The sequence below is a fragment of the Epargyreus clarus genome, unplaced genomic scaffold (genome assembly GCF_041222505.1).
Source record: "Epargyreus clarus isolate Ecla_fem2 unplaced genomic scaffold, WU_Ecla_fem_2.2 ptg000018l, whole genome shotgun sequence".
In the NCBI taxonomy this organism is placed as follows: Eukaryota; Metazoa; Arthropoda; class Insecta; order Lepidoptera; family Hesperiidae; genus Epargyreus; species Epargyreus clarus.
Window position 1 is genome coordinate 8,325,366 of NW_027332226.1, and position 228,388 is coordinate 8,553,753.

General features: G+C 35.4%; 15 protein-coding genes and 1 long non-coding RNA gene across 58 annotated transcripts; 6 read left to right on the plus strand and 10 right to left on the minus strand.

Annotated features, from left to right (window-relative positions):
- The first annotated feature begins 1,130 nt into the window (after positions 1-1,130).
- Positions 1,131-7,383, plus strand: senju (UDP-galactose transporter senju). Its single transcript, XM_073082799.1, has 4 exons — positions 1,131-1,570; positions 1,807-1,930; positions 3,679-3,862; positions 3,994-7,383. Exons 1-4 carry the CDS (start codon positions 1,489-1,491, stop codon positions 4,651-4,653), a joined length of 1,050 nt encoding a protein of 349 aa, XP_072938900.1. The 5' UTR covers positions 1,131-1,488; the 3' UTR covers positions 4,654-7,383.
- Positions 7,384-7,726: 343 nt separating this feature from the next.
- On the minus strand, positions 7,727-11,240 carry alc (5'-AMP-activated protein kinase subunit beta-1). Its single transcript, XM_073082801.1, has 5 exons — positions 10,693-11,240; positions 10,024-10,170; positions 9,152-9,283; positions 8,499-8,597; positions 7,727-8,167 (listed from the first exon to the last, which is right to left on the minus strand). The coding sequence occupies exons 1-5, from the start codon at positions 11,011-11,013 to the stop codon at positions 8,021-8,023; spliced, it is 846 nt and encodes a 281-aa protein (XP_072938902.1). The 5' UTR covers positions 11,014-11,240; the 3' UTR covers positions 7,727-8,020.
- A 535-nt stretch (positions 11,241-11,775) lies between these two features.
- LOC140749556 (proton-coupled amino acid transporter-like protein pathetic) lies at positions 11,776-23,477 on the plus strand. Its single transcript, XM_073082648.1, has 6 exons — positions 11,776-12,215; positions 13,059-13,236; positions 14,541-14,898; positions 16,420-16,595; positions 16,934-17,106; positions 22,876-23,477. Exons 1-6 carry the CDS (start codon positions 11,948-11,950, stop codon positions 23,112-23,114), a joined length of 1,392 nt encoding a protein of 463 aa, XP_072938749.1. The 5' UTR covers positions 11,776-11,947; the 3' UTR covers positions 23,115-23,477.
- A 1,295-nt stretch (positions 23,478-24,772) lies between these two features.
- On the plus strand, positions 24,773-26,274 carry LOC140749637 (ELAV-like protein 2). The gene has a single exon (XM_083059010.1). The coding sequence runs from the start codon at positions 24,811-24,813 to the stop codon at positions 25,714-25,716; it is 906 nt and encodes a 301-aa protein (XP_082915136.1). The 5' UTR covers positions 24,773-24,810; the 3' UTR covers positions 25,717-26,274.
- Positions 26,275-28,342: 2,068 nt separating this feature from the next.
- Positions 28,343-33,538, plus strand: Patsas (palmitoyltransferase Patsas). The gene is made up of 9 exons (XM_073082743.1): positions 28,343-28,581; positions 29,122-29,318; positions 29,513-29,687; positions 29,983-30,082; positions 30,373-30,638; positions 30,724-30,966; positions 31,329-31,564; positions 32,124-32,379; positions 32,769-33,538. Exons 2-9 carry the CDS (start codon positions 29,185-29,187, stop codon positions 32,958-32,960), a joined length of 1,602 nt encoding a protein of 533 aa, XP_072938844.1. The 5' UTR covers positions 28,343-28,581; positions 29,122-29,184; the 3' UTR covers positions 32,961-33,538.
- Positions 33,539-36,470: 2,932 nt separating this feature from the next.
- DESAT4 (fatty acid desaturase) lies at positions 36,471-52,210 on the minus strand. 6 transcript variants are annotated; one of them, XM_073082744.1, is made up of 5 exons: positions 51,905-52,210; positions 49,921-50,149; positions 49,161-49,291; positions 37,407-37,612; positions 36,471-37,067 (listed from the first exon to the last, which is right to left on the minus strand). In XM_073082744.1, the coding sequence occupies exons 2-5, from the start codon at positions 50,135-50,137 to the stop codon at positions 36,563-36,565; spliced, it is 1,059 nt and encodes a 352-aa protein (XP_072938845.1). In that variant the 5' UTR covers positions 50,138-50,149; positions 51,905-52,210; the 3' UTR covers positions 36,471-36,562. The 6 variants fall into 6 exon arrangements, with proteins under 6 accessions (XP_072938845.1, XP_072938847.1, XP_072938848.1 ...); XM_073082746.1 differs by lacking the exon at positions 51,905-52,210 and adding an exon at positions 51,149-51,254; XM_073082747.1 differs by lacking the exon at positions 51,905-52,210 and adding an exon at positions 51,071-51,182.
- A 4,078-nt stretch (positions 52,211-56,288) lies between these two features.
- Positions 56,289-69,910, minus strand: LOC140749472 (uncharacterized). Its single transcript, XM_073082516.1, has 8 exons — positions 69,710-69,910; positions 69,207-69,406; positions 66,927-69,123; positions 65,956-66,603; positions 64,915-65,011; positions 61,575-61,709; positions 59,062-59,182; positions 56,289-57,140 (listed from the first exon to the last, which is right to left on the minus strand). Exons 1-8 carry the CDS (start codon positions 69,787-69,789, stop codon positions 56,971-56,973), a joined length of 3,648 nt encoding a protein of 1,215 aa, XP_072938617.1. The 5' UTR covers positions 69,790-69,910; the 3' UTR covers positions 56,289-56,970.
- A 625-nt stretch (positions 69,911-70,535) lies between these two features.
- On the plus strand, positions 70,536-75,207 carry ATPsyndelta (ATP synthase, delta subunit). Its single transcript, XM_073083007.1, has 6 exons — positions 70,536-70,694; positions 71,245-71,362; positions 71,664-71,754; positions 72,199-72,305; positions 74,493-74,597; positions 75,069-75,207. Exons 2-6 carry the CDS (start codon positions 71,246-71,248, stop codon positions 75,132-75,134), a joined length of 486 nt encoding a protein of 161 aa, XP_072939108.1. The 5' UTR covers positions 70,536-70,694; position 71,245; the 3' UTR covers positions 75,135-75,207.
- LOC140749758 (uncharacterized) lies at positions 73,081-74,125 on the minus strand. The gene is made up of 2 exons (XR_012103121.1): positions 73,895-74,125; positions 73,081-73,489 (listed from the first exon to the last, which is right to left on the minus strand). It is a non-coding gene; the product is annotated as an uncharacterized LOC140749758 (long non-coding RNA).
- Positions 75,208-75,559: 352 nt separating the features above from the next.
- Dscam1 (Down syndrome cell adhesion molecule 1) lies at positions 75,560-155,199 on the minus strand. 33 transcript variants are annotated; one of them, XM_073083002.1, is made up of 42 exons: positions 155,057-155,199; positions 147,966-148,141; positions 135,232-135,416; positions 133,596-133,734; positions 130,281-130,451; positions 126,103-126,252; positions 124,603-124,726; positions 119,155-119,303; positions 118,659-118,842; positions 118,110-118,213; positions 116,924-117,180; positions 116,231-116,388; positions 115,280-115,434; positions 101,949-102,035; positions 100,546-100,746; positions 98,585-98,704; positions 98,115-98,288; positions 97,719-97,807; positions 97,186-97,393; positions 96,648-96,804; positions 96,173-96,424; positions 95,606-95,716; positions 94,850-95,091; positions 94,095-94,250; positions 93,284-93,432; positions 92,644-92,776; positions 92,041-92,150; positions 91,115-91,274; positions 90,641-90,792; positions 90,247-90,329; positions 89,782-89,958; positions 89,259-89,323; positions 89,076-89,177; positions 88,438-88,635; positions 86,906-87,082; positions 84,631-84,726; positions 82,761-82,933; positions 82,215-82,328; positions 81,283-81,421; positions 80,641-80,790; positions 78,765-78,825; positions 75,560-77,412 (listed from the first exon to the last, which is right to left on the minus strand). In XM_073083002.1, the coding sequence occupies exons 2-42, from the start codon at positions 148,012-148,014 to the stop codon at positions 77,331-77,333; spliced, it is 5,943 nt and encodes a 1,980-aa protein (XP_072939103.1). In that variant the 5' UTR covers positions 148,015-148,141; positions 155,057-155,199; the 3' UTR covers positions 75,560-77,330. The 33 variants fall into 33 exon arrangements, with proteins under 33 accessions (XP_072939103.1, XP_072939074.1, XP_072939092.1 ...); XM_073082973.1 differs by lacking the exons at positions 101,949-102,035; positions 124,603-124,726; positions 130,281-130,451 and adding exons at positions 120,630-120,762; positions 127,294-127,473 and having other exon boundaries at positions 100,546-100,830; XM_073082991.1 differs by lacking the exons at positions 88,438-88,635; positions 101,949-102,035; positions 124,603-124,726; positions 130,281-130,451 and adding exons at positions 88,653-88,826; positions 120,630-120,762; positions 127,294-127,473 and having other exon boundaries at positions 100,546-100,830.
- A 300-nt stretch (positions 155,200-155,499) lies between these two features.
- Glyp (glycogen phosphorylase) lies at positions 155,500-166,773 on the minus strand. Its single transcript, XM_073083003.1, has 9 exons — positions 166,616-166,773; positions 166,136-166,534; positions 164,416-164,647; positions 161,504-161,688; positions 160,396-160,507; positions 159,194-160,311; positions 158,379-158,665; positions 157,813-158,014; positions 155,500-157,226 (listed from the first exon to the last, which is right to left on the minus strand). Exons 2-9 carry the CDS (start codon positions 166,373-166,375, stop codon positions 157,077-157,079), a joined length of 2,526 nt encoding a protein of 841 aa, XP_072939104.1. The 5' UTR covers positions 166,376-166,534; positions 166,616-166,773; the 3' UTR covers positions 155,500-157,076.
- Positions 166,774-169,103: 2,330 nt separating this feature from the next.
- On the minus strand, positions 169,104-183,062 carry LOC140749494 (galectin-8). 4 transcript variants are annotated; one of them, XM_073082563.1, is made up of 7 exons: positions 182,636-183,062; positions 176,434-176,543; positions 173,927-174,073; positions 173,083-173,302; positions 172,643-172,764; positions 171,942-172,146; positions 169,104-170,848 (listed from the first exon to the last, which is right to left on the minus strand). In XM_073082563.1, the coding sequence occupies exons 1-7, from the start codon at positions 182,735-182,737 to the stop codon at positions 170,666-170,668; spliced, it is 1,089 nt and encodes a 362-aa protein (XP_072938664.1). In that variant the 5' UTR covers positions 182,738-183,062; the 3' UTR covers positions 169,104-170,665. The 4 variants fall into 4 exon arrangements, with proteins under 4 accessions (XP_072938664.1, XP_072938663.1, XP_072938665.1 ...); XM_073082562.1 differs by lacking the exon at positions 182,636-183,062 and adding an exon at positions 179,665-179,955; XM_073082564.1 differs by lacking the exon at positions 182,636-183,062 and adding an exon at positions 177,456-177,644.
- A 1,128-nt stretch (positions 183,063-184,190) lies between these two features.
- On the minus strand, positions 184,191-192,489 carry LOC140749688 (uncharacterized). Of its 2 annotated transcripts, none has more exons than XM_073082808.1 (13): positions 192,277-192,489; positions 190,023-190,151; positions 189,566-189,694; positions 188,960-189,160; positions 188,402-188,499; positions 188,183-188,253; positions 187,976-188,023; positions 187,495-187,816; positions 186,772-186,851; positions 186,585-186,681; positions 186,436-186,495; positions 185,671-185,830; positions 184,191-184,770 (listed from the first exon to the last, which is right to left on the minus strand). In XM_073082808.1, exons 1-13 carry the CDS (start codon positions 192,332-192,334, stop codon positions 184,493-184,495), a joined length of 1,731 nt encoding a protein of 576 aa, XP_072938909.1. In that variant the 5' UTR covers positions 192,335-192,489; the 3' UTR covers positions 184,191-184,492. The 2 variants fall into 2 exon arrangements, with proteins under 2 accessions (XP_072938909.1, XP_072938910.1); XM_073082809.1 differs by having other exon boundaries at positions 192,267-192,488.
- Positions 192,490-194,005: 1,516 nt separating this feature from the next.
- LOC140749529 (trypsin, alkaline A-like) lies at positions 194,006-195,760 on the minus strand. Its single transcript, XM_073082611.1, has 3 exons — positions 195,499-195,760; positions 194,989-195,244; positions 194,006-194,746 (listed from the first exon to the last, which is right to left on the minus strand). The coding sequence occupies exons 1-3, from the start codon at positions 195,600-195,602 to the stop codon at positions 194,423-194,425; spliced, it is 684 nt and encodes a 227-aa protein (XP_072938712.1). The 5' UTR covers positions 195,603-195,760; the 3' UTR covers positions 194,006-194,422.
- Positions 195,761-209,290: 13,530 nt separating this feature from the next.
- LOC140749528 (trypsin, alkaline A-like) lies at positions 209,291-215,009 on the minus strand. 2 transcript variants are annotated; one of them, XM_073082609.1, is made up of 4 exons: positions 214,061-215,009; positions 211,762-211,930; positions 210,800-211,055; positions 209,291-209,976 (listed from the first exon to the last, which is right to left on the minus strand). In XM_073082609.1, the coding sequence occupies exons 1-4, from the start codon at positions 214,101-214,103 to the stop codon at positions 209,635-209,637; spliced, it is 810 nt and encodes a 269-aa protein (XP_072938710.1). In that variant the 5' UTR covers positions 214,104-215,009; the 3' UTR covers positions 209,291-209,634. The 2 variants fall into 2 exon arrangements, with proteins under 2 accessions (XP_072938710.1, XP_072938711.1); XM_073082610.1 differs by lacking the exon at positions 214,061-215,009 and adding an exon at positions 213,195-213,360.
- A 2,349-nt stretch (positions 215,010-217,358) lies between these two features.
- LOC140749842 (uncharacterized) lies at positions 217,359-218,268 on the plus strand. The gene has a single exon (XM_073083054.1). It carries the CDS (start codon positions 217,457-217,459, stop codon positions 217,970-217,972), a length of 516 nt encoding a protein of 171 aa, XP_072939155.1. The 5' UTR covers positions 217,359-217,456; the 3' UTR covers positions 217,973-218,268.
- Positions 218,269-228,388: the final 10,120 nt, after the last annotated feature.

Genomic DNA, 228,388 nt, shown 5'->3' on the forward strand with positions numbered 1-228,388 from the left:
CTTTTCATTTCCACTGGATTCCTCACTTAAGCACATGCAGCTACGATTTGAATTATTATGGTGTTTTGATTTATCGGTCCTTTTCTTTTTATTGCAGTTTTTACAAAATTTGCTCGCAGCTTTAACACGTTTCCTTTCAGACCTGATAGAACTATCAGTGTCCATACTGGATTCGTTCTGTATTACAAAATTAGCTCCGACCTGGGGGATTTCAGGTCCCCCAGGATCGAAGGTACCATCCTCCGCCATAAAATAATTTAAAAGACTTACCCAAGTGAGATATTTACAAAACTATATATAATAAGATAAACTAATAAAAATATATTTAAAATACACTACTTAACTGATCTTTAAACTACTAAAAAATAAATTAAATGAAAAATCTCAAAAAAAGGCGCCCGCCAAGTTAAACGTTTCCCGCGCTTTTTCTAGATTGAAGTTATTTTTTATAGGACATCCCTAAGGGCCTGTTCACATTAGGTTGCCGCGACAGTTTTGCCGTTCACCACTGAGAGATCTTGCTATGCACATTATAAGGATAATGTATCTGTTGTTCTGGATTAAATGTGAAGAAAATTCACTCTTATCATTAGTGTGAACAGACGATAATAAGACAGCTTTACAAAAATAAAAATAAAATTTGTGATCTACATCATTACGGAATCTCAATGATACTCTGTAACGGGCAGATTCTCAAAAGAGTAAAATATCCCCGGAACTGATTTATGATTGTTATTTTTATCGAATATTATAGGTTTTTCAAGGTTTACTGTTCAAAGTACCTACAGCACTGAACAACAAGACTTCTCAAATTAGAGATGTGTTAATGCCAAAGAGTATAGTAACCCGTTACTGCCAACTAGGAAACAAAACAATACTCGAAGTAACGAGATATTACCAATAATATGAAATTTTTGTACACTCAAAATAACTCGTGATGTGTTTTTCCCCAGATTTTTAGAGTGTTGTACGTAATATTTTTTATTTACCTATATATTACCTTGAATATAACAGCAACCCTTAAATTTAAACTCGAATTAGAGAGAATGCAACTCGAGTTAAGCGCAGTTCGAGTTATCTCTACTCGAATTGACTATCACCATGTAATGTCAGATCAATTGCTTGTTCATAGAACTGTCAAGTGTCAACTGATAGTAGATTGGGTAGTGTTTTTATCGAAATTATCGAATTCCATTTCGATTGGATAAGCAAGGTCTACTCTATTCCTAACTGACAACAAGTGTATTTTGTGACTAGTGATATAATTTATAAACAAATAGAAACATTATAGCCAATATTTTATAAAGTACTTATTGTACTATCGTCAATATTGTAATTTGTACACATAGATTGTACACATCGGCAATACAGTTCAAATGTGTTTATAATTTCATTTATTATGTGATCTACAATATTACTGATTATTGAAATCGCCCACATAACGCCTATTTGTAGTTTTGAGGAAATAAAAAATATAAAGAAGAAATTATGAACGAAATGCATAAATTATTCCCTTCGAAAGAAGCATTTATAACATTCAGTCTCTATATAATATTATTTGTGTTCCAAGGTACGTACTTATCCATTTATATGGTTTTCGTGAAAATAATCGCTTGATTAGATTAAAACATTCAAAATTTCAATTTTATCTAAGCATGACTTATTTTAGTGATAATGCCCATACTTCATTTGTAATTGTGTAATTATTTAATTATAATTTTCAAATTACCATAAATTAGCGTTTCAATTAACATTATTGTCAACATAATAAAAATAATATGATGAATGCTTATTATTTAATTTCAGGTGTTTTTATAACAGCTTCCAAAACTGAAAATGGGGGCTATGACTACAATACAACTCTTGTTGTATTCTTATCAGAGCTACTGAAACTTATTATATCTGCTACTTTATATACATATAAGCAAGAGTGAGTTTTCTATATTTTGTTACATGCTTTGCTAAAATTTTCCTGCTTGTAGATAATTAATAGCATCATCCTGTATTGCACATGTATTTACACAGGATAAATGTTAAATATTCCCTGTTAGCTTTTTAATATATTAAATTGAAAGACAAATGAGAATGCAATCCACACAATGTTCAATGACCACTGCCACCCATCAACATGTGTAACCAACTCGATATAGAACAGCTGTTGTAAATGAAGTAAATCATGAATGCATTACAACTCCTGAGGACTTACATGGCCGCCTCCTAAATGTACATTTTTGAAGGTAGTCCTCAGGGGTAGCTTCTTTGTCCAACCTCAGAGAAAAATATCTAATCATATCTGGTTCACAAATGTCCATGGGCAGCAAAAGCCACATACCATCAGGTGGACTGCATGCTCATCTGCTACTCCTACATTATAAAGAAAAAACATATATAGATGCCAGTTCACAACTGGTGCCCACATTATGCTACAAATAAGTGTGGTATTGCCCTGTTGAACATGACTAATTCTACAACCTTCATATTACATTATTTTATTGTTTAAGTTTTCACCTTCATGCATGATTTGTCAATTATAGCCTCCGTACCATTACATGTAACTATTGAAAAATTGTGGTCTACCCAAAAGTAATTTAAAAAATACTTGAGAGGCTTCTGTAAAAATTAAAAAGAATTCAGAATATTACATAGAGATAAATATATGTATGAGTAACATACATATGTATACACATATAAATAGTTAAGGGTATTTGACTGAATTTTGATTTTTCTTTATATCATCCCTTGTGATATAGATATAATAAACACACCATATGAATATTTCCAGGAAATATGCCTTAACACCAAGCATCTTTGAGGCGATAAATAAGCAATATTATGCATATTTTAGTACAAATTAAGTGTATATATGTTTTGTTAGTGTCAAATAGCCTATGGACCTTATGTTTTATAATATAGTTGTTATTGTATGCTTTTTTCTGCTTCTATAATATAAAAAAAAAACATAACAACCTCTTATAACTTAAAACTCTTTTCTTGTTTTTTTTTTTATGGAATACTGTTAAAATATAAGACTGGACTAAAATAAATCAGCTTTGAAATCTTCTAAACTGAAATTGTTACCATGCTAATAATTAGAAAGGTCAGTTGCTAATCTTTCTGCTTTTAATTATGCAATACCTACTGACATTAGGTATTTTTTGTAGAAATGTTTTATGAATTCTAATATAGGTATTCTATAAAAAAGTATTTTTTAGTTTAGTTTATATATTAGGAACTAGTAATTATATTATATTAACTGTCAATTATATTAGGAACTAGTAATTTACATATAATGAATCTGTTTAAAATTTATATCAACGTAATTCGTTGACCTCATTATATATCTTTTGTGTGCATCCTGCAACCCATATCATCATACGCGTAGCCATAGTTTTGTAAGGGGGTCCAGTGGAGTTGCGTCAATTCACGCCGGTGCGGAAGTATCATTTACAATTATGTATTTATATTCGTATTACGGTCGGCGAAAAAAAACTGATTGCAAATTTATCAACGAAAAATATTATTTTCACCTATATTGTGCTAGTAAAACATCCTCCTGTTTAGAGAATTTGCTTTTCTCTTTCATGCACTTACATTTGTGTGTTACTATTGTATATGCTAATTTTTGTCCACCACTTATTATATTCTTTGTATTAACCATGACATATATGTTTATTTCAGGAACAAGCCAAATATCTTCAAAGCTATGTGCATCAACTACAACTTGCTACTGTTGTACTTCATTCCGTCATTATTGTATTGTTTTTACAACAACTTGGCGTTTATTAACTTGTCTCATTTCGATCCTACTTCTTATTACATTTTGCTACAATTTAGAGTAGTCCTGACAGCTATATTATTTCAGGTAAAGATTAAAATTAACACTTTTTTTTTTCAATGCCTTTTATTATTTTCAAATACTATAAAATACTAAAATTTATAATTTTATTCCAGACTAAATGCCATATTATGTTAATAATTATTTTTTTCTTACAGTGCCTGTTTAAGAAGAAATTATCATTCATTCAATGGATATCTCTTGCAATACTGACAGTGGGATGTATGATAAAGAACTTTGATGCTGCCGCAATCCAATCAGTATCAACAACGGATGGAAATTCATTTGGTGGTGCATTTCTCAGCAAACAAATATTCAATATTTATTTTCTCTCAATCCATTTCCAAAACTTTTGTTCCTGTCTAGCAGGAACATACAATGAGTATTTATTAAAAACTAAAGGATCTCATGTGGATATATTTTTACAAAATGTTTACATGTACCTCGATTCAGTGATATGTAACTTTTTTATTTTAATGTACAAAGGTGAATTAGGTACAATATTTAGTGATTTTCAATCACTGAATGATGTATTCGTAATTCTTATTACGGTTAATAGTGCAATAGTAGGTATAGTTACAAGTTTCTTCTTGAAAAATCTCAATTCGATTCTAAAAACCTATGCCAGTGCTTTAGAACTGATCATCACTGCTGTAGTATGTTATATATTGTTTAATATTCTCATAACATGGTGTACTATCATCTCAATATGCCTTGTAATTATTGCCGTAGCGATGTATTTTAAAAATCCTGTTAATAATACGAGTCCCATCATGTCTAGAGACATGAGAGAAAAGAAATCGTTATTAGATGTGTGAATAACAAACATTTATGATATAAATAGTTTTAAGAGAGTGATTGCAGCCAAAGCTGTATTAATTAATACTTGTAATATTATCACGTTTAGAATATCATTCAAATACCTGTTTAGATTTTTGTGTTGCATTAAATTTATTATGTAGTATTATTATGGTTACCAGTGCATAAGGCAATATTTGTCTTATGTTAATTTTATTTTAATCTACTATGGTCTATCTTTGTCACAAAATTTACAAACGATAGATAATTAAAGAGATAAAACGGTATGTCGTTTGTTGCTAGTCTAGGGCCGCGTTTCCCAACCTGTGGTCCGCGGACCCTTGGGGGCCCGCGGTGTCATCTCCGGACCATACATAAATTGCTCATTAAATGCAAAACAGTCGGTAAACGAAAAATCAGCAAACCAGTTTTATTAGAAAAACGTGATGTAAGCACACGGTATTTCAAAAAATTAAAAAAGATGCATCCAATGATGTATAACACTATTATTAATTTAAAAACAAAATACATAAATCGGTCTTTCAAATTATGTTTTGGCGGGGATGTTTTTTTGCTCTTCATTTTATTAAGGGGGTCCGTGAAATATGTGCTTGATTTCCTAAGGGTCCGTGGACTGAAAAAGGTTGGGAAACGCTGGTCTAGGGAAATATTTCCCATTGGCTAAGTAAGAATGTTATATGAACACAGACAAATTCAAAATACCATGACATTATTCGAATGGATGAAGGCTCAAATTTTATTTTATTGACATAGCTAAAAACACCATAATCCAATTGTTTTCGTGTGTTTAAGTTATTCAGTATTAATTTAAGTTTTGTATTAATACCCACTGAATACCCCCAAATTACACTCTGCGTTTTTTCTATAATGTATGTAGTTATTATTTTGCATAAGTATGTGAGTAATTATTTATAAGTTCCTATTGTTGATGTTACAAATTGTTAACTTATAATATAGGTGTATTATATATAAAAGCTGGACTTCATACCAAATAAATTTTGATAATTTTAATATTTAATTTTAATAACTTACGCTCTTTTTGAATCAAAATGAAACGCTAACTTTCTGAATTTCCAAGATGTCCCTACTCGTCGAGTTATTTTGCAATCATCAGTATTCAGTATCAGTTTGCAAGCATCAGTAGTCGTAAAATCGATCTTTATATCATTATTACAAGTAGTCAAAAATAATGAAAATTGCTTTCATTTCATCCTTTCACATCCAAGTTAATCCAAATGCCAACATTATTCGGAGAGCCAGGTAGCAGTTGTTTGCAATTCTTATCATTATAGAGCGATAAAACTCAGTTATCAGAGGAGGTTTCGCAGCTTAAAGACCTCCCACAATTAGGTGCGCTAATCGTAGGTAGCTACCTACTTTATTCTGTGATAAAGAATAAACTATTAAAATTATATTCAATTTTTTTACTATTCGCTTAACCGTAACCCATTATGATCATTATCCACTTTTGATATTCAACCTTTATACGAATAATCTCAATTCAAAAATGCAGTCTAAATAAGGTTTTTATTACATGTGCCAATCTGTCCACTTAAAGGCAACATTGATTTATAATAATTATTTTAAATTACACTGCGTTAAAAATACTGATTTTGGATACTATACTACTAGCAGATAGAATTACAAAATAATATTATGAGAAAAAGTATTAGTCAAGTCTACAATTTAACTTGATCTTTGTTTTGAAGAGAGCAAGGGCGGGCTAAGCTCGTCGGAGGCCCACCCCGGGAAGGACGGCGGTATGTGTGGTCGCATACCGTTGTGCACACCAGACGGTGTGGCGAGCGACACGCTCACCTGGGCGGAGCCCGATGGGGCAACGCACTAAGAGGACTCTGGTTGCGTTCCTCTGGAGATCCCGGAGTCCTCTACGCAGCGCCGAGGACGGCCACCGGGGGGGTTTTAGTGCGGTAAGAATCCCACATAATCCCGTGCCGCTCCCACGGCACAGGGTACCTTTTGAAGGATTCCCCCTAGTAAACAAAAAAATAGGTCGCCGGAGGCCCGGGCGGATAGTTGAATGATGCTTGAATTGATTTTGATCTTCTAATTTTACAAGCTTTTATGAATGTCTGCAACAAAACTTGTAGTGTAGACATTTGGAGGCCCCCAGGACCACAGGCCCGGAGCGCCCTGCCCCCCAAAACTTAGTCCGCCGGTGGAAGAGAGCTAAATAATGTACTTTCTTTACTCTATTAAAATGTGACAACCATATAACCACTTTTGTAGTTAATTGTTAAGGTTAAATTTTGTATAATTATACACACTTAATATAATTATTTTACTTTGCTAATAGTAGGAAGAGTGTAGGAGAGAAACTCAAAAAATGTAGTAGTTTTACTGATCTGTCTTATAATGTAACTAGGATATTCATGCCATGATCTTGATATGTATATTAGCTTTAAATCAATCCTATTACTATTGTAAATGATATATTTTTGTTACAATAATGCATTTTTAGTTTAATTATCATTCTAAAATTACAATTTTTTAACTTGACAAAATCTGTTTGATAAGAAATGTAAAATGTATTAACATTTTAAATTATTAGGTTTAATCCTTCTACCCACTGTTTTGGAGTCTCAGATTAACTGTAATTACTGGGACGACAAAAAGTCACAAGCATGTATAAAGCAATAATTATGAAAATATAACTTATTTGCACATAAACATGTGTGTAATGAAAATAAAATATCGTAAAAATATTGTATTTCTCTAACCCATCCCATAGATATACAATAGTTATAACAGATAATGTAGGTTTGAGGAGAATTAAAAACATTAAATAAAAATATCACTTCATATATTATTTTCAACGTTTAGAGCAAGCATGGGAAACTTTCTTTTAAACTTACAGGTCAAATTTAAGAATGTTAATGAAGTTGCGAATTACAGTGAGTAAAAAGTATGCAGTCGCGGATATCAAAAGGACAAATCTAAAAGGCATAGGGTTCAAGCTGACCTCTGAAAATAGTGCCCCAAGCTGAATCCGCGGCGGAGGCCGGCGGTTGTCCACATATGATTCAGGATTTGCTTAATTAAAATATAACATATGCGATCATATTTATTTTACACAAAAATTAACAACAACTCAAAATAGACTATCTAATACAATTTATGCTATGCGATTTATAAATTAGTAGCACAAAGAAATACTTAACACACACAAAGCCAACAAAAAGTGTCATTATTATTTGTCACTCACACTGGACTTGTAACTACTGAAGGCACTTACTAAACCATCTCCAATAGATATTAGTTCTTTGGAGATTAGTCACAACTTTATATTATTTAGATATATGCTTTGGTGTGTATGCAGCACTACATATACTGAAGATCTGAGACTTAGATTGGTTTGTACAGGAGTGTTGTGACATACTTCTTTCTGTACCTATGTGTTGCTGAGAGTACCATAACTCCATCTTTAATAGATAAGGCATACAGGTGATTCAACATAACATGATTTGGCTCTGGTAACAATGTTGGCTCACACTGAAACAAAAATCATTATTTTTATTATCATTCACACCTCAAATAATATATTTTTAATAAACGACAAAGATGACATACATGCATCACATTATTTTTCATTATGCATAGAAAAACACAAAATGAACTTCCTCCTGAGGTATTCTCTGAGCATTGACATGAACCTCTTCAAGAAGTGTGCAAAAAGAACCTTCTTCAAAGGGAGCTTTGCATTGTCGACTCCTCTGGTGTTGCAAATATTCATAAGCTATGGTAACTGCTTTCCACCAGGTAGCCTATATGCCTTATCATTAGGTATAAATATTAAAATAATAAATACATATAAAATGCTTACTGATAGAGGTGTGTCCTTATTCAAAATTACTTGAAGCAAATGAGGAGGTAAAATTGGGGGACCTGAGACCTTTTCCCATGGCTTGGATTGAGGTATTTCCTGAAAATTGTCAAGTATTAATTATATTGAAATAAAAAAAAACAATAAGGAACTAGCATTAGTTTAATGTTGTGAGAAATATAATTACACAATTATTACAAAACCCGACTATTAAAATAATTAATGACAAAGGAAAAACCAAGTACTATAATAGTGAAGTTAATATATCTAAATATATATAACTCAAAGGTGACCGACTGACATAGTGATCTATCAACACAGCCCAAACCACTGGACGGATCGGGCTGAAATTTGGCATGCAGGTAGATTTTATGATGTAGGCATCCGCTAAGAAAGGATTTTGATCAATTCTACCCCCAAGGCGATAAAATAGGGGATGAAAATATTACTTCGTAACGCGAGCGAAGCTGTGAGCAAAAGCTCGTTGTGAAATAATTATAATAATAGATTGCTGCAGCCGGGCAAGAATGTACTTTCAGCCGTTTTTTTCTCTAATTGTTGTTTATATATAATTTTAACTATTTTTGTTCATTTGTTAAAATTGTATTAAACTATACTATGTAAAGATGATTAATCTGAGAGTATACCTTTACCTGTGAATATTCAGTTTGTGCGCTGCTATGAATACCTTCACTATCTTTGGCAAGTGCTTGAAATACCTCGAAATCTGACATTTTTACAGTCACTAAATTATTTTTCGAACCCATTCCATTATCTATTAGTTTCTGTAAGAGAAGTACATAATTGGTTAATGCAGTAGCAACAAAACTTATTACAATACTTCACATATTGATAACAGGAGGAATTTGCAAATTAAGTAACATAACTTTTTTCTATTACCTTGAACTATTATAGACAGAACAAATTACTTCTCTTTTGCAAATACCATATCATATCATAATAAATTCTACATAAAAAAACCAATGACCAACCAAATTAATAAAATTATGTTCCAACCAATACAAGTTTAAGTTATAATAATGTATAGTTATAGAATCCTTAATGAGTTAGCACATAATAGTGATTAGTCTATTGTAAATATGTTTGTCACGTTTTGCAGTTTTCAGTTGTGTAAACAAGTATATTTGCTTTTCCAAGTGACCAAGATTTACAAGCATATTTGCTTATCCGAGTGTTTTTTTTTTTTATAATGTAAGAGTAGCAGACAAGCATGCAGTCCACCTGATGGTAAGTGGCTACTGCCGCCCATGGACATCTGTAATCAACCCCACATAGGATTAGATATGCCTACCAGAGGTCAGCCACAGATGCGCCGCTACCCCTGAGGACTAAGCTGGAACACCTCGAAAAAGTCTGTCTTCCTTACCACACCCATCAAACCGGAACACAGCAGCGCCTAACACTGCTGTTATTAGGTAGTAATAGGTGTGGCGGTGGTACTAACACCTTCTGACCAAGGTTTCCAAGCATATTTGCTTATCCACATGACCAAGGTAACACATACCACTGATGGATCATGCCTCCATTCACCATCCACAAAATATTTGTACTGATGTTCTCCCTCTGGCAAATCAATTATTGTTACAAAGTCTCCATGAGACTTCACCATAGGTATTGTTTTCCAGTCTGTAAATGTCCCACTTATGTACACCTGAAAAATACAAGCATTTACTGTCAATATAGTAAAATTTACACTTAAATTGGATTATTAAGTGCTGAAAAATGGTTTATAGAAATATATTTCAATTCAAATCTTAGTAACAATCACAAGCCAATTCATAGCTGCATCATGCATAAGGAAATGTAAGGGTAAAATTAAGGCAAATAAATAATCTACACAGAAGTATACAGATTGCAACAGATTGCCTCTCAAACAAGGGTCCTAGGATCATATCCTAGGCACATATGATCATATCTCTGATGTTTCAATAGTAATTTGCTTGAATGGAGAAGGAAAACATTGTGAACAAAGTAACATGCCTGAGACTTCTTTAAAAAAACCTCGAAAGCATATGAAGTCAACCAATTCGCACTTATCTAGCACTGTAGACTATGCTCAAACCCCTCTCACTCAGAAAGAAGACTTGTTCCCAGCTTCCCAGCAGTGGGACAGATTTGGAATGACTATGAAATAAACGACATCGCAGAACACAAACAAGGAACGAAGCAGAACCTGTTTCCCTCCTCCTTCCCATTTAAATACTGTAGGTAATACTTTCAAGTCTTCTGCAGTTTTATTACTATCTGTCAAAGTATTCGATCTCTCCCGCGGCTCTGTATACTCCACGTCGGATTCGGGCACTGCCTTAGTGTAATAAGGCGCCCCATCTTCGATATTACTGTCGTCTTCACGGCCACCACGATCATCGTCTATCTTTTTGTCAAAAGTAAAAGCTTCACCCTCCTTAACAGGCGAACATGGAGCGGCATCATGCGTTTTATGAGGTGTATCTTTATGCCATTCTTTTGGATGGTTGCTGCCTGCATTCCCCATGCTATTGAATTTATTGACCCTGACACCTTACTGCGCCAATGAAAAACCTTGTACCCACAAAAAAATTACACGTAAACAACTTAATACCTATTCTCATAATACTTTTTTCGCTAAAACCCAATATGGCATTCGAATTAGATATTTAACATTTACAATGAATATTTTTTTTACTTTATTTGTTGGTCTGAAAATATTAGTTGACATTGATGGTTGTCAGATGACTGACACGGGACGGAAAAGCAAAACACGTAGTGATGGCGCGAACAATCGTAAAATCGGATTTTGCTGTTTTTTTGCTGCTGATCCACTGTTTTTGAAAATGTTTGTATTCTTTTTTAAGAAATAACGTCTCTAAAATTATTTTACATCTAAGTTGCTTTGCATAAGCTTGTTATTTTAATTACCAAAAACGTATTAAATATCTTCTATCTATTTCCATATGATTGTTTCCAAAAACCGTCACACGCACAGAAAAGTTTGTCGGACTATGAAGTGTTTTATAGTGTGCTGCCGCCCGTTTTCCCGATATTTTTTCTTTATTCTTAACCGTCTAAGGAAACTAGTATAGTAACCTATATAGGAGTTTAGGGCTACCATTTACCTTACATAAACATAACTGTCTAAGATTGAATAAATTATGTTAATAATTTAACCTTAATAAAAAAAAAAACAAAAAAAAAATTACAATAAAGAAATTTGGCCAAAAAGGAAGAATCCAAGGCGATAAAACTAATCATAAAAAAAAGATACATTGATTGACAATTTGACATAAACAGCATTTTTTGCTTCTTCGCAATTCAAAGTAATTGCGACGAGCGAAAGTATTTAATCGCACAAAAAATATAATTTCTCTTTTAATAAATTTACGCTATGCAACTCTTACTACCTTAAAAAGTGTTAATATTTTTTCCTTGCTATTAAAGCTTAAAAAACAATGAATGATGAAAAGCAACCACTTCTTACTGGGCCAAATACTCCCTTTGATAATGCCGAAGTCCAAACAGTAGAATTAGTGAGTAGTCCTGTAACAATACCAATTAAAGATGAGAAAACGACGAAGGGGGAATATAACCCGGCTTCAGAGAGATGTTTGGAACACCCTACGTCGAATTTCGACACACTAATTCACCTTCTAAAAGGAAATATTGGAACAGGAATTTTAGCAATGCCCGATGCTTTTAAAAATGCTGGCTTAATATTTGGTACGTATAATTTATTAATTAAATTTTATTTTTGTGTACACCAATATTATGACTTTATTTTGTTAGTATCATATATTTTTTTTCTTTATAAAAACAGTTCTTTGTTACACTTAAAAAATAAGTATAAAAAAATACAAATTTTCAAACGATTATTGCTTATTTTTTAACACGCTTTTATTAGCTTGGGTTGTACATTTGTATGTATATATGTACGTAACAGTAAGGGAGTCTTTGAGCCCGATTTCTATCCACTTTGAAAGTTCAGTTTAATTCAAAATTTTGAAGAATTATCAAGAACCGATGACAATACACGATTTTAATAATTTTGTACCATTGTCCTTATTAATATCCTCAGGATTAACGATTTTCGAGGCGAGAGAAAGCGCCTTATGGAGCGTTCAGGAAAAGTTACTAGATTGATTTTTAGCTTTGGAAAATAATTATGTTATTTCCCTATAACTCAAATGTACTGAAACATATCTATAATGCCATCTTGTAGAATGATTTTTAGGATTCCGTACTCAAAGGATAAAACGAAACCCTCCGCTGTCTGTTTGTGAGTCACAGGGCTTTATCTCTTAAACCGTAATAGATGGACACTTGATTTTTTTACAGACAATGCATAATGATGGTCGCTATAACAACAAATACTAAAAATTAATTAAATAAATATAGTTCAAAAAACTAAAAAACACGCTTTTATGATAAAATCATAAAGTTTTAGTTGATTTTATCATAAAAGCGTTTTTTAGTTTTTTGAACTATATTTATTATACAGTAACATTATAAAAAAATGATGAAAACAATTTTTCCCAATGTTAAATTATTTTATTTTTTACCTAGGTGTATTTGGAACCTTGTTCATGGGGGCAATATGCACACATTGCATGCACATATTGGTGCAATGTTCCCACGAGCTCTGCATACGGAATCAACGGCCAGCAATGAGTTTCGCCGAAGTTGTTGAAGATGCCTTTGCTATGGGCCCCGTTTCATTGAGACCATACTCGAAAAAAATGAAGTAAGTCACTTACAATTAGAATTTTTGTATGCTAAGTAATAGTAAATAATTAAAAAAAAATCCTGTTCATTTAACAAATATTTTGTGTTTAAAATCTATGTTCAATCTGTGTGCAATAACTTGAGAACGTGGAATACCCCTAATTCCCTTTATACTTTAGTCAATGTACAAGATCATATTTTTAGTAATTATCTCTTAGACTCCAGTACACATCTGATTATAGATTTTTCTTTAAATTTTTCAACTTCAATTAAAATTCCATTATGACATCATCACTCTCAGCTGAGGTCTTAAGTCATCGCCCACAGGTAATTCATAGTAATGTAGTAACAATTCAAATTTTATTTTTCAATGATCAATTACTGATAGAAAATGTTCAATTAATAAGGATTAACTTTTAATATTCATTTTCACTAAATAAAATATAATAATAATAATTTAATAATCATTTATTTCAGAATTAGATTCCATATTATAAAAATTAAAATCAATTAGAATTACACATGTCAACAAATAAAATGAAATAAAATTAAATTAAATATAAATAAATAAAATATAGTCTTGTTGTTTTTAATATTCATTTACATTCTTTCAATAACTATAGTCAGAATTATTATTAAAAATCGGAAAACAGGAATTTAAGAAATAATGCTTGATTTTCATTTCAATAAAATGACAGCATGGCAGGCAGCATGTATATTTTCATTATACATTTATTATGTATAAATGAAACATATGTTTAAATTTTCCATTGCTGTAATAATTATTTTACTGTGATTTAATAAACATTATCATTAGGACAATATAAGTTGTAAACAATTTTACAACTATTGCAAATCATGAATTGCAATGCATATGATAAATGTAATTAATGTGGTTATGATAACATGAAAATGTGTTTCAATGCACATGAGAGAAGAAAACATGGTTTTCAGAAATTATTATAAGTTTACATCTTATCTACAATTTAGTTATTTCAAGTTCTGTTGTAAGGATACTTTAAAAAAAATAGATGACTTTATCAAAAAATTTAAAAATATCAACCTAGTTCAAAAAAGATTTATATTTTTACAGCCACAAAATTTAACTTTCTTTAAACAACTCATTTGGAAATATTCCAATGATGAAAACATTTAATGACACAAATATTAGCTCCAGTTTTTATCGTTAGTAGACAAATTAGTCATATAATTAACAGAATTAGTAAATAACCATATTATATAAATATTATCAGTAATATTTTTGCCCTTGTTAATCAGGATATCTAGCATATTGTATTTATGTATGAGTTGTTATTGTTTCAGGAATATAACCAATATATTTTTAGTAATAACACAATTGGGATTTTGCTGTGTGTACTTTCTGTTTGTTGCCACTAACCTGCAGGACACAATGCGTTTATTTGGTATATATATAAGCGTACACACCTATCTGGCTTTACTCTTTCCATTTATACTGGCTCTTGCAATGGTGAAGAATTTGAAGTACCTAACTCCGGTCTCTTTGATTGCTTCAATAATGACCGCTTGGGGTCTTGTTGTAACATTCTATTATATATTACAAAACTTGCCTCATACTAGTAAAGTGAAGGCCTTTGCAAGTTGGCACCAACTACCCCTGTATTTTGGAACGGCTATATATGCATTTGAAGGCATTGGAGTGGTAAGTTTATAAACTTTATGTGATTAAGTATCTAATGATAGAAATACAGATTTTTATTGATCTGTTCAGGGTTTATTTCTTATACTCTTCTACTGAAGATTATATTTAGTATTAGACCCATACCAGGTGTGAATAAGTTAAAAAGTGAAAAACGCATACTTTTCATTGCAGCTATTTGTACTCTTTGGTGAGAGAGTGAAACAAACTTAATGCTTATTATGATTAAAAAGTATATAAACATATTTCTATGAGGCGACTTATCAACATATTCACGCCTGGTCTCCATATTTTACAAGGCTCTACAGTAATTATTAATATTATTTAGATAAAAGGAATAGTTTATTTATATTACAACATGACCTTAATAAAAAAATCTTGATACTCAACTGTGGTTCATGGGAATTACATCTTCTTAAATTTGTTGTAGCTCTCGCATGCAAGTCTTTAAAAAAAATTCGTTGGTAGTTAAATGCTAAGTGAGTGCGGTGAGGGTGGCTGATCTCTTGGTGTGCGCGCAATGTGGATGAATCAAATTAAATCAGGAACCTTTTTTTGCCAGGCCTCTATCAGACTATTTAGTCGCTCCTGGCTTAAATAATCTTTTCAACAATTTATAATGTAATCTTCCCTTTACAATAACACCTCACAAGTTATAAGCAGTCTTATATCCGTGGGCTTGTGCCGCTCGGGGTAAAAAATAATGTATATTCTATAGGAACAAAAATACAGTCTCGAAAAAAGAACTTCCTATACAAAGAACTGCATTCATATGATTTTACGATAATCTATAAATAACACATTTTCCCCATGGATAGGGCCCTGGTACGCCTTTGTAAAATGTTGTCTTTTTGAAAGGCTTAATATGCTGACTTCACCTTACTTGTGTGTTAGACGACGAACACACAAGTAAGGAGTCTATAGTGTATTATCGATCCGCCGTCGCGACGCCATGGTCGTCCACAGCGCAGGCATTGGCGTAATTATCAAACACTTATGAGGTTCTAGCATTTCCAATGACGTCATTACCTACGTCAATGCCAAGTTCCAAAGTTTTTTATTTTTGTATGTTCATAACGTACTGTATACTATTCAGATTTTTTTCCTTTTTGACTTACGAAACCCTGCAAACAATCGCTTTTAGGTTTTTTTCTTATAATACAGGCGTAACAGACGAGCATGTAGTCCACCTGGTGTTAAGTGGCTACTGCCGTCCATGGACATCTATAGGCAAGCCCAGATAGGATTATATTCCTATCTGAGGTCGGCCACTGATGCGCCGCTACCCCTGAGAACTAAGCTGCAACGCCTCGGAAAATTATGTCGCCCTTACCACACCCTTCAAACCAGAACATAGCAGCGCTTAACACTGCTGTCATAAAGTAGAAATAGGTGTGGCGGTGGTGCCGCCGGAGTCGAACCATAAAGGGTTCTACCACCTTCAAATGAATTCACCTAGTATTGAGATATCAGTAGATAATGTTTATATGATATTCAATAAATTAATGTAAGCATTTCTTTCAGGTATTACCATTAGAGAATAATATGAAGACTCCAGAAGACTTCGGTGGATGGACCGGTGTATTGAATACTGGTATGGTGATAGTGGCTGTGCTATATACTGCGATCGGGTTCTTTGGCTATTTGCAGTACGGAGAACATGTTTTGGGCAGTATTACTCTAAATTTGCCAAAAGATCTGTACGTTTACATTTTCAATTAGAACATTTTTTTTTATAATATAAGAGTAGCAGACGATGGACATCTGTAATCAACCCCAGATAGGATTAGATATTCCTACCTGAGGTCGGCCACAGATGCGCCGCTACCCCTGAGGACTAAGCTGGAACACCTCGGAAAAGTCTGTCTCCCTTACCACACCCTTCAAACCGGAACACAGCAGCGCTTAACACTGCTGTTATTAGGTAGAAATAGGTGTGGCGGTGGTGCCGCCGGAGTCGAACCACAAAGGGTTCTACCACCTTCAAGATATAAGATTCATTTGAGTTCAAATTTGTTAATTAATGTGCTATTTTCAGATTAGCGCAGAGTGTACGGGCAGTAATGGCTATGGCAATTTTCCTATCATATGGGCTTCAGTTTTACGTTCCAATGAACATTGTGTGGCCGTATGTGAAGTCTAAATTGACGTCGGAAAAGGCCCTCGAGCACGGAGAAGCGATTACACGTTTCGTTCTTATTGCAATAACATGTAAGTTTTAATATAACCCATTTATTATATACATATAACGTCTTTCAGGATAATTGTTTCCATCTTTACGATAGACATAAATGAGAAACACTATCATTTATGTCGTAATAAAACCGTAATTGACTTAGACACATTTTGAAGAAAGTATATCGTAATAATGATTCATTCGTTTGGATAGTTGCATTGCAAACTGTGCTTGCTGTATGAAAAAAAAATAAACTTCAAAAACTCCTGTAAATAGTGAGTTAACTCATTTCAGTTCATACTTAATAAATAAGTAAATAAATGGCGCTATTTTGTAACATGTAAGATAAGATACACATAATTGTTACATCGTGTAACTTTTCAACTTTTAATAAGTAGGTAACTATAATATTTAATTACTAATGAGTAATGACCTGTGGATGTAATCGTGCCTGATATCAACATAACAATGTTGAAAGCAGACAAACTGAATTGTATAATTTATACAGAGTCTTCTCATAGATGGAATGATATTTAGGTCATATGTTATGTTGCTAAATGCAGATTAATATACTTTCGTTTAGAGAACCTTTTTCAAGAACTCTCAGGCGTGAAGGTTTCCTTGCATCTTTTTTATTCACCATTAAAGCAAGTCATTTACCATAACATTCTAGAATTGACCCTTATAAGTGACACTATCCGATATTGGGATAATACAGGGTGTGATTTTTTCTAAAATGAACTCGTTGGATTCCCGGCTAGGGCAATAGATTTTTAAAGTATCTTATTATATAGATTTACTATTTTATTAAAATCTGTCTCTTAACTCTATTTATATTTTGTGCTATTATAGTTTCGGATTTGGCCCTGTTGGCCCATTTGAAAAATTCACCCTATATACATAGAACGAAACTTTACCTAGAACATCGATGGTTTAATGGTTTTCCCCTTTTCTGAATTATAAACTTCATGAGCACGCGTGATAATTTGTCTTATCGGGGTCATAACGTAATATATTAAGTACGTGATCCAATTTCTGAGCACATATTAAATTCTATATCTGCCGCGCTGCCTCCATATTAAATATCGGTTTTAGTCTGGAATTTAACTAGAAAATCTTAGGGTAAAAACGCATATTTATATTTGTGATAAAATTTATGACTTTATTTCTTCTGTATTATGTAAACTGTATTACCTACAGATTATTTACAAAAAAGTATAAATTCTGAAACGTATCCAGATTCCAGACTCCCTTTACTTAAATATATATTTTATACTATAGGACTTTTTTTTTGTTTACGAGGGGGAAACTTTCAAAAGGTACCCGGTGTCGTGGGAGCGACGTAGGGTTATTTGGGATTCTTACCGCACTAAAACCCCCGCGGTGGCCGTCCTCGGCGCTGCGTCGAAGGCTCCGGGATCTCCAAAGGAACGCTACCGGAGCCCTCTTAACGCGTTGCCCCGTCGGGCTCCGCCCAGGTGGCCTTGGCGCTCGCCACACCGTCTGGTGCGTACGACGGTATGCGACCACACATACCGCCGTCCTTCCCGGGGTCGCTTACCGGGCGGTTCGAGCTCCTACTCTTGCCACCCGCTACCCCGGAAGCCCCCTTTTAGTTGCCTCTTACGACAGGCAGGGGATACCGTAGCCCTATTCTGGTCCCGAAACTACAGGGACAATGCTATAGGACTAGCAGATGAGCATGCTGTAAACCTGATGGTAAGTGACTACTGCCGCCCATGGACATCTGTAATGAATCCCAGTTAAAATTAGATTCCTACATGAGGTCGCCTATAGGTGCGCTACCCTTGAACAGTAAGCTGGAATGGATCGGGAAAGTATGTCTCCCTTACCACACCCTTCAAATCAGAACACAGCAGCGCTTAACACTTTTATTTTTTGGCCGCAATAGGTGTAGCGGCGGTGCCGCCGGACTTGGATAGTGTGTTCTACCACCTTTAAATATCATATTTATAAGTAAAGTATAAGTATTTAAATGATACAGTTAATCCAGCCACAATACGCGAGTTAGTGATAAAGTAGTGTCAAACAGTCATCTGCGTTCAATAGGTCGATAACTGGATCTGACGTTGACCGAATATTTTAGTGCAAGTATTGTTTATACCAAATCGTAAAATGGTTTGTGTCCCTATTCCTACATGGTTGGACTAGCTGACCCGGCAAACTTCGTACCGCCTCTAAATCTATTTATCAAATATATTTCACATAAAATATATCCTATGTTACTCGTAGATAATGTAGCTTTCGAATGGTGAAAGAATTTTTAAAATCGGTCCAGTAGTTTTTGAGCCTATTCATTACAACGAAACAAACAAACAAAGTTTTATTTTTCGAGGGTGTAGATCCAGGAAAGTTCGACCAGTGATATATCACGCCACATCTATTTCTAGCGTGAAGCAGACCTTGCATTTCTGTGGCAAAGACCACTTACCAGTTGTAGTGCATGCTTATCTGCTCCTTTAAACTCATAGATTAGTAAAGATTACTCACTCCTAACAAGAAAATGTACCCAGTTTTGAGAATTGAAATAGTTGCGTAAAAAAGTTTTGCCACGTCTCCGTGCTAAAATGTCCTTAAAATATTTGAAATTATTATTTATTTATTATGTAAATTACGCAGTATTAGTTATTTATTCGTAAATTTTCTCTAATAATGTTTTTATTTGTCAAGAATTCAAAAAAAGAACTTACTAATAAGCCGTTTGTGGCTTCATTGAATTTCAAGGCGGCGAAGTATCTTTACTAATCTATGTTTAAACTTATAAAAAATGTAAAGGTTACATTTCATTACAAAAGTCTCTCCAACTTATTCGGCGAAGATAGCGATGAAGCCATCTTTAGACAATTTTAAGGAGGATTGTTTGAATTTACTCAGAACTCAGGATTTTCCACAGGTTGTGGAAATCACTCATCATTTAACACCAGTTGGACTGCATTCCCACCCATGCTATTAGCACACACGATTTTTTAAATATTTGTCCACCAATTGTTATTTAAATATAATTATATTGGTTATCGAACTCGGTGGGAAAATTTATTAGGAGAATATTTGTATTGTCTGCTTTATCACTAGACAAATTTATAGGTACCTATTATCTTATCCATGCTTATTTACTACTACTTTCATGTTGACCGTTCGTCTGACTGGAATTATTTGGCAAAATAATCAATTTAACAGCTCGGAAAGAAGGTATTTACTTCAGTATGTTAGTCATGTATCGCTTCGAACGTATGGAGCGGCCGTTTTTTATTTAATTTTGGATTAGCGATGAATACTGAGAAGGGTATGTTTAATGCCAAGAAAACCGTAGAGTGCGCTCCCTTCCCGTATTCAACTGTATGATATAGACCACTTATTCATAATACGATACGATTTACTATTTATCGAAGTGAATATTGTTTGTTTGTTCTTTGTTTCTCTTTTTATTTCTATCTGCATTTATCCCGCTTACTGGTTTGGCAATAATCCCAATATTACTAAAACAGTAAGTAACATCTGTATAGGCTCTATAGGGTCAACTATTTGTCATATTATATTTATTTTTCCCACAAAACTGTCCTTTTAACTAGCACTCAAAGGTATTGCAATTTATTACTAAAATAGATAATTGTCAATTTCTTCCGAATTATAGATATTCAGGGGATGTAACTCTATACACCCATTACAGTTATTTATTATTTAAGTAATTTATAATGCCATTTTTTATGATAAATTCAAGGATTTTGTTATCCGAGTGTCCACCGAGTGGGCGTAAATCTAGTGGAATTATTTCTATAACATTTTATCATTGTGTTTTTGACACAATGACATCATGATTTTGATACGCATAGAATCTGCAATGAATGAATGTTTGATAACATTATCTAACTCAGATACAGGCCCATCTGTTTCTCATCTAGGCCTTCGGTGTGAACATTTCCACGCATTATTCAAATAGATATGTGCAAATACATACAATATAACAAATGCTTGTATCTTTTGTATTAATTCACTACTCGTACTAGTTTATCCAGTATTTGACCATATTGTTCGTAGATACTTATAATATAACGAAATCATAATATAATAGACCTACTGAACAAGGTGAGATAATTTTATGAGAATGTGGTTGAACTTGAAGCTAAGTTTGTTTTGATGGTTAAAAGGGCTCAACACCAAAAAATCTAAGGTGTATCTGCAAACTTAATTTACATTTTCCCAGACATACCTGAAAGCGGGAATCCAAAGGGAATTCTTAGGGCATATGTCCCCCGGCCGCTTGAGGGATGCTAAAATCAAAAGGGTTGCATATATATTCCGGGGACATTTGACCTTGCCCCAAATTAAACAAAAACAGTGGAGGACACTTGATCTCGTCGAAAACTGTCCAGACAGGGGGTTCCCTTGAAGCCCGTATTCCCTACTCGAACTTTTTATCTTATTAGAGTATTTTTTTGTTCTCCTAACATAAACGAAATTATTGTGCCGTTTGACTCGTCGATAATTTGGAAATCTGGTAGTTTAATGTTCAAATAAAAATATTATAATCTTAAATAACTATGACTGAACAAACCTACATTTCTTTGGTTCGTAATTCATAACATGTGGATAGTAAAATCATAACGAATCCGTATTTCATAATACTGTCAACCTTAGGCATTCCGGATGATATAAACGCTCGATAATGTCGATGTCCTCATTAATTAGGAAAATTTCCGTATTGCCAGCCGCTCGCAACCGGCTCGATAAGTGCCATATGCGGAAAGATCCCACTCGCATATCAATGTACACTTACTTTATCGATGAAAGCAATTAACCGAATTCTTGTATTTTTTATTGGTTTACTTGTCTTGATTTATTTAATGATTTACGTTTATCAGTTATTGTTTGTTTACATCACTATTAGCGCCCCAAGTTGTTTTTATCTATTGACAAATTATGTTTACTCAAAAATATGGGTTTGCCATTACGCGTAACATTGAGCTATTAATTTCAAGTTAAAATCAGTAACTTTACGTGAATACAATATTCTTCATTAATGTAGAGGCAAATAATCATCCTGCGTAATTCCTAAAATAACTGATTCTAATAGATTAATTTGGCATCAAAACAGCAATCTGGGTCAATGCTACAACGAATGTACTTAGTGTGTCAGTAGGTCCGTTAACGGTTACAGTAACGTCTTTGTCTGCTGTTATCGAACTACTAGATAAAAAACTTAACGAATTAATTGTAAATATTATGTTAAAATATGTATATCCACGTTATAGTCCGCGTCAAACTGCTCGTCCGGTTTGAAGTTGTTGCGGGCAAGTGTAGTCATACAATTTGCTATGGCGATGCGATTCATTTCTATATTCAGAGCGGACTAGCAGTTTTACGCGGACTATACCAATTGAATTATTAATATTTAAATAAGTATTTCTGTACATTCAGCTTAATCATCCACGTTCTAGTTAGAGCTTATATTAAATTATGAAAGTTTAAGTCGTACGTGATTGATCATTTCAGACATATTGTATAAAAATTGGCTTATCACGAGAAATCGTTACATTTACTAACAATAATTTCGTAACGATATTAGTTACATAATAAGTATTTATTATAAGTGATAAATGATAATTTTATTCAAGTGTGTGTGAGTGTATGTGCAGCGCATATAATTAAACGTGTACGACTTTATTTAATAGATTCTTTAAAATATATAGACAGTTTCTTTGTTGTAAATGACCATCTATTGCACTGTGACTGTCCATCTCCAAACCTATTGTACATACAATGAAACTTTGTTCTTTCTTATTTAGTTTCAGCTGCAGCTCTGATACCAAACTTGAGTAGCATTATTTCTCTCGTCGGAGCGTTCAGCAGTTCGGCACTCGCGCTTATTTTCCCGCCATTCATTGAGATCATGACGTTTTGGCCGGATCGACTTGGCAAACACGATTGGAAGTTATGGAAGGATATCGTCATAATACTATTTGGTCTAACCGGTTTCGTATTTGGTACCTACGCCAGTGTAAAAAATATATTAACGCTTACTTAAACCATGACTTGATAATGAAGATTTTTCTGACGACATAACGACAATAATTTATTATAGCCAATATTGCAGCTTAGTATTTTAGGTTGCACTAAAAATTTAAACCAAACAGAGTAATATAAAATATATTTATAATACTTAGATTAAGAATATCCATAGTATTACGTTATTTTGTGATCTGAATAATTAATAAGATCTTCGAAATATATTGATTGTTATTGCCTGTCTATAACGATGTATTTGTTGTAATAAAAAATAAATATTTGGTCTGTATTACATAGTGTCGTAGCCTAGTCTATATTATAAGCCTTCAAATGATAAACTTCGAAGGTTTGAATAAGTGTTTTATTGTACATTTGTCTTGCTTGCATAGAGCTGTGCATTCCATTTTAATCTAACATTATGTTGGTACCTGTATTATGTTATTAATGTTAATATATTTTTTTGTTATTTTTGACAGTTTATTCTTTTGACTTTTGTGGTGTATTTATTTTTGGGTAATATTTTTCATTTTATTATTATTGAATTTTTATATTGAAAAATTTTTGAACTAAGTTTGTCAAATCACACAATTAAGATTGTAATAATGTAATTTAATGAATGAAAATATGGCAATTTTATGCACAATTATGCTCTGTTCTTATGACAAATTTTATTTTATTATATACATACCTTTTTGCAATATATTTGCAATGTTTTCTGTTTTGTTACTTTTATGTGTATACTAATTTTAAACGGAATACAAACATGTCCTGAAGCATTGGATTGAATTGAAATTATCGATTAACTCAATTATTATGATTTACAATTTGAATTTTATGTATGTTTGTACATATATTGACTTGTATGAATACAATAATTTTACGGTATTCCATACCACCGCAGAATAAATCTAATCGTAATGGCTTTAGATATTTGGCATTAAGTAGAGTTAAGAACTCGAATATTTTTTGTTATATTTACAATTTAAACTTTTAGTTTTTAGCTTGTCAGTGTTTCACAATGCATTTACATTTTACAATTCCAAATTTGCAAATTATAGAGAAAGTGATCTTATTATATTGTTAACTTATAACATTGTTTGTGCATTAAATATAATAAAAATATTGAGCAAGTGATTTGCAGAGTTTCTTTAACCCTACATCCTATGTTATTCTTATTCATATGACGAGTATATTGTCATCATACATACACTTTATATTGTACATAATATATTAATACATACTATGTAAGATATTTTTATTTCTTACAATTTGTTTCGGTAAATATGCACACAATATCGATGAACAAAGCAGGTTATGCCAAAGATACAAATTGTTGTAATAAATATCATTACAACGAGCTCCGTAGAATTTGTAAGTTGCATCAAGTACATGTAATAAGTATGATGTAAATATTAAAGAATGTAAAATAATGGCTATAATCAATATCGGGTAAAGTCACACAGCCGAATAATCTGATCTTCACAATTATACCGGAACAAAATTAATTTGCTTGTATCCATTTTATCCGAGTTAATATTTAAAAAAATCTGATAATTATTAACTTAGTAATAAAACATAGTTCTAGGTAGATTAAAACCGATTAAATCTTGGTTATAACACATTATACATACTCTGTATCATATTCAAGTTTCCGAACGAAGGAAGTGAGGAGGCAACACTCTATAGAAATGTCATTATTAGACAACAATTAAAAAATGTCGGAATCGTGTCAAGACGGTAATTGTCATGGAAATAATGAATTTGGGCCTGACGAATCACCAACGAAGCTTATTGTTAATTACATTCCCGAAGTCATGACGCAGGATATGATGTTTTCACTATTTTCGACCATGGGTAAATTAGAAAGTTGTAAATTGATAGCGAACAGAGGGTATGGGTTCGTCGAGTACTCTTGTCCCGAGGATGCAGTGAAGGCACGGAAGGCGTTCAATGGCCTTTTAATGCAGAACAAGACGCTGAAAGTGTCGCACGCGCTCCTCAACCCGGAGTTGAAGCCGCCCACGAAGCCGGAAGCCGACTGGAACCTCTACGTATGTAACCTGCCTAATGAACTGACGTTGCAGGATTTACATGGACTTTTCGCACAATTTGGTAAAATAGTTAATTCTCGTATAGCTGCAGGTATAGCTTTCGTATTATATGAGCATCAATATGAAGCCGAGAGGGCGATCCAAAATATTAATGGTGCTACGCCGCCTGGGTTTTTACATCCTTTAACTGTTAAGTATGCTAATAAAAGTAACCCTCACAAACATAAAAACAATAATAACAATTTTGCTAAGAACCCGTTGGTAAAACCTTTTCATTGGATAAATCATATGAGTGCTATTAATGACCATAATTCTCCAAGCACATGGTCTATTTATATTTATAATATTGCTCCCGAAGTGGAGGAGCTGACTCTGTGGCAGCTGTTCGGTCCTTATGGTGCTATTGTATCGGTTAAGATAATTAAAGACCATCAAACTAATAAAAGTAAAGGATTTGGTTTTGTTACGATGAGAAATTACGATCAGGCAGCTATGGCAATACAAGCACTGAATGGGCATGTGATTCATGGCCAGCCCCTGTCTGTTAGCTTCAAGACGCAAAAGAGATAATGTCACAAGAGATGCCCTACTATACTACTATATCAGTACAGTAACACATAGACAAAATGAAAACATTATCATGGATTGGCATCTATTGAAACGTGAAATAGCTCCAAGTCTTATTCCTGCACACATCATAACTTCACAGACTCGTCGACTATTGTTAAAAATATTATATTACTTTGAGCTATCAACATTGTTAAGTTTGTTTCTTATTATGAATAATAATTTATTCAGTTTGCTCGTTAAATGTTTCAAGTTTACTAGAAGTTTAAGATTTGTATCGAAGGTGATTGTTGTTTGGAAGTTCGAACATCAGTTGTGAGCTATGTGCTTTGATTATTTTTATCTATTATTTAAGTATAATAAACCATTATAAGAATGTGCTTTTACAAGATCTAACTAATATAAGCCACATTGAGATGTTTAATCAGCTATTAGTTTTAGTTGTACACTTTTTATAACATGATGTCTATTTAGGTAGAAAAACGAAATCTAGATTATATCATATTTATACATTTAGTATAAAATTTGCTGAATTAAAGTTCATTTTCACAATTTTCAAAATGTGTTTATTTTACTTATTATATACACTGTTCATATTTTATTCACTGTATCGCTAACTTATATGAGGAACTTAGTATATTGCCTTATTAATATTACTTTTATAATGCTGGCAAATTAAATAATAAAAATGTACTCGTGCTATGTAATTTTAACATTGTTATTGAAATTTTGTATTGATATACAACTAATAAATAATTATTATATTATAGAATATTAAATTGGTCATAAAAGTCTCTTTACTCAAAAAATGTTTATTACCTATTCATTATAATGTACCAACCTTGATAAATTAATTATTATCTATATTAAGTAACGTTCTGTGATAACAGTAGCCTTTATTATTACATATAACAATAAGACATTAACGTAAATATTTGGTTTGGAATATAAGTTACGGTAATTTTAATTGTGTTTATGGTTAAAGTAAGAAGTCAGTTTACAAGGTAAATGGTGACATATTCAATTTAACCACCTATATATTATTTTCTCTATATTTCCTTAGTAACCATTATGAAGATTAGAATTCAAGAAAAGCAGCAGCTATCTGATGATATACAAAAATATACTCTGTGTTTTATTATACAACGATGTAAATGGAATATCGAAGTTGCAAGAAATAAAATGTACCAAATTATAAAAAAAAATGATGTTGGTAGTCTTATGGGCGGTTAGAAAAATTCGATGCCTCTAACTATCCGGCTAGTGCAATATTCTAATGATAGACTGGACCTACAGCCTACAGACTGGAGCTGAACTGCACCTGCACCAGTTACACAGTTACTTAGAACCCTCCTAGATTTGCTGTTTTTACTATTAAGTATCTATTAAGTAATAAACCTTAAATAATTTTAGAAAATAATATATCCATTCCAGATCGTCGTCGAAATGGAACTGGCAATTATTTTGCGGCAAATATTAAAATAAGTACAAAATTATCTAGATATATTGGATGAGCTACGTGTAAGTAAAATAAATGCGCATATTAGCGCTTATTTTTGAATACTTTTATCGTTTTCGTTTATATAGTCCATGATGTCACACCCCAGATAAACATTTGTGGAGTTATCGCCAAAAAAATAGTAAGAGGTCGTTTTATACATCGTACTTAATGATTTTTGGTAAATATATAAACAGTTTTCATTTATAACGAAATTGTTCTTGAACTTTTTTTATAGATTTCTACCAAATAGCATGTGGATTTAATAATTTTATAATAGAATAGTTAATGACATATAAATAATACAAAGAGTGGTCTTAAATAATAATAATGGTAAGTATAAACGATATAAAATAAAGTATGTAACTATTCACATGTGTTATTGCGTGCATATCTCATCACACTTCAAGCACAGCATACGCATGATGACATAACCTTGCTCATCAAATTAATGTATCATGAAGTCATACATTTAAAACTTAGAGATAAGTAGTAAAAGTACAAAAGGCAAGGTATTTTACAAATTCAAAGCTATTTTCAGTAGAATGTTTACTTATTGAACAGTTTAAATGTGAGTAAACGGAAGTATCATGTCAGTGACTGTAAGGCCGGAAGCACACTTAACAATTACCACCCGTGTTAACATTTGAAATAGTCGGACGCAGTTAATTAAAACTGTATAGTTGCGATATTTGTTGATTACTAATAAGTAATAAACCTAACCTGCCTTGCATTCAGATTGAATTTTAACCTACAGCCTACTTATTTGCATCTCGTATCTAAACAAACATCATCACGTGTCCACCAATGGTAAAATGAATGAATACCGAGTTAAAACTCAATATAAAAAATGCTAAAATAGATTTTAAAATATCACTGATCTGTGTACGTCACCCATGTCTAAGGAAAAAAAATGCTTATTTTAAGAGTTATATCTATGTTAACCTAAAATCTATTAGTTTCATTTACTTCCACGATGAGCGAAATGTATGATAATAATATCATTTAAAATTAACATGAATGCACAACTATAATAACAACAATACTTGTAACTCCTACAAATGCACGTAAATTGTCACATTATTATTTACAGCAATATGAGTAAATAGTTAAATGTACTAAAGTAAATTTGTACGTCAAAAGTCTTCAGGCGCATGCTCTTTAGGCTACTTGGTCCAGTAGGGTCGATATAAATGATTATGTCACCGAAGCATTAACTTGCCTGTTCTTCGGAGTGAATTTCTATTGAGTTTACAGATTTAAAGGCTTGAAAGGGTTTAAAGTAATATATTTGTTTTGGTAAAGTGACGGTGGCGGAGAGTGAAAGTTCTGCAGTGGCGGGAGGCGTCGGCCTCGCCGTGTGTAGCAAGGTAAATTTGAGGGAAATATTTAAACTATACAAAACTAATTATACTAAGGATAACAATACACTTTGATGATAGCCACAGTTAAACCTTTGAAAAGGTTCCTTTGAAAAGTGTACCTTTGTATTGTTAAATTGTACGTATAATAATTATAGGTACTCAACGCGTCAAACATTTGATTAAATATAATTGGCCATTTACACAAACAAGGTTAATGCGACACTGGCTACTTGATATATGAAGTCGGTTAAAAAGGTCAGAAACGCTTGTAATCGGCAGTTATAGAATATATAATCGTAGCTACTTATGCCATATCTCCTAAGGGCGCACTTTTCGATTTTTCAAAGAAACTTGTAGGCCTTATCCATAATCCGCACTTGGCCAGCGTGGTGGACGATGGCTTCAAACTCATCTCTTTTAAGTTAGACTTGGGCTCAGCTCAGAACAGAACAGGGATGGACGACTATAACGATGATAATATATCTATACAATATTAACCTAGGAATAAATAAGTAGGAACAATTAGTATGTATATCAACATTTTAGGTATACCCGAGTCCGGGGGCGGCGCGCGGCGTATGGGCGCTGCCGCAGCCGCCCCCATGCACCATGGCGGCCGAGGAGGCTCTGCCTCCATGCTCGCCCATGTCACCCGACGCTCCTGCGGCCCAGCCCCGCATCACAACTAATATGAGCCATCACTCTGACTTCTACCAGCTCATCTTTGAAGCTGTTCGATCTGGGTAAAAACCAATCGTTTGAAACTCTTCATTTTCATTCTTCGTGTTACTTATAGAATAGCAAACGAGCAAGCTACACCATGATTAGTCACTAACAGCTCAAAGTTCATGAAGTTACCCTATTAGTTATGGAATATCTGTCAGAATACTTACCTACAATACTTGTGAGAACTTGGACTATTGTTAATGTTTTCCAGTGAAGTATCAGAGATCGAGCGCCTGGTTGAGAAACTCGGGGTAGAGATCCTAAGCGCTCGAGACCAACATGGATACACTCCCGCGCACTGGGCGGCGTTGGACGGCTGCGTGGCCGTCATGCGCTACCTGATAGAAAGAGGGGCACCGATTGATCTTTCTTGCTTGGGCACGCAGGTACTTAATAAAACATGTTTAATGCGATTATTATTTTTGACATAATATCCTAACTATTCACCGAATTAATCGAAGCTAGCCTAGTAGATGCAACTACTATCGGATAATGATAATTCAGTAACGGTCGCTTTTGAAGCGCTATACGCCATAATTACGTCATTAGACGATCTAAATAAAGAGGAATTAAAGTATTGAAATGTTTTTGCGTTATTTTAATACAAAATTATAGCATAACCAAATGGTATATTTTTTGCAAAGCCATGATATATCAAGGACTTACCTACATCTGTTTAAGGGTCCACGGCCAATCCATTGGGCTTGCAGAAAGGGGCATGCGTCAGTGGTGCAGGTTCTCTTGCAATCGGGCGTAGCTGTTAACGCTGCTGACTTTAAAGGTATACTCGTACAATACCCACATATTTTCACACACATTTAAGTTACCCACAAGAATAGTTTGACTCCCTGTGATTTCAAATAAACTTTTTCATAAAAACTTAACGATCGTACATAGATTAGTCTAATCCATGCGATCAAATATACATTTTTATTATTTTTTTGATTGTAACTTGACACTTTTTATAAATAGTATTCCTACCCTACGTACGTAAGTCGATCAACGAATGTTTGTTCGATTTTCCAATATTATGTCGTCTCTATATTCTTTAGAAAATAACTTTTTGTTCAGGTTTAACACCATTAATGACGGCGTGTATGTATGGAAAAACTGCAACAGCTGCGTATCTTCTGGGCATGGGGGCAGCTACGAGATTATCTGACATCAATGGGGACACGGCTTTACATTGGGCAGCGTACAAGGGACATGCCGATTTAGTTCGTCTACTCATTTATTCTGGCGTCCCGCTCCATTGCACGGATAACTTTGGGTCGACGCCCTTGCACTTGGCATGCCTTTCTGGTAATCTTACATGTGTAAGACTACTTTGTGAGAAGGTAATTTTAACGATAGACAATGTTGTTGTTGATATGTCGTCTATAAATCATTTAATAATTACACATATGTATTATCTATTTTCAGGTGAAAGCAGAGTTGGAACCTCGCGATAAAAATGGGAAAACACCGCTCATGTTGGCACAGAGTCACCGCCATGCAGAGGTTGTCAAACTTCTGCAAAAGGAGATGAAGCGTAAATCACATTGGATGCCTCCACTTTCAGAACTTTGGGCTATGTTGTTTGGTGGCGCTGGTCAATCGAAAGGACCTCTCTTGTTCTTCTTGGGATCAGTTCTTTTATGGGGGTATCCGATGTACATTATACGGGTAAATAAATATCGTTTTATAAATAAAAATTCGTTAACATCTCCAGATATCTTACCGTAGATTGCGATTTAAATGCTATAACTCAATTTATCGAGATAAGTTCCAGCTGAAATGCTATACAGTTATTTCAAAATAATGCTCTGTATTTAGTGATACGTATAAAAACCTGTGACAGACGAACATACAGCGGAGGCTACTTTGTTAACGGAACCCTAAAAATCCCAATGTGGTCGCGAATCCTTTTTAACATTAATAAAAAATACTTACCATTAATCAGATGGGTGTAGGTCGCTTCTAACTTAGATTTTTCTACTATTCCTATTTACGTATGCTTTATATCTTTTATCGTATTCAATTTACAGTGCATTCCATTGACATGGAATACTTTACGTCTTTCCCACTACTTTTTCTTGTACTGGAACGGCATAATGTGGCTTAGCTGGGTGATTGCGAACCGACGCGATCCGGGATACATCCCTCAAAACTCCGAAACCTACTACAGAGCTATCCGGCAGATACCCTATTACGATAAATGGAAGAAGAGAAATGTTATACTCTCTAGATTATGCCATACATGCCGATGCTTGAGGCCTTTGCGGTAAGATATAAAATTAACATAATTACATTTGAAGGTTGACTCTTATTGGTAGTTGGTTTAATTGCATTTTTATGATATTAAGTGGAAATCTGTAATTTGATCCTAATAGGAGTGTTGATCATAAATACAACGTCATCCCTGTGTTCTAAATGGTAATGCTTTAAGTAGAAAAGTAAATAAGTCCAGTTCTTAAGGTAGATAATAAGGACATTTAAGCACATTTAAAACGGAATGAACCATAGTGTAACAGATGGAGGCAGAGGGTGCAAGGGGTTGCACTTGCAGCTTCCTGGCCGGAAAGTAGACAGGCGAAGGTAAACCTTTATAACTACACATATCCGTATGTGCAGTTAAAAGAAAGGTCGCCAGGACCAAATAATCCGTATCCGCCAAAGAAAAATGTCTATAGCACTTTTTTCTTCACTCAGGGTCTTATTCAACTTTCCGCTCCGGGCCTCATTTAACATTTCAAACCTTATTTTTTATGCGCTGCAATAGCAAGTTAACAACATTACATCCATTTACGAGTATAATATACTAATGTTGACTTTTCAAACAGGGCCAAACACTGTCGGATTTGCAAGCGATGCGTGGCATACTTTGACCATCACTGCCCCTTCATATACAATTGCATCGGCGTGCGAAATCGAATGTGGTTCTTCTTATTCGTAATGAGCGTGGCCATCAACTGCACCTTGTCGATCTATTTCGCGTGTTACTGCCTCGTGCTAGAAGGGTTTGGCCTCTTGTACGTGCTGGGACTCCTAGAAGCCATAACGTTCTGTGCGCTTGGCTGGATCCTCACATGTACTTCGGTAAGGCATTCTTTAATATATCAATATTAATTATTTTATTAAACAAATTATTTGGCTTGCCTTACAGGTACCTTAGCTAGTCGTCATTGACATTAAAAAGTTTGTAAAGGTTTTAGCTGTGTTATTTTCGTTCAATTATTTTTGTCAGATTGTAATTTAACTAGTAATTAACACGTATAATTGCATTATTAAAAGAAAAACTATATTAGCGGAAAGGGGGCACGCAAGGCAGCGGACAGAAAATAATTTAAATTGAATGCGACCTGCTTTTTGCGAACCGCAGTAGTTAGAAATACTAATAAGAAATACGTTTAAATTTCTCACTATTATTATCTTATTACAAGGATTTAGTAATTAATTAGGTACTAATCAGTTTTTATTTTTTACAGATTTTACATGCTTGCATGAACTTGACTACTAACGAAATGTTCAACTATAAAAGATACCCTTATCTAAGGGACAAGAGAGGCCGGTACCAAAACCCTTTCTCGCGAGGGCCTATCATGAACTTGATCGAATTCTTCGTGTGTTTACCCGATAAATGTGATGACCAAGATCTATTTTACGAAGAAAATATATGATATGTAATACGTGCTAACATTTTAGAAGCTTAAGCTTACAAACACATTAAGAAAATAATAAAATATATATTTTCCAATCTATTTTAAGATACTTAAAGTTCAACTTGGCATAAAAACAAACAATGATGCTTAATTAATATCTCAGAGTACAATGCACCTATTTAATAATGAATTATATTATTATGAGTGTTAATGATATGATTTATACAAAAAGAGAGATTAACACTTAATTAAATGCATCAAATATTAAACATAGTTACAGAAATATAATAAATACCTAAGTGGTACGTATTAAACAAGAATTCTACCGAAATAAGATATGTAATATATAAGAAATAATAATTTTATTCACACAGCAAACTAGTGCTGATAAAAATAATTATGCGATTTAATTGTGTGATATAGGGATGTTATGGATATGAAATTTCGGATCTGGATACGAATGTATGAAAAATAGTATATTATGGTTACGTGTTCGGATATATTTTTATTTCGGATATTCGATCGTTTCGGTTACGGTAACAGAACTCCATACCATACCTGGTATTTAGGTAGAGCATTTGTCATTCTTCCACAGATTTTTTTTTTTTTTTTTTTATAATATAAGAATAGCAGACGAGCATGCAGTCCACCTGATGTGGCTACTGCCGCCCATGGACATCTGTAATCAACCCCAGATAGGATTAGATATTCCTACCTGAGGTCGGCCACAGATGCGCCGCTACCCCGGAGGACTAAGCTGGAATGCCTCGGAAAAGTCTGTCTCCCTTACCACACCCTTCAAACCGGAACACAGCAGCGCCTAACACTGCTGTTATTAGGTAGAAATAGGTGTGGCGGTGGTGCCGCCGGAGTTGAACCACAAAGGGTTCTACCACCTTTACATAAATACATTTAAAGGACGCAAGCATACATTCCTTAATTAGTAGTTATGAGCTCCTATGGACAATTTTATTTTCTTTGTTATTACCCGAGCACTAACTGGTAAATGCAGAGAAGCGTCAGTGCTCATGGTGTTTTTTTTTTAATTATAAGATAATATATCTTTCCCTTATTCTGCTACTTACGTAAATAAAATAAAATGCAGAATAAATCATGAAAGCATTCTTGTTAACTTCTTGCACTCGCTTGCTGATATTAAACATTGCATAATATAACATTCGTTACGCTGATTATTGCACGGATTGCAAAATATTATAAAGATTTACGTTTTATATTACATACGTTCGAGTATTTCAAATACCTAGGTACTAGGAAAATTTACATACTCAATTATTTTTATCTCATAAGGAAATTATGTTTTAAATTCACGTAGGTACCTAAAATATATTAATAAAAGGCAATTGGTACATTTTAACGTTTATTAATTTATTGGAACAGTAACACGAATTTATGTCCAGCATAAAATTAATATAGATACATCTACATTTACTACTCTGTAGAAAATTGGTGCAAGGAAATACACTAAATTTTGAATCGCTTAGCAGCTTTTATGTTTTGTGCATTTAAGTTAATTAAATATAAATATTTTAAATGTAATCATTTGTTTAATTTTTAACAACCTGTTACTAAATAGTTAACCCATCTAAATATCACATTTCATTTTACACATCAGTCTAATATTCATATGTATTGTATTCATAGACAAGTAACCAAATGGACCTCTAATGCACGTTCAAGACATTACATCAGTGAAATAGATCTTATGTCAAGTTACACCTGCAGTATTATTTTTTTCATTGTCCTTACAAAAACACTACTTCCTAGAAGTCGATTTCGTTTTTTGCCTATGATTTTAATAGACACTCTTTATTCTTCCAGTGCTGTGACTGTCATTGTTCTTTGAACATTCATATAACAGATACCCCAAACGTATAAATATAACGTTGATATTTATAATTCCTTTTAGGCAGAGTGCCGTTACAATACATACGAGATATTTTTATTCTTACAAACCACATATCCTATTCAGCATTACTTAAATAATTTTAAATAAAACATAAATTACTTTAAGTTACTGGGCTGGTCTTCACTATTTTATTATTATTGACCAAAATAAAAAAAACTCCATACAAACTAAACATGCTAGAAATGCGACAGACTAGTTAAACATACATGTACTAAATATGTGGTGTATAATACTGATGTGTTCCTTAACATTATCACAAACACAGATGTTTATATTCCATCGTCTTTCTAGCGGTCAGCGATAACACATACGAACTATACCGAAATACCCAAAGACAAACTACAGTAATGCAAAAAACATAGAATCAGTTCTGTTAGAAGCGCACAATAATTTTAATATTCCTAAATTTAACAATTCGTTTTCCTTTATAAGGTTTATTTTTAGAGACAATATGTTAAGACCAAACACCAACAATAATAAAGATGACGTAACTAACATTTGAACCCGAAATAAGATGACATTGAGAATGCGACGCAATAAAATGCTAGAATAAAAATATAATAACACAAGAGTGTTAATTGTGCATAAATTACTTATATAATAGTTTCTTCAAAGAAAAAAAAAAGAACTACAAAACTTATTAGGAATAGATTTGGTTACGCAACATTGCAACGACGGCGATTAATTTGCCCGGGCAAAGAGGGAACCCTCGAGACCCGAATAATCCCTACCCACCCCCATATTGCAAACGCAGACGCGGCATATGAGAGACCGGTGGGTATGAAGTCCCGTCTTGCTGCTGACGGCGATTTTCTGGGAATATTCTTGCAGTCATTATGATTCTGGTTTTAAAGCGTCATCTTTATATTTGTGTAGTCTTTGGTTAAAACATTTACGTCAACCTTTTATATTTCAAAGTCCTTCTAAGATTAGACAAATAGACTTAACAGTTCTGTTTTTAACCTGATAGAATCTCACATTCTTTGCCTTATTACCTATATTCTGAAATCTAATTTTCAACAGTGCAGTTAAAAGCTTCGTCTTAGTGGACACTAGCCTAATAAATTACTCCGTTAATAAATTACTCAATTTTAATTCTGACGAAAAAGATCTTCGCATTTTAAACAAACTTTTCGACTTTAGCATTATTGGCATACGATAAAGTGGTCCTGTTTCCTTTTTACTTTTTAATTTACTCTATTGCAATCCCCTCTTTTAACAGCTTTATGAAGATAATGATTTCCAAATTCGATATTAGGTTTCTATTATCGAATCGTGAGAGAACTTCGGTACACTACACTATCAGTTTAGATCTGGCGTGCTTTTGAATTCGAGTAAATTCCGTGGACAAGAATTTATTTTGTAGTAATTGGTTAATTAATTCCCTGAAGCTCGATTTTTTTAATAGTTCAGACAGGGATTGGTCTCAGATCTTTATATATTAATTAATGGAGCAATAAAGTTACATTTTTTGTTGTAATCATTGATTCTCAAGATCAAGGCCACCACAAATCAACAACGTAAGGTGCAGGTTTAACGTTATCTGAAAGAGATCGCTCTCAGCGATAAGACTGTATTGGTTATGCCATAATTTTATTCGGTGTCTAACAAAGTTTATTATTAATACGATAGTGTAATCGTTAATATTTCATTTCTACGTCCCTAGTCCGCTTACCCCTATGCTTCGCTAAAACTAATCATCCTTGGGATTGATTCTAATAGCAGCGTTGACTTCTTCCTTAGCGTGATCCTTGTCACCCCAGCCCCAAAGGTGGTGCGAGCCGTCCCCTGTGCGCTCCACCCTTCGCTTAATAATCTCATCGGACACCGTCTTCATGTCGTACGCCCAACCGATCTTCGCGAAGAAGTTGATGAAGTTCGTGGTGAAGTTCAGTCTGTTGTTGCCCAGCTCGGCCGTCTTGTAGTCCCATGGGAACGTGTGGTGGTAGTTGTGGAATCCCTCGCCGAGAGCGAAAACTGACACGGAAATGTTTTCGGAAGGCTGGATGCTCTTGTCGTAGGGTTTATCGCCCCACTTGTGGGCGGCGGAGTTCACCAACCACGTGACGTTGAGAATGAATGCGTAGCGGAACATGGCGGCCACGAAGTAGGCATTGAGCCAGCTCTCACCCCAAAAGTAAACAGGTATCACGGTTGGCAAGACGAAGCATGTAAGCGGCATCAACAGCATGTAATACCTGAAAAGAAATCAATATATTAATTTACAAGTTACGTAACTTTTACACTACACTTATGCTTATTATTGTATTTGCTATTGCTGCAAAAATAAAAACACGTGCTAAGCAATTATGCAATGACATGGTTATGATACTAACAACTTTGTACAATAAATTTTAAATCGAGTAAATCGATTAAGTATTTATAAAAACAATATCTAAATTTAGCCGTTATACAAGTTGAAACAAACAATGAATTCCACAAAACATTATGTTGTTATTGATATGAATGAATGTAGTTATAAATAATTTCATGGTGCGCATTTATGATAATACAATAAATACAATATGTTTTCTTACTTCTTTTGGAACCTCAGAATGGGATCGGCGTATAAGTCGCTGAGGTCTAATCCTTTGCCCTTCTGCTTGAGCTCTGGGTGTTTCCTGACGAGCAGCCAGCCGATGTGGGAGAAGAAGAAGCCTCGTGTGGCGTTGTGCGGGTCGGCGTCCGTCTCCGAATACTTGTGGTGCATACGATGATCACGCGCCCAATCTATGGCTGAATCCTGTTACAAAAACATAAAGTACACATCAGCATCTGCCATCAACATATTACCTTACTGCAGGGCCGTAGCAAAACTTTGTTTTTTGGGGGTTTGAAGCAGGATCCGAAAAACCGGTTGCGTAAGAATTCTGGAGAATTTTGGACCCTATGGGCTATGGTTTTGCATATGCTTTATCAATTACTGCTCTCTGTTTAGGTTACAATCCACGAAATTGGCCAAGTACAAATTGCTACTTTACAGCATTTGGAACCAACATATTAAACTCTTAAAATTGAAAGGTTTAGGGAGCCGGCTTTTCAAAAGGGGCCTTACGATAGCCGAAGGCACAAAAACGAATATATTACCCATTATTTAATGCTAAAATAATAATAACAATCCTAATGAAATGAGAACAACGGACTTTAATATTATCCTTTTCAAGTATCTGCTCCAAGGCGACTTCAAATAAGTGTTCACGTACGTGCCAATTTTATTTATTGTTAGTAATTAATTTTCCTTATATACTAGCAAAAACTTATATAAAATGAAATAAGAATTTCATCCACTTGCTACACGTATGAAAAATATTTGCAGAAAAGTTTAATTCTCTTATCATGTTAAGTACTATTTTTATAATTTGTGTAAGAGAATTTCATTTAATATAATCTGGTTAATATCGTGTATTTAAATTAATTATTTTTAGCGATGCTTCATAATAATTAAAATTAATTTCCTTGTTAATACTACATACCTAATCGTCACTATAATATCTTAACTAATCTACTAATATGTTTTGTTAGCATGTATAAACGTTAATACGAGTATATCTAGGGCAATTCTAGTAAGTCCATTTTGAACCACTTAAACGTGTCCAATGATATCGATAACAAGAATCAATGACGAGACTATCATCGAGCTGGTTTGATAGTGAATATGTAAGGTCAAGATCAAGTTCTTCGCCCGAATGTCCATAAAACATGTGTTGTATCTTTTTTGTTGCGATTATGATTAGTGATTGATAATAATCGGATTGTTATCATCAATATAATGTACGCGTATCAATATAAACTAGCAATAAAAGAAAATATCGGTTCATATCTTTACATACCAAAAATCTAAGCCTAATTCGAAATGCGAACGCACTAACATCGAGAATCAATAAGAACGTTAGATATTATGAATTATTTGAATAGTCGAAAATATTTCTTTGTAGACTCAGTAAATTAGCGTGTTTGTCAAAATGATTTTAAATCATCATCAAATCAGCTAATTCCACTTTTTGTCAAAATGTTTTTTTTTTATTTATTTTGATTTTGTTCAACGCCATTTACTATCAAAATAAATAAAAAAAAAACATTTTGACAAAAAGTGGAGTTGGCTGATTTTCGAATTAAGGTATCGATTTGTAGATTTGACTTCCTAACTTTACTCGTGTCGTGCACAAATACATAGTTTTGTTATACATATGTATATTGACTTACTAAGATTTGTTCCTGTATAACATCCTTTAAAACTAAACACAATTTTAAATGGGCAGTCAAGGCCTTTCACAGTATGATGACTGGCATATATGCGCTAACACACAATAAGTAATAATGCTTTTCCTTAAACAATGGTACCTGTCTGCATGACTGTACTTGGGGTCAAAAATACAATTGATAATAATACACAATATTTTTCATATTTTTGAGGCAAACAAAGCATTTCAACATATCAGTAGGAGTCAAACTATTACTGTCCTACAGCAGGGCACGTATGCCCTCTTAGAATGAAAGGTGTTAAAGCTAGAGCCGTGTTGCTAGTTTTGTTCGGATTAATAGACTTCACACTAGAGTTGCCCAACTATCGATAGTCTCGCTATCGATAGTTGACCTTGAGAACAAGTAACAATATCGATAGTGCTATCGATACTATCGATATAACCGATATTATCGATACTATCAATGTCACAAATTAACTAATACTATTGATGGGAAGCAATAGTATCGATAAGATAGATAGTATTACTTGATAATACTTTCGATAGTATCGATAGTATCAATTTTTTTAATGTAATACTATCGATAGTATCGTCGTATTAAATCGAAAATAGTATCAATACTATCGATAGCATGGTAAAGTATTGATAGTATTACATTATCGATACTTTAAAATCCACCGATAGTATCGTTCCTCAATTAAAGCTTTTGTATCAAGTAGTGCTAATGCTAAATCATTCTCACTCAGTGTGCTTTACATTGTCATAGTTACTATAAATACTAATAGCTGATTGGTGGTGATGATGGGTAAGTTATCTATTTTTTTTTAATTTGTTTGATTTAGTTTCCTTTATGTATTAAAGGCTGATTTTTCAATGCTTTGCTGTATTTTAATTAACGGCGACACAAACATATTGTTTTAACATAATTTTATACGGAATGACTGAGGATTAAAATATCAGCACTAAGACTGTAATTTGAAAGTTTTTCAATATGCGTAAATTGAAGGCTTGACTTTTGACTACTTTAATTATTGTTCTAGCTAAGAAGAGATCTCTTGTCATATTCGATACTGAGTGTGAAACACAGTCTCAATTACCTTATGATATGGAACAGCATAGTCAACGCTGGAATTATGATCAAAAATATCACTTTGTAGACGAAGATACGAAGGATTCTAAAAATGATGCACCTAACAAACGAAATGTGGAGAATGTTAGCACCCAAACGCCGGAATATAATCAAGTTATAGATAATAATATAATCAAATCTAATGAGTGTTTTGGTGTGTTTGTAGCACAAGAGTTGTTAAACGTACCATTAATCAAAAGGAGACAGATTATGTGTGAAATTATACGCTTGTTCGAACATCGAAGTCAATAAACAAAATAAAAAAGAAAGTAATAAAAATACCAGTGAAATGAATAAACCTGTGATTTATTATGAACACAAACATAATATTATTAATCTGTGAAATTATAATTAATATCAAAACGAATCAAAACAAAACTAAAATAATCAAAACTAGTGCAGCTGCCGTGGCATTGATTCAACGCATTAAAAAATGTAATTAAAATAGAAAACAATCAACGAATGAAAAATAAATATAAAATCAACATATATTAATTATCTTGTTCATGGCAATTTAGAAAACATCAACAAAGAAAAAAGAATTGGTCCCGACCCAAATATGTTGTTTGAAGTTATTTGTTATTGATGTAGCGTGATTTAAATTTGTATTTTAATTAAATTATAGAAAATAGAACATTAAAATTATTCATAAAGCGATGCTTTTTGATTTATAAATAATAGCTCATTCAGATGTTCACTGCTCAGACGACTGCGACGATCGGTCATAATTAGACCAGCTTTGGAAAATATTCTTTCCGCTGGTGTTGACGTTGCAGGTATAGTAAGATATTTTAAGGCTATTTCTTTTAAACTATTCTCACTGTGATTCCAGTATTCTATAGGCAACTCTGTTTTTGGAATGATGGGTTTTTCGACGTACTGCCTAATATCCACAATCGCATCAGCAGTTGAACTTGATCTATGTGATGGAGCATTTAAAAAGTAAAGCAACTTATCAAGTTTTGACTTTTTTGCTGGTGTGTTGTTCACTTCATCAATTGAATTATTTATTGATGAATTTTCTGGACAAGCGAAGGCAGAAGATTTTCTTGCTAAATAAGTGGAGTACTCTCTTTGGACACAAGCTATAGCCCTTTCACAATCATATTCCGTCTTAAACCCCAATTTTTTAAAATGAGGATTCAACATTGTTGCTATCATACAAGGAGTTCTAATCTCGTACGGTTTTAATCGCCTATTAACAGACTCTTTCATAAGTTGTATGAAATTGTTCGAAAAATCAGACAGGTTTTCTTTTTCAAGTTTGGCAATTTCTAACGATAAACCTTTTATTAGCGGAATGATAAGGGACATGGTACAATACGTTTCTCCAGATATGGCAGTCGTACAAGCCTCAAGAGGATCAAGAATTTTTTCTATTTGTTCCAACAATGTATATTCTTCAGCACTCCAATTTGGAGGAGCTCTCGGATTTTGATTTATTACTAGTGTTACTTCTTCTCTCACATTCCTCAATCTTTCCAGCATGTAAAACAAACTGTTCCACCTAGTTTCTACTTCTTGCAACAACTTCAATTCCGGTTTATTTAGGCTTTTTTGAGCGGCTTTTAGTTGGTCTGATGCCATGTTGCTGTGTGCTATGTTTAAAATACCTTACAATATGTTTGCATTTATCTACTAATTCTTTAAACGCAGGCTGATTGCACGTATCTTTATATACTAGGTTCAACGTATGAGCGAAGCAGGGTAAATGACGCAATTTGACAATTTCAGCGACTTTTAACATGACAGCTGCATTATCTGTTACAATCACCGTTATTTTTTCTTTTACATTTCATTGATCTAAAACAGCAGCAATGACCTGAAAGAATTTGCAAATTATTTAATCATTTCCTGTAACCTTTCCAAACATGAAAAGACGAAGGTCCGTAAAACAGCGACACAAACGAAACATAATAATTCAGCATTAATTAGAAAAGAAATCACACTACGTAATTTCCAAAGAAATTATTTAATAACTTGTTGAATTTCGACCACTGGCCTATCTGACCAATTCTAGAGATTCTAGGATATAGATAATATTACTCACCGATGATAAGTTATCAGCATCGTGGTGACCATCAACTGCTACTGCTGCTAATAAAGCTGAACGAAACTGATTGCCTAGTATAAAATGACAAGTTATGGCGCATATACCCTGATTGCTTGAAGAAGTCCACATGTCGGTAGTGATGGCAACATTTTGAACTTTAGTCAAAAGTTCCATAAGCTCAGCTTTCATTCTATTGTACATTCGGGGCAATAGTTTATTACTAAGCATATTTCTCGATGGCATTTCATAACGAGAATCTAATGCCCTTACGAATTCTTTTAATCCTTTGCGCTCTGATAGACGAAGCGGTTCCATGTCTATTGCTACCATTTTAACAAATAAATTGTCAAGCATTTTTTTTCTTGTCGAATTGTCACTGTACCGATCTGATCTATTTTTGTCTTGAATACTGTGGCTGCAATCAACTGTCATTTCATTACTATCGCGTGGTGAACTTGATGGAGGTATTAACTGTTCAGGATGTTTTCGTCTCATGTGATCCCTCAAATTCGATGTATTGTTGCTGTATTTATACTCTCGATTACAAATATTACATATTACTCGCCTATCACCTTCCTTTCGAAAATGTATCCACATCGCAGATTTTCTTTTCTCCATTTTAACTTCACCAACGTATTAAACACAACTTCTATGAATTACATACAATGACACTCACAAACACAACTTTTAAAAAGTACCTACAATGTTAACTTGCTCGCAATTCAAAAATAAAATAAAACTATAACGGAAAATTTAAATTTGACAGAATTAAGTGTTGCCCTGTGTAAATTTTGACTAACTTCGGATACTCTTTATAATTAACACGTTTTCTACACGAATATATTTATGTGACATATCCTTGTAATGCTATGTAATGCTTGCTTGTAATAATGTAATGCTATGTAATTGATTATTGGAAGACAATACTATCGCAGTTATTTAAACTATCGATAGTGTGAATTATTGATACTATCAATACTATCGATAGTATTACTCCTAAACGTATATCGGTCTTCGATAGTATCGATATGATCGATAGTATTGATACTATTGAAGCGAATACTATCGATACTATCGATAATATTTTTGAATAACAATACTATTGCCCTACATCATACTATCAATAGTATCGATAGTATCGAAATTATCGATACTATCGATAGGCTATCGATACTATTTGTATGACGTCAGCTATCGATAGTATATCGATATTTTAGCAATAGTCGACTATCGATAGGCAACTCTACTTCACACATCTACTTTTTTGAAGACTCAGATGTGTAGGTTTCTTTACGATATTTTCGTTGACCGTTAATTCAAGTGATTATTAAAATTAATAACTAATATGCACATAACTTCGAAAAATCAGCGCTGCGAGCCTAGGATTTGCAGTTCGGATCACTAGATTGAGGTCGAATTTTCGGTCGTAAGGTCATTTTTAACACGCTTTTATTAGCTTGAGGTGTATGTATGTAACTTAGAAAGAATCTTAGAAAATATTTTCTAGTTTTTAGTTCAATTAGCAATAAAAGCGTGTTTTTGTAGTTTTTTAAACTATTATTTATTTTTCATATTCTCGTATTCCTCTAAGAAGGCTCGGCTCTTTCATACGATACCCATAACAGGAGGGTGCAAAAAATAATAATTAGTCCGCAATATTAGTGCGCCCGTCATATTGGATTAAGAATGAGAGAAGGATCAAATAATTAATTTTCATCCAAGCTAAACGTATGCAAAATTTCAGCTCAATCGGTTAACTGTTTTAAAGTTTTGTTGCAAAATTTGACCCTCACATACATACAATCTAACAAGGCTAGTTAAATAAAAGCTTGTAATTAATTATACGTCTATTTCGCAAAAAAAGATGTTTTAGGACATTCCTCAAGTGTTCATATAGCTCCATTCAGACCATGACTCATCGCCAAAACAGTGAAACGGTGAATTTTAAATAGACACTTTATGCCTAAAGTAGAAACTTTACATCTTTTTATAGTTGTATAGCCAGATAGTTTTACTCACATCTGTACATTTTTCCACTAGAAAGAACTGAATATCGCAGAAAATTTGTACTTTGAATATTACCGTTTACATCATAATTTTTAGTATTTTATTTTTATTTTATTTTTTATTTTATTTTATTTTATTCGGAAAACATACAGTGCTTTAAAACTAAGTTACTTACAATATAATTACATACTACACCATTTAATAGTTTTCGCATATTACAGCTAAAGTGCTTGTTTGCTTCAAAGTTTAATAAAGTTAAAAAGAAAGAGAAGGAATACAGTCATAGTTAAGTTACAAAAGTAAGTAGAAAAACTAGACAAATAATACCAAAATTGACCTATTATTTACTTATTATTAATTACTGAGAACTGCTATAAATAAATACTTATTATAAAATAAATATGAGCGTTTACGCATACTAGGGTGTCACTCCAAGCCAGTTTCTTGTCATATTCGCTCTAAATGAATGTGGAGGTAAGTTAAAAAGGTCGAATTCAGGGAAGTCATCCAATTTATTGACGTGGTAGGCTGTTCTTATGAAAAATGAATTTCGTCTATAGTTAGTAAAGCTCTGAGAAACATGTAGACGCGCAAAAGGTTGTCTTACTGATCTAGTTGGAACTTTAAGATTAATATTCGATAAAAGATAAGGAGAATCTATTTTGTTTTGTGCAATTTTCAATATTAACGCGATATCGTCTATTCTACGTCTTTCATAGAGAGGTAGCATATGGTGTCTCTTGCATCTGGATTCATAGGTGTCATCATAATGATTAGTTTTATACTGAAGATATTTCATGAATTTACGCTGGATATTTTCTATTCTATTTACATGGACGTCATAATGTGGATTCCATATTTGAGAGCAGTACTCGAGTATACTACGCACGTATGAGCAATATAAAATTTTTATCGGCTTAATACTATTAAATTTATAACACTGTCTGATAATGAATCCCATGGTCCGACTTGCCTTCTTAGCTATCATATCAATATGCCTTTCATAAGTCAATTTGGAATCATGAATGACGCCTAAATCACATATTTCATCCACTGTCTTGAGTTCTTTTTGCCTAAGTATATATTTGTACTTAATTATTTTAGTTTTACGAGTAAATGTAATAGCGTAGCATTTAGCAATATTCAGTTCCAATTTATTTTGATAGCAATATTCTTCAAACCTTATTAGATCTTGTTGTAATAAATGGCAGTCAGTTATGGTAGAAATTTGTTTAAAGATTTTCATATCGTCAGCATAAAGAAGAAATTTAGAGTGTTTAAAACACATGGCCAAGTCGTTAATGAAAATATTAAAAAGCAATGGACCTAGCAGTGAGCCCTGAGGAATACCGGAAGGCACCAGATACCACGTAGAAGTATAACCACTTAACACAACCGCCTGGGACCTATTCTCAATATATGACTTAAACCACCTGTACAAGTTCCCGTGTATACCAGCATGACAAAGTTTCTTTAAAAGGACGGTGTGATCGATACGATCAAAACATTTACTATAGTCTGTAAATAGAGAGTCCACTTGACCACCAGAGTCCATCCCTGAAGTAGTGTATTCTATAAATGATAGAAGGTTTGAGGTAGTAGATCTTCTTTTTAGAAATCCATGTTGTTCAGGAATAAAGGAGGTTGAAAGACAATTATAAACCTGTGTGTAAATTATGCGTTCAAATATCTTTGCAAAAATACATAGTTTGGAGATGGGCCTGTAATTTTTAACATCTGTTTTATTACCGCATTTATGTACAGGGGTAATAAAAGCAGACTTCCAAATTTTGGGAACGATACCTTCTTTGACCGAGCGTGAAAATAATATTGCCAGGGGCTTTGTTAAGCTATCTGAACACTTACTAATAAATACAGGTGATACTTCATCAGGCCCTGCTCCTTTTTTTAAATCCAACGATTTAAGTAATGTATTGACCGTTTCAGGGATGATTTCTATATCACCAATAACATTAGACAGGTTGGTGGCGATATTGGTACTGGACTGAGTTTTTGGGGTGCTAGAAGAAGTAAGAAACATAGACTGAAAATAATGTGCAAATAATTCACAGATGTCTTCGTTTGAGTCAGTAGATTTTCCTTCATATGACATAGATGATGGGAGTTTGTTAGTACTATTAGACTTGACATACGACCAGAATAATTTTGGGTTTTCTGATATTGAATCTTCACATTGCTTTATATAGTTTGAGTAACAATTAGCTTCTATTATTTTTGCTCTACGACGAAGCAAAGAAAAAGATTCGTAATCTCCGATATTGCCATATTTATGATATTTTTTAAGAAATTTAAACTTTTCTTTAAGTACTTTCTTCAGAGAAGCATTAAACCATGGTGGAAAATTTGAAGGTTTTATTAATTTATGTGGTATGTATTTATTTTTCACATTAAGTAAAATTTCGTAAAAGTTATCAATAGCCTCCTCTAATGATATATTTAGTAAATTATCCTCCCAATTTACTTCGTTCAAAAATAACTCGATTTTTGCGTAGTCCCCTGATTCAAAGAAATATTTTAAAATTGGTTTAGATTTTATCGGCTCGAAATTTGTCAAGTTCATGGTTATTTCTAATGATTTATGATGAACATCTTCTGGTACTAATGGGCAATCACTAGCAACTATTTGAAGAACACTATTGCATAGAACTAGATCAAGAATCCTGCCATTAATATTACGACAAAAGTTATATTGAGTTAGGTCACATTCAGATAGCGTATCAAAGAAATAAGTTTGTGTTTCACCTGCCACATTTGAGTATTGTGGTACTATATTACAATTTAGTGCCCAATTAATGTTACTTAAATTAAAATCACCCATTATTACAAATAAATCATTTGGGCACGAGTTCACTATACACGATAAGTTATCAGTAAAATTACACACTTGTGAGTTATAAGAGTAGCCAAGATTCTCGTTACAAAGGTATACTGTACAAAGATGTAATTTAGTTGAGGTCTTGTATTTGTTTTTGATAGTTACAGTTACCCAAATGTCTTCAGCCGACGAGGACCATTCCGGACGGACTACTGAATTAATCTGGCGGCGTATGGCTAAGAGTACACCTCCGCCATATTTCTCTTTTGTGGCTACATAATTTCTATCCCTTCGCCAGACCATATACCTATCGTCGAACAATTCGCTGTCATCAATACCATCAAGCAACCAGGTTTCTGTTAATGATACAATATCAAATGCGGCGAGCTGTAAGTTTCTTTTAAACATATGTGTTTTAGTGCGTAGCCCTCGAGTATTTTGATAATATATGTTTAATCGATTAGAAGCCATTATTAAGAGTCAAAATTATGTAGCTTAAGCGAATCCAGTTGCAACTTGATTTCTTTATACTAAACATCCAGAAGATATAATTCGGCACTAATCTTACATAAATGCAATTTAAGATACATATGGCGTAAACAAGTTTTAAATAGAAATGTTTAAATTTTAATCTGCAAACATTAGAAATTAAAAATACGGTCGCGCAAAAATAATACTGATGCGATGTAAGGTTCATGTCTAGCAAAATAATGCAAAATTCCAAGCGTACGCAAGCTATAATGAGCGCTATGATATTGCTTGCGCGAACGCATTTAGTGATTAGTTGTTTATACCAATGCGTACTTACGTGCGAAAATTGAATGACTGTCCCTTTGACCATTGCTACTCCCGGGCAGAGATAAGGAATACAAAAGACTTCGGCTTTGGATGTGATGCTCAAACTTTCGAGTATTATGTTGCGGAATTGCGATACAATTTTATTAAAATATGTTATGTTATTTTTAATAAATCTTTCTCGTTCTTTATAAAAAATACAGGTGATGTATCAGATTTTCGGGCCATTATTTTACAGTGTTTTACCCAAATGTACCGGAAGTTTTTCTCCTTCGCCAAAGATCTAGCTTTACTAAGCAAAGTTTTATTGCGTTGCGTCAGATGATCATTGACGTAGAAATTTCCCGTTGCACTGAAGCCTAAATTCTGCAAACTAAGCTGCTTGTTTCTTCGCGACGTTGCAACTAACTCCTCCTTAGTGTAACGGTTGCTAAAAGCAATAACAATCGGTTTCTCGGTATTTGGTACACGTGTTGGAATGCGGGCAATATAATTGATATCTTCCTTCTTTATAGGGAAATCGCAGATTTGGCCAATTTTTTGGGCGATCGTATAGAGATTTTCATTGTTCTTGAAAGGAATCCCTCTTACTTCTACGTTATTTGCTCTGGCCCACTGGTCTCTATCTTGCAATTCTTGATGGAGTCTGGAGATCTCAGTTTGGAGAGCAGGAATCTCTTGTACTAAGTTTTCCACTTTGTTCACTCGAGAGTCGAGGGCTTGTACGGTCACTGTAAAATTACTGATAAGTTCATGAGCCATTTCCTGTGATTCCTTCAGGCTGCTAACTTCTTCTTTGATTGATCTAACATCTTCAACCAACGATGCCAACGGAGCCAACTGTAGTGTGAGTTTATTAAGTTGCTCTTGTATTTTCTCCCACTGATTTGGCACAGGTGAGGTTGCTGACGGAGATGCAGATATGGTGGACTTGCATTTGGGGCATCGCCAAGAATTCTTTCTTTCTCCTAATTTGCGATAGCCTCCTTCTGTTATCCCTGCGCACGTGTAATCGTAGCACTTTTTGCACGCGCTACACATGGGGCCTTCTGTGTGTTGCAAACCGCAGCTGGCACACGTAATCATATTGGCAAGAAGTGATAAGAAGTTTGAGAACCTTAGGATTAGTAAAGCAAACAAGCGAGTGTTCTCTAACGAAGCTGGACGCTGACTGACGATTTTATTATATTTATGTTATGTTTCAGAAAAATCTGAATAATAAAATTGCAAGTGAGTAAGTCTAAATTATTATGTTCATATAAAACTTACCTGAAATGCCAGAGTGTTGAAAAAAACTAAAATCAGCCTCAGCGGCCATTTGGCTTTGTAAGATTTATGTGCCCAAAGCCTGTGAGCACCGGCTGTGATCCCCAATCCAGACATCACATAGAGGATATAAGCTACGGACAAAAGAAACATATAATTATTTTATTTTAATAATCAACTTGCCAGGCACAATACACAGAGAGGATGTTTTACTCAATTTTTTGCCAAAAATATTGTAAATGATTTCTGACTTCTTTGTCATAGAGTCCCATAGAAATATAGAAAATGAGTACCTATATGGGATAAATCGAGTTGAGGGAAAAAAGTCTAAGGGATTCTTAAGTGTTATGATTTCTGTAGTAATGTATTTCAAAACATTGTAAAATAAAATGTTTATCACACAATATCTTTAATATCAGAATTAATGGTCATCTAAAGATTAGACTAATAGAAATAACAAATATTATTTAAACTGATAATTTCAATTGCAATTTGATAATTTCTCATAATCCTCTTTTTATCATCTAAACTATGATAAGTAGATTATATGAAATGAACAAAAACTTATTATAAAAATAGAATCTATGAGTAATAACAACAGTGACCGGTGAGTATAAAAACAAGATAAAAATTATCATATCATAATAAAAAAATATAAACTTCTTACCAAATATATCAGCCGAGTAATAACAACAGTGACCGGTGAGTATAAAAACAAGATAAAAATTATCATATCATAATAAAAAAAATATAAACTTCTTACCAAATATATCAGTCTGCCATTTTGCCGAAAATAGAAAGAGATAGCCTCCATACAGCGCAGCAATATGGAGATAGGTGAAAGCGATAATGTTTCTCCAAACAAATTTTCTTGCATATGGCTTTGCTTGCTGTATGGGTGCAGTAGGAAGCGCTAGGTCAGGCGTACTGGCATCACTCTCAAAGAGCACACCATTCGCATCGGAAGAATTTGGAGCCATTTTATTTTAAATCTGAAATAAAGTAACATTATACTTTTATCTATATAGCAGACATTAAAAACAGAAAAGTTTATTGTTGAATGTGGATATCAACATCAATAGAATTAAAAACAATCATGATTGTGAAAAAAAGTATCATATTGAGAATACCTAGAAAAAAAAGGTTAATCAGTTTAAGCTTTATTTCAACACACTGATTAACCTTTTTTTTTCTATACAGAGGTCACTTTGAAATAAAAGAATAATCGCCATCATTCTAAGGTAATTAATGGACTGATATGGAATTGTAATATAAGCAATAATAAATCAACACAAAAAAATAATAATTGAACACCTTCGATCAACAAATTAGCATTCTCTACTTGTATCACTCTCATTTTAGTTCTAAATGTACTGTACTGTACTTATATTGTATGTCTGTTGCAAAAACTGTAAAAGTTGCGCACGCCTATAATTGGCATGCACACGTGTCTAATACCAATAGTGTAATACTTATAAAAATAATTGTGTGTGTAAAAAAAAATAATAAGTTTTTGCAATCGAATTTGTAACGCTTTTAAAAATAATGCTTGCAATTATCACAAGCCTATTGTTTGAAATTACTAAGTTTAATTGAAATGTCGCGTTGCTGGGTATAAAACTTGACAAATAAGCATATTCTCGTGAATCTTATTGGTGTGAAAATTTTCGGATACAACAGTAACGCGATGGAAAAACTAACATTTTTGCCTTAAGTCTTTTGGGATAATATTAAAAATATTTGAACAATAACTACAACGATCATATTTAGAGTTAAGGTCAGGGAGCATTGACAAGGCCGATTCTTCAAATATTAATTTTACAACGAACACAACACTACACTTTCGTTTCAATGAATTTTTCCAATATCTAACAGGTCCAATCCAACGTGAAAATATTATATCAGTTATCCACCTCTTCAATAATAATGCATATTAAGTATAGCAACGGTTCTTAATATTTTTACAGTACAATGTTAAGTTAATTAACTACCGCAGTATAATTTTCGCAAAACCACGAAAAGCAATTTTATTAAGTATATGACAATTGAATGAAATCATCTACTTCATTTGACACTTGACTTGATTGACAGATAGATGCAATGCAAATGCAAAATGTGCAAAAATATTAAGTTTTATTAACGAATATTATAAACATTAACAGCTATAAGGAGAATATTTTATTTCCATAGGTATTTTACATTTACTGAATTAATAAAATCTAGTTATTAAAACGAACTAATTTAGTAATATATGGCTTAAGGTAAATACCGCATTATGAGAAAGGCGCATTTGCTGCATTCATATACTTATTTGCGTAATTTCTTTTAGATAACTATTTTAAACTCTTTTTTTGATATAAATCTTTTAGGTAGTGATGAAATAAATCTTTTAGGTAGGTAATGTAAGAATTTTTAATTGTTTACCCTTTAAAATTATCTCCATAATAAATACAATGTTCCACTATTATTTTCTGCAGTCACTGCAGTTAAGCTATTAATTCGCTTTAAAGTAATTTTATTTTTGCTTGCAATTATTACTTAAATCTAAAGTTGTATTAAATTTATTAAGTAATGTCCCTTTTGTTTTGTATATTCTTCAAAAGAAAATGTACCTACAAGTAACCGGCAAACTACATTCACGTTATCCAAGCTTAGTCAGCGGCTATGTATCTTTTAAGATATATTTTAATCAATAAAACTATAATTTAAATTTAATAAACATTTTGGAAAATAATAGAAACACTTACCTATATTTTATTTAATCGGTAAGAGAACTATTTTTCCTTGCAACCGTTGTCAAGGAAAGTGATCAATGAATCTTTACAGACACTACACCACTTTATATAACTGCGTTTAATTTGATTGCATTAAACGACACAATATTATCAAGCAAACACATAAAATATTACACGACGTGTTATTCACGTGATAAACAGTTGACTGCAATCTAAAACTGTAATAGAGGTGACGATGTTATGTGCCGTCTACTAGCGGCTGTTCGCTGGTCGAGCGAGAGTCGAGTGGAAGGTGAAGCATGCATTCGGCGCGGGACTCGAGGATTGGATGACAAGGTGGCGCGATGCCTATGGCCACGTGACGCGCTCGCCCATTACGAATACGAAGCCACGAACTGTGCTTGTGATCGGTACATTTTGCATCAACTGAAAATTGACCTACGAGCCTAGAGCATTTGTTCCAAATTTGTTGACATTAAGGTTTGAACTTGTGTTCAGATTTTCGGATGCCGTGAAATACACGCAACATGTGATAGGTCATTGCAATATCCATAACATGATCTCTTATTTTCGTAGGAAATTTACATACTACTAATTAGTATCTACTAATTAATGTATTGCCTAATTAAGATACATTTGATGCAAGTGATATTCTTTTTTTATATTCATGTAGGTTACCTACCCTAACAATTGAACAGGCTTAACATTTAACGGCTTTTATATTAAATGTTGAAAATATAAATTAATTTTAATCTTAGGTTTTCTGCATCCTAAGGTAAACCAATATATTATAATTACATAATTCGAAGAGCCTGAAAATTAAATAGGGCGACTTAAAGGGGCATTTTTATTTTGTGCGCTTCTTTGAGTAATCATGGTAAGAAATATTTCATATGTAGTATCTATGTATACCTACAGTTCTTTCAATAGTTAATTTTGCATTTATTTTAATTTTGAAATATTTTATTATCGATGTACGAGTGCTTAATATGTGCTTGTTTTAAATTGACCAAAACTCTACAGGATGTTTGGGTATACCATATACTACCAATATAAACTTAATAGTGATAACAGTTATCACTTAGAATAAGCCTCTTGAAATTCTTATATTTAGTGCTGGTGAACTTAGCTGAGCCAGCAGAGCCAGAGCCGGATTAACTTTAAGGCAGAGTAGGCAACTGCCTAGGGGCCCAGGATCGACAGGGGCCCATTGCGGTCCGTAAAAAAAGTTTTATGGATCGAAAATGATAATCAACAATACTATTCTTTGTTTTTTTCAACGCATGTTACACTTTATAAATACAGAACCATCTAGTAACTAATATTAGAACTAATATAATCCTTCGGAACGCAACTTGGGGGAATCCCCGATTCGTTGGGTGCGTTCTGTAAGCTTCCGTAGCCCGATAATAATTCCGAAGCTTCAATTGAATTTACACTTCTATGGAAATTGCATTGGTTGAATGTTTTACAAAGGGTGATGTAAGTCATAATTTTTTTAGAAAATTGTATTGCCTACAGGCCCATACAAGGTTAATCCGACTCTGAGCAGAGCACAAAAATTGAGAGTTCTTTATAAACACGAGTTCTGTAGATCCTCACATTTTTACAATAGTTGTAGCGATTGTACGTAAATGGAGCGAATTGAATTACAAATACCAAGTAGCGTGTAATAGGTAGTGTACACGTGGACACAATATAGGTATATAACATTGATATAAACTATAAATATTATAAGTATAGAGCGCTAGAAAAGCCAAACTTAAGTAGTATTATCTATTTTGGAATCTAATGTTAAATATAGATGTATCGATTTATTAGTGTTCTAAACAAACCACAGTTTTGCTACCCTTGGTAGATACTAATGTTAATAGTTAGTAGATGTTACTACAAATGTATCAATACGTAGAACTTCTAATACGAAGTAACGCGTTTATGTACAGGTAGGGAATTGCTTGCGAATTAATTATAATTATATAAAAAATACTATAGTAAATAATCAGTGTAGGGAAATAGTTTCAGAATGATAACTATTTTAAAATATGAAATGTCTGGATTCTGGCTCTGGATCTGGCTGGCCGTGGCCGTTAGATCAATTTTGAAAATAAAAAAAATGTGAGCCGTCACGGGACGCCTGGCAGATGTGAAACATCGACATTATTTTGTAAAAGTAATATGCAGAAAAGAACAGATTGTGATAGGAACTAAATATGTCATAATGATAAAATATTACGATTGCGCATGGCGACGCGTCGCCACACCGTACACACTACTGCATATAGACTGTATATATATACCATCGTATAGCGTAGCCACGGCATGCGTCGCCACGCCAGAAATCGGTTTTACATGCGGCTATAGATGTTTCACATCAAAAAATGAAAAATAAAAACCAGACTGTTTAAAAATATAACTTATTCTATGTTACCTACTCCCTCGATTTAGATTCGTCTTCGTTCAAAGTCACTTGATAAGTCCGTCCTTGATAAGGGCGTGCCCAAGAATGAGACATAGGTACATATTACATTTACCTACATACATATCCCTGAAAAATATTGCTCTCCGAGGTCGGGTAAAAACAAAACATGTGTTTGTACTTATTGGTTAGTTAACCCCACGTTACCTGTAGGTATAATCACAGTATAAGGATATATAATGGTATAGCCCAGGGGTTCCCAATCTTTTGTAACCCGCGGCGCAGTTACAAGTTAAATATTTTTTCACGGCGCCCTGTCCTTGCTAACTATTAGAAGAAGACAGTCGAAAGAAATAGGTACCTAGAATAATAATAGTAACGTTAGGTTGATCTAAACGTAAATTAAAGCACCACAGTATGAATTTGTATATATTTTTATAAAAGACTTTAAACGGAAAACAACGAGAAAGACTTGAGAAAAAACAAAAATTAAATACGATATTTATTCAGTCAAATCAACGAGAAACAAAACGACAATATTTGTGGGGTCCAATAATTAGAGGATCGACTCACGGCGCCCCTCTTTACTTTCTACGGCGCACCAGGGCGCCGCGGCGCACACTTTGGGAACCCCTGGTATAGCCTATTTAATTTTCTATATTTTCAAAATCAGTTTAGCTAGATACAGATCTGTGGTTTAACTCGTTCCAAAATTAACTCGTACCTATTCCTATCATAGATTAGTAATTCCTATACTTTATTTTTCACAAATGTTTGCACCAAACATATTTTTTATCAAGACAGCTCATTTTAATCTTCAAAAACATTTTCTTGAAAGTTACCAAAATAATGACGAGGATTAAGAAATGTCTATGTACACTAAGAGCTAAATATTCATCATAGTTAATACATTTGGGTTAAGTAGACGTTAAAATTAAGCTTGGAATTATATTAAGTTACTTAGCGATTTATCATTAGTGCTGCATTACTAATATGGGATTAGAGTGTAGGTACGTGTGACGTAGGAGAAAATATCACTAACTCACGGTTCCTACAATATAACAAATTATTATGCGATGGATCTCAGAATCGATAAAATCATCCGAATGACTATTAAGTTACATCGGGCGACTTTACAGGATATATTTTCACCACGTGATTGGAGATAACAAGCTATTAAGATTAAATTAAATAAACTGCACGCAACAGACATCGTACTTTGATCGAATGATTCATATCCGCGAATGAGATACAAGCCACGTAGGTCTATTGTAAAAACCGTTAGAACTCTCAAAGTTCACTCCTAAGTACCCAATCTACCTAATAAAGTACTTATCGCAAAACAAGTTATAAGCGCGTCATTGCCGGCTTATGCAATTTTTGTAACTATTAGATGTGTGGGTACAATAATATTATTATTATAAATCAGTGACACTATCGTCATAGCAAAACAAAAAATATCATGCTAGGATCGCGTAACTATACCTAATTTCACATTTAATAGTATGTACCTACCCTACATAGGTACATGTTGTATACGTATTCGACAGATTTTTGCCATGTTATCTTCCGGCACCCATATCATACATACGACAATTTGTTTATATCTGGGACGTTTTACCCCCGGGCGCACATATATTGCGGCAGTGTCAACTTAAGGGCGGTGGGCAGGAAATTCGGGTCTCGAGGATACCCTCTTTGCTCGGGCAGATTCTCAGGTGGTCGAATGCCCCCTGGATTTATAATATTTATTCATAATAATATAAAGTTATTTAAAACATTATAATATAATGGACAAGTATCAAAAATAGACCAACCCCACTGTTCAGTGGGTGGTTCGGTACTTGTCGCGTCGTTACCGAGCGGACGGTCGGCCCCCTGATGGTCGGGGGTCACCAACCCTTACCAGAATCGTGGTTGAGATGGCCTCAAACGGTCGTTTGGCAATTAAAAAAGGTTATATTTATTAAAATAACTTCAAATAATTTATAAAATGTATTTGATAATTACAACGTAAGTTAATTAAAAACTCCATGTAACAATAAAATAACCGTGTTAGTTAAAGCAATAGTCAATAGCATTTTCGCTATAAACGTCTATGTGATATATTTATTAAATGAATAAAATCTTCTTCGCACTGCTTCGTCTCCGTACACCCCCGTTATAATTTTTGGGGCAAAAACTTGTAAAAACTATATCATTCTGTTCTCTATAGTTTATGAGTGACATCCGTCTAAATCAATTCGTTCATAGCAAGATTAGATCAATTAAATCGATAAACACGCATTTTAATAATTGGCCAAGTGCGAGGCGAATACTCGCACAATAAGTGTTCTGTGCCACTAAATTTTCATTTATTGTTAATTTTTATGGTTCCGTACCCAAAGGGTAAAACGGAACTCTATTTATACTAAGACTTCGCTGCATGTCTGTCTGTCACAGGGCTCTATATCCGGAACCGTAGACGGTCTGATGTAGATAGTCTGACGGAATGATAAATAATAAATCGTTTTTACTCTTTGGGTACAGAACCCCAAAAACTATAGGTAGTTTATATTTCCCAATCGTGAATATATTTTAGGAAACGACAGGTATTCCCAAATTAGAAATAGACATAATTATATATTTATTTTTAAAGGAAGTTGCAGGCTTGGTCCTTGTTTCAATCGTAATCTCTTGCAATGAGAGCTTGAGGCCACTGCGCGGTTGCCGGGGGCAGCAGGCTGGCGGGGCAGAGCAGTAACTCCTGCACGGAGCTGATCGTGTAGCTGCCGAGGCAATTCAACACCCATTCGTAGTTTACGGGCACGATACCCAACTCCATCGCGAGGTCTGCAACAAGGAGATGTTTAAACAAGTGTATTGTTGTTTTTCATTTGTATTATAATATGTATATGCCTATTTGTTAATCCCGAAAAATCTTCGCCGATCCTCTGTCTGATGATCATTAATTTGGGAAACAAATAAAAGTTCCGTTCCCGTTTCCCCGGAAATTTCAGGATTGTGTAAATATTTTAAGTCAATACACGTAAATACATCGACAATGTTTTAAGTTTTCTGTTTTTCTACGGAAAGTGACTTCTACAAGATCTTCACTAGAAGGCAGATATCGTTCTCGCGAATAACATAAGTAGGCACAAGGCACTTTCTCTCTAGCGCGGATAAATCTAGGAAACTTGTAGTTACTATAAAATAAGGGTCAAAACATTATGCTTCCCGTAATTTTATCCATTATCATGTTGACGACCGTTTGAAATGCAATTTGGCACGAACATGGATGACCCTGTTTATATTTGAACTGTTTTGTTGACGTAAACCCTTTAAACGATAATAGAACGGAAATAGTATAAATGTGTAATAAAGTCTCATTTTATTTATATAAAGAAATTTTAAAAGGTGTAATAACATTTCGTGGTTCGGAGACCACACATATCTATCGAATAACAACCATGTTGAGCGCTGTTGTGATCGTTTGAGGTGATAAGGGGGAAATACTTATACTATGAATAGGCATTCCAACTAGCTTTTAAGGGTAGAAACTCTACTACGGCAAATTAATTAAAATTTGTATCATATTTAGGATCGATTATAAATGTCCATGGGTGGCGGTTAGCTACCACTTAACAATAGATAGGAAAATGTATACCTATAATTTCTATGTGAAGTTGATTCAAGAGTATTCAAGACTCATTTTTATTACCATCGAGTCTTTTAAGTCTACGAAACGTAGAGAGATAGAATAGTTTTTCAGCTCAAAAATATGTAGAGTTCGTGGTGGATCAACTAGTTATGCACGAGGCTAAGCTCGTACACGGTTTCTTGTAAAAGACAAAAAATACCGCGGTGGTAATGATAGGTAGCTAGCTAGTCCTTAAATTGTTACGTTGAATATCTACTCCGCTAATAAATATATGTCGCTACCAAGTAGCATAATTAGCTATTAAAGTCTACCTAAGTCTTAGTCTAGTCTAGCCGCTTTAGTAAACGGTGTAATTACTAGCTCCCTGAATGATTTAATAAAACTAAGACAAATAATCGCTAACCTTTAACAACTTGTATAACCTAGTCATGTACTCTTTGGCTCTTTGCGTTGAAACCCACAAATAATACATTATTATCTGTTTTTTATTCTAAACTAGTTTTTGCCCGCGGTTTCACCCGCGTTTAAAATAAAATAATATGACATACTAACAGACATAAAACTGAAAATTCGTACCTTCATTGGAATGACAGTGGCACCATCTGACGAAAATTAGTCGTACCAACTCTGAAACCTTCGTGGGCTCATGGACAACAACTTTGCTAAAGATCATCACTTGATCAAATGCATAGTTTACGATTCAATCCTTACTAATATCGATAAGAATAATCGACGTTTTGGTGCAAAAGATTGATTCTCCGATTAATCGATCTTAGATCGCCATCCCTAGCTCCCGTGGGATTTCCGGGATAAAAACTATCCTATGTCCTTTCTCAGGTCTCAGACTATCTTTGTACAAAATTTCATTAAAATAGGTTCAGTAGTTTAGGCGTAAGGATTTCGCCATCAAATTATTTAAAGAATACGGTCGGTTGGATAAATCAGAAGTCCCTCTAGGGAGAGGGACTTCTGATTTATCCAGCCGACTTTTTGGTAGAAGGTAGGGACCTTCCACAAACAAAAATCCTGGATCCCACTGGGAAGTGGTATCCATTTAGGATGTCTATATAATCATTGTCTAATATAATATGTAACATATACAACATATCTTACATATAAATCTATCCTCTTGCGTGTGTTCGGGCTCGGCCAGTAGCAGCGCTGGGGTGCTGCCCGTCACTCTAACCGCCTTCGCTTCCTCCACCACCCGGCCGCCGGCTGCTTCTAGCATTTCCTACGAAAACATCTCCTCTTTAGTTGTTTCCTCACGAAACTGAAATTTAAGTTTCTTATTGACACACCAAAGGAGCATGTAATTCTCCTGATAGTAAGTTGGTAAGATGGCAAGGTTACTGCCGCCGATGGGCATTTTCGATTTCATAAATAAAGTACAGCCGGTCTCACACCTACGTCAAACAAATTAAAGGCATTGAGTACAGGAAAACATCGTCGAAAAACTGAGCATAGAGCTTTCCCTAACTTCTGATGTGTGAAGATTAAACTATGATCTAGAGATTAAACCAGTCAGTGAGCATTACAATATGGGTAATAATATAACAAATTAATAAATATTAAAATACGATGAATACAATACTTTGGTATCACTGTGTTATTCCGATGATGTGCACGGAAGTTGGGCATATTATCTCAGCTGAAACGATAAAGTGCTCGTCGATATCGAAACCAAATTGCAATTATAGGTTGGTATTTAAATGCCCTATGTTCAGCATTTTATAGGGACGAAGGTCGGTAACAAAATTTACGTCCTTCAAAATTTAAAGTGGCTGTTTTCGCATAAAAATGATAATGCTCTAGTTTTTGATGATGAAATGTACATAGTGTCCCATAATCGATAAGATACGTATAAATATTATTTGTCTATGTGCAACAAACCCAAATTAGCATGATTATCATATAACAAATGATCGTAAAGCACAAGAGGCAAAACCACGTTTTTAACATTTGCATAGTGTAAATAGTCTGCACAAATATATATAAAAAAGCGTGTTGACTGTGATTTTAAAATAATTTTTGTGATGATACGTAAAATCAAATTCGCATTTTGTTGGTCTGTCTATCTTATAACTTGAAAAGTGTATCTGATAACTTGAATATTCTTATACTACACATATTTAAGGTTTTGTGTGAAATTGAGAAACTGCGCACGTGCAATTTATATTATATTTATCTATTCATTCATTCATTAATCCACAGAAGTCCAGTTTAGGGAAGCTTACTCATATTGCCATAATTATACAGTAATGCGCTTGGCTGTTTGTAACCGCAGTAAATGACTCTGCACAAAAACAATGACCAATCCAACTACATGTGTAACTAAATTAAAACTAATGACCGTCAAAATAATTATTAGTTGTAATACATTTGGATAAATAATGTGGAACATTGTATTTCTTCTACGCGACCTTTACTTTGAGTAAATATCATTTAGTTAGTAATATTGAACGATTATGTCATTATTTCAATATAATATTTTAACTCTGTCATAACAAAGGTAGGGAGAATTTACACCAATAAGATAATTCGTCCTTACACAATACTGTATTACTTGGTGCATACATGTAACGATACATTACTCACGTACCTATCCAATTTATGTAAATTACTATACGTCTGCAGTAGATACTCATATATGCATCAAATTATTGGTCATCTCTCAGTTTATGATATGATGCATGGTGTACAGAATATGAAAATTACAGACAGTTTTACATATGTATGTATACAGAAAGTATGTTGAATATACAATATTGGAACACTATCATTCCACTTTTTTGCAATGCATGCAACAATAGTATACAGCATGCATAGCGTACTATACCATGCCATGCGTCGCCTTTTTTTTTTTTTTTTTTTGTTTACAAGGGGGAAACCTTCAAAAGGTACCCGGTGCCGTGGGAGCGACACAGGGTTATGTGGGATTTTTACCGCACTAAAACCCCCCCGGTGGCCTTCCTCTACGTTGCCAAGAGGACTCCGGGATCTCCTACGGAACGCAACCGGAGTCCTCTGAACGCGTCGCCCCTTCGGGCTCCACCCAGGTAAGCTCCAGGACTCGCCACACCGTCTGGTGTTTACGACGGTATGCGACCACACACACCGCCGTCCTTCCCGGAGTTGCTTACCGGGCGGCTCGACCTCCCAATCTTGCCACCCGCAACCCCGGAAGCCCCCTTTTAGTCGCCTCTTACGACAGGCAGGGGATACCGTAGTCCTATTCTAGTCCCGGGACTACAAGGACATGCCATGCGTCACCTAGTGGCGTATTGGCAGTTCGGTTACTTTCGTACTTATTATTCTGTGGTTCGGTGTTGAATAGGTTTTATATATCATTGTGTTGAATACGAAAGGTAGAGAAGACCGTAATTTTGATTTCTCTGTATGCGTAAAATAAGTAGGTAATTGTATTGTCTCTTAAATAAAAAAATGTGTAATTTTTTTAGCGTTACATGTTATTGGAGTTGGTCCATTTAGAATAATGAAATCGTCTTTACGATTTCCCTGAAATAAATGATTATTATTAAAGTTATTTTATATCACTTCTATATCACTCACACTTGTCAGAAAAAAATTTTTCGTCCTCGTATTGTAATGTACTATTAACTTACTTTAAGTGTGTCGACGTCAAGAACACTGAAGGGTGGCATGCAGAAGAAGGTGATTCCTTGAAACAGCTTCTGTTTAGCCACGCGGGACCGCCTCGGGCCCGGCTCTCCCGTGCTGTCCAGTGCTTCGAACAGCTCCTGTGTACAAAAGAGTTAACCATATTTTAAGTGTCGGTGGGCGTAAGATCATTTCGGCATAAAACACTTTCTAATAAATTCACAAAGTGTATGAATAAAAATAATCATAATAAGTATTAATCATATTAGTTGTCACTTGTTACTTTTTCTTCATATTATTCTACCACAAGGGTTAGAACCCAAGGAAACAATCTCTTTTTAATTCGTGGGTTTGCGACACGTCCGTCTCTCACCACTACCGAATTAAGACTGGCTCGTATCGTCCAGTGAGTGCAATCTCACATTTATTACACAAACGGCGGGTAGTAATTATATTTTATTACTCGACTAATGCAGAGCAAAAAGGAGGGTTATGATTTTGAACTGTATTGTATATCACAGCCACTTTCTTTCAATGGTTTACACTTATATTTAGGGCAAGATAGCATACACGAAGGCTACCCACTGAAAGACTAAAAAAATATTTATTTATTTCATACTTTTTACTTTTTACAGCACTATTTTAATGTTGTAGGCTTTAGATCATAGTATTAAGTATCTTCATAGGATCATACATGTAGGTATGCGTGACCGGGAATCGAACCCTTTGCGTTTTAAACCAACATGGTATCAATTTCGCCACGTGGGCCGGCAGCGTCCTGCGGTTAACTGTTATCTAATCAGATAGTAAATATGCTTGATAACACGTATAGATTTACTTCGCGTGTTCTATTTACCAAAATTATGAGAAATGTATTGCAACTGCTACTTACAGCGCCTAATGGACCAACAAATGAAATAATAATTCCTACTGTTTGTCCACCTTACACTTGGACCACTTATCTATTTCCCCCTCCTATTTACTGCTATTTGGATAATTAAGGATCCTATATCATTTTAGTTAGACAAGTACTTCATTTTCCTTCCACCTTATAAAGACCTTATATGTTGATAATTCCTAATAATCACACTTTTGTAAGGCAGCCTTAATTCTTTCAACGATGTTATGCCGGTTTATTGTACATGGCTTTCCTAACCAAAATATCTTTGGGCTATGCTATGGTATATGTGGGAGCAGGTACATATGAGTCACTCATATGTACCAATAGGTACATACCTAGCTATTGGTACATATGAGTCACTCATACAACCCGTTTTTTTTTTGTTTTCGAGGGGGAAACCTTCGAAAGGTACCCGGTGCCGTGGGAGCGACACAGAGTTATGTGGGATTCTTACCGCACTAAAACCCCCCCCCCCGGTGGCCGTCCTCGGCGCTGCGTAAAGGACTCCGGGATCTCCACAGGAACGCAACCGGAGTCCTCTTAGCGCGTTGCCCCGTCGGGCTCCGTCCAGGTGAGCATGCCGCTCGCCACACCGTCTGTTGTACACGACGGTATGCGACCACACATACCGCCGTCCTTCCCGGGGTCGCTGGCCCGGCGGTTTGAGCTTCCACTCTTGCCGCCCGCAACCCCGGAAGCCCCTTTTAGTCGCCTCTTACGAGAGGCAGGGGATACCGTAGCCCTATTCTGGTCCCGGAATTACAGGGACAACTCATACAACCCCTAGTTGCATCTTCAGCTTACGACATATTCTGATGTCTGCTTCAGGCCATAAAAACAAGAACAACCTCACTGTCGTGAATATGAAGCTATTTTGGTGTACTCATTTTCTTGAAAAATCTAGACTTCATATGAATCATGTAATGTAAGGTGCAGTTCCTTACACTGCTTATAAGATAACTTACAAAATGTTTATTCTGTTGACAAAATCCCAAGCCTAGATAAAATGATAGATTAAATTGTTTCAGATAAAATGACAAAGATTAGACTGTAAACAAAGCGGTGCCGGTGAATAACGGTACGACTTCAAGGTGACTTCAAATTGAGCATTGTGTCTGAATAGGAAAAGATTACGCCATTAAAATAAGTGTCCAATGTTCAACGTTCAATGTTTGAACAGTTAGCGCGCAACGTGCTGACCCTGGGGCCAGCCTGATAAGAATTATGCATGCATCGATTTTATATGCGCAAGTCCTAATCAATTCTGAGGATAATACATTGTATGTACTACAATACATATAACATACACATGTCGATATATATATGTATATCTACTTATATGGTGTGATACAGCATCAACATGTTTTCAATATTCCGATTAGATCTTTTAGTCTTTTTGTTTCTGTCGTTAACTTCTTATTGTCCCACTGCTGGGCACAGGTCTACTCTCAGAGTGAATGGTTTAGTTAAGTCCATAGTAAACCGCGCTGATCAAGTGCGAGTTAGCAGACTTGTATATCTTGTGTTAAGTTATTTATATTTGTATTATGTATATTCACTTTTAAATTGTTTATTCGTATTTTTTATAATATAGAAATAGCAGACAAGCATGCAATACACCTGATGGAAAGTCGCTGCTGCTCGCCCATGGATATCTGTAATCAACCCCAAATAGGATAACATATTCCTTAACAGCGCAGCGCTTCATACTGTTATGAAGTAGAAATGGTGTGGCGGTGGTGCCGCCGGCGCGGAACCACAAAGAGTTCTATCAATTTCGTAAATAAATAAAGTCGTATACAAAATTATTGTAAAAAATTTAGTAACAAAGTAGTTTATGTATTTTAAATTTACACTTCAATTCCGTCAATTGCAAATAAAACGGTTGTTTTATTTGCAATTGACTTAAATCAAGTCCGCCAGTTTATATCATAATTACATACTGGTATAATAGATATTATTTCAGTTTGGTTTATATAGGAAGAAATATTGCGGCACGGCGCAAGCGCGTTACGGTCCAGTTGTATTACATGGTGATTGGAGACATTTGGGGTTTCAAATAGTAATATCAAACACAAACTAATCAGTAAATATCCTGTAACATAGCCGTCAAACTAAAACCCAGCAGCTCTATAATGCAGATATAAACCGGAAATACTATGGCGCTGCTATAACTCATTCAAAACGCAAACAAATAAAATTAGTCAATTTTCTCCAGTTCCCTGACAACTTCCCTTCAAATATTATTAGCATGATATTTTTAAGAAACTATCATCATGATATATTGCCATGTCGGAAATGCAGGCGTTTATATATATATAGAGCGTAGGCGTATACATTTCTGATAGGTCATTCAAATTTAAAACTATTCGGTATGGGCCATAAGGTGATGATTATTATGATAACAAATGTATGTAAGTGATTACTTAAAATGTATTTCCTACCTCATCAACAACCTTCTTCATATGTAAACATTTTTTGACCCACTCATAAGAAACTATCCATTTAGATGCCGCCAACGCACACATATACTTTACAGATCTGTGAACAATAAGAGGTAATTATTTAAGTTTCAATTTTCTTCTACTTAATAACTAGTTATAGTATATTAATTAATAACCATAGTCTTATTCATAATAAGGTGTCCAAAATGTAAACAAAGGTGTTGACCTATCAAGAAAATACGTTAGAAATGATAGTTTCTTATTTTTGTCGATATTAAAGTAATACAACAATAATAAAAAAATAATCTAAATAAATTAAGATTAATTCACATTTTCTAATATTTATATCACCTCAATTTCGTTCCATACAGTAATAATAATAAAAAAAAAGTTTATGGTAGAAAATTAAAATGTGATAATGGTAACAATCGGAATCCAAGACATTTCTTGTGCTGTCATTTTTAAGTTTCGTAACTGATATTATTCATTTTCGTGATTGTGATCGAACTCGAATGTTTTCTCGTTCACATAACGCGTTAGTTATTATTATTATTATTTTGTATATTTGTTTGTTAATGTTTTTGTTTCTTGTTAATTTTGACAGTGACATTTCTTTGTTTACATTTTGGACACCTAATTATGAATCAGACTATAGGTAGAAAAATTACAAAGACATAATTATAATAATAAAATATTCATTAGGTAACAAAAGGAATTTTATATGATCACTGGAAAGGCTAAAAATCTTACATGCAAAGGGGCCAGTTTGTGTGTTACGCTGTTTGTCCACCGACACCGAGCCGATACCGAACAAACTATCGCCGTCACGACTTATTTTAAAATCGGCCCCAAATAATCTTGTTCTCGGTATTGACTCGGTGACGGTGCAGTGGACAAAGACCCTTAGACTTCTAGCCTATCCAATGATATTAGATTACTGCAAAGTAGTTCACACTCATATCTCTCAGCAAAGTACTCCTATATAAAATTTGTTATTAGAATCTATATATAATATTATATCTATATATAATATTAAAATACCTTTGAGATTTCCTCTCTTCATCCACACCAACAACCAAATGTGTTAGCTCTTTTGTATACTTGTCTACATAATCCCAATTTCTTAGAGTACATAGAAGCTTTAAATTTTTTATCTCAAATGGTGTTAAACAGGTTCCAGCTACACAATATTTGATTGTCCTCATTTTAAGATTCCTAATTGTTAAAGGACTTTTAGCTGAATTAGGTGAGTCTTCGAAAGCGTTGCACATAAATTCTCTTTCTTGAGTAGTTCTTGCTACTAAAAAGGAGTTGGGGCATAATGTTTGGTCGGCATCAGCTTCACAATTTTCAGTATTTTCTTTATCAAAATTAAGTGACTTCCTTGCAACAGGCGTCGATTTATGTTTTATTTGATCAACAAATTTGCTTATTGTAAGGGGTGTATCTAATGTAGGTCTCGGTTTTTCAGCTTCAATAATTGTTACATGTTTGCTATTTCGTGTCGTATCATCTGTGATATCCGATATATCGATCACACTCATTTTTGGTGTGTTCACTGTCTTGTTTTGAGCATTTTCTTCTTCACTCACTCTCGTCTTTTTTAGTTGAAGTGATTTAAGTTTAAAACTGTTTTGTCTCCTTAGTGTGCTATCAATACTCTGTTTTGCCTTTAGAAAAGATTCAGTTCTGCAAAACAAAATTCTTATTTTAACACGATAATTTATATGTATCAAAATCAATTTATAAATTTTAATTTTATACACTTCTTACTCTTAATTAAAATTTATTTACTTTTACTATAAACGCGAAAATTGTAAGGACGGATTAATATTTTTTAATATTTTGCGCAAAAATGGCAGAACAGATTTGGTTAAAATTTGGCATAAAATAAAAAGCATTTGGCAAAAAGCGGGCAGAGTAGCAGACAAAAAGTAGTAAGAAATACAACTGAAATGTTGACTATTTACTGACAAAATGGTTAATAATTATATCATCAAGAGATAACTTACTTTTGAGGAGTCTCCTCAACAACGCTTTCGTCAGAACCGTCATTATTTTGTACTGGGGTGCTAAGTTCTTGCTCCATTAATTCTACATCATTTTCTGTTACTTGAGTTTTTCGAGCTGTTTGTGTTGTCTGTCGGCCAAGTGTCTGAGACTGATCCTTTAAGTTTACGATATCACCCGTCTCATTTTCTTTCTCCAATATAGAAAAAACATTTTCACTTACACCAAGAGCTGCATTGGAAGGATTAGGTGTGGCTGTGGATTTGAGAGGTGACGCTAGATGTTTTGTTGTTTTCTCCAACTGAGAATTATTTTTTTCAGCAGACTTATTTTGTAGGTCTTCCATATCTGCATCAATGTTAGCAAATACTTGTCCCATTATTGCATCATAATTGGTTAGTTCACTGTCTTCATCTATATTTTTGGATTGATCCTTTTTCTGTGTAGTACCAATATCTTCACTGTCATTATTTATTACTGCGTTTATTTTCATCTTTTTACTGACACTTAAATCATCTGAATCTGTGTCTCTACCTCTTTTACCAGTTTGTTTCTTACTTTTAGCACTTTTAACTGTAGACATTAAAATTTCTGAAGGTGCTTGATTTGTTGACTTCAACAACTGAACATTACCTTCTTTAATTGATTCATTTTCGAGGAAATCGAAATCATCTTCACCTAATGCGTCATTTTCTGCATCTGGTTTATATTCATCAATTTTGCCACCACTTTTTGAAATAGTACATGTTTTTTGTGTGTTTGTTTTTTCCATTTCTTTTGACAATTCTTTTTCAATACTTGCAGTTATTTCATATTGTACAGTTGCAGTGTCTGCTGATTCAGTATTCTTATTTGTTGAGGGTGTTTTCACTGTTAATATTTTTTTATTACCACATTCTTCAACAATTTGTTGTGATGTATTACATTTATTGTTTTGTATATTTATTATTACATTATTTCCTGGATCTATTTCCTTAATAGGGGAACAACAAACATTTTTCTTATTTTCTAATGTACATTTGTCCTGTGTTGTTTGTACTTCCCTATCAGTATTAATTTTTAATTGCACATCTTTTTCTTTCTTTTTAATGCAGATGTTAGTTAATGTATTTCCTATTTTAATTGTGATTTCAATATCATCTGTACTCTTTGTAACATTATCAGTATGAACGGTTATGCATTCCAGATTATTATTATTACAGCTTTTATTTCTGTCTAAATTTTCTTCACTGGAAGGTGTCAATAAAGCACCTTTCATAATAAAGGGAACTGGTGTTACTTCATTTTTTTTGGTACAGGCATTGGAATGTTCTGATTGCCTGGATTCTGAAAAAGTTCTCTTTTCTGTTGGCTGATTTATATTTTGATTTATTTCAGGAGTCCTATCTTCTCTGTCTTTATGTACTTCTAATCCAGGTTGCAAATTACTCAATGTATGTTTTAATTGTATATTATTTTCATTGTTTTCTAAGTTTGACTCAGATTCTGTACGACCATTTAGATTATTATTAACAACAGGACTATTCTCATCAATATTTATGATCATATCATCTGAGTTATTTATTGGTGGCATAAGCACCATATTCTTGTTAGCAGAACTTTGGGTTTTCTTGCACATTTCAATTGACACATTTAGTTTATTATTGCGTTTTTTATTTAATTTACTAAACTCTTTCTTCATCCTTTTAACATTTCCCCAATTTTGTTTGCTTTTTACAGTTTTTGATTCAGTATCACTCGAATTTTTTGTACTGTTTTTATCTACAAAATTATTATCAGCTTTAGGAGTTGTATTATTGCCCTTGACATCTTTTTTTCTAACACTTCGTCGGGGATTATCTGCTGTAAACTCAATTTGATCAGCAACAAATGGTTCTATGTCCATAGGACCTACAGGATTGTCACTACTCTTTTTACATACTTCTTCTGTATCCGGCAGCTCTTCAATTTTGTCCCAATCATCCTGGGATATTCTAACATAAACAGTATTTTTGTTAGGTGCTAGTTTTGGTGTCTCCGTATGGACATTTGCCTTATTTGAAACATCATGTGATTGAATTTTTACATCTTGTACAGATTGCTGACTAGCTTGGGGTGCAGAAAACTGATTCTCTGAACTTGCTAACCATTCCTTGACATTTTTAGTGGGATCATCTATAGATTCTTTTGCAACGGGAGCATCGAGTATAAATTCATCCACTGAAAAAATAATTTATAAAGTTAGTTCAGCAAAATATATCTAGTAATTAACTATGAACTCATAGAATATTGGAAATACATACATTTAACTTTAAAAATCCTTTCAAATTCTTCTGCAAGTGTGTGTGCATGTTCAGTTTGATTCTGAAGATGTAGATTTAATTTGAGAGCTTTTCGATCCACTTGTGTCCCACAATACACACAGGCTTTCCTCCACCGCCAACACGCATGGCACAATGTATGACCACAACTGGCTGTTGTAGGCACTATATAATACTTGCGACTGAAATAAAAGGAATTACTTAATATTAATTCCTATCCGTATGTTATTTATTTACTATTTTAGACCATATTTATTTATATTTACTATAAATATCATAGAAGTACTTTTTATATGAAAACCGAGAAAGTATGAACAATTATATTTAACAAAAATTATTTATAATAAATAGATGAAGACTTACAACTTAAGTATAATACACTAAGCAATACTACTAACACTCGTATAAAAGTTATGGGAGCATAAAATATCTAAGTATTTTTTACTTAATTTACATAAAAACATCAAAATTTTAAATACACATACCATTCTATACAAGTAACTTGGTCCACATGTACCGATATTAATGCCGATAGTTTATTTGTATCAAATGCTTTTAAAGGCATTGTAATATTGTTGCCACATAAATAGTATTTTTCAAGTTTTAAGTGAAAATTTCAATAAGATTTTAATAAAAGTTTCGCGGCTTTCTACGACATACTTAAACTCAGTTTGACATTGACATTTGACATTACATGGTCACAGACTACTTATGAATGTCAGGTCATGGTTACAGGTTATTTAAATGTGTTACCGGTTATGCAATAGAATATCAATATTATGAGACCTACTTAAATAGATAAATGGGGGTCCAGTAATCGTAAGATTCGTAAAGGCTGGTGGCTACATCAGGTACAATACGATACGCTTTTGATTAAGTTGGCATGGCACATATGCTACGACGCTGACTATCATGATGAACTTATCTTCTCAGGGGTATCTTAAAAAGCAGCATTGCTCACATGGCGCCCGGTCATTTGGACAGAAGAGGGTCTCATTAGAAAGGCGTCCCTCGAACAGAATGGGAACGAATCGGTAGACTAAAAGCCCCGCTCGACGTTAGTCCTGCTGCGTTAATTGCCATTATACAATAATATTAATATTATACAGTAATATTAATATTATACAGATCTGTAGTACATCCCTTGAGAACTCCTGAATAAAGAGATTCTTCAAGGTTAGCAATTATTTTCAAATCAACTGCAAGTATAGAAAATAATAAATAATATATAGAAACTGATACTAAGAACAGGTTACTATACTTCCTATATAGGTTACTATACTCTTTGACTATAAATACTCTTCACTAAGTCACTGTCACCAGTAGCAACTGTCAATTGACAATTTGACATTAAATGTCATTTGTCAAACGGGTGGACAGTTGATTTGATAGCCAAAAGGGATTCCGCGATCGAAAAACCCTAGTCCACCTTTAAACTTTAGGCCAAGAAAGAAGGTACCTGCTATCAAAGTAAGTATAACCTGAAATATATTAAATTTCAACGCTCTTTATGGAACCGCTGATGTAGCAAACGTTGTCTAAGAATTCTGGATAATTATTACATAATCTATGTTTTTGAGGTCCAATACTTATGATTTATTATATAGATTCGAGGTACAATTCTTACTCTTATTATCTGCAAGAATTCATCAACAGTTATCGATTTTCCGACCGACCGACAACAGGCAAGATGTATTTTTAATTTCCATACATAATATTGGAAGGTTATGTTGTATATTACAGTGTTTCCCTAGGTAGAGGTTATATTGAGTTGTTTAAGTGTTATAATGTAAATACGGCCAATAGATAATGATAATATAAAATAAGTCAGATTTCTAATTAATTTATTCAGTAATTTTGTAATGATTATGCTCTACATTTAATACAGAAATTCAAATGTCATTAGATTTTTCGATAGTTAATAAGTCAGTTCGAATAGTGCATTGCTTGTTTGCTGCTCCAAATGATAAAAACAGAATTGTATTACAATCTCTACTATGAATGTCTGTTACGTTGGCAGAATGGCAATGGCAATGCGCAGCATGTTGAGAACCTTCTCCAGGAGGATGCAGGTGCGCACCTACGCTGAGGCACCTAAAGAAGGCGAGATGGCCTTCACATTTGCTGCTGGCAATAAGGTAACTCATCTAAAGATATTACTGAAAACATTTGTTTGTTTCACTTGTCTCTGGTCTCTTATCTCTGGTGTTTATATTAAAATTAAACCTAATTTTGCACACCCAACATGCATTACTACAAAAATATAACAATTATGTCAGGTATCAAACATAGTTATCCTTACAACTACGGTAAATAAAAACTTATCCCTAGGGGTTTCTAATGGTTACTAGTTTAGATAATATATATATTTTTTAAATACTATTTTAAACTACCATTATAAGTTTAGAAACAAATACAGTTTTATTATTTCCATTTCAGGTGTTCTATGATAAGCAGGTTGTAAAACAGATTGATGTGCCATCATTCAGTGGAGCTTTTGGTATCCTGCCTAAACATGTCCCAACCCTCGGTAAGTAATACTGTTACAAATTCAAAGTAAAGTAAGAATAGTATTTGAGCATTGAAATCAGTTCATAGCCATATTTGTTATATGGTACAAGTAGCATCTGTCCATGTACTATAATACATGCAAAAACTTATCATAGACAAAAAATATTCTATTTCTCATTAACTCACACTATAGGTAGCTTAATGTAAATAATTATGACACAGTCTTCTTTTACCTGGTAGAATAGTTGATACACTAAATATTTGTACCATTACTGTGATACTGCTACCCCAGTATGAAAAGCCATGTCTGTTTTATTTATTTATATATTTATGTAACACGAACACAAAGTGAAAGTACAACAGGGCAAACTTAATGCCTAAAGGCATCTATCTCCATTATAATTCCTGCTGTGAAATTCTTGGAGCTTTCATTTTTAGGTTTACAACTAATTAATATTTCCAGCTGTCCTGAGACCTGGTGTGGTGACGGTAACAGAGAATGATGGCAAGCAGACCAAGATTTTCGTTTCATCCGGCACCATCACAGTTAATGATGACTCATCTGTCCAGGTCTTTATTTTGAATTATTACACTTATTATTTACCAACTCTGGAAAAGATAGGAATCCTATATGAAGTGTATCATACATTACTTACAAGGTGTTTTTTTTAGGATACAGAAAAACTTAATAATTATTCTGTATGTCAAAAAATTGTCATGTTATGGCTTGAAGTCTGTGATGTGTTCCTCTTAAGATCTAAGTTTGAAACACAGACCTATATCTAAATAGATGACACATGTACCTTCATTTGTATGAAAACCAAGCGTGCCACTTTTATCCGATCGACTGACACTTGTCAAGAAAGATTTAGAGATGTGCATTGTTAATTCTCCGTCAGAGAGAAAATCGTTTCAAAAGTCGATTCGGTTCTGCTATAAAAATCGATTTTGAAATCGAAAAATCGAAGATAGATTTTCGAGAAATCGATCGTCTAGATTTATTTTACTGGTGCTCTGCGAATGTTTTGGTAAAAAAGTCGCCGAATCATCATTATCAAAATCTACCGTGTCGTCCATAAATTTAGTCAACAAAATAAAACAAGATGTCTACGGAAAAAAGATTTAATACAAAATAAATATTGCTTAAACATTTATTAAATTCTGGTGTTAAAATAGTCTCAGCAAGGGGCCAACTGAAGTCCTTCGACTTTCAAAGAAAATCGTTTCAAAAGTCGATTCGGTTCTGCTATAAAAATCGATTTTGAAATCGAAAAATCGAAGATAGATTTTCGAGAAATCGATCGTCTAGATTTATTTTACTGGTGCTCTGCGAATGTTTTGGTAAAAAAGTCGCCGAATCATCATTATCAAAATCTACCGTGTCGTCCATAAATTTAGTCAACAAAATAAAACAAGATGTCTACGGAAAAAAGATTTAATACAAAATAAATATTGCTTAAACATTTATTAAATTCTGGTGTTAAAATAGTCTCAGCAAGGGGCCAACTGAAGTCCTTCGACTTCAGTAGACCCCGTGTATGTGCCGTATTATAAATGGATAATAGACCTAGAAAAACTTATATTGCTTCATTTTTTAACATAAGAACAAATACATAAAATGATAAATAAAAACACTTGCTATATTAAGGTAGCTTACACTGTTTTATATACATAGTTCTCATAGAAAGTTGTAAACATATCGTTATTTGATTATGGCGATGGTGCGTAGGCGCACTCGCAATCGCAATGGAAACCTGTAAATTGAATGGTAAATATTAAAAAAAAGAACAAAAAACATTAACATGATTAGAATAAAAAAAATATGTTACAAAATATTTATTAAGACAACATTATTATTCATCCATTTCGAAAATCGATTAAATAATCGAGAACAAGAAACTGGCATGTACAACCCCAGGTACTCATTTTGAAATAACCAATGACAATCATCTTTAAGCAACAAGATGAAATATCGATCGTTTTACTTTTCATTGCGTGTTTTAATACAGAAGCTTTACAACTTTGTAACCAAAATTTGCAATGGATTAAAAATTTGATAAAACACACTCAGTAACTAATTGTCATTGTGAAACCACAACAAATTTTAAATAATTAATTATAAAATAAATAATACATATTTTAAGAAAAACGGTACTTACGTATGAAAGGAAATATTTTCTTTATCGCGGCTACTTTTACTTGTAGAATTTACACAATTTATTATAGCGCAATTCGGCATGTTTATTGCTGTCAATTGATATCCGATGACAACAAATGTTACTTTCGGACTAAATGACATTTCATCGAAGTGAGCTGAATCTTCTTCCTTTAACCCGAGTTTTGGCCACGCTAATACGTACACATGCGGGATCTATTAAGATATAGGTCTGTGGTTTGAAAGCTTCATGGCAACTTAGCAACACAGTGGCGGACTCTGTTGATACAAGACAAAAATATTAAGTCTAGTGGACATATTTCTGCATTCATATGATAATAAGTTCTGCTTACATCTGCTGCATTATTATCATTACTTCTCTGTGAGATACAGGGTTTCTCTGAAAATGATAAGTCCTTAATTTCCTTGCAAGCTAGCAAGGTGGTGAAGTATGACTGTATGATAGACTTTGCAGGTCACACTGTGTGTGTTTTCTATCATCATCATAACTACCCAGTATCCATGCAATATTACGTGAGAATTTTTCAATGTTATTAAGTTATAGAAATGGTAATGTTTTAATGTTTAGTACATTTTACCAGGTCTTGGCTGAGGAGGCTCACCCACTGGATAGCTTGGATCGTTCCGCCGCGCAGGAGGCGCTGAGCAAAGCACAGTCAGAACTTAACTCTGCTGCGAATGAAGTGGTATGTAAATCTTTTGCTTGCACATCACCCTAACTCTAATTTGCTTATAAGTGATCACTCCATGTCTGTGGTTCAGGAGTGGTAAATCCCCTTTGCGAAATGCCAGGATTGGCACGTGGCTGGTACCTAGTGAATGCTCATGCTCTTTAATTAAATATTAATCACTACCATGCTACTAATTTTAATAGATTTCTTAAAGTTAATGTTTCTTACACACTGTTCCTACAATCCCATAAAGGGTCAATAGAAAAGATAAAATTTAAATTCAGAGTTATATTCATCACCATTTCACCTCAAATATCTTTTAAATGTTTTCAGACATCAATGTTTTATTAACTGTATAAAAGACGTGCCGCTATTTTCACTCCTACCTGCGAAAAAAAGCTATATTTTTACGACAAACGCCTAAGGGGACAAATTACCTTAGTACTATTTAAATATGGTTGTTTTATTATTTATTCTGATTTCCAGGCGAAAGCCGAGGCTGCCATCGCCGTGGAAGTCGCCGAGGAGATCGTGAAAGCCGCTTCCGCGTAGAAGTTGCTTATCAATGCATTGCTGTTAGTCCGTACGTCTATTTAATGTATGAATAAAAATCGTCACCATAGCACTACATGTATTTTATTCAGATAATGCGAAAATGATTTGAATTTAATAATATTGCTACAATGCTATACATATATTTATTTATAATATTGCCAGTGTAATGTTGATTGAAAAGATAAAGACAATAAAGGATAATTAATTAAATATACATCACATCATACATACATTTGGAATGTACACATAAAATTACAGAGTCCATTTAAATTCAAATTTGCAGAACAATTTCATGTTTCACGGTTACATCAAGTTCATATTTTACACGATTCTTTGATATTTTTTAATTAAAATCTTTGTTCTTACTCGAAGGGAAAATATTTTAACTAAGGGAAAAGGGAGTTATAAATAAAAGACGAATATATAGTCGACGTATTATGAGTAATTTATTTCAACACAATTCAAACACTTTGGTACAAACAGTTAGCTGCAGCGTTGTTATTTCGCGTTATTGAATACAAAAAAAAAAACAATTTGCATCAAGCTGCAAACCGAACGCTTACGAAAGCAAACACATCAAAATTTCCTGGGTTTGGGTAAATGAATCCCGATAATGACGCTTTGTATGCGATATGCTTAACGTTTTTAATTTAATCATGTTCGTTTATAGAACAGCTATCCTAAATTTTCGAATAGAATTCTTAATTTTCCACATTAAAATTTAGCTAATTTTTATTAATCCAAAATTTCTAATTGGAAGTTTAAGAGAGAAGAGATCGTTTGCTAGGAAGTCGCGAGAACCTATCTACAAGCTACGTAGCGAAGCGTACACGATGCACAACATATAGGGAAACATCTAAAAATGACACGTACTTGTGTCTTACATCTAATCGTTTGAATAATATAATAATAGAAAGATAAGATTATAATTACGATTATTAAAATGCACCTTAATATATTAGGGTAACATTGAGTTATTAAAATGTTCCAAAATTCCGTGACAGTAGTAGGTATGTATAGTATTACTATGCACTGAAGATATTACGAAATTGAGTATATACGTGTGTATATTTCTATCAGAGTGGGAGAAGTCTCATTATGTATTGTATTCCGGCACATTACTGTAACGACTAAGGTTATAAATATAGTGTGTAACTTTCGTTACTAACTACTGATTACATAGTATTTCAAAGAGTTGATTATATACTAGAAGTTGCTTAATATTAGTCTTAATTAGTTTACGCAAACGCAAATGAAAACATCGAAACATTAATGAGGACATGGCAATAACGTAAATAGTAAAAAGCATCACGAAAACTAACATTAAGAGGAAGCATTAAAACGAGCACACGGCCCGACGGCCGCGGCCTCCAGTTAAAGTACACAAATATAAATAACTTCGTGTTAGTACATTTCACATAAAAATAAATGGGTAAAAAATACAAAATATCACATTATTACATGTTGAGCTTAATTTAAATACAAACGTTAGTGAACCATCCCAAAACCAGCACGACATACCACTCTTTAAATTAAGCTGAACAAATAAGACCATACAAATAAACATGTAGAGAACCTAGATCTGAGCGACGAGCGGACCGGCCGAGGCGGGAGGTCAAATGTTATCATAACGAGAGTATTGGATAATTTAGTAATTAACACGCCACCTTTCTAAAGGATATAAATATCAATTTGCAATATCTACCACAACCATAATTTTCTGTTTTACATGGTAACGCTACGCGGTGACGCGCTGGGGATTGCTAATGGAAGGTACAATCTATGATCCACTTGACCGCCCGAGTCGTCCCGTGTCTCGCGGGTAAGTCCACGTCTCGCCGTCGAGGTCGCTTATGGCACGATAGTGCGCGTCGATAGTAAAACTAAAAAGATGAAATCCAGCCAACTGAGTTGGGATAATTTTAAAAATGAACAAGCAACTTAAACTAACGCGACACGTCGAATCGATCGAAACGAGTAATTGAAAACGCTTATTTGGCACGAATCGCCATCCTGCTGAGAGCAACGAGTGCAACGGAACCGCGCAGCAAACGACCTACGTAATTATGCACCAAGTAGCCGACGAAACTGAATGTAAGCTTGCGATTGCCTCAGCAGGATAGTAATTGCATTAAAAGAAATGACGCTTATAAATTATAAAGGGGATGTGCGTGTCGCGGCGGCGTTTACAGGTTACACTGCCACAGTATCGTAGGCTGTGAGTCCGCCGCGCCCGTGCCCTGCTTGCTGGGGGATTGGGGTGTTGCTTTCTGCTCTGAAACACGTTGCGACACAACTCTGTTAGCACATCGCATGTACCTATATGCTTTTAAACAAAATTAACATATTCAAAAGGTCATTTAATAAGAAACAACAATTTATATAAAAGAAGGATCTCGAACCGTTAAAATACTTTCAGAATAATTCTAATTTATATAGATAAGCAAGGTCGAATACGTTACCGTTATTGGTAATCTTATAAAGTATAATATAAGACGTGAATTTGAGAACCTTCTCCAGTTAATAACAATTAAAGAGGGATTTTAAACAATTTTATAGTAAATAAAGTATTTCAACAGCTATTATAATATGATTATACTTTCAATAACTGTTTAGATTATATATTGATTATAGATAGCGCGGTTGAGCCAAGCGATTATTTTAGGTAGGTATATTTATCAAATTAAAAAAGTCATCACATTGTACTGTTAGTGCACGACTCGCGGGGAATAGCAAAATGGCTATATGGTTAAGAAAAAATTATCGATGACTTATAATTTTTATTAAATAATCATTACAAATTGATTCTGATTCACATCGATAATTTCGTCACTCACTAATCTAATATCTATTCACTACATACATGTAGTAGGTATAAATATGTTTGCTAAAAAGCTTTATACTCAATATATATCCTTGCAACTATATGAAGGGAAAAGGGCTAGAGATTAATAAATAAAGATGTAAATAAACCTTCATTAATTTTGTCTGTATTAAGTTTACCTTTCCGATCGTTTAGCAAAACAAACATCGTAGTGCACTAGTGAAAAGGTGTTAGCCACAAAATATTAATAACACAAATGATAGTTCAGGCAAAATGAAAGAACATTCAGCGGGAAAATACTCATTTTCGACATACTTTGACTTACTGTTTCCTGTTGATCACGGATGCAGAACATAACACATGCTTATTACCGGCAATACTAGACTTACAACATAGTTAAAATCTAATAAAATGTAATTCATGTTACACTTCCGATGCACACACAAGGAGTCGGCATAGTTAGTGGGTATTTAAAAAAATTACGTGTTATACAAATGTAATTATAAGAAATGGTGTTTTAATTCGTGTGAATTATTAATTAAAAAATATTGTGATATAGTAATCATAAAGTAGATAAATTACTTATATATTTTATATGTATTTCTTACATTGTCCTGTGTACAGCATTCGTATCAAAAACTAACGTATTAGATACAGTATTAGATATACATACTAACTTCTAAATATGTGTATACATACATACACATAGTATCATTCGATTAGAATATTAGCATGACATTCTGGTATCAGATGCAAAGTGAATAATATTTAATGTATGTGGTAAAGAGGCCTATTTGACTGACCTGTCGATAAGTTTTCTCATTTCCTCGCTGTGCAAGCCGTCCTTGGCAGTGTGGGCCCTGACTGCAACAACATACAAGTCACGACGCGCTCTACGCTAGTCACGTCACCCGGCGCCGCCTACTATAGGGGTGGCTCGGACGATACCCACGCTCAGTACAAACACACCAACGTTAGAAGTAGGCTTAATGATATTATTTGTCTGTCCATCTCCGTTAGTTAGTATAAGAACCATCACCGTAAGTAGTATAATATGTCTCTCTGTCTCATGTATGGAATAAGTACCTAGCATTTTTATTCCAATTTAAAGAAACTTCGCCTTAATAAATTGTAATGCGTTCTTAAAATTCCAATAAATCATGTATAGCAATTCAATTGATGTGAGATAAGAAATTATGATAATTATTATAATGCTCAGTGGCTAATCAGTGGGTATTGTCCGATGAACTCCTTTAAAACTTGTACTAAGTACAGTCTACAGAACAGAGTTTCAAATAGAGAGATTTTGAAAGTTAACACAATCACGTCTACGAACAATCCAATTTAAAATTCGATCAAAGAATAATTCTGAAAATCCCTGTACCTTTGTTTATTACTTGGCAAAATCGAGTACACTGCCTTAAATGATTTAACAAATTAAAAAAAAATGTTTTTAAATGTGAACAATTTTGCCAAATAATAAATGAGTAAAGGACATGATATTAAAAGAATTTTGAAACAAAAGTAAGTATGAAGCCAATTGCCAAAAAATTCTAGAAGCTGTAACATTTTCACTTGTTATAACGGAGACAAATTTCGCATGCTGTCAGTCACAAATATTGTTAACAAATTAAAACTACAGATTTAAAATTGTTTTACCGTCTTCTGTTCAGGCGACACCCAGGGCGCATGGACCAATTATCGAATTAATTTCAAATGTATATTGATAATTAATTACACTACAATGTATTATTTGAACACATGGGTATCTTCTTTACATATTCGCCATTGATATTGCCAATTGTTAGATATTGTATCTGAGTGCATGATGATTTGAAATATTATGGAAGGGGTGGAAATAAATGACATCACAGATTTTGAGCCTAAAGCATACCGCGTGCTTAAAGGTAAAAGGGCCTATAGCTAAGGGTTAATAGGGATTTATGCTGAAAGGGCACATAATTTTTTTTTTTGCCATTCGGTTTGAAATTATCTGAAATGTAAAAATTTTTTACGTTTCAGATAATTTCAAACCGAACTAAAAATTTTTTACGTTTCAGATAATTTCAAACCGAATGGCAAAAAAAAATTTTTTTATGTGCCCTTTCAGCATAAATCCCTATTAACCCTTAGCTATAGGCCCTTTTACCTTTAAGCACGCGATACACGTAGGCATCCATTAGCATTAATTTATAACTTTCAGAGCTTTGATACATGGTGAACAAAAAGTGAATGCAAGTACAATAAACAAGTACTTCACTATCATATAGTGTAGTATATAAAAAGGAAAATTATGGAGCCATTTCGATATGGGGATTTCGAAATGCCTAGGAGATCTAGGAACTCTATGAAATATAGTTTTAGTATGGATAAAACAAAACTCTTGTCTCTAGGGTTTGGCCAATGTTTAGTCCATTTATAAACATATTTTTGGAGTTTTAGGCTACATCAGTGGATTTCTACGGATTGATGGGGTGCATACGAAGTCCTGGGCGAATATGGATGAAATATTTTTACTGTCTTGTTATGCTGGATATATCCAATGACTTCTAAGGACTGATGGTATGGCGATGAATATGGTTGCAATTATTGTTTTTGGGGTTTTTGTGTACATGATAAGGGACCAACAGTTGGACAAATATGAAGAGTGTGATTGATTGTGAGTACATCGCAGCATACCAGGGTAGTTGCGGGGCTGGTCGCACTCGGCCTCGGAGATCTCGTTGGAGTCCTTGCTCTCGTTGAAGGAGGAGGAGCAGTTGTTGTCGGTGTTGGCGTTGCGCGGGGGCGGCGGCGGAGGCTCGGGGGAGCTGCCGCACTTGCGGGTTCCTGGGTATCATGAAAAGGTAACATTAAACATATAAGTTATAATGGATATTGAAATTGTAGAAGAAAATTACGAATATCGTGGGATCATGGGTTTACAGAAATGTTTCGTATGTCTAAGGGTTTATAATCAATCTAGTGTTGTTTTTTCAGTGTACCTACTGGCAAGTGTTTTATGATTATTGCGTACATGTCAAAAAATGTAATAATGTAAAATCTATGACCCAAAATATTTTTTGTTATATTTCTTATTCGACAAATTAAGACAAGTACATCTTTAAGTGTGGAAGTGTACAGCTTGTCCTCGGGAGCGCAGCACGGGGGCTCGTCGTGCTCGGGTGTGTAGTGTGGTATAGTCCTTGCCAAACTGCTAGTCCGCTCTGAAGTTGTTGCGGCAGGTGTAGTCATACAATGTGCTATGGCGACGCGATTCATTTCTATATTCAGAGCGGACTAGCAGTTTTACGCGGACTTTACAGAGGTGTCGGGGCTTACCAATGCTGGGGCGGGAGCCGTAGTGGTCGGAGTAGGGCGTGCCGTACGCGCCGGTGTACTGTTCGTCCTCGGGAGCGCAGCACGCGGGCTCGTCATACTCGGGTCCACAAGCATACATCGGCCGAGAGTAGCGGGCGCGCTAAAAACATAAACACATGTTATAAAGATTCTGTCACTACTCAGAGTGTACGTATACGTAAACAGTTTTCTTTTCTACTTCGGTATTAAATATATCCAACTCGAAGGACCAATGTTAGAGCATCTAATATGTCAAAGGCCCGTAATTAAAAAAATGAACTGTAGTTTAGAGGCAATATATTTACCTTGGTTACACTTACCTCATTTACCCTTTATTGTTAAATATTATATTTGATTTTATAAAGTTATTTTGCAATAGTTAACATTCTACTTGCAGTCAATATTCCAATATAGGCAATGTAGTGATGTTTGTAAATACAACTAGAAATACCATATAGTACATGTATAGTTAAATTATAATCTTACTAATATTATAAATCCGAAAGTAACTCTGTCTGTCTGTCTGTCTGTCTGGTTGTCTCTTCTTCACGCCTAAACCACGGAACCGATTTTAATGTAATTACGTACAAAGATAGTCTGAGACCCGAGAAAGGACATAGGATAGTTTTTATCCCGGAAATCCCACGGGAACTCGGGATGGCGATCTAAGATCGATTAATCGGAGAATCGAAATAGGACCGAAAACATCGATTATTTTAATCGATATTAGTAAGGATTGAATCGTAAACTATGCATTTGATCAAGTGATGATCTTTAGCAGAGTTGAAGGTACGAATTTACAGTCTTATGTATGTTAGTGTGTTATATTATTTTCTTTTAAACGCGGGCGAAGCCGCGGGCAAAATCTAGTCTTTTATATAAAACGATCTTAAGGAAGTATAATATTTGCTTACGTATTGGTCCTCTTCAGCGCAAGTGGCGGGGTCGTCGTACTCGGGGGCGGTGGAGTAGATGGCGCTCTGTCCTCCCTGGGAGTTCTTGCGGGCGTAGCGGCTGTTGGCACGGGGCTGCGGACGAAATATATTTGTAAATATTATAAAATATACAACATAGTAAAATATACGTCATCTGACTTTCTTAAATATGACAATAATTTATATTGCATACCAAATATTTCTTTGAGACAAACTGATTTATTCTGTTAATATTCACCCTACAAATTGATATAAGCTGCTTAATTTTCATGACATAATATCTTCAAATTTATAAATTAATCATAACGGGTGTGTCAAAATAGTGCCACTTTAATAATAAAAAAATTCCAAAGTTCTCTTTGGAACAACTAATTATAAGAAATTAAAGATTTCAACATTACTTTCAAATGCACTCACATCGACATTGCAAATGCATTTTGACTTCTTCGATTTTAGCAATCGGTTGCTCACCATATGACTGAATAGAGTTACACCAATAAAATGTTTATAGAATAATTATCTTACCATGCTCTGGGATCCGGCGCGAGAGTGAGCGGGGTGGTGGGGGTGGGGGTGCGCCAGGGTGCCGGCGTGCGCGGGGTGGTGGTGCGGGAAGGCCAGCGCCTTAGCGGGGTCCATCTCCTCACGGAAGCCCAGCAGGTGGAACGTCGCGTACGGGCAGATCTCATCTTCCATGCCTGGAGACACAGCACCATCATTAGGATATTCTCCGTTGAAACTCTGCCTATCTTCTTTTGTACATAAAACAACATGATTAAATAATTTTATAATGAACGTTATATGTATGTAAGTGGCAGAAATGGCAATATTATTTGACCCGATCCAACCCAAAATGAATACCATATTAGTACACTTTATTACAATGTTGTCACTCTCTGAAACTCTATAAAAGATGGAGCCACGTACATAATGGTTTTATTATAACAATTTTTTTATATATTTTTTTTTTATATTTTAAAAAAGTATATTCTTTTCATTGACCAAAATAATGAAGTTTTATTACTTAAAAAACTGAGACAATCGTGTATTTCCTTATAATACACATGTCGTCAATACACACAAAAACCAAATTAAATGCAAATAAGAAAATAGCTCGCAAAATAAAACAACAGAGGTTAGTTTATAAGCAGTCTAGATGGATGCATGATAAACTGACAAGTGATTACTTACCGATGTAGCAGTTGTTACTCACACATTCTGCATACGGACACGCTTCTAGAGAGCTCTAGATCTATGTTAGTCAGCACTAGATAGTATTAGTAATGAATAACAAGTGGGTAGGTACAGTCTAGAATGATCTTTTGAAAAAGTTACGTTATTTTTTCGGTACATGATATATGTTTTATACTATAAATGTTACTATGCATATGCCTTTGTAAATGTATGAATTCGTTCAATTTAATATTATAACATGTGTCAGTCATATAATGCATTTAAAGTAGATTGACATGTAACAAGTAATGCAATAATTTTAAATTATTTAATAGATCAATCTAGACTGAATATGCTTAAATAATCACACCATGCTTGCTTACGACACAATATGACATAGATACTGAGTCGTAAGCTAAGATCCAGAAATGAGACTGACTGAATTATAGAATTGTTACATATTATTTCTATTTAGTTATTTCTTTTGTGAATCATATTAATAACTTACTGTTTATTGAAAACATAACTGTCATTAAAATCAATGCTTTCAGAAAACCATTTTTTCTTATTAATGTTCAATTTAAATGTGCTTGTTATTTGTGCATTAGGGTTAAATAAAAAGAATTTATTTGTGTGCAAAATTTTGGAGTATTTCAAGACATGCTCATCAGTTTTGTAATGTTACTCTAAAAAAATAATCATAATTCTCTGTGATTATATTAGATTATATTAGAGTTTGTTTCGCGCATCTTCTTTTCATTGTCTTAAGTAATAATCAGGCATTCAATATTCAATGATTTCTGCCTACTATAGATATCTATAAAATTTAGTCCTAGAGTTGATATAGTTAGGTTATTAGGTTTTTAATTTTTTTGGGAGAGGAAAATGGGCTGTTTTTGCTGATGTTAGAGTTCAGTGTGTATGATCTTTACTGGGAGAGGATAGGGGAACACTTGTCTCTCCCTGTCCCTATTAGCGCAATGACAAAGGATAAAACTTTACATTAACCCGTGAGATCATAAAATGTGTATGATAACGAGAACCTCAAAGCCCAAATAATTCTTTATAAATGCACTCAAACATTCAAATGGGTTAAACTTTTTAATGCACTCAAACAAACATTCCCAAAAATGGTTATAAAACGATTCCTTTATACACAAAGAAACAAGTTGCACCCTTTAGTATCATACGACAGTAAGTCAGTCTCAGATCCAGCGTTTACCTGTGTCGAGCGTGTCGCCGGAGCCGGCGCGGTGTCTGGCGCGGCGCACGCGCTCGTACTGGTGGCGGCGCGGGTCCCACGTCGAGTGCGCGCCCACTGCACCCACCCAGCGTTACGCGCGCACGTTGCGAACCGACACGTACGGTAACGTGAACGTACACACTTTGTGGCTTTACTAATGTAACGTTATTCAGATCCGACACGTATTTACGAACTTTTAACGAATTCACATTATGTGACTTTAATCGAACGAATTGACTCGAAATAATGCGCTAGATTGTGACTGGAACCTAATTATAATACTTGGCAATTAACGTACATTTTTTTCAAACCATTGCGATAGCTATGGAACAACCTTTCCTACTCATCTTTTAAAGAAATAATTTACCACGATTATAATAATAGGTTAAGACTTACTTTTTATCAAACTCTTATCAAATTTTTATCAAATTTATTATCGAATATATTAACTTATAACTCCCTTTAATACGTAACGATATTATTATTTTCATTCCTTCATCCATGAATCAACGAATTAACAACATCGTAATAAAAAAATCTACTTTTGAAAATCATAAGGTTTTTAAATAATATTTGTAACAAAAAAACTTGCGACGTCAAATAAAATGATTAGAATATTCTTATTACTACAATCTTAAAAAAATGACTTACAAATATATTGATTCGTACGATTAAAAGTCTTATCAGCGGATGACATATCGGATCAGTCGTTGTATGCATCGGTTTGAAACGTGCGCTCGTGTGAACGTGACTTTACGCATGCGCTACTGACGTACTGAGGACCTCTCGAGTAAGGTATACGTAATTTAGAATAGTGGAAAGTCATTTTAATATAACATAATACAATATAACATTAATAAAACATTTATTTGTTTGAACCGCGAGTTAATGATCGTATATCTGATAAATATTTAAAAAAAAATCTAATTAGTACTTGTTCCTATACTAAACCTCAGTTAACAAATTATAAGAAGTTAAATAGTAAATGAGATAAATTCATAATTATATAAAGTTGATGTTGACATCACGGCTCAGTCTTAAAGTTGTCAATATAATGTAAATTATAACTAATTTATATGAAATAGTACTCGAGAGGATATTAATACCATACACCAACTAACGTTAGATGTAGTACCTACTACCATACCTTTTCCATTATCCCCACTGTACTAAATAAAGGGAATTTAAATTGCAACTAAATGAAGCGGAATATGATTATCAGATTAAGAAGTTTATAATAAACCGTCAAAAGGTTTGTTTCAATTGTATTTATGGTATGGGACTAAACTAAGCAAGCTACTAAAGGTTTTGATAGAAGTATGACATAAAAATGAAAGAAATAAATTTTCAGGAATTTAAAGCTTATTTTATAAATGCACATATGGGTAACAAAGAAATAATTTGAAAAATACTACTTAGTAAATAAACATGATAAGGGAAAACTGTACTACTCTATAATTATAAGAAATGTAAAATATCAAAGCAACTTATAATTATAAATGCAATCCACCACTCACCACAGACATTGGACATCACGACATTTAGATTTTAAAAGTGATAAAAATGGGCAAAGTAAAAATAAATTAATAAGTTTGTTGTTCAATTTTATTGTGTAATGTAGTTGTCGTCTTGTAGTATATATTGTTACCCTTTCTAGTATGAATATAAGACAGATTATGAATGTTCATTAGATAAATAATAAGTGTAATACTTTTTTAAATTAATGATAATGTTTGAACCTCAAATATGACAAGTTTCTTTGATCTTACTAAATACTGCTTTAACGATCATTTTCATTAACAAATCCAAATGGTAGGCTTTGATTTTGTTTTGTATGATTTGTATGTGTACTCGCGTGCCTGTGGGCGTACACATGCGTCCATATACGCATATGTACGTGTGCGTGGACGTACACATATACGCATTTATGTGTATACGTATACGAGCCCATACATGTATATGCGCGTGCCCGTCTGCAAATCTCCCTGTGTTCGTGTCTTTGCGTGTACGTATAGTCTGCGGCAAACAAACTGCCAGTTCGCTCTGAAGTATTGTACTCATACAATTTGCTATAGCAACGCGATTCATGTCTATATTCAGAGTGAACTAGCAGTTTTACGCGGACTTGTGTGTGATACCCTTGTGTGTGGATCTATATGCTTCTCTCTGTGTTTGTATGTCCATGTGTGTACGTATGTACCCATGTGTGTGTGTGTGTGTGTGTGTTTGAGTGTGTTTGTGTGTGTATACTCACTGATAACGGCCTGCCTAGCGACGCGGTCGCAGGTGTTGTAGTTGGAGCCGGGCACGGGGGGCAGCTTGCGGTTGGGCGGCGCGATGTAGCCGAGCTCGTCGCGCAGTCCGCCGCGCTTGTCGAGCGAGCCGCCGCCGCCGCCGAGGGCAGCTTGCGACGCGTTGTATACGGCATCGTCTGAGTATATACAACACTCAACACTCAGTACGTACTTAAACCATATTCAAGTTATAAACCTGTCTCAAACGTTCTTTCCCGTAATTAACGGTCATTGTACAATGTATAGACTATAGACATACGGTACTATTTAACGTTTTTATAGATGCTATCATCAACGCACTGTACAAAAGACATTCAATGTTTTTCGTATGCTTTAATAGAGCATTGCCGAAGATTTAAATTTAATTATTAATTTTATATATTTCTAAAATATATCAAAGAGGACCCATAAATATTTTACTTTTTAAAATAGCAGGTATTAAAAACAATACTTCGATAATCGAATTCATAATTGTCAATAATATGTCGTCACAAGGATTATGATTTTAATAAAACACAACAGAGTTAATAATTAACATAGAGGTATTTCAATTTTATGTGGTTATGTTATTTTAACTGGCAATATTATATTACGATTATATGCTACTATTTAGTCCAAAGCGCTATGGCATAGTTTTGTGCAGATTGTATATAAAATATCTTTCTACTGCTTCAATGCATAATATAGAGAGCTATTTTAAATATATTCTTACCATGTTGTTTCTGGAAAATATTTACATAAGCCTTTAGCGCATTTTAAATAGAAGAAAATTAAAACATTCTACATGATATATTGATTATATGAAAGACTCGAAGTATTATATGTTTTACGAGTCTTACGAACAACATTCAGCATTACAGCAAATAATATAACGAATGGTAATCGAAAGAAAATGATAAAATCTAAATGGTCCATGCTTAAAATAACAGATTACGATTATAAATTACGAAAAGTCGATTGTTGTGTAAGAGGGCTATTTTGCTAACTTTAATTAAACTATCCCCGAAGTAGGTACATTATTATTAGTGTAAGTAAATCACAGTACATACATATATTATAACCAAACTCAAGAAAACTTTGTTATGAAAGGGACATAAAAATTAAAATTGAATTATTGTTTCACTAACACTATTAGGTATTTTTAATAGGTAAGTATCATATTTTAGCCATGTAATAATATTAAAACACCAAAAAGAATTAGCAGTTTAGCACTTCAAAGCTTAGTGCACATCAAGCCGAAACTCACTGCATCGAATAAATTATCTTGAAATAATGACACGATTCAATCTTTTGTATTAAATATAGTGTATTACAGACAGATGTCACTGTGCTCTTAATTCATTAGCGTATTATGACAACGCGTTTCGGCAGTATAAGAACGGCAATATATTCGAGATTAAGGTCTATAAACTTTAGTTACAACATAATTACAATGAATATGGATGTACGAGTATAAAAGTAAGAAATGAAGCGGCGGTCATGCCATACATACAGTACACGTCCTTCTGACCTCGCAGGCGGTGGGGTGTGTTCCTGCGCGCCAGGGTCAGGCAGATCACCACCAGCCCCACGATGAACACCACGATGGTCGCCAGGATGGGCACCAGCACCTCGGGCTCCAGCCACGCCTTCACCCAGGGCGGCAACTCCTTGTCTACATCCCCGTTGCCGGGCAACGGCGCGATCGTGCCTACAACAAACGGTTACCTTTATGATGGTCCCGGGCACCGCGGACCACGCAAACGACCACGATCGCGATGATGATGACCAGGATGGACGCGACCACGGGCACGATAAGGTTGAGGTGCGACAGGATGATCTTGATCGTTTGCTCCGGGCTCAACGAACCGCCGCCCAGTTCGCGAGCGGGCGCGATCGTACCTGAAATGCAAAGCCCGTTAAGGAGCCACTATGATCGCTCTACTATTTTAAACGGTTAGGTTTAAAATACCAGAGCGCGATTCAGAACTGAAATCAATAATGAATGATAGTTTTAGGCGATGCATTTCAGGTACTTTTGGGATTATAAACCGATTCTTATTTCATATTATTTGCACGCGTCATTGTACGTTATTGTATTTCAATTCTTATGAGTAACAAAATTGATATGACGTGAGTGATAGGCGTTACCTCCGGTCATGGTGAGAGTCGCAAATTCGTATTCGGCTACATTGAATCCGGCGTTGTTGTGGGCGGTGATCCTCAGCACATACCAAGTAGCGGGTTCCAGGTCTAAAGATAGTAAAACATAAAATTATATTATGTACAGATTGACATATAAATCTTGTTATTTGAAAAATATATAAAACTCACCAAGTACAACGAAGTTGCCACCGGGTTTCACAGCGTTAGAGATTTGGTTCCATTCAGCAGCACCCCTGTACAAATATTTGTAATTCAGTATTTTTTTACATTTAACGTATATTCGTATCATCTTGACGCTATTATTTGAAATTATATATATTAGTTAATCTCTTTATATTTAAAAATTGTCTCACTGCTATTTTTATTCCGGTAAAATTGCAAGATTCATTTATTATAACTTTTTTCTCATAACTCAATCAGTGATTTTTTTTAGCTAACACGTACTTTATATCCTTACTTTAGATACATAAATGATGTGTGACTGTATATGTGGTGATCTCCGAAACTGTTTAATAGGATTCAAATTAATTTTGTGATTGAGTGTTATATGGTTGGTTTCAGCTTAAAAATATATTTTTGACGATAGGTGGCGCTGTTGTCAACCTCATTTTTATGATAGAATATTTCCCTGAACCCTCTGTAAAAAAGATAAACATAGTAAATTGCCAAATAAAATGAATGAGCGACTCACTTCTTCTTGTTCTCAACAACGAAGTGGCTCATGGGGCAGCCGCCGTCCAGCCACTGCTTGAGGTGTAACGTGACGGAGGAGCTTCCCACTTCGATGAAGTCAGCGGCGCGGGGCACGGGCGGCTTGGAGCCTCGGGTTCGGGCGATCACCACGTCTGAAGCTTCGCCGGTACCGATGCTGTAGTGAGAGGGAGTGAATGGATTCATTACAATAGGAGACGATATGAGGAGCTGAAGTTACGTTAGAGTGACGTAATTGAAATCAGAACCCATACTGCAAGATAATTGAATATGATTAGGGTCGACATTGACTGGTATAAGTTAATAATAATTAAAATAAAGTCACTAATGACAGATTAAAGCCGACGTTGATTAAAATAATAATATTATATATTATATGATATTTCGCTTAAAACTTTGGATATCTTGGTTTAAATATATAAAAATGCGATCAAATACAATTTACCCATTGTAAGCCGTAACGTAGAGTTGATATCTGGATCCGCAGAACAAGTTCTCTAATGTGTAGGTATCAGTGTTGCTTGGAATCTATGGGAAATAGAAATTTTATTGTATTAAATACCTTTTAAATTCACCAAGATAAAATTCAATTCATTCAAGCTTAATTGCTTGGAAGTTAATTACTGATACACAGCTACCCCTAAATATGTTTTTGTATCTAGCGCCACCACTCAAAAAAATCCTTTAGAATAGAAGACAGCATATGTTTCTTTCTATAAGGCATAATTGAATACAGCAATAGTCTCTAAAAAGTGTAATCATGAAACGTATGGACGTTTGGTGGTTCCAGTGTTATAAAAATAAATGGATAGTAAATGGATGGCCATTTAATAGCATACCTGAACAGTTTCCCAGTCGCCGAACTCTTGCTTGTAGTGGATGGTGTATCCGGCGGCGGGCGATTGGTCCGCGTCCACGGAGGGCTTCAGGCGGAGGGTCAGGGAGGATACGGACGATGACGCGATGCTCAGCTGCGGGGGGAAGGGGGGCGCTGGCGGGATTTTATCAGATTAGTCTGACGTCTATGTTTCTTGTATGTATTAGAAATTTTATGAAATGTTATCGTAATTATGATATTTAAAGAGCGTTTGCAAAATTTAATATCAATTCAAAATTGTAGTTCACACACATTTTTCTACGAAGAAGAGAAAGAAAACTTAAATTGGCAAATTTTGTGTTGTACTAACATTTCCATTCCCGTCTAGTAAGACACTCTGCCTTGCCAAACCATTACGAATTTGCCCCCACTTATCAATAATCGATTGAGTGAATGAATTAATATTGATTGAGTGAGTATGATGAGTAATACTCACCAAGTACGGAGAGTGTGTGCGTGACGGTGTCGGTGCCGAACTGGTTGTCGACGTGGCAGGAGTACTCGCCGGCGTCCTCTCGCGCCACTCCAGCGATCTGCAGCGAACCCTCGGGCAACTGACGGACACGCTCTGATGCTTCCAGGGGCTGGCCTTTTACCTGGGGGAAGAAAGGCACATTCAAATCTCATTATCTTATGGAATCTTATGGAGTTTCTTTCGCCGCTTCTTCTCCATAACGAAACACCTTGTGAAGTGGTAGTTGTATTGACATTCAAAAAGTGCTCTGTAAAGAACCTATTTTGAATAAAAAAATGATTTGATTTGATTTGATTTGATTCATTTATTCAAAATTGATTCATATTCATATATTTGACGACCCGCGTGGCGGAGCGCAAAGGGTCCCGGGTTCGATCCCCGGCCAGACAGATTTCTAAATGTTTAGATTTTTGTTTCTGGGTTTGGGTGTTTGTGTATTTGTCTATATGTGAGTCAATAGCGCCCACGATACAGGGAATTCTAGTGGGGCTGTGAGTGTATAAAGCGTTAAAAAAATGAAAAGAAAGAAAAATATATAGAGTTTGCTTTGAACGTTAACAGTCAACCACCGCTTCGGAGGGTGTTATGGAGAAGAAGCGGGGAAAGAAACACCATGCGTGTACACATTTGCTTGTCCTACTTGAGGTTGATACATATTTTATGTGTATGGGTGAGAATTACTCCTCATGAGACGATAATGCTCGTGTATTACCACAAATTTATAAAAAATGAAAACAAAAATGAAATGGTCTTAATCAGTCAGATACAAATAATTAGAGTGCAACTAAATAAGTCATATATTATTCACAGCTCGTTTGTTTTGCAATGCAAATTTATAAACACATTGGTAAAGGGAAACCCGATATTAATTGTTTGTTTTTCGTTACCTTCCATAAAATGTTAGGGGGAGGAACACCGACGGCGAGGCAGGGCAGTTTCACATCTTCCTTGTACGTGGCGGTGAACGATTCGTCGAATGAAGCAATCTTGGCGGGCACTGAAATTTTTACAAAAAAAACAACATTATAAATATCTGAATTTGTGACGATTGATAGTAATATCGGCTGTTAATAAAATCAATTCAAATCAAATAACTTTATTGTGGAACATAGGTGTACATAGGGTAATTATCCACCATATTCCGGTCTCATGGGCATACTATATTATAATAGAAAATCAGAACTACTATTAATATTAAACATTAACGAACTCACTCATTTAAAGTCAATATGCATATTAATTAATCATTTATCAGCATTTTTATCATTCAAAAATTTTTCAGTATATATTATTAATCAATTTCTCTACCTACTAAAATTCCAAAATGTTTAATTCGAAATCTAGTAAGCAAAAATAGCGTAACATTTCATTATATTTCATTACAGGTGTTAATCAAGATTATTTAAGTATGTGTAAAGTTTTAATTTCAATTACCTTTTAATAAATAACAAACATTACATTACATTTTACATAAAGCTTTAATAATATACCTTTGTCACTGGGGCTGCAAGAGGCGGTGGCTGAGGGCTGTCCTTCGCCGATGATTGTGGAAGCGGTCACCCAGAAGTCGTAGCGGCCGGCCTTCAGTTCCGTTGCGGAGTAGCTGGTTTGCGATGCGGGTACCTGTGTATAACACGTTTTTATTGTACAAGTCTAAAATGTATACTCAAGGTTCATGCCAGTCAGAGAGTAGTTTCCGCTAATCAGCGTGTCTGCCTTTGACTCCCATACTGACACGAATTTATAGAGTTGTCCATTTAATCTGAATTATTTTTATCTTTCAGGGAGAGAATGTTGAGAGATAGCTGTATTTTGCATTAAGACACAAACAGGGATACAGACAAGAGATTATTTTCTTATTGCTTTAATGATGCAGTAGTGAGTATTTGTGTGTTCCAGACAAATACCCACCTACCCACATACACTACAGATGTAATCAAACGGAAATATAATAATGTAATTTTTATAAAAAAGGAAACCTAAGTATAAATGGTTACAGGCCTTTCATATTTTTGCTGTAACAAATATTGCGCATGTAGATGGACTGAATGCCATTTTGTGTCGATGATATTGGGGTTCTAGACGATCTCCTTTATACTAATAAGCTCGATTGTAATAACATAAAATTACCTTGTTGGGGTGAGGTTCAGCGTTCTGTGCCTGTGTGTATACGTTGTAGTGAGTGACGACGCCGTTGGGTTGCGCGGGAGGCCTCCACGACACCAGGATAGATTCGGGTCCCATCACCAGGGCTTTCACAGCGCGGGGGGCTTCGGGTACTGTAGGCCAAGTAAACGAATATGTTATTGTCTCAGTACAAACATATTCAAAGCTTTATTACAATTTATTTACAAAAACATAAACAAAGCTTTTTTACAAGTTTTAATACGTTTACAACGTACAAACGAAATATTTCAAAGTAATATCAGAATATCTATGAATATGTTGGTTAATAAATACATTAACAATCCTCCTTTTTGCTTCACCGTTGTCGGGCAGAAATATTTTTATTGATAAAGGTCTGTAATATCAATAATTATATTTTGTCTAGAAATGCAAGATTAACGTAACATGCGTAATAATTAAATCACCAAGAACAATTTCTTTATTAAAAGATTTGTTATAATCCCCTATAAAGTCCCTAAAAAAGCTCCGACCTGAGAACACCTAGCCCGGTTGGAGATCTTCCTTTGCCAAACCACTATATTTGTAGTTGTATTTGTTTGTTGATTGTTTGTGGTAAGGAAGACACACTTCTCCGAGGCGTTTCAGCTTAATCTTCAAGGATAGCGGCGCATCTGTGGCCGACCTGAGGTAGGAATCTAATCCTATCTGGGGTTGATTACAGATGTCCATGGGAGGCAGTAGTCGACCATCAGGTGGATTGCATGCTCGTCTGCTACTCCTATATTATAAAAAGAAAGTTGTGTACTATATTTACCGTCTTGTTCAGTTTGGCAGTGGATAGGAGCAGAGCGAACGCCATCGCCTCCATTGGTGGTCGCGAGAACTTCCATCGAGTAGTTGGTGAATTTCTTGAGTCCGTGGAGGATGGTTTCGCTGCTAGCCGTGATCTTGGTGTCCTTTGTCTTCTCGTCTGTAATTAAAGGTTAGGTTAAGTATAAATACAAAAGATACTATATAATACAAAATATACCTAGGGTAAATTCGAGACTATTTGAAAGGACTGGAGACCATTTGAAAGGTGAACGGAAAAGGCGGGTTTTTTAAGTAAGGTCGCAATTAAGAGTAAATCAATGAATTTATGCTATTTTTTAAACAGCGTAGTGCTAATACTAATATTTACTATACTACTGTCATAATTATTTTAGGGATCAAAACTGATTATGATTATGTAATAGTAATATTTGATTAAAGTAATAATATAATTGTGTAATGTACGAGATACGAGGGTGGATTGAAAAGTTCGCGGCCTCACTGAATACCTAATACTAATACTTAATATTAAAAATCTTATACAAAAATTACCTCTGTTTTGTTCTATTCATTATAATAAGTTTAGTTCCCTGTACCATATCTCACTTTGTCCCTATTTTGTAGACCACGAGGAGCCTGCTTTAATATCCAGTTTCAATCATAATGTCACCTCTGGCAGGGTACCTACATCACGTGATAGTCCTGCGGCGGTCACGTATAGCGGCGGTCACGTATATAACCAGGGCAATAGACACTCACCATACCAGGTCTCGCTAGGCCCGTAGATGACCTTGTACGCCTTGATGAGTCCGTTAGCGGCGGCGAGGGGCGGGGACACCCACGACACGCGGATGGTCTGAGCGGTCAGTGTGGTGCATAGAACGTCTTGGGGCGGGGCTGATGGAGCTCCTTCAGCGGTATACGCGCGAACTTCACCCGATACGGGGCCTGAGCCCATCTTGTTGAACGCTTGCACCACGATCGCGTATTGCGTGTATGTCCTGAGGATGACAATGTTTGGAAGCTAGAGTACATGATATGTTATATGGCGGGTGAAATTTGTGACGTCACACCTTGGCGAAGACGTCTTTGCTTAGTTAAAAAAATCTAAAGATAATGTAAACAATAAAGAGCTTATTTTTGTAGATGAGATGTTCAATACAATTAAATTCAATTCATTTATTGCAGGATAAGGTGGAATACATATTATGTGAAATACATTAGCTCTGTGCTCCTATCCCAAAGATTATAGTAACCTATATAGATCTTATCCTACCCCAAAGGCAAATAAACATATTTGCATATGAACCATTTTTATTTAATTTTATTCATATAAGGAAACAACCTTATATGAATAAAATTAATTAATAATTATCATAAACTTGGTGACATTACAATTGCAAGTAAGTCGCAAACGGATTTAAAAAGTAACAAAGTGTAATGTATATGCATTTGCACCTGAAAGAAAATTAATCTATTATACATAACTTATAATTGTAAAAGATCTACTCTTACTTGAGGTTTAAGATGTCGAGATGGTGTTCCTTGCCAGATTCCTTGGAGATATCAACGGTTTCGAATACGAATGACTTGTTGCTTGAGGCCAGTTTGTAACCAACATAGTATCTGTAAATAATGATCACAATGTAAACAGAAATTAACATAAGAAATGGAAAAACATAACATATTTTTTTATTTTCATTAATTATCAAAAGTTTATAAGCATAACCAAAACATCCTAAGAGAACCAACGTGCCTGAGAGGTTTGTAAAAAAATTGCTACCTGAAGTCTTATATTGGGTCTATATTATGCCTCACTTGACCCATGTACTAAGTATGACTTACATCTACTCTACTCTGAGAAGCCATTCATTCCCAAAAACAGACAGTATTGAATTCACAACAATAACGTTCATGACGATGATGAATTGATGATGACAATTAATTACCCTTGAAGTTCGCCATTCCAGTCTTTTCCCAACTACAGATACACTCGAGTTGATGGAGTTGATGATCAAAGATGATAATAATATTATATTACTGTTAAAGTTGATGATGATAAAGATGATATTCAATTATTACCCCTGAAGTTCGCCATTCCAGTCCTGAGGTTGAGGGGGTTTCCAGGTGACTCGCAGGGTGTGCTTATCCACAGCATCAGCCTTCACGTCCTGGGGCATGCCAGTGGGAGCTTCTTCCGCGGTGATGATGGTCACGGTCTCAGACGGCTCGGAGGTCCCGAGTTCGTTCTCGGCGACAATTCTGATGTGGTAGGCCGTAGCGGGTCGCAGGCTGAATACTCCGGCTTCGGTCGCGTCTCCTGGTACTAATACCCTAAAAATTCATACTCGATTATGTTCAATTAAGATATTAAGTATTTTGAAAACTACCTTTACCTTTTTAAATACCTACTACAAAAATAGTTTTTAAAAATCCTACCCCCACACTTAGTTTCCCCGTGTTGCCATTGGGCCGTTTACAACAGACAGTAACAAGACAAATCTTGCCTGGGATCAAAGGACACCCCTTAATATTTGATCAACGTAAAAATGAATACCTGTCAATATCCTTCTCCCAGTTGCCCTTAGCGCGCTTGTATTCAATAAGGAACTTCTTGATTGGCGAGTTTCCATCATAGGGAGCGGCCCACGACAGCTGAACGGTCCTTCCAGATTTGTCCAAAACTTTAAGGCCATAGGGAGCTTCGGGTACCTCTGAAATTGTAACATTATAATTAAATTAATTGGATTTATGTAATTAAAGTAGTTATCAAACCCTCAAATTACGATAATTTAGTGAGCCCTGCAGCTTTTAACTAATATACAAATAAAAGTTGGGTACGGTTACCAGTTGGATAAATGACTGCTGGTTGAAGAGTTTAATGAGCTTTAATACATCGAAGAGCACATTAAGTCCTCGATTTTGATTGTTAGCCTTTAAACCTTGTCAAAGTCGTCGGATACTTTCCATATAAAAACCTCCAACCAATAACATGTAACCTTCTTTATCCGTATTGAACCAGGGTAAAGTATGGTAGAGACCTTCCTTAGCTACAGAAAGGTACCTGTTACAGTACGAAGGCTTGTAGCTATTACCTTGAATGATCATGTTGATGCTGGTGTCATCGGAGCCGAAAGCATTGGTCGCGACGCAGGTGAAGAGAGCGCTATCAGATCGTTCGGTCCTTCGGATGCTGAGGTCGGATACAACGCCGCCGGGCAGGATTTCTTCGCGGATGGTGTAACGGGGGTCGGATTTGGGTTCCAGGCGCTTGTTGTTCATGTTCCAGATGATTCCAATTGGCTGTCAAGAAAATTATTAATAGCTATACTAAGATATTTCATATCAAGTGGCGGTTATATAGCGTAGTATAGTTTTGTCATCGTGAATAAAAGTAAATATTGGCCAAAGATTTCTCGAATGGATATCTCTAACTAAGGTCTAATATCTGATAATATGATATATCTGTAAATCTATAATATTTAATAAGATCTGAAGTCATTCCCAAAATTGTTAAATATAAAGACTTTGTTAGAATTTCTTCTACAAGAATCTAAAGACCGAATGACAATGTAAGCACTGATGCCCTCTTAATAAAATGTAAGCTCAATTCCTATATAGGTCTTACCTTTTCTCCCTTGGCTTGGCATTGCAGAACGGCGGGCTCGCTACGGCGCGCAGTCTGGTTCCTCATCTTAATCTCGAATTGGGGTGGAGCTGAAAATCCAAATGATTATATTGTATTACGTCATATACCCTGTATAATTTTTGTTGAGATTTCAGAATCAGAAATGTAGCGTTACGGAACGGTCCGCCCTATGCGGAAGATTAGGGGGCACAAAATTTTACGAATCTCAATTTTATCGATGATTAAAACATTATTTTTGTAGTTTTGGTCATATTTTTTCTTATATCAAAATAAAAGAGACGGCAAATTTAACCTGGCCTGCGGAGGGTATATTCTTCCTCCACCATGGTCGACAAAATCAACCTAATGTCATTGCTGACATATGAACATATTTACCTTGTACACTAATAAGAATAACAGCAGACAGTCCAGATCCAATTCCATTAACAGCTTCGCACAAGTAATATCCCTCATTCGTCTTTTGGATGTTCGCAATAGTCAGAGTTCCGTCTTCCACTTTCACATTAGGATTATTAGGCTTAAGGTCCTTGTAATCGCCAGGCGTATCCCCTAGAAATTTTAAAGTTTCACTTTTCAAACCAAGGAATAAAATAATAAATACATAAATATTAAGAATTTGGATTTAAGAACAGTTTTTGATAAATATAATAGGTACAAAAATATATTTTGGTGAATACAAAGTCTCATCAAAGCTTTATTTATTTCTAATACTTATCGGTTCATTTAGTTGTAAAACTTTACGTGTAAGTTTTAGGATTTTCTCCATACAGGGAGAATTAGTCCTTTAATGTGCAGCTTACTGTTAAGTCATTACAATTTTTATTTAATGATTCCATTTGACTTACCTTCAGCCCTCTTCCATGTCACTTGAGGCTTGGGGAAGCCATCGGCTTTACATTCAACTTTGGCATCAGAGCCTTGAGCAAAAGCCTTATCAGTGGGTTCAAGAATCCAACGAGGAGGAACTAAAATATAACCAGTTTATTAGACTTTCATATATTTTTTATCATTTTGCATACGATTCTATCTTTGGTATTATTAGTTCAAATAGTTAATTTATGGCCTTTACTATTCTCTGAATTTAATTGATTAAAAAATGACACTGAGAGACTAAATTGCAACTTTCTGATACTGTAAGCGATTTTAGCTCTATTGAAATCAATACAAAAGATTAAAAACAAAAACAAGTTATATTTATAACATATTTATTTTAAAAATAAAAAAGATGAATTAATGGTTGCCAATGGTGGATTCATAATTGTATTCCCCCCATTCCATATAGGCACTGCATGGTTTATTAATTTCCACGCATCTCCAATATACCTCCAAGGTGTAACTTACGCTTGGAATGAACCAAAATGTATAATTGGCACTGATAAGTATTGTGAAGTTTTAAAAATCACCAAGTGCCTACATGATAATATCACTAAAAACGCTTACAGCGTTGGTCAGTTGGTAAAGAACTAAATTTCATTAATATCCATACTGTGAAACCAGATCCATTAATTCTGTTCAGTAGTTTTTGATTGTATGGATAACTTACATGTTTATCACTCTTGCCTTAAAATATCTTTGTATTTCGCTATGTTTTTAATGTGCAATATAATAATGTCAATCTCAGTGTTACGTACTAAAGGAATTTACTGCAAATGTCTCGTATATTTTTTTTCTTAGATTTCTAACATATAAGGACAATATTATGTATAGGGATTTTATGTAACTGTACATTAAAATTTATGGTAACATTTTTTTGATGTATCAAATGGTTTTTATTCATCATGAAAAAACTATCAATTTAAAACGACAATACAACAACTTTATTAAAATTAAAGACCATAATATTATCCTTTGGGTATTCCTATATTTTATCAAATTGAACTATAATAATCATTACTAACTCATCCATTCCATCTCTAACCAGAAATGTATAATTAAAAAAGTAATTAATTGAATATTTACTTTAGCGTCAATTATTACAATTCAATTGATATGACAAGCTCCTATAACGTTGATGATTAATATAATATGATTGATGATTCTATCGGTACACAAAATAGCATGGAGTGTATAGTTGTTTTACATGATTATGGAAAGTTATACATTTAAAAATAAAGACATTACATGTGATTGGCAAAGCCAACGCTATAGAAGCTTTCGTATTTATTTCTAATTTTTTGCAACAAAAACATTGAAGCACATCTAGCTACAAAATAAAAAATAAAGGTTAAAAATTATAAAAAAACAAAACCAAAACATACGAAGCAGTAAGCTGGGAATGCACATAAATAGTCCCTACACCAAAACCAGTTGTGATAATGTCGATAACTTTACGAAGAAATAGAGTATTTTATTATTTTTTTAAACGACATTATTTCAACAGGCATGTTAGTAAGGCAAGCTCGCAAAAAAGGCACTATGCAAATTATTAAACGAACATAAATACAGACAGGATCCCGGGAGACGGAGGGAGGCGGAGGGTAATGCAAGGAAGGAGAGAAGAAGAAATGGTTTCGTCGATGATAGCCGCAGCCGGTTCCTACGAACGACATTCACTAACAATGTAATCCTCCCCTGTTACTAACACAATGCATTACCGTGGTTATTGTTAATAGATGATGCGTTACAATATGATACTGATTTATGGGTAAAAACTACACTTCTAAATTTGTCTATATAAATTTAGCTGTAACTTGTTTCATCGTCATCAATAGTTCAAGTTCCGGATTTAAGCTCACAATATTGAATCTACGCAAAGCTCGTCCGTGCTAGGAATAAAGGTTAAATTTGTGAGTATATACATAGGTACCGTGTACTTCTAATGAGGTTGAATAGTTGGAGAAGCCGGCGGTATTACGAGCATTACAAACGTAATTTCCGCTGTGCGACCATCCCGCTGGGTCAATCAAGAGCAATGAAGCTCTACGAGCAATTTTAGTTGCCGTGACTCCGGCTTTCTCCTTCAAAGGTTGCCCTTCGAAGTACCATTGAATGTCGAGGGGCAGATCGCCTTCCGAAATCAGACACGTGACCTGAGTCGCCTGGCCCGCATACAGCGGGGTTTCAAACGAAAACGGAACTATGCGAGGTAGTACTGGAAACAACCATAGAAAATCGGGTTAGATCGAACGTCGGCAAGCGATGTTAGCGACTAGTGAGATTAAAGGAAAGTGGTGAGCGTGATTCGACTGAGTCGCCTTTGGTGCTACGTTGTGATGTTAGTCCCCGATATTAACATTTTCCATAACAGTAGATATAAGAACAACGTGCCATTGACGACGAGGGTTGCAACATGCTCGGCACGGCCTGCTGCGTTCTGTACGATACATGTGTAGTTCCCCTGGTGGTTGGCGCTCACAGAATTAATTGTGAGTACGGACGCCCGTGGGCTTAGCGGCGTCGTCATGATGTCTCGATGGAGACTTGAGTCTATGGTTTCGCTGCTGAACGTCCATGAGATATCGAGCGGCAAGTCCCCCTTGGTGGCGACGCAGTTGACTACCACGGCATCACCAGGATTGGACGGCACCTCCCCGAAACTGAACGGCACTATCAGGGGCGGAACTGGGACAATAAAAATTTTATGAAGCGTAAAACCATGTTAAAACAGATATAATGAGAGATTGGAAGCGAAAATGATTAGATTGATATCATATCGCACCCTTAACTACCAGTTCGGTAGAATGAGAAACGACCCCGCCGGCGTTGCTCGCTGTACAGTTATAAACGCCCGCGTGCTTTGCATCTACTGATTCGATAGTGAGCACGCTGCTTCTTCTGTCGATGTTACTAACTCGTGTTCCGGGGACAGCGTTGACAGATTTATTATTTATAGTCCATTCGATACGGACGGGTTGATCGCCATGTGTTATTATGCATTGCAGAGCAAAATAGTCGCCTAGAAATGCCGGTTCCGGACCGGAAGCGAAAGGTGCTATCTTGGGAGGAACTGAAACAAATATTATCTAAATGACAAAATAATACGATTCTACCATCTATAAAACGACTAACCGTAGACTACTAAGTCCGAGGAGTGTGTTGATCGTCCTGCGCGATTTTCACCGACGCATGTATAGGAACCAGCGTGTTTTGCGTCGACCGATTCAATGATAAGTAAACTACTTCTTTTAGAGTTACTCATTGAATAGTCACTGTTTCTTTGCGATATTAAGTGGCCATTAAACATCCAAGTGATTGTAAGCGGAAGATCACCGAGATTTACAGTACACGATGCCTGTAAATATTCTCCGACATTTGCTGGTTTCTCACCGAACGCGAACGGCAGAATGTTTGGGGGGACTGGAAAGATCGGTACAGAAAATAACGATATTTAAATAATACTAAAGAAAACTTGACATGAAATCTACAAAACTGAAAATTCGTAATTACAATTTACAGGATATTAGCGTAAATTGCCTAAAATTAAGCACCATTAATAATTAAGGAGGAAGTGTGAGAATGGATCCCGGCTTCATTTTCTGCGACACAGGTGTAGTTTCCGGCATGCGTGTGCGTAACTGAACCGATACTAAGGATAGCACTTCTTTCGCCTATATTAAACACGGTCACTCCGGATCTCGGTTTAATAGGTTCGTCGTCAAAAAGCCACCGAAGATGTAATGGGTGATCGCCTTCAATTACTGAACAAGCTGCAGTTATGACTTGTCCAGAATTTATAGCGACTTCTCCGAACGAGAATTGTTGGACCACAGGAGGAACTAAACAGAAAGCAAGCATCATCCGGTTAATAGGTTACGGTACCAATAACGTTGAGCGTAGCTGTGTGATTCACGATTCCAGCCTTATTCATCGCTGTACATGTATAATTGCCGCTATTGGATCCTGAAGCCGTTGGAATATCTAATACGGAGACACGTTCGTTTAATTTTGTAGTGGTTACGCCCATTTTTCTTGTTACAGTTTCGCCTTGGAAGCTCCAAGAGATATTAAGCGGTAGGTCGCCTTTTGGTACGTGACAGTCTAGATGTACAGATTCTCCAGAGAATACGGCTTCGTCCAACTCAAACGGTTTGATGTGGGGGATAACTAGCAAAGAAAATTGGTATAATGTTAGTGATACAAATATGAATAAGCTGTATATAACATGTAACTAGATATACCCTTTACGTGAAGAGTAGTTGAGTATCTGTCTTCGCCAGCTTTATTTCGTGCTATACATGTGTAGTTCCCACTGTGGGCGCCCGTCACAGAAGCGATAGTTAAGAAGGATGTCTGTTCGGCTACCTTCATTGTTTTAATTCCAGATATAGTTGATAAATCTTCTCCCTCAAAAGTCCATGAAACGGACATTGGTCGATCTCCTTTGCTGACATGGCACGTCATTTGGACAGATTCTCCGTAGTATATAGATTCTTCGATCTCGAAAGGCAGTATATGGGGTAGAACTGATTAAAAACGAAAAATAATTCTAACAATCAATCTAAACGTGCAATATTTCTATGGAGGCCATAGATCTAAAAGAATTGTACAAATATCTAATTGTCGAAGGGGCGCATCGAGTACGTGTACCGTGAATGTTGACGAGTGCAGAGTGGTGAGTGCGGCCTGCACGGTTACTAGCTGTACATGAGTAGTTTCCGCTGTGCTGGCCCATTGCTGTCGGAATGCTAAGAACCGATGCTTTTTCCCCTAGCTTTGTCGTTGTAATACCCATATTGTTATGATAAGGAATCTCTGTTCCCTGAAAACTCCACGATATTTGAAGAGGTCGATCGCCTTTTGACACGTGGCACGTAAGATGTACAGATTCCCCAGCGAAAATAGATTCTTCAACTTCGAACGGGATAATATATGGAACCACTTGACAAAACAAAATAAAGCATAGGTAATAACAACGTACGATTCTACAAGTTATTAATAATAATTGCAAGTATGTCCTAACAGAATATTGTATGTACCGATAACTTTAAGAACAGTAGTGTAAGAAGCTATTCCGGCGCGATTTTTGGCTTTGCATGTGTAGTTTCCGCTGTGGGCGCCGGTGACCGACGGTAACACCAACACTGAAGAGCGTTCGCCCACCTTCGAGAATGTTCCTAGCTCACGCGATAGCAATTTCCCGTTAAATTCCCAGATTATTTCCAAAGGAACATCTCCCTTAGATATATGGCACATCATTTGTACTGATTCCCCCGAAAACAAGGCTTGATCGACGTCGAACGGCAATATGTTCGGTGTAACTGCGTTTAAACAAATGAATTATACGAGAGGATTAAAAATTAAACAAAAGAAACAAGCTTACGTTGCTTCTAGATATGCAGACGGAACTCATGCTTATTCTGTCGACATATCCCTCAGCACCGAAAGACAGTGACGAACATAAAATACGATGATATATGATATAATGAGAAAATGAAACTGACCATGAACATTAAGGACAGTGGAATGGTTAGTGGATCCGGCATTATTCTTGGCAATGCAGGTATAATTGCCACTGTGAGCAGCGGTCGCCGCGGCGATGGAAAGAAATGAGGTACGAGAAGTCATTTTGGTGGTCATTATCCCGAGATGTGATGACGTGTTTTCGTACCCATGGAAGGACCACTTGATGTCTAGAGGTAGGTCACCCTTTGATACATGACAGTTGAGCTGGACTGTTTCACCGGCGAAGACTGATTCGTCCGCTTCAAAGGGTACGATGTATGGCAATACTGTTAATTCAGAAAGCCCAAATTATTACTGAGGCAAGCGTGCAGCGTGCGGCAGAGGCATGGGATATGAAGGGGCTGTGGGAGATACCATGAACATTGACAAAGGTAGAGTGGACGGCCAGCCCGGCGTGGTTGCCAGCGTGACACGAGTATTCGCCGCTGTGGCTGGCAGTTGCAATAGAAATTGTTAGCAATGACGTCCTCTGGCCAATCTTCGTTGTAGTTATTCCTTGGTGAGAAGATAGTTCTTCCCCGTGGAAACTCCACGTAATAGTGAGAGGTACGTCGCCTTTGGACACGTGGCAAGTCAATTGTACCGATTCCCCAGCAAAAACTGGCTCCTCGGCCTCAAATGGAACGATGTGCGGAGGAACTGGTGAAGGAAAGCAAAAAAAAAGGTAAACCAAAAATAATCATGAAACAAAAATTAGCATTTGAATGTACCCTGAACATTTAATGCAGCAGTGTGATTTGTGCTGGCTACGATATTCGAAGCAGAGCACGTATAATTTCCTGAATGCCTTTCTGTTACGGATGGGATAGCTAATATTGAGCTTCTGTCTCCCATTTTTGTAATTATTACCGCATCATTAACATCAATAGGTCGATCACGAAAAGACCAAGTGAGTTTGATTGGCATATCTCCTTTTTGAATATGGCATATAACTTGAATGCTTTCCCCATAGAAGACAGCTTCATCGAACTCAAAAGAGGATATAATGGGAGCAACTGCAAAAATTGCATATTCATTAAATAGTGAACTGTGATTTTTACAAAGGGTTGAGTTGGGAAATAACACAAACATGAAAAGCGGACACTAGTCAACCGTGAGCGTATACCCTTCACATTGAGCGTTGCGGAGTGGCTATCTCTGGCGACAACATTGGAGGCGGTGCACGTGTAATTGCCAGAATGCTTGGCTGTGACAGTAGGTATTATAAGAGCAGAACCCCTGTCCCCAACATTCATTATGTTCAACCCAGGGAGTACACTCACATCTCCTCCACTGAAACTCCACTTGAAGGTTAAGGGTTTGTCTCCCTTCGGAATAGTGCACATTACTTGTACTCCTTCACCATAAAAAACTGATTCGTCGAATTCAAAAGGAGCTATAACCGGTGCCACTGAAATTAATGTTTACTCATAGCTTTAATAACGCTCAACTCTTTGTACTGCGTATTTTTTATCATTTATATTTAATTTTTATTAATTTTATTATATAAGGGAATAATTTTATGCCTCGCCAAAGTTACCAAGGACGGGATTTGGAGCTTAAAACACATAAACATTTCTAAGCTACTAAGCAGTGGATCTATTGGATGGGTGTACCGTTGACGAATAGCTGAGCAGTGTGATTCATGGAACCCGCCTGGTTTCGCACGACGCATGTATAATTTCCTTGATTTTGATGACTAACGGATTCTATACTAAGTTGGCTTGCACGTTTCGTGTTTAGAAGTGATATTCCAATATCACCAGATTTTACATTAGCTCCGTTGAAGTACCATTCTATTTTTAAAGGTTGGTCTCCTTTAATGACTGCACATGTGACCAAAACCATTTCTTGGGCGTTCACGGGTTCTTCTCCAAATTCAAATGATGTTATTTGTGGTGGGACTGTAGCGAGGTGTAAGCAAATAAACATTAAAAATGACGATACTTAAAATACTTGCGACTAGAGATAAGAAAGGAAGTGTAGACAAAATACCATTAACATAGAGTTCGGCTGTGTGGTTCACTTCACCAGCTGGATTTTTAATAGTACATGTATAGTTTCCCTGGTTGGTGTGAGTCACGGATTCTATTGCGAGTTGGCTAGTTCTCTTAGCATTCGTGAGCATTATGCCGTTGGTGCCCGACTTTACGGGTTTTCCGTTAAAGTACCACAGTATGGACAGCGGGAAGTCTCCCTTGCTGGCAGTGCATGTTACAACTATCATTTCTTGATCATCGACGGGATCAGATCCAAAATCGAAAGGCATAATTTGCGGCGCAACTAAATAATACGGAAGAATACTTTAGAATGTAATCTTTATACTGTTTTGCATTGGAATTATGAGTATCGTTGCCACACACGCTTACTTACTTACAAATAAATTTTCAAATAACTTTCGGATTTTGACAACATTCTCCGTACGCGAATAAAATTTACAAGGGGCGGTTGAGGTTTAAAATAAATATGAAAATGAAAATACATAAGGTCCATCATAAACAGAACAGTGTATATTATTAAATAAAAAGCATAAAATCATATAAATGTGCGAAAAAGTTCAGCTAATTAAAAAGATTGCACTCTAAACGGTACCATTCACGTTGAGGACCGCGCTGTGGCTACTGCGGCCGGCTTGGTTCTCCGCAATGCATGTGTAATTGCCGATGTGTTCGTGCTGAACATTTTCAATACTTAACACCGAAATTCTTTTTCCATTTCTGTTTATGTAAATACCGTTGCCCGAATTCAAAATTTGATCATTGAGTTGCCAGTGAATTTTCAAAGGCAAGTCCCCCTTCCCTACTGTACATGTTAACGAGACTGTATCACCGGCATTAAGTATTTCTTCTCCAAAATCAAAGGGGGTAACCTGCGGTACAGCTAGAATTGTCGAAAAATTAATAAAAAAAAATATGAGTCTTATTATTTTTTACATAAAAAGATGTTCATCGTATTTATTCCCTATTTTTACAAAATACAATGTACCTCTGTTGACACCCTACAATACTTACAGGAAGGGAAAAATGGAAAGGAAATGCCAAAACGAAAGCAAGTTTCTGTTTACAATAATCAAAACGAAGCTTTACCGTTCACCGTCAATTCGGAGGAATAATTTGCGTGACCAGCCTGATTAGTGGCAAGGCAAGTATACACTCCCGTGTGGATGAAAGAGACAGAGTCTATGGAGAGACTGCTCGACTTGTGACCGATCTTGGTCACCGTTACTCCTGGGATCTCTCTAACATCTCTTCCATTCAAATGCCATGTAATGGTAATTGGAGTATCACCCTTGGCAACCATACATTGAGCTCCAACCGTATCGCCCGCATTGGCTGGTTCATCGCCGAAGGTGAAGGGATGGATTTGGGGTAACACTGTTAACGAAATCTATTTTAATGTGCAAAAACATCGTCTTATTGCAATGTAAATCTACAAAAAACGTATGATAACACGGAATATTTACTTCCAGGTTAGCGTTAAGATTCACTTGTCTCCCTACGTAGTCGATGTGGTAGGCCGACGGATCGTTTCGTTTACATAACAATGTTGAATGAATGGATATTTTTCGGCTCATACTTTTTAAGGCATTACCCAAGGCCCTGTCCTGAGATATTTTACTGCTATTAAGCTCCACGAGGAGTTCGCCGGTAAACCGCCTATATTGTAACACACGGCGGCGGCTTTATGGCGGTGTCGCCATAGTAGGTGTGCTCATCGCCGAACTCGAAGGGTAAGATTTGAGTAGGAAGTTTGTTGGGTGAAAAGCGTTAACGATGAAAATTAAAAATAACTGAGGATAAGCGAACCATTAACACTCAGAAGGGTCGTATGATTGGTTTCTCCGGCGTCATTCTTGAGTGTGCAAGTGTACGAGCCTCGGTGAATGGAACTGACCGCTTCGATACTTAAGATGGAAGTCTTTTTATTAATGGTGGTGAGCACGATTCCGAGATTGTTTCGCGCCCCAATCTCCTCCCCGTTGAGACGCCATTTAAACGTAACGGGCAAGTCGCCCTTGCTCATGACACAGGGAACTGATGTCGTTTCTCCCTCGTTCAGTACTTCCTCTCCAAAATCGAATGGAGTTATTTGTGGCGGTACTGAGAAAATTTGTAATAAGCCATATTATAGACTGATATTTATCGGGATATTGGAGGTTGATGTATCTCAATGTGAGAGTGGAGCGAGGAAAAAGCCATTACTATCTGCGTCGGGTTGACTGTCGTTGACTTCGAGTACAGCGCCATGTTAAAAAGACCCAGCCAGGTTTGTCGTTACGTTATATTATAATATGAGCCTCTGTGTATTGAAGTCACTGATTGAATATTTAGTGTGGAGGTATTCTGTTTATGATCCTCATGACGATTCAAATTTTTTGCTCGCCAGATTGGAAAGGTAATATTTGAGGCGGCACGGAAGACAAATTCAACGGTTGATCAGGAGTGGCGTGAATTGCTTTGGCGGGCATAAATTTCTACACTTTAATTTATATCCTAAAATAACTTTAATTGTTATTAAATTATTAAATGTACACAATTATGTAGGAAACCTATAAAATTTGTAGGTATTATATTAACTAATACTTGCATACCGATTCTTCCTAATGCTATGTAATGTATTTTATCGTGCCTGAAATTATTTATATTTTAGAAATAGTTAAGTACCTACATATAAAATTGCATTATTAATTAATTGATATACTTTTGTGCACTTTTATTTCAAAAGTCACGAGTCGTTTTCCCATTATTCCATTCATAAAATATATTAAAATTGCATAATATTATTAATAATACTTCATCGCCACCTAACCTAACAGAACATTATGGGTATCAATACATTTAAAAACAGTAGTGTAAGAAGCTAATCCGGCGCGATTTTTGGCTTTGCGCCATTCTTCTGAAGAAATCTCGCCCACCTTCGAGTATGTTCCTAGCTCACGCGATAGCAAGTTCCTGTTATATTCCCTGATTAATTCCAAAGCATCCTCCTTGGATATATGGCACATTATTCGTGCTGACTCTCCCGGAAATAGCCTAATCGACGTCGAACGGCAATATGTTCGGTGTAACTGCGTTTAAACAAATGAATTACACGAGAGGATTAAAAATAAACAAAAGAAACAAGCTTACGTTGCTTATAGATATGCAGACGGAACTCATGCTTATTCTGTCGACATATCCCTCAGCACCGAAAGACAGTGACGAACATAAAATACGATGATACATGACTAAATAAAACTGACCATGAACATTAATGACGGTGGAATGGTTAGTGGATCCGGCGCTGTTCTTGGCAATGCAGGTATAATTGCCACTGTGAGCAGCGGTCGCCGCGGCGATAGAAAGAAATGAGGTACGAGAGGTCATTTTGGTGGTCATTATGCCGAGATGTGATGACGTGTTTTCGTACCCATGGAAGGACCACTTGATGTCTAGAGGTAGGTCACCCTTTGATACATGACAGTTGAGCTGGACTGTTTCACCGGCGAACACTGATTCGTCCGCTTCAAAGGGTACGATGTGCGGCAATACTGTTAATTCAGAAAGCCCAAATTATTACTGAGGCAAGCGTGCAGCGTGCGGCAGAGGCATGGGATATGAAGGGGCTATGGGAGATACCATGAACATTGACAAAGGTAGAGTGGACGGCCAGCCCGGCGTGGTTGCCAGCGTGACACGAGTATTCGCCGCTGTGGCTGGCAGTTGCAATAGAAATTGTTAGCAATGACGTCCGCTGGCCAATCTTCGTCGTAGTTATTCCTTGGTGAGAAGATAGATCCTCCCCGTGGAAGCTCCATGTAATAGTAAGGGGCAGGTCGCCTTTAGAAACGTAGCAAGTCAATTGCACTAATTCCCCAGCAAAAACTGTCTCCTCAGCCTCAAAAGGAACGATGTGTGGAGGAACTGGTGAAGGAAAGCAAAGATAAACGAAAAATAAATAATTCATTAAACAAAAAAAATATTTTTAAGTGTACCCTGAACATTTAATGCAGCAGTGTGATTTGTGCTGGCTACGATATTTGAAGCAGAGCACGTATAATTTCCTGAATGCTTTTCTGTTACGGATGGGATAGCTAATATTGAGCTTCTGTCTCCCATTTTTGTGATTATTACCGCATCATTTACATCAATTGGTCGATCGCGAAAAGACCAAATAAGTTTGATTGGCATATCTCCTTTTGGAATGTGACACATAACCTGAATACTTTCTCCGTAGAAGACAGCTTCATCGAATTCAAAAGGGGATATTATAGGGGCAACTGTAAAAATTGCATATTCATTAAATAGTGAACTATGATTTTTACTAAAGGTCCAGTTGGGAAATAACACAAACAGGAAAAGCGGACACTAGTCAACCGTGAGCGTATACCCTTCACATTGAGCGTTGCGGAGTGGCTATCTCTGGCGACAACATTGGAGGCGGTGCACGTGTAATTGCCAGAATGCTGGGCTGTCACAGTAGGTATTATAAGAACTGAACCCCTGTCCCCAACATTCATTATGTTCAACCCAGGGAGTACACTCACATCTCCTCCACTGAAACTCCACTTCAGGGTTAAGGGTTTATCTCCCTTCGGAATAGTACACATGACTTGTACTCCTTCACCATAAAAAACTGATTCGTCGAATTCAAACGGAGCTATAACTGGTGCCACTGAAATTAACATTTACTTATAGCTCAATATAAAGCCTGACTACCTGTGTATCAGTATTTTTAAAAGTTGCATCTATGAATATATATTACAGAGTAATTTTATGCCCCGCCAAAGATACCAAGGACAGGATTTAAGGTGTATAAAATAAGGCACGCAAACATTTCTAAACTACCAAGCAGTGGAACTACTCGTAGGATGTACCGTTGACGAATAGCTGAGCAGTGTGATTCATGGAACCCGCCTGGTTTCGCACTACGCATGTATAATTTCCTTGATTTTGATGACTAACGGATTCTATACTAAGTTGGCTTGCACGTTTCATGTTTAAAAGTGATATTCCAATATCACCAGATTTTACTTTATCTCCGTTGAAGTACCATTCTATTTTTAAAGGTTGGTCTCCTTTACTGACTGCACATGTGACCAAAACCATTTCTTGGGCGTTCACAGGTTCTTCTCCAAATTCAAATGATGTTATTTGTGGTGGGACTGTAGCAGGGTGTAAGCAAATAAACACTTAAAATGACGATACTTGAAAAATCTTGCGACTAATAAAGGAGGTGTAAACAAAATACCATTAACATAGAGTTCAGCTGTGTGGTTCACTTCACCAGCTGGATTTTTAACAGTACATGTATAGTTTCCCTGGTTGGTGTGCGTCACAGATTCTATCGTGAGTTGGCTAGTCCGCTTAGCGTTTGTGAGAATGACGCCATTGGTACCAGATTTTACCGGTTTTCCGTTAAAGTACCACAGTATGGACAGCGGGAAGTCACCCTTGCTGGCAGTGCATATTACCACTATCATTTCTTGATCATCGACAGGATCAGATCCGAAATCGAAAGGCATAATTTGCGGCGCAACTAAACGATAAAAATAAGTAAGAGAATAATCAGTCTACAGTTTTGTACTGGAATTGTGAGTATCGTTGCCACACACGCTCTCTTATTTACAAAGTTTTTTTTACAATGTTTTGTTTCTAAAAACAATTGACGCATTTGAATGTTGAATTTACAAGGAAAAGTTGGGATTTCAAGTGAAATAATAAAATATTTAAGATATATCGTCAAAATAATAGTGTAAATTGTTAAAGAGAAAGCTAAAACTCATATAAACAATGTGCGTAAAAAGCCAGCTAAATAAAATTACTGCACTCTAAACGGTACCATTCACGTTGAGGACCGCGCTGTGGCTACTGCGGCCGGCTTGGTTTTCCGCAATGCATGTATAATTGCCGATGTGTTCGTGCTGAACATTTTCAATACTCAACATGGATATTCTTTTCCCGTTTCTATTTATCATTATACCATTCCCCGAGTTCAAAATTATGTCATTGAGTTGCCAGTGAATTTTTAAAGGCAAGTTCCCCTTCCCTACTGTGCATGTTAACGAGACTGTATCACCGGCATTAAGTATTTCTTCTCCGAAGTCGAATGGAGTAACCTGCGGTACAACTACAAGTGTCCAAGAATTAATTAAGGAATTTACGGTCCTTATTACATATTGAGAGATTTATCATAATAAATTATTTCTAACATGTATTTTTACACGACACCATGTTTATTTGTTGACTTCACACTAATATTTACAGGAGGGAAATAATGGAAAGGAAATGCCAAAATGTAAAACGAAAGCAAGCTTCACTTTACAATAATCAAAACGAAGCTTTACCGTTCACCGTCAATTCGGAGGAATAATTTGCATGACCAGCCTGATTAGTGGCAAGGCAAGTATACACTCCCGTGTGGATGAAAGAGACAGAGTCTATGGAGAGACTGCTCGACTTGTGACCGATCTTTGTCACCGTTACTCCTGGAATCTCCCTAACATCTCTTCCATTCAAGTGCCACGTAATGGTTATTGGAGCGTCACCCTTGGTTACCATACACTGGATTCCAACCGTATCGCCCGCATTGGCTGGCTCGTCGCCGAAGGTGAAGGGATGGATTTGGGGTAGAACTGTTAAGGGAATCTATTTTAATATGCAAACATATCGTCTAACTGCACTAAAACTCTACAAGAAATACGACAACAAGGACCATTAACTTCCAGGGTAGCGCTGTGATTGACTTGTCCGGCAACGTTTTCAACGTGACAGACGTAGGTCCCACGGTGCGTTCCGTTTACGGAATCAATGTTAAGAATGGACATCTTTCGGCTCATGCTTCCTATGGCAATGCCCAAGGTGTTGCCCTGAGATATTTTCCTGCCGTTTAAGCTCCACGAGAAATTCGCCGGTAAATCGCCTTTATTCATGACGCACTGGACGGAGGCGGTGTCGCCAGCGTTGGCGGGCTCATCGCCGAACTCGAAGGGTAAGATTTGAGGAGGAACTGTGTTTGGTGAAAAGCGTTAACGATTAAAAATAAAAAATAATAACTGAGGATAAGCGAACCATTAACACTCAGAAGGGTCGTATGATTGGTTTCTCCGGCGTCATTTTTGAGTGTGCAAGTGTACGAGCCTCGATGGATGGAACTGACCGCCTCGATATTTAAAATGGAAGTCTTTTTGCTAATGGTGGTGAGTACGATGCCGAGATTGTTGCGCGGCCTGATCTCCTCCCCGTTGAGGCGCCACTTGAAAGTGACGGGCAAGTCGCCCTTGCTCATGACGCAGGACACCGAGGCGGTCTCGCCCTCGTTCAGTATTTCCTCTCCGAATTCGAATGGTGTAATTTGTGGCGGGACTGAGGCAAATTTATGACAACACATTACAGACGGGATTCAAAGGGGATATTGGCGCTACTCTAGTGAAGCGAAAGAAAAGCAAGCGGTTGTTATCTGGGTCTTGTACCGTTGACTTCTAGTACAGCGCTGTGATTAGCAGAGCCAGCCGGGTTCGTCGCCACACAATAATATGAGCCCCTGTGTATTCCACTCACTGAATCGATGTTTAGTATGGAGGTTTTTTTGTTGATGTTCGTTATGACGATGCCTAACTCGTTATTTTTGGGTACAAGTTGTCCATTGAAAACCCAGGATATGTTAAGGGGCTGGTCGCCTTTGCTCACCGCGCAAGATATCGAGGCCAAGTCTCCGGCGTTGGCAGGTTCCTCACCGAATTCGAAGGGTAATATTTGAGGAGGCACTGTGTACAGACTCAACGGTTAATAAGTCAGGGGCGTGTGTGGCAAACGAAGTAGCTTTGGCGGGCATAAATTTCTACATTTTAATTTGTTTCCTAAAATACCTTTCAATGACCTTTTAATTTTGATACAAAATACTAAAATGTAAACGGTAAAGTCGAAAACCTGTAAGAAAACATGTATTAGATTAACTGATTTTTACACATAAAAATGTCATAGGATTTTTACTCGTCTTTCCTAAACATATTGTAATTATTATACGTAAAATTATTGTATGTATCTAACATACAATATTTATTTAAAATTATTTTTAATTATAATAATCCTATGTCATTTTATTTCAAAGAGCCACTGAGTCATTTTTATAATTTGAGATTTATTTACTTAAATAATAAATTTAGTAAAAAAATATATTTTCCATTTTACGAACTGCGATATATTTAGATTTAATATAACACGTGACCTCAGTGATGTCACTTACTGCTTAAATTATTTTTTATTGAAACCAACAGAAAACATTATTTTGTATTTACTTTAAATTTACATATTGTCTCCAAATGTATTTAAAGATGCAAATAATTTTTACATCATATCATTTAATAATCGTTAATCTTTTCAAAGTATTCAAAATTAAAAGCAAACATTAATTGTTCTAATTTATCAAAGTATTGATAATAGAAATACATAGTTTAAATTATATGTGACATTGTAAGCAATAAGTGGCAAACTCTTCGTTCTTGATATAATTTCGAATAGAAAAAGGCGATCGTGAATGAAATTAATTTACCTCATATAATACTTCATTCAAAACTTTACTAATTTAACACAAACTAAACAAGTATAATTATAATTCTTCAATAAATCTGTATCTGCAAATTATTATCAAATTTAATTATGTACTTAATTTAATATTAAAAAAAAAACTATAATTGAACAACTAATAGTTAGATGTACTCATCCAACTGCCAGACACCATATTATTATGGTCAAAAGATATTAATTTCATTCACATCACCGTAATAACTTTTACAAAGTTAACGTCGAACTCGAAATCTTTGACTGAATAGTTTAAAGAAATTTTGATTAATTAATTAATACAAATTGATATTACTTTTACAAAATCCTCCACAATGTTCTGTTTAAAATCATTATTATCAACCACCATCAATTATCTATCGTAAAATTTGTAAAAACAGTTAAAAGTTTAATATCGATAGAGATAAAGATTACATTTTTCGTGTTACCAATTATTACGTAATTCAGTTTTTTCTTAATTAATAAATTATATATGTCGCTCTATTTTTTCTCTATAAAAAATGTAACTATTCAGCATCCTGTATCATTGTCAGCAAAGTCTTAAATTCCGAGTTCTACGCTAACTCCAACTTGTATGGTATAGCTATCTTCCACACTTACCCATGACTTGCAGTTCGAGGGTGCCTCTAGCGCTGTAGCCCTGCGAGTTCTTGGCCACGCAAGTGTAAGTCGCCTGGTCGCTGATGCGTTCCACGTTCTCGATCACGAGGGTGCCGTTGGGGAAAACTTTCTGTTTGCGGTTGATTGGCAGAACACTGGAATTGGATTTATAACACTGTTATTTGTAAGTTGAGTGTAGGAGGAAAGGATTGTAGGAGGACTTAAAGCGTTTAAAAATAATGGGGTGACTATCTAAAAACAATTTTCCTCTTTTTATCGCAAATTTTGGTACACCGTACACCTCACATATTTAATGAAAGATATTTGTATAAATATTGAAATATATGATTAGGCTGCAATTTTCAGACACAGCCTATTAAAAAGAAGGACCCTCAGAATCTCAAACACAATTTAAGATTGCTCTTTATCTATATTGGCATACCGGTAACGCGTGAAGGCCGTTATTGAATTTTATAAAATGGTACAAAAAATATATTAGCAACACTATTAAACGGTCCTACTCAATAAGACAAAAAATCCACACTTATTTTATTTTGACATATATCTTAATTTCTTACGTTAAATATGTAATATTACGAACGTGTAGCTTATAATTATATCGTTCAATTTGCAGCAGCGCCTAACACTGTTGTTATGAGGCAGAAATAGGTGTGGTGCCGCCTGAGTCGAACCACAAAGGGTTCTATCACTTTCAAATCTTTTAACGTGGTTTAACTATGTACCCGTGTGTGAAAACGGGCAGCGGACGGGTGCCGGGGGGCCCGCGCTGTCTTCATCCCGCTAATATCTACAATTTGCTATTGCGACGCGATTCGTTTCTATATTCAGAGCGGCCTAGCTTGGCGCGGACTCTACTTAGTTACTTAGTACTCAATACCTTCCTACGAGTATAGTTATCTTAATGTACATAACGTGAGCAAGCCTACAGACCGTCCATCGCGTTCCCAGACGATGGAGTCGATGGGGTAGCCGGCGACGGGGCAGTGCGCCACGAGCGTGTCGCCGGCCACCACGGGCCGCTTCTTCATCGCGCGCACGTACGGCATGCCGTACACGTTCACGCGGGCCGAGTGGGACGCGCTGCCCACCTAAAACATATACGTTTAACGGATTACTTGAGGATTATTATAACTACCGATATTAAAAATCAATCTTTATAATGTTATCTATCAAAAATTTAAATTTGAAACCTGATAGAAAGCAAAAATTCTCACATGTCGATACTTGAAAGGCGAAACATTACATAGATTCATTATTATCAATAATGGGCGTTAATAAAGTACGTCAATACAGTATGAACGGTTGAATGTCTTCGAATATCATTTGCAGTTTCATTAGGGCGCCATATTTGTTATTTAAATAAGTCAATTTATTTGGGATAGACTAAATAATCTGGCATCCACAAGATTTAAGTCACATAACTTACAGTAGGATGTTATTCTTGGACGAAGGGGATATTGAAGATATACAAAAAAATAAATAATTATGGCCCTGATTAATCTTCAGCTATTCGTGTTAAATCAGATAAATACATTTACATTTTACTGCGATGTTTTAATATTTCCTACCAGCAGTCACAAAAAAAAACGAATTCATTAACCAAACACATTTAACCACACTAACCTTGCTGGACGCGATGCAAGAGTAGAGTCCACCATCGTTGGTCTGTACGGAGGAGATGTTCAGGTGCGATTCAACATTGCCGTCAGCGGTGACGAACTGTCCGATCTGGAGTCGTTCGCCGGAGGAGAGTTTATCCCCGTCGAGCAGCCAGGCGATGTCGGGGGTGGGGTTGCCCGAGGCTACACACTTGAGGCGCAGGGAGGGGCCCGAGCGGAGCGTCTGCTCGCCGAAGCTGTGGCGGATCTGGGGTGGTTCGACTGGAATGTGTGTTTATGTTTAATTGGTTACTGTTCGTTGTATTTGTCTTTAGCCCAATGAAGGGTAATGTTTTTTGAGAATGTGTGTGCGTGTGTAGGTATGTATGTCTCATTCTTTGGAATATGTGGGTTTATATTGAATTGGTTACTGTTCTATGTAATTTTCTTTAGGCCACTGCGAAAGGAAATGTTTTTCGAGCGCGTGTGTGTATGTCTCATCCTTTGCCATGCCCTGCATGCTCTGAGGTATCGTTAATGTTAATGAGGTATCGTTGGATTTATCTAAGTTATGGGAGTAATATAGGCTATTTATTTTCAGCATTCGGATTTTGTTTTTTTTTTTTTTTTATATTTTGCTTTTATTCAATTTGCAATGGTTGATGTTGTTTATAAAATTAATATAAATTTCTTTAAGGTTTGACTAATCGTTAAACCTCTATCTGTGTAATAGCAGCAGTTAAATTGTTATGTTGTTTTGTGGGGTGAGGTAAATGTAAAACATTTACACGAATAGTAGGACTGAGATTCTACCAATGGTCGAATGTAGATGAGTTACGGCCGTGACTAAATTGGAATGCCTCATGACTACTTTACTACCTACCTCACACATAATGGTAGGGGAAAATGATTCATATATCATAGTGCCTTAGAGATAAGCACTATTCTACACAATGACATATTCACAACCAGAATAAACGATTAAATTTAAAGCATTAATTTAGTCTGCTTAGCCGGAAATTAATCCGGAAGCGTTTATGAGGCACGCCAGAATTTTAATTTTGTGCAAGATCGATCAATATTCTAAACGCAAAAATCATATTTGAAACACAGCTACATTTCGCCCAATTAAATCTGGATTAAATTTTAATTTAATTACTTGTAGATCACAATTAAATATATTTTGTAATTGTATAGAATGGGGCACATACATCGTCCTCCAAGTTTCAGTTCAGCGCTGGCACCGGCACTCTCTTGGTCGTTCCTGATGAAGCATTGGTACATTCCCTTGTCTTCCTTCTTCACTGACTCAATCCTGTTGAATATTATTAGAGTAATGATAATGCAATTATTATTATTGCACTAGGATGCAATATCTACTGAGGATTATTATTACTTAAATCCTAAGGTATTTGCGCTAACAAAAATATCAACTACATTACACGATAACAACATGATCTAAAAAACTTTTGGCTATAATCGTTAGCCAATCTACATTCAAAATAAAAATAACCAACACAAGAAATTATGAACTGAAAACAAAATTATAAGCACTACAGATCCACTACTTTTACGTCATGGGTGTCATTCACAGAGACAAACACGTACACAAACACTCAAATCGAGAACAGATCATCATCAAAATACAGCTCTGAAGACATTTGCCTCACCAGAAATCAAAAATAAAACTATGTATATGATCCACTGATATCATGTAGACATGACGTAGATTTTTTTAATTTTTGAATCCTGTAAAATACCTAAGCATAGCATCATGATGGTTCATGTCCTTGCCGTCCTTCAGCCACGTGATCGTCTTGACGGGGTTGCCTTCGTATCTGCACGTGAAAACAGCGGGGCGGCCGAAATCAACGGTCTGAGTGGCGGGTTCTACAGTGGCTTTCAGGGGGGCGGTTACGGTTAATACGGTTTCCACAGATTCACCTGAAAACATACATTAAAATTTTAATGTTTATACATGTATTTTTGCACAAACAATTGACCTACACAATCGTATAATATTACCCATATTAAATGTATTTTTGGCGACATACTTATAAGAATGGACAGTGTCACATCTTATGGATGTATAAGATATTATAGGATATGATAGTAATTTTTAGACAAATAAGTTTTAAACATAGATAAAAAATTAACAAATAATTAGACTTTGTTTTTGTAAATTGTCTTATAAGTTTTATTTTTCTTTGAAGTATGTATTTACTAGTTTATAATAAATGTAGTATATAAACGTACCTCCAACGGAATTGTTGACGACGCAAAGGTATTTTCCAGAGTCCTCGACCTTAGCTTCCTTAATGATAAGGGTACCAGACACTTGCTTCACTCGGTCATTAAGAGCCACGGGTTGCTTCCTGGCAGTGCCATCGATAAACTTATACCATCTGCAACAATAGAGACACCGTTGAAATAACGACATTCGCTATCACCAAAATTAATTTTAAGATTTCATTGAATTTTAATAAAAAATAATGCACTTTTTTGTTTGCTTGCTACAGATCAAATTAATTCTCAAATGGATAGGCAATGATTGTTTATGAATTCTAACAGTTAATACATGAAAGAACACGCTGAAAAACAACTCGGAGATGTTTATAGAATATAATAAAAACCGATGAAATGCCTTAAAATTTAAAAACATAACAACGTACGCCAATTTTCTTTATTCCACACCGAAAATAACTTGTCGCAGCCTTATTCTACCAGAAGACATTTCGCTATCGAAGGGACATCACAAAATGAATTTAAATATGTAAGAAGGTTTTTAATTTGGAAAAAATACTACGATTAATGTAACGAATAAAAGCCAAAAAAAATATTTTGCGTTAGTTTGAAGTAGCCCACGTTGACGAGACATTAACCAAGACAATCGAAACTACTAGACTTTATCGATAAGCTTCATACGCCCTGTTATGAGATAATAATCACATGAAATGCTTTGTAAGTTCAGAGAAGCACAAAGTAAAGATTAAAGCGTTTTAAAAAGCAAGAACACCCTGTGACTTACCAGGAGGTGTCTACGCCGCTCAATCGTTACTTTGGCTGAGGACCGTAATAGGGCGCGCGGCCGGCCGCGGTTCGTCACGCCTTCATGGCACGCTGGGCGGGGCCCGCTCAGCAGACTGCAATAACAACGCACATCAATACATTGGGATGGTATGGTGGCGCTACGTGAATGAATGCGTGAGACTGGCGGCCGGCCGTGATCGCGCAAGGACCGTACCTTGTTATGGGAGCGGGGAACGCTTGAACCTCGCACAGTAGCGCGAGGTTCTCGCCGCCCCGGCCTACGTGACGGTTAAGCCCGTCCCCGGTTACCTTCGGCCCGGTCCTACCCGTTGGTTCTGCAACGGAAACCGACCGTCACCTATTACGCCTAACACTCACCGAAATATCGGGGCTGGGAAAGCGGAAACTTGACATGTCAAGTATGCGACTTCTCTTTGGGGTACGAAGATTACTTCCCAACCTTCGAAGTGCTTAGTAGAATCTTTTCTAGGAGCAATTTTATTTGTGGGTTCTGTAAATCCAGAGAAGTGCATAAAATACGAGATGAACGACCTCTAACGTCATTCGGATGAAGAAATTCCATGATAAAGTATCAGTATACGTATATAGAAATAGATTTTTTGTCTTGAAATGTATAATAACTCTCTTAATTTGCGGGTCTACTTATTTCTCTCGAAAAAATGAAGTATATTTACACTCACCTGAAGATAGGCGGGGGATAGCCGGCTACTTCACAAGTGAGGAAAACTGACTCAACGACAGGCGCTAAAATAATTTCGCCACCCTCGAATTTTCGGCTATTGTCACTTCGCGGAGCTATTTTATTTGTGGGTTCTGTAATATACGTAAAGAAATACGATCAACGCACCTTGATACTGGCACGGGAAATCCTTGCGCCGGGCATACGAGCGCTAACGATGTGTTACGAGAGTAATGTACGGCAGCTTTTGGTGTTGAAGTGATACTTGGAACAGCGCTTGCAATTGGTTCTGAAGAAATGTTTTTCTTATTAGATTAGATTATACCCGGTATGCCTCTTAAGGAAACGAACATTAACGAAATGTTATGTTTAGATTTTTCAATTTAAATATTAAGTAAGAATACCAGAAACCAATCACAAAACATTTATCACTGATTACAAATAAAACTTATATCTAATAACTTGCCTGAATATGGGTACGGGAAAAGCTTGAGCTTGACACAAAAGTCCAAAGCTTTGATCGACAGTGCGTATAAAAGTGCTACTACGAGCATCCGTAGAGAAAGTAGGAGCTTTGTATCCAATGGGCTCTGCAGTTTGAAATATTTAATATCATTATTCAAGTAAATATTGTGTCATTTCATGTAATATAAGACTTGCCTGAAAACTGGGGCGGGGAAACTTTGAGCTTGACAAAGTAGAGTGAAGCTTTGCCCAACGCGTTTTCTAAATATACTCCCCATTGATTCAGACGAAAATGTCGGAGATTTCGCACCAACAGGCTCTATAAAATTTCAATTAACGATCATAAAAGGAAACAATTTATATTTATAGACTTGCCTGAAGATCGGTACGGGAAAAGCTTGAGCTTGGCATAGTAGCGCAAAACTTTGACTTTGATGTCTCTTAATAGAAGAAAGTGCTGACTCAGTCGAAAAAGTAGGAGCCTTTGATCCGACGGGCTCTGTAGAAGATATACAATATTTACGTGAAACATATTACGTTACTATATATATTACGGAAAACATAACGGTTCAGTGAAGAAAAAATGTACGTACCTACTGAATATGTAAAATGTAACACATACTAACACGGTCTGGTCTGATCTGATCCCGCCTATCGGTTTCATAAATTTATCACTATTATATACTGATACTTCATCTTAATACTTATAACGACATTTTTAATTGAAACTTGCCTGAAAATTGGTAAAGGAAAAGCCTGGGCTTGACACAGCATTGAAAAATTTTGATCCTTATGCCTCGTTACAGCTGACGACGTTAAATCGGTTGGGAAGGTCGGTGGCTTGGAACCCACAGGTTCTGCACAACGAAAATAAACCAGGTTTCAATATTCAATAGTATGTTGACTTACCTAAAAATCGGTGTGGGGGAAGCTTGCGCTTGACAAAGTAATGCAAAGCTGTGTCCCGTTTCCCTAACAAAAATACTGCCTTTGGAATCCGTAGAAAAAGAAGGGGCTTTCGCGCCGACGGGTTCTAAAATTAAATTTAAATTGACTTAGAGCCAAAACAGATGACCCACCTGAACATCGGTTGAGGGTACCCTTGTGCCTGACAAAGCATTGAACCGCCAGAGTGTTCTTGGATATTATAATTGTAAGATGATGCCGTGGTTGGAAATGCAGGCGCTCTGGCAGTTACGGGTTCTGAATTAAAAAGAAACGTACGAAACCGTTAGGGAACACTCACTTGAATACGGGAGATGGATGAGCCTGGGCCTGACACAAGAGAACAATAGCTTGCTCCGCTATTTTGGTAAGCGTCGTACTTTTGAATTCCAACGAAAATGATGGAGCCTTCGATCCTATAGGTTCTGTCAGAATTGGATTATCGTAATTATTCTATTCATGAGTAAGTATATAGTTTCTTACCTGAACAACGGGACAGGAAATGCTTGAGCTTGACACAAAAGAGAAAAGTCTTGACCAGTTTTACGAATTATTCCCGAGAATTGGACGTCACTAGAGAACGTAGGGGATTTAGAGCCAACAGGTTCTACAATTAAAATAAGAGACATTTTATTCACCTGAACGAGGGTACAGGGAAAGCTTGAGCTGGGCAGAGAATGTTCAGACTCTGACCGATAGTCCTTACATACCAAGAAAACTTATTATCAGTAGAAAAAGTAGGCGACTTTGATCCGATGGGTTCTAAAATTGAATATACAAATACGTAACAATTGTGTTAATAATAAGTAGATACCTGTAAACTGGAATAGGATATCCCTGAGCTCGACAGAGTAAAGCTAAGTTATTTCTTATTGGTCTGCTAATGAACCACGCTAATTTATCATCGGTTGAAAACACTGGCGGCTTGGAACCAATGGGCTCTGAAAATTTGAGTCACATAAGAAGCGGTATGTTTATTTATATTCCTCACCTAAATACGGGAACGGGAAACCCTTGCGCCGGACATAAAAGTGCAAAGTCTTGAGCGGAAGAAATTTCAAACCAGGCTAGTTTCGAGCCACTCGAAAACGAAGGACTCTTGGAGCCGATCGGTTCTAAAACACGCAATATCGTTAAGAAATGTGAACGCGAGGATCGGGTTACCCTGCTGCTGTGCTATGAACGATATTGTAGAACCAACAAGAAATAATAGGGGATTTAGCCTAAATAGAAATGATTAAGATATGAAAACTCACCTAAACACTGGAACGGGATATGCTTGTGCCAGACAAAGTAACGTTATACTGGAGTCCATAGCGAATTCCACGAACTCAATCGTTTTTGTTGGGACTTTCGGTGGAGCACTATTAATGGGCTCTAAAAAATATAATTGATTTAATTGAATTACCTGGACAATGGGACTGGAAAAGCTTGAGCGGGGCATAATAATGTTACGCTCGCGTTAATGTATGTATTGAAGCCTCTAACATTATCCAGTGTGGGGAACTTCGGAGGCACCCTTCCTACAGGCTCTAAACACAAATTTCATTTACGATAAATGTATTAAAACCAGAAATGGTTAAAATTACCTGAATATTGGAACGGGGAAAGCCTGAGCCATACAAAGCAATGTAACGGTGTTATTCGCAGAAATATCAGTGATATCGATCACTTTTGATGCTACTTTTGGTGCTGCGCTGCCCATAGGTTCTATGGAAGAAAGTGACATTACAGAATAATTATGAAGTTTTAATTAATACCTGTAAACGGGGACGGGAAATGCTTGTGCAGGACACAGCATAGTGATGCTATCGCCTCCCGTGGCATCAAACGCTCGACTTTTATCAGTAGTTGTAAATTTAGGCGAAACACGACCCACGGGCTCTATGAATAAATACTTTTCATGTAGCTATTTTATTTCATACTTCAGGAAATACGATTTACCTGAACAGTGGGACTGGAAACGCCTGTGCCGGGCATAATATCGTCAAACTGCTATTAAGCATACCGCTGAAGCTTCTTGAACTATCCATCGAAGGGAATTTAGGCGAGACTCGTCCTACGGGCTCTAAGAACATAACAGTAACAAACTTATAAGTGAGTGTACCTGAACAGTGGAGTTGGAAAGGCCTGTGCTGGACATAGCATCGTTACGCACGTGTTCGAGGAAAAGGTAAAACTGCGCCCAGTTTCCATCGATGGAAATTTCGGTGATACTTTGCCCATCGGTTCTGTTTACCAAAAACAGTAAATGGTAACCATCCTATCACAAATAGTGAATTTTGATTCAATCGATATATTTATAAAGCAAAGTATTTTTTTTAATATTTTAAAAATAGATTAGAACTGTAAACTCTTACCTAAACATTGGGGCTGGATATGCTTGAGCGGGACATAATAGTGACAAACTTTGATTGCTATCAAAATTGAAAAGTCGACTTTTCTCTAAAGTTGGAAATTTTGGAGACACTTTTCCCATAGGTTCTGAAGCAAATTGTTTCTATTCTTAGTAAACTCGAAACAAAAAATACACTATAAATGATAGCTTGAATAAAGTCAAATACCTGAAAATTGGAACTGGGAACGCTTGCGCGGGGCATTGCAATGCAAATGAATAGTTTTTCTTGATCCCGATCATGGTACCCATCACAACGGATGCAAATTTTGGCGGAACGCGCCCGACTGGCTCTACAGGTGTTGCAAAAATAAAAGCGTCAATTAACATTTACCTGAACAATGGGACTGGGAACGCTTGGGCAGGGCACTGCAATGCGTATGAATCGTTTTTCTTAACCTCGAACATCGTGCCGGTTAAAACGGTCGCAAACTTGGGCGATACGCGGCCGACAGGTTCTAAAAGTACGTCAAAATAAAGCGGAAATCGGTAATTATCACATTACCTGAACACGGGGACGGGAAATGCCTGCGCTGGGCATAACAACGTAAATGCTGAATCCAATCTGGCAATAAACCACACTCCCGCTTGTGTCGTTGAGAACTTAGGTGGAACTCGCCCTATCGGCTCTGAGGAAGTACGTAAAATGACTTTAGAGAGCCTTACCGGTACATAGGAGCGGGGAAGGCCTGTGCAGTACACAGAACAGCGAGGCTGGAGGATTCTTTAAACTGGAAGCCGCTTGTGGTCTGCGCGCTAGGAAACTTGGGAGGCACACGGCCCACAGGCTCTGCGCATGTTGGGAGAAGGTGGAAATACGAGGATTGGAGTATATTCCGAAAGACACGAACAGACCAGTTTTCAAACTCCTACTCATATTAAGTCGCCTATAAGAATGTTAATGTACAGAACGTTCATATAAATACTCGCGGATCAAAGCTCTGCAGGGTACCCTATCCCAACATTCAGGCAAGGTACAAGTATAAAAACTATGTTTACAAATATAAGTATGTAACCATTACGTACTTATATTTGCAAACTTTTGAACTAAAGTCAATACACCATTATTATACAATCTAGTTTTTAGTCATCAATAACATGAGAAAAACGTATATTAATGTTTCTTTTACGAATCCTTAGATTAAGTATTTCGTTTTAAAATAATTTTCTGTGATAACTTTGTTTTACTGGAGATTATAATAATGGTATACGATTCATAATTATAGAAAATTAATGAAGTAAGCAGAATATTGGCAATTGTACACAATTTTAATAACACTATTGTTTTACACAAAAACTTAAATTGGAAATATTCTGCCGATTTGCACAAATATTTGCTGTGTGAAACGGTATCAACAGTGAAAATTACAATAAACTAAATTCTAGGACATATTTCAATAATTTAACACTACGTGGTTTCTAATGTTGCTCAGAATAAAAAGTGAATACAAAAGTGTATATTAATTATTATACATAAAAATAAATGTGACAAATTAATATTGTAAGTTTCACTGCAAGTTACTAAAATGTAGCGCCATAAACTCATAACTATGGAGTCGTTAGTTAAGTATAACTCAGAGTGAAAAGGGGTTAAATGAATGAAGGGGAAGCATATCAAAGGTTATGAATTTATCGCGCGACAAGTTATAAATAATAAAACTTGACTCACCCGTGATAACCAGACGTCCTTTGGTAGCCGATAAACGAGTTTCTCCAGTAAGCCTGTGCTTAGTTCTACATTGATAAGATTTGTAACCGTCTTCGGGTCCGACATCTCTAATATGTAATTCTCCAGATGGAAGCACTAAGTATTTGCCCTCTGAAGAAAAAAAAATAAACATGTTATATACGTCCTCAAAAGTAAACCAATAAAATTTTAATTCATTTGAACTGCGCAACTTAAGGTTACGTTACTTATAAATTATATTCATTTCATTTACATGCATTAAACTAAGGAAGTGGGAAAGAGGATTAAGGTAGGCCGTGAGGCCCATGGAACCAAAGGAACCCAGTTATGTAGGAACAGTACCCTAAACAATAATGAGTAAAGAACGGATGGTTTTGATATTAATACCATCTTTGAAGAAGCCTACATGGCATCGCAAAGCTCGTACCGTCTAAGTTGTGTTCGGAATCTAGATTTATTTCAACTGTCTCCTCTCCTTCGCTGATGATCCAAGAGACGACACCGACGTACTCAGCAACAAAACTTGGGATATGGCATTTAACAATAGCCGCATTCCCTCGTAAAACGTATTCTTCTAATAGATTTACGGCATAAGCTTGAGAGACCACTGCAACAACATGACTCAAATTCAGCGCATTAACGCCTAGAAAACTGAAATATCTAGAGCGATTGTTAATTTCCTATTATTTACAAAAATCCTTACAAACGCGAAACCCTAATGTAATCCTACAAAGACTGGAAGACCCAGGATACGAAAGGGGGTAACGGACGATTTGATCTAAAAGGTTCGTCTGAAGGATTCTAGTACCTAACTCCAAAGTGTCATTCATTTTAATTTCTTGTTCGTTTTCATCTTCAGATATAATCCAAGATGTGACTGACACGTATTCGGCGACAAAACTAGGAATTTGGCATTTCAATACAGCTGCATTTCCTCGCAACACATATTCCTCCCAGAATTTCACATCGTAAACTTGTGATACAACTGAAAATATCCATATTATTGAAAGGACATCAGATAACGTAGCGTATTGTTTTTCACACATAATATGCAACGTATTACGTATGCAATAAGTATATTCAGAATTTTTTAACGATGACGAAACCTAAACTGATAAGGACTCGATGGAAATAAGGACGGGTATAATCCTGAACACTGAATTGAAAATTTACCTAAACCGAAATCAGAGTCTATATTTACGTCCATTTCATCTGTATCTCCCTCAGATATTATCCAGGATGTGACTGTGACATATTCAGACACAAAGCTGGGAATGTGGCATTTTAATATTGCTGCATTACCGCGTAATACATTTTCCTCCCAAAGATTAACAGTGTATGCCTGAGATACAACTGAAAAGATGAACAAATTATCGAATATTTGATACTGGTAATTTTACTAGCGTATTATTGTCTATTGAAAATAGGAGAAGGAATGGACATCTGTGCATTATATTTTGTAAAAATACCTAAGTCCGCATAATCAGTTACATTAATTTCATTTTCATCGACGTCCCCTTCAGATATGATCCAAGACGACACTGTTACGTACTCAGTCACAAAACTTGGTATATGGCATTTAACAATTGCGGAATTGCCACGTAAAACATTTTCTTCCATTAAGTTAACGGTGTACGCTTGAGATACCACTGAAATATCACATCATCCCGAATGAATTGTCGTAATTAAGTGGGAGTCAGGAAAAGGTTATAATTAGAAGATCCCTATTAAGAAATACCCATGTCATTGGATTCTGCCTTAATTTCCACGTCATCAGTGTCACCCTCGGAAATAATCCAAGATGAAACGGTGACGTATTCAGTGACGTATGAAGAAATGTGGCATTTCAAAATTGCGGCATTGCCACGTAAAACACTCTCTTCCATGAGGTTTATAGTATATGCTTGTGATACCACTGCAAACAGAGTTGCATTAAAATTACAAAATGTATAAACACGAATGATAGGATACGGCCAGGTCAGCTGGGGAACGCAAGGTCATACATGATGCTAAAAATACCCTCAGTGTTAATGGATTCATTGGCTTTTATCTCTTTTTCGTCGTCGCCTTCTGAAATAATCCAGGAAGCAACCGACACATACTCCGTCACAAAACTTGGTATAAGACACTTCAATATTGCAGCATTTCCTCGTAGTACATTTTCTTCTACTAAGTGGATTGTATAAGCTTGACTCACAACTGAAATATTTAAATATTTTGACTAACGATGTATTGATGTATCTATTGTAGTCTAAACAAATTAAGTTCTATCATGTTATGTAAATAAGAGGACGGGAATTAAAGGAAATAATTATCAAGTATATCCTTGTATGAATACCATAATTTTCGTTAGATAAGAATTCTCCGCCTTCGGTATCATGCCAAGATATAACATGAACATGGTCAGAAACGAATGATGGAATATGGCATTTGAATACTGCTGCGTTACCCCTTATAACATAAATATCGTAAACTTGCGACTCGTAAAACTGGTTAACAGCTGAAAAGTTTAAAGTCAGCATTTGAATAACAGATAAACATATCAATATTCGTTCTCGAGGATTTTTGTGGAGAGCGGATAGGAACAATTGGGGTCACGCGGGCACTCTCGATTACCGTAATTGCCCTCGGAGCCATTCAACGAAAATGCAGAGAGGGATTCTTCGTCCGTTACCCATTCCACAACCTGGACGTAATCGGCGACGAATGATGGAATTGAACATTTGACGATGACCGAATTGCCACGTAAAACATCTTCATCAATAACTCGAGGTTCGTAGTTCTGATGCACCACTGTGAATTATTTTAGCAACTAATATTGACATGGAAAGGTCTGAGGATTGGTCTAAGTTGTACATTAATCTAAAATAATCTACTAAATGAATACCCGAATCAAAATTTGGGTCATTATCAGCATTAACGGTATCGTTATCCATAATCCACGCCGTTACATGAACAAAGTCTGCTACAAAGGACGGCACGATGCACTTGAGGATAGCTGTGTTGCCTCGCAAAACGAACTCGTCGTTGACTCTAGCCTCGTATGCTTGAAGAACGGCTGTGACAACAAAGTTAATGGATTGGGACAGAGGAACTATATTTTCCGGGGGAGTTACCCTCATTATTTCCTGGATAGTAAGTGCCCCCATCACTGTCTGTCCACATTTCAACCGATACGAAATCGGAAACAAAACTTGGTACTTCACATTTCATAATAGCTGCATTGCCACGAATCACATACTCGTTGTCTGCTTCGGCTTCATAAGATTGCGATACCACTAGTTTAAAATTGATAGAAAATAAATTATATAGTTAGTGTGGAACTGATGCTAAGGGTATTTGGAAAAGGAAATCAAATTTAAAGTTTTCGTAAAAAGTACCCTCGGATATATTAGTATTGTTTAAAGTTAATATTTCCCCATCGTCCATAATCCAGGATTCCACGTGCACGAAGTCGCTTACAAATGATGGAATCTTGCAACGAATAATAGCAGCGTTCCCCCTAATCACGTACTCATTTTCGGCTTCGGTCACGTAATACTGGGACACAACTAAAGAATATCAATTAGACATGTATTTGGAATGGACAGGTATGGGTGATGGACAAACGTTCAATACGGAAGTTGCCATAACGTCTTTATCGATTGTTACCGAGGTTGTCAGAATGAGTAATTTCTGTTCCTTCTTCGTCTATCCACGCTTCTACCTTCACAAAATCCGCGACAAACGAAGGGATTGAACATTTTAATACGGCTGCATTTCCACGGATTACGTACTCTGTTAGGATTTCAGCTTCATAAAACTGATTTACAACTGAAAAGTTATGGTTGAAGGTTTTAATACATGTATAGGAAATGGGGCAGTTTGGATTTAGGATTATGTGCTATTAAATATGGCGACATCGTACCGATATCATCGGTAAGTAAGTATTCGCCGTTATCCGAATCGACCCAAGCCTCCACTTTGACAAAATCGGAGACGAAGGAGGGAATATTACATTTTAGTACAGCAGTGTTCCCGCGGATAACATATTCTGATACTACTTCAGCTTCATAATATTGTGTTACAACTGAAACGCGTACATATTACATTAACAAATTTAGGACAAACTATATAGGAGTGGACATTGGGGATGGTATTTGAATTATATTGAAGTGTACCCTCTCCCTCCTTGTTCTCGTCAATAGTGAAAGAGCTGCCAGATTCATCGTGCCACGAGACAACGTTCACAAAGTCCGCCACAAAGGACGGTATGGAGCATTTGAGTATCGCGGAGTTACCGCGTATAACATACTCGTTATTTACTTCGGATTCGTATTGCTGTTGCACCACTGCGAAATTTCCATTGTTATGATTGTTAAGAATCGAAGGACCAGGATTGCAAGGATAGAGTCGCGTGGATATTCAAATTGAATTAACCGTAATTTTCTCCCGGATAGAAGTCTTCATTTTCATCGGTATGCCATGAGAGAACTTCTATGAAATCGGCAACGAAGGATGGAACCTGGCACTTGAGTATAATGCTATTCCCCATGATTGCGTACTCCTTATTGACATCAGTGTCGTAATGCTGGGCAACCACTGGTATATTTATCAAGAAGCTGGTTATTTTTTATCCTTTATATATTGGAACTGGCATTGATTCTAATAATTATACATGTTATACTTAGTCATTGTTGTTCCTATTCAGGAAATAATTATATTCTTATCAAATTCATTTTAGTACTTTTTGTAACAATGATTCATGATATAGCTATTCTGATTCAATACCATACGCCTACACACAAATGACTCTCCACCTCTTTAAATCTCATAATTATTGGCAATACGTAGCATTGTTCCTAGGAATTATACCGTATTATAATTATATTCTAAGGAAATTATCATATTTTAAAGTGCATTAACAATCTTAAACAATTATGGACAGTGAATCCAATCCTGAAAATTACCTCCACAGTGCTGTAAAAAATACACTGAGACTAACAATGTAATTTACGACCATTACGCTTTTGTGTAATTGTTTATTTTTATTTATGAAAATAATGGAAAAAATAATAGTTGCAAATTATCACTCAGCAATAGACAAAAGGCCGTGTTTACTTTGTTAGTCCTTAAAGATTACACATTGTGATAGAAAAACAAATTGAAGAAATAAAGTTTGTATATCAATATGATTTAGTTAACATTATAATAGTTTAATGATATTTTTACCAAACTTTATGACTTTGTAATATTTAGTATGTAAGTATGTATCATATCATCATGACATATTATAATGAATATCATAACTGAAGTTTCGTTCAAAGCGATAACACAAAAATATTTCATTAAATACATATTATATGCTTACTTCAATATTTTTATTATGAAAATGTTAAAATAAACCCATCTGCGTTTTCAGAGTTATTATACCTTGCTGTTAACAAGATAAAATCTTTTAATATTTTATTTATATTTTTTGTCAACAATAGTGTTAAATATTGATTTTAATTAATCAGATTAATACTACTTAGTGCATAAAAAAAATGGTTGCCTGTAAAGTCGGTTTTACGGGCGAAGATTTTACGTGACAACGTCTTTTTCTCGGTAGAATATTTATTGATATGAATATAATTAAATTGCACAATAGGAACAAGGAATTGAATGAAAATAAGAATTGCACAAATTTTAACTATAGAAATATATTTTGTTTAGTCTCTAGTGCTGCGCGCGCGGCAGACCGATCATAGTTGAGTGGGAGAGAGACGCAAGGCATTCGGCGGGCCTCTCTCTCGTTCGGTGACTCATCGTAACGTTACCGGGCGTTACACTTTTTCATAAGTGACTCCCAGCCGCAACCTAATTTAAGACGTTGTCACGTCAATAAATCCAATAGAAACACTCAATAACCATTTTGGAAAGTAGAAAACTAAACTTTCTAGCCACTTAACACTACTCGACCCTCAACTACTTAATTACTTAATTGACGCCCACAAATTGAGGGTTATCGGAATAATAGAGTCAATGGACCGATGATTAAAAAGCTGTTATTTAAAAAATAGTTTTATTACTTTTTCCCTCTCGTATAAAATCATCCACAAAATTCCCGTGAAAATGTTATAGCTTGTATGATTCGTTTTTGTAAAGTAATATAGAGACAAATTGCCGTATTGTACGATTTCTACCTATTTTTTTTAAAAAGGATATTTTACTATCACTTTAAACTGCGACTAAAAACGTGGGAAACAGCTAGTAAGAACATAAATTGATTACGGACCCATCTTACACCCACGTCAATGCAGTTGATTATTTGATTAACCTTTCGAGATAGTCATAGGGCAGCGCCCTGCAGTAGACCGAACGTTAAGTACGGGCATATAGCCTAACCAATGATAGTATGACTTTAAAAGGTCTCTTATTATCACTCAGTGATATAACGATGCCATTATAACTATTATGCGACTATTGCGTGCGTTTAATTGCACTTACCTACATTCAAGAGGCTAAGTTCAATCCAGTATCAAGGACATGCATGATCTAATAGTTAAGACAACTTTTTTATTCCTCGTAACAATCATACCGTAAGACAATTTTATCGCGCATGTAAACAATGCTCGGATTTGATTTAATGTCACTTTTCAATTCGAGTATTAGCGTAGTCGATATCGAAAGTGATAAGGTGATAACACCGGTTGCAATATAATGGAACAAGATAAAAGTGGATTATCAGCCGAAAGACATATTAGTCCAATATTTAACTATGTAGATACTTACCTAATTAAAAACAGATAAATATATACGTGTGAAATGATAGTGTTTCGTATAAAAACCTTTTGTCAATTTATATTTCATTTGGTGTATGATCAATAATTCTTTCCTATGTTCTATTGTATTGTTGGATTAATAAACATATACGTAAACTAAAATCAAGGCTATTTCTTAGGCGAATTTAGTCCCAAGTTACGTCACTCGGTATTGTGTTATCGCTTTGAACCTTATCTACTAGTAGCTTATTACAATAGGATATTTATGTCATACACGAGAATAATTTTTATGTCAATATCAATGGCCAAAGCTTACAATATAAATATTGTTATACTTAATCATATTTTTTACGTTTTGTTCACCTTGCATGCGATAATACTCGTAGTAGCATGATCGTGATGTAAATAAATCATTTTGATTATAAAAATGAAATTAACTAAATTCGACTTTTAGTGGTGTGGTTCAGTCTGTTATTTAAGATTAATATTATATCTTTTTTGGAATTTTGCATATATTAATAAAACAAAAATTAAATTAATCAATTTCCATTTTTTTGCGTTTTGCGTGCTTCATTACTGCTAAGCTGATTCTGGATTCATAACTAGTTTTATTCGAGACAAATCTGTTTATCTTGTAATTAATAACTGTCAGTATTTTCATTGTTTGCTTTGGCCTTTGATATTTATGCAACACATACTAGCTAGGTACAATAAGTAGTTGTTGGAACTCACCAGCTCGTACATTAACGTCACGGGAATGGATAGTACCGACCGGGTTCCTCGCGAGACAAGCGTACACCTGGGCGTGGACTTCCTGGCGATAGTCTTCAGCACGGAACGGGGGGAATACCAGGTTACCATTGGGCAAAACCTGGAAATAATGTGCACTTTTAGAAAAGCATAAGTGTCGAGTGTGAAGATGATGTGATACTAGTTTGATATGCAGAGTTCCAGGTTCAATGCCATGATTGTAAATATTTTTTGTTTTTCTACTAAGTGTTTGTGCATTCGTTTTTATGTGTGACCATGACACACACGAAATAGATAGTCATGGAAAGGAAAGAGACTGGAAATTTAATAAAAGGATTAAATTCAATTATGGTTTTTTGGTCACCAAACGTCACCATGCTATATGTCTTTGTTGGGCAACCATCCAAACGAGGACTTGAGTCGTAAACATCTGCTGAGCCTACACGTTTCTGTATGTATGCGTTTAATAGAATCGAAAGGTGGTCTATGCTCTGGTAGCCATAAAACTATCACATTTAACTTGTTGAAATAACCTCGATAGACACTTTATAATGAGTTCCGCCTCCGTCCTATAGCCTTAAAAGTAAATCTAGCGGCAGCAAAGTGCATTTTTACTATGAAATTTATATGCGGGTTTGTAAAGACGATCCCACGTTCCGGTGAAAACTTGCTTTCACTGGCTAAGCTTGGCACGAGCCAATATTCAATAATGCTTGGCCGGTCGATTGGCCAGGTTAATATTAGACATTCGATCCAAATGCACTCTTTTATATGTTAAATGTATAAACAATGAAAATATTAATACAGCTAGTTGGCAATTATTATAAAAAAAAAACAAAAAGCCGATTGTTATGTTATAGCCTATATGTTAGTCCTCCTCGGTCAAAATTGGTTCAAACTACTAGTCCGCTCTGAAGTTGTTGCGAGCAGGTGTAGTCGTACAATTTGCTATGGCGACGCGATTCATTTATATATTGAGAGCGGATTAGCAGTTTTACGAGGCTTATCCATAAATACACTCGAAAAAGATTACCCTCCGAAGTTGAGTAGGTATAAACAATGCACCATAACGGAATTATACCTACTTAATTTCTATCTTTAAACGTACATTCTTCAAAACTCGTTTTCTATTTATGGTGTTTATAAAAAGACAAAATAAAGATGGAATGTTGAGCATGTTAATCGCGTCCACGATGTCCACGTATACATTTTATAAGCTTATAAATTAACGTACTTGTCTTAGGTCGCATTAAGAGTAATCCAATTTTACTAAGACGCCAGCGATAAAACGTAAAGTTGTTATTTGAAATAATGTTTAAAAAATCCGGAATGAACAAAATTTTGCGTATCATAATCAGTAATAATTAATTCTATAAATTTTGACATATGAGAATTGAAAACACGTTATATTAAGTGTAAGCAATGGTATTCGAGATAATTTCGTTTTTATGACAAAGGGGGTACATCACTTACATCATAGTTCGTTGTAAAATAATACGATAAGATTCGTTTAGTCATTTAAAATATCTTTTTAATTTCTTGCCCTTTTCCTGTCAAATCTTTGTATTATTTCTATAGTTTAGAAAAATATATATTTTATTTTTATTTTAATACATACTTGTCTGAGTCCAGGAACGTCTCCAACCGCGGTGCCATCAGCTCGTACCCAGATAACGTCGGGGGCGGGGGATCCTCGGGCAGCGCATTCCACTACGGCTCCGGTCGTGTTGCTAAAGTCCACTCGGTTCGGGGGTTCCTTCATGAATATCGGTCCAATCGTCTCGTCCTCGCAATGTACTGCTCCTGTAACAAATAGTACACAATCAATAATTGAGAAATTATATCAACAATGATAGTGGTTGCCAGTGGCGGACTAAGTTCGGCGGAGGCCCGGGGCGGAAATGTTGATTGAAAAAGTTAAGTCTAAAAAGTTGATTTAATTACAAGCTTTCACAAATGTTGTCTCCTGACGACCTTTTGGTCGTTGGAGGCCTCCCAAAACCAGAGGCCTGGGGCGGACCACCCCTGAACCCCCCTGCTTCCCCTATTCCGCCCGTGGTAATAGTATTGATACATTTTCTTCAGTTCAAAACACTACTTGGTAGACACGAATGATTGTCAAGACGTTCACCATTATGTAGCTAGCATTCTTAAGAGAGAGTTGAGCCAACGTTACATTTGGTTATTCTTTTTAACCGCCGTTCATTAAGAAAGAAGAAGTTTCTAATTTTGAATTATATTTTATGTATGTATGTACATCGATTTATCCGAGATGTGTGAAAACATATGTTTATTTGTTTTTGAAAAATTGTTAAGGTCACATAAATATGGTTAAGATCTAATTATGAGGTCTGATAATAAACAAATAATTTTGTCGGATGGTGGTAAAACAGCTATTTGTTGTTTTAAGGTTGTTAAAAACAATATTAGTGATCGAGATTTCTTGTTATACGCGTGAACAAACTAATATGTCATAATGGAAATGCCAATTTATTATTTAATATAACGACTAATATAAATGTGGTAGAGCCTAAACTTGTTCTAATACGAAATTGCAATCCCCGTACATATTTCTGCCCCACAACTGTTTGAAAAGGGTACAGTAGATAATGTGAACACAATGATTTCTAACTAGGCGCACATCAATAGGAACAAATGACAGACAGACTCATAGAGGCAATCATATATGGAGTTGACTGGAGATATCGGCAAAGGCGGCAATAGTCATCAGGTGGACTGCATTCTCGTTTGCTTTGATATAATAATTGTTGACAACAGTAAAAAATACAATAACATTAGTGTCGGATTACATCGAGTAATTGAGACCTTCCTACCAATGTTAAAAACAATACCGGTAGCTATCAAACCATGGCGAATCGTATCGTAATGCTTACAACTATGGTATTTAGTTGTGTGTCACCTTTACACATTTTATGTAGGCTTGTGTGCGTGGGCCTTAATTTATGAATGGCGATAAAGTTACGCAACAAAACAAAGTGTAGTAAGTTGTGCGATAAAGTATCAGTTTGGTACTTTATATTTGATTGCGGATATTGCAAGTCTTCGTCGGCGGAACGGGTAGCTTGTCCTGTAAGAGGCCTTATGCCATAGTACCTACACCACCGTAGTTTAACTGATAGATTAGTAGAAATCACACATCTTCTTTTTCGAATTTTTTTAAAAGCTTTTTTTTATAATGTAAGAGTAGCAGACGAGCATGCAGTCCACCTGATGGTAAGTGGCTACTGCCGCCCATGGACATCTGTAACCAACCCCAGATAAGATAAGATATTCCTACCTGAGGTCGGCCAAAGATGCTCCGCTACCCCTGAGGACTAAGCTGGAACGCCTCGGAAAAGTCTGTCTCTCTTACCACACCCTTCAAACCGGAACACAGCAGCTCCTAACACTGCTATTATTAGGTAGAAATAGGCGTGGCGGTGGTGCCGCCGGAGTCGAACCACAAAGGGTTGTACCACCTTCCCATTTGTTTACAGTTTCTCATTTTATTTGTTTTCACTGCAACATTAATTTAAATTTACATAAATAAGAAAAAATAAGGCGTGCCTGTGATTTGAACCTTGGACTCTGAAATTAAGCGACGGAGGTAGAACATTCGCATATGTGAAAGCCCTAACTGTAACTGTAAGCTACTCGGGCACGTCACGATCATAAGCGGCACGCCCTTTTCCTTAGCTTACGAGAACTTAACCCAGTTTCTAATGATACCCTCGTGATACAGACTAACTAGCCCCAGAGGATCTGGTAACTGTTCGATTGTTCAAGATGCACTTTATTCAATATGCTTTGATACAAAACAACGTAGTAGGTATTTAACAAAACACTTAGTCACAGTTGTACGGAAGTACATACTTATTGATTACAATTTGGTATACGTCATATCTATGTAACTAAAATTCATTTATCTAGATGCAGGATAGTGCGTCGGACAAATTTGAGCTTTTCTGAAATTTCAATCAATTAGATGTCAAACTAAAAAATATTTATCCTAGTATGTACCTAATTTAATGGTACTCAAGGGGCGCCCACTGTAAAAGTATAATTAGACCTTATAACCTTTACCCCGAGGGGCAGATGCTCTCTGCGTCAAACCATAAACATCATAGTCATGACGATCTAATTGAGTGACTTAAACGATTGAGTATCTTTCGTACAACTAGGATATATTTTTCTTAAACTTAACACAATAATAAATAAAAGGTTATATTTTTAACTTTAGCCTAATACGATATTATTTTTTAAAAGTTAAGTCGTAACTCGTAGGAGTATTTATAATTTTGATAATCACTTAGTTTTCTTTAAACAATAAAAATTCCGAGTGGAACGGTTAAAAACAAAAAATATTTATATTTCTACACATAATTTATGCGTACCAACTTTCACCGTAAAATACGATCTTTCTTTCTCTAATAAAGAATAGACCACCGTAACAACTCTCGAGCGTTTAATGACCACATTTAGACTTATTTAGCTGACTGTCACCGTTTTTCGGCATAATACTCGTATCTTCAGTTTCCTGTATTATTATAAAATCTGTATTTAAAACAAAAGATTGACATAAATTGGTACATGACCTGTGGCAATGATAATAATTGTGTACATACTTGATTTGATATATTTTTGATGAACGATGATTTGACACGGTTTATTTGAAAGTAAGTATACCTACTTAGTTTGTGGTTGTTTGCATAACTATTATTCTAAATTAATTAAGTGATTCAAAATTTAAAACGTATTCCCCGTTATAAATGCTTATAATAGACATGAGAGATGAGGTACAATGGGTTGGTCATAATACTCGAGCTTATATTAAATTACACGAGAAGTTTTGAATTATCACCATAAGCTATTCAACATCCATCCAAACAAGTTCTAAAGCAGCTCGTAACTAATCTACGTCCACATGAAAGCGCGGAGAAACCTCGTAGATAGTACTAGATAGCCATTTGTCATGCAGCGATGTAGTGGGACTGGCGACAGCTGCGCTATCGTTTCATGTCGGATATCGTGGTGCACGCGCTTGGCATTACGACTCCACTTGCATAGTTCAAGAATAACTACTTCCGTGTGGTGTACGATAAAGTACACTTTATATCAACAGTATTAAATTACGCATGTGTCTCTCCCTCGAAAATTGAGAGGAGGCTTGAAATAAGCTCCACCACGCTTAAAACGTACCAAACCACACAAAATGCATGTGTTCTTAATTCAGAAGTAAACTTTATTATGTTTCAGAATCTAAATTCAGTTCGACGTTTAGAGGGATTTAAAACTAATAAAATTGTTTCAATCAATCTATCAATATCCACTATTACTAAATTTACTCTCTATTGCCAATTTTATTATAAACTCCTTATAAATTAGAATTTGCTTTTCTCGTATAGTAAATTAAAAGCTTAAATGTTTCTCATAATAACCAAAAAGTCATCATTTCATACATAGCACGTGTTCACATTACATCTACTCATAAAACTACATCATCAAGAGGTTAAAACCCTATTACCAGTTAACCTGCTTCGTTAACATTTATTAACAGCAATTTTAACGCCAATGTACTTAGACCCTAATAAACGAAACAATCGGTCCACTCTACCCGTTCAAATAGTAGAGCTATTAGAACACTCCCGTACTAACATATTCATGAAATGCTCACAGCTAGCGACTCATCGCTAGAGTACGTGATTCATGCAGCGATCGTTGTGATATGCTTTGCATGGCTGACAAATTGCCATCTTAACATGTTGCTTTTTGTTGCTTGCCTAATTATACAATTTATTACTGCTGAAAAAATATTTAATGCTCGGGTATTTATTTTTCCAAATCATTCATTTTTGCGCTGATGTTTTTTTACAAATAATAAATGAAGCTGACTGATTCTTACTTTGAAAGTTCTAAAGCTGATTTGAAAGTTTTAAACTGTCACATAAAATATTTCCTATACCTACTTATGAAGAACTTTAACATAGTTCATATTAATTGATTCATAACAATGAGATAGAATACATAGCCCTACTATATAATTGGAAGTATTTGATTCAAGATTTTAGCAAGTGTCAGTGACTGTATAAATATATTATGAAATGTGCATAATAAGGACTTAGACGACGATCATTCACTATCGAAAGCAATTGACATTCATGATCGCCTGACTATAGCGACTCTACATACATGAAGATTAACCGGGAAAATATCTTGAAAATATATTGATGCATATGTTGCCTATTCAATTAAATTAGAACAGTTTTAAACTATTAAAAGTATACTTTTATAGTCATTCTGTTATGATATTTGTAATAAAATTATCCTTTTGGGATTACGAATTGCAAGTTTTATATAAATCGAGTTTCAAAAACCTTCGTGTTTTATATAAATTCAAGCTTCAAATTAAATTTAAAAAAAAGCAGTAGTAGCAGTAGCAAAAGTTTTTGAAGTAAGTATGTAGAAAGTGACAGTCATTGTTGCCTCAGGCTGCTATGCTAAGAATGGAAGCAAGTGATACGTATAGTGACAAAAAATCCACGTGTATGTTACTCATCAACGCGATAATGCGTTTCCTTTGTAAGCAAACAGTGTAGCGAGGCAATTGGCGTGAAGATCCAAACGATGTACAGACGAACCATTAGGTGAGTCAAGAAGTAAAACCAACTTTAATTTTATAACTTAAATTTTCTATCATTTTGGTTATTAAAGTTACAAAACAGTCTCAAGTTGCGACAAGTGACTGTCGCAAAATGAATTGAACAAACTCCCATAATATAAAAAATAAAGGTAAAAATCCAAGTTCATCTATCCATCGAAAATCCAAAAAAACAAAGTTAAGTACAGTTGGTGATATTCGAGGAAAGAGATTTTTTCATTCACTTGAAACAATGCTCCATACTTTCAGGAAAAAATCCTAATGCATTCACTTTTAATGACCTAGAAAGCCCCGTACATGCTCCAGGCACTGTGCATGACGGAATTGCATTTCATAGCGTTTCAACCCCATGCCCTCATTGTCGTTCACAATCCCTACGTCACACAACGTAAAACCATTTTCCTTTTTCACCCAGTTTCTGAGATTGCCAAGATTAGACTTTCGTTTCTTTTTCTCCCATTCCTTGTTTTATTCACATTCTTCAGAATGGTCATATTGATGAACATTTCGTCAGTTTTTTTTTGGCATTCACCTAATAGTTATTAATCTCTAGCCTTGGGTCTTCTCTCAAAATATGAATAAATTGGTCCATGCATCTTTTGATAGACTATACTTTTGAGAATATTCTGAAGAACTCTGCCTAAGGTTTTCTCACTGATAACGATGTTTTCCCTCGCCAATAAAACAAACTGTAGCTTATGTAATGTTTACAAGAATTTGACAATACCCGATTCCTAAAACGTAAATATTTTCCTGCAGATCAAAATAATATTTCACAGCATTAAAATTTCATGTCTTACCATGCATCCCATTGTCTTTAAAATCCCGACATAAACAAAACATATATACCTACCTAACCATTTTTGTTTTCACTCAGTTTTAACGACTGGCAAGATGTGTTCTGTTTCTTTTATCTTGGTCGACATTAAAGTGGAACGCTCTAGGGTCGATCAATATGATGTTGGTGTTTATTTACAGGTCAGCTAATAATAACAATCTGGTATCTCTGTGTCTATTAAAAGAACAATGATACTCAGGCGGTCTAAATTTGGCTCGCAACTCCTACATGTCTGCGTTAATCAAAACATTTTCAAAGTTATCAACAACAACAGTAGCTCTGTGGACTATACTTCTGAATAGGTATATCGTCTATTCTGGTCTAGTATCAATTTGGACCGTTCACAATTGACTTTCACGCACAATGTGGCACCGTGGCCCCAGCAAGGAGTAATTTGTATGAGTAGAGAGGTCATGACTAGGAGTCGTATTCATAACACAAGTTATGAATATAAATTTAAGAGCATTTTGTACCTTCATATAGACTTCTATACTTCCTTATATGTTAAATTGTTTCTCTAGTAATTCTCATTAGCGTAGTGGGGTTGAGATTAATTCAGGTGACCCTCACTCATGGACAGATACCCATGTCTAGCAGAGGGGCATAAAATGAGCCATTTGTTCTTTACTTGTTACTTAGCTATTAATTATTACAAATTTAATTAAACCATTTTTATTATAACACAATATAATCAAACTTCAACAGTAGTCTTAGGTGGGCGTTTACGACGCAAATATTCGTCCATTATGATTTTAACCACACTTTTATATTTGTCAATGTTTACGTTCGCGAATAACGACCGACGTGATATTGGCATTCCCGTCCTGTGTGTCTTGCAGCCTTCAGTTCAATTTATTTTATACAAGTGCCATCTCATAGAAACAAGCGACGTCCGGCTCATTGGAGAGGGTCGGCTAACGACACGCGATTGCATTCCGCTGAGATACGTACTCATCGCGATAGAGGCTTAGTGAGTACCTACCAGGGATGTGTGGAGCTTCGTAACCGTAACCGAAACTATCGGATATCTAAAATAAATATATATCCGAAACAGATAAGGACGGAGCTTAAATCACGTGTTATTATAACAAGCTTTCGGCCAATCAGCCGACGCTGTTCAGTTACGTCACAAATAAAAACATTCTTTATTAAAAAAAATATAATTCTTTAAAAATCTTATATCCGTAATCGAAACTATAGAAAAAGCCGAAATATTTCGATATCCGTAGCAACATCCGAAACCGATATAATAATTTTAATAAACTCGTATCCTGATCCGAAATTTCATATGCATAACATAACTAGTGAGTACCTAACACGGGAAGCAAACGAGTACCTACTTGTTGATATGCTTCTTTACAATTTTTTATAGCATATGAACACGTGCATCGTCGCTTTATACTAGCCCTGATTCATTGAAATTATTGTTGTTTATTGTAATTTACAAAGAAAATTAACCTTTTGTCAATATTCTTGCACGCAGAGGCTGCTAATAAAAATAGCTAAATAAAGAAAGACAAACATACAAGATACGCGCTAAAAACATAACCCTTCCCTAGCAGTCGGGTAATAAAAATAAACGACACTTTTTTGTATAACTTTGGATAATAAAACGAACTTGCTGTCAAAACTCTATATAAAAAAAGGCTCTACCTGAAACTGATCACAAATGCGCTGCCTGTCTTGAAGATTAAGCCAGTCGCCTCGTATAGAAATCTACCAGCAACCAGTCCTCCAAAGTCTTCCAATGAAACGCAGGACTGCTTCACGTAGAAATGTGAGTGGCAGTGGTACTCTCCAATCGAACTATACTGGTTTGAATCATTGTTCCTTCACTTAACTGAAATACTGAAAGAATTTCCACTCTACACGTTTACATATATAACATGTCTTCTATCCGTATTTATCAGGAATTGGGGCATAATCTACTACAATTCTAGAGCATCCCTCGAAGTAGTTCAGACAACCCTCAATAGAGAGATCACATGCGGGCCTTCAAACTAAAATGATAAGTATAAAGGCCGCAAATGTATCAATGAAAAAATATTACAATGCACTTAAAATTTAGGTCATTAGCTGACCCTTCAGTCTTCCTCTTTCTATTCGTAAAAAATAGCAACAAAGGGAGCAAAAAGCGCGGGCGCTTGCGTGCGACAGATGTGCGCTCGTCCGCGCTCCTCATTGGTCGGCCGGCCGACAGATGCTCGGAGCCGACCGGACCGGAATGATTTACCAAATTACCACACCACTTGCTGGATGCGTTTGTTTGCCTTGTTTGGTGGAACTACGGCCATTCCACGCGGGCCTCGTTAATTGGATCAGGTGTGTATGTAAATATTAAAGGTAATAATCATGTGGTTGCGTAATAATATACCTATATTATGATACTAAGTAAATAAATAAAGATCTCTACTCTCATAATTCTACACTAAGATTCCCCGTATCGTAAATGTGTGTACACATACAAAAAGACAACTATTAATTTATTATATACACTCAATTTGTGTATATCATAAATTATTTTTTTGTATTTGCGTGCTTGCCCGAGGACTCAGCCGAGAACGTTCTGTGTTGTAAACCGAGTAATGGTATCCATAGTGCCACACGAATCAAAATTAATAAAAACTTATATTTTTTATTCATTAATTCATTCATTATTCACTAACAAATATGATATTTTTGTCGTAATCTATTTTTACAACGAAAGCATTTCTAATTAATGACTTTCGAATGTAGCACTAAAGAGCCACTGCACGTGCATTTCATTGGGTTCTATAAAAACGTCGGCTTTCCATCTGAATGTTGATGCCAATTAATTGAATGATTAATTGGTGTCACCATTCCCAAGTAGGCAGTTCAGTTTGATAGCAATTAATCATTCTATTTATTTTTATTTGTGTCGTACGTTAATTTTACTTTTCGATGTATACGAACATTTTGAATCAATCTATAAGTATCGTATAATTTCTATAACTTATCTTCTTATATCCATACAAATTGTCTTTTAATTTGTTCAAGTACTGCTAAGAACAAAAAAACTATTTTGATAATACCAGGTTGATTAAAAAACTGGATTTTATCACCCTGCGATGGCAGCATCAGAAGATGTAGTAATAAAACAACATTTTTTCACAGCCAAATGCAATCAATATACGTTCAGATGAGCTCTTATATCGTATTAAAGAGGAATCCGATATAAGTGGCTCTTGCACTAGCTACGCCTACAAAGTATAATAAGGAAATAACTGAGAGAAATGTGTCAGAAAAGTGAGAATGATATTATTTACAAGCAGAAATTATGAAAAAACGTTTTCTCTATAAAAAGGCATGGAGTGCGTTGCCAAATTTAAGCCTTCCAACAATTCGGTATGCTTGGACTGTATACTACACGAAAGATCATATCCCAACCCCTATCATATATTCGTCATCTTTCCACTTAAGAGAATGAGATCATAGACTATACGAACGAAAACGCGGACAAAACCTGGTATATTAAAAATTCTTTATCCATAGAACTGTTTAAGTAGGACGCGGGGCTATGATGCCATACCGAGGCCGAATGCAATTAGTCCGGTGCGTAGCGACACTGCATTCTATAAAATGTTCAGCTGGCTTTAGAAAATGTATCTACATATCTCCGTATGGTGATCATTTCAAAGATGTTGTAACTTTTCGAGTTAATGACACGACAGCATTACGTAACTTTAAGATGGTCAAGGTTTGAGGCTAATGTTACATTTTAGTGCCGTGTAGGTTGAATACTTAAATCGTTCACTTGTACGAATTTCGTCAAGCTTGTTATCTTTCCTTTACGTGGTTTTATCTACCTGTATCTACCTGGTACCGGTACCTGGCAGGTACTGAATAAAATCGGTACTCGGATAAAGCTCTAATTCTTTGAAGTCAGATTTGGATATTGCTTTCAAAATAAAGAAAAACTTAAGAGTTCTTATTTGTGTGTAATCAGAGTGGGGTCCAGTGTCAATTATTCAAAAAGTAATAGAATGACGCTGATGACGACGACGAGGGTTCTCGTACAAACATATCTTAAACGAAGAAAGATGCCTTCCGAATACGACCAGTAACAAGTAACTGTTACTGAAGAGTTTAGTTTTAAATTATTCAGCGTTACGGTGTAGTGAGACTGATCTGAATACTAATGGGTACGACCAGAGTTTTTTACATTCTACAAGATTTGACTCACTAACATCAATGGGTGAACTACGGTCTTTTCCGATACGAATGATAGGAGGTATTGACTTGTAAATTTGTAAATTCCAACGCATCTCTCAACGGAAACCTTTACTGTTTATATTTACTTATTTTTAGCCATACGCTGCGAGTTGCGAGTTTGCAAATGACAGGAAAATCAAAAACCATAAAAGGATGCAGTAAATTAAATGGGACATGATTGAAATTCTATGGTTCCGAAAATGTTTCCGTGAAATCTATAAACCAGCAAAGCCAGTGTTTATATCTTGCTCTATTTATATATTTTACGCTATATTTCTAGAATCCAGGCTATGTTTGAACCAATTATAAGCCGCATGTGGCGGAGTACTACGCTCCGCAATTCAAAAAACCCAGCGGTCGTTCACCCGGTCAAATTCCTAGCTCGCGTTCCTTTGTTATCTACGCTATCTTCAGCGCATCCTAACCCCTTGCACTGTCCTAATTAACTTCTTTGTACAGACGACGATGCAAAGCTTGCACAAACTCAACATCGTAAAGTGGATAAGTTGACTAACTACGGGCTTGATTTTTTAGAAACAAGATAACTTTTTCGTAACTATGAAAGCCGCATCCTATTTGTTTACCTATCCCATGTTTTATAAAGCCTCTGTTTACAAGAAAGATAATTAACATCACTATTACAAAATGACATAATATGATGACTTATATTATTATAGTTTTAGGTAAACTAGGACACAACATCTCGTATTACGCAACTCTGTATTATGCGCTTTCCGATAAAGACACAACGCATAATAATGTGACTTAGTATGCCTAGTGCTTGCAATATATGACCAATTCAAAACCCTTTCATTTTTATTTTGAAAAATCCATTGCTCAATTTAGTGTTCAGCCGCAATAAAAACATAAACTCTTGTACAAAATTGTACGCTGCTAAACCGGTTTAAGCTGTCAGCCAATTTTGTTAAATTGATACCTTTCGTGTCACCATATCAATACAATACAATGGGCGGTGCATCGCTACTACAGGAGTCAGTTTTGTGAATATTCATCATCTCCGACAAATAAACAAATAGTAAGCATTCACACGCGCATCGTATTTTGTTTTCTGATTACATTAATTATCATTTATTTATTTGCACTGCCGCCGCGATAGTGATTGTTGGTTGAGACGGAACTACTGTTTGTTTTGGTATTCGTTGAGTAATATTCACTATTATCTGTTATATCAGTGGGCGGCGGTCTCAAACAAACACCTACCGTATGCTGTCAATTGGAAAATTGATACCTCAATAAAAATATTGTTTGTTACGCGAGACATTGTGACTGAGGACGCGTAATACGAGTTTCGAGAATACGATAGTCATCAAAGTGTAATGGTTAAGTCTTAATAATAATACAATAATTTATTATTATCGAAGAAATTAGTGTTCACTCAGTCCAAATTCGACAATAATCATACAAATATTGATACCAATAGAGTTCATCCGTACCTAACTAGTTGCCATAGAAATAAAAGAAAATCTGTTGATAAACAAGAGAAAAAAGGTACTCACGGTTTTGTATTAGTCTATTTACCTACTCATACAAAGAAACATGACTTATCTACTTAAGTAGATAATTCTCAAGTTAAATAAGATTGTGATTAAAATAAAACAAGTTGAAAGCTGAAGCCTAAAAATATAAATATGTGAACTGAAATATAAAGCCTAAATGTAAACACAATGCTATAACAAATAGTAAGAAGCGTAAGAACATGTATCGATAAGGATATCGGCTAAGGTACGAGTCACGGCCGAGACCTCCAACGTTTCCAAAGGCCAATGTTCCGATGAGTTCACGTCGAAAACCTAGAATTTAACACGGACCTGAGACTCGCCCACTGTTTGCTCTAACTGTTATAACACTTATGATCACATCTGCTGAACAAATGTCGTAAATCGTCATTCTTTTCGCGAAGTTTTGACATTTTTGCGTCTCATAATATTCCCACATGGACTTAATTAATGCGAATTTGAAATTTAAACAGTTTTATAATAGAGTCGAATGTCTTACTTAAAATTTAATTTGTATTTGTGTGTTACATTTTAAAAGTGAAATAATCGAGTCAGATTAAAGTAGGATACTTTTAAATGTAGAGTTCGTTGTCCTAACTCTTGGTCTTTTCAATATCGATTTGTCCTTAAAGTGTACAGTTTTAAATTACATTTAAACACAAATGGCAAATGTAGAGATCTATTACCGGTTTAGTCTTGGATTAAATGTAGTGCATATAAAGCTACAAAATAATATAGACAATCCTATTTTACTGCGTTCAGATATCTTTTCGAGTTGTTAGTGGACATAAAAGAACCACAATAACCACATTGAAGAATTGTCCGTGATTAACTGTTTTGTTTATCTACTTGTCTATTTCTACGCTATTTTTGCGTAAAAAAAAACAAAAGCTTCATATTGATATATACTCGAGTTTGATCCAAATAAGTGTCATCTTTGAAGATTAAGATGATTTCTTGTTGTAAGATATTTTACTCAAATTAAAAATTACATACAAATAGTACTTGCAATAGTACAAAGCAATAAATTTGCTACCGATAATTTTTTCTTTCCGATATTTTAACATTTCTTTAATATATTTAGATAGGTTTAAAATATCACTCACCAAGAACGAGCAGCACCGCGAGGGCAGCTAATCCTCTTGAGAGTGCCATGATTGACACAGTCACTTTCACACTTCACAGTACACTTTTGTCACTTCCAGAAACAAAACAAAAACTGTCGTGAATTAAAAAAAACTAAATCTCCACCAGCCGCGGTGCGGCCGGGCTTGGCCCGAATCTGAAACAAAAGAATTTTATTGCATTATTTGTAACACTACAGCGCAATACTACACACTTTTTTCATTTCTGAAAAGCCCAGAACAAGAGTACCTAGTACGAGTCACGAGTACGTGAACGTAGCGAGACAAAGAGCTTTATTCACAAAGTGTGGACGTTTTGAGCGGAGTAAAAATTGTGAATCTTCAAAAGAAGTTAGGTACATGTTATTGTTATTTTTTTGCCCTAAAATTCACACGCGAATCACTGGAGCGATAATCACATAACTTAATCGCAAAAATATTTAAATTGAAACTTTAATCTTATATATAAAATTCTCGCGTCACAATGTTAGTTACCGTACTTTTCCGAAACGGCTTTACCGATTTTCACCTATATGCATATTCAGTAGGTCTGAGAATCGGCTACTATCTATTTTTTTACCCCTAAGTGATAAGGGTTGTTCACCCTTAACATTTTTTATTTATATGGCAACACAACGATTGCGGGTCAGCTAGTAATATAATATAATTTTAGGTAGTAGAACCGGTTACTGCCTCACGGCAGCAGTGTTATCCGGTATTCTGGATGGGTGGAAGGGTGTGAAAAGACCGAGACAATTATACAAAATGTTTTAACTTCAGGCGTAGCATCATTGATCGCATTTCAAACAGGTCTCCAATCCTATCTGGAGTCGATTACTGATGTCCATAGTCCATAAGTAGCAGTAGTAGCACTACGGGCTCGTCTACTACTTGTACATTATAAAAAATACATGTCAGGTCAGTGCACCATGGGGTTACCAGTATCTACGATTAGCAACGACATAAACGAATTAGAATATTTATGTGTAAGCTCCCCAAGGAGGTTGGCGCTATGGTTTGCGTGACAAAGCCACGCGCAACGGCTGCGTTAAGCATATTAATTACAATTACGTCTGTATTTTATTGTTTTCGGTACAAATAAGATAGGGACCGCACAACTAATGAGACTATTATTTTTTGAAGAACGTATTATGAGTTATGACTACAACCATAGATTAGTAAAGATACTTCGCCGCCTTGAAATTGAATGAAACCACAAATGGCTTATTATAGTAAGTTCTTTTTTTTAATTCTTGACAAATAAAAACATTTTTAGAAAAAAATTACGAATAAATAACTAATACTGCGTAATTTACAATTACAATGTACAATTTACATAATAAATAAATAATTATTTAAAATATTTTAGGGACATTTTAGCATGGAGACGTGGCAAAACTTTTTTACGCAACTATTTCAATTCTCAAAACTGGGTACATTTTCTTGTTAGGAGTGAGTAATGTTTACTAATCTATGACTACAACACGTTAACTTACTACACATTACTACAACATCTTTACATTTACCTACTACATATGTTATCCCTATCCCCAAACTCCTTTAGGTGTAGGTACATATGTAATTAAAATAATTTAAGCAGTGACATAAAAATAATGTATTAATTGTATAAATAAAAATATTTATATGTATTATAAGAGTATTATCAATACATATATTGAAAGAGTACTGATATTTAATGATCATATTTTCAAACTGTGATTAATGAATTTAAATATTTGATATATTTTACTTTGTTATTTAAGTTGTGTTCTCACACTTTTTTTGCAACTTGTAATTTCAGTTTGCAAAGCTGGATTTCGGGTAAATACCCATTATTTGTCTATTAATGATTAATTAAATTATTTTATGATAAATTTAAATTACTATAGGTACATAGGTATAATATGAAACAATATAATTTAACTTATATAATACTAAGATCTATATGTACCATACTGTCCTAAGTACCTTATCGACTTTTGCATTATATTAATAAAGTTATAATATCGTGTCTGGCGAGCTGCTGACGTTGGCTAAAGCCGATTGAATAAGCGCTCCGGAAGCGCTCCTTATGGGCGGGTGTCCTCTAAACACCAGAATTAAGCGGCCATGACATCACTGCATTGAGCACAATAAACTCTATCGAACGATTTAAGCAATGTACGTTACAATACTGTACTTGACGATACAATAAAATCATAACCAAAATACTAGGGAGATATACTCTTGCGAGGCATTCCAGCTTGGTCCTCAGGGGTAGCGGCGCATCTGTGGGCGACCTCAGGTACGAATATCTGGTTCTATCTGGGGTTGATTACAAATGTCCATGGGCGGCAGTAGCCACTTACGATCAGGTGGACAGCATGCTCGTCTGCTACTCCTATATTATAAAAAAATCTCATCTGGAGTTGATTACAAAAGTTCATGGGCGCCGTAGCAAGTTAATTGCATGCTCGTTTGCTACTCCTATATAAAAAAAAAACTTCAAAGGAGATTCTTTCCAGAACTCTTTTGGAACGTCAATAACTTATACTTACTTTATAGGGCTTCACAAGATATTGCTATGATGAGGAAACAACGAGAAAAATTCTATAATACGGCTATCCATAAAAGTTTCTTAGACAATTTTATATTTTTGGTTATACCTACATTTTTACTTGCAATTTACATTTTTTACACGCTTTGTTACACAGTGTTAGTTTAATGATACAATTATAACAATATTGATAATAAATACGAACATGTATTAAACATTACATAATGGTTATCAAGCATGTGATATAAGTGACAAAAATATTTACTACTATCGGGCTCCTTATACGCATTACACAGTTCTATAATAAGAAAATGACTTATTTATGATGTTTTATTATTTTTATATTCTACGCTACCATTACATGGCACGCAACTTTTAAATATAGGCACTAGCTGTATAAATACAGGCCTATAACGCGGAAAATTATAGTAAAGTAAATAAAATCGAAGGTTATATTATTGTAGCAATAAGTACGATTTCAAAGTATTAATAAAAGAGAATTGCCATTTTGAGGCAAGTTAATTCAATACAAAGACCTCATCTCGCTTATAATATAGTCGGATCCTTGAAAGAAATAAAACATTGTCACGTTATTCAGACTTGCTTAACTTGTTGACCTTTGTGTTGCCTCTTATTTTATTAATTGAGATTTAATTTCTGAATAATTCCGAAAAAGAAAGAAATGCACTCGTTAAGACTGAGAAAGAAAGGCACGAATGGATTCAAAGAGTACTGAGCTAATTGGAGTAGTGCTTATTCGTAGATCTCGACGTAATATACGTAATCAACTCCAAATAAGATTATCTGAGGTCAGCCACAGATGCGTTGCTACCCCTGAGGACTAAGTTGGAACGTCTCGAATACTTAACACTATATTAGGCAGAAATAGATGTGCCTCCGGAGTCGAACCCCAAAGGATTCTACCTTCAACTTCAAGAATTCAGTTGCTGCTGAGATTCGCAACAGTTTGCTACCTCTATTATATGAACTGCGACTGTTCTGGATATCAGTATCTGTGTACATGATCGCATTTAGAGTTATGTATCTAACGTAGAGTTGTAAAATGTGTATTCAGTGGAACATTTGTAACGTGTATATTCGTATGTATCATTATTTGTAAATGCTGTAAGCATTTATAAAGTACATATACGTTTTAGCTCCTTACTTGTGTTACTTTGTCTTGTTCCCTAAACATTCCATGAACACAGATATAAAATATTTACTTATATAGAAAAATATAATATATCTTATGTACTAATATAGCAAATAGTTGCCGAAAACTTGTCCTAAATAAAAACAAAACTACATATAACCGTTAGTGCTACAATTTAAAACATTTGCCACTGCGGTGGCAGCACGGTCGCTCGCTACGGCGTACACACGAACGTGCGTGAGTGAGTGGGAGGTTATTTCGGGCTCCATTATCCAGAAATGGCTACGCTCCGTTTATGTTTGAATTTCACAAGAACGTTTTTATTGATCGAAAATGGTTTCGGTTAAGATATATGTGGCGATCATGATAAATGTTAGTCCTGTTATTTTTATTAAGAGCTCTATAAGTAAATCCTTTCTTCACAATTAATGACAATCTTCCTCACAATCAAGGGAAAATCACTAGGATAGGACTTAGGATTAAGATTTTCATCAATTAGGATTAAAAATATATTTTAATTTTTAGGACTTAATAGTTTGTAATAAGTACTTACGTTTTTTTTTGTGAAATTACCATAATTTTTGTATGCTCTATTTTTCTGAAGAGGCTTCAGATAAAATGTACTAGACCAATTCGACGTAGTTTATAAAAAGTTTAGCGCTTCATTTAGCATAAATCAACTGTCTCAATAAAGTAAATGTCAGTCCTTTAAGTTATAATTACTACAAAATTGTATTTATATAGCGCATACACTTGATATACGGTAATGCAATCTTGGGCCTTACCGCAAAAGGCACCACGGTCAGTAGAGCAACAATAATTTCTCAAGCCAGTGGTTACTTTACATTTCTATTTTCATTACCATTATGTGTGAATGAAACATAATGGCAGACAAATGTGAGTATGTGGTACAATGTGGTTCTGTGTTCTACCTATATAAGTTGATTAATTTTTAAATGATGATATATCAAACTTAAGATAATTCTTAATTCTATGCTGTGTAAATTAATGACTGAAAATTGTATAAAAAGTCTGATCGATAAAACATTGTAACAAAAATTACACTAGTAATCATAAATTTAATCATTCAGATGGTAGACATTTCAACGCTAAAACCAAGACTACATATTGATGTAAACTTTTAATGTAAACGACCGCTGAGAGCTCGCAGCCTGCAACAAAATTGCAAACTTATCTATCCGCAGACAATTCGATTCGGTTGAAAATCCGTGTTCTCCAATCTCGTCTGGTGAGTACATAAGTTGAGTGCATATCTACGAGTAGAGTTTGCGCGTATGTGTGTCTCGAGCTACCAAGAAGCGTATCGACTCGCCCGCTGTCTGGGAGGCAGCGTTCGTCACATGCCTCGGGGCGACCACCCCCGCAAGATCTTACTTGATAAATTCCCTTCTATATTCATTTTCTATGTAATAAGTTTACTCGCCCGACAGTAACTCTATTACTACCTAAAGAGACTCTTAGCGCGCTTTATTTGATTTATTAAGGATGGACTTTAAAGTACCCTTTTGACTATAAGTATTTTTAAACTGCGAATCATTAAGAATCATACAATTTTAACAGTGAATGGTGTGTTTAATAGGATTAATCATTATATTATAGTATTTTATTTACTTTACGTTATTGTCATTTTCTGGGTTACTTTTTGCAGATTATCCTATAGGACATCAATAAATTTTATCAGAATTTAGTTTTGTCATACAATAGATAACTCTATCCCCCTAAATTTCGAAGAACAGTTAACTACTCAATTACTTTATACGTTTACTTCCAGTTATTAAAAACCCATCAAATAGGAATTAGGCGACAAAAAGGTACAAATGGCTTGTTTTTAACACATTTCATTCCAAACGAAAAACAATACGTCTAATCAGTTTAAATCTCTTGTTAAGCTTTAACAAAAAGGGGTAGTGAAGTACTCGTAAGTACTTGACAATAAAAGTAATCCGTCTTTGCAGTGAAGTAATGTAACACCCCCGTCGTCTGCGTATTTCGTGCCCACCTACCTACCATGTGCTAAAGCAACAACTTATTCAAAGAACAATTGAATTGAATATCATTGCACTCGTACTTTAGTTGGTTATAATATAAGGTAGTGATTTTCGAAGGTTAACGACAGATGTCTGGTATGGTCGTGCCTCTCTACCTGACGTAGACATAAAACGGGCCCCGACCGCTTTTCGGTCGTTTTGCACCTGCCTTGTCGATTGGGCTCATTGTGCGGAAGTATCGTGTGGTTCAAATATTAAAAGAAACCTGCTTCAATAGATAAAAGATTTACTTGAAAGCTACAAAATCGTATAATTGATGCTAGACAACCTGTTCTTCGTTAAATGTTTCTTTCCTTAACGCTTTGTATTTGCATTAAAATATTAGTTCGGAACGACTTTGTTCCCCCGAACTGTAATAATATAGATTAGTTTTAACGGTCACAGCATGGGTAGGGGGAGTCACAGTTCGACCCTGCCTAAAACATTACTCACATAAATATCATATACGACATTATGCTGACATTTTAATGAATGAATACAACTAGTTGACTAGTAAAACTGTTCACTGAATTGTTGAAGGTACTATATAAAGAATTTTTGGTATGTCGTCTAAAGCTGTTACAAGTTATCTGCTAGTTTATTTTTAGAGAGCATCACTTTAAGTGTGCTCTACGGTGTTATACATGACGATGTCCTAGGCGTGGTCATATAATTGACTCTCGAAAAGTACTACTTACTCTACATAGAGCGTGAACCGTGAATGAGCGAAAAAATAATGGCATAAATATTTACTTATAAATCTGCGCGTTGCAAGAAGCTATGAATCATTGATTACTCAGAATATGACTGAATTGAAATATTTATACATTGAGAACACACTTTATAATATTTTTGAAAACATCGTGAATCCCAAGGGTCTCTACATTTACATATAATTCGTTACACGTACTACTAAATTCACAATTTCTCCACATGTATTTATCAGTTTTTATCATAATTATCGCAAGTGAAAAGGTAAAGATAATCGGCCGGCCTTTCTACTATAATTGATTTAAATCTGCGAAATCTATTAGAGACATTCCGGGCTTTACAGGATCCCTGTAAACGCATGGCTTGAGCATGACTGAAAAAATATTTATTTCAACTTAAACCCAGCAGCTAATGTTACATAGGGCATGCAAATGAATATTTCGGCATCTTTTATGTTAGAAATCGGCAAAATAGATTCGATATTAGCGACTGCCTACACTCGGTCAAGACAACATCGTTATCGATCGTGGTCGCGCGTCGTCCCTGCCGGCATTTTTTGCGAATCTCTTTGCGACTAACACAAAAATACAAAAGGACATGATTTGAATGGAGATTAAATCGTTACCTGAGAGAAGCGAGTGGCGGTTCAGCGCAGCACCCACTACACTTGAAATCACAACACACGCGAAAAGACGAGCGGCAACAACCGACCCGCCCAAGATATAGACGCCGAATGAGCAAGTACTATATTACTCTAGTACCTACAACATGAACGGCCGATGACACCCGGGGACAGAGAGAGATATATCGTTCCGTCTCGCTCACGATTCAGCAGCGTAAAGTGAGGGCCGAATTTAGACGAAATGGAACGTTTTTAGCCGATCCGTCAGGAGCAGGACCCGACACTGCGCGCGCAGAATTTATTGCGTCCTGCGTGCTCTCCCGAACGAATCTCTTGTAGATTATCTAGAGCTACACCTGAACAAAATGGCGTCGCGATTCATCTTACTAGCATATTAAACATGGTTCCAATTTCCTGCATATTAGGTACATAAATAAAATACTTCATCTATTTAAATAAACTTTAATTAAAAACCGTAAATTCAATTAACAAATATTTCCACATGAAAACATTTGATATTAATGTGTTGTATAATAAATATATTATTTTGTATGGCAGTGAATTTCATATTTGCATAGAAAAATAATAGGCCTTAGTACCGTTCTTAAAACTATTCACAAAATATATTAGTGGTGTAAGTTAATAAAAACGTGTTCTAAAAATGGATCAAAAAGTAGAAAATTCGAATAACAAATTTACTTATAGTTACTATTGATTGATTTTAATCACATTATTATCTTTGAAGTAGAACGTCACCACCATTATACTATGCAAATAGAATCGTCTAGCTCTAGGTGATAACATTATATTTATGGCACTTACAATAAAAATAATTCCAATTATGTATAAATAGGTACCTTATTACATGAGATTAAATAGTAAAAACATTATAAATATAGGAACATAAGTGATTATATAGGAAGACAATGAAACTCAGTTGTTATATACATAAAATAAAATATAACAAGGTCTATTATCTTTGTAATTCATTCTAATAAAAAGTTTAATTATTACCACTACTCAAAACTAATTTTATAACAATAATCTCAATTTCAGGTTTTCACATAACTACTTGTCCCATCTACTAGCTCCACAATGCGTAGAACAACGTACTACAAGCTACATATAGTATTATTTTAGCGTTTATAATTTCAATCTACAACATTATAGAATATATATAAACATTAAATAGCAAATGTAACAAGAGAAGTGAAACTACACTACAGACACCGATTTAACAATGTGAGGACTAAGTAGATAAAGATATATATAGCTACATTCATATAATATATATTAAAATAGACAAGATTAGTTAGTTGTTATCGAGGACGAATAGAGTACCTTCTCACAGCAGCATACTTAACAAAATGTTCATTTAAACAGTTCACATTGTATGGCTTTTAAATTAACGAGAAAATCTTTACACACTTCTTGCACGCATGTATATTATAATAAGTTAATAACGCATGACAGTTACGCTAACTTGTTGGTTAAGGAAAGAAAATTGTAGATTTTTCGTTGACGGCGAAAAGCACCTATTAGGCTTAGTTATCTTTACAGTGAAGCTTACTTATGTTAATTAGTAACAAAATTCATTTTTCAAATAAAACATTATTAATATTTTTATGGCGCACGAGCAACCTTTGAAATTACAGCGAATAGTGTTTTTAATCCGTTAGTTTTATGTATTATTTAAACACTGAAAATAAATTCCAATGGGCTTATTTTTTCATACAATGAACAAAATTAAAATTAATGTTATATATTTTAGCACGATTATTTTTATACTTCAGACTACAAACTTTTGTGCTTACTACTAATAAAATATGGCCACCTAATTGACATTACCACAAGATATTAAAATTTAAGGCCGAATATCAAATTGAAAGGAGTATTATAATTTGTTTTAGACGTACGTCCGAAAAAGGGAGTACCGGTGTCGGCGATGTCGCGGGCGGTGTCGCGAGCAGTGTCGCGGGCGGTGACGCGAGCAATGTCGCGAGCAGTGTCGCAGTGTCACGGTCTAGACGGCCTCGTGGGGCGCGGGCAGCTTCTCCCAGGAGGGCTCGACGCCCCAGATCTCGCGCGCGTACTCCGCTATGGTGCGATCCGACGAGAACTTGCCGGATGATGCAATGTTCTCGATCACCATCTCCGCCCATTTCGACGGGTTCTAGGTGAGAAATTGTACAGTCAGCAAAAAATAAACAAAACTACACATTAGTGATACAGTAATAGGCAGATATAACATCGTGAGGACTGCACTTGGACACTTGGTAGACTTGAACGTTCTTACTCCTGGTGCCCACCAGGGGAAGTCACTGATTGATTAAATCAAAATTAGATACCTTATATCCTCCATTCATATTCCTGATATAATAATGTACCTTCACCTGTAATTTCCCTTACTTGCAAGGTCGTAGTCAACATTTCCTTAGACTAAACCCCCTCTGGTTTGGACTATAGCTAGACTAGAATAACAAATTTAAACTGCCCTAGTACTCAAAGTCCCACCCTTTCGCTACACTCACGATAATAACACCAGGTAAAGTCCCTCAGATTTGGGGGAAAACAGTTTAAACCCTAAGGGCACACTAACACAGCTATGTACCCGTGGGCTATAGCGCGCAGCGGACGGGTGCCCGCGCTGTCTTCGTCCCGCTAATATCTACAATTTGCTATTGCGACGTGACTCGTTTCTATATTCGGAACGAACTAGCAGTTTGGCGCGGACTCTACCTCCCCTGGTTATAGCTTACCTGGTACACCTTGGAGACCTTCTCCTGGGCCGCGATGTAGGCGTCATAGTCCGCGAGGTGCAGGAAGCGGTCGTGCTGCAGCAGCACGTCCGCGATGTGCGCGAAGCGGCCCGGGTCGCCCACTGAGAAGAACCCGCTGCGGATCTGCTCGATGCACTGCCGCAGCTCCGGGTTGCGCTCGTAGTACTCGTACGCGTTGTATCTGGTTTTAAAAAGATGTTTGTTTGGTTTTTGGATTTCCTTCAAAATATATCTTTTAGCGCAGATAAGCTAACTGTCGCAATTTATGTGTCAGTTAGTCTAATTTTTATTTTTTTAGGGTTTCAACTAAATTTCTGACTGAGCCCAGGCCGTCTATTCATATCTCTGACAGGCTGTATCTTACCTGTATGATATATTATATTATCCCTGGTATAATTAATATACCAATAAATAAAATTCACTTTAACTTTTATATAATTTTTCAGTCTGACAATATAATAAACTTCAGAAAACTGTACAAGTAGTAGTAAATCTATTATTAAACTCAATTTATGTTCAATAAAATGTTTTTGCTTTTAACTTACCCGCGTCTTTGCAACGCTTCCACGTCGTCAACACGCATTCCGAATATGAACAGATTGTGTTCGCCGGCTTCTTCGGCCATTTCCACGTTGGCTCCGTCCATAGTGCCGATGGTCAGTGCCCCATTCAACATGAACTTCATGTTCCCAGTGCCAGAGGCCTCGGTACCTGCGGTAGAGATCTGCTCGCTGAGATCCGCCGCCGGCATGATACGCTCCGCCAAAGTCACGCGGTAGTTCTCCAAGAATATCAACTTCAACTTATCGCCGACATCCGGGTCATTGTTCACCTAAAACGCAGTATCAGATATGTATACTAATCATACATTACACTCCATGAATAGGGCTACCCGTATTCTAGGAATCAGAGTATGTATTGCAGTCCCATAGACACATTCCAAAACAATAGCTGATTTGAATCATTGTTGATGTATTTGATCCATTCATATAATTTAATGTTCTAAAATTATTACATAAAACAGGAAATACAATATTTTTTCCCAAATTCATTTCCAAATCACAATCCATTTTGATAATTAACTCACCTATCACAATGCAATTATATAGTAACAAAAAATATAATTCATTTTTTTGGATTGGTACCATAATTACATATTTATTTTTTCTACAATGTAACTTATATGTCATTTTTTATAAAATATCAGGTCTATTTTATCTCATAAGCTTATAACTCTAAAGCCCGCTCCACACAGAACGCGAGTAAAGCACGAGAATCGAGAATATGGAGCCGATACGAATCGGGTTTTTCTCGCGAGAATGTGGAGAGGGCTTTATAATGTAAGCGAAAAGAAACTTACGGTGTTGCCAACGGCACAGGCCAGCGCAATCATTTGCTTGGCGATATAGTAGCCGGGGGCCGCCTTGCCGCCGATCATGACGGTGCGGGGCGTCATCGGCGCCGTGGGGTCGCGCTTGATGCGATTGTACAGCGTGATCACGTGCAGGATGTTCAACAGCTGCCTCTTGTATTCGTGGATACGCTTCACTTGCACGTCGAACATCGAAGCGGGATTGATCTGAACCCCGGTGTCCCTTTCGATCAATGCTGCCAGTTTCAACTTATTCTCCTGCTTCACCTTCATGACGGCGCGCTGGAATGTAGGATCCTTCGCCCAGCGCTTGAGACCCTGCAGTTTCTCCAAGTGGGAGGTCCATTCGTCTCCGATCTTATCGCAAATGAGGTCCGAGAGACCAGGGTTGCACAGAAGCAGCCAACGGCGTGGAGTGATTCCGTTGGTCTTGTTCTGGAACTTGTTGGGCCACATTTCGTAGAAATCACGGAAAACAGTGGCTTTGAGAATGTCGGAGTGGATAGCAGCTACGCCATTCACGGCGTGGGAGCCTACTACGCACAGATTGGCCATGTTAACGCGTTTCTCTCCTTCCTCCTCAATAAGTGACATACGACGCATGCGATCGAGGTCGTTGGGCCAACGTTTTTGCACTTCTTGGAGATGCAAGAAGTTAATGTGATATATCAGCTGCATATGTCTGGGCAGCACATTTTCCAGCATGGAGCATGGCCACCTCTCCAGAGCCTCAGGTAACACAGTGTGATTGGTGTATGCACAGCATTTGACAACGAGATTCCAGGCTTCATCGTACGGGACTTTCTCAATGTCGATCAAAATTCTCAACAACTCAGGAATAGCTAAAGATGGATGAGTATCGTTGAGTTGGATGGCAACTTTGTCGGGAAGACTTTCAAATGTAGTCCTAACAGCATCACGGCAGCCGAATTTAGACGACTTGTATCTCCTTATGATATCTTGGAGAGTAGCCGCGCACATGAAGTATTCCTGTCGGAGACGCAACTCCTTCCCTTCGAAGAAGTTGTCATTGGGGTAAAGCACCCTTGAAATATTTTCAGCAACGTTACGATCCAATACAGCTTGAATGTAGTCACCAGAATTAACTGAAATAAATTGTATCATTATATTCTGTTACTATAATAAAAGAATAAGTACAAAAACAGTGCAAGTATAGAAATAATACTCACAGAATTTCAAGTTGAAATCGATTGGGCTCTTCGCGGACCAAAGTCGTAGTGTATTGACTACGTTGTTGTTGTAACCAGGGATTGGGTTATCGTACGGCATCGCGAACACAATCTGGTGAAAAAAACATATTATGTTGTTTAAATAAAATTATGTAGTTATATAACTAGTAGTTATTATGAAAACAAAAAACTGGACTGTCTTCCAATAATAAAAGGAAGTAATGTAACCTATGCCACTGCAATAATTTCGACACACGCATATGAAAACCCGTCAAGTCATTTAGGGGTGCCTTAGAATGATACATATGTACATAAAATAACCTTCCGCAGTAGAGAAAGAAAAAACACATTTTCATAAACTCTAATGGTAATTTCTAAATATTTTCCATTTAATTTGTTTACTGTCGGAATATGGAAACACTAAGTACTGTATTTAAATATTTTGGCTATCAAGATAGACGTATAAAGTAGGTACGAGCACATCTTTCTGCGAACTAATCGCTATGCAGTATCTTGTTATGATGTTTCACGAAATGGAAACAAAAAATATTTACATACATATTTACTACATCTACAACCTGCAACTCGCGATATTTTATGCCTATCCTGATGTGGAGATTGCTATTAATATAAGACGGAATACCAGATTTCCTTAAAAACTGGATCATTAACTACAGATTGAGAATTTCCATACCGTTTTCCGCCTCCGCTGTGGAAGCGATATACGCTGTTTGTTTTTAAAGTTTTAAAGACACGAGACCGCAGTTTTGTGCGATTAAATAGTCGCCGCGGTTGCGTTGGAACCGTGGGATGGAAAAAGATATATAATATGTTGCTCACTAGTCCCGGATCTAGGGAGGAGGTTGGCAACAATCCGGGACGTCTGCCTCGGGCGGCAGTTTCAGGGGGCACCAGAATCATGTAAATACAATATTATACCCGTCAAAGTGGAACACAGCAGCGCTTAATGCAGCGCAGTGTTGTTATTAGGCAGAAGTAGGTGTGGCAGTATTGCCCCGACAGTCGAACCAAAAAGGTGTTTTACCACCATCTACCTATCATTTTACATCATAACATTTTACATCGTTTGTTTAAAAATAAATCCCACCTGTGTGTCGACCCACTTCTTGCCCTGCGGCGTGTCGACGACCCGGCCGTAGAAGTTGACGGGCAACATGAACTCCGGACGGGCCTTCTCCCACGGGTTGCCATACCGCAGCCAGTCGTCAGGCTCCTCTTGCTGCTCGCCGTTCTCGATCTTCTGCGCGAATATGCCGTACTCGTACCTTATACCTGTTAACATATGAAGACAAAAAAAATATTGGTTGCAGTTATTATAATTGTTATTTTGAGTCGACTTTATGCCATTAAATTGGAGCTTGAAGTAAAATTTGTCAAAGATAAGGCGTACTTTTGAAAAAGCCATGAGGGTTGCTAATTAGACAACAAGCTTTTATTACATAAAAAATACAAATTAGTATCTCTTCTACCCTTCCGTTTGGTATCGTACGATAATTTAATAAGATACGACATACGACTAAGGGAAACATGGGAGGAGATTAGCGTCTTTCTTAAGAGTTTATCGTAATATACAAAGAGCAACGCACACAGCAAGAAGTGCTAATCGTGGTAGGGAAAATATCCTTCATTCGAAGATTTCAAATTCCTAATAATGCCTAGAACATTATTTGACACTATTTAATCTACTGTTATAATAAAAGCTAAATGTTTTATTTTTTAAATTAGCTAATATAATACTTCAGTAAATTTACATGCATTTAAAACGAATTCATTGGTATGCAAGTTCTACAAATAGTGAATTTTGGCACATACCTAATGTTCCAATTGATAATATCCAATTGTTTAGGAAAATTCCTATGGCACACACAAGTAGTAAATGTCGAAGGAAGCTCCAATGTACTCACCTACTAAACCGATTCTAATTTCATTAATGTAAAGTTTGTGCCAAAACTACCTAGGCACTAGACTCAAAGCATAGCACTAAAAGTTAGCTGAATTTACTTTGCATAATTCCACATTACTAATCTTTTTTTCTCTCATCCAACTGGTTTTTTATTAAAGATTACGAATAGATTTGAGCTATTTTTAGTTATGACAAAATTCATGGAATTCAGTATTCAATTTTAAGAAACTTTTTTAATACATGGGGTTTTCGAGAAATACATATACTAACATATAACATTGAAATAGTAATTAAATTAAATTAAATTTAAAAAAATAAACAAATAAATGTACTTACTTGCTTATCATGATTTCATGAATTTTTAGAAAATCGACAATAACTACATGTAACATTTTACAAGTTACAATATATCTAGTGCAAAACTTTAACAATATATTGTTATCAAAGATGTTATTATATCTTTTTGTCACGTTAAACCTGCTTTACATGCTAAAAGATATTTGTATTTCTTGTATACCTATCCCGTATTGTAACCCGTATCCCGTATCGTATTGTATTGTATCCCGTTGTTGTATTATAACCCGACAAATCCTTACTAATAATAATAAACCTATATGTAGTAGATATAAAAACAAGTTTAAAGTTGTACCGAGGCAGACAATTATCTCAATATGTGTGCAAGAACGCGCTTAATTGCAATATCCAAAGAACATTCGAGTTAACAGCATAACACAAATATATTTGCTGTAAGTCGGTCGATATAATTGACATACTTGATGCTAGTTTTGAACCTATTTGGTCTATGTACTTGCAATATAAATATACCCAATGTAATATAATATGCAATCGCTACAATATCTTCAACGGATGCGGTTGTCCATTTCACTTAAGCAACATCCTCGTTAAATAATAATCGTATGGTTCGTATTAAAGCCATTTGAACTGCATTATCTAAATCAAAGATAATATTTTTCATTGATTGAGGCCTAATAGCACTAAGGGGAAACGTGTACTAATTGATATTGACTTTATTTCCTATAAAGTAATAATGAAATCGTACATTAATAGATGGGGTCACATTTAGTGCGCCTTAGAAGATCACAGATAGCTAATAAACGGTTGTTAATCACAAAACCATATCGCCATTTATACATTCCCTGGATAGTCCCTGGATTGCTCGAGTCTTGAACCATAACCTGCCTTATACCTACTTCGTTTTTAAATAGTACTTTGAGCAAATATATAGTACATATATTAAGTTGCCAAGAAAATACAAGAGAAATGCATGACAACAAATCGCTGAGGTAATCGGCCTATTGGTAAATTTGTGAAAACATACCTCATGTTAATCAAGATAAAGTTTAATGCGTGTTATATATAAACACTGGTCTACAGAGGGATATCCTATATGACCCCAATTGTAAGATATATTTATACAAACGTTTCGCGGTTCTCGACGCCGCAATTAGTACGCATATTTATAATTGGCGTATCGCCAACGTTTATTTGTCAAGTACTTCGTGTAATTATTGTTATTCCATCTCCAGTCAAATTGTTAAAACCTAAAATGATTTGTCCTTGGGTTGTCATTGAGAGAATAGGCGTCGACGCGTTGCGGTATCAATAACAAAAATGAAATAAATCAATTATTGTACTTCTTACACAATAAATCAAGTTGTCTGAAATCAATTAGGTTTAAATAACTTTCAATCGAATCCATGTAATTAACATTTAAAGAGCCTATTTTGTTTAATTATAAAAATAAAATAATTAATTTTGTAAACCTATCAAAAAATTAATGATCAGTGAATCTATCAGGTCTTAGAACTGGGCGATGAAATGAAATGTAGGAATATATTCAACTCTGGAGAAAACTGTACCCAAGTGTATATAACTATGTCATGCTTACCTAAGGTAATAAGTATAGAAATATGCTGAATCAGTTCAACAAAAGATTATTACACATAAGGATTTGCAGGTATTAAGATATATTTATAACTCACAAGATAATGAGAAAGCCTGAAAATTAAAAAAATAAATGGATTGATTATCGCAGAAAAATAAATTAAAATTTATGAAAATTTATATTGCCTTACCATAGCCATAAGCAGCCAAGCCCAGAGTGGCCATAGAGTCCAGGAAGCAGGCAGCCAAGCGACCCAGCCCTCCATTACCAAGTCCAGCATCTTCTTCTAACTCCTCCAGCTCTTCAATGTCCAACCCTAACTGGTACAGGGCTTCATCCACTGTACCCTGGATGCCCAGGTTGACCATGGTGTTTTGGAGGGACCGTCCCATGTAGTACTCCAAGGACAGGTAGTAGACACGCTACATATGTAAAAGAGGAGTTCATTATGTAAAAAAATTGCTCAGTTGTACACTTATGGATTATACCTATGACAGAGATGTATATATATAGATAACATACTGTCCAATTTATGATTACAAGTTTAAAATAATTTTGCATCCATTGTACTAATATTAAATTATATAGTACAATAAATGCAAAATGTTTCACTAACAAAAGCTTTATCAATAAGTTTGTTTTCTTAAGTTTTATATCAAAAAAAAAAATGACACAATAATCATTCTCATGACTGTCATCCTTAAGTTATTGTGTAAACTGAAAGGGTCCAAACATTTGCCTTAACTGACTTTTATATTGCATGTATTTAAAATTACACTATAAAAACGAATTCCATGGCATGGCATTGAGAAATACTTTCCCAAATTTCTCATCACATCTGATATTTACTAATTCATGGCATTTCAAAGCTTGAGTCAAAAAGTGAGGGGGAAAAATATATAGTACATCCACTAGTTCATCAAATAATTATATCTGTGTTTATTTTCTACATCCTGTAAATCATTATAAAAAGCAATACTAGGCATTAGATGTATCAAATCATTGAAAGGACCTCAAAAATGTAATACAGCTTTTGGTTTTAAAAAAAATTAAGGAAACAAAAAATATTTTTCCTTGCATAGCAATTGCATGGATACAAGTGATAATAATTGTTCCATCAACTCGTGCAATGGAAGTTATCACATTATATTATTGGTACTTGACCTTATTGTTTAACCTAAGGCCCTAGACCCTACATGATTATCATTATTGATTATCACAGAATACTAATATCTTTACCATTAATGATAATAAATTATTACAACCTTATAGTACATACGACAATAGATTAGAACACATTTTTTTAATAGTTTGGTGGAAATCGGCATACAGTTCCTATATTATTAAGGCCTCAGTACTGGCCATGAATATCTTTAATCAACCCCAGATAGGATTTGAATCCTACATCAAGTTAGTTTGCCTAAGGGCTATGTTAGAACACCTTCTATAAGTATATCTCCCATACCACACTCTTCAAACCAGAATACAGTAATACTAAACACTGCTGTTATAAAGCAGATATAGGAGTGGTGGTGCTTTTAAACCACAAAGAGTAAATCACCTTCATATCTAATATAAATTAGATAAATAGATAATTTACATTATTAAAATTGAATTTATTATTGTTTTTCTATCCCTCAATATCTTACAAATATAAATAACCCAAAATATTTTTTAATAACAGAAGAAAGTGTCTACAGTACTTTGTAGTTGTTATTGGCAGCTACTATAACTCATTAATTACTGTCTAATCTATATGACAATTAGACAGCCATCACTTTATTATCTCATTAAATGAATTTTGTTATTAGTAATAAAATGAATCACTGTTGCTATCCCAAATAACATGAAGAAGCAATATTATTTAATAAATTAATTTGCTAACATTAATTTAAGATTATTTAAATTACCTTCGGATCCTTTTCATAGTAGAACTGTTGAGTACGGATCCAGCGGGAGACGAGGTGGTCGCGGACAGTATGCGCCAGGGCGAAGTAGTAATCCCTAGGCGTTGCGACATTCCTGTCTTTCACGAGCGTGTAGTGGACGTGACGATTGAAGGCCTTCTTCACCTCGGTGACATTTTCCACTGCAACGATCCCGCGCACCGAGATCTGCTTGCGCTTCTCCGAATCCGTTTGTACGCTCATTTTTACTCCTAAGGCGACACAGTCCTCTACAGCTGCCAAACCCTGACTGATCAAATGTGCCGCGGTATCGGTCACCTTGAGAAGGTCAAACACATAAGCGCGACCGCTATCCTACTGGTACCGTTGTATACCGGCGACTGTGCGGCGGCGTCTGTTACCCTACATGAAAATAATAAATTAAGGTAAGTTACGATTAATTGTCGGTGGCAAATAATTATTTTTAATAAGTAATACACACACCTCCGCCTATAATTATCTACACACAACAAATAATTTTAATGTCATGTCACTGTCAAGTGTCAAAATATCTACGAAATATGTGTCAAAACTCTTGACGTTTTGGATCAAAAATGCCAAAATCTTAAAATTGACAATAAAAGAACAGACCACCAATCTGTTCGGAAATTAATGAAATAGTGAATGAAACAAGATAATAGGGAATATGCACATTTTTATTTTATTATTTTAAACCACTTATCACATCGTTTTAACATAGTAAAAAATATAAACAATTTTATTAGTGATTGAAATATTTTTTTAAAAATCATTTAAAGTATCAATAAAATTTGACACATTTGAACGCCGCCATTTTACGCGCTCTTTGAATGACATCACGTAGCGTGATTTGTATTAATATTGATGATAACTGTATGCACATAAAGGTATTATTAAACGTTTTCAGGTTTCATCGCTATTTACATCATGGGAAAAGGCTAAATAACCACTTTTTAAATATTTTCAAGAGTTATTGTGCAAAACCACTACTATAAATACATTATATAGTGTTTTTTCTTTTGCAAAAGATGCGAAAATACGAAAAATGTGGTGCAAGATTATAGGAAACAGATATAGTATCTCCAAAATCGCATTAACATTTGTATTTACTGTAACAAACAATAATTTTAGGTAAATGATTTTAAAATATTGCATTGATCATCTACTTCGTTAGGTATTTATCGACTTCTACAACAAATACTATCATTTGAAACACACAAAATGCATTATAATCCATTATAATATTATAAAGATAGGTGAAGATAGGTGATTGATTGAAGGTGGTAGAACCCTTTGTGGTTCGACTCAGAGGCACTACCGCCACACCTATTTCTACCTAATAACAGCAGTGTTAGGTGATGCTGTGTTCCGGTTTGAAGGGTGTGGTAGGAGACAGACTTTTCCGAGGCGTTCCAGCTTAGTTCTCAGGGGTAGCGGCGCATCTGTGGCCGACCTTAGGTGGGAATATCTAATCCTATCTGGGGTTGATTATATATGTCCATGGGCGGACTGTATGCTCGTCTGCTACTCCTATATTATAAAAAAAAGAATATTAACATAATAAGTTATGATCAGTTAAATATTTCCGAATTGACCTATGCATAAAAACCAGTTTATTCATTTTACATATTTTAGGTAAATAGTCCGATTGTGCTTTGACAAAACTACTTTCAATCATTGTTCTTGATTATTCCTAATAATACTATGTAGAAAAATCGCACTAGGTAATAAATAACACTGTAGGAATATAGACAAAAACAATTTTTCTCTCAAACAGTTTTAATATCGACGCCGATAAACATCGTAATACGCTATGTGACGTCATTTTTCGATTCGACCAATGGGAATGCGTTTTGCAAATTTGAATTTCGCGCGCATAATTTACGATTTTTGATTAAAGTTTTAAACAATTGAACACGAAATAAAGAAAAAATAATGGTTTAGATGTAATTTCAGGACCGTAATGTACCGAGGAAAAAAATAACAAGCAAATCTATATCACATGCATATTCCCTATTCTACAACTTTAATAATCGCTGCAAGGAAGTAAACAGGAAGCGATTGCAGTAATGTGATAGTAATCATTTAATTATAGTGATAATTTATGCATCATTTAGTAAGTTTATCAATCTTTATTACCCGTTAAACGTGATTAATGCGTGCATTTTTAACTGAATTCTACAATTTATTTGGAAAATACATAGATCTATTGGAAAATAGTTGTTATAGGGTTGGGGTTGGAAATCTTTAATGAGTAATAAATAACTGGGCCAACCAAGTATGTGCTTTTTAACGTACGCTCCGCCATCCTTTAAACGTCACGATTTTTTCTGGTGAAAATTGTAATTAAATAATGAGATTGGGGAAAAAAATAAAAGGGGAAGAGGAAACAAAGTAGAATATTCATTTCTTTATATCACAGTAAACATCAATTGATTAATTAATGCATAAATGAATATGTACTTCAATACACGTCATAATTATTTTAAATCCTGAGACCATGTGAATGTTTGATTCACATATCTATAAGGAGTTAGGACAAAGAGTATAGTAACCTATACAGGAATATTAGGACACCCGATTTTGTCTGTTTAAATAAGATGCTTTCCAACATTTTATTAAGCCTGTTATTTGATTGATTAAATATATGTTTGCAAAATCTATATCCAACTAGTACCATAGTTGGAAAAATTCTAGTAGGTATTAATATTTTTTCAATTTAAATCAATTTTTGATACAAAAAATAACGGTCCAAATTATTACTGACACCTTATTGGGCGGACTTGAGCGGTATATCACCGCCTCCCATTTCTAGAACTAGAAAGTGTGGAAAGTTGGAAACACTATATATTGATATCAATATTATGTATCTGCAAAAAATCTCACCAATCCGGGACGACATTACAATAACACTATACCGGGCCTGCACTATTTTAAAATAAAAATACACAAGTAGTACATCATGTTATATTTCATATATTATATATTTACATACAAAACAATATAGTTTTGGTATAAGTTTACCTTAAGAGGTATTAAGATAAAATATAAGTAGTTATTGCTTACATCATTGTGTACTTATAAGTACTCAGTGTGTTTAATATAAAAGTTTCACAATAAAACAAATACATGTGAGCTATCCGTACAGGTATTTCTAAAATTTTAACACATAAATTATGAAAATTTAAGTCTTAAAACTATAAGTAGTAGGTATAAATTAAAGAAACACTGGCTAAAAAGAAGTTTTTTTGTGTTTCTAATTCCACTCTTGATTGTATCTAAATAAATGCATTGAATATCAAGGATCAACTTAATGGCATGTCGTGAAGAATATACAGTAACACTATTGAATTAAAAATATACAAAAAACCCATTCCACATAAATGTATATTAAGTGTATAATACTCCATAACAGTTCTTTTTAATTAAGCAATAGAAATAGCATACTAACTACACATGGTTAGGTTAGGACATAACTTCAGCTTAACTACATTAGAGATAAAAGTCAAGCATTCAATGTACTTTATTTTCATATAATATAATGCGCATCTTTAAGATTTTTTTATTGCAGTGGCCGGCATCAATATTTAAGGCATCTCATCACATACATCCTACTTAAAAGTTTAAAGAGTATATATACTATTAATAGATCCGTACACTTGGTAACCAACGACGCTAAAAATAAATATTGCAACTTACTTCATACTTAATTGTATTTTCATTAGCTTATAGTTTAAAATTATATATTTTAAACTATAAGCTAATCAATTTTTGTAACATCCTTCTATGCAAAGTTAACATCCCTATCCACAGATTAAATATAATAGATCTAAATGCATTGAACCTGCATTTTTTCCTTCAGCAAAACGTTTTTAATAATATTTTTAGGGCTGCCTCGTAATTTATTTGAGGGTGGTAATAGCGTCTACATATTTAATTGGGTAATTATAATTACACTGGACGTTCCTCGATATATCAGTGATCAGTTCGTCAGTCGGTGCAAGTACCTAAACTTGGTATCATAATAACACAATCAATAAATACAATATCATTAGTCGAGCATTATTTCCAACAAATCATCTAGGAAAATTATTTACTTGTAAAGACATTTGCTAAGTTTTTTTGATTTATGATATAAGGTACTGCCTTATTAAGCGTACATCGGCATAAACTCGTGAAATCTTAATTTTTTTCTTCTAATTAGAGTTTCTCAGAAGTCTTTTATTGGCGATAGCGGCGTGATAGCAGCGGGGCAGAGGTAGACGCGCTGCTTTATAGATGTAGGCACAGGAACTCAGTTGTCCTCTATGGGCGTGGCGGCAGCGGGACAGAGGTAGGCGGGCTGCTTTATACGTACGTAGAGGAGCTTAGTTGTCATGTACGGGCGTGTTGGCGGCGGGGAAGAGGTAGACGCGCTGCTTTATAGATGTACGTAGAGGATCTTAGTTGTCCTCTACGGGCGTGGCGGTGGCGGGACAGAGGTAGACGCGCTGCCATAGATATACGCAGAGCATCTCAGTTGTCCTCTATGGGCGTGTTTGCGGCGGGGCAGAGGTAGACGCGCTCGGGGTAGAGGTCGCCGCGGATGCGCAGCGCGCTCGCGCCGGCCGCGGCGGCGCGGTGCGGCAGCTCGCCCACCTGCGCCGCGTCCGCGAACACCTGCCACTCGCCCGCGCCGCGCACGATGCGGAATGTGGTCTGGTGACAGCCATTAATCGAACATTATTAGTACATTAACTAGCCGCCTTACACATACTTCGCCTAAAAGTAGAATGGCAGGGACATAGATAAGTATAGATATTTCACCGCCTTGTAATTGAAGGAAGCCGGCGTTAAATGGCGTAAACGGCTGACAATTCCGTCAGCCATTTCATGTCATGTCATGTCATGTCCGGCTATCATGGTGTAATTTACGCGAAACAATGCCGACATGTGCAGTTAAGTTGTGCAAAAACACGAAATTGAACAAAAAGTGCGGAGAAATATAGTTTCATTCGTAAATAATCTAAAAACTACATTTTTTTAAATAATTTTCAAACACGTAAATAAATGACAGTGACAATTTCAATTGTCAAAACTAATTACATTTTCTTGTTAGAAGTGAGTAATCTTTACTAATCAATGGACAGGGAATAAGTTGAAGTTTAAATAAGCACTCGCGTCTCAAACATTATTAGCATGTCATTTTTTTAAATTTTGAACATGAGCAATGTTAGCCAAAATCACAAGTTAGAAATCAGGAGCGTTTGTGTACCATTTGGAATATCAATTAAATTAAATCAATTGAATCTTATTTCATCGTTATTATTATATTTGCGGAGACAACACTATTAATTACTGACAGCTCTAAATAGCAAATAATTTTCAAACAACGTAGCTGTGTATTCTCTCTTAGAGCTCTAGCAAAAATCTTAGACGACTTCTAGCCTCGAAGGGATCATAGTGCCTCCTATACCGATAGAACACCATGAGCGCATCGACGCACAGACACGTCCATACATCGACGATCATAGATGATACACTTAATCCGATGATCGAACACGGACTGTCTGGCAGTTCGCACTAACATTGTGTAGACTTGGGCGTTAACGCTGTAGTTTTGTAATGCATTATATTATATTTTTCTAACTGTTGTTTTTATTCATTATATTATATTGTATTGAAGTCCTATATTCATTGTAAGATTATATGTTGATTGTTGAATAGCGATTATAACATTTTAGTAGTGGACGTTAGGTTAAAAGTTATAGCACAGCAGGTCATTGTGACGTAACCACATTTACACACTCACATAAGTCCCCGGCACGAGCTTCGCGGTGCGCTGCCGGCACTCGGGCCCCCAGGCGCCGAGCCAGGCGTTGAGCACCACGAGCTGGCGGTCGAGCTGCGAGTCCACGTGCGCGCGCACGTTCACGTGCAGCAGGATGTTCGCGCGCGGCCACTCGCGACCCGCGTCCATTAGGTCGATCGCGAACGAGTGCAACATGGGACGGAGTCTGAAGGTCCAATATTTTCTTTTTATTTATATTTTTTTTTATTATTATAAAAATTCGACTTATGACTCAAGGATGCTATAGTAGCACGACGAGCTGGCAGCAGGATGTACGCGCGCGGCCACTCGCACCGCACGTCCATTAAACCCGCTCCAATCTCACGAGAATGAGAGAAAAGCCCGATTCGTATGGGCTCCACATTCTCGTTTCTCGTGCTTTTCTCGCGTTCTCGCGAGATTCTTGCGAGAATGTGGAGTGAAAAAAATATAAAATAGCGTAAGACTTTAAAGGCATACATATACTTACAAACATACATATACATACAAAGTTATTAAATACTTGCCATTCAACATCAATTGAATATTAACTAATTTATAATTATGTAGATTTAATAACGGGACAAGAAATGTGTGACAGTCTACTACAATTCAATAGGTTAAACAACTTAAGGGGCAATTCACGAATATTTTCCGTCCTTTCTTATATAAAAAATACAAACCTTCCATAAATAACAACTTGATGTCCTTCTGGCACTCCATTCGTCAACGTAGCAATAACGTTAGGTCGCCAACTGGGCTCTTCATTTATTGGAAGACTGCTTAGACTAGGTCTGATAGGTACCTGTGCAAAAATATAATTTTCATTATCTTAATACCAATTATAATTTCAGAAACAAAAAACTATCAGTGCGATATTTTGGGACTTTGAACTTTTTCGCATTCCGACAAAAATATTGATAAATGATTAGTATTCCTAAAATGTAAAAGCAAGTGCGATTTGCTCAAAATTTTATTACATATTTTTGCGAGTCCAATTTGCGAATAATAGAATTGTAAAATATTTTCCATTTCTTAACACCTAATATGGCAAAATCCTCAGATTTTCGCAGGATCATGCAGATATGTCAAAGTTCTAACGTGATCCATGAACTACCAGTACCTCAGCATAGGGCGCTGCCGATCTCGGGTATAGGTCAGACTTCTCGATCTTCAGCGCAGCATCCCTGACGCCGGTCACCTGCACCCACGTGCCGGCCAGCGGGCTCGGGTTCCGGTGCGCGAAGCTGCAGTAGTGCTCCCCGTCTACTGCCCAAAGAGACTCTTTCTCGTCTACCAGCACTTCGATCGTGAACGGCTGCCCCATTTTAAAGGGAAATAACCTGGAAGTCCAGGAGACAAGTTTATCATAACTAAGCAGATATCCGCAATCAATACTTAAAATTACTATAGTTGTATTTGTTTTACCACTCTTTTATTAGCTTGACCTGTATGTATGTATGTAACGAAATCTTTGAACTTGATTTCTACCCACTTTGAACGGTCCTATTAATTTAAAACTTTGAACTCTTATGAAGAACCGATGACAATACACGATTTTAATAATTTTATCCCATTCACCTCATTAGGATCGTCGGGAATCAGGATAAACGATTTCCCTTGTGCGATTTTAGCGTGGGTTTTAGTTTTTAAACTATAATTACTGTATATTAGGTACTTAGAAATTATAATTAGAAAAAAAAATTATAATGTTTTATAATAACTTAGCACCTTATCGAAAACAGTACAACTTGATTTAATAAAGGTTGCAGTCCAAATTGGCGATCTACGTAAATGTTTCTTACTCACAGGTATTCTAGAGAACAAGTGAGAAGCACATAGAAATGTTGTCATTTTGGATTAAAATTTTCGGTGAATTAAGTTATAGGTAGATAAAAATTACCTCAGTGATATAGGTAGGCATGTATATAAAATCGATAAGGTATGTATGATTTAACGTTATTTACCTAAATGCAGTTGTCTCCTCCGGGCCCCATTTGTCATGACGCCGCGTGTTCCGAACGACATAGCACTGAGGTAAGCGCACGTTGAAATGTACTGCAATATCTGCACGGGCCGACTCTACATCACCACACCCTATATTTACGGCAAACCTGGAACAATTTCAATAATACATACATTCATTATGATAATAGGAATTCTTAATTATTAGCGGGAAAATGTTAAAATTTCGAGAGCAAGTCTAATTTGGGATTGCCTCAGGTAAATTTTATTAATTACGTGTACTTATTATGGATTATGTACCTACTTATTTTTTTGTGAAAAATGATAAATAAATATATAATTAAAAATTTGATCAGAAAATGGTAAAAACGCAAAATCGATTAGAACGTTTCGGGGGAGAAAAGTTACTGAAATGCATCCCTAATTTTTTTACGATGTGACTCTACAATCCTTATTAATAGTCCGACAAACTTGCCTGCGCGTGGGCAGTTTTCTGAAACAGTGACTATATTATATTTCTTATGGTAATTTATATTCAGCTTCATAAGCAATTTTCAATTTCCCCGGATAAGGAGTTTTTAATTTATACTTTCGTTTAATATAATTACTACTTTAAAAGCTAGAACTTATGTTATTTGCTTCGATCACTAGTTCTTATTAGTGATCGAAGGTTATTTGTCAATAAAATTAATAATTTATAAATAATATTATAATAAATATTTTATAATGAAGTAATATTTTTCCAATTCTTAGGAAGTTTTAACAATATTATGATCGGACTAAGGTCGTCGAAGGCCCGGCGAAAAGCTGAATAGAGGCCCCCAGTGTAAAAAGTTCGTCTGTGATTCGGTGACATTTTTTTGCTGACTGATACACATATCATAGATTTTTTGGTTCTGACGACCTTCTTTTTAGCAACTGTGTTTGGAGGCCCCCAGGATTGGAGCCAGGGGCAGTCCGCCCCTTCCGCCCTCCCCCCTTAAGCCGGTAGAGATCGTCAGAAGTATCCCAGCCACAAATCTGTATTTCCCTACCACACGCACATAAAAGTTAGCTTAATTATAACAGTGATAATAGGTTGGTAAGATACGAACCTTGGTAAGGTAGGAACCTTCAAATTCATTGTCAGTCACTACCTCCTATAAATAAATGTACCTATACAAAAAGAAACTCTTTCATGTTGGCAAAGAGAATAATAATCATAAATATTAATGTAGGTGTTCAAATGCAAACATTTAAGAACAAACGAGCTTATTACAATTTCATTTTCGTTTGGTTAAAAATATCTTCATAGCCGGCATATTACGGAATTGATACATTGAAACTTATGAAGATAATGTATTACATATTGTGTTACCATAAAATACAATGGGATTAATATAATATGAGAACTATACATTTTTAATAACAGAAATACACAAACTTATACCCACTTATGCATAGATTACAAAATAAATGTTAAATATGTTAAAAACATATAGGTAATTAATTATTCAAAAACCACACAATAATCACCGCGTGTATACCGCGATAATGTTGTTCATTAATTCATTATAATAATTTAACCTTCATAATGCATTATGCGTGGACTCGTGCCGTGGATCGAGCCAATCTCTGGACAAGGCCAGATGCTAATATTGAAGTTGTAAACTTTTTACTGGATTCACATTTAGAAATGTAACTGAGTCCGATTGCCTAATGGTCCCAAATTATATTGAGCGAGAACTTGATGCTTGAATATACTATTCGAGAAATTTATGCAAGTATTCATAAGAATGAATGAATGACTAATGATATATTATTATATGCATGAGTCAATCATGATACTATATATGGAAATGACGATCGATAATAAAAAGTAGGATAAGTTATGTTGAAGCGTAGTTACTTGATATGATTTATATGAAATTATTTTTTTAGAGGTTGGAGTACTTTGCAGTCCACTTAACTGTTAGTGGTCAGTGCTAACAAAATTCATATAGAGTAAAGGTTTTACCTAGATTCAATTACAAATAAACTAAGATGATTTCCTAATATGTAAGTCTGCCGCATTTTCATATTCATAATTTTTGTATGACTTGACGAGTGGCAGCTTAATTAGACTCATTCTATTTGAATCTAGATTTATTACAAAACTACTGAAAATATCTAAATTTCTTTACAAACTTAAGTCTAGGATAGCTATATGGAATTCTACATTTGTGAACTTTAACATTATTGCATGTTATATTTATACTTTAATAAACCTGTAAAAACTAAAGTATACGCAGATATCAGACATACGTTTTTGGTAAGAATGTCTATACTCAATTATTCTTATGCATTCACAAATAAAGCTACTTTGGACGTTAACAAAGTAGTGTTGTTTAAATACTGGCAAAAATACTAGTAGATGAAGTGGCATTGGTATTTTCGTTTTATCGGAATCATAGGTTATATTGTATCCTCATGATTTCCAATGTAGTCGAGATGAGCTGTATTTAATATGAAAAATAAACATGGACATTACCAGGGTAAATCTTCGCTAGGTGTGCCCGTACAAACAATATGGGAGCCGATTGCAAGGGGTTCAGTGAGTGTCTGCGTGAACTTGATGTCTCGAGCTTCTGCTAGCTGGGTCTGAAACAATCATAATAAGTTTGTTTAGCATATCTGTACATTTGAAATATTTTAAACGTAGAACATTTCGTGGTTATACTCCCGAGTTGTGGTACTGGATTATGTTTGCCTTATAACAATAGTGTTATGCGCTGCTGTGTTCTGGTTTGAAGGGTGTGCTAAGTGGTTTGAGGTATACGAAACCTTGTAATTTAGTTCTTAAGGGTAGCAACACATTTACCCGACGTCCGGTTCTCTTCGGGATTGACATAGGTAACAGTTGCAACTTAGCATCTAATTATGCACTCAATAGTCGTTTTCTACTTCTATAAAATAAATAAAAACTTGCAATACAAATATACTAACGATAGTACTAAGAAAAAGTTATAAATACAGTACTTAATGTAAGTCTTCCAAGTAACCAAGTATTTATCACCAGTACTGATATTTGAGGACATTTAACCGTTTCATACGGCTTACTGTGATAAGAATGAATATTAACGACAATAACTACTAGCTATAGACTACCTATACTTGTGCAAACAAACCACGTAGGATTGTCAGTAAACCTAAAACGGCGCTGAATCATTGCATGAGGTCATCAAGACGCAGGTTGACTTTAATTGGTGCCAGGGTTATTTAATAAGCAAAGTTGCTAAGACGGCTCGAAACGGAATTTAAATGAGCAATTAGTGTGGAGTTTCGGCTAAGGACAACACACCTACTAGGAAGTTCATTATTGAATAGGTTATCATATATTATTCATATGCAATATTAATTGCCCAGGTAAACACATGAATATTAATCAAGAATATACACGGAATTTGAGCAATCTCATTGTCCATAAATAAATATAAATCTATATTTAGGTATGTATAATAAACATAAATGCACATTAAATTGAAATGAATTTATGTAAGAGTAATAAATTACCAGAAACACCATTTTCCACGTTTAACAATTCAGGTTACGAGTACATAGTACATAATATCGTCGCATTCAGAAGTGCAGTGTTTTTCAAAGTGTGAGTTGCGGCCGCCTGCGGAGTCGCTGTTTCATAAAGTGTTACAAAATATTTTTACTTAATAATGAGGTCGTGCCATGAGACAGATTAAAAAGCATTGTATTAGTGGACGAAACTATTAGTAATGATTAAAATCGTATCGCATTTTAAAGCGTTGTACGTATATGTATTTCTTCAACAAAGGTACTTGCGTTGTGATAAAAAGCAATAGAAATAGCAGGATTTTTCGTATTTATTATGACTTCGAAATTTCCTCACAAACTGAGAAGGTAACGAACGTTGCGTGTCAAGAAACAATCGATACTTTTTCCATTTGCCTTACTTATACAATCGCTAACAACGGCGCATGTTAAGCTACTTTTATAATTAACACAATTTACATAAAGGTATCAGGTTATACTGATGTTTACTAAACAACAACAGTAGCAGCTTATTTTTACATAGAAATGGATTAAACTCATCATTATCAATCCATTGGGTCTAGAAATCATAGAAATGTAAATAATTCTAATTCATTTATATTTTCACATTTTTATCCTAATGTTTTTATCATATTGTATGGATAAGTAAACTTATAAATGCTTTGGTTTTCGCGTTTAAATTAGTACGGCGTCAGCAATTTATGATTAGATGGGCTAAAGGGGATGGCGTGGACGATAGCCACTTTATAGCTTAAAAGGGGGACACGGCTTGCCCCAGTTTGTTAAGGGCGGCTTGGTATATAAAATAAAAATCGCCCCTTACCGTAGGTATTTACGTCAGGCTAAACGAGGGTAATGTTTATAATTATACTTGACTCAATATTTTTTATTTACGAAGATCATCACTCTTCGACTTGGACCCTTCTGAGAGAAACTAATGAAAAGCAAAAATATAATTATAGCTGTTCTTACGCGTAGACTATAACGTAAAATATATAATATAGGTACAAAAATTAAACAAATATTTAAGCGCTTCAGAAGTTGACTTTTCGAAAACGTTGACACAGGTGTTTAATTATTTGTAACATGCAAGCTAAATGATAATTTTCATAATATTTGTTGTTGATTTGGCAGATTTTCAAGTAAAGTTTCAACCCCTTTTTGACGCCTTAAGAGGTTGTATAAATTAAATAAAAAATACTAAATAAAATAAACCCGTTGTCCAAATTTCATGGTTCTAGTAGATAAGGCTCTGCAACGTTTAGTTAGGAGTGAGTACTTTGGCTTATATACAGGTGAAATTTTCAAGTAGCGAAAGTTCTGAAGGATTTACGAGGGGGATTTAAATAAAAAAAAAAACTGATATAGATATTTGAAGATAGTTTAAAAAACCTCTAGCCGGGATCGAATAAATTCATTTTTAAAAATAAAACACACACACACACACCCTCTATTATCGTGCCATCGGATAGTTTCGCTTATAAGAGTCAAATTCCAGGGAGAAATCTTTAATGACAAACTAAAAGAATATGCAGTCCACTCTTAGAAGAGACTTGGGTGAAAATTAGTTAATCTTTGCTTTAATATACTCGGGGAAACACCTCGGATACCTCCACCTCCACCAGAAATGTTATTGAAAAGAAATAATTTGCCAAGTAGATTGCCAAATAAATTGATTTAATTTTATTTGTTTTTTAAAAATTCTTATCAGAAATGTTGGTGAATACATACCTAATTATTTTACTATTTATTTACCTTTTTGCAACATTTTTACCTAAAATTATAACAATATCTTTACATACAATTTTGGATGTTAAAAAGGCATGAAAATTCCTATGAAATATTCGAAATCTTTGACTATTTATAATACGTGTTTGTGTTAATTATTAGCGGGTAGGGTAATAAATAACAGGTAGTTTTATTTTTACCATAAATATTTTTTTAATCTTTTAAAATAAATATCGTAAATAGATAGCGTACTTTAATAGTAGGTACTACTAAGGCAGATATTAAATACTTACCTTCTTATATATTTTTCGATTCTATATTGATATTATTTACTTGTAAACAATATTCAATTAAACCATAAAAACTTACCCACACTAATAAAACTAATAAATTATAAAAATATTCATTTAAAAGTGCACTTTTTGGAGAATTGTTGTTAACACAAACATCTAATCTAAATAAGATTTACCACTGTGACTGGTATTGTCTCTTCATTAACACTATTTTGTGGCGGTCGAGCCCGGCAAAATATTCGGCGGCAAAACGCACCACAGCCGCATCTATCACCACAACCCATTTTCGTATCAACTAAATATTCACTGAACGTATTGAATACGCGGGTTATTGCACTGAAACCGGCGACACATCATTCTCCCGAAAATATCCGCTCCAACCACTATTAGCACCCTAGTTACGTCCACAGCCCACAACTCGCAAATCGCAAACATAACTTTCAGTCTTGTTCGCGTTGTCGTGTTGTTGTTTTCCTTTCTCACACAGTGACAAAATGAGACAGCTATATGCCTCCTTCCCTTTTACGCCTCACACCTATAGCTACCGTAACTATAACTGTGGTCTGTGAGTAATGAAGGTAAATAAAACAGTCCCGCTAATCTGCCATCTAGCGGCTGTATTTTGTTCAGTAAAAAATATGAAGATTTACACCGTCTTATACGATTCGTTACTCCTGAACTTTAGTTACCTTTATCTTCTATTTTATTAATCTAAGTCTTTAGCACTTACTTAACTAATGATTAAAGAGTACGGAGCGGAAGAGACACGCGTGACGTTGAACTTAGTAAAACGCCAAGTGAAACAAAAAATGATGGAGGTGTAATACTACAAATCTGTTATTACTTATAGTCTCAGGTGAATAAAATAAACTATTTTAAGGAATATTATTACAGGTCCATAATTGGGTTAATAAATTATGTTTACTTTGGCACCGTAGCAAGTCGTCAACCCATGACTGTGTTAGGAGTCTGCTTGGTTGTCTCTGTAGTCCCGGGACTAGAACAGGGCTACGGTATCCCCTGCCTGTCGTAAAGGGCGACTAAAACTGCGCTTCCGGGGATGCGGGCGGCAAGATTGGCAGGTCGAGCCGACTCCGGGAAAGACGGTGGTGTGTGTGGTCGCATAACGTCGTAAACACCAGACGGTGTGGGGAGTCCTGAAGCTCACCTAGGCGGAGCCTGAAGGGGCAACGCGTTCAGTGGACTCCCGTTGAGTTGCGTAGAAGATCCCGGAGTCCTCTTAGCAACGCCGAGGACGGCCACCTGGGGGGGTTTAGTGCGGTAAGAATCCCACATAACCCTGTGTCGCTCCCACGGCACGGGGTGCCTTTTGAAGGTTTCCCCCTCGTAAACAAAATAAAAAGGGGCGTGCCTGGTATTCAAACCTCGAACCCCCAGATTGAGAATACATAGTTTAAAGCATTGCAGTACATTAAGCGCAATTTGCTTAACAACAGCTGCAGTGATCCTAAATCACATTTGAAGGATACTACTTTTATCGGGAAAAAATTGACTCGGGGCCATCATTGCCCCGCGATATCAATGACGATATACCTATTCATTGAAGTAATCACCCATTAGAAAAGGATTATAAACAAACACAGATATTACCTTTGTACCCAGTGATTATGGCAGAACAATTTCAACTACCATTCACAAGATTGTTTATCGCTGCATCATGCAACCTCAGATAAATAAAATTTTACCTGAGTGCACAACGTGTATCTAATAGTCAGAGACGCAATGGACTGGGGAAATCGATAGGATGAGATGCTCTATAAACGTTTCTGTACGAGTACATAATTACATACAGTTATCTACGAGATACGTGTACATAAAGTATAGATGACTCTCAATTGACCTTGCGGTATGCTATAATAATGCTGGGTCTACGCTAGGCGAGTCGAGCGTTCGCAATCGGAACGTCAATCGAAGACGTAATAGTTTGCAAATCAATATAGTTAAAAAACTAAAAAAACACGCTTTTATGATAAAATCAACTAAAAAGTAGAAAATAATTTACAATTTAGGAATCAATTAAGGAACAGTAAAAAGTATAATTGTGAAAAAAGCGTGGGGTGCTCCATTTATCAGTTTTCGAAAAGCACATACGTCGATCGCAAATTAAATATGTACACTTCCGCGTTACGAGCACAACGCGAATTATTTTGCATTTGTCAATAAAATCGACAATCTGCGGAAGTGCGGAGCGTAGCAAGCGCAAACCAACGCTCGAGGCATATTCGTACCAGACTTAACTCCCGTCTGCTCTGCTCGCCTAGTGTACACACAGCTTTATAAATCGATAGTTCAATGATCTGAAATTGAATGACGGATTATACGACGGAACCCTGTTTTATTGTTAAAATTGTTCATATTTAGCTACATAAGTAAATATGGACAGATCCTATACTTGGTGATGATTGATCACTCGTATGACTGCGAAGGTATTATGAAATAATTAGTACTAACAGCAGCAATTAACTGATAGACTGGACCACTGGGGTTTCTTAACAATACTAGTACAAACTGTATGCTCTTTTGATATGATTATTAGAGTAGATAAAACGTAGTGCTTATATTCCTTTGGTAGATAGGTACTACTTATATGCAACCATTGATATAATAACTAAAATTATGTTACTAGCGGGCAAAACTTGAAACATACAAAATACACCAAAAGAGTTTTAATATATTATTGCATACAACCTATTAATTAGATAGTTAATACAGGAACATGTATTAATTAATGAGTAACTTAACTGGTATGTTTAAGTTATAACTCACTTATTTTGCTGTTTGTATAACAAGAAAAAACTTCACTTCATTTTACCCGAAGATAGTTGTTAAAGTAAAAATAGCTTCCCTAAATATAGGGGCTGACTTATATTGTTCTCGTGTTTGTAAAAGCGATCCCTATGCTTAATTTCTTAAATGAATATGACGGGATAAATTAAAATATTATCTAGTTCTAATAAAGCAATATATAAGTAATATTGATATTGACAAATGTAAATATTTATCGGAAAGTAAAGTGGGAGTAGTTTAGAGTAGAGTAGTTTAGAGTAGAGTAGTTTAGTAGTAGGTACTTACATAAATTTACTTGAAAGAATCAGTGGAATTGAGGTCTTCATAACAATTACTAACCTCAAAGTCCAATGCATCTTCGGCAAAATCGTATTCTATGAACTCCTTAGGCAAGTGACCGTCTTCCACGTCCATTTTTATGCAATTTACACATACAGGCATTATTGAAACTGTACTGTCACCATTTCACATATTAACACTATCGATTATCATATTATTTTATACACGTCTTATTATCTCTTTTCATTTTATTATGTTTTCGATCGATATACAAAAACAATGCATCTTTTAGGATGTAAATGTTTTGTTTTGAAATACACGCTGATTAGATAAACACAAGAACCAAGCAACGCTCTGCATTGCGGAGACGTATAACATTGATAGCGGAATAGAGGCTTGTGATTGGCGAATTAGTTAGGTGGTTCGTCCACACTACTCCACTAGACGGACGAAATAACCAGCAACTTGATAACCACATAAAGTTGTTGAACTAAACAAGACCTAAAGCATTAGGCGTTACAACACATTTTAATATTTTCTTGATATGTTCACTTACATCTCGATGTACTTACAATAACCAGAATGCGACGTATTATGTTGTTTCAGTAGAAGGGTAAACCAGTTAAGTAACAATCAAGGTAAACAAGATTTTATTAATTCGTATTCCAGAATTTATACTTTTACTTATAATAATCAATACTTTAACTAAATAATCCCTTAAGATATATGTATCTTTTTACTTTCAAATTATCCGCATTAATTGAAGGTTCTACATTACTACTTTATTCAGAGTTTTGTCTTTGTAAAATAACTTTTACGTTTAGTAAGGATAGGCTGGATAGGTATGATTATTAATAATATATTTAGTGTAAGAAATAAAAAGACGTTAATATAAAGATAAGGTGTTTACAAAAACTTATAATATACTTTCTTAATGTTTTTATTTTCAACAACTAAATGCTTACATTAATGTAGATAAGTATATTATATAGGTCATTAAGTTTATTAGTTCACGTTCAACATGAGTATTGAAATGATACAAAGGAATGTTAGGCCACATGAAGTCTAAAATATCACATAAATACACCTGGGTGGTTAAAGTTTTATTCTTCGTAACGCTACTGGTGGAACTCTACTAAGGCTTGATGTTTTTGAGGGGAGGGACCTGTAAAAAAAAGAAAAAGAAATAACAAAAATCAGTATAAACGTCACCTAAACATACCGTTAAATAATTTGTTTCTTTTGTTAAAAATATTTTATTTTTCTAGCAATCGACTTTACTATTTAAAACTTCATATTTTATTGCGCGACATATTTGCAGTTAATTAAAGATGTTCTTTGTCTGTAGTGAATATTGTAAAGATAAGCGGTAATCCGACCCGCGAATAATTGACGACCCGCGTGGCGGAGCGGTCACCATGCCGGTCTGACGCGCGAAGGGTCCCGGGTTCGATCCCCGGCCAGGCAGATATCTAAATGATGAATTTAGATTTCTGTTTCTGGGTCTGGGTGTTCGTGTATTTGTCTATGTGTGTGTTCATTGCACCCACGACACAGGGAATCCTAGTGTGGGGCTGTGAGTGTAGAAAGCAAAAAAAAAGAAAAAAAAAATCTTTTGTGATTCGACTATGGAGGCATCAGCGTCACACCTATTCCTGCTTAATTTGTGATATATTGACCTAAGGCGTTTTAACTTGGTTCTTCAGGGTAGCAACGTATCTATGGCCAATCTTAGGAAGAAATTTAATATATTATAGCAGTAGAAGACGAGCATGCAGTCCACCTGATGGTAAGTGGCTACTGCCGCCCATGAACATCTGTAATCAATCCCAGATAGGATTACTCAATCACAGATGCGCCGCTACTCCTGAGTATTAAGCTGGAACGCCTCGGAAAAGTCTGTCTCCTTTACACCCTTCAAACCGGAACACAGCAGCGCCTAACACTGCTGTTATTAGGTAGAAATAGGTGTGGCCTACAAGTACAGCCTACATGATTCTCACTGAGAGCGCCGTGAAGCTCCACAGCGCGTGTATTTGGCGTGGTGTGCGCGTGCGGGTGGTCGCGGCGCACGTGCTGCAGCAGCTTGGCGCGCGTGGCGTACTGGCGCGGGCAGGCCGCGCACGCCGCCGCCGCCGCCGCGCGCCGCCCGCGCTGCACGCACCCGCCCGCGCCCGCGTCCACGCCCGACACATCTGTGCGACACGACATTGTCAACCATGCTATTTGACCTAAAGCATCCACTATTCTGACAGGGACCGTTCAAGTATTATGTAAGTAGATTTATTACAATTATTAACCCTCCACCCCCATTGCCCCTATCAGACACATCTGTGCGACCATGCTATTTGATCTAAAGCATGCACTATTGTGACATAGGGGCCGTTTAAGTATTACGTAAACAGATTTATTAAAATTATTTACCCCCTTGTCGGCAAAAGTAAGCAAAGCTGTTACCCCCCCCCCCCATGCATACGTAAACATTTTTCAATTAATGTATTGGATTTTTTAATATTATAATTATAAGGTTATAATTATAATTTTAAATATGCCTAAACGGATGCATTATTTGCGGGAATCCCCGAAAATGCGTTTCGTTTTCAAGCAAAGACAATGTGAGGGTTGCCATTCGTGTAAACAAGTAAATGACTACCGATGACGTAATCATCATCTAGAGTCCCCTAACCCCCATGTCATCCGAAATAAGCAAAGTAAAGAAATAGTGCTCACGTAATACTTGAACGGCCCCATATGAGTATTAATTGGTACTGGATTTTGTTGAAAATAGTTGTGAAAATTGTATGAAATTGTCGTGTAAAAAAATTGTATGAAAAAAAAACGTAATTATTATGAAATTCTAACAGTTATTGATATAACAAAATGTATTTAAGACAAAGGCAAATTAGTATTCTATACATAGGATCATCGAAGAAAGTAAGAAGGATATAATTTTGAATTATACTTATTTTTTAAGAATAATAGTGGAATAAACTGTTCAGTTTTTTTTTTCAATTTGACTATGCTCCTATATCCTAAGCATTCATATGCTGGGTAATCCTCATGCAACGTAGAAAGCCAATAGAATATTAGGTCACCCGGGTGATGTTTGTCGAAGTGTCGTCGTCGCTTGGCGGCCGAGCGGTAGAGCGCGGGGCAGGCGGCGCACGGGTAGTGCTGCAGGCGGCGCTCCAGCGGCACGCGCGTCGTCGTGTTCTGGTGCACCCGCCACAGGTGGTTCACGAACATGCCGCGACGCTGTAACTCATACCTTAGTACTACTCCACTTTATACTTTATTGAAATAACTGAGATTTTTGTTCTATAATATAGTAGTAGCAGCCGAGCATGCAGTCCACCTGAAGGTAAGTGGCTCCTGCGCCCATGAGTGTAATCAACCCCAGATAGGATTAGATATTCCTACCTAACGTCGGCCACAGATGCGCCGCTACCCCTGAAGACTAAGCTGGAACGCCTCGGAAAAGTATGTTTCCTTTCAAAACGGAACACAGCAGCCCCTAACACAGCTATTATTAGGCAGAAATATGTTTGGCGGTGGTGCCGCCTGAGTCGAACCACGAAGGGTTCTACCACCCTTAAAATAATATGAATTTGCAAGTTTACGGTAGACAAGCAATTGAAAAGAGTAATGGAGTAATGTTTCTTCTTTGCCCATTTATATACAAAGCCTGTGTAACACATGGGTTATGCACCATCTTACTTATGTATCCAATACAGTTAGGGATTATACATTACCCCCAAACAAACCTGGTTGATCTATTTAAGACATATTTCAAAAACATCTTATTTAATTAAAGAAACTAAAATTTAAATTAAATACCTTTTCTGCAGATAAGAACTTACCTTAAAAATAAGTTGACAATCCTCACATTTGTACATAATATCACTAGTTTCTATCATTTTCTGAAAAAATAAAAGTAAAAATGTATTCCATTGTCCATGGGAAAGGTGTTAATAGAAAATATATCAGAATCAGATGAAAGTTGACATACTGTACTATTACAATGATCCATAATGTGTTGTATTAGCTTATCCTTGTTCAGAAAAACGTGTCCACACTCACAGCTAAACATTTCTTTTGAGATTTCACTGCAAAAAGTGAATATTAAACTATCATAATTACGTCATTATATTATTATTCTTATTTTCATTTTATATTTTTCACTGAAAAAAACAAACCTTACATATTCTTGTGTTTTGTAAGAGTTTAAATTCTTGTTACATTCTGACACGTAATTATTTGTGACTTGTATTGATTCCTGAAATTAAAACAAAAGGGTATTACTACACTATTAACACACACGTATTATACGTACAGCTATAGCAGAATTTACAAAAATAAAATCATGCATAATAATAAATAATTAATTTAATGTGTTCCTGAGGTTGGCTACAGCGTCACTACCCTTGAGGACTAAGCTGGAATGCCTCGGAAAAATGTCTCTTATCACACCCTTCAAACCAGAACACAGCCGCGCTTAACACTATTGTTGTGAGGTAGCAATAGCGGTGGCGGTGGTACCGCCGGAGTTGAAACACAAAGTATTCTACCATCTTCTAAACGCGTGTCATAGATTAGTAAAGATTACTCACTCCTAACAAGAAAATGTACCCAGTTTTGAGAATTGAAATAGTTGCGTAAAAAAGTTTTGCCACGTCTCCGTGCTAAAATGTCCCTAAAATATTTGAAATACTTATTTATTTATTATGTAAATTACGAAGTATTAGTTATTTTCTCTAAAAATGTTTTTATTTGTCAAGAATTCAAAAAAAGAACTTACTATAATAAGCCATTTGCGGCTTCATTCAATTTCAAGGCGGCGAAGTATCTTTACTAATCTATGACGCGTGTTCACACTTTTGTTACAATAAATCATGATTATATATTAAAATAATACCAACCTCATTAACTATAGACTTATCTTGACATGAATTTACTTCAGTATCAGTTGTAATTTTTGTTAAAGAATCTTCGACGGAACTACTGTTGTTATTGTGTAATTGATCTTGAGGATCAATCAAATCCTTTCCTGATTTGGAAGTATTGGATAAATTTAGATTTGATATTCGATATGCATCTAAAAGACTATTGAAGTCTATATTAGAAGTAAAGTTTTGAATATCTTTCGACATCTCCTGACTTTTTGAAAGCTTTCGACAGTTTGATTCCCCTTCTAATTCAGTATTCGGAGACATCTCAGCTGTAAGCTTCATTGAGTAGGATCTAAAACAATCAACGAATTTATAATAAGCTGGTTCTTCGCCCTTGATTACAGGTTAGGGCTATATTTTAATAAGAATTGTGACTTTAATGTTCATTTATTTACTGTAACATTTAAGAACAGAGTTCTAGCCTTCTAGTATAACATAACATATAACTTACGGCTTTTCGTCCTTATCCGTGCAATGACGAGTCCTATGCCTTTTGAGCCTGTAATAAAACACTTTTTTTTGTGTGTAATTGTAATTAAAATGGATAAAAAAATAGAATTCTATTATGTTCTAATTATGTTAAATTTTATATATAGGTATGTAAATGAATTGAAAGTTTTCATAATGGATACATTGAAGTAAAAGTACTGATAATTACGTGAAAAGTCTCGTGAATGTCTTTTTGCATCTATGGCATCTATGACGCTGATGTGAAATAACTTTATTGTCCTGAAAATAAAACACACGCATTTATTACATACAAAAGTCCTTTCGTAATCCATCCATTTTTACTCTACGGGTATGGAATAAAGGAACTAAAATGTAAAGTCACAAGATTAGAGGCTTATGATAATCTGATAATGAGTGTGTAAATAACCTTGTGTTCAAAATCCATATGGTTTTGAAGTAGTGCTGCTGAAGGCAAAGCACGTTTACATTCATAGCACCGCCATTCGTGAGCTAAACTTGATAATGCTGTAAAGAATAAAAATATGTTAGACAAAAAATTCGATAGAAACTGTTTTGGATTACGTATTTTTTTTAATACATGTTACTACAGAATCGTTACATAACAGTACATAGTTGTAGCTGTTAGTATATTACAGAAAGGAGATGATCGCTCTGTGGAGGTGGTACCACTGTACCTATATCTAGCATGAAGCTTTAATTTTTTTATTTTATTTTATTTATTTATTTCCATTTGATTTGATGGAAGGGTGTGGATGCTGGCTGGCATCTGTGATTGCGGCAAAAAATCTTTGATCAATCACATGGATTCATGGAGTTGCTCATGGTCATTGTTTTAATCATACAAAAAGAAATGGCACCTGTATTCCATTATTTACTGACCTTATTTATTTTAAAATAAACACTTTAATAACATTTCAAAGTTTACATAACTAATTATTATTAAAGCAAACACTTTAATAAATACCTTCCCTAAGGTCCAAGCAGGGAGATTCTGGTGGAAATTTATGTATTTTAACATAGTCACTGCTGTATCCTAGGATTAGAGGTGTCCGTGCAGGTATTGCCTTAGTAGTGAGTGCATACAACTCATTGTTTTCCTCATACAACCAAATGTTAGCAGTTGTCTGATCACCTAGTGGCAACAAACCAAGCCAATTTGATTTATCTGAAAGTAGAGAAAATGTTCTATATGAGCATGTGTTCTTTTTCAAGTTTTTTCTACATTCTAAAGGTGGCAAACAAACATATGTTTCACTTGATGGTACGTGGCAGACAGCCATAGTAAACTAAAATAATCAAGCCCAAATTACATTAGAAATTCCACTTTAGTTGCCTGACTTCAGTTGAAATACCACAGCTGTGCCTACAGATGCAGTGTCACCCCTAAGGAATAAACTAAAACTCGTCTAAGGCCCCTCAAGGCAGCCCATAAGATTGTGGTTATAAGGCAGATGTATCTGTGGGTGCAGAGCATCCAAAATTGAACCACAAATAGTTCTACCACCTTAATTGAATGCAAATTAACTAGTAGCGTAATTTAAATTTTCATTATTTTTATTATTTAATTTACCTTTATCAGTGACATCAATGTGTGTGACAGAATGTTGATCTCCCTTTAACAGGAAAAGAGGGAATTTAGATTCTCTAGATTCTTCAACCATCTTGGTTGCTTCTGAATGAAATATATGCTTTGTAACACCTGAAAAATTGATAATGGAATGATTAAATTAGCATTTTTCTATAGTCATAAAATGTCCTTGATGATAACTATAAGTGATCTACAGGCTTTTGAATTTCAGCCCCAAGTTTCCAGTAGAAAAGGAAATTAAATTTGATCTAAACAACACTGTTTTATGGACACCCCATATATAACACTATATAAACATAAAAACAAATACAGTGACTCACACCCTAAGTAAACATTTAGATTCTAAATTTTTAGATATGTGGCAGAAGATTTAACCCTCTGTTTTTCAGATCAATATGGTGACCGCTTAAAGTATCATAGTAGAAAAATACAGGCATACCTAGCACTGGGCCAAAGCGTACCCTACTTGGTAGAGAGCGGCGAGGAGATATGGAGTCATGTCTGATCTGCAGCACACCTGGTAATACAGCTACAGCACGTGGCGGCATGTACCGGTCTGATATATGTACTGTTCAAAAGAAATTGTATTTACTTCTAACATTTCATAAATATTATGTCTATGTATTTATGTAGATTTACTATGACTGTTACTATGTACTATTAATGTACTGTAATGTAATGTATTATGTACTATGACTGTTTTTATGTGTGTGTAATTATATAGTACTTGTGGTCTTCACTTATGTTAAGTGGTTATTGCTACTTATGGACACTTGACTCATAAGTGACATCATGTGCGACTGACTCACAGACAAACCACTATGGTATCAGGAGTAGTAATGCGTCTATGATTGGCTTCACGTATGCACCCTGTTCTGTGTTGCATTTTTTACCATACACAGCAGTGTCTACATACTGTCAGGTGAACTGCATGTTCGTTTCTTTACTTCAATCCTAATTAAAAAAAACATTCCAACACCAAAAAGGCCAGCAATATGTTTAATTTGTTGTTGCAGCTGCATCAAGTTTTTAAGAACACCAAATCTTATATATAAATTGTTGTGTCACAATGTAAGTACTCCTCCTAAATGGCTTTTACCTATTTTCACCTAATTTTATATGCATATTCAGTAGGTCTGAGTATCGGCTACTATCTATTTTTCATACCACTAAGTGATAAGGGTTGTTCAACCTTAACATTTTATTATTTATATGGCAACACAACATTTGCCGGTCAGCTAATAACATATAAAAAATTCAGTACCTTATTTAAATATATATACAGGGTTACTGATAATTCGATACATTCCCTTGGAGGGGTAAAAGTAGAGCTAATTTGCAATAGGGTTTGTCATTAAGTACCCTAGCCGATAGTGATTTGTTTTTGAGATATTCAAGTTTTTGTGTTTTTATTTCTAAGTACCGATTTCAGGCAAAAAATAAAATGCTCCTAAGTGAATGTCCTATTTTGATCCTATTTTTATGCATAATCTTATACCTAACATCGCAACACTTCCTTAAAATGACAATACGCTGTAGTAGTACCCATAAACTTTACGTTATGGAGGTCAATTTGCTAGAGTTCAATAAAAAAACCCTTTTTATTTCCACTTCAGAGTGAATTTGCATATAAAGGATGTATGGAATGTGTCGTACAAATTATAAAAATAATAGCCCTATTTCACTAGCTATCCAAAATGGCATAAAACTTTTATCTACATTGACAATCACAACAATAACACAGTTTAAAGTGTTAACTCAGGTAATGTGCTTTACCTGTGGCGAACAGTAAGATTCTAGTGCAGTATGCGAATCCGAAAATTACTGATGTTCTGAGTAGTTGTTTTTAGCTAATAACTTTTTTATTTAAAAAAATACCGTAATATTTCGTAGCACTTTGGATAGCTAGTGAAATAGGGCTATTATTTTAATCATTTGTACAATACATTCCATACATCTTTTTTATCCAAATTCACTCTGAAGTGGAAATAATAAGGGTGTTTTTATTGAACTCTAGCAAATTGACCTCCATAACGTAAAGTTTAAGGGTACTACTATAGCGTATTGTCATTTTAAGGAAGTGTTGCGATGTTAGGTATATGATTATGCACAAAAATAGGATCAAAATAGGACATTCACTTAGGAGCATTTTATTTTTTGCCTGAAATCGGTACTTAGAAATAAAAACACAAAAACTTGAATATCTCAAAAACAAATCACTATCGGCTAGGGTACTTAATGACAAAACCTATTGCAAATGAGCTCTACTTTTACCCCTCCAAGGGAATGTATCGAATTATCAGTAACCCTGTATGTACATCAATTTTAAACATAGTAAGCACTTTAATATATTTCTAGGGGTTTAATTTAAAATAGCTATTGAGTACATATTGCATTACAACTTTAAAGTTTTTTTGTAATAATATTAAAGTAATAAATGAGAGTGCTGTTCAACGGATGGTAAATGGCCTCTGCCGCATATGGATAGAACTCCAGATAGGATTGCAGTCCTACACGTCGTCTAATGACGCGTTGTTTCCTCCGAGGAATATATAAATATAATAGGAGTTTAAACACCTCCTTTAAGTGTAGACTGTAGCCCTCGCCATACCCTTCAAACCAGAACTTAGCAGCACCTTACACTAGTTTTATACGGACACCTTCGATACAAAGTAATAGTTACCCATAGTTACCGTAATTTTCTACAAGTTGTTTCTCACTTTTGGAGTTATCAGTGTTATCACACATCATTTCTCCGTCACAGGAATATATTTATTATTCAGTTAAACTTAAACTATTTTTGTCTATATTATATCTTATTACAATATGTAGTGTACAACTCTAACACAGTAGTGTAAAATAAAAAGGTTTTTTTCAAGGGATTTGAATTTGAAATGAATCGGATAATATATTAAATGTCATTTGTCAATTGTCAGTTCTGTTGTATATCAAATGTGACATAACGTCACAGAACATCTATACTCCTCATAACGTCATCTTAATATTTTTTTCCGTTTTGTGTTGACACTGGTTCAAAAACATAATAGTATACTATATATTGTAGAGAAATAATTATACCATAAATCATTTGGTACCAAATATACTATAGTATTGAAGCGTGGGCCCAGTGGTCGTGAGTGGTGGTGAGTCACCATTGTGTGACGGTAGCGCAGACCGGACCGCTTCTAATTAATATATTCAGAAGGGTCGAGAGGATCCAGAGTTGAAAATAAAAGACTTGTTGCTTGTAGGAACCGTAGATTCGGAATAATTTATTTGGATTTTTTTGCGCCTAGACGAATATGGAATAGGAGGATGGAATATGCGGAGGTAGGCAGGTGAATGCTCGAAGCACCCCCAGGCCGCTACGACGATCCTAAGAGACACTACAGCCGCCGTCGGACTGTGACCTCTTATTCGGGAAACAAGTGGTGCAAGCGGTGCTCCATAGGGAGCGCCTGCTGGGTTGTTGACACTGAAGGTGTTATCAGTTCAAGGCTTGACTCATCGGGAAGATGATCATTGTCAGAAAGAAGCTCTCCCCTCTGGTCCAGGAGGTTTTCTAGGTCCGAGGAGAGTTTATTTGAGGCGTCGGTCAAGATATATTTTATTTGGAAAAAATACACGCTATTTATCCAAAAAATATTTACAAAGGAAATAATCTAGACCTATAAAAATGTGAACAACCAATAAAAGAGCAGAATTACGCTACCATATAAGGTAAGGAATGAGTCCGCGGCCTTGGCAGTATGTAGTAGTAGCCGCACGCTGCTGGCATGTTGTGTGAGAATCCAGATGTCGTAATCATCTCCTAAATTAGTTTCATGATAATATTTAAAAAAAAAATCATTTTATAGAAGTTAGCACACAAAAATGTATGTACTCAAAGTTACATTAAAGTTACTCGGCGAAAACTAAATGTGTAGGTACTATATTTTTTCCTAAAGTACTTTTATTTTATATTTGTAATGTTTTGTTAAACTGCTAGTTCACTCTGAAGTTTTTGCGAGCAGGTGTAGTCATACAATTTGCTATGGCGACGCGATTTATTTCTATATTCAGAGTGGACTAGCAGTTTTACGCGTACTATAGTAATCGCGGCAACACCAGGAGCAGCGCGAGGAGCAGTGCGAGGATCTAGATGGAACCGCACCATTACGATTCTTTTGGATTCACAATTTTCGATGGTACATTGCTACCTAATCTCATCGTCTATAGCACTGGTCTATAGGCGTTATGTGCCCATCGTACATGAATTATGACGACTCAGAGTATTATGACCTCAGAGTAATTAACAAAGAGGAATACTAATGTTATGTAAGTGGGAATGGGGATAAAAAAAGAACTAAATAGTTGATAAAATTTAATATTTAAATCAAATCAAATCAATTTTTTTAATTCCAAATAGAATCTTTACAGAGCATTTTTGAATGTCAATACAACTACCACCACTTCAAAAGATGTTCCGTTATGGAGAAGAAGCGGCGAAAGAAACTCCATAACACACATAAAAAAATGTTTTATACGATGGCTCTTAACTACCTAGTCTACCACTAGTACAGATAACAGATTTTTTAATGATTTACACATGTTTTCAAAATAATTTAACAAAATGTTTTAGCTTAATACCAGATGGGCGAAGAAATCGTGGAAGGCCAAATCTCAGGTGGCTAGACGGAGTTGAACAGGACCTGAAAACTCTGGGCGTGACGAAATGGACAGAGAAAGCCAAGAATAGACCAGATTGCAGAAATATTCTGGACTAAGCCAAGGCCCACGCGCGGATGTAGCACCTTAGATGATGATATAGCTTAATAGATGCGTAGTGTAGTTGACATTTTAGGCATTATTTATAATCCAGTTAGTATAATTGGAAACACGAGTGTTTACACCGGGATAGTAATAATTAGCGCAGCTGTAGCCCCAGGATGTGATGCCGACGACAATGTCACCCTGGTGAGCTAGAGGACCTCCGGAGTCTCCTTGGCAGGCGTCTTTGCCTCCAACGTTGAGGATACCGGCGCACAGCATACCAGTTGTTATATTGGGCCAATCATAATAGCCGGGCTGAGTCCTCAAGAAGGCGTAGCGATCAGCGCAAACTTTTTGATTGATGACGTTGATGCCTACGTGTTGTAGTTGTTCAGGAGATGAACCACCTGGCTGCAAACAAATTAAAGGAATTTAATAATAATTATATATATCGTAGTCTAATGATATAAAAAAGTAGTTATTATGTCATTGTCGTAGTCACTAAATTTGTATTCCTTTGCTGGGAACAGGTCGATTCGATCCAGGTTCGATTTGAAAAGTTGTATGGGATATCGATAGGTTAACTCATGTATTGTTTAGTGTTTTCTAAACGTAATATTTAATAAGGTACATATTATTGTTTAAATATTTACCGAAAGAGTACCCCATCCAATAGCATAAACGAGAGTGCCGTCAGCCAGATAGTAGTTGGATCCAGGAATGCGCGCAACTCCTACTTGGCTCGAGAGAACCGCTGGGTTCTGAAGTTTGACTATAGCGACATCGTTGACCAGCGTTTTGGTGTTGAAGCTTCCGTGAACAATTAGTGCAGAAACTATGTGCTCAGATCCACCAGTCGAAGCGTATGACGTGCCCAGGCGAACTCGCCATGAAGATGGAGAGTCTCCGCTATTAAAAAGTAAAACGTATACTTAAATCTCATGGTAAAACTTCAATATTATAGAACGGACCGTACCAATTGAAATATCAAGTACCAAAGGCTGATATTTAAATTATTATAAGTGCGTGTGCAATGTCACGTATCCATTGTTCACTTAAGATAAGTGTAAGGATATGATGAATAACTAAATATATAAAGTAGGTATACAATGATATTGTACAGTTACATATTATAATAAAAATAGTGCGATATAACATTATACCTGTAGCAATGAGCAGCCGATAGAACAGAATTTCTAGTTATCAGGGAACCACCGCATGCTTGGAACCACCAGGTGCCCCAGTATCCGTACTGCATGTTGCTCATGTAGGGGTATCGCGACACCGTGGTGGCGGAACCACCAACGATGCGCGTGTCGCGCTGTGGCAAAGCTGAAACAAATAATAAAAAGGCAGAATATATATCATACTTCAATGTTCGACAAGTATTTCGACAATTTATTCCTTACTAAATTTCATATGTTTATTTATATTAATAATAAAATGTAATAAAATCAATAGGGCAAAACTTTTTATAAACAAGCTTTTATTACTTGTTAACAAAAAAAAACTAAAAAGTTAAAAATAATTTAAACCCGATGTATTTGGGTTTTTATATCAGACACATTTTTCTATAAATAAAAACGTGTTTTTCATCATCAGACCCTGATTACCATCTAGCACCAAAGTACTCGTTAAGACGATCAATACGAGCCCCAACTAGCTGCGTTGTTTATTTACCGAGTTCCTATAGCCATCTTCGAGTGCATCATCAGACCCTGGTTACCATCTAGCACCAAAGTACTCATCACAACGAATCATACGTAACCAAACTCGATGAGGTTGTATCGCTTAATAGGGAATATGCACATTTTTATTTTATTATTTTAAACCACTTATCACATCGTTTTAACATAGTAAAAAATATAAACAGTTTTATTAGTGTTTGAAATATTTTTTTAAAAATTATTTAAAGTATCAATAAAATTTGACATATTTGAACGCCGCCATTTTACGCGCTCTTTGAATGACGTCACGTAGCGTGATTTGTATTAATACTGATGATAACTGTATGCACATAAAGGTATTATTAAACGTTTTCAGGTTTCATCGCTATTTACATCATGGGAACGGCTAAATAACCACTTTATAAATATTTCCTAGAGTTATTGTGCAAAACCAGTACTATACATACATTATAGAGCAGGGGTTCCCAAAGTGTGCGCCGCGGCGCCCTGGTGCGCCGTAGAAAGTAAAGAGGGGCGCCGTGAGTCGATCCTCTAATTATTGTACACCACAAATCAACATTTGAATATAAAATAAAATCAATGTGAATCAAAACGCCAATGCGTTTTAATTCACATTGATTTGACTGATTAATTATCGTATTTAATTTTTGTTTTTTCTCAAGTATTTCTTGTTGTTTTCCGTTTAAAGTCTTTTATAATAACATACGAGTAAGTATGGTACAATTTTATATTGTGGTGTTTAAATTTTCGTTTCGATCAACCTAACGTAACTACTATTATTGTAGGTACCTATTTCTTTCGACTGTATTCTTCTAATAGTTAGCTAGAACAGGGCGCCGTGAAAAAATATCGTACTTGTAACTGCGCCGCGGGTTACAAAAGATTGGGAACCCCTGTTATAGAGTGTTTTTTCTTTTGCAAAAGATGCGAAAATACGAAAAATGTGGTGCAAGATTATAGGAAACAGATATAGTATCTCCAAAATCGCATTAACATTTGTATTTACTGTAACAAACAATAATTTTAGGTAAATGATTTTAAAATATTGCATTGATCATCTACTTCGTTAGGTACCTACTTATCGACTTCTACAACAAACACTATCATTTGAAACACACAAAATGCATTATAATCTATTATAATATTATAAAGATAGGTGAAGATAGGTGATAGGTTGAAGGTGGTAAAACCCTTTGTGGTTCGACTCCGGAGGCACCACCGCCACACCTATTTCTACCTAATAACAGCAGTGTTAGGTGATGCTGTGTTCCGGATTGAAGGGTGTGGTAGGAGACAGACTTTTCCGAGGCGTTCCAGCTTAGTCCTCAGGGGTAGCGGCGCATCTGTGGTCGACCTTAAGTGGGAATATCTAATCCTATCTGGGGTTGATTACAGATGTCCATGGGCGGACTGTATGCTCGTCTGCTATATTATAAAAATAAAAGAATATTAACATAATAAGTTATGATCAGTTAAATATTTCCGAATTGGCCTATGCATAAAAAACAGTTTATTCATTTTGCATATTTTAGGTAAATATTCCGATTATGCTTTGACAAAACTACTTTCAATCATTGTTCTTGATTATTCCTAATAATACTATCTAGAAAAATCGCACTAGGTAATAAATAACACTGTAGGAATATAGACAAAAACAATTTTTCTCTCAAACAGTTTGAATATCGACGCCGATAAACATCGTAACACGCTATGTGATGTCATTTTTCGATTCGACCAATGGGAATGCGTTTTGCAAATTTGAATTTCGCGCGCATAATTTACGATTTTTGAATAAAGTTTTAAACAATTTAACACGAAATAAAGAAAAAATTATGGTTTAGATGTAATTTCAGGACCGTAATGTACCGAGGAAAAAAATAACAAGCAAATCTAAATCACATATATCACACACAATCACATATATATTCCCTATTATCGAGTTCCTATGGCCATTTTCCAGTTCCATCATCAGACCCTGGTTAACATCTAGCACCAAAGTACTCGTTAAGACAAATCAAACGAGCACAAATTCGATGGGGTTGTGTCACTTAATTACAGAGTTCCTATGGCCAACTCAGAGCTGCATCATCAGAGCCTGATTTCAATTGATGGTTGTCTTGAAATATGTACGCCGCCATTTTGGTACGGCGGCCATATTGGATTGACAACAAAAGTAAATTTATATGATTGCATTGTCACGCGTGATTAAGATAGGTACATATTATACCAAATTTCAGCTCAATTGGGTACTGGGAAGTGGGTGAAATTTAGCTTGCAAGATTTAATTACAAACACCGGGACAGGTGAAACTAAATAAAAGCGTAAAAAGAAAAAGGTTTTAAAAATTAAATATTTTGTAAATTATATTAAGCTCATCATTTTATCTAATAACCATTCTAACTAATATTATAAATGCGAATGTGAGTTTGTTTGTTTATTAGGGGTTCAGAAAAGCACACGAGGTACCTACCTTTTATCCCGAAAAAAACGACCGTTATTGACGCATAGATAAACCTATGACATCGAGCGAAGCCGCGGGTAAAAATTAGTATATAAAAGATTTAAAAGTTTGTTTCGAGATTCATTTTAGATTTAAATTAGTATACAGCAAATAAGATAGGGTTAATGTAATTTTGCTAAGATTTTATTTTTTTTAAAACATAGTAGAAACATTAGGGGAATACTGGCAGTAACTTGTTATGTACCTAAAATTAGGAGCAAGATTAAAAATAGGTATTGTTCACACTCACCCAAAGCACTGCCGACGAAGACCAGTATTATGATGAAGCGCATTTTGAGAATCTGCTAAGTAAAATAGCGTATTTATAGGTTTTCATTATCTTTCATTGTCTAGGTACTTGATTTATTGAAATAAATAAAATTCTTATTACTTACCTATCGCAAAGTGGCTACTTGATAATGCATATTATTACTTATCAATTACTAAAGAAAACTATAGTCTGGCCGCCAATGACATTTTATACTAGACATGTTATACGCCCACTAACTTGAGAGAAAACTTGAGCGAAACTGCTTTGATAGCACACATGCACGTTTTTTATTTTACTTACCTTTAACTACATAGACAAATGTTCTATAAGGGACAGAGCTATTAGAACAATGTGATAAAAAAGACAACTAGTGTTTGACCTTGCGTTTCAAGTCTACGCAAACGTAAATATTGACCATGGAATATAGTGACCAATGATTACTTCAGTCAAAACGGGACATCGATTTTTTTATGTCAAATACTTTTTACTTGAAAATATATAGTTAAAAATGATAAAAAACACGCTTTTATGATAAAATTAACTAGAAAGTAGAAAATAATTTTCAATATAGGTATCATTTAAGGAACAGTAAATAGTATAATTGTGCAAAAAATGTGGCGCGCTTTATGAAAACTGATAAATGGAGCACCCCATGTTTTTTTTTCACAATTATACTATTTACTGTTACTTAATTGACAATGGTAACGGTTCATTTCGGAGACAACGGCACGAAGCATCGAAAAAAGGGACTGTCCCGTTAAAAACGGGACGTATGGTGGCTTTCCCATTGATCCGCATGCTTGTCAAAGACAAAGAAATAATGGAACAGAAGGTAAAAAATGTCCAAAACTGTCGATAATAGTTTTAGTATGTCGTTTACGTAGAAATGTTATAGTACAGTTTAACTAAATAAATTATTATTATATAAAAATATAATTTGAAAGAATGTATCTATACAGATGTATCTGGTTTAAAATATACGATTTAAAAATTGTTTATATTTATTATCATAGATTAGTAAATATTATTTACTATTACTCACTCCTAACACAAAAATGTACCCAGTTTTGAGAATTGAAATAGTTGCGTAAAAAAGTTTTGCCACGTCTCCGTGCTAAAATGTCTCTAAAATATTTGAAATAATTATTTATTTATTATGTAAATTACGCAGTATTAGTTATTTATTCGTAAATTTTCTCTAAAAATGTTTTTATTTGTCAAGAATTCAAAAAAAGAACTTACTAATAAGCCGTTTGTGGCTTATTTCAATTTCAAGGCGGCGAAGTATCTTTACTAATCTATGTTTATTATTATCAGTTTTATTTTACACACGACCATTAATTGCAAAGTTGTGTAAATTTTATAAATGTACTAGCTGTCCCAGCAAACATTGTGTTGCCATATAAATAAAAAAAATGTTAAGGGTGAACAACCCTTATCACTTAAGAGATATGAAAAATAGATAGTAGCCAATTCTCAGACTTACTGAATATGCATATAAATTTTGGTGAAAATCAGTTAAGCCGTTTCGCAGGAGTAGGTACAGTAACTAACATTGTGACATGAGAATTTTATATAGTATAAGATTCTAATTTTACCGTGGTCTTTTTGAGGATTAATTTCTGGCTATACAAAGATTGTTTATTAAATTATGTTTAGGTTAAGGAAGAAATACGACCTTAATGATTGAAATATTTATTCAATTAAAGAAATTTTAAAATACCGTATACTATCCTACATAAATTTTATGGTAATATTTTTTATTATTTACCACAGGTATCGAAGGAAATTTAGAGATTAGGATACAGAATTTCCCATATATCGATTTTATTTTATTAAAATAAACTATAAAAAGTTATATTTTGACTAAAACACACTAATATAAAAATTAAGCAGTGGGATTTGAAACTATAACATACGACATATGAACATCGTCAGATTCAATAAAATGTCACTTCTGTTCTGTTGATCTATGACCATGCATTTTGCGTCTTTATCACTTTCATTCACAAAAACATACTTTGTCTCTTTCTGGTTACTCACGTAATCATGGCGGATCGAACACGAAAAGTAAACAAAATTTTATAATTTCTCTTCATTTACGTGTGATAGGTGATTCCATGAAGTTTGTTTCTTTTTCGAGCATAATTTTTGCATTTACGCATTGCACAAGAAGGCATTTTGAGGCTTAAAATTCAAAATAATGACGTTTAACGTGTTCAGTGACATTCGTGTGTATTACTACGCCGCGCGAGAGCGACTGGAGTCGTTTGACGTTTCAACTCGTTTTACACCACTTGACGAATTTTGTATGTTTCAAGTTTTGCCCGCTTGTGGCGTATCTTCAGGTTATAGATCAATGCTGGCCGCTGAAAGAATGCATTCCTGACAGTTCGTGTCTGATTCCGAATTAACTATGTAACTTTGGAGTAGGGTTGTTGCGAATATCAACATCAGCATCAGCTGATTATCAGTTTATTTTAAAATATCAGCATTAGCATCCGCATCCGCATTAAAAGACGCTGATTTTTAATGCTAATATTCAAGTTGGACGAGTTCGTTGAAGGCGGGACCGAGCGTAAGTCACGTCAGTTTTAGCCAATTACAGACGGTTTACAAACATAAATATAATGTAAATCCTTAATTGGCTTTAAGTAGATTAAGCATGAAAATTGTATAATACTTTAACCCTATACTTGACATTGTGCACTTAAATGCACATTCAAATCAGATATTTTTTTTTCGAAAATGCAACATAGAATCTTATTAATAATAACTCAAAGCGACTTAGCAAACGTTTCTTTATGTCAGAAAATGAAATCTATATCTGTCTCGTTCACACATTGTCAGTGGTAAACAAAATAGCGAGCCGTCGGTCAGCGCCTGCACAACCCTCTCTAAGTATCTTATGTTATCTGAATGAAATTAAGTTATATGTACGAAATTTATATAATCTTACTTTCTGCAAGCTTTATGCAATGTTTTAGTGATATTTTTTTGGGATATAATGTTTTTAATATATAGTAATTCATGACTTTTGTTATGTGTGCATTAAAATGCACACTGCCAACGACATACAATATTACTGTTTGTCAATATTGTGTCTTTAAATGCACACTGCCAACTTTGCTACTATATACTAAGGTTCTGCACACAAGGTAGGGGTAGCGTGAACAAAGTTCAAACAGAGTTTTTTTTTTATAATTCATGACTGAAATTAATATTTTCCCGTTTCCACTAAATTCCCAGTCCTTAGCTTGCAATATTTTTTTCGGATGACTGGAGGCCGAAAAATTCTAGCTTTGGTATCTTAATTGCGTAATTAAATCTGATGTAGAATCCAGCAAATCTTAGAAAGATGAATTCCAGATGTTTAGGGCTCATCAAGACGTCCCTGAACTCAAGTCCTGTCCAATCAATAGCGTCTTCTGTCAAAAATGTGAACATCTCCAATAATGATGATTGTTCTGGAATCTGCAATATCAATCCCAGATAAGACCAAATTCCCACTTAAGGTCGGGCATAGATGCGCCACTAGCCCTGAAGATTAAGCTGGAATGCCTCGGAAAAGTATATCTTCTTACCACATCCTTCAAACAAGCGTAATAAAGTCCAATCACATGCTCAAATTTAATACAACATTCTAACGGAAACATAGATGAAGGTCTAAACAGACAAGTCGCTTTATAGCGTACAAATATGATAGGCCATCGTTAGTATTGTCTTCACAGATATTGGACATCTTTGTTTGCAATTCCTGGTTGCTGTTTCGTCATGGGAACAGCGGTAAACAAAAATTATTGCCACTCAAAAAGTTTTGAGTCGCTTTATGTGAGAACAGCCTTTTTTTGGGAGAAGGTCTTCTAATCTCTCAACTCAACTAAAATATCTCAAAACTTGTTGACATGTCATAACTTCCGAGACTTTTTGCACGACTCATGATGCGAAGCATCAGAGAGTGCTTTACGATCGAAAAAATTTTTTCGCTTCATTTTGGCGGCTATTTTTATTATTATAGCCTTGATAGTTCACGGAATCAAGATATTTTGCATACTATTGTCAAGATAATTTAATGGAGATTAATTCCATACTTTTTAAAAATTGATTTACTGCAATAGAATTGGAAAAAAACACCAAAATAGGTCAAAAAAAATTCCTGTCCGTCATGTGTGAAACCTGAAAACACTGTAACTTGTGAAAAAATCCATCATTTGAGTTAATTTTTTTTTTAATTCTAATCGACGATTGTAGGTCACTGAATGCGAATGATTAAATTTGAACGACTTAAGTTTTTTTTTTTCTTTTTTTTTACATTTCATAATTAAATGAGCATTATGAGTCGTGCACTTTTGGATTTGCCAAATTTTTTATTTCTTTAGTATTTTCAAAATGTATGATATTTTTTATATTTTTTAATTATTTCTTAGTTTAGTGAGTACTTGGCGGTGTGCATTTAAAGACACATATTTTTTTCTTGTGAACCTGGCAGTGTGCACTTAAAGACACATACTATATTCTGAAAACTGAAATTCAGAGATTTTTGATGTGAAACATCTATAGCCGCACGTAAAAAAGATTTCTGGCGTGGCGACGATTACCTTTAACTACATAGACAAATGTTCTATAAGGGACAGAGCTATTAGAACAATGTGATAAAAAAAGACAACTAGTGTTTGACCTTGCGTTTCAAGTGTACGCAAACGTAAATATTGACAATGGAATATAGTGACCAATGATTACTTCAGTCAAAACGGGACATCGATTTTTTTATGTCAAATACTTTTTACTTGAAAAAATATAGTTAGAAATAATAAAAAACACGCTTTTATGATAAAATTAACTAAAAAGTAGAAAATAATTTTCAATCTAGGAATCATTTAAGGAAAAGTAAATAGTATAATTGTGCAAAAAATGTGGGGCGCTTTATGAAAACTGATAAATGGAGCACCCCATGTTTTTTTCACAATTATAATATTTACTGTTACTTAATTGACAATGGCAACGGTTCATTTCGGAGACAACGGCACGAAGCATCGAAAAAAAGGACTGTCCCGTTAAAAACGGGACGTATGGACGTATATTTCTCATTGATACTCATGCTTGTCAAAGACAATGAAATAATGGAACAGAAGGTAAAAAATGTCCAGAACTGTCGATAATAGTTTTAGTACATCGTTTACGTAGAAATGTTATAGTACAGTTTAACTAAATAAATTATTATTATATAAATATATAATTTGATGAAAGAATGTATCTATACAGATGTATCGACTGGTTTAAAATATACGATTTAAAAATTGTTTATATTTATTATCGTATATTAGTAAAGATTACTCACTCCTAACAAGAAAATGTACCCAGTTTTGAGAATTGAATTAGTTGCGTAAAAAAGTTTTGCCACGTCTCCGTGCTAAAATGTCCCTAAAATATTTGAAATAATTATTTATCTATTATGTAAATTACGCAGTATTAGTTATTTATTTGTAAATTTTCTCTAAAAACGTTTTAATTTGTCAAGAATTCAAAAAAAACTTACTAATAAGCCGTTTGTGGCTTCATTCAATTTCAAGGCGGCGAAGTATCTTTACTAATTTATGTTTATTATTTTCAGTTTTATTTTACACACGACCATTAATTGCAAAGTTGTGTACATTTTATAAATGTACTAGCTGACCCAGCAAACATTGTGTTGCCATATAAATAAAAAAAATGTTAAGGGTGAACAACCCTTATCACTTAAGAGATATGAAAAATAGATAGATAGTAGCCAATTCTCAGACTTACTGAATATGCATATAAATTTTGATGAAAATCAGTAAGAGCGTTTCGCAGGAGTACAGTAACTAACATCGTGACATGCGAATTTTATATAATCTTACCGTGGTCTTTTTGAGGATTAATTTCTGGCTATACAAAGATTGTTTATTAAATTATGTTTAGGTTAATTTATTCAATTAAAGAAATTTTAAAATACCGTATACTATCCTATATAAATTTTATGGTAATATTTTTTATTATTTACCACAGATATCGAAGAAAATTTAGAGATTAGGATACAGAATTTCCCATATATCGATTTTATTTTATTAATAAAATAAACTATAAAAAGTTATATTTTGACTAAAACACACTAATATAAAAATTAAGCAGTGGGATCTTAAACTATAACATACACGTATGAACATCGTGAGCTTCAATAAAATGTCACTTCTGTTCTGTTGATCTATGGTCATAGATCAATGAAAAATTTTTCATTGATCTATGACAGTTCAATTCAATCAATGAAAGTTTTTGTCAATGAAAGTGATAAAGACGCAAAATGCATGGTCATGCATTTTGCGTCTTTATCACTTTCATTGACAAAAACATACTTTGTCTCTTTCTGGTTACTCATGTAATCATGGCGGATCGAACACGAAAAATAAACAAAATTTAATAATTTCTCTTCATTTACGTGTGATAGGTGATTCCATGAATCTTGTTTCTTTTTCGAGCATAATTTTTGCATTTATGCATTGCACAAGAAGGAATTTTGAGGCTTAAAATTCAAAATAATGACGTTTAACGTGTTCAGTGACATTCGTGTGTATTACTACGCCGCGCGAGAGCGACTGGAGTCGTTTTAACTCGTTTTACACCACTTGACGTATTTTGTATGTTTTAAGTATTGCCCGCTTATTTTTCTGATAATAAAATGTCTGACCGTGATAATTTAGAGAGTGAAAGTGATCAGCCTTCTGCAAAGAAAGCAAAATCACACTATGACACACCATCAAGTCATCAGTAAGTTAATTATTTTTTTATAATTAAAGTATGCATTTATCTGTGCATTAAGCACGCGTATATTTGGTGTGTTTTGAGCGCCAGCAAATGTAAAATCTACTATCTTGGTAGATAAAAATTCACATAAAAATCATTGCATACAATGTTTTTAAATTATTAATTAATTTTAATGTCATTCTTCTCAGAGAATAAATTTATTAAGACTGACAGAATTGTATTTCAAAATCAGCTGATGGCGTGCAGCGCACGAAAGTTTTTTCTTATTTGTTATAAATATGAACATTAAAAAATTAATATGTTTTTTTCTGCATATTACCTACTTTTACAAAATAATGTCGATGTTTCACATCTGCCAGGCGTCCCGTGACGGCTCACATTTTTTATTTTATTTTTCCTAATTTCCTTGTAACCCAATTAACGCAGGGAAGTAGCAAAAGTATATTTTTTTTAGGATAAAATTCTCTGCCAAGTATAGGGTTAAGAGCTGTGGATTTTGTTGATAAATAAAATAAAATAAAATAAATAAGATGTTCCGTTATTGACCTCATTCGATTGTTTTGTCTCAATCAATTTTTAAAAGAATTAAGTATTCAATTCCATAATGCCTCCTCCAATGAAAAGTGCAATATGGAAATATGTATAGGTATAGAAACAATACCACACAGTGTGGTATTTGCAAAAAAGACTATTCGCGTAAGGGACGTACAAATACACCAGTAAAAATAATTTAAAGGTTGAGCATCCAGAAGAATATACCTGTTTTTTAAGTACCGAGATCGAAAACCAACGATCTGCTATTAAACTCCAAGAATGTAGGTCATCTTTTTTCGTTTTCATTACTACGTATACAGGGTGTCCCGTAAGTACCACGACAAACTTGGGGAGAACATAGGCACAGTAGATATAGACAGTATGGAAACTCCTTACAAAGCGTTCGAAACGGCACACACAAACAAGAGCATCTACGAGGCCCCTAAGCGGCTAAGCGGCTAAGCGGTTCCCGTTCTCGTAGTGCTGCAGTAGCGAGTGTCACGTCAAAACGAGTGGTCACGTCGCAATTATATTTTGATACATTTATGTAGTGAGATAGTTAAAAATATTTAACAATAAAATAAATTTCTCTATTTCATTGTTGAATTTACGAAATTCAAATATTTTTCATTAAATACTTTCGTAAATACCTCATTTTTATTTTCTTTACGCCATAGTTATATTCAGAAGTTAGAATCAATACAAGCAAATTTTACTATATACCCATCTTTAGTCATGTCCAACTAATACTCTATGACCTGACAGCCTCCAGGATTCCCTCATCGGATTCCCAGACTATAAAATATTAGATTCTGTAATTTACCTGCAGACTCTTTTAATTTTTTTGTAAGAATGAAGGCCGTGGAACCTCTACGGGACGTTTGATTTTACGTGCCGGCCACAGCTACGGGTGGTGCGGCGAGCGGAGCGGCGAGCGGTGGCATGACAAAACTCGCCGCGGCGGCGATGGCGATGAACGTATTTAGGAATATTTAAATTTAAAAGCGTTCTTAGCTCATATATTATTATATATATTATTCAGTCAAGTATAGGGGCGCACCCACTTAACCAAAAAGAAGAACTTGGCGAATTTCACACTCTTTATTATGAATACAGGAACTATCCTGATATTTTTTTAATATACGAGGGCAATTAATATACGAGAGCACGTCACTGATAAATGGTTCCGTATCCATACATTTTAACTTAACGCGCGATTAAAACAATATTATTTGTTTCAAACAATATTAATTGTTGTTTTGGCTTTTTAATTAACACGCTTTTATTAGCTTGGGTTGTATGTATGTATGTATGTACTATGTATGTATGTATGTATGTATGTATGTACGTAAAAGTAACGGAATCTTTGAACCCGATTTCTATCCACTTTGAGCGTTCAGTTTAATTCAAAATTTTGAAGAATTATCAAAAACCGATGACAATACACCATTTTAATAATTTTGTACCATTGTCCTTATCAACATCCTCAGTATTAACAATTTTCGAGGCGAGATTGTTCAAGCGCCTTAGACAAAGTTTATCGCAAGTTACGAGATTCTAAATAATTATTGCTTTTTAGTTTCAATAAGGCGTAACTATTGTGGGGCGCTTTTCGAAGCTGATAAATGGAGCACCTCACGCTTTTTCCACAATTATACTATTTACTGTTCCTTAATTGATTCTTAGATTGAAAATTATTTTCTACTTTTTAGTTGATTTTATCATAAAAGCGTGTTTTTTAGTTTTTTGAACTATAATTATTTAAGATTGTATTTATTGTCTGCTTTCCTAGGTTCCAATTTTTATAATTTAACAAAGTTGGCAATATGCCTACGATCTAATCGTATATCATAAGATATTCGGTGTAGTAAAAAGCCCAATATTTTTATATTATAAAGGTAAAAGGAAAATAACAAGAGTCTTAGCTCTTTTTATCATGGTAATAATTAATAATCGATCACTGATTCATAGATCCATAGATTATTATTTTATACATATTATAGAGAAACAACTCTACGTATTATTTGTCCCCCCTAAAGCGCCCCTAGTGGCCTGCCCCAGAACTACTCATGGGTTTACATACCTATAGATACCTATTATATATTCATTATCATTATATGTGTAGTATATGAACTGCTATGAGTTTCAGTATTGTATCCGATTTCCTTTGCTCTATGAATATGCTGCATCGCGATTTTTCACGTTCACTAGATGCATAAAGCGCCCAAAAATATCTTACCTGCGCCAAAACCTGTGCGTCGTGTTTGATCGCTTCAAATTCGGTTGCGTATACAAGATACAATCATCTATGAGTTATTTTACACAATAAAGTAGGATTATTTCAGAAAAAACACAACTCTTTGGTAGATACTTTAATTGGAATGTCCCTTAAATAAATTTACAAAATATATATATACGGATAATCACACAGTACCTACTGCAGATTGAGAAAAATATAATCCAATTTCAAAAACTATGGCGGTAAACAGTAACAATTTTTCAAATCAATTAAAAAACTATATTTTTTTAATTCAAAATAAGATTTTTACAGAGCACTTTTTGAATGTCAATACAACTACCACCACTTCACTAGGTGTTAGTTATGGAGAAGAAGCGGCGAAAGAAACTCCATAACACAGGTCTTTAAAAAAAGTTTTTTACAATGTCTTAACCTAATGGTACTTGTGGAGCTGGAGCTACTTCAGACCACACCGTTTTGTCAGTCCAATAATCATTTACCTTATAGTACGCTTTTTACATAGGATTCGTTTAACGACATGTTTGAACATTGTTCTGTGAGATTCAAAATGTGGTCGGGTATTTTATTGTAGAAACGAATACCCATGAAAGATCTAGCCACCTTTGGTTATCAATAAACAATAATATGTAAAGCTTAAAGCGATATTAAATACATTAGGTGAAAATACAATTATTAAGTGGTGGGACGTACTTTAGACAAATTAATATAAAACAATCACTACACTTAAGTTAATTACGTTTTAAGAAAAAATATTTAAAGTTATTTTATAAACACGCACGATACAAAAATGTTAATCTCGACTCCAAGAGACTCACATCATGAGAAAAATAATTCAGAGACACATTACTTCGAGGAATAAAACGAGTCAGCAACGATGCTGATGAATGTATTCATGTATTCGTATTTCTTTATATAGTTATGGAGAGGTATAAAAAATAACGTTCCATCAAACTTCTGGAACCCTATGACCATTATATCAAATGTGGTGAACTCCAATATTTCCAATTATTTGAATAAACTATAATAAGTCTGAAAAAATCCATGTAATTTGCTAGTTGTTGTAATTCGTAATTTGCGCCAATTACAAGCAGTTTTATGTTGGTATGTTTTATTTTGATGGTTTGTTAAGTTAAATGTTAAAAAATAATTTTTGAAATTATAAATAGGACAATTTTTTTTCAATGGGGAATTCATGAAGTAACTAATTGACATAAAAATCGATGTCCCGTTTTGAGTGAAAGAATAAATACTCACTTTAGTTATAGCTTAATAGGTGTGTATTTGACCTTTTTTGGCATTATTTATGATCCAGTTAGTATAATTGGAAACACGAGTGTTTACACCGGGATAGTAATAATTAGCGCAGCTGTAGCCCCAGGATGTGATGCCGACGACCATGTCACCCTGGTAAGCTAGAGGACCTCCGGAGTCTCCTTGGCAGGCGTCTTTGCCTCTAACGTTACCAGCGCACAGCATGCCAGTTGTTATATTGGGCCAATCATAATAGCCGGGCTGAGTCCTCAAGAAGGCATAGCGATCAGCGCAAACTTTTTGATTGACAACTTTGATGCCTACATGTTGTAGTTGTTCAGGAGACGAGCCACCTGACTGTAAATAAATTAATGGTATTAAATTATAATAATATATATCGTATCGTATATATAAAAACTCGTTATTATATCTAATAATTAGGCGCGCCAAAAAAGTTACGTTATTAGTCGCGCGGAGTCGATAGTTACCCCAATATGTTTGAGGTTAAATAAAAAATATTTTAAGTCATTATTTATATTATTGATTTTTATTTTATTACTTAACTATTTATCTTTAAGAAAATAGCAAAAAATATCTAATATATTCGAACAGTACATAAAAAAATTTTTTTTCGTGAGTATAAGGTTAGTTAAAAATCGTAATATTCTTTTTTCGTGGGGTCATCACATATAAATTTGGCAAGTTTATGTTACTTAAAATTTGTTTTTATATATCAACAAAATAAATGAAAGAAATGCATACAATTAATAATTTTCAAATATATTCCTAACTAAATTTGAACTACGTTTATGGTTGCGCGGGGTCGCAGACACCCCAAGCATTAATTTACAGCAAATCTAATCACTTCTACTGCATGAGCAACACTAAGGCGAGAGTGAGGAATCAGGAAGCTACCAGAAATTTCCACTTCCTATTGTAAAAAACCAAAAAGTTAACTAGAATTTAAAATCACTTGGGGTCGCGCAGACCCCGCGCGCCTAGTTAAAGGATATCATTGTAGCAATCAATACATTTGTATTCCTTTTCTGGGAACAGGTCGATTCGACTCAGGTTCGATTTGAAAAGTTTTATGGGACACCGATAGGTTACCACATGTATTGTTGGTGATTATGTTTACTAAATATAATATTAATAAGATACATATTGTTTAAATATTTACCGAAAGAGTACCCCATCCAATAACATAAACGAGAGCGCCGTCAGCCAGATAGTAGTTGGATCCAGGAATGCGCGCAAGTCCTACTTGGCTCGAGAGCACCGCTGGGTTCTGAAGTTTGACTATAGCGACATCGTTGACCAGCGTTTTGGTGTTGAAGCTTCCGTGAAGAATGAGTGCAGAAACTATGTGCTCAGATCCACCAGTCGAAGCGTACGATGTGCCCAGACGAACTCGCCATGAAGATGGAGAGTCTCCGCTATTAAAAAGTAAAACGTATACTTAAATCTCATGGTAAAACTTGAATATCATAGAACGGACCGTACCAATTTTGATGTGCCTAAGGCTGATATTTAAATTATTAAGTGCGTGTGAAATGTCACGTATCCATTGTTCACTTAAGATAGTGTAAGGATATGATTAATAACTAAATATAAAAGTAGCTATATAATGATATTGTACAGTTACATATTATAAGGTAAAGTCACCTATTTCTGCGGTACTTTCACTAAAACTTGAAAGAGCGTCAGATATTAAGCATTTATTACTTAATTATTCTTTATATTAAGATTATTAATAACAGCAGTGTTAAGCGCTGCTGTGTTCCGGTTTGAGGTAGGAATATCTAATCCTATCTGGGGTTGATTACAGATATCCATGGGCGGCAGTAGCCACTTACCATCAGGTGGACTGCATGCTCGTCTGCTACTCTTATATTATTAAAAAAAAACATCTTTCATTTTATAAGTTTATAAAAGCCGTTTTTTTTGTAAATACCGCGGAATTTGGTGCCAATTTCAGAACCCCTCGGCATTAGGTGACTTTACCTTAATAAAAATAGTGCGATATACCATTATACCTTATAGCAGCTGTGTAGCGCTAAATTATATAAATTATCTTTGATAAAATTTAGAAATTATCTTTGATAAATTGCTACCATTGAAAATGAAAGATTTTTAAATTACCTGTAGCAATGAGCAGCCGATAGAACAGAATTTCTAGTTATCAGGGAACCACCGCATGCTTGGAACCACCAGGTGCCCCAGTTTCCGTATTGCATGTTGCTCATGTAGGGGTATCGCGACACCGTGGTGGCGGAACCACCAACGACACGCGTGTAGCGCTGTGGCAAAGCTGCAGCAAGTAAAAACATGGCAAAATATTTATGATACTTCAATGTTCGATAAGTATTTGGTCAATTTATTCGTTGCTAGATTTCATATGTTCACGTACTTTAGTAATAAAATGTAAAAAGAAAAAAGGTTTTTTTTCTTTAATTATATTTTTAATACGCTTTTATTAGCTTCAGACGTATGTATGTTGGTATGTTAGTATGTAACGGAATCTTTGAACATGATTTTAACCCCCTTCAAAACGTCGGATTAACTTGAAATTTGGCATACTTATTAAGCACCGATGACAATTCAATATTTTAAACATTCTGACCCGTTATCCTTACTAGGATAATCAGGATCAGCGATTTTTGTTTTCCTGAGACCCGGAAGGTCTGCGTTAAGACCAATAAAGGAATCTACCAGGCGCGCCGATCACCTAACCTAACCTAACCTGACCTGACCTGACCTGACCTGACCTGACCTGCCCTGACCTGACCTGACCTGACCTGACCTGACCTGACCTGACCTGACCTCAACTTCGACGCGTCCGTTGTTAATAGCATCATGAAGCGGTGTCTCATCATCCTTATTCATTCAGCACTTCAACATCTGCACCTTCCTTTAACAAGATTTCCACTATTTCATTGTTCCCATTTCTTGCTGCCAAATGTAAAGGCATATATCGCGTGCTTAAAGGTAAAAGGGCCTATAGCTAAGGGTTAATAGGGATTTATGCTGAAAGGGCACATAAAAAATTTTTTTTTTGCCATTCGGTTTGAAATTATCTGAAACGTAAAAAAATTTTAGTTCGGTTTGAAATTATCTGAAACGTAAAATTTTTTTACGTTTTTTTACAATAAAAAATATTTTTATCTTATTTACACTATTCTTAATTCAAATTAAAAAAAAAATATTTTCTATTTTTTAGTTGGATTTTCTATAAAAAGTGTTTTTAGTGTTTTTAAACAATTATGTATTTATTTTTCATTTTTTGATCGAATTTTTTATAAAAGCGTATTTTTTAGTTTTTTTTAATTATTATTTATTAACTTTTTAGCATTGTGTTTTTCGGTTATGTAGCCAGCTCCATCAGACCATGGTTGCCATCTAGCACCAAAGTGCTCGTTAACACGGTCAATAGAAGGCCCAACTTGATGGGGTACCGAGTTCCTATGGCCATTTTCCAGCTCCATTATCAAACCCTGGTTAGCATCTAGCACCAAAGTAGGTACCCGTTAAGACAAATCATACGAGGTCGAATTTAATGGGGCTGTGTCACTTACCGGTGGAAATCTTAGATTTGAGTTTTTTTTTTAAATGTGTTGATTTTTACAAGCTAAGCCCTTTCATTTGATGTCTATATTGGGTGGATTGTCTTGAAATATGTACGCCGCCATTTTGTTACGGCGGCCATGTTGGAGTGACAACAAAACTAAATTTATATGACTAATACATATGACTAATATTATAAATGCGAATGTGAATTTGTTTCTTTTTTGTATATTTTCACGGCTTAAGTACATAACCGATTGTTAGAAAATTTTGTATACGTTGTCAGGGGTTCAGAAAAGCATAGGGTACCTTTTATCCCGAAAAACGAAGCCACGGGTAAAAATTAGTATGATATAAAAGTTTGTTTCGAGATTCATTTTAGGTTTAAATTTTTATTAAGCATATAAGTTAAGATTTTGAATTTTTTTAATCAATAGGTATACATATTTAAAATTGGAAATCATACATAGTAGATACATCAAAATGTTGATTGTAAATGATGGAAACATTAGTGTATACTGGCGCATAGATTAGAAAAGATACTTCGCCGCCTTGAAATTGAATGAAGCCATAAACGGCTTATTAGTAAGTTCCTGTTTTTTATTCTTGACAAATAAAAACATTTTTAGAGAAAATTTACGAATAAATAACTAATACTGCCTAATTTACATAACAAAAATATATTTATTTCAAATATTTTAGGGACTATTCAGCATGGAGACGTGGCAAAATTTTTTTACGCAACTATTTCAATTCTCAAAACTGGTTACATTTTCTTGTTAGGAGTCAGTAATCTTTACTAATCTATGACTGGCAGTAACATGTTACGTACCTAAAATTAGGAGCAAGATTAATAATAGGTATTGTGCACACTCACCCAAAGCACTGCCGATGAAGACCAGTATTATGATGAAACGCATTTTGAGGAGACTGCCCAGTAAAATACTGTTCTAGTATTTATAGATTTTCATTATCTTTCAGTATCTAGGTACTTCAACGCAATTTGGGGGGAGGGGGGGTCTTGTAAAACGTTACGATTACAGGGGCGGGAGGGGGTCTTTCTTAATGCACGTTACGTAACATTTTTTAATAAAAAAATAGAGAATTAAAACTCCTAAATTGGCAACCCTTTTCATTTACGTTTTACGGGGAATCCCTTGAATGAGTGGGTTCAGCCGAACTAAGTCCTGAGTATTCTGAGTTAGACTAAGTATAGTACAGTATAACAGTGTCCCTGTAGTTCCGGGACCAGAATAGGGCTACGGTATCCCCTGCCTGTCGTAAGAGGCGACTAAAAGGGGCTTTCGGGCTTACGGGCGGCAAGAGTGGGAGCTCGAACCGCCCGGCTAGCGACCCCGGGAAGGACGACGGTATGTGTGGTCGCATTCCGTCGTATACACCAGACGGTGTGGTGACACAAAGTCACCTGGGCGGAGCCCGACGGGGCAGTGCGCTGAGAGGACTCCGGTCGCGTTCCTTTGGAGATCCCGGAGTCCTCTACGCAGCGCCGAGGACGGCCACCGGGGGGGTTTTAGTGCGGTAAAAGTCCCACATAACCCCGTGTCGCTCCCACGGCACCGGGTACCTTTTGAAGGTTTCCCCGTCGAAAAGAAAAAAAAAAAAGTACAGCATAGCAGTATATATGATTTGACTATACTTAAACTAACTTAGAATACTCAGGACACCTAGTTCGGCTGAACACGCCCAAGGATAAAAACTATAACATAACTTTTTAGCGAGTTTAGGGTAAAAATTGTGTAGTGTGGAGGTAAGGCGTTATAATATAAGATAGGTTTAGAGTAGTATTAAGTTAGTTATAATAAAGCCTGTAAACACTGTAAACACTTCTTTCAATAACACGAGAGCCTGCGACATCATTACATGGCGACCCTGCCAGGCCGGTGCGCGTGTGAAGAAGAAAATATTAAAATATAGACGTAAAGAAAATGTGAAACAGAAGTGAATTTGAAGACAGAAAATGTAACCAACACAAGAAGACAAAGATGAAGACGACAAGAACATCTTAATGACCAAATAAGAAACTAATCAATCGTGCAAGAGGACATCATCAATTAAGTGTCATTACACAGCCAAATAAGGAAATGTTGATGATTCTTCTTGCCTATTGGCTAATGATAAATGAGTCATCAATCACTCTCGAGCTGCACTACATTCACTTATTCTGTCGCGATAAGTTTATATATATAATTACTACACACTTCGCACGCGCACGCGCACGCACACACGCCTTTCCTTCATCGCACCACTCGCCGAAGGATGAAGTTCCATCCACATCAACTGGACCCGTGGCGGTCCTCCACGGTTCGGTTTAATCGTTCATTTTTGCCGCTTACGTGCAAAATGTGGAATGAACTTCCTCCTGAGGTATTCCCTCAGGACTATGACATGGGGCTCTTCAAGAGGGGTGTAAAAAGAGCTCTCCTTCAAAGCCGGCGATGCATTGGCGACTCCTCTGGTGTTGCAAATGTCCATAGGCGACGGTGACTGCTTTCCATCAGGTAGCCCGTCTGCCTTATCGTTAGGTTACATATAAAAAAAAAAAAAAAAACACAGATTCGCACTTTTGTTATGTTTTTATCACTTCACTTTGTCACAGGTTTACTTGGATTTATTTTGAATAAGTTTTTAACAGTGTATCGTAACTTTAGACATAAGATTTCGATTTATTTTTGCGGAGCTATCACTTAAGCGTACTCTTGCGCACCTCCTCAAAAACTAACATACAAAATTTAAAATTTAACATTTTTATCTTTACTTTATTTGTAAGTTTATTTTTAATTAGTAAATAATTGGTTAAGTATACTACATTTAATTTGCCTGGTCTTAGCACACAATGCACCTACCGAATAATATACTTTGTTAAAAAGAACATGTCAAAAAAAGAAAAAAAAATATTGTAGTTTACTCCTTAAGAAACGATTTGAGTTATAAGGCCCGGTACGGAAATTTTATGAGGAGTAAAATCAAGTGTAACACGAAAAGTTGAGGCGTAACGTAGAAAGAGACAAACATATATCTGTAGGATTGAACGTGTAAAAGAATGAGATGGAATACATTACACAGCGTATCTCATTCTCGGGGTCTCCTCTTTGCGCGATACTTCGTAGTCTCACTGTATAGTTCACTACCTCAGGGGTTCCCAATCTTTTGTAACCCGCGGCGCAGTTACAAGTTTAATATTCTTTCACGGCGCCCTGTGCCCTGTCCTAGCTAACTATTTGAAGAAGACAGTCGAAAGAAATAGGTAACCTTAGGTTGATCGAAACGAATTTAAAACACCACAATATGAAATTGTACAATACGTTATTATAAAATAATTTAAACGGAAAACAACAAGAAAGACTTGAGGATAACAAAAATAAAATACGATATGTATTCAGTCAAATCAATGTGAAGGGTGAGCTAAGTGATCTCCGCGCAGTTTTTCAAAGCGGGGAACATCACTTGACACTGCTATTCTCATTTCTTGCTCCACATTGATCCGATATTTGTTCTTTATCACAGCTACATCTGAAAACCCAGCTTCACATAGATATGATGTTGCAAACGGAATGAAAATTTTTAATGCTTTGGATGTTAAATTTGGATATTCATTTTGAATCGATAACCAAAACGCCAATATTTGTGGTGTCCAATGATTAGAGGATCGACTCACGGCGCCCCTCTTTACTTTCTACGGCGCACCAGGGCGCCGCGGCGCACACTTTGGGAACCCCTGCACTACCTCTAGTCTGAGAGTTGAATGTGTGCGTATGTTTGTACGTGTGTGTTGCGCGCCTGCGTATTACGAAGTTCTGCCACAACTTGTATACTGCTGCTGAGTACAGGGTATGCATGCTGTATAATAAATGCATATAGTAGCATCTATTGTATACATCTATATACAACGTACATAAACAGCAACCTAACCATCAAGTTTTAATGTTTTTATTATTATTATTATTTATATTATTTTGTAACATACTTTATGTAATACGCATTATTGAAGTAATATAAATAATCCGAATAATTACAGATATATGTTTGTTTCTCTTATCATTTTAGCAGATGCGTTCATTTACCCTTTTTTTCTATTCGATATATATCATAATTATCGTTCGTAAGGAGTAAACTCCAATCGTGCGTCGTAGCTGACACACACACACTTTTTTTTAGTTAAATTTTATTTTTTTAAATAAGCCCCGGAGGTGTAGTGTGGAGCTAAGGCGTTATAATATAAGATAGGTTTAGACTTTGGAGTCGTATTCAGTCCATGACGGAAAAATGGAAGGAGAGGCTGGCCGAACCCACGGCTGGCCTCAGGACTGTGGAGGCTGTCCGTCCCGTGTTAGAGGAATGGAAGGACAGGCGGCATGGGTCGCTGACCTTCCGGCTGGTGCAGGTGCTCTCGGGACACGGTTGTTTCGGGAGATACCTGTGCAACACGGTCGGAAGGGAGCCAACCACCGAGTGCCACCATTGTGGCTGCGTCGAGGATACGGCGCAGCATACACTGGAGGTGTGCCCAGCGTGGGCCGATCAGCGTCGTATGCTCGTCGCTGCAGTGGGGCCGGACCTCTCTCTCCCCGCCGTAGTAAAAGCTATGGTCGGGAGCGACAGGTCCTGGAAAGCTGTAAAATCCTTCTGCGAGGAAGTCATCTTGCAGAAGGAGGCTGCGGAGAGGGTGAGAGAGAGAACCTCAGACCTCCCTATCGTAGCCGGAAAACCGGGCGTAGGAGAAGGGTTCCCTACGCCCATCTCCTACCCCCATAACGGAGGCATGGCGTAGGACACGGGGGTGTCCTACGTCATAAATAGGCCTCGAGGTGGCGCGCGCGGTGTTCCCGTGCGCACCTCAAAGATGAGCGGATGGAGTAAACTCCAACTCCATCCTAAACGGAGACGGGCCCTGCTGTGGGCAAACGCCGCCGGGACCGCGGACGAATGCTATAGCGTACCCGCAGTCCCGGCAATGGGCGTCCAGAGGAACACCGTGGGATTTTAGCCGGTAAGAGTCCGGCATATCCTCTCAGCTGCCCCCGCGGCAGAGAGGAACCCATGAGGGTTTCCCCACGTAAAAAAAAAGGTTTAGAGTAGTATTAGGTTGGTTATAATAAAGCCTTCAAACTGTAAACACGCCTTTCAATAACACAAGAGCCTGCGACATCATTACAATTGACACTTGAGTGTTACGTAACGTTTAGAGCTGATCGCTGATCTTACTCGTAGGGTACCTACAGTCCTATACACGCGAAATTGGCACTGAATGGAATATTGATTTGAACGTAAATATTGCTTTTGAAAATTTTGAAATATAATTAAATTTTAAAATATCAACCAAGGACGATATCTTTTCCTGTGTTCCAGTTCACGCATTACAATCCAGTCTGAATACACAGACACGCGAGCGTTAATACTGGGAAACATTGGTTCTGCGCATCGGTATGCCCATTGCCCACGGAACAGAAAAAACTTGGGGATGCCCAAGAAATGCTATATTAAAAAAAAAATCAGTCAGTCAGTCAGTAACACACGTTGAGACAGTCAACAATGGTTGAGTCGTTGAGAGCACTTGAATAATGTTTATTGATTACCTATTATTTCTGATAATTGTAAAAATTGTAGAAAAAAACTTTCTTTTTTTTTAAAGTATACTCTATACTTTAAAAATAAATGTGAGCCGTCACGGGACGCCTGGCAGATGTGAAACATCGACATTATTTTGTAAAAGTAATATGCAGAATAGTACATTACAATACGAGGACGAAAATTTTTTTTCTGACAAGTGTGAGTTTGCAGGCCGAGCCGCAGGCGAGGACTGCAATCACACGAGTCAGAAAAACATTTTTCGTCCGCGTGTTGTATAAAATTTTATATTACGGGGTCGGAAATGGGGGTTTTGCGCACGCGAAGCGTGCGTAAAACGTCAATTTACGCACGCCGTGATATAAAAGAACATATTGTGATAGGAACTAAATATGTCATAATGATAAACTAAAATATTCGATTTTTTTCCAGATAACGATGACTATTTATTGAATTCGATTGCGCATGGCGACGCGTCGCCACACCGTACACACTACTGCATATAGACTGTATATATATACCATCGTAATATCGTATAGCGTCACCACGGCATGCGTCGCCACGCCAGAAATCGGTTTTACGTGCGGCTATAGATGTTTCACATCAAAAATAATTAACTTACTGATGACTTGATGGTGTGTCATAGTGTGATTTTGCTTTCTTTGCAGGAGGCTGATCACTTTCACTCTCTAAATTATCACGGTCAGACATTTTATTATTAGAAAAATAATTTGTTTTCAAGCATTGATCTATAACCTGAAGTTACGCCGCAAGCGGGCAAAACTTGAAACATACAAAATACGTCAAGTGGTGTAAAACGAGTTAAAACGACTCCAGTCGCTCTCGCGCGGCGTAGTAATACACACTAATGTCACTGAACACGTTAAACGTCATTATTTTGAATTTTAAGCCTCAAAATGCCTTCTTGTGCAATGCGTAAATGCAAAAATTATGCTCGAAAAAGAATCAAGCTTCATGGAATCACCTATCACACGTAAATAAAGAGAAATTATTAAATTTTGTTTATTTTTCGTGTTCGATCCGCCATGATTACGTGAGTAACCAGAAAGAGACAAAGTATGTTTTTGTCAATGAAAGTGATAAAGACGCAAAATGCATGGTCATAGATCAACAGAACAGAAGTGACATTTTATTGAAGCTCACGATGTTCATATGTCGTATGTTATAGTTTAAGATCCCACTGCTTAATTTTTATATTAGTGTGTTTTTAGTCAAAATATAACTTTTTATAGTTTATTTTAATAAAATAAAAGCGATATATGGGAAATTCTGTATCCTAATCTCTAAATTTTCTTCGATACCTGTGGTAAATAATAAAAAATATTACCATAAAATTTATATAGGATAGTATACGGTATTTTAAAATTTCTTTAATTGAATAAATTAACCTAAACATAATTTAATAAACAATCATTGTATAGCCAGAAATTAATCCTCAAAAAGACCACGGTAAGATTCGAATCTTATATATAAAATTCGCATGTCACGATGTTAGTTACTTTACTCCTGCGAAACGGCTTTACTGATTTTCATCAAAATTTATATGCATATTCAGTAAGTCTGAGAATTGGCTACTATCTATTTTTCATATCTCTTAAGTGATAAGGGTTGTTCACCCTTAACATTTTTTTTATTTATATGGCAACACAATGTTTGCTGGGTCAGCTAGGCCTAGTACATAACATTTATAAAATGTACACAACTTTGCAATTAATGGTCGTGTGTAAAATAAAACTGAAAATAATAAACATAAATGGGGTGTGGGTAGCTCGGCCGGCTGTCACAGTGCAAAGTTTTTGTTGTTATTGATAATTTATTTTAAATCAATCACTAATCCGAATTATTACCTTGTATGTGTGGACAGTACAGTTGTGTAGTGCCGTATAGTGTTTGGATTTAAAGTGATCTCAATTACTTTACCTTGTTCGCGACGTGAAACGAGATTCAACATCAGCTGTTGATAATTTGACACGTCAAAATCAGCTGTTGTTTAGAGGACAAGTTTTGTGTGAATAATACTGCTTTTCGGGTTTGAACATTTTAATTATAAACTAAGTGATACATGTGTGCTTAATGTTATTGCAAAATTAAATAAATTAACATTTTAAAGAAAATAAACTCCTAAATCAAAGTTTTAATAACAATCGGTAACAGTGCCATCTTTTATCACACCTTGGAACTTTTTTATAAGACCGTAATAGCTATGGCCAATAAGTGCGGCGCCTGCGGAAGGTTTGCGTCCATGTCGGATTCCGTTAAATGCGTTAAATGCACACTCGCATTCCATAAGCAATGCGTAAAACTTAGCAGTGATGCCCGATCATCAAGATGGCATTGCCGGGAGTGTAAAAGCAAGGCTTCATGCGCAAGCGGCACAGCTATTAGTACTCCAAGCTCTGGCGGCAGCACTGGTGGCACGGATACAGAGTTTGCGGATGCGCTTGTCGGAGCGGCTGACAGAGGGCGTTGCGAGAGCGATAATAATCTCGCAAATGACATTAAATTCATTCGAGAGCAGGTTACCACCATACTCCAAGAGATGGCGTCTTTTCATCAAGAAATTTTAAAAATTAATAAAAACTTAGGAGACTTGAACAACAGGGTTGGCGACGTTGAAAAGCGAGTTACGATGCTGGAGCAGCGGGCACCTGACACCAACGTTCTTTCAGAATCCTCTAAGATGGAGGAAACCATCGTCGAGCTAAAGAGTCAACTTAATGACCATGACCAAGCGTCGTTTTTAACCGACGTTGAGATATCCGGTGTTGAAGAAGCTAAAGGCGAGAATCCTCTAAGTATTGTGACGTTAATAGCAACCAAGATCGGTGTCTCGCTAGAGGAGCGCGATATTGTAAGTGTGACGTGTGCAGGTGTTCGCCATAAACAGGACATTTTGTCAGATGGCGGGAAGCTGAGACCGCGGCCCTTAGTAGACTAGTAGTGCGTCTCGCGCGGCGTACGGTGCGGGATCAACTGATAAAAGCAGCGCGCGTGCGTCGCGGTGCGGACACCGCCGGACTGATCGTCGGAACTGAGCCCCGTAAATTCTATATTAACGAGCGCCTCACTCGAACGAACAAGCAACTTTTTTATAAAGTACGGGAGGAGGGACGGCGAAAAGGATGGCGCTTTATGTGGACGCGAGACGGATGCATTTATGCGCGTCGGAACTCTGATACGCCTCGTTATCGTTTTCACACAGATGCAGACATAAAAAAAAATTTTTGCTTGTAACTTGTTGGATGCTGCATATAATGTTCCTAATTATTTACTTTCTTTTTAATTATTCGCTAAAAAATATGAAATTTCTTGCTATATTTGTGTCTTATGAAAATATTTTTTTAAAACTCCTTATGTCCTATGTTTTTATGTCTCTGATAAGATCATCTCAAAAAAGGCCATTATGTTTTATTATGTATCATTTTTCTTGGCAGTTTTCATTACTATTTTATACTATACATTGTGCTGTTATATTATGTATGCAAAGCTGGGTAATAAGGGGAAGTGAATTTCTCTGTTTCTTTGAATCTTCCTCGCCTATAGATGTCTATATAATGCCTCGTTACTATAATATGTGTTGCAAAATAACTTTTGTAAGCTATCCACAATTTTTTGCCAACAGATTATCCTATATTAATGTTGCATATTTATATTATTATGTTGATAAACTCAATTCCCTCTCGCCCACTAGATACACCTTTTTTCATTTTAAAACGCGACTTACAGGGTCAATATTAATGACTATTCATATAAATATACTAGTACGTGGTGACTGCAGAATAACATATTATGATTTATTTTCTTATAAAAATGATTAAGGATAATAAACTTAAAGTTGGTTTGTTGAATGCCGGCTCCTTAGGCACCAACCATGACGAATTTTTAGTAGCCGTGTTGCGTCACTCAGTTGATATAATGGCAATCAATGAGACGTGGCTTCGGTTAGGGGAGGAGGGACGCGCTCCGGCAGTTCCGGGATACCGGTTACGGCATATTCCTCGACCAAATGAAGTGCGATCTCGCGGCGGAGGAGTTGGATTTTATCTGCGACAGGACATAAATGCGAAAACACTGGAGCATCCAGTCTGTCCTACGATAGAACAAATGTGGCTAGGCATTAAAGTTAAAGGTAAATCTGTGCTCGTTGGGACTGCTTACCGCCCCCCGTGGCTAAACGTGCAATTATTTCTCGATGCTATAAGTGAATCCTTGAGTTCCTTTACTCAATACGATTACACAGTACTGGTGGGGGATTTTAATATTGACTTTCTAAATAAAAATAACGCGAATTCTAAAATGCTATCTGAATTCTTAAGTGGTAACAATCTTTCACAACTGGTGCTAGAGCCGACGCATTTTACAGATAGCCCGGAAACACTTCTGGACCTGATCTGTGTCAATGCACCGATATCTCACACTAGCGTTGATCACATAAAGGAACTGAGTAGTCACGCGTTTATAACGTGCGTAATTGATGTCCCGATCATTCGTATCAAACCGAAGTGGGTTGCGTTCAGGTCGTTACAAAGTATAAATTTTAATTTATTCAGTGATGTTTTAAATTGTATAGACTGGGATTTCATATCGAAACTTGATAATGTAAATGAAATTATCAACACCTTTAATAATATTGTCTTAACCATTTTTGACGTACATGCACCGATTAAAACTGTTTATATAAAAAACAAAAATAGTTATCCGTGGATTACTTATAACATAAAAGAAATGATGAAAACGCGAGATGAGGCACAAGTGAGAGCGCGTAACACTAAGTTGAACTCACACAAAATTTACTATAAAGATCTAAAAAATATTGTAAGAACTGCTATTCACTCTGAAAAAGCTGCTTATTTTAAGTTCTATGTCAATTCCAAATTAAGACAGCCTAAAATAATGTGGAACCACATTAAGCAGCATATTCAAATAAATAATAACGATTACTCTCTGCCTTCTCATTTCGACGATCCGAATCTGATTAATGACTATTTTATGCAAGTCCCTGGTACAGGGGATATACCTCTTTCACTTATAACATCTTTTGAATTCAGTAGGTATACGTCAGAAACGTTTCAGTTTAAGCCTGTCACTGAAGTTGAAGTGAGTAAACCAATTAATTCACTTAGCTCTAACGCAATTGGAAGTGACGGCATTTCACTGGATATGCTAAAACTAATATTACCTAACTGTCTTTCGACGGTAACGGCCTTAATTAACAAATCATTTGAAACAAGCATTTATCCTGAGGCTTGGAAGAGTGCTCTTGTAAAGCCTATACCGAAAATAGGCAATCCTGTTGCGCTTTCTGATCTACGACCTATTAGCATCTTACCATGCCTCTCGAAGGTGATAGAGAAAGTTGCATTTAATCAAATAATAAATTACCTCGAGTCAAATAATATACTACCGTTATATCAGTCTGGGTTTAGAAGGAAGCGAGGCACCACTACTGCGTTAATTCAGGTAGTGGATGATATTTTAACATCGCAGGACAAAGGAGAGGGAACAATTCTGACTCTATTAGATTTTTCGCGTGCCTTTGAATCGCTCAATATCTCACTTTTGTTATCAAAACTGTCGTTCTACGGCCTTAGTGTTCAAACAGTAAAATGGTTTAACAGTTATTTTTTTTAATCGAACTCAGAAGGTCGAACTTCAAAATAGCAATAGCGGTATAAGACATCAATCAACATCTCAAAATATAAGTCGAGGTGTTCCTCAGGGGTCTATTTTGGGACCTCTTCTTTTTATATTGTACAGTGCTGATGTGATAAATAATATAAAATATTGTAATTATCACATATACGCGGATGACATACAAGTATATATTTCATTTAAACCTTGTGACACAGATGAGGCAGTGTCTAGACTAAATTCGGACCTCGATCGTATTTCCCTGTGGTCTGAACGCAACTCCTTAGTATTAAATCCGAAAAAATCTAAGTTTTTGATCATGGGAACAACTACGCAGGTTCGCAAAATTAGTGGCAAAAATCCATCTATTATTTTAAACGGAGAATTAATAGATAGGGTATCAGAGGCACGTAACCTGGGGGTAGTCATGGACGAGAACCTTAGATTCGAGAAGCACATAAATAATATTGTACGTAATTGCTTTTATAGATTAAAAGTTTTATACCGTATCAGAAAGTACCTCAATGGGACCTTACGCATCAACCTATGTGAGGCCCTTGTTTTATCTAAGTTTAGTTACGCGGATACCCTCATAGGGCCACGACTCCTAGCACGGACAAAGAAAGTCATTCAACGAGTCCAGAATGCCTGTGCACGCTTTTGTTTTAGCATTCCGCCGCGCTCTCACGTAACTCCTTATATTAATGCCGCTAACATTTTAAAAATGGACCTCCGCAGGCAACTACATCTAGCCACATTTATATTCGGTGTTATAAAAAATAAGGAACCCCTATATCTATTCAATAAGCTGACCTGGGCTAGGGACTATATAAATGATAGAACCCGGTCAGCTCCGGATAAATTATGGTACCCGTCATACTGCTCGGCTGCCTTCAGGGGTAGCTTCCGGTACAGCGCCACTAAATGTTGGAATAACCTGCCTCCTCCTCTTCGCAGCCTAAAAACAGTACAGAGATTTAAGTGTATATACAAAACTATATTACTTAAAGATCAAAAACAAAATTGTAATTTACGATAATTATAACAGGTACCTAAGTAGTGAGATATGGTATATCTTACGATTGTACGACCATATGTCTCATTGTAATTTTAATTTAATGCACAAATTGTATAATTATATTAAGTACAATATATTATATGACTCTTAAATAGTTGAGGTATTAATATAACGTTTTCCTTTACTTACCTAAAATTTATAGCTCATAGACATCGTAGCAGGTTAGGGTTAGTTAACATTTTACACATAAATTTTATGAATCAGCATAACAACAAAATCTAGCAAATAAAATAGCACAGCCGTCCGAGCAGCCCGGATGTAGGGGCAAACTGAAAATCAGCGCCATAACTCAGTTTACCTGCTCGTGGCACAAGCTGAGTTTGTCCCTTTTCGGTCGTTGCAACACATATTATGGTAAAAATTGAATTGATGTTTTTTTATTTTATTTTTTTATTTTTTTCTCTTTTGTTTTATGTTATTTATGTTGTTTTTGTATTTCCGTTATATTTATTTTGTGTTGCAATTTATCCGAATAAAAATGTTTCTTTCTTTCTTTCTAAATTAGTAAAGATACTTCGCCGCCTTGAAATTGAATGAAGCCACAAACGGCTTATTAGTAAGTTCTTTTTTTTTAATTCTTGACAAATAAAAACATTTTTAGAGAAAATTTACAAATAAATAACTAATACTGCGTAATTTACATAATAAATAAATAATTATTTCAAATATTTTAGGGATATTTTAGCACGGAGACGTGGCAAAACTTTTTTACGCAACTATTTCAATTCTCAAAACTGGGTACATTTTCTTGTTAGGAGTGAGTAATCTTTACTAATCTATGATAATAAATATAAACAATTTTTAAATCGTATATTTTAAACCAGTCGATACATCTGTATAGATACATTCTTTCAAATTATATATTTATATAATAATAATTTATTTAGTTAAACTGTACTATAACATTTCTACGTAAACGATGTACTAAAACTATTATCGACAGTTTTGGACATTTTTTACCTTCTGTTCCATTATTTCATTGTCTTTGACAAGCATGCGTATCAATGGGAAAACCACCATACGTCCCGTTTTTAACGGGACAGTCCCTTTTTTCGATGCTTCGTGCCGTTGTCTCCGAAATGAACCGTTGCCATTGTCAATTAAGTAACAGTAAATATTATAATTATGAAAAAAACATGGGGTGCTCCATTTATCAGTTTTCATAAAGCGCCCCACATTTTTAGAACAATTATACTATTTACTTTTCCTTAAATGATTCCTAGATTGAAAATTATTTTCTACTTTTTAGTTAATTTTATCATAAAATCGTGTTTTTTATTATTTTTAACTATATTTTTTCAAGTAAAAAGTATTTGACATAAAAAAAATGTCCTGTTTTGACTGAAGTAATCATTGGTCACTATATTCCATTGTCAATATTTACGTTTGCGTACACTTGAAACGCAAGGTCAAACACTAGTTGTCTTTTTTTATCACATTGTTCTAATAGCTCTGTCCCTTATAGAACATTTGTCTATGTAGTTAAAGGTAAGCGTCGCCACGCCAGAAATCTTTTTTACGTGCGGCTATAGATGTTTCACATCAAAAAAAGAAAGTTTTTTTCTCATAGTTAAAATCATATCATAATATGATAATCATAATACTTTAATTTGTGTGATAATTTTCTATTGTTGTCTACTAGTCTCAGTACCTCGACAGGTTTATCAGAACGATTTATATATCGCTGCTTCAATTCAAAAGTACCACAAAAAAAAAAATATCAAACATGTTTTTATTGCAAAAATGCAATGGTAAACCTTTATATCTTTATATTTGAATAAGACTCCCATTGATTTTGCACCCACGCATATTATTAGCTGCGCGTCGATAAACGAGCTGAAAGCTCATCTCTTTTTTACCAAAGTCCCATATTTCGAAAATCTGTTCAATATTGTATACGCTTATTTTTGCTTAATTAATATGCTGCATTGCGATTTTCACGTTCAGTTACTGCAATAAGCGCTCAAAAATAGCTGCGCCAAAACGTATGCAGCATGTAGTTTTTGATGGCTGGAAATTCCGAAAAATTATTGAATAGGGAATATGCACATTTTTATTTCATTATTTTAAACCATTTATCACATCATTTTAACATAGTAAGAAATATAAACAATTTTATTAGTGTTTGAAATAGTTTTTTTTTTTTAATATTTAAAGTATCAATAAAATTTGACACATTTGAACGCCGCCATTTTACGCGCTCTTTGAATAACGTCACGTAGCGTGATTTGTATTGATATTGATGATAACTGTTTGCACATAAAGTTATTATTTAACGTTTTCAGGTTTCATCGCTATTTACAGCATGGGAAAGGCTAAATAACCACTTTATACATATTTCGCTACTTCGTTAGGTACTTATCGACTTCTACATCAAACACTAGATATCATTTGATACACACAAAATGCATTTACCTATCTTTATAATATTATAAAGATAGGTGAATATTAACAATTTAAGTTATGATCAGTTTAATATTTCTGAATTAACCTATGCATAAAAACCAGTTTATCCATTTTGCATATTTTAGGTATATAATCCGATTGTGCAATGACAAAACTACTTTCAATCATTGTTCTTGATTATTCCTAATAATACTATGTAGAAAAATCGCACTAGGTAATAAATAACGCTGTAGCGTTATACACAAAAACAATTTTTTTCTCAGTTTGAATATCGACGCCGATAAACATCGTAACACGCTATGTGACGTCATTTTTCGATTCGACCAATGGGAATGCGTTTTACAAATTTGAATTTCGGTCGCATAATTTACGATTTTTGATTAAAGTTTTAAACAATTTAATACGAAATAAAGAAAAAATAATGGTTTAGATGTAATTTCAGGACCGTAACGTACCGAGGAAAAAAATAACAAGCAAATCTAA

Bases quoted from the DNA above. Each gene is read 5' to 3' on its own strand.
- Patsas (XM_073082743.1), top strand. From the start codon at position 29,185: ATGGCGGCCGAGGAGGCTCTGCCTCCATGCTCGCCCATGTCACCCGAC. The intron at 30,083-30,372 runs GTATACTCGTAC...CTTTTTGTTCAG, and splicing joins TAACGCTGCTGACTTTAAAG to GTTTAACACCATTAATGACG. The intron at 32,380-32,768 runs GTAAGGCATTCT...TATTTTTTACAG, and splicing joins GGATCCTCACATGTACTTCG to ATTTTACATGCTTGCATGAA.
- LOC140749528 (XM_073082609.1), bottom strand. From the start codon at position 214,103: ATGCGTTTCATCATAATACTGGTCTTCATCGGCAGTGCTTTGG. The intron at 211,056-211,761 runs GTAATTTAAAAA...ACTTTTTAATAG, and splicing joins TCGGCTGCTCATTGCTACAG to CGGAGACTCTCCATCTTCAT. The intron at 209,977-210,799 runs GTAAATATTTAA...ATTTATTTACAG, and splicing joins TTGGATGGGGTACTCTTTCG to TCAGGTGGCTCGTCTCCTGA.
- LOC140749688 (XM_073082808.1), bottom strand. From the start codon at position 192,334: ATGATGTGTGATAACACTGATAACTCCAAAAGTGAGAAACAACTTGTA. The intron at 188,500-188,959 runs GTATTTATTAAA...TATTCTTTACAG, and splicing joins CTGCTTGGACCTTAGGGAAG to CATTATCAAGTTTAGCTCAC. The intron at 187,817-187,975 runs GTAAGTTATATG...TGATTGTTTTAG, and splicing joins ACGGATAAGGACGAAAAGCC to ATCCTACTCAATGAAGCTTA.
- senju (XM_073082799.1), top strand. From the start codon at position 1,489: ATGAACGAAATGCATAAATTATTCCCTTCGAAAGAAGCATTTATAACA. The intron at 1,571-1,806 runs GTACGTACTTAT...ATTTAATTTCAG, and splicing joins AATATTATTTGTGTTCCAAG to GTGTTTTTATAACAGCTTCC. The intron at 3,863-3,993 runs GTAAAGATTAAA...TTTTTCTTACAG, and splicing joins TGACAGCTATATTATTTCAG to TGCCTGTTTAAGAAGAAATT.
- LOC140749842 (XM_073083054.1), top strand. From the start codon at position 217,457: ATGACGGAAAAATGGAAGGAGAGGCTGGCCGAACCCACGGCTGGCCTC.
- Glyp (XM_073083003.1), bottom strand. From the start codon at position 166,375: ATGAGCGTACAAACGGATTCGGAGAAGCGCAAGCAGATCTCGGTGCGC. The intron at 160,312-160,395 runs GTGAGTATTATT...AATTTATTTCAG, and splicing joins CGATTTCAACTTGAAATTCT to TTAATTCTGGTGACTACATT. The intron at 158,666-159,193 runs GTAAGTTTCTTT...ACTGCGTTTTAG, and splicing joins CCTGTGCCGTTGGCAACACC to GTGAACAATGACCCGGATGT.
- ATPsyndelta (XM_073083007.1), top strand. From the start codon at position 71,246: ATGGCAATGGCAATGCGCAGCATGTTGAGAACCTTCTCCAGGAGGATG. The intron at 71,755-72,198 runs GTAAGTAATACT...TAATATTTCCAG, and splicing joins TAAACATGTCCCAACCCTCG to CTGTCCTGAGACCTGGTGTG. The intron at 72,306-74,492 runs GTCTTTATTTTG...ACATTTTACCAG, and splicing joins ATGATGACTCATCTGTCCAG to GTCTTGGCTGAGGAGGCTCA.
- DESAT4 (XM_073082744.1), bottom strand. From the start codon at position 50,137: ATGGCTCCAAATTCTTCCGATGCGAATGGTGTGCTCTTTGAGAGTGAT. The intron at 37,613-49,160 runs GTAAGTTTTATA...TTTTTGTAACAG, and splicing joins TCAACACTCTGGCATTTCAG to GATTCAGCCATAGATTGGGC. The intron at 37,068-37,406 runs GTAAGAAAACAT...ATTTCTTTTCAG, and splicing joins ATTCTGAGGTTCCAAAAGAA to GTATTACATGCTGTTGATGC.
- LOC140749494 (XM_073082562.1), bottom strand. From the start codon at position 179,772: ATGGGTTGTGGTGATAGATGCGGCTGTGGTGCGTTTTGCCGCCGAATA. The intron at 176,544-179,664 runs GTAAATCTTATT...TGATTGTTTCAG, and splicing joins AGACAATACCAGTCACAGTG to ACCCAGCTAGCAGAAGCTCG. The intron at 174,074-176,433 runs GTAATGTCCATG...AAATTGTTCCAG, and splicing joins CCTAGCGAAGATTTACCCTG to GTTTGCCGTAAATATAGGGT.
- LOC140749556 (XM_073082648.1), top strand. From the start codon at position 11,948: ATGAATGATGAAAAGCAACCACTTCTTACTGGGCCAAATACTCCCTTT. The intron at 12,216-13,058 runs GTACGTATAATT...TTTTTTACCTAG, and splicing joins AAATGCTGGCTTAATATTTG to GTGTATTTGGAACCTTGTTC. The intron at 14,899-16,419 runs GTAAGTTTATAA...CATTTCTTTCAG, and splicing joins CATTTGAAGGCATTGGAGTG to GTATTACCATTAGAGAATAA.
- Dscam1 (XM_073082968.1), bottom strand. From the start codon at position 148,014: ATGGCACTCTCAAGAGGATTAGCTGCCCTCGCGGTGCTGCTCGTTCTT. The intron at 113,109-115,279 runs GTAAGTGTGGAA...CACCAAACACAG, and splicing joins CCTCGAACTGCAAGTCATGG to TTCCTCCTCAAATCTTACCC. The intron at 81,422-82,214 runs GTAAGCAAATAT...TTATGTTTTTAG, and splicing joins GCGCTGAAGAGGACCAATAC to CGCGCCCGCTACTCTCGGCC.
- LOC140749472 (XM_073082516.1), bottom strand. From the start codon at position 69,789: ATGCCTTTAAAAGCATTTGATACAAATAAACTATCGGCATTAATATCG. The intron at 69,407-69,709 runs GTATGTGTATTT...CTTTTATTTCAG, and splicing joins CAAGTTACTTGTATAGAATG to TCGCAAGTATTATATAGTGC. The intron at 57,141-59,061 runs GTAAGATATGTT...TCCTTGTTGCAG, and splicing joins GCAAGAGGATAGATTTATAT to ACCTCGCGATGGAGTTGGGT.
- LOC140749637 (XM_083059010.1), top strand. From the start codon at position 24,811: ATGTCGGAATCGTGTCAAGACGGTAATTGTCATGGAAATAATGAATTT.
- alc (XM_073082801.1), bottom strand. From the start codon at position 11,013: ATGGGGAATGCAGGCAGCAACCATCCAAAAGAATGGCATAAAGATACA. The intron at 10,171-10,692 runs GTTCTGCTTCGT...TGTATTTTTCAG, and splicing joins GGGAAGGAGGAGGGAAACAG to GTGTACATAAGTGGGACATT. The intron at 8,598-9,151 runs GTAAAGGTATAC...GACAATTTTCAG, and splicing joins CACAAACTGAATATTCACAG to GAAATACCTCAATCCAAGCC.
- LOC140749529 (XM_073082611.1), bottom strand. From the start codon at position 195,602: ATGAGCAACATGCAGTACGGATACTGGGGCACCTGGTGGTTCCAAGCA. The intron at 195,245-195,498 runs GTATAATGTTAT...ACTTTTTAATAG, and splicing joins TCGGCTGCTCATTGCTACAG to CGGAGACTCTCCATCTTCAT. The intron at 194,747-194,988 runs GTAAATATTTAA...ATTTGTTTGCAG, and splicing joins TTGGATGGGGTACTCTTTCG to CCAGGTGGTTCATCTCCTGA.